Source organism: Gambusia affinis, linkage group LG11 (genome assembly GCF_019740435.1).
Source record: "Gambusia affinis linkage group LG11, SWU_Gaff_1.0, whole genome shotgun sequence".
Taxonomy (NCBI): Eukaryota; Metazoa; Chordata; class Actinopteri; order Cyprinodontiformes; family Poeciliidae; genus Gambusia; species Gambusia affinis.
In genome coordinates, this window is record NC_057878.1 from 20,687,239 (window position 1) to 20,915,789 (window position 228,551).

Sequence of the window (228,551 nt, forward strand, 5' to 3'; positions counted from 1 at the left end):
TGCAATCCTAGTCTTCACTTCACTTCAGTTTTTTATACCAGGTCACAGAACTTTATTGCACAGTGCCTTGCAAAAGCATACAAAAGCAGATAGGGCTTTGTATGGCTTTCTTCTTCCAAGGTTTTCATCAAGGACAGATTTGGAGATTGCAGGGCAAATACTGGTCATGTCATCAGGTTCTCCCACCTGATCTATGGAATCTTTCCAACTCTTTCAGAATTACAATGGGCTTCTTGACAGCTTCTGTGATTGATAACTTCCTTGTCCGGCCAACATTTGACAGCCATTCCTTTTTTAGGTTTGCTGTTGTACTCCATTTGTAGAAATAAAACATATCATAAAGGAATGTTGGAATGAACAGTAGCCTACTCAATGAGCTGTTCAAAGGTGGGGATATTATTTTTCTTATAACCTAGCCCTGTCTTTATTTTCTCCCCAACATTATGCTAAAAGTGCTCCTTGATCTTAATTATGCTGTTTGGTAACTATCGCGCTCTAATAAATCTATACAGCCTTCAACTAACACTTGAGAAAAACGTAAAGTGAAATAACTGGTGTAAACCATGCACATTAATTATGCGAGTCCTAAAGTAATTTGATGCACTGGATTTTATTTCGGGTGTCCCAGTTAAGGGGTGTTAAAGTATGCATGCCCCCTTTTCAGATTTATTTGTACACAACGTATTAACATTTTTTCACTTCTTAATCATGGGTTATTTTTTTTGCTGGCCTATCATATTCAATTAAACTGAAATACAGACATGTTTGTGGTTGCAACTTAACTAAATGTGAAATACCTCAAAGAGATTTAATTATTTTACAAGACAGTATGCATCACACACCTAAGCAACACAGAATAATAGAATGGTAATTAGATTCAGAAATAAACATAATACGGATCAAAAGTGATGAATCACAATGTAGAATCAAAAGAAAATGCATCACATGTATTGCAACAGCACTTGGAAAAATATTTTTATTTTGATTACAAAAAATACATTCATAATTATAGTTAGATGGTCAAAGAGCAGGAAAGACTATTTAGTATTCAGTACAGCCAGTCCAGTAATAAGCTACATCCTTAGAGGTTGTGTTAAGGAGAAGAGCAAAACTGCACATTGAGTTTGGAGTAGAGATATTTTCTTTTCAGTTCAATCTAGTGCATAAAATAATATGTACTTACATTTGAAAATTTGATGATGAGTAAGATTCATTTGACATAATCAAAGCATACCAGTATCATGGTCAGTTGAAGATAATAATTGAGGAATATTGAAAATTTGTTCTAGAAGCCCAGCCACAAAGAAAATAATTAAATTTCGTAAATATTAAGATCTAGTAAATTAGGAAAGAAAACAGTAAGTAAACACAAGATCAATCTATAAACTTCAATTGTTCATCTGTGCATAAAATTACAAGTAATAATTTGATAAAGATAATTTAATTTACCCTGCATTTGATCATATTTTGCACATGCTACAGGTATTTTACATTGGGTAAATGAACCTTCATTCAAGCCAGTCAGCTTTATGTCTTAGCAGCCTTAATGGAATCCAGGTCTTCAAAGTCGTTTTCACTGTGAATTGGGATGGTTTCCATGCTGATATCTCCCATGGCAAAATTGATGAACACCTGCAAGAATTTAGTAACAATGTAAGATGGAAGGCAAAGTAAAAAGTAATAATTTCTTCTGAAGAAAACTGTAATATTTTGCTTATCGTCTGGTCAGCTTCACAGCCCAACCCCCCTTTTTTTCTTCCATCTATGATGTCTTCCAATCCCAGAGCCCCAAAGGGTTTAGAGCAGTTGAAGAATATCAGCTTTGGCTGCATATAAAGCTCATGGATTCTCTTCCAAACTCATATTCCATTTATTTTCCCTCAGGCATACCCTCTGTCAGTTTTCCTCTGACTCTTTTAAACTTTCTATGCTCTGTCTTTCACTCCCACTCAGCTTTCTTCTGCCCCTGCTTCCCCTATCACCCTCCCGCTCTTTCTCTCATCTCATGTCCCTTTTTTCTGTCCCCTGCTACCATCTCTCCCACACCTCAAAGTGACACAGTACTTCCTTCCCTCACTCGTTCTTTCTCTTTGTTTATGTTCTGTCTCTTTTTCCTCACCTCATCCAGTGTGGTCTGGCTCACAGAGAAGTGTTTGATCCGCAGAGCATGCTTGTTGGACTCGAGCTGGTCGAAGATGTCAGCAACTCCACCAGGAGCATTTGGTACGTGGTATTCCACCATGGCAGAGTGCTGGTCCTGTGTGTTGAGAAAGAAAGCAGAGTTTGTGTTTAAAGTTGGTGAAAACATAAAACTCCCAGTGAAACCAAAAGTAGTGTACCGAACATTAGACCTAAAGACATTTGCTTTGGGAGAAAATCGACATTCTCTGATAGCAAATCCACAGTAAGCTATATACAAACGTAATGTCAAGAACAAACCTGGAGAATTTCATATTCCTAGATTTTTAACAAAAAAAATCTCACACTTTTGGAAATCAGTAAACTTAACAGTCAAAAAAACAGCTCAAATTATTTTTAACCCTGCTATAAATAACCTTGTCATTGACATTTAGAATGAATCTACATTAGTTTGCCTCCAGAGCTAACTAGCAAGCATACTGGTTATTGGCTACTTAGATATATGCCAAGACCAAGGTGCTTGTACAACACCTAAAACATTTATATTGGCTTATGCAGGCATTTTTTTTCATTGTCAAGTTTGCATTGAATAGTTATTTACAAAGTAAGTCAATTATTGTTTTAAACATGAAATAGCAAGTGTTTGAAACAGAAAATTAAATACAGACAATACAGATGTTCAAAATAACTATATATTTACATTTCTGTCATGTAGCTGATTTGACCTGAAACCTTTTACAGGTTACCTTCTCAGTAAGTGTTTCACTCAAGAACATCATTGGTGGTGCATTGTCTCCAAGCTCCATTTCAAGTTTAATAGTCACTGGCTTTTCATTTAAGAACCACCAAATGCAAACTTAGTGATTTGAAGCTTCAAAAAATAGCATTTGCATAAACCACTAATTTTTCGGATTGGATCTTGGCCCCTCTCAAATGTGGCATTAGCTTCAGCATCAGGGTCCAGTTAATCTGGGTTTAAACTGAATGAAGATGGGAAAATAATCAATTTAAGACCTTATAGGTTTTACTTTTACTGATAAATATAATAATGCTAAGAATGTTTTAGGCTTGCATGTAATTAAAGATGCAGCAACCTTCTGAACCTATTATTCTGTTTGGAATATCTTTAGAATGTGAAAACACAAATTTTCAACTATTGGTAAGTATTTAGAAGCTAAGGAGTTACAAATGTCCTTCAGGAGTTTTTGAAAGTTTTTAACACAAACAGAAAGAATTACGTCTAAACCCACATCTGTGTTTATGCAGCAGCTTGTTGACACTTAGTTTTCACACTAAACAAAGTAGAATGTCAGAATGAAGTTGTCAGACTAGTAGAGAGAGAAAAAGAGATTTTCTGCTGCTGGCTATAAGCAGCGACTGTGCCATGTAATTACAGTGACACTGTCAGACATTACTTGGCAATATTTCAACTCTTCTTCTGTCTGTGTTTATAATGCTGGGTTATGGTAAGTTTACGATTGATAGATTTCAATTAATTTGCAGAGACAAATGAAGTTTCAGCAAGTACAGAAGTTATGTGCAGAATTATTTAGCATTAACACAACTAACCTCTGACTGAGGAAAGACCAAAGAACAATTTTTGTTTCTTTTTATTTTATAATACTGTTGTAGCATAGGACTGTAATGGGCTTATAAGGGTAACAGAACTTTTTTTTTTTCCTGGCAACATAATTTCAACTTAATGCTTTAATATAATTTTGTGTGAAACGGAGATAAACGTTTGCTTTTATAGAAATTTTCTTTTGTAATAAAATGTGTTTTAGAACATTAGGTGCAATTTGTACAAAAATGTCACAAAATAGTATTATGAAGTTGTTCAAAAATATACATATCACTGATTCAGTCCTGTAAGATTAAACTATATTTTAATAAAACTATCTACATAATTAAACAGTAAAAAACTGCACAATTTCACCAGACCTTTAAGCTGCTAAAATTTTAAGTTCCAAATATGTCTCTTCAATGTGTTTCAATAAGGGAGAGAAACACATTGACTTAAAAGACTCAGACTCTACTTTATTTCATAATCATGTTACATCTGCTATTTTGCTTTACAACAAACAGAAATAAATGTCTCGCTACATTTATTAGAGCATGCTATAGTCTTTCACCTTAAGTCTGTTAAGTACTTTTGATTACTCTGATGAGTTGACGAAGCTCACCTTGAGAAACGTGGTGGGGAATTTGCGCTGCATGAAAGCAGTGATTGCCTCTGTGTCGCACAAAGGCTTGGCCAAGTACATCTTCACAGTGAACCCGCTGCCAAACCTGCAGAAAAGATTTTTTTATTTTTTTTTACAAACAATGAACTGTTATTACATGTCCGAGGGGTGGCAAGCGTGTGGGTGAGGAAGAGAGCGGAGGTGTGTTGAAGGATGAGTAGAGGTCACTAACCTGTTCTTGATGTGCTGCAGGGAGCCCAGGCATCGAAACTGACCTTTCACCATGATGGCAAGACGGCTGCAGAGCGCCTCACACTCCTCCATGCTGAGATCCGGAGACAAGGGGAGAAAGATAAAAGGTCATGCAAGGACCATTCAAACTTAGAATAATTAACCTTGAATATTATTATTTCAGCATATTTCATTTGCAGAACAGTAGGAAAGAGTGGAAAAACACAAAGCATATGGCGCTACACTGCTATCCAACTTGTTCAGTTTTGATTTTTTTTTAATCCTTGCTCCTATTAATAAAAAGGCAAAGTATATATTTTAGTCAGCTGAAATTAGAAGACTACTCAAAATTTACTGCTTACCTGTGAGAGGTTAGAACCACTGCACATTTGCCCCTCACTTCCTCTGAGATGATCTTCCATAGATGACGCTTAGTGCGTGGATCCATGCCAGAGCTTGGCTCATCCTGGGAAGATGAAATGAGTCAGTGAAGAAGATGAGTGCATTGATATTACTATTAGAGATGTAATGACAAAGTGGTATGTGATTGGAATCAGCCCATTTTCCTCATCATCATCTCAAAGATTTCACCTTCATGCTATCGATGAACCCACTGCTTCAGTCACTACCAGGTTGTGTTAATAGCACTGTATTCTTTAAATGAATACAGTGTGAATAAAATATAACTAAAGTCTCCCTGAGAATGCAGTTATTGCAGTATCAACATGGCATTGAAAAGGTAAAGATGTAAAACACTATTTAAAACAAAGCTGTATTCTCTAAGACATCAAGACATGTTATTCCTTCAAGGTTGGAGACAACAAGACTTTCAGCAGAAAAGAATAAGCTCGAGCAAAGCACATCAAAGTTGCTCAGTTTGATTATTTTGAGCATCTGTTTATTATGAAACATGATGGAGCATTGGGAGCCTTTTACAAATTTCAGAGGTAAGTTATAAGGAAATTGCTGTTTTCACCATACTGATCGTGTACATATAAAAGTAAAGACAGCTTAAATGCTAATTCTACAATAATTTAGTTTTAAAATAATAAACAGTTCATGTTTTACAGTAGGTTGTATCTTGCCTTACATCTTCTGGTATCATAGTGTGTAAATCAGAATAAGGCTAATGTCAGTACTGAAGTGTATTTACAAAACTTGACGAAAATTGCAGAAAAATTATTTGCTTTTGACAGAGGATGGCTTGTGCCATACTTTGGAAGAGTACCAGGAGGAGTTTACAAAATTTTGATTTACCTATGGTAAAGCAAAGAAAGATATGGAGAGACTGAGAGAATTATTTATTAGAAACATAACATAAAAATAAAGTCTAAAGCTACAAGAAATACGGTGCCGTATACCTTTGAGATGTGGAGAAATTAATAAGATCCACTCAATCTAAGGGATCATGACAAATCAATATGCAAGTATCTAATTTACTTTAAGGACCATTAAAAAAAACTACAATCAACTAACTTGATATTATCATTCTGGTGACCATTGAAGGAAATAATTAGTCAGGTGGGGTTGTATAGACAGGTGCATCCTCCTTACCAGTAGCAGGATTTGTGGATGTCCAATGAGCGCAAGAGCAGTGGAGAGCTTTCTGCGGGTTCCACAGCTGTATCCATCTGTGATGATGTTTTTGTAGTAATTCAGCTCTAGCCTCTTCAGAAGGTAGTTCACCACCTATAAGGGAAGGAAGCATGCAGGGATTAAATGAGGGATGAGCAGAATAACTAGTACCATAGGTTTGTCCTCTGCATGTATATATATATTTTTTTATAAAATGCAAGAACATCATAATTCTCTGTCCCTGTAACATTCCAAATTCAAAAATGACTGATTATTTATAGAACTGAAAGTTGAATTTATGAGTAAAGGTCTTGTCAGAAATCTACACACATTGGCAACTTCAAAGATTCTTAAAAAACTGAGTACTCGTGTTTGAATTTAATACAGATCTTCTCTAATTCCTTTCTTGCCACTAGCAAATCACTTAGCATGATAACTTTTACCCCACCACGCTTGAAAGTTGGTTTTGGAATCCTTGTCTCTCTCTCTCTCTCTCTCTCTCTCTCTCTCTCTCTCTCTCTCTCTCTAGATATATATATATATATATATATATATATAAATTTCTTGAAAATGCATTCAAATCAGCTCCATGCCAGGAGACTAATCAATTTAAACAAGCTCTAGTATGTATAATAATAAATAATGGACAAAAAGTGACCATTTAATGCACTTTTTTTTATAGCTGTCTTGTTGATGGCTATAAAAAGTGTGTGGTTTCTTTCTTGAGCCTTTATGAATCAATTTGACACTGTCTGGATGAAAACATGTGTACAAAAAAAAGATCACATTGTTTTAAAAAATAAATAAATCACAGAATTAATCATTGGCAAAATCATTCCTCCCTGGAAAATGTAAGTGTTGGGTGTATGTAAACTTCTGATCATAGATGTATGGTATTTCCAACATGGAAAACTAAAAGCCATTCAATTGTTAACTAAAACAGATCTAAACCAACAGCCTGAAAGTTGATTTCCTACCCATTTAATCCACCAAATGGATGCTCTCAGCAGAGGTCCAAAAAGCCACTACTTCTTTGAGCGTATACTCAGCAGGGAAATGTGGATTTACAAGGACAAAGAGCAAACAGCGGCTTGCTCCTCACTGGGAACTTGATATTAATGGTCTTACAGTAATTGCTTTTTCCTATTCAGTCCACTACAGCAACACAGTAAATTACACAAGGTGTCTATCAGCTTTGCTCGCATGCATATTTAATATTGTTTGCACTACAATGATGACATTACATGGTGACTTTACTCTATCAAAAACTGGCAGCAATCCTAAGGCAGCAGGAACCGATGCAGGAAAATCCATTTGGTGCATGTCAGCAAATTCTTTTTTGCAAAGGAATAAATCAACAAAGCAGAATGATACCTAGCGATTAGAGGCGCTTAAAAAATATCTCCACTGTTTTCTTTTTATCAGTCGCATGGTACTGTGAGCTCTACTACTAGTGTGCTTTAAAAAAGCTTGAGGTCATTTCCAATTAAACTATGGTCATTTCCTCACCAGCTGGAGAGTTGGGAAAGCAGATCAATAGAGCAAGCTAATGCAATAGATACCTCAGTTGGCTTAGATTTTCTACTTTTCCTTTGTAAGAGGATTTCAGCTGTAACTCTTTGTTTTTTCTGTTTGGTTCACTGATCCAGGTAGTTGAACAATGTCTACAAAATTAAATAGTTACAAAAACTACTCAGTATTCATCTACTGAATCTGAATGACTAGTAGCTACAGCTTATTACATTCCTGCCAGGTTCAGATCAAAATTTGTTGTGTTTTCATGTTCTCTCATAAAAGCCACTCTCCAGCACCTTTGATGTAACAACTCATTAAGCCGACAAAACCATGTCAACGCGAAATGACCCCATTAAGGTTTGTCTCATTATCCACAGCAAGGGGACTGTCAGTGGGAGACATCATCAAGAGAAATTCTATATATAACTTCATCTTGGTGAATTAGGCTGACACTGCCGTTGTGGCTATTACAACCATTGCTGTCATTAGCCTGATCAGATGAAGGCGAAGGGCTTGCAACAACAACGGCGACAGTGATTAGTGTCAGACATCTATTTCTGTGCTTCATTGTCTCTCCGTATCTTTGTGTCTGACTATACTTGCTGATGTTGTCTCTGGCTCTGTTGATAACATGACTGAGAGTGTCAGAAACAATCAATGTTTTTTAGTTTCTGTGGAAAATGGAGCGCAGGAAGAGAAAGGGAGGCAGATTTTTTTTCTGCGTATAATCCAGATTTGTCATGACAACTGGCGCGCCAGCTGTCAGTACTTATGAGAAAGGATAGTACGTTTTAGCAGACTACTAAAAGTCAAAAAAGCAATAAACATATCTTACATTGTATGTGAAGACAACTTTTTGGCCTCTTTTACTTTTGATCTATGACATCATCCCAGAACGTCACCTCAGTCGACTTTAGCTAGATCAATGTTAGCTTTTAGAAATTTATTGCTTTGTTCTCTGAACTAATGAAATGATGGTAAAGTCACACAAAGATGCGCTTATTCTGTGTGGTCAGTGAGTTATAGATTAACTCATTAATCTATAAAAAGATTAAAGTATGAGTCATGAAACATGACAGATTGAATCTCTCTTTTAACCTGACTGGATGACCATGCTTATTTACACTGAACTCACAAACCCCTTCAGTTAAGTGGCACAGATTTTCAGCTGTATTTTGGTATTTCCATGGAGATAAACTGAATAATTGCAAAGTGTATCTACTGTAAATACAATGGAAATAAATACACTTATTCAATTTCTGTATTAATCAGATGATGCAAATATTATATTATCTAAACACCTGAGTAATTTCATCTGAGCGAATATTGGTTTAGATAACAGAAAAAAATAATCATAATCTGAATATAAATTTGTTAAATAAATATTCTTTAACTTACACAAAGTGTGTTGATATAGAACATACTACTGCACTGAGCTAAAAGGTTTATTGCAAGTCTATCAAGTGTGATAATCATGGGAAAACACATAGAGCCTACAGAGAAGAAAAGAAAAATCAGAATTTTAAAAGAAAAATACTCCAAAAGGAAGTTATGTTGAATTGGCTTTGGAGTGCAACAATCAGAATAGGAAAGGACCAGAAACATAAAATAATTAATCAATGATTATTGATCCATGACTGCTTAATTTTATGCATGAAAGTGCACTGCCTTGGGATCTAGCAATGCACATGCCATGTCGGAAGCTGATCAGGGAAAAATACAAGATTAGCACAAAAGCAAAGAACATACAGGTTGTCAGAAAGACAAAGATTGCTTGCTCTATATGCTTTCAAAGCTCCCTCTAAATTCCATTTTCTTTTTGTTCCTCTGCTAATTTCTCTTATGTTGGCAGCAACGACAGACAGGCACGCTGAGTAATTACCACAGAAGGAAGATTGATTAGTTCTCTCAAAGATAAATGAGAAGAATAGGGATAAAGTGACACATCTAATAAGATTCAACCACCATCAATGTATCATTTAAACACAAATTTGCAGAGATGCATTGGTCTGCATTGATAAAAACTTCAGTCCTCAATTCTGAAGTTTGGACGCAGAGACAAGATGACAATAGCTTTCCCATTTCGCTCCAGACTGTAAGGCTTTCAGCACACATCATACGCTCTGATTAGGTATGCATGGAAGCAAAAGCTTCCAGTGCTGCACTGAGAGCGCACCTTGGAATATGTATCAGATTCTGTGTCGTTTTGCATGTGATGTTGACACTACCCAAAGCTCTGAAAGACTGCTCTTGCTTACCCCAGCTATCTCTCTCTTTGAGATGCCACGAATGCGAGCATAGAAGTACAGATGTTCTTCTCCAGTGAGCAGATCGTCGAGTGCATCCACCTGGGGACAGTAGCCGATGTTAATTCCCTGGCCACGGCAGTCCATGATGTCCACCAAGCGCCTGGGGCCAAGAAAAATATTTTTAAATGGAATCGAATATGATTTCCTCTCTGAGACATACTTAATAGCTTTAGAATGACATGTAAACATCCAAAATATATTTGTATCATCAAAAAAAATAATAATAATAACGTAAAAGCTACGCTACAAGCATTTACCTATTTCCATCAACACTGCACAAAAGAAAATTTGAAAAGTTTGAATGTTTTGTGTATAAGCTAGTCGTCATACAGCTTACCCATTCCTGTCCCTGATCTGTGCGGAGCCATCAGTGGGGCTCACATCTCCAGTCAGCATTTTGAAGGTGGTTGTTTTTCCTGCCCCGTTCACTCCCAGGAGGCCAAAGCACTGAAAGGCAAAGACTTAACTTAGTAACTCAAATATTTATTTACAAAGCAGTAAGATTAAATTGATGTCCATGCAAGTTTTCAGAGCCTGAGTCTACAAAAATGTAGCAAAAACAAAGTTAGTGGTTTAATACAAATGGATAAACAAAAAGATATTGAGAAATAATTAAACCTTTAAAAGATCTGATAATACATGTCAGTTTGGGCAATAACTTTGTAAAAGCAGTCCACAGCATCACAAAATCTGGATACTTGGAATTAATATATTATTAGTACTTGATTATATAATAATAGCAATAATTACAAAAACTGAATTTGGTTTAAATCTCTCATGGTGAGCTGTACAAGAACTAAACTCTTCAGAAAACAGCATAATTTAGACATTATTTGGACTCTGCTTTGTTTGGATAATTATAGAGATTTGTTTCTGGCACAGGTTGGTAATTAGGGAAAGAATGACCACTTCACTGTCACACAGTCTTTAATCAGACTCCATTGTATTACTAATTTGTGTTTTTGTTTGCGAGTTCTTACCTCTCCAGCAGGGATGCCCACAGACAGCTTCTTGACAACAGGGACCTTCTTACTGAAATGTTGGTAGATCTTAGTGAGCTGGTTGATCTGCAGAATGTCTGAGCTGGCTGCTCCACTGGCCACACGGAGATTCTCAGTTGCCACATCCTCATCCTCCTCTTCAAGGTCAGACTGAGGCAGTGTCTTTCTCCCCAAAATTAGATGCCTACAAAAAGAGAGGAACTGAACCCACCATCTTCTGACACACAATTCTACCCACTGAGCCACACTTTGCTGCACTTGTTGCATATCCAACCTCATAAGAAGACTGAAAAACAGACCTTGAAACATCATTCTGTACATGTTCTATTGGTTTTAAGGGTTAAAATGAGTGCACCCTGACTTAATGTTGTTCATAAGGACAAACTAAAAAAAAAAAACTCCCTTTAGCATCTGGCACTTTACCTGACTTTCCGTATGAGGGACCTGTTTAGCAAGAGGCGCAGAGTGAAGAAGAAAAGTCCTTGGATGAGGGAAGAGATGAACATCCAGCCCAAGCTCTCTGTGGAGAATGGACTCTTGTAGGCGTCAATTCCGTAGCCGCTGAGAATCTGGACCTCAATGTTCGACCTGGCCAGCAGCATCAGTCCATTTCCAAAACTGAACTGGGGGAAGATGAGGAATGCGTTGCTCAGCTTTTGCAGGATCTCCTTGATGATCTGTTAGGATGAAAGAAAACAAAAACTAAGCTTAAAAATTGTGTTTTTGAACTAAATGTTGTGCTCTGTGTGGATATGTGAAGCATGCTGGTTACCTCAGCTTTGTGCATTGATATTTGTCCCAAAAAGTATAGAATGGAGGTGGTGATGATGGTGTTGGTGCTGATGAAGAGGTTGATGCACACATAGGTGATGAAGGCCTTTTCTACATCTTTGAAGACACCCGCTAGCAGATACATCCATGGGAATGTGGCAAACCTGAGAGTTTGGCAAAGAAAGAATATTTTAAAATAATTTATCACAAATAACCTCCAGAAAAAACTTTAAATAAGGGTCTCTAAAAAGACCAAACAGTCTATTTGAGCTTATTGAAAGCAGGCACAGAAGAATATCAAAAATAGTAAAGTGGAAAATACCACACCAAAGGAGAGTAAACATTCAGTTTTGAGGCCAAAACAGACAAGGATAAATTACTTCTCTCTTTATTCTCCAGGTGGGAGAACATCTCCTTTCCTTTTTCTCTCACGTAATCTGCTAGTTCGTTTGATTGGGGGGAGGGGTTAGTGAGGAACAGAAGAAAAAAGTGAGACAAAGAGAGAAATGAAAAATAAAAAAAAGGAGGAAAGGAATTGAAAGAGACACACAGCGAGACAGAGACAAAGCATCTGTGTGCCATGTCCAAAAAAAGGTGCTTGGTAGGCAGACTGTGGGTGCCAAGCCATGACAAGGAACAGAAGCAAGAAGGCTGCACACCAGACCAGGTGGGTGCAGCCTGACAGATGGAGCAGTGCGATTGCTCATTGCTTGGGAGGGAGACATCTGTCTGATAAATGAGAAGCAGAGTGCTGACTCTGCCTACGATGATATAGGACTCAGTATGAGGGCTGGGAACAACAACGGCCAACACAGGGGTCTAAATTTCCACCACAGTTGGTGAATGATACAATTTAATCTTCCGGTACAGATAAAGAAAACATAACACACTATTGGTTTGAAAAATCTGAATATCTATCAGAAGGATTTTTAAACTTGAGATTCAGCTGTCACTGTATTAGGGTATATTTATTTCTTAGGCCACTTTCTGTCTCTCTATGGAATAACCATGTTGGGAGGGATTATATAACAGTCTTTCTATGCTAATACCATCTGTTGTCAAAAAAAAATTAGAAAGTTAAAAAAACAAAAAAAAAACATAGCTGTCTTTAGGTTTGACAGTAGCAGCCTCCGTCTGGTCTGTGCTGTGAATTTAACCTCGCAGCAAACAAAGTAACACCCATTAGAGATTAGAAATCCCAGTGCATATGTGAGGAAAGGCTGTTGTAAATGTAGGAGCAGTTGAATGATCACAAGGCTTAGGAAAATCCTCTGTAAGAAACATTGGATTTTTGATTGATCCAAAGTTTCACTGTTTGCCAACAAGATTTCAGTGTTCATATTGATAATATTTTACAGTCAGCCAGAAGCTTCGTGCTGACATCTTGTTACGCACTGATGCTTAGTAAGAAGCCCCTGGGCCTTACACCATAAAGTAATATGTACACTTTCAGTCAAAAAATACATCTGTGGATTTATTTTGCCGAGGTTTTCATAGATTTTAAATTCTACCTTTCGAGTTTGGGGCTTGGGAGAATAAAGTCACAAAAATCCAACAGGACTTATTGTGTAAAAAACCCAATAACAAAATAGGAAATTATCTTATTGTGACTATATTAGCCTGGCAACTTACAGTTTCCTTCAGTTCAAGATAAAATGCCTATTTGGTTAAACCGCCTCTTATAATGCCCTGGAAAAGTATGGACTTCCCCAGCATTTAGCTTGTTGAAATCACAAACCTGAAAGTATATACTTTTTGAAAAATCACTCTGGACCAGCAATCCCCTCAAAGTTGTAGTATCATGTTGTGGGAATGCTTTTCTTTAGTCAGGACAGGTACATTGATGGGAAGCTAAATAAAGCTAAATCCAGAGCAACATTGGAAGAAAAGCTGCTAGGAGCTGTAAAAGCCCTGAGGCGAGGTAAAACTTCCAGCAGAACGACGACCTTAAGCATAAAATCAAAGCTATAGTGTTTAGATCGCAGCATATTCATGAGTTAGAAAAGCCTACTGAAAGCCCAGATCTAAGAATAATTTTCAAAGGTGACAAGAGACAAAAAATAACTGTACACACTGGGATTTTATCTAATCAGAGTATTAGCCATATAGATGCAGAAAACCAGTATAGAGATACTATAAAAACTAATATAACTGAATTGAAGACAACTTGTAATCTCAAAAAGAGATGGCTCTACAAATCATTGTCTTTAGGAGCATAACACATGGAAACTACTTTAAAATTTTCTTTTGTAAGCAGAAAAAAAAGATTTATTTTTTGCTTTACAATTTTGCACCTAGTTTTGCGCTGGGAGTTGTGACGTTTAGGGCGGGGTTATTGTTATTGCGCAATAACAATACTTTTTCAATGTAATGTGATGATCTGCACCACAAAGGATTAACTGATACAGCAGAGACTAGTTATTGAGCAACACAGTACAGTTATTTGTTATATAATCAGACCACCTTCTATGAATTAAGTTTTTAGCTTTTCATTTTTAAGGTTGCTGCTAAAAGCTTCAGTCAGTCCTGATTGAGCAAAAAATTGCATCCAGCAGGATGGAGTTGCTCAAACCTTTTATTTTTAAATTAGCTACAATTTGGTAGCTTCAAGAAGATGATGTTAATAAAATCCGAAATTAGAAGTAGAACACTCAGAAGAAGATTAGAAAGATAGGAAGAATTAATTTACTGCTTTGATGTGATAAAAAAGTTTCATATAACTTTGAGATTTAAGAAAAACATAGTGAAGTCTTCATAGTTTTCCAATCTATAGCTGATTATTGTCTCACTACAAATTTCTTAGGCCATTTGATACTTTTGAGCAATTGTAATGTTTTCAAAGGTTAATAAAAACAACTGTATCATATCCAAAACCTAAGTGTTTGATCAAGTACAAATATCTGTTTGTTTTTTTTTACAATATAGAATTTACCTCCAGTGTAGCATGTGTTCTGGCTTTAACTGAATGATTTCTATAAACGTTGGAACAATATAATGGCCTAATTTCTTATCACATAATATACAGTTGAGGTGAAAAGTGTAACCACAAGTGAAAAGAAAAAAAAAAAAACATCCAAAAAATAATTAGCAATTTCTAAACTTTTTCCAAAAATACTAACCCAAAGAGGACAAAAAGCAGGCTGACGGCACCCAAATTTTGTCGATCCGTAAAGGCAGGAATTTGGAAGGCAGCAAACACACAGATGGTCAATGTCACTGGGATCAAATAAATGACCTGTGGGGCCGCAAAAACATATTACCAATTATTTACATGATTAAGTCAGGTACTGCAATGTTCCTTTTGGTATGCCGCCTCAATACAAGAAGACATACCATGTCATAAAAGAAGTTCACAGCCCAGTAGAAGGACTCGCTGATGCCGGCAATGTGCTGGAGCCTCTTGGAGCCACTGTGGTGCTCACTGACTTCATAGATGGCAAAGCTGGCTGTTGCAATTGAAAATCCTGTGAGTACACACATGGCCACCATGATATGAAGCATTCCCTCGACACTGTGGGGCAAAGAAAAAATTATTCAGACAATTGGATTAAGTTATGCTCATACTTCTTGAAGTATCATTAATCGGAAATATTCTTCAGGAAGATATTGCAGCTTGCTTTGCTTTGTCTGGACTGCAGTGAAGACAAATGAACCAGTCTACTGGGATGTGCCAGAATTCTTTAAAAGTTGCTTGAAAAGGTTGGCCCATTTTTAAGTTTTGAATCTAATGATCATTAGCGTCCCCTGTTGAGATCTGACTAATTTGAACAACTGAAGTGGTTAGCAATAAATGGAATCTCATTAATAAGTAATTCTTTGCACAAAAGGATTAATGTTCCTCACTTAGAACAGCCTCCACAATAGTAATCTCTACATGAAGCTGTCTAATTATTATTTTTTATTTTTTTTTGGTGCTATCTTGTTATGATTCAACATAGTTTGAAAACCTTGTCGAAGCTATGTTCAATTTTTGATGGTCAAACTATTTGAAGCCCACAGTCAGCAGCTGTTCATTTCTCCAAAGCTTTTTGTACTTCCACTGAAAACTGCTCAACTACATTTAGTACTCTGCTCTAGTATGGCTAAAACACCACAGATTAGACTGAATATCTTGCACAAGGCTGTGAGGAGGATGTGGATAAATCTGCCAGAGTGACCAAGAGGGAGGGCGAGGGAACAGCAGAGAGGGACATGTGGTGGGTGTGTTTTCAGGGCAGCGCTTACTACAGAAGAAAGCCAGGAACGGCAGCTACTGAGCAGGCTTGTTATCAGTGCAGCCAAGATAGCCTTACAATTTCTCCCATGGGCACAGCTACAGCAAGGCAAAAATCAAGACATTTCAAGGAATACATCTGCCATATCTTTAACACAGCACAGGCCAAATCAATATATCAAGAGAGGAAGCCAAGTATAACCCTAGAGTGAATGAATGAGCAAATGTGGCTGCTGCAATATGTCAGCAGGCTACAGCTCAGACAACAGGAGAAACTAGTGATAAGTCACAATGAATCGACTGGTGAGAGGGTTAGCTCGACTAGAGTAACAAAAAGAAGTAGGCTTTATGAAGCAGCAAGGTTGCTAAAATTCCTTCTCAGAGTTTAATTTCCAAAGTGAAATACAGAGTATTTTTAATAAACTAATACTCTGAAGCCAGGGAGAATCAATCCACCTTAAGGATAAACACTCATTACATTGGGACTCTAATCAATAGCGCAAGCTAAGAAAAATCCATTTAGAAAATCAAATATGGGTAAATACTACTGTCATCTACCTCCCTGTCTTTAATCCACTCTGACTTCATAGTTCAATTTTGAAAAATAGAATGTTTTTTTTTTTTTATTACTATTTTCTTAGGTCATGCAAACAGCAACTCTTATTCCCTTCTAACTGGGGTAATTTTAGAATATTTACACAAACTGAACTGTTGATACCAGTGATGGACAGAGAAATATGCAGGATTTGCTGAAAGATAATCAATATTCCAGTCGTTTTTAGACTGAATAGCATATTCAGAAAATCTCAGTCATGGTAATAATTAAAATTTTTGAGGGAATACACACAGAAAATGTGATTTAATAATTCTAGCAATGCTCAAAATGTGGACTCTGCCATCCATTTGTTGATCTAAAATGACAGTAAAACCATGTTTCACACTGCTCTCTAATGCATCACCTCTGTTCTTCAGAGAGAGATTATAACCATTAATAATGGGAAGGCCATAAAAAAGCAATATGAATGCTTGTCTTACACATTCTTATATTCCTTAAAGAGAAATATTCCAATGTCAGTCTGAGCAACTGTCATTTTTACAAAAGCTGGAACTCTTAAATCTCGTAATTTTCAATTGCTGCATCAGTGACTGATAAAGGTGTTTTCCATGACTACAGCTGTTTGTGCTTTTGCATGCTAGTAATCAGTTCAGCAGAACACTGAGCTTAGTTCTTACATTATGTCTTCATCATCCATCCGGCCAAAGTAGGGGTGGCTGGAGACAGAAATGGCTGTAACAGAAAGAAACAGGGTATTTTACTATCAGTGGTAAAAAACAAATAATAATACTGCATGCAAGCTGTTTTTTTCAGCACAGAATCAAATGAGCAATGATATTCTCTTAGCAATGGACACAGTCAACTGCAAAATACACAACAAGATGATTTGATTTGCTGGCGCACACAGAGGGGGAATTGAATTTACTTTGTCATTTTCCTGTGGAATTCTAGATGCTCACTGACACAAACAACTCTTCCTCATGTTTTTGCGTACATTTCACTTCCTGAGACGTGAAGAGCATGTGTCCACCTTGAAGCACATTGACCTCAGAACAGAATGGAGGACCAGTGCACTCCTTAAAAGCACCAAGAGTGCAAAGATGGGACATTTATGACTGATGCATATCATGTTTGTATTTATTTTTAGCTGCTGTAACCATTTTTTTTATCTTGTAGTATATGCTCCCCTATTTATGTTTATGTACTTAGCTCTAACCATGAAGAAAGGAGGTTTATTTTGATAATATCCAGCCTTATCACACTTCTAAGCTTGGTATGGTGTGTGTATATTGGGATGAAATCTAGAACATTTCCAGGGCATCTTCGTCTCGTTTTATTTAGGTTGCCACTTTAAGCATTTGGCAAGCATTAAGTTATGTAATTTTTTTTATCATATTACTAGCACTAGAGCATGTGTCTGATGATTATGTGATGAAAATATGAACAAAGGAAGTATTTTTGATCAAACATCAAGTATTGTCACATCCACCAAGTATGTGCACAATCTACATTGTGGTATTGCAAAAGGATAGAATAATCTACATTTGTCCTCATATTATTGGCTATTTTCATTTGTCATCTCAGGACCATCTCATATTCTGGCCTTTAAGTTGAATTTTTTTATAAAGTCTAAAAGTGCTAGCAAGTGACCACAGGATTATAAAGCTGAATAAAGCAAAAGATAAATAGTAGCTCCTTGCTGATGGAGACTCTTCCATCCATTTGGCATCCAACATCCTTCCAACCTTCCAACATCATCAGGAGGATGATGTTGGAGCTTGCTTTTGGTTAAGTTAACTGTGAAATATCATCACTTTAAATTTTTTTGTCTTCTAAATAGACCATGTTTTCTACAATTCAAGTTTGCAATAAGTGTTTTATTATTCTTAGTTATACATTTCAAGCTCGTAACTTTGAGTTATTAAACAGCTGATAAAATGTATATTTTCTCAAGAGGTAGCTACACAAAGTCTCCCAATATAAAATGCAACACCAGTGAGTCTGATTAAAATCTACAGTCTTGACAGTAGAGACTGATGATCTAAAGTGTTACAGCACATCTGCAATAGTGGGTGGATATGGTCAGAAATCCTACGAGAAGGGGATGAAGAAACTGTTTGATGCAGACATCTAAAGGCTCCCAGCCCACTGCTTACACAGTGGTGCACAATGTGAAAGCGAGCGCATCAGTTTTGACAGATAAACTGGTCACCTTGAAAAGTAATCTCACTGGATCCACACTCTTGCCAGCCTCCCCCATTAACGATAACATTTAAATGGTTACACGTTTTCCTGGAGCAGTTCTATCATCTGGTGGGGAATTAAAATGCATGCGTCTGTTCTTCTGTTCATGCACCGTATACGTTTATCTGTCCAGTTTTTATTATTCATATGTGCATGTATGTGTGTTTGTGTCCTGCTTGAAGGCAGATGGTTAGGGTGCTTCTCAAGGCTGAAACGAAACAAAAAACGTGGGCCAGCCTTGTCTCTCTTTAGCATAGTTCCCCAGTGAGTGACACTAATTAGTATGCACCACGCATCATGCTGTTAGTGTAAGGATACACAGCACCCCCTGGCTTTAATCTAGCAAAAATGAACCATGAGTAAACAAGCAGTTTGCAGCTGCCTTTATTTAGAACACAAAATGTGCAGGCTGCACCTGGTAATGCTGATATGCTAATATTGCTGATATGTATTTTTATTTTTTTTTTTTTGCTATTCTGTGTTTTTGTTTTCTAATCAAATCTTTATATTAACAAGGACAAATTGTTTGCCTGAAGGAATATCAGAGATTAACAGTGAAAAACTGAGGATATAACTTCTCAAAAATATCTCAAAATGACATTAAGCTTCAACAAATAGTAATCCGATTAAATAGTTATTTCTGGTTTTACCTGAAGACCCTGAAACAATTTCTTAAATCCAGCTTACCGTATTTCTGTGGATCTTTGTCTGCTGGAATATTGGAACGCAGGATCAAATTGTTGAGGCTGTTTAAGTACGCTGGCATTGTGTGGTGACCCTCTGGGTTGTACCAGACCTATGGTCAGGTAGGCAAGCATTAAAAACAATCACCCACTTCACAGTGGTAAAAATCTGAAAATGTAAATTAGCTCAGTGAAAGAACACCTTAAAGATTCACAGAGCTTCAGATATTATTGTGGGAAAGCCTTTAAGCAGTTATGACAGTTATGACAACAGTGACGATTTAACAGTCCGGCTCCATCTTAGAGCATTAATCTTGGAGAGTGTAATTAAGATGTTATATATTAACTTTTAAAAACTCTTCAGCACAGCAATTAAAATTATAAGATGACAATTTGTGAGCAAGAGGGAAAACAAAGTTACCTTTGACAGTGTGCGGTTTTTGGGAACGGCCTTAAGGTCCATTTGCAAGTCAGGTGGGAGCGGCATGCCAAAAGCAAAGCCACCATACCTGAAAAATCAGAGTGGACACATCGATCAAAACAAGCAGCTCTGGTTCCTCATGAGAAATAAAATGTGACATGCACTCTGTTTTTCAGTGGATTCTTCTCTTGTTCTCACAGCAAATATCCAACACTGAGGTAAAATGCATTTGAGGTAAAACCTCAAAGAATGAACATGAAGAGTCATCTTAGGCATACAGGAGGCTAGTTTATCTCAAGCTGAGCAACAATGAAAAGAAAGCTTTCAGGAATTATCAAACAAGTTTTTACATTTCTGCTCTCTCCTCTCTATAGTAACGCAATGTTTGAGAGACACATTTAACTAGAAATACTCAAAGTACTGTCACACTGTTTCTCATCTATCACGATGTATCATGGTGCATTTTACATGGGGCTAAATTAGATGAAAGGAAATGTGTTTAGGGAGTATTAAGTCTTGTCACATCTGTGCAGTGGCAATTTCTCATATCCTCAACCGCCCAGGGCGGCATCTTTCAGGAGCGGCATGAGCAAATCAATATCAAGTAATCAATAAGCTACATATATTTGCTTTTAATGGATTTAGAGAACTACCTATAGGATGTAATATTCCTTAATCCTTATTAGAAAATAATGGTAAAAATGCTCTCATCCATCCATCCACTAAGACAATACCATATTAGTGGATATTACAATTTATTAATATTCATTTTCGGGTTTAAGGTGAGGTTAAAATGCTACACAGCTAGGACATGGGGTTATGTCCTGATTAGCTTACTTTTCTACAAACTGCAAAATATGACATGCGTTTAGCAAAGGTAAAAAAAAATACTATCAATAAGAACTTCACTGTATGTAATTTCAGCAGCAGAGTTTCTATGTATTTCAATGAAATCAAAGGTAGTTGGAAAATAGTATGATGGGTTGATTAACAGGAAGGAGAGGTTCAGAATAAAATTCAAAATGGCATCTTCTGTCAAATCAAAACAGAATAAATTTTTTGTTGCACCACTATCAAACAAAGCTAAATTATCCTCCATTCACCTGTTTCTGATGAAGTCATTGGCTGTAGCCACCAGGTAGTTCTCCACGTTGACGCCAGTCAGATTATAGACAATCTGAGATGAGGGGATCTCTTTGAAGGGGGGCTGAGGGTTGTCCTTGTCGCAAATCTGTCATTTACAGAAGACACAAATGGTTCACAATTGCCTGTTTCTACAATGATGGAGAATGTGGCCATCAGAGGAGACAAGTGAGAACACAAAAACTCACTCACTCGCACGCATACTGTTCTCCCTGACCCAGACTCACCTGTTCCTGTTTGGTGCATTGACACACACTAAATGGTTTGGAGACATTCCCACTGGAGCGCCAGCTGTTTGTGCTCCTTGTGCAGATCCTTTAAGAGGAAAAATAAAAAAAACATTTGCAGTGAGACGAGGCAGCTCGACATGTGTTTGTGATCATACCTTTTTCAAGATTCAGAATCTTGGTAAGAAAATAAATCAGGTCAGAAAGAGTTGATTCTGTATGTTTGTCTGTACTATACAAACAATGTGAATAGTTAAACTGAGAGAATAGTAAAAGCCAGTGATTCATGAAGTAGTTAAGAGTTTGGGTGGTTTCAGTGAAACTAGAAGTTAAATATATTCTCTCATCACAGTTTTCCAAGCTGTTTAATGTGTTGTGATATTGCATGAAATGTGTTTGTGTGGGTTATTACTCGACACCCACACAGTTTACTTTCCACCAAGTGGTTTAAGGGACACTATGTGCAAATAAAACAACAGACTGCTGAAATACATGCACAGTAATTGCCAATAATGATAGTTAAAGGGTTTTATTTAGATTTTCTTCTGCAAACACAATGTTTAGCAATAATCAATGTCATTTTTCTATAGCAGAAGTTGTGACCAAACATGCAAACTGTTTTATGCTTTTGCTATCCTTTTTTATGTTTTCTTTTAATGATTTTTTTGGGGTGAAAGGGGGGGGAAGGCGGGTGGTTTAAAATTCCCCATGGTTCTGCTTCATGAGTGCTAACATTGATTTGAGGGCCTGCAAGGGGAAAATCTCCCCTATAAACACGAGGTGTTTATGGAATACAGATGATGCTGTCACATCGCAGAGACCTGCTGCAGGCTTTCAGCCTCATTCCTCGAGCTGAGCAGCAAGGAAATGAAGAGGAGAGACATGAGAGAGAGACCAGAGAGAATGAAAAATAAAAGACTGGAGAGAGGCTGTCCAGTAAAATAAAATAAAGAGAGAACCAGGAGGCATGGGAAGAATAGCAATCTCTGGAAAGTGAAGAGGCAGTTATCAAAATGAGTGTATTTTTTAGCAAATGGGAACAGCTGGAAGCGTAATTACGTACTGGTTATCAGAGTTGTCGAGGCAGGCGTTATCGATCCCAGGGAATGACATCATGGTGTCCACCAGATGGCTGGATTGAGGATTCTGGTTGCTGTGGAGTCAGAAAACACTCAGCTTAGACTTAAAGGTACCCTGAAAATTTCAACCAAAATGATGTAACCTAAAACAACAAAAGTCAGCCTGAGGGGCTTTACTGAGATTTTATTTTAGCAAGGTTGCATAAACCCAATATATTAACCCTAGAACTGACATGTAGACACAATTAGTGGTATTTACTGAAAAACACAAGCACATGAAGGCAGAGATGAAAGGAAAGCATGAAACAACTGACCTGCCACTTTAGATTTAGCTGGTTTTGTTTTAGTCACCCTTTTTCTTGATTTAAACTCAGGAATACACACTCATAAATAAACAATGAGATAATTACCATTGTTGATACAAAAAAAGGAACTAGATGCCTGAAAATAATGATAAAATCTACAAACAGGAAAGCCTTATGTGCATCTAATTTGCCTTTGTGCCTCCACCCATAACATTCCTGCTAAATATAATAAAGTGTCATATTTTTGGTCTAATTTGCATGTCAAGTTAAAGAGGTGGAGTGTCCACTCCATCTTTGATATGGATTCAACATTCAGCGATTTCTCCCCTCCTTCATGTCCCCTTGATCAAACAACAGAACATGTTGAGAATGAAGCCATCTCACCATCTACTGACACTCTTCATCTCTTTCCCTTTGATCAAGCATCAGAGCTCTCTGCATCTCCATGACCTCAAATCTTTGCATTCTTTGCCAGCACCTTGTACTTAAAGTCCATCTGCCCTTCAACAAACTACCACTTTAAATTGATTGTACAAGCGTTGCATGCAAATTATGTGGGAAGAAGTGATTAAATCACGCATTTGTGGAATATCCTGCTATTTCTATTTCAAATGTTCCGAGATTGTTTCCCATGAAATCAGAGTGGCTTTGCTTCTTTTGGGTTATTTTCTATATGCAACAACAAAAAAGTCCTGACTGAAACTGTGCTGATAAGGACTTTAAATTCCCCTGACCAAAAAAAGCATGTGATCAAATCACATGCTTTTAGTTTCCAGCTGAGAGGAGTGATTGCACAAGCGCTACCATTTGTCTGGAGCCCTGATTAGCCTGATTTGCTTCTTTGATTTCCATTTCTGGTGTGGTCTGTAATTTCGCTGCCAAAGGGATCTGACCTGAAGAAAGAGTAGCTCGCCCCAAGGTTGTAGAGAGCAGGGCTCAGCTCCAGCTCAGGATAGTGCTGCACGTCGCTCTTGATGGAGCCCAGGCCCATAGCTACTATCACAAAGACAACAGGAAGCAGGAACTGTGCGAGCAGGCTCTTCCAGTCTCTCCGTGTGTGATGGAACCTCTTGATCAGCATGGCTGTCAGCTGCTGCCAGGCCAGGGCCAGGCCAGATACAGTGGATGACCTGGTAAGGTCTGGAAAAGATCAACAAGATGTTTTTTTTTTTTTTTTATGTACAATGATCATAGAGGATAAAACAGTTCAAGAATATATTCCACCTTTGGAGAAATGCTGTGGTCTGTACAGTTATTGCCATTTCAAGTCAAGGACCAACAAAGATTTGTGCATAATTATTAAAGTTATGCAGCATAAATATGTGATACCAGGAGGGAAATCCTGCCAGAGTAGCCCTGGCAGGATTTCCCTCCTGGGAAGAAAGGGCTACAGAGTAGCCCTTTTTACTCTGATACCCCCAAATAACTGCAACTAATTGCCTTCAGAAGTCACCTCATCAATGAATCTCCTTGTGTGCAACTTAATCTCAGTATAAATATAACTTTCCATGTAGGATATCTATCAAATGTGTTCTCAAAAGAATGTTAAAAACAAAGGCATTGTTAGGAATGCAAAAAAAAGTAGAAACAGAAACGATAAGGAGCAAAGTCTTCTGGTCTGTTGAGACTAAAAATTTTGACTTACCAAGTATGGTGGAAGACTACAAAATGCACATCACCCTTAAAACCAACACTCCCGGAAGAGCACCAGTTAGAGGGGAATGCTTTAGATGAAGCCAAATTAACGTGTAACAATGGCCCAGGCAAATTCCAGATATCAAATCTACAAAAAATGTTTTCCATCTGATCTGAAAGAGCTTGACCCATTGTCCAAAGAAGAAAGCACAAAGTAAGCTGGTAGAAACCCTTAAAACTGTAACTGAACTGCAGCAAAATGTGTTTCTACAAGGTTTTTACTCAACAGGTTTATTATAAATACACTTTTTGGGTAGTTTTTCATGCACTTAAATTTTTTTTAAATGTATGCACTACTTCATGTTGGAAACTGCACTAAAATTCTGTGAAATCTGTGGTTGTAGAATGGCAAAATGTAAGCAGCTTACGGGAAGAGAAATACTTTAGAAATATTGTAGGGGATTAATGGAAAACCAAAACACAATAGGTGAAGAACAGAAAGAGAAAAGAAGCAACAGTTGAAGTGAACAATGAAAACATCATTTCAACTCACTGATCTTGTCACCATCGCCAAAGCTGCTTGCACAGGAGTCTGATGGGAAGCTGTCGATAGATGCAGTGTCAGAAATCGTCTCGGAGATAGACAGAGGTCCATCCTTGCTGTCTGGGCTTCCGCTGGTCAACTGGAGAAACATCTGCATACACCCAAGTAAAAAGGCTGCATTCAGTCATGGTTCAGCCTCTGTTTTCATTTTTCATATGTGATTGTGTAAAAGCTCACCTCCTCCAGTGTGGTGTCAGACACGCCATAGCCCCCAAGCTGAAGATCGTCCAAGTTGGCATCCAGCGCAGTCAGGAGGGAGCGATATGATGAGGCGTTGGATGAAGTGAAGGGAGGTAGAGAGTAGACCACATCACCCCTCTGGGCTTCTTTAAGCCGTGCTTCAGGAAGATGAGCTTGGATGAAGGCCTTGAGGTCAGCACTGTCAATTCGCTCAGCTGCTGGGCTTTGGATCTGTAAGAAAAACAGCGGAAATTTTAAAGTCTATTTTTTCCTATTTGATCCTCTTTCCCTCCTGTATACTGAGAAGATGGTTTGGAGTTTTAATGTTTGGAGAAGAGTTTATAAATTTATTCTCCAAAAAACAAAGGTCTGCAAAACAAACTGAGCACTAAGAGGGAAAAAACATCTAAAAAAACAGAAAATTCTAAGTGCTAGTTGTGCAAAATACATAGGTAGTTTTGTAATTGTAAAGTTCACCAATAACAAGAATTAGTTTTGAGTTGGATTCACACAGGTTGAAACTAATTTCACAGTTCACCTCCCAATCTAAAATCCCACAACATTAATCTGAGATGTTTCAAGACATTTTTGGTATTCTGGCTATTTCTAAGGAAAGAGTTAGAATTGACACAATACATTAAAAAGGAGGCCCATTTCTCTACCCTTTACTATAGTACTAAAAAACACTAGTTTTGTGTGGTGTGGCCAGGTTGCACTGACCCTGACTTTTATGAGTTTTTTTATGTGTTGTTTTGGAAACTGATGTTCTGACAGACCTCTCAGCTGTTTCACCATGACATTTGCCGTGCTCCTCATAAGTGTCATACTAAGAATGTGGGAGCGTTTAAGAGGAAGTCATCAGGTTCTTGTCTTTGGTCTGAACTTTGGGCAGTCTTTGAAGTAGGTAAGGTTTGGCATACTGTTCAGTTTACAGCTGTTCAAGTGGCAATTTAAAAAGCATTACCTTTAAGTTCAATGTTCTTCATAAATAGCTTATGCTACATTTAAACTCGTTTGTGCACAACACAAGTTAAAAAAGTAACTCATCCCAGTGCCATCAGTCACAAAAAACAGCAAAAGGTGTATGCATGTGTACGCACAGTATGCTGAAAAACTCAAAGCTAATTTTAAGAAGGAGTTTATAGTTTCAGTTAGATTTGTAATGTAAGTGGTGCCTATCTCTCAATGAGAATGTCAAAACCTAGAATTAATGTCCACATCAGCGGTCAGGTTTCTCCATAATAGTGGATTGTGTAATGTTTCAATTTATACCAGCCAAGAGCAATCCTTGACTGCTATGACAAATGAGAGATATTCAGGTGCTCCCAGCCCTTTGGGGATAAAGGTTGTGCCCTCCCATCTCTCAACTCTGTGTTATGCAAATATTATGACATTGACAACAAGCAGCTCTGGCGTAACATGAAATATTTGACTTACTAAATGGAATAAATTCTGAGCACAAATTTATGTTGAAGAAGAAACAGCAGTAAGAGAATTTTCTCTGGTTTAATATCAGTTTCCATTGCTTTGCACCGACATGCCTGCATGCCTGTGAGGATGATTACCTTTTTGGTGAGGGTGAGTTTGTAGCCTTGACCCAGCTTGTCTTTCAAATAGAAGGGTGAGCCGCAGCATTTCAATCCGCCTCTCTCCAAGAAGGCAATCCGGTCGCTCAACACTTCAGCCTCGTCCAAGTGGTGGGTGGACATAATAATGGTCCGGTCTGAAAGGACACGTATATGAGAAAAAGCTGCATCGTTGACTCAGGGATTATTGAACCAATAAATATAGATCAAACAGAGTTATTACAAAGGAAAAGAAACACGAAATATCATCATACAAACTGTCATAAAAAGCTGTTTTATGAGTGTTTGTTTCTGAAATTGACTAGGAACTCTCACTGCAATAACATCTGAAACAGACCTTAAAGCTAATTTTTTTTATCTTTTTATCTTTCGATTTCAGTCAAGGCTTTACATACAGTCTTTATGAGCATGAATGTAATATTAAGTCAGAGATTTTAGCAATGCAGTAGAATGTTCGTTTTATGTTGGTATAATTTTATAACGTCTATGCACTTCAAAAACAAATTTAGAACAGAAGTTTGAATTTATTGTTGGATTTCTACAAAAGGTCAAATTGGTAAATATAACTCCATAAATATTGGGTGTGCAGTTCTGACAGGAGATTGTAGAACACTTTCTGGAAGAAATATAATATAATTTAAAAAATTGTACAAATTCACTTAAATGTTTAATTTAAATTTTATGCAACAGACCAGGTTTTTAAGAGTCCTCTACAAACTTTCAATAGATTTGAGGTCAGAGTTGTTAAAAGGCTACTAAGCAAGTTTGATGCATGTCGTCCAAAAGACTCAAAATTAATCTGCTGTTGATGCTGATGATCTGTGTACATAAACTTCTGACAGAAGTATATTTAGCACATTAGTATTCCCTTGTTATTGCAGCAGTTACCTTAGCACTAAAAGAATGCAAAACATTTATAGATTAATTAAGTGGCATTGAATTTTTTAATAGAACTGATGGAATCCCTAGTTGCTGCTTTCAATCTGACAAAAGCAGCTTTCCCGTGAACAATAAACCAAGATGTTTTATTTTATAAACCTTTGAACTAACTCACATCTGGAGGAAATTTAGGCTTCAATAGCAGACATGGAAAACAATGCCATGAAATTATAAAAAAGCTGAGTCAAATATAGATAAAAAAAAAACAAAAAACAAATTATAAGAAACATAAAAAATTAAACAATGAATTCTAATCCTGCCAACCGATGTCAGGGAATTACCCCCCTTAAAAAGCAATCATCTGATAAATAGTCTGAACAGCAAAACAAATAAGCAGGCAATGTAACTCATTGAGAAGTAGTTTGCTTGACCGCTGCAAAAGGCAGCAGTGACAATCAAGTCTCTCTGGAAACAAAAACCAAAGACTAAATTGTTTTATTACATCCCAAGCAGTGATATTTCCACCATAGTTGTCTATTTTGTTGACATATTTTTGGGGGAGTGATTCTTCTGAGACCATGGTGGTTGAAATGTTATGACTTGGAGCACATCCGCTGCCTCTGGCTCAGTGTAAGTTGCTGTTAGTTGACCTGTGATGTTTTTTGTCAAATCAAAGCAACTTCTGAAAGTGATTGGGTCACCTTTGCCTGAGAGCTTAAGCTGCACTATAAATGACCAGCAAAGTATGGATCACAACAAAATCGGACTTCAGCTATTTTCTGGAAGTTTTGTTGTTCGATCAGTTTTAAAGTTATGAAATCAATTTAGAACTTAGATGACATGGCAGAAAACAAATGATTTGAACAAGCTATTTTAAGACAGCTTCATCAGCAGTGTTCTTTCACAGCTTTGCCAGGAATGCTGAGTAACTGTGGATAAATTCATTCTGACAGGCTTTACCGCTTCCTTGCATCATGGAGTTTGTAGTTTTATCACAGCATAATAACTACCTAATACGGAAAATGCAGTACAACAATAATCATATATCTGTAGCTAGAGCTACAAATCACAGAATAAATGGATGACACCAGAGCAGAGTTCTTATATTTTTAAAAAATGAAGAAGCACTGGAAATAAAAAGTTTCAAATTTAAGTCATTGCCAAATCTATTTTAAGACCCAATCTTAAGCCTTGTGAAGGCCTAAGGTTAATAAAGTTAAGAACCAGATTGACATTCTTGTAATATGTTGTGGGTGTTTCATGCAAAAGTACTTCATTGCAGCTGTAACATTGATAAATGGTAATAATAGCCACAGTATTGACTGATATAAGGTACGTTTTGTTTACTGTCAGTATTTAAGTGAGACTCACTCTTCTTATGCTGGATAACAATGTCCCAGATGCTGCGCCTGGAGCAGGGATCCACTCCTGTAGTGGGCTCATCCAGAACCACCAAGCGAGAGCCCCCAATGAAGGCGATGGAGATTGAGAGCTTACGCTTCATACCACCTGACAAGGTATCAACCCGCTTGTGTCTATGAGAGTACAAGTCTGTCTCCTCCAGGACCCTAGAAGACGAGTCAATGGAAAACGTTTAATCTCGAGCTCGTGTGAACATTTTTTCCCTACGTTCAGGCTGAGTGTTGGCTCGTTAAGTTCCATTAATTAGCCATCAGAGGTTTGCATTGCAAGAGATGTAGAGCGTTTTTGCCTTAAGGTACAAGCTTAATACCACTCCTCTTGTAAAAGTGAAACCCTCCAGAAAGAGTCTCATGATGCAATATAGCTTGAGATGAAGCAGAATACAAAATGAATTCAGCCCTAAACTGATTTAAGATGCAAAAAGGACTAAAATAGATAGAAATATTACATGTTCATATAAAAATATATTCCTGCAACTCCTTCCCAGTGCTTGCCCCTACGTCTGTGGAAGAAAGAGACATTCTGCAAATAATGAAAATCTGAAGTAAGAGCTTATTTCAATGATTCTAGTCAAAACTACTGTTTTGCAGAAGCCTTGACATTCTTATAAATCACAGTAGTTATTGCTCTAAAATATGTTCAAGTAAAGAAAATCACTACAACATTAATTTAATACTTTCATATTTTATCCCACCAGTTTATTGAGCTAATATTTCTCCTAAGATTCTCACAATGCCCACACTTTCTGATTTTGAACTGGAAGATTAAGAAAGACAAGATACTCTTCAACATCCTCTGGGAAAAAAAAAATAAAGACCAAATTTAACTGGTACATAATCTTTGAGTCTTTTGGATGCATTGTGGAGAGCAGTCTCCCTCTCTGATTGATGTGTCACTCACGTGCGGATTTGCTCTCGCAGTTCTCTTTGTGACCAGTGTGGGGCCTTGATCTGGCCGTACAGTAGCAGGTGCTCCTTAACAGTCATGTGGTCAAAGAGGACGTCATATTGCATGCACACTCCAAGCTCTTGTCGGACTTTTTCTATATTTGTCTGCATGTCCCTGCCATACACCTGGATGGAGCCAGATGTTGGGGGGTACAGACCAGTCAGGAGGGACCTGCACACAACACAAGTTAGGGCAGAGCTTGAAAATGAAGTCAAAAAGATACAAACGGCAAAGAAAACCATTTTTGTTCCACTTTTTGATCCAGATATTTTTCTTAAGCAATTACTTATTACTAGTTTTTATGGAGGAAGAACAATATTGTATTTTCTCGTTGTTACTTAATCTGGTAATGCTGCAGAACTCATTACATGTCCCCCTGGATGAGAGCATCAGCAAAATGAGTCACATTTAAAATGTAAATGTAAGTGCTCAAGTTGATGAAGATCTGTTGGGCTAATTTCTACTGCTGTGCATTTGCTGTGCCAAATTTGGACGGAACAATCTGTCTGTCAGCACCGAGCCACTGAAATGATTAAAAGGATGCACACTTCTAATCTTAAAAGCAGCTGCATCGATTATAATGAGTTGGGACTCACAGATAAAGCAATAAAACAATGAGAATGGATGGACACATACATGGTAGTTGTCTTGCCAGCTCCGTTGTGACCGAGCAGTGAGGTGACATGACCCTCATGAAAGTTGACATTAAGGTTTTGAATAGCTGTTTTGTCGCCATACATCTTGGTCAGACCGTGGAGTGCAACTCCCACTGGGAGCTCAGAGAAATCTTCACCAGCTTCATAGGACAGGCTGCTTTTGCCTGAGAGAAACATAAACATTGAGGCAAATTGTAAATCAAACAGAATTGGAGCAGGTTCTAAATTAAAAATGACAAAAATTATAAATAAAACAGATGTAAGAGGAAGAGAGAGTATTCTTGTCATGTGTACCTTTGCCTTTGTTGTCTGCAAAGACAGGCTGTTTTTTCTGCATGATGTTGGAAAAGAGGAGTCCTTTGCCTGTATTTTTATTTGTCTGAAAACTGCTGCACATGTCAGTCCAGAAGGAGAGTTTGAATGGGAAATACCATGGAGCTGGGATTCCATATTTTCCTGATGGTCACAAAGAAAAAAGTAGATCTATTTAAATAAATGAAAACAGGCAGGTTCTTAAAAAGACATGTCTGCAGCAGCACATGAAAAAGAAGCTAGATTTATTATTTAACTCAGATGTTGCACTTATGATTTTAAGACAGAAGGACATACAGAAGGACAGTTATACATATAGTAATTTGGTTAAGTTTAATTGTTGATAGAAGTCCTATTATACATTATGGAGTTCTTAATGTCTTAGCATTTCAGTGAAAAATTAAAGTAAAACTAAAAACCAAGAGTCCTTTTAATTGATTTTAGAGGCTGGACACCAGCTCCAGGAAATCAAACCCATGACATTGTCGCATTGAATAAAACTAGGACTGAATCAGTCTACCAGTATATTTGTTCCAGCATTTGGTTAGAGAAATTATTGAAATTGGATGGATTGTATTCCAGCATCTACTCTACTTTTAAAGTAGAGTAGATGTAGAAATATTATCAAGAACATATCCCAGAAAGTAGCAACACAAACTAATAGCAACTAATAATTAGAGGTTTCACCTGGGAAAACTGTCCTGATGTAGACCCCGATGAGGAAGTACAGAAGGGAGTCAATGAGCAAGAGCCAGCATAGCCATCCAAATGTTCCTGTGTCTCCAGCTATGGGCGAGGTGTAAGAGTTGCTCCACTGAATTCCTAGAGGAGAATAGAAAAGTGAATGCTTGATTCAGCTGGCTTAAATATCAGAAACATTCTGATGGTATTCACGTATTCACATGCTCATACCTTCTCCTTGGGCCTCATAGCGGGAAATGTATTGACTGGCATAGCAGAAGCAAGTCGGTGAAAACAAACTCTGTCAGAAAAGTGAAGAAATTTTTGACAGGAGATCAGAAGCAAAGAAACATATCCCTTTTTTTTTTTTTTTTTACAAATCTATTTAATGTGAAAATCTGGCTTTTTCAAAATACAGTACAAAGATGTTTTCCAAGGTAAATTGGTTTTAGATTTTTGGAGTCAGGAAGTCTGACCTCTGATTAATACTCATCAGACAGCAGGGAGTAAACTTAAAAAAAATAAGGTTGTGTCATGCAAATGACTGCACAGATTTTTAGAAAATTACTTCACCACATGCTACTTTTCAATATGCTGGGAAACAAAACGATGAGAGCTACATTTGCTGCATTATTTGTTGATTAAATTTTTTTAGTCATTATATTTATAGAGCAAAACATTTTGGAGCAGATAAACTGAATTATAGCTTGCATTTACTGTCTTTGTCTCGAAAGAGCAATTTAAAAAAAAAATGAAATAAACTTATTTGGCCTAATTATACACAATAACCATGCTAGTTTTACGCACATTATAAATAATAAAGCCACTTCAGAGTATGCTCACCAGAGCGCTCTTCTGGGAAAGGGTTAGATTAGTTTCGATGGACGTGAGTATGATGAACGGGAAGAAGCTGAGGATGTAGATAAGGCTTCCACTTAGGCCAGCAATGTGGGTCTTGTCGAAGAAGGAGCTCATCAGGTAGCAGAAGGAAATGATGTTCAACCCAACGTCACAGAGGTAGAGGAAGATGATGAAGCTGTTGCTTATGGGTAGGATGTTTCCAAACTTCAGCACCAGCGTGAGAACAATGATGGTCAGCATCAGGAAGCCGGCGCACTCCAGGAACCAGGCAAAGAAATGACTGAGCTGATTCACACCCATCATTTTCATGTACTGTAATTGGAAGGGAAATATTGTGAAGTATGTTGGTATGGAAAATGTGGCAAAAAAGATGTTAAAACTTTAGAAAAAGTTATAAACCACAGTGTTTATAACACATTATAGTGCAAACTTAGTTTTGCATTTTAGTAGTGTGTATTTGTATTTTAACTCCCAGAGAAAATAATTTGTATTACATTCTATTGCTGCAATTAAAGATGCAAATCATTTGTGGTATGCTTCTTTCAGCTTTACACATTTTATACAGTGTTGCCCATTCTTTATGAAAATAACTCAAGCTCAGCCATATTTGATGGGATCTCGTACTTCAATTACCAAGTTTTGCCACTTGCTAATTGATTGTACCCATTGTACTGCAAGCGACTGTACTGGTGGAAGCTATAGTTCAACCACAGTCTCACTTTTTGCAAACTAAAAGTAGACTGGATAAATAAATGCCACACTTTATAGATTTTTTTTAATCATAAATTATTCAAAGTAAACAGGTTACAATATGATGCCATCAGTTTTCAGGTAGAGAAAAACACATTACCTCATGCAGCCTCAGCTCTCTCTCGTGTACAAGTTTTTTCACGAAGTCAGCAATGAACAACACCCATGGTATCATCAGCAAGAGAGGGAAGACAAAAGAGATGGCCTCCAGATACCTGAGAAATACAGAGATGCCAGCTGTCAGTCAGACTCTCTGCCAACCAAACATCCAGGCAGATTGAGGGGCCTATCAGTCAGTCACCGGCTTGACAGAGTGAGGAGAACATGGGTATGCTGACAACCGCATTGTCATTCTCGTCCTGCTATTGTTTACAAAAATAGATTAATCCGTATTGTGTTTTTCTATTGTTTGTCCACTCAAACTAACAGCCTGAAAATTTTGATTTCAGGGAATGCAGTGTGACATTTACTAAATTTTTTTTACAGATAATTTCTCAGAATTTGTACTGTTTAGGTGACAAATAAAAATAAAAATGCAAGAAAAAGTGAGCGCAGAGTCTCTCATAGCTGGTCAAAAGGCAGCCAGCTGGAGAGAGAAGCTCCACTGGCTCTCCTCAGATGAGATATGAGCGCTGCTAAAAGCTGCACTCCAGGGCAAGTGCACACATAGACATTCAATTCAGCAATAATTTATTGAAAACCATGTTGCGTGGCAATGGACAAGTTAATGTCAAAACCATGTTGGGTATGTTTTACAAAGAGAAAAAAGTGCTGTGTTCTTTAAGTAGTTTTTTCTCTTTTTTTTTAGTTTTTTTAAGTGCATGGGGTATTCAGTATATGGAAGGTTTTCAAAAATGAATGCACAATTACAGTGAATGTCAATGTACATGGTTCAGAGCTAATTACACTGCGACAGGTTCCTGTGAATGACTACTTACTGTCATTCTCAAGTGGCAAATGAATAATGAAATAGCATACATTATTCCACATCAATGCTTGTTCCCCCTCAGTGAGAGCGTGTATCCTTTCATGCTGCCTTGCACGCATTTATGCGTTAACTCCGTACACATCCATTCGTACGCATCCACTAACGCAGAAAACTCACTCATCTCGCAGAAAGCAGGGATAGGGGAAGGGCTGGATCTGCACAGCCGGCTCGGTGACTTTCTGCCCGGTCTGGGTTTCGATGATGGCCCGGTCGATATTCTCCTGCAGGTAGACGAACCCACGGTTGTAGCGCATTGTGTGGCTGGCCGAGATGTAGTTTTCCTTCACAAAGTACGGGTTTCGTGCCCGATCCGTACGCATAACATTGTCCATGTGCATTCGAATGGTGTAGCTGACTTTGGGAGGCAGTTCAGTCGAGGAGGAGGAAGAGGATCTGGCCTCACGTTTCCTTGAGGAGTCTTCAGTCTTAAAGATGACACCTAAAGAACATACAGCACATGCAGTATGTATTCACAAATCAACGGTTTGTTGCCTTTCATAAGCTACAGCTTCTTTTTGCTAAGCCTCCTAATCTCAGCTCATTATTAACAGCCTTTAGAGAACCGACACAGATGCACATAGAGAAAGCTGTGAATCATCCCATACTGTGACAAAATAGCATCTTGTGCAGTTGAAAGCCAAGCTGTAGCTCTCTGTTGTGTAGGATCTAATAAGCCATCTTGTGAAATTTTCCTATTTTTTCAGTTTGACTTAATAAACTGAATAATCCGTTTTTTTCTTATGCTATTACAGCGTTCTCCATTTTTATGTTGTCAGCACTTTGATTTGTCTTGCTGCTGAAATGTGCTATACAAATAAACATGCCTTTGATTCATCTATTTTTCCAGTGATCTTGATTAAATGAGATAGCTCACACTTAACCCAGTTGTCGGAAAACACAACTTTCACACGGTACAAACAGAACCAGACTTGCATGGCAGATGGATGACCTGATATTTACTCACTTGCATAGAGCTCACGGTTTTTGGCGAGCTCCTGGGCCACGGCGTTGAGCTCCTCAGCGGAGTCATAACCACGGTAACGGTCAAACTTGATGCAGGAGGAGAGCTTCACCATGAGATTTGACAAACTGCTGATCTGATCAAGTATTTTCTTGTTCTTATGCAGCATCTCTGTGATGTTAGCTGTGAAAGAAAACACCTTTCAACAAGGAGCTGACACAGTCAAGCCTAAGGGCTACCTTGTGTTAAGAACAACACTCTTTGTTGTGGAAGTTGTTACTGTGAGAAGGAGACTGAAAGATGGCTATTTTTATTTGTGATGCGAAGATATTCTCTGAATATTCTGGGCTATATGTAACCATAAAATGTTGCATTTAGTCCATTTCAAAAGGTTTGAAGCAAATCTTTAATGTATCATCAAACCAAAACTCCTTCATTTCAAATTCCTTTTGTCAAGGGTTAAATGTGTTCACATCCAAAAGGTGATATATTTCATTCAGTTAGAGTTCTATCAGCTGTTTTGGTCCTTGTTACCAAAGTTAAATATATGACAAAGTAATTATGCATACCATAAGTTTAGGTGGATTAGATATCCAATGATGACTGAATCTAATAAGACTTTGCAAATGATTTTCATCTGGCTTGAGATGGAAAATGTGCCCAATATAAAGAGTTCTGAATATATAAATTTAAGGAAAGAGTGAATTTCCATCTTTTCCTGTTGCCTGAAATTCTAATGATAATAATATGAAACAACACTATGCTCTGCTCTGTTAAATTGTAATTATGACAGGTGCTGCATTCCTTTATTATGACCCCGATTAGTTCAAAAACCTGAATATCAAAGGTAGACCTAGAAAAACCTTCTCAGAAACCATAAATCCCCCGTTTTGCACCTAAATCCCAAGAGAAATCATGTTTTCTGGCATCATGGATGTTTTATACAAGTAATAAGTAACAGAAAAATCTAAGTTTTGAGCTGGTATCTGCAGCTTACAAAAGTAAGACCCACAAATGCACACTCACAGAAGCTGCTGAGCGTCTCGTTTATGCTTTCGACATTTATGTCTGTCTGCATCTCAATGAAATTCTTCACAAAGGGGTTGTTGAGGGAATTCTGCCAGAAAGGTAGAGAGGGAGCGGAAGAGAGAGGTGGAAATTATGAATATCATCAAGATTCAGCTGCAGAAACTCATCGAAGACCACAACAAGCTTTATCTTTAGATGTTCAAACGACAGAGAGGCAGCTGGCATAATCAGATATAAAAAAGCAGCTCTGAGACTTTATACCTTCAGCATTGGCAAAGTGGAGCTGAGTAATTCTGCTGACTTTATGATGTAATTTGAGGATTCGATCCAGTCCTCCGAGGATTTCTTCAGATTTGCAAACTCGTGCAAGGTGGCATTGGCCTGAGCAAAGTTAAGAGAAGGACATGAAAGAGTAAAACAATTGTGTATCAGCAGAAAGTCCAAACTTTGTGTGTTTATGCGGAATTGTGAGTGTGAGTGTTGCATTCAACTGAAAACAAAATCAGACCTGCTAAAATTTTTACCTCATACCAATATGAGCATGTGCAAAGAAAAGACGGCATTATGACCTAGAGAATCTAGAAATATCTAAATGTTTGGAAGTCACCCCATGTTGATAGCTTAACCACGATTTTAAAAAAGTAGAAATTGTTACAAACACAACTCAGATTGCTCTGCCTTTACAGTCTAATGATAATTTATTATTTGTCTATATAAATAAGTAGGCCCACAGTGTACTTGTAAACCAAAAAGTTTGTATTTACCTTCTCCATTACAGCCCTTGTGGCAGGTGTATCAGGTGTGAAGAGGATCTGGCCCATCAGCATGGGTTTGAGGAAGGCCCAGGCGATGGCTCCCCCTGTGGTATTGACCATGTCCAGATACATGTTCATGCAGAAGGGTGCTGCCCAAAGAGACGAAAGAGAAACATTAGGTACAGAGCTGAATGGCAAACGGAAAATGTTCTAAAATGTGTTACTGTAAATAGTTAAACTGGTGAAAAATACATATATATTTGAAATATATCAACCTGAAAGATCTTCAAAAGGATATTTGATTGTAGAAATCTTGTTTCCCCCTTCTTTTATTATGCCAACGTTTGAGTATTCACAATTCAGAGGACTTGTCCAATTTTACCTTGATCCCTAACCTCAATCATTGTATGCATTCATACTAAATAAATTTGAAAATATGTTCTAATGAGGATTGGTTGTCAGATTACCTATTGAAAATAACTACCTCTAAGTAGGTATTATTAAAATGTTTTTTATTGGACCATTGTAAAAGTCTAATCTTAGATGTCCTGTTTTGATTAGCTATAAGTGGAAATATCCTTATAATTAACATAGAGACATAAAAACATCATTGTCTAATTAAACTTTATAAATGAACTTGTCAGTAATATTCTAATTTATTGCATTAACATGTATTAATGTAAATGCAATAACATTAATACATGTTAAGAAAACCCTCAAGGTTAGATACTGTGGTATCTAAAACTAGAATTTCCACCAACACATTTTTTTTAAATAAAAAAGGGAAATGATTATATTAATAGACTGAGTATTAAGCCCCAAATCTTGCAACTTACAGGAATCTGGGGGGATCTTGAACCTCTCAATCATCTCCTCTCTCTTTTGGTTGTTGGGAAAAGCGGGTCCAGATTCAGACAGTTCAGGCAATTTGGAGATTCCAAACAGAGCGATGATGCCGTTGCTGCACAGAGCCCGGGACAGGGTCACGAATGTGGCTTTGGTGGAGATGGTGTTTTTAATTCCTCTTGTCATCTGGTTGGGAAAAAAACCAACAACTTTAAAATCACAGTTTATGGAAAATATTACTAAAAAACAAACAAACTAGAAAGCAATTTTTCAATCAAATCTATGCTTGCTAGAGATATACATAAAGTACTTTTGTATTCCTGAAATGCCTTCTATCGCTATTGCATTGCTATTCTTCCTTTTGGCTACTTTGACCACCTATGTTTTAAAGAAAAGTGCATCCTGCAGGTTTAATGAAAACACACTTCGGAGAATTCAGCGCTGGAGTCCAGGTTAAGATCTTTGATGGATAGCAGGTAGCCTTCCAATTGCCTGACTGCAGGAAGAATCTTGTTCATCATATTCGTTGCAACCCTTGCTACTTGGGCCATGACTTCTACCAGACTCTGGAGATCTTCAGACAACACCATCTACAAGAAAGAGAGCAACATTCAGGTTTTGATAAAATCAGCAAGACATATTTTTGTCTCTAAATTGAAAGAAAATTCCCAAGATATAGCCCAAAAGTTAATAGTGGAGTGGTAGATATTTTATCATTATTTAAGTATAAAGTTTGTGCTAAGAAAAATAATGTTGCAAAAATAAATGCAACAATGTGTCTAAAAAGCATATATTTGAAGGCATAATTAACTAAGTTGAATTTTAATTGAAAAATAAACTTTAAGAACATTGTGATTTAAATTCAAGAACTACACAAATTGCAGACAATCCTTACATAACTTGATTACATCTTTAACCAATGTTATTCTAACTTAAATAAAATGTAATGTTTAGCTAAATATATCTTGTGAACTTATAGTTTTTGTCTTAGCATAATAACACACACGGAACCAAAAATGTTTAAAGAAAATCACAAATAAAATCATTGATAAAAGAGATAATGAATAAATTCATGTGCAAATGTAAAATCTGTAAATGTCACTGAAGAGCCAACATGGGAGGTTTGGGTGTGAAATGGAAATTTTTGTATTTTCTCTTATTTCTTAACTAAAACAGATTAAAAAAAGGAAACAATGAAAAATATGCATTTGGGCACTAGCTGCACTGTTTTGAAGAGATGGGAGGGAAGACACATGCCAACTTTGAGTCTTACTCTGTAAACGACCTTCTCCGTGTTTATATGTTCAGCTGTCAGCAGTGAGAACTTGTACCAGTCTTCAGCAGACATGGCGCAGAAAGTTGCCAGAATGTCCGCCTCTGTCGTGTTCACTGGTTCAGTGAGGTGACAATAATGCAGGTTTGCTAGCCAAGTCAGGATCTGTTCCAAAAGGAATCATGAAAAATATGTTAATAGGGCTTAATGCCAGAGACATAACTAAGATTGCACGCTGTGTATATAAAATGGGTGTAAACATAAGAAAAGTGATTAGCTAACAATTTCAGTATTGTACAAACTAAGTTACTAAGCCTTTAAGTTTGATTTGATTTGATCAGACAAATCCATTTGACCAGCAATGACAGAATTGCAGGTATGTTCATTGTTTTGTAAAAAAATAAATCCCTGAATTATGAGGGCAAAAATGTCAAATAAAAGGCACCAAAGAGCAGCAACAAAAAGTGCACTTATAGTGAAACTCATAACATGCAGGTCTTGGCTCACCTCTGTATTGTTAGGTAGAGGGGCATCCATCAGAACAAGAAGAGCTGCAGGATCTACATTCATGTGTTCCTGGACGGCAAGAATGAAAGCTTCCTTATTCCTCAGCATTTCGCCAGCTGTTACCACTCCTGCCAGAACAAACAAGATATATGTCAGCTTAACAATATTTAGTACTAGTCTGCCCTTTATAAGTGTACTTTAAAAGGTAGATTTTACCTACACCTAATAAAGGGGCTGGTAGTTGTATATCCTTATCAAAAAGATGGGGAGATGCTTTAACCTTTACAGTGCAATGTGTACAATGTAATATTTGATTATGGGAAGCTCCAATTTAATAGAGTTTAAAAAAATGGATGAAGGTTAAGAAATATTACCGGTAGATAAAATAAAGTCAAAGAAAATTAAATCCTAATGATAAATTCAAAATTAAGACCAAAACCTAAAGACAAAAATGAAATTTATTATCTACAGCAATGACAGTTTTAAGAATGGACTTATAGACTGAGACACTCACCTGGAGCAGTAATATTGACCGAGCTCAGACTGCTGATGTTCAAGCCCAGCGTTTCGCTCAACAAAGCAGTCCTGTAACCATGCACATTCATACTATAAATGAAGTTTGTAAATAAAAAGTATAGCAAATTATGCTGTTTAAGTTATTCCAAAGGGATAAAACACCATCATCCTTTGATTAAATAAGTTAAGTTAATAGACTCTTCTTAAAAACAAAAAACCACTAATGATATAGCCCCATAAACATTTTGTATATTATATTTGCATGCTTCTTTGGACTATTTGTAATTTTTAAAAATCTCAGACAGATGAAGGAAATGTTTGTACCAGTCTGACTTGAGGTTGTATCCTCTGGGATCTCCGACGACAGCCTGGAAGACAATTTCTGACAGGGAGGTTTTGTTGCTCTGTACAACATCAGCCAAGACCTGCAGGCTTGGCAAAACAGTGTGACAGAGATCCCCAGGTTTCATGGAAAGTGACTGCAAGAGGAGGGCCACCAAATCTGTGCTCTCCAAAACACACACCTACAGGACACAAAGTGGCTATGAATATAATGAACTCGGATGGTATAAAATGATCAAATACATTTTTAGACACTTTTTAATGAGATAAGGTGCGATACATTAAACATTAGTAATAACATACACTCAAAAAAACACTTAAACTACAAGAATATCTTGAAGGATTATTTGTAGTTTTAAGGAACTATAAAATAATGTCACTCAATTACAGCAAAAAAAATCTTAAAACCTTAATAATTAGAGTGAAATTAAGAACTAGCTTCTGAGAGTAGACTTTATTGGTGATTTTTTGTTTTAAAATTTTAAGCAGTTCAAAGTGATTAGGTGATAACTTTCAGAATGGCTAGTAGAACACAAGTTTAGCTGAATTTCAAAATTGGTTGCATCTGGGAATACAATCCACAGCAACCTTCACCCTGTCGGAGTCACTATCATACAATAAAAATAAATGACAGGCAAGTTAATGCACAAACCTCAGATCGCAGTTGGTTTAGTTGATCTGTGTACCGTGGGTCAGTTGGGCTGATCTGAAGGAGTTCACTGGCTGTCTGGATGGCTTTCTGCATGACTCTCAGGTTCTCTGTGACAGGTGGAAAAGACAAAGAGATGCCGGGGTTAAAAAATGGAGGCTGAGAGAGACGCCATTAGTGTCTGGAATATTAAAGAGTTCGGCCTGCGAGGTGACAGAATAACATGACATCCCACTGGGCTTCATTATGACACGCGCCATTACGGTGGTACCGTCATTGAGCAATGAGCAGCAAATGATGTGCTTAAAGTAAAGCTCTGTGCGGGACTGATGGGGCCAGAAGGGCCAGCAGTCCTAGATGCTGTCATGCATAAAAACGCATCTGACAAGCCCTAAGAAAAGCACCACCTCAGGCTGCAAGATGGGATGACAGAATATTTAATTAGTCCAAAATTAGACAAATGTAATGTTTAATCTCAGGCTGCTCAATACCTTGAGGTCTTTGAAACCACAACAGTTTGCTGAGTTTATTAGTGGGGTTTGAGAGCTGAAAACTGAACCTGCTTACAAAAGGATTCTATGCACACAGAAAAACATTATCGCACAAGCACAGAAGCATATTAGAAAGAGGTCATGGATGCATACTTGTGCAAGTGCAAGGGGAGACATTTAGCGAGGGCGGACAGGATAAGTGATTGAATTCTACTTTGCTAATGAGATTTAAAAAGGTGCTGAGTGGCTTTCTGTTGGAGATGGGCCACATGGCCTTGGGCTCTTTGGGAGTTGAAGCTAAGTCGGTGTGAAGTCTTATTCCTCATATCTGCAGAGTGAATATTCGAAGCGGTGTAATCATATGTGCAGTTACAACAGCACTAACAAAATGTTTTATGGTCTTCCCTTGGTCTTGCAACCGTTATAAATTACAGGGTGACGAAGCTCCAAGCTGCATGACTGTTTAATGGCAGGCTGTATTTATATATTCAGGCTGTGCTATGCAAACACAAGCTGCAGCAACAGAAAGTGAAGGAATAAGTAGCTAAAGCTGAATTTACATGCATGCTCAGATGGAGGCATTTTTATTTATTTATTCATTTATTATATTTAAGTCAATAACTCCATGTAGCTGGCTGGGCTTTCTTAGATAGATAATCTTTGACCATTTGACATCACATGATCATCTGAATTTGACTGTATTGTCTAACAATCATAGTCAAATTGGATTATGGGATTGGATTGGATTTGTAAAAACTGGATTGTTTGCTTATATATTCCTATATAATCTAATTTATCTAACAGAGACTTTTTTTCTAAGCAGTGTGGCTCACAATTACATTAATAAGGCATGACATAGTAAAAATATTCTGAAATGACCCAAGATGATGCTTTGGCAATTCTTAGTTTACCAGATGAGTGTAGAGGATCAAAAGTGTCCCAATCCCAAATAATAATAATAATAATAATAATAATAATAATAATAATAATAATAATAATAATAATAATAATAATAATAATAATAATAATAATAATTTTAAAATATTCATATGTATAATTATTTCAATAAGATTGTAAATTATAATCATTTAATAATAATTTCTAGTTACTCAAAATGGAGAAATTGAAATAAGAAGCTCTTATTTTTCTAGTTGCACCAGAGTAAAAAGCAATCATCAAACATGTGTTGATGTTAATGCAGTGGGGGAAAAAAACAACAAAAAACCGAAGACAATACAGAAGCACAAATGTTCAATCCACTCTTAGTGTTTTTATGGATTTTGCATGAAAGCCTATAAAATTCACTGAATAAAAGAAAAGCCATTTTTTTATTACCTGGAGATTCACTTGCCAGTGCCCTGCTAATGGTTTTGATCTCAGAGGCAAATGGCAAACCATCAGGAAGCATCTCAGCAGCATTTGTCAGAATATCCATTGATGGCCTGAGGAAAATTGTACCAAACATGTTTATGTAACCAAAAATATCATATAAGGCAAACAAAGAAGAATAAGTTAGACTTATCATTGTTTGGACTAGAGAAAATTGTAGAGTACACAACAATTTTCTCTCTTTGGCTAATCTTTAAAGGAACACTTACGAGTCAAAAACTTGAGGATGAGTAAAGAAGGCGAACATCCCAAGGGTGGCGTCAATAGTGTCTTCTCGTGAAGCATTCAAGCTCCATGGCATGTCTCTTGTTGCTCCCTTCATCACAATATTCAGATCAGGATTTGAAAACAACACATGGGCTGTCTCTGTCATGTCTGCTGTGGAGATTCAATATTCAGATCAGGATTTGAAAACAACACATGGGCTGTCTCTGTCATGTCTGCTGTGGTCGGAGGGACAGAGACGGCTCTGAACATGGCTGGGTAGTCGATTTGAAACATATCGATGATGTCATTCATGGGGTCTCTTGTCATCATCAGTGACAGGTCGCGTTTCCGCCTGTTCCTCACTTCATGGTTGCCGCTGGACATTGGGGGTAGAACACCACTAGTGCTAACAAACTGGTGAAAAGCTGCAAACATGTTTCCAACCAGCTCTTCGTACACTGCAGTATCCACGTCTACACTCACTCTGGTCAGAATAGATAGTGGAAGTCTGACGATTTCATACATCTTGGAAAGAGCCTGACTCAGCATTTCCAGTCCAAATGTTTCAGTTGAGGCCAGCCACAAGGACATCTCATACACGCGCTCCACCATCAAGTAAGTGCTGTTTGTTGCCAGGCAGTGCTCCATGGCCTGGTACACCACAGGCGAATGTCCAAAAGCCCTTGTATCGACAATCAGTTTAATTATACTTGCTATTGTGTCAGCAAAAAAGGCCAAATTAACTCCAGAAGCATTTCCTGACACCATGGGGAGGATGTCATTCAAAGTGATGTTTGCAGAGGTTAGGAAGATCACTGCTGCCTCTTCAATGAGCTCTGGGGATGAGCTGCTGCTTTCAGTGAGATGATAGTTGGCCAGAACGTGGCTCAGTGCTTTGAACGCAGCTTCAATGTAGGGCTGAAGGAAAGGAGCCACATCAAGCAATTCATCGGAGAGCTGTCTGATGGAAACCAAACTGTGGAAAGAAGACATTTAATGAATGTCAAAATGTAAATATGTTTGCATAACATATTCACCTTTGTTTTATTCCAATTCTTTATTGCAATGATTCCCAAAACTTTTCTTTTTTCCTTTTCAAATTTGGAAGAAAAAGACATTTCCAATCTCTTCCTTCATCCTCAGGAACAGATTAAAGAGCTGTAACTCATGTAGTTAGACTTGTTTGATTCCCTGGGACACTCAGATTATGATCCTTATCTCCATGCCCGGCTCATTAATGGTGCCGACATGAAATGAGAAATCAATTTTAAGAAGAGAAGAAGGCTGAATCATGGCTAAGCTATTATCTATTCAAACCTGCCTGTTTTCAGGCAGACCAGCGTTAAATTAATCAATTTGAATGCAAATGTGACCACTTCAGCTCCTTGTGTAATTATGTAAGAATCAAATAGGTTTCAGTGGTGCTTTGTGGATAATGTGGTCACAGCAAATTAAGTATTAGGTTCATGAGGAGTTCATGTAAGCTGCAGGTGAAATTGTCTCTAAAGGTCTGTGCTCTAAACAGAATTCCATGGAAATGTTTTCTTTTGTCGCTGCTGTACAGCACATCTCTTACTGATTGCGCTGTAATCAGGAATGACCTGCTCCGATCCCAGGTTTCAGCTCAGAGTCCTGATCACAGCACTTTTAATTAATCAGTATTAGGAGTGTTTGACAAAACTCTGGTTCCCAATATTTGTCATTGATCTATGTCTCTGATTATGTCAGCCATTTCCCCAGCAATAATAGTTTTACACAGCCAATTTTTCACAATTACAGCCTGCTTTTATTAGCACAGTCTGAGAAACTGTATGAAAGTTTGTGTACATTATTTTGGTGATAAAATCATACATTTTCAGCTTAGAAATTAAGCTTGTTTCATTCTTTACAATAGCTTTCAGAGTGGGAGAGAAGCTGCAGCAGATCACATGGGCTAACCAACTTCTATGCACAGGATGAATTTGGATTGGGCCTTTAGGTAAAAAATATTACAGTTTCAGCGTATGTTTCATGGCTAAATAAAGATGATTACTAAATAACATTTAATATCCTACAAAGAATACCTCCATGACCCTTCATTATTTTGATTGTTTTCAAAAGGAGAGTATCTTTGTTAGAGCATGATTAACTGGAATCGCATCTAAATATGTAGCAAAGTGAATAAAGTCATATCAAAAAAGAGAAGAAACATGTTAGCCGAACACTAAAGCAAATATGATCAGGATATGAGTTCATTATTCACTGTGGGTATGCTGAGTCAGAAACATTTTATAGAAACAAATTTATATTATAGGAAACATGTTAAGTTACGTTACAGCAGCTATTTTAATTTAACTAACCCATGTTGGAGCAGCATATTGAATCTGACCTACAGAAACCCGGTTGGAACAAAATATCTGACACTGTAAGCAGAAAAAGGATCATACGAAAGACCCGGAGAGACTGCTGCATCCGGAAGCTAGTTAGTGAGTGAATTGTAATACTGATGAAACCTGGTGTAGAATTTTACAGCCTTTTAAAGCTGCTGCGTTGTAGTTAACGAATATGGCTTTATTAGCTTTAATGAAGTGCTGCACTGCGATTCTGTACTGGCTGATGATTAAAATTACTCAGATTGGTGTTTGATGCAGTATTTCCCAATCAAACTGTCCTCAGACTGGTTTGTTAAATACCATAAAGGTTGTTTCTGTTTAAAACATTAGCAATGTTATGCTCCTTTTTTCATTCTATATTTTTCTCAAGCAATTTTCCCATTCATCATGGGAAGATCGCTTGGGTTTCCTGGAGACCTAAATAGACCACTAAGTTAATCTGATATGATTTACTGTCAAAACAGCTCTTAGTGAGTTGAATTATTATCGCCAGATTCAACACTAACACATTGTTTAGTAATTTCCTTCCTTGAGAGCACCCAAATTATAACAAGAGTAAAGAGCACATCGTGTTAGGAACAACATAATCCAATTGTAGCTGACCTGCTTTGCAACTGCATGTCCTGGAGCAGGCTGTACCAGTATATATGTCCCTCGTAGCTCAAATGCATGCCTGTCAGCTGCAGAAACTGGCTGGAGAGAGTCTTGATGAACTGTTGTATCACAACTGTGCGGTTAATGCTGACGTGATAGAGAGACTGTAATGTTTTGACAATACTGCCAGCTGCCAAGCTCACACTTATTGGTTCCATGTCCACGTGCTGTGTAGAAGCATGCAGAAGAAAAAGAGTGTAAGAAGCCAGGCTGTTCATTTACTGAGTGACAACACTGCCACCAAGTGTTGAAACTGTTTTTTTGTTTTGTTTTGTTTTTTTTTCATTTTTTCATTTCAAGGAATGAAAGTTTGCATTTTAATTTGCCATGCTCCTACTCACACTCATGTTCAGGTGGGAGAAGTCGGAGATTGCTGCTGTGTAGGCATCCAAAACAGGCTGCAGGCTGGTGTTGCACCACACAGCAAATCCGAAAAGGTTTGCCCCTGCTGCCTCTGCAACAGGCTCCCAGGCTTTAAGGGCGTCACTGCAGTTCAGTGTGCCACTTGCCTAAAAGACAAAAAAGGAGAAACAAATCTTATATCATGTTCCATACAATGTTCTAATAACCTGCTGAAAAAAGAACATTGTGTCCAAAACACTAAAGACTGTAGGGTGGGGGTGGCAAGGGGAATATCCAAATATCTCTTCTTTTGAGGTTTAGAAAGAAGCTGTGGGAGAAAGATAATTCTCCCACAGGTATCCATTTTTCATTGTGTTTATGTTATACGCCCATCTAAGCACTGTACAAACCCCAAACACTGAAGTATCATGTCGTCTCTTCCATCTGTAGACTCTGAGGGTATTCATGTCTTTTGCAAGATAAGACACATACTTTTGTCCACTCCATGGTGGTTTTATCATGATAGGGAAATTAATTAGGAAGGCTCTTTTTTAATTTGATGAGGAAATGTGCATGTTCAGACAAAAACACAAAGGAACATAGTAACAATAACTTTCTGTTGCTGTTAAAAAATTTAAATTTTACACACAGCAACTGAGGGAAATTCTAATCATGGTAAAGCAGAATTAGTATTCTGGCAAAGACATTCAGACGTTGAAAGTTAAAAAGCACCCTTGGATCTGAGCTGATTGGTAATGCTTAAAGTTTATATGATATAATTTGTTTATCCTCAATAAAAGACTCAGATGGGTGTTGGTTATTTCACTCCTCCACCATTTTGTATATTTGCAAATGTACCTAGCTTTTGCAGGTATGAAATTGGGAAAATGATAACCTGCAAAGTTCATACCATCCATGAATCAATTTGTACCAGCCACAGGAACTATTTTTACTCACTCTGACAACCACATAGCAATTTAGAGTTATTTTTCATAACCCCGTCAATGTGGAAAATGTGGTTGTAGGACTCCAACAAACATCACCTTGAAGCTAAGAGTTACTTTAGTTTGACACAAATACTGGCTAATTTGCTATCTTTTAATGAGAGTAATACAAAGTTGTAGGCAATAATCCAAAATGTGATTTGATTATATTACACATGGGATTTGAGCATTCTTATGACAATTTATCTCTAGAATTTCTAAAAAGATGAACCAGAGCACTGGCTTCATGTTCAGCTTCGCTAAATTATCATCTTCCTTCATTACTCCATCTGGGATTTCTCCCATTGAGTTAAATTTTTCTGGTTGAACTTCAACTGGGTCAATCAGTGAACAGAAGTCGTTGTTGTGAAGCGGAGGAAGTGAACAAAGCCATTCAGTTAATGTTGGTAATGATTTCAAATATTGAGCAATTTAAGTCAGAAAAGAGCAGAATGGCAATGTGTTCATATTAATCTTGGCTACAATATTACAAAGGGCAAAATGACCCAAGGTCAACTCAGTCAGGTAAGCTATAATTTTTTGTGAAGCTATACATGTAAAGATAAAAGGTTTTTCTTTCACAGCCACGTGTGAAAGAAAAACTATTATACTATTATTTTGAAGGTTCTTGTTTCTTAAAAAAAAAAAAGACAACAAAACCAGTGCACACAACAGAAACACTTTTGAAATCTTACTCTTTACCTAGAGAGTAGATTTTTCACAAATAAATGTAGAATGATTAATTTACAAATAAATTCCTGCTTGCACGCAACTATTCTGTATCCTGAAAATTTGTAATTTGGACTGTTTACCACTAAAGTCATACCCACATTATATTCCAGTATGACAATACTGTCTCAAACCTTGTTGAGGTAAATAAATGTGCAGATGCCTATTCAAGCTGTTAGAACAGACAGATTAAGTTACAAAAAAAAAAAGATAGTTTTGATACATTAATCAGATGTCTGGAAGCTATTGGAAAAAAACTAGATGTTAGACAAAGATGAGAAACGGCTCTTGTCAAATGCAACAATGCATGACAGCTGGTGTGATGGCTTTGTTGTCCACCACAAACGCAGACATGTAGACAACTATGACAAAAGGAAACTCTGCAAATGATTGTGAAGGTTCAGAATAATTAGTGGAAAAAACTTGACTGACCTGCAGGGCTGCCTGAAGAGTTCTTTGTATGGCAAACTGCATTCCTTCTGTGAGCTCAGACATGTTGAGATGACTAGTGTTCACAGCCAGTCCAATGTCTCTCATCAGGGCCACCAGGGGCATCTGAAGGCTTTGTAGCATTACTGAGAAGAAGAAAAAGTGAAACTGACAAATGCAAATTACCTTTATAAGCTAAATGAAAAATGTACAGGCACTGTTCTTTCATACATTTTAGTTTGAGATTAATAAAGATCAGATAATGTGTAGGAACACTGATGCATAATTGAGATACTGCTGCCAATTTCTTCATTTTCTCTTAGATTAAATATGACTACCTCTATGAAAGTGCCTACATCACATAATATCTGTCTTTTTTTAATTTTACTTGGGATAAACATAACTGGTGGCAGCCAAAATCAGATCAGGTCAGGACTCACAGAAAACGGGACATTTTTACAGAACAAAACAGCCTTATCTGAGCATTTCTGATACTAACTTTTGCTGACATGCAGATCAAATAATAAAACAGTTTGAAAAGTTTCAAATCCCTCGGTGCAATTTCTTATATGAATATATTCTGGTATGAGGCAGTTTTGAAAGTCAAAACACCACTGGTGACCCCAAGGGAGAGCTCTACAAAGGAGATGGAAATGCACCTTCAGGTGCTTTGAGTAGAAAAGCTATCTCACATGTCTTTACTTTTAATTGCTTCTTAAAAGTTTACCAAAACCCTTAATTTATGTACGCTTTCACAAAAAAATCTATGAAAATCCACAGATATGATCAGAGTTGTGTTCTTGCAGTAGGAGTGGGCGTCTGGACGTTAACTTGTAACTAAATAATACAATGCAAAAAAAGATATAGAAATATATGGAGCAATGCTGAATCAAAGTTCTTCTTTCTTTCTTTCTTTTTCTTTTTTTTTACCAGTGTTGAAATTGTTTTTTTGAACAAGGGAGAACAGAACAGTTGAAAAACAACCTCTGGAGTGGACTTAAATTTGGACCAGAAACATCTTTAGTGCGACTTGAGCTAAATTTCAACACATAATTTGCACTAAAAGTTGTACATTTGCAAAAAAAAAAGACTATAACATCCAAATTAGTTAAATAAAACTGGTACATCAAGTGAGCATTCAATAAAGATTACAGTCAAAATTGTCCATCAAAGCTCACACAATCACTGGAATCATTTTGTCTTGGCAGACATGTTTTGACCATGTGCTTGTTTGCCTGCCTAGCAGCAATAACCTTAATTTAACAAACTATAATTTAGGAAAATTGGCTGGAGCAGACAGAGTTGCTGAAAGGGAAGTGTCTGTTTAGTTTTGTGAATAATGTAGATGTTTAAAATGGCAAAATAAGGCTTTGAGGCAAGATTGCATACTCTTGGTACTATTGAAATTTTAGATGACTTGCACAATGTGTGCCTTATTCCTTTTAGCTATTTAAACATGCTTTCTCTGGATGAGTCACCAGTTTGCCTGCAAGACTTATTTTTGTGTCTGTTGTGTCTCTTGGTTTTCTCACCATTCTCTGCTTGCATGTTCTTTACCAGAGCTTCAGTCAGTTTTTCAAAAACAGGCATGACAGATGTGATGTTGCTCCATAGTTCTTCTCCTTCGAAAGTTGACAGCAGGCTTTCCAGCATCTGTTCAAGGCTGGTGGAGAAGAAAATAAAATTTGGATTAAGGCAACTACATCTGTCTGTGAAGTGAGGGAGAACAAAATGCACAATTTATCACAATCAGCTTAAGGTATGGTTTCAAATAACTTGAAAACACCAGGTAATTATTTCATATCTCTGTTTATATTGCTCTGAATAATTGCACTTACTAGTCCCATGTGCCTTGATCTGCATTCCCAGTCATCACCTGCTCCAAAGCAGGAACAATGAGGCTGAAATTGTCCAAAGATGTTGAAGGTGGGCTTTCTATTACAAGTTGCAAGGACATTCCCACAAGTTTGGCCAGCTGTAATTGAAACAAACACACACAGTTAGCCATAACTTTATTATTACCTTTGTTGCAAAGGTTCTCACACTACATGTATCAAAACATAAACTGCACCTTGTCAATAAGATCTGGTAAAGTTTCCATTGACGCTCCCTCAAAACTCTCCCAGAGACTCATGTTGCCTGAAATTACATGGAACATTTTGACAAAGTCAACTTAAATTTGTAATGCTCAATATGCAAACAAATATCAGAAATCATCAGGATTTAACAAGCTGTCTCCCCAATAATTAGACTAAGAAGCTGACTTACCTTGGCCAGGGTTCAAGATGAAGTCTGTTATCTTAATGAGGACAGAGATGTAGTATTGTGCTGAGGAGTTTGGAGGCAGGAAGCTCTCGATGGCCTTCATCTCATTCAAAATTCTTGAACACAAAGCAAAAAACAACAGTACTTTCCATTTTAGTATTCCTCTTGAAAAGGTTATAATGTTCTTTTCAATTACTTTATCTGGTTTGTTTAACCACCAGAAAAAAGTCTGACATAATGCTTCCTTTCTACAAATACATTTTATTTTTTTGCTTATCATTAGTGCAATAAATACCAGAGCATTTCAACTTAAGCCTTTAAGTACATATCTGCCATTGGAAATTTTGTGCAAACCGTTTGTCAATGATCTGTCAGAGTGCTATGTACCTGCTGTGATAACCAACAATTATTTTCTTTATGCTATACATAATCAATTTAAAGGAAATGTATTTATGTCTGCATAGAGTTACCAATATTTTGGTCGGATCAATGATCAGTATTTGTCAGATTCTATGAAAGGGCCAAAATGGATAAAACAGGGATCACAACCAAAATAAAGTTTTCAGATATCATGCAAGTGAAATTATATCTAACCATTTTCATTTCACTTTTCTTTTTTTTTTTGAATTTATGAAAAATACTAATCTACAAAAACAAAAACTGCTCATGGTTTAAAATAAATAGTGCAAATGGAATAAGGATGGAATAGGTTTGGGATGAAATATCAATGCAAAAGGACAGAATAAGAGTCTGTATAGACAAAGTGGTAAACTGACCCTGCAGGGAATGTTTGCTCCTTACATGAAACAAAATAAGATATTGCTTCTGTTCACAGCTGACTTTACTGAATTAATTTCATGACAGGCCATATTTGATTGCAAGAAACACCTGTTTTAAAAGACAAAGATCTCAATATAACAAAACTGATTTTAAAGTCAAGATTTTCTTGCTCAACTATTATTTTCTAATCAAAATTTTCTCACATTTTTTCAACTGTGAAAACAAGAACTGTGATAATTTTACTCCATGAGAATTAGCAAAAGCAACCCCATTACTCACATTTGATTCCACTGATCTGGCCCGCTGGATGTAGATGCACTCTCAAAGTATGTAGTGAGCAGTTTGACCATTGGCAGCAGATATTCTGCAAAGTCTTTTAGTATTGGTTGTTGGATAACTTTCTCAGCTCTCTCCAGGATGAGTAGGGAGATGTTCCGTGACGAGGCAAAACTCATGTCCGGGTTAACAACAAGAGTTAGAGAACCTTCCACAATTCCCAGGATGTCCTGCTGCACAGCAGGTGAAGGGGGCCCCATTACTGGACCAGGGATCTGCAGGGCTCTGTGGATGCCAGTTAGGATCGCAGCTATAAAGTCATCACTCTGTAATTCACCTGGTTGCTCTGCTATTCTTATGGCATTGTTGAAAGGCTCTGTGATGTTGGTTATTGTCAAGAGGGATGCTGCCACATCTTTGTCTATCAAAGGAGCTACTGTCTGTAGCAGAAGATTTAGGTCTCTAACAGAGGTGGAAAACGTTGTTGAAGAGTTTCCCCACTGGAGCATGCTAGAAAGGAGGAATGGGGCATTTGGCTGTTTTATCCATCTCTCAATGAGGTCAAGGTAGAATCTGACTTGAAGCTGAATAGAGTGCAGCTGTTTCACCCCTGGAATGTTATCCTGAAGCTCCATTATGGTGTTTGTGTAGTTCAACAAGTGGCGAATGATCTCAATCGTTGTTTGTCCAATGACACTCAAGTCTGCACCATCCAATGAGTACTGCAGGTTGTCCATCAGGAACTTAATCTTCTCACTGACATACAGGGTGAACTCAATCTGAGACAACTGGGCTTCCACTTGAATCCTCATGATGTGGAAAAAGTCAAGTAGGAACCTTGAGACTGAGCTGTTTCTGGTGATCGTTTCCAGCTTCGTCAAATACCAATCCACAAGCTCCAGGAAGACTTTCTGTGTTTGAAGTGGGTCCTCCATTAAGGTAGTATTTAAGCGGTTAAAAGGTTCCATGTCAGTGACCAGCTCTATCAGTTGCTCCACCATTGTGATTTCCATAATGATATCTGAACTGTTCTGTTGGTTCAGTTCAAGTATCTTTTTGATATCGGTCAAGATGGTTTCCAAGGTTTGCACAACAGCAGTGTCAGGATCGGAGCTGAAGTCCACTTGGTTGAAATCTCTAAGAGTTTCTGTGACAACATCTGAGATGAAAAACAGGAGGGTTGTTTCATTTCGGAGTGCTGGTGTGTTTGCCAGAAAGCTGCTAATGTCATTTATCAATCCAAGAAGACAGTCCGATGTCATTGTCAGGTTCCTCTCTTGTCCAGAACACGTTTTGTTAATGTCAGTGAAAATGTTCACCATCTTTACCACCAGATCATTCAGGTTGGAAGCTCCAGCAAGTGTTGCAATTTCATTAAGATCGAACCCAGTTAGGTTTGACTGTTCCAGAATGTTCTCGAGACTAGATGTTGTGATGTTTTGCATCTCTGTGACTAATTTCATGAAATAAAGGATCTGTTTGAATGTCTCTACATGGGCTGTATCATTTGGTGACAGCATAAGCGAGAAGACTATTGTGCTAAATTCTTCCAGCTCCTGGCTCCAGGGGACATTGCTGGTCAGTGATATTGTGACAGTTGTATCTCCACCCACTGCAACCATGAATTCTATTACGTTATCAAGTAAAGTAAAGATTTCTGAAATTCCTTCCAGACAGTTTTTGCCTTCTGCACATTTGGGGACCAAATTCTGCAGAGCTTTAAACCTCTGCAGAAAGTAAGTAGCATTTTCCTGAACATTGGGTGGCAGGAAAGCCACCAACCTCTGAATGATAATGTCCTGGGCAACATCTGGTCCAACCTGAGAGAGAGCCTGGGGGTTGTCAGGGTTGAGTAAGTTAAGAAGGTCCATGAATGCTGCCTGAAGGTCAGTGACTTGAGCAGCAGTTAGTTGGCCATTGGTTGACAGAAGATGCTCTATGTTTTGTTGTCTGAAGAGAGAAGTTACAATCTCTTGAAGCTGACGTAGGTATCCAAGAATTATGTTAGTTGGATCACCATCTGGAGAATCAGCTAGAGTTTGCAGAAGCTTCACGGCATCAAGGATGACTTCATCAAAGGACTGGTTGGTGAAACCATAGAGTGCCTCTTTGAGGATGGCAGCATCTTCAGGTTTAATGGAAACTGAATATGTTAGCAAACTATGTCTCAAGATGTCAGAGAATGAAAGTGTCAGGTTACTATCCAAAGACAGGAACTCCATGATTAACTGTTCCAGTCCTTTCATTGCTAATTCGGTTTCTCTAGGGGTAAATATCTGGGGGTTAAGCCTGATTATCTCTAAGACTGCATCAAGCACTGTGGAGGCATTAACTGGAGCCCTTTTGAAGAGCAGAGGCTGGAGTGGTTTTAGACCTGCAGATTCTAACAAATCACTGATGAGCGGACCTATGACGGCAGGGTCTGAGATATTTTGGTTAGGCAGAGTAATGATTGCTTGGACAAAGTCATCCAGGTCCAGAACCAACTTAATGAGATAAGCAGAGAGTGCATCTCCCTCTTCAGTCTTATTTTTTAAAGACATGGCTGTCAGATTTTTGTACACTTCCCCATATACATGCTGCAGCAGACTCACTGTTCCTCTTAAAGCACTGTAAGAGTAGGATAGAAAATAAGAACAAAAATTATGATTAGGTATGTTCATGTAACAACAATGATAAAGCAAGAAAACAGTATAAAAATTAATGTGGAAAGCGAAAACATCTGAGAAGAACAAGTTCAAACAGGTTTGTCAGCTGCCACAACAACAGCCTTCATCTGCTCACCACACTGTTGATGTGGGATGATTTTTAATTATATGTTCTAATGTATTTTTACACCAGAAATATGTACTGGTGTAAAACCAGCTATGGGAATTTCTAATTTCCCTAAAATCAAAACTACAATCTTTTCCTATTTAAATTTGTGAACTCAGTGGTTCATACTTTATGTGTTAATTAACTATCTCACTAAATTCCACAAAACTTAAGAACATTTTGGAGCTCAGTAAAAGAAAAATTCAAAAATGAGCAAAATAACAAAATAAATCTTTAATATCTTGGTTCTTAACCCTGACAGAGGTCTGTACCCTTAGAACTGTGCCTGTATCTGTCTGTGTTTTGCTTTTGTTTTTTGCCCAACTGAAATAAGGAGTTTGTCCATGTATCTCGTCCGGATACTGTCTAATAGCTGTTATTTTATGTGACATCATATTTTCCAACCAATAAGACTGACAACAAACATAGATGTAGCATTTGAGAAAATACCATTCCTCTAAATAGCAGTGTTTGATAAGACCACAGACAATCAATGCTTAAAAGCTTTTGAAGGTAAATCCAGTTTCACAGGGAGTTCTCACATAATTACCTCATATAATGAAGAAAAACTGTTTTTGACACTTACTTCAGAAGGACATCTTCATTTGGTGACATCACAGCATCCGCTGCTGCTTTGACAAACTTCGACCACTCCAGACCAGTGCCACAATGAAGGGCCATTGATTGGGCATTAACGCAGCCTAAAAATAAAGTATAAAAAGAGAAAGAAAAAATAAACACCTTTGTAGCAATATCTGGAAATACATATTTTATTATTGTCACTGGTAAACATCTATTGATTACTGTATTTAGAAAAATTATCCTGGTTCACAGCAAACATAGGTTAGTTCAAAAGTATGCATATAGTAGTTGTACATTAGGAGTTGTTTTCAATCAACCAATAACCTCTTTTCTGACAGCAAATAACAACACGCATCTTCGCGAAAGATAAGACCATGCAATTCTTTAGTATCAATTCTAAATCATTTTATATTTTTAAGGTTTTTTATGTTTTAAGTTGATAGAAAGGCCTTTATTGGCATTGTAATTCTTATAAATTCCTATATGATTTTTGCAGCTCTTTTTTGGCATTTTTGACAGTTTATTTCTTATGTGATGATCTTAAAGTCTTTAAGGTTGGAAGGCCTGATATTGTAGTCACCCTAATCTTTAGATACATTCACAGATACCCGATTGCCAAGGTTTTTTAAAATGTGGTATAAGTGCCACTGGTGGTGCTTGGACTGCCTATTGAAACTCAAAAAAATGTATTGCAATGATATTATTTTTCTTTAAACATATGGTGTCTGTTTATTTTTTCAAGTCCTTTATCTAGCTTCTTGATGACAGAAGAGAAGAAAAGTTACAAAAGAAAAACAGCTGCACTCACAATTTGGTGGGTCTCTTTCAACCTCAGGTCTGTAGTTCAGAATCCAGTAAGTGATGTGGAAGTAATCCTTCATGCTAGGCCACAAATCACTCTCCTCGAGCTCTTCTCCCAAGTTTTCCAATGACTTGAGGAGACTGCATGAAAAACAAAACCAAAGGCTCCTTCAGATTAACAGTGGAAGTGGATTTTATATTTGTAACATCTTCATAGAAAGTTGTGCCACTCCTTTCCACTAGTCTTGTTTTTGGAGCTATGTCCATATGACTTCTAAATTCATGAGTTGAAAACAATTCCAGCTCATGGTCATTGTAATTTTAAAGCCGAAATAATATTCGGAACTGCTTTATTTTTAGAGCAACTACAAAAAGAAAGTGCACTGAAAAGACATTGTAAAACCTCTGTTGAAGTGTTTCCTTGAAGTCATATGTGAGGTGGCCAGGGATCCAGTTCAACCAGTAGTCTTGATCCAGATAGGTTATGAATCTCTGGAAAAATTCTCCAAACTCCATGCTGGCATTGACCAAGTTGTTCCACTCAGAGAGCATCATGGGAAGTGTCAGGTTAAAGTCTGCTTGGCCTGTAAGGATGTAGTACACTTCTCCTGCCTGAAGGTAAAATATGACATTTTCAAACAAGATTCAAAATAAGAGTAGGAATTACACAATAAGAAGCATATTTAACACACTTTCCTCAAATCTAGAAAATTTAATTTAAAACAATTATACAAATCCTTTTAGAAGTTTCTAAAAATATCGAATGACTTATACCTTTTGCACTACAGGAATCCAGTCCATCAGCAAAGCATGGTTCAGTGCAGAGATGTTTTGAAAGAACATAGATTTCCACACTTCTAACTTTACAGTCTTGGAGGACAGCAGCCACTCGAAGGGCTCAAAAAGTTCCTCATAATCCTCCCTTTTCACTGCCTTAAAAAACACAAGACAAGTCTGTTGCAAAGTATATATTCTCCCTCTTGTGTGACTTGTAGCTATCATATCTACAAGAACAGAATATAAGCTGAAAGTGTTGTTAGACCAACTACAGACTTCATAAACCTGAGGAGTAAAAGTAAGACATAAGTATAGATGCAATGTATATTTATTAATTTACATTTATTTAGCATAAGAGCAAACGATGTTGAATTACAATAGAATAACCCTACCTCCTCAATGACTTCCACCACACTGTCTAGTACTCGGCTAAACCAAGCTGCTGCCTCAGACTGGTTCTTCTGCAGCATGTTATAGGTCATTTGCAGATTTTGTGCGTCTTCCAGGACATTGCTCATCACTTCTGTAAGTATAAGCAACAAATATATAACGATGAAACACCGGATTGGCTGATAATGTATTCGTCTTTAATTTTAAGTCAGAATTATCTTTCTTTTATCAGCCCCCAAAGAAAGAGTGTATCCTTGTATTATTCAGCTCTCAGTTTCTCAACACAAAATGTATGCATACTATTCAGAGAAGTATAAATCAATCAGAAAGGTTATCATTATTACATTAGGTGTGTTAATCTTTTACTCATTGGACCTAGTCAGTTTTCACTTCATCTGTGCTTAACGAAAGTCTAAAATGCTTTGTGTGTCATATTTAGATCAAGAATTTGGCATAATCTTGACTTGTTTCACATTCCTTTGGATTTCAAAGTTCTACTTCTATAACAGAAACTGCTGTGCATTTTTCTTTCTTATGTCTTATGGTTTTTAGAAGAAAAAGCAATTGGGCTAAAAGAAAACCCCTCCAATAGTATTGGCCTGGTAAAATGGGATGTATCATCATACAACAGTAAATGCTGAAGTATATGGTATTTAAAAAAAACAACATGACAGTACTATTACTCCCATAGCACATGGCTTGCTATAAACATATTTTATTTGTAGTCTTACTTTCTACAGTGACCAAAGTCACCCTTGCTGCCTTCATGGACTGGAAGCTGGTTTTGAGAGCTCTCTGAACAACCTTGTCCAACTCAGGATCAATTTTTGCGATCTCCAGCAGCACTTGAGTGACTCCCATAAACCTGCCAAAGCAAAAAGTCGGACTCATTGCTGAGGGGAAATTAACTGTTTATTTTGTACAGATATCAAACAGCAGTCTGATTTAATAAAGAAATAATTCAAAAGTTTCAAGGTTGAGAGGAGAGAGAATATTGAATCTACAGTGCATTTGTAGTTGATAGTAGATACAAAGAATGTCAAACACCTTTATGAGATAAAAAAAGTCCATGTGAATAAAAAAAATCACTGAATAATTTATTGCTATTTCAGTGTATTGCAACAGGACTAAATACTACCATTCAACTTAATATAATTCTATCAACTCTGTACATATGAACCTTTCATTTTTGAGATGTTAACTAAATGACCAAAATTTGAAAATAGTTTATGAATCTTGAAATCAATGGCTGCATGTAAATAGGACATGTCCTTGTACTTACAGCTCTGCCTCGTTGCTTTGTGGTTCTGTGTCTATGCTGCGCTTTGACCTGGAGACTTCCTGTTTCCTTGACAATGAACCTCCCTTAAGACTTTGCACCAGTTGTCTCACAAAGGACACATCATCTGCTGCCACATGCTTAGTCCATGCCAGGAAAACCTAGGATTTAAAATGTCACAATTTTATTGACTGGTTAAACAACTCAGATGTGAACTAGCTTCCTCTACAATCTGGTAGAGTGCGCCAAAAGGTGACATTTATGTTTGAGTTGGAAGTTGGCCCTTTTTAAATAAAGTTTATTATCAGAAGAGGAAATCCTACATGTACTTTTTAAAATAAAACAAGTCCACATTAAACTTCTGCTGCTTTAATCTTCAGTTTCTGCAAAAGACAAATTAGTCAAGCAAAACGTGTGATACGTACAGAATGGGAAGAATAATACATAAATAAATAAATAAATAAATAAATAAACTAAAATCTGTGAGCACCTATTCCATTTTCTAGCACACTTAGAGCATGTGTTACATCAGAGAAGAACATCAAATGAGTTCATTTTCACAGTTTTAACATTAAATGGGCATAAAGTAAAACAATATAAAGGTTAAGTGATTAGGAAACTTAAAAGATAGACACATGAGAAGTGTAAAGGTAAAGTGAATAGAAAGGTGAACAGAAAGGTAAAACACTGGACACACCCATGAATACATATTGTCAAATTTTCCAAGGTCATAGGCGTAACTTATGGGTTTTTTCCACCTACTCAAGGTAGGATACACAACTGACAGCATTCCTGTTTTCAGGTCAGACCAATCAGGTTAAAAGGGCTTCCAAAGATGAAAACTTCACCTGGAAGTTCAGTCTTTGCAGCTGTTGGCAACATAGTCTATATTTAAAACTAATTGTCACAAATTTTATCCATGTGAGAGATGCCACAAAGCATTGTGTCAACTGTTCTTCATGACAGCAAAATAAGAGCAGGCCGGCTGATGTTATTACTAAATTGTGGGCTTTGCATTAGACAAAGAGAGATTAAAAAAAAAAAAAAACCTGACGCCCGGTCTAACAATAACAAACCTGAAAATAAAAAGCTGAGAAAAGTGGTGAAACAACCTAGAACCAGTGTGACTTAGTGGAAGTGATATATGCATGCATATAATAGCTTAAAGTTACTAAAATACAAAACATGTTTGCTAAGATCTTGCAAACATGCATATTCCCAGAACTGCTAATTAACTTCTAATTAAATGCACTCAAGTTTTCTGGTCTGTTAGTGGCAGAACCGGAGTTGTCAGCAGGGGTGTTTTTCTTTGCATACCACTGGGTCTATTTAGCAACATGACACAGCAACAAAAAAAGGGGATGCAGAAAAATTTTCATCAACTGGCTCAATACTAATTTCCCAAACTACCTTTGGTTCTGATTATAACACTTGAAATAACACCATACCTCTTTTGCCACTTTGTCAGGACAAATCCAACTCAGGAGCATATCCACGGTGCCTGTGCTGCATGCTGCTGTTAACCACATTGTGTTGCTGCTGTTGAAACACAATTGAGAGCGCACCATGTCTTTGTCCCACATCAGTCCTACAGCCTAGAATAGGGAGGACAGTTTATTATTATTTGTTTATTCGGTGATGAGTGACATAATAAATACCCCCCCCCAAGACATTGAAGATTTGGCAAAACCTGCACTACAAATTTAAAGTCTTGCTTTTGTAAATAGTTGTTTATTTGACACTTGGGGGCAAAAGGTGGAGGTTTTTACCCCAGCTTAGGCCATATTGGTAACCGTGTGCCAGTAGTTACTTGTGCTTTGTTTACCTGGTGCAGTGGTATGTGAACGTCCTGTAGAATCAGTTTCACAATGTCATTGACTGAGTCACTCCTTAATGTGACAATGTCTCCAAGGGTTATTGAAACATCTAAGGAGATTTAAATCTTACATTAGCATGACAGTTCAAAACATTTCCACAGCTTCTTTTTAAAGAATTATTAAAACAGCAAGAGATGGTATTCTCTTTATATATATTCAAATAGAATATATGTTTTAAAGTTACCTTTTCCGGGCCAGTTCTGGACATACTGGATGACGTCAAAGCTTCCATCAAGCACTGGATCTACCTTGAAGATGAAGTCAGCAGAGTCAGGGAAGTTCTTCTGGGTGAAATTCAAAAAGCTAAAGAAAGAACAAGAAAATACAAAACTGTGAGTACAACAGGCAACCAATGAACCAATGCACATTGAGACAAATTAATTATCAAGGTCATTAAAAAAATTATAGGTTTAAAAGAAAGCTAAACATAGTATTTGAAAGCATATACCAGAGCAGAGGTAGTTTGAATAAGAATTCAGACAACTACCATCTAAGACACCTGTCTTTTTTTACATAAACCTTTATATATTGTGTCTGTAAAATCAAGTTTCTGTGCTTTTACATCAGTAAAATTATATTACCTCTTCATGTTCATGAGTAGGGTTTGCGTGTTGTTCAGCATGTCTTCAAGTGAATTGGCAGAGAACAGCTTGGGAAAGGCTAGAAGGGTTTCCCACATTGATGTCTCATTTTGCAGCTGATCAAATAACATCACTGTCCCTCCTGCCAGCAATAATATCTCATCCGGATTGGTCGTCATTAGCTCTGTTAGTACCTGAGAGCAAAGAAAAACATCTGAGCTGCTATGCAAGACTGGTTAAAAGAGCCATTTCTCTATTAATTTCAAAGTGGACTGAAAAAACAGATAATCATTTTTAGTTTTTGCACCATCATGAAATTAAAAGGTACCATGTGTACACTTAAGGCCAGATGGTTTAAATGACAAACTGGAACATACCTTGTTCAGTGTTTGAAGTGAGGCTTCTAACACAGTGTTGTTGGAGTTGCAGAAAGTTACAATAGCATGGGTGACTGCGTTGGGTGAGGTTTGGTTCATCCAAGGAAGTGTAACAGTACAGATAGCTTTCTTAAAAATGTTCACTGACTCCACAATTGCCTTCATGGTTTCCTGCAAGACCCAGGTTGGAATTTACAACATTAAGTCCAACATACATAAGAAAATATGTATTTGATTTGCTTACACCAATGTTACACTTTGGATTAATATATTAAAATTAAGTGAAACAAATTAAACTCTTAGAAACAGACCATTAGTTTTACATGTTTTCATACATTTCTACAGAGTTACAAAAAAATGCTATTTATTGTCTCAAGGACTTGTATGCACTGGTTTGACTGAAGACCCAGCTTTAGTCATTCTACACTCTTTCAAGCCAATGACAGAAGTTTTAGAGTCTCTATTGTCATTAGCTTATCTATCCTCTAAAGAGAATGTACGTTGTATTTCTGCAGACATACAAACGGTTCACAAGTCTGATATTTTCTTGTCTTTACACTTGCAGACACTCACCTGATCGGGCAGAGAGGTGTTGAGGGGACCCATGAGAGGAACATTTGTATAGTTGGCTCTGTTAGATGAACCTTTAAAATATAAATCCACAGTTCAAGGAGAATGTCGAAGTCAATACAATAATCTGAATACCAAATAATAAAGTCAAATTCCAAAGACTTCTGCTTTCCTGTATAAGCAAATCTCAACCAACGGAGTAATTACCCTCATTATAACAAGAAATAAAAACAGTACAAACATAAGTGTATGTAAAGTAATAACATACCAATAATGCTTTCCATGAACTTAACCAACTTAGCAGGGTCATGTTGAGTGTCACTGGGAAAAGCCTGGCTGAAAAACTCCTTTCCTTGCATCAAACTTGCCAATGGAGATGTATTTGGTAAAGGAGCAGACCTGTGAAACAAATAATGAAATGAAATGACACCAGAGTTGTATATTGATTTTCAGAACAATAAAATGAATCATTCCTATTCACAGGCACACGTGCGAAATGATATTTCTTCAACATTAGTGGAATATGGACAAAGTCTTGCGCATATTTGTAATGGGAACAGTGCTACTGTCACCATCTCTACATTGGCTAGTTAACACAGCCAATAAACAACCCCAAATCACTGAAAGTCCACCACAAATATTTTGAAGAAGCAGAAAGACAATTTTCTCATAAGTATTGTGCATTGACTATAAATTAAATGAAATGTGTCCCAAGCTGGGTAATCAATGAGCCATAAAACAAGAGCTGGTATACTAGTCTGTGTTGTGCATAATATTTGTTATTCAAATTGTAAACTGTACTTTTTTTTCTAGTTTTCCCGTTGAATTATATACCTAAATCTCAAAAAAATATGACAATGATCAATAATTATTTCATATTTATTGTCTTGTTTGCTGTTGTTCTGTTTATTTTTGATTATTATGGATCATGTTTGTGTCTGAATAAAAAGGATTGATTGATAAAGATAAACAGCATTTTTTGTTTGCTTATAGAACAGTCTTTAAGGGAAAACTAAGGTCAGGCGTTTTATATAGCTAGACACAAATGTAATGCAGACAATCTGAACGACAACACAAACTAGTTTTTCTACCAGCTATTCTCATTCCAACAAATGGCATGCAACTTGATTTTTCTGCTTCATCAATTAAATAAAAATGAATCTTTATGTAAAAAAAAAAACAACTAAAAGAAATAAAACAGAAAAAAGAACAGAAGCAATAAGTAAAGAACTGTAGCCAGTGAAAAAGGATCAGAGCTAGTTTCTTCTATGAAAGTTGAGTTTGCGATAAGCACACAAAGCGCATTTGTAAAGATAAAATAATGTAACAGACAGATTACCTTCGATTTCTTGATGACTTTGACGAAGTTGAGTGCTCCAGGCGGGATGTGTTGTGACATCTGCTGTCTGTGTTGCAAAGAAGGGTCTGCAGGAAAGGGAAAAAGCCTGTGCTTGGTAGGTTCCTTGGTCCAACATAACCTAGAAGAGAGTTAGAAAAATGCTATAGTTGGATGTAGATGTTTATAAGCAAAACTTTTAATGAGTATATTAGTAACAAACTCTAGAAGTTATTTATTTCTCATGTTTCATTTTGAAAGAACATTTCATGAGAAACAATGTTATGGATAAAAAGTTTTAGTCTATTGAGTCAGTGCTATATCACTTTTATCCCCCTGACTGCAAAACCAACACCACCTTTTGTCAAGAAAACAATCTCAGCTTTGGTACAATGGAAAACAAAATGACGTGTGAAGACTGTGAAGATCAAGTTACTGTCAACCAGCCATCACCACCAAATTCATGGAACAATGCTTTCCTGGTATTCATTCTAGGTAGCTCATAGTGTTTTCTCAGTGACAGTCACAGTGATTGTGTGAGACATTGTCAAACCCAGAGAAAAGTGACTTCTGAAAAACTTGAATTCCATGAAATGTCACAGCTTGTATCTGCTTTTATCTGCCCAGTTTTACTGAGTAAATAAAGTGTTGACACAAGGAGGAGTTAATTGAAGAAAATGAAAAACTCATGGAAGCCACATAAGAACAAACACTATGCATTCATAAATAGATTTGAAAGCAATCTTTGTATTTGTTATTTTACAATGTAGATAGAACTAAACAAATCACAAATCACATAACCTTTAAACAAAAGAAAAAAACGGAAAGCATCAAAAAGCCGTTAGGTTCCTGGATTTTTCTTCATCTCACTCCTCCACGCCTCCTTTTCAACACATCCCACATGTAACTTTCATTTTAGCTTTTCCTGTGACGTTCCTGACCATGGATGTAAACACACTCATATATATATATACATATATATATATGTATATATATATATATATATATATATACATATATATATATATATATGTATATATATATATATATATATACATATATATATATATATATGTATATATATATATATATGTCCAAAAGTTGATGTCTTTTTTTTTTTTCCCCTCCAGGGGGTCTTTTGTGGGCTCTAGTGTCCCTTATATGACAGTAGGCTGACAGAAAAGGGGGAAGTAGAGGGGGGAAGACATGCGGCAAATGTTGCCGGGTCCGGGAATCGAATCCATGACGGCCGCGTCGAGGACTCAAGGCCTCCAAATGTAGGTCGCACTATCCCCTACGCCACCACAGCACGCCCCTTTTTTTCTGTTTTTGTATACAAACCCACAGAGATGATCAAGTTCCAAGTGTGTGTTGTTATTAAATATAATCTTTTTACACCAGGTTGAACAAGCAAAAGGAAGTTGGTCAGCTGTTTATGTGAAAGCATGTACTCTATCCCTGGTGTTATTTTGCAATACATTTACAATCCAGATCATGAACACTGGCAGTATGCAGTTTGCTTCATTACCCCCATCTATCTATAATGTGTGGGGTTTTTAAGATGGAACCATTCCAGTACCTGGTAACCAAAATACTCGATAATTTTTCTCCCTCAACATAAAAAATATTTGACTATGAACACTCAGAGGAATGTGTGTGCCACTCCTTTCTTTAGTATAGATACCCAAAGGATTTAAATAAATAAAAACATACAAATGGCAAGTCAACAGTTGTGTAGCAAGCTTTATTCTTAAGAGGAGTTGGTGACTGACATTTGTTTGCTCTGATTAAGAAACTTGAAAGTCTTGAAACATCAAGCTATTGACCTTTAAGATGTCAATCCAGAGTCCCACACTGAATAGCAGCTCAGGAAGTCATATGCATTTTAAATCTGGTTTCTCAGCTTTAAGTAAGTCCTTCATAAAGACTTTCCAGGATTTAAGATAAATTTCCACTAATCCTGTGTTTTATTTTAAATATTTTTGATTAGACATGTTCAGCAACACTTGAAAAGCTATTAGAGATATAAGATACGTAAGATACATTTATTTATACTTTTTTGGGGGTGAAGGATGGAAATGTGTTATCTACCTTAAAGAATGGCTAGAAACAGAATAAAACATTGATTCACTCCTCTGCCTTTAGAATTTGCACATGATCTCAATTTAATGACATTTGCTTTTCCAATACCTTCATTTGATTTGCTTGGGCCTCTGAAATGCTTTATTTTTTCCAGTTTTATACTCACATGTGTTTTTTACAATCGGAGGGAAATGGTCCCGAGTCACAGCGATGAGGATGAAGATGATCAAAGGCCAGGCAATCAGAGTCATGGACCACAACTAGGATGACATCGCAGGCATCAGTAATGGCAATCAATTATATCTACGTTCATTTCCAGAACACAAAGTTACATGAGACCTACTCTATTTTTTTTTTTATTAATGTGAATATCTAAGTGAAAGCCTCCACTACATTGGAAAGTCACCCACCGGCTGTCTGATGATGCCCAGTCCATTCTTCCAGAGAAGAAGTTTCAGCTGTCTGAAGAACGCCATGGGACCAGAGAGGCTAAAAAAATCAATAAAAGATAAATATACATTGATTCAGTGACATTTTCATTGTTACTTTTAGGCTAAAATAAATGGAAGTTTATAGAAAGCAGTAGCAATACTGTTTCTTGGTACAGTATGTTCTGTTTTCAGCTACAACATATTTATACTGAAGAACCACGATGGACACATTTTTTCAGGACTGAAATTCAAAGCATATATTCACAATTAGCTATTTAAATGGTTTTCAAACTCTGGTACCAGTACCTTGGTACTTAACTGTGTACCGCTTAACTGCTAGTTAAAGGTAAATACAAATAAGTTATTATGGTAATGTATTTCCATTTGTTTACTGAAGAGTAATATTACTTGATTAACAAACTGAAGGAGGCCATATTGAAGGAACAAGTGCTGGAGGAGAATAATACTGTTTTTATTTACATCTGAAGTTGGAACTTGGATCTGAGGAAAAACATTAAATCCAAGTTATTGTGTTTCAAGCTCAAGCTCAGAAACAATTTGCCAATGCTCATTGACCACAATTTAATAACTATGTAATTGTCCATAAAATTAGATTAGGTTTTATAGTATTGTGTGAAACAAAGATTTGATTAGATATAAAACATCAGAAATGCAAATAAACAGCAGCAGGTTTTATGGATTTTAAGAACTCCTATTTCAGTTTCTGAGTAAAAGTTTAATTTCATAATTAAACAAACCATCTCATAAGTAAATGTTCAGAAAATGTCATGTGAATTTGTTCTAAGAGTCAAACCTTGCCAAACAGCTTTCCCTGTCATGATGTAATGTCTCTCCGACATTTATTTTAGGAGAAAAAAAATTAAAATTCTCTGGACCTCTCCATAACCTGTTTTTCTCCATTCGGTAATAATCCATGGAACGTTTGCTAAAGTTTTTTTTTTTTTTTTTTTTGTTTTTTTTTCTTTAACAATTCCATTTAGACTTCCAGTTAATCTGAACCTAAACCTTTAGGGATTGCTCTAAAGGTACGTTGATTCATTTTCAACACAAGTACCAAAGTAATTTTAAAGTAGTAAAACATAATTAAGAAACAAATAAATGAAAGTTAATTATTCTTGTTTTCTTCTTTTTTAAATCAGCATTTAGAATTGATCCATGTGCTAAACATTCATAAGCTATTGCTTAATAATCCAACTTATTATAAAAAATAGTTTTGACCTACCTGAGCACTGTTGTCCTTGTAAATTAGTTAAATTGTTTGCTATCTGTGTGAAGTCCACGGGATCATTAATAAAGACATCTTGCCGCAGGAGATAACCCCCTAGCAAGATGTCCTTTCCATCAGTCGTTAACTAAAGTAAACTGAGAAAATTCCCCTCAAAACAGGTACAATCTAAAGCTCAGAACCCAAAACGTTCCCTCTGTGCTTGAAGCCGTGACAATCCTCACTTCATTAAACGCTCTTAGTTGTCCTGAGAATGACAAGCACCTCCTTTGTGCCAGTAGATCTGTAGAAGGGTGTGTACTCTTGCTGTGTTCTAAACAATGAAAAGAAAAAAACCTGCATTACTTCCTCAAACAAATAGACATACTTAGAAAGACAGAACAAGTACAGGAGCTTTTAAGAACTTACTTAAATTAGAATCAAGGGATTTTATATTGCAGATTTATAGAACCCTTTATAACATGTATATAAGCAATAATAAGTAAAATAATATAATCTAAAATCAAGTGCCTATGGGTAAAACAGACTCATGGGAAAGGAGATGTGTAACGTGTAATTTAGATTACAGAAGAGGAGTTATAAGGCAAGCATGCTATTACTCTACATTGTAAAAAGTGGCACAAAAGCATCAAGTTACGTCCCATTATTTTGTAGGCTGTTGTTGAGACACTAAATTCTCCAGAGGAATTAGTCAGACATTATCACAGGAAGAATCCACTGGGACAAATCAATTCTCCTTAATAGCTAAGAAACAAGATACACAAACACTAAATCACTGTAAGGTAACTGACAAAAAGAAGAAAGTATTTAGAAATGGAGTAGCCAACTATATAAAGAAAAAAGGCAGAATTTCAGAAAAAGGAAAAACAAAATGGAAAGCACGTAATTTAAGTTGAACCACGTTTCCTTAAACAGAAGTTGTATAACAATGTGACGCTGCTCTGAAGTTTTATCTAATGCTGGTAAAAGAGCAGCTGTCAAACAAGCTGAGCAAAAAAGACATTCTTTTCATTTCAGCTCTTCTGCAACAACAAGAGCAACTGGAAGCTTCAGGGTAGGGCCTTGTGGAGTTACAGAGGTCATATGACACCTTTGCTTTGCAAAACATCAAAAAGTCATCCGTCACTAAGGTAGATAGACCGGTTTTTTTATGCTGATATCATTATGTGAGGGTTAAAAGGTGCCACAAATACAGTGAAGCAAGATGTAATTCTACTCAACATTATTATTTTGAACAAGAATTAACTTAACAGCGAACAGATTTTGAAGAATTAAGATGGTATGTCAAAGTAAATAAATAAATACACTCATATTAAATAAATTAGAATATTATTAAGAGGCACATTTTTCTAAACTTAATTCACTAAGCCTTTATTTCTGTTCACTATGTCGAGCATCCAGTTACACCTAATGAAAATGGGATATTTTAGATTAGAATATTACATCATACACATAACAAAATCTGTTTTAATACAGAAATGTGGGCTTTATGAAATGTATGTTTCATATCTGCATGTAGGTTGTCATTTTCAAATAGTATCTTTAACCAGTTAACCAAGCCTCACCAGAATGAATATTCAATAGTTTGTAGATGCTTATTTAATTTGCCATCACAACTTGGAACCTGTTCATAATGCCAATAATATCACTTCTTGCTTAAATAATCTGGGAATTGATACCTCAGAGAATCTGTGGGATTTCATCAAGAGAAAGATATCTTTAACTATAACAACGTTAGCCTGGCCACTGCCTTCCTATGCAATTCCACTCAAAAAGAATTCTCACTTGCAGCACATTCTGAGCTTTCTCCCCTTGACTTGGATTGTCTCCGGTAGATTTTCTTTACGAGGCTAATTAGCAAACAGAAGGAGAAGTTGTGAACAATTTCATTAATTTTCAGTGCTGCTTTTATGATTGTAGTCTGCCAGTAGTTTTAGAAATGGCAGCAGAGGACGTGAATGAAGTGGTTCAGTCTGTGTTGACCACGCTTCTCTCTTCGCGGTGGAGGACAGCTGTTTACACTGCAGACAATTTCCATTAAATTTCTTACGATCAAACTGGCACGTTACATTTGTCACGGGAGAAACGTTAGTAATTGGGTAAAATTTAAAACCTCAACACAGTCCATGCCTCCAGGAAGCAATCGTTTCTCAACAGCCAAGAGCCCAGACACTCTGTATGAAGCAAATACTGTAGGACCATGGGCTGGATTTAACCAGGCTGCCACAACGTAGTCTTGGAGCTATAGTGTGGGGTGGCAGCATCAAATACACATTATCATTTTGCAAGCTGTTGTTGAGAAGGTATATTTCTCCACTGGGATTAGTTACACTGGAAACTAGGAGAATCCACTGGGATAAGTAACTGAGACTTTTTTTCCTTCCCAACAATTCCCTTGTCTAGTAAATGATGACAGCTGTTTTAGAATAAGAGTCCACAATAATACAAAGACTAGGATAAGAGTTCAGAATAAAAAGCCAAATGGAAAATTTTTTTCAAGTTTCACATTTCCTTATACAAAGACACGTAACTATGAGTGTGTTTGCACTAAGCTTTTACTTTATGTCAAAGAGAGTTCCAGAAAGAGGAGCAGCCCGGTAGGCCGAAAGACAAAGACATTCTTTCCTTTTATCATTAGAGGTTACAGCAGCTTAGCTACATAAGCAAAAGAAAACTTCACTGTTGGGCCTTACAGGGTTATAGGTGACATGTGGCCATTGTTTTGTAAAAGGTTGAGACCTCGTCACCAAGGTAACTATAGTGTTTTCTTTCAGTCCTGCTAATACCATGTGGTGAAACATAAAGGTGAAGGTTTAGTTAAAACACCTTATGCAAGAGGGTCATTTTCCAAGACTCCTGATGAGGATTCAGCCTGACCTTTAAAATAGGGATATTACAAAAAAATCAATGTCTTTGAGGTTTATATTTTATTCCCTCATCAAAAATATACATGCTTTTATTTGGTTCGATTCTTTCATGCATGTCTAAGAAATCCTTGAATCTTTCATGGTAGCCATTCAGCTGTGGCTGGGCACTTGCTCTCACAAAGAACCGTCTATTTCTACAAAGCTCCTCTGGGAGCAGCAGTCTCAAGCCAAGCTTCTGCCTCACAGAGCACTCCTCCCCGGTCACAGTTGCTTCTGACTAGCAGTAGCAGCAATTAGCAATCACCTGGCAGAAGTGCACATCTGTCAAGCTCATCTTATGAACTACGTCTCAGTACTTTTGTGATAACGTCACATCATGTATATATCATGATAATGTCATGATTTATACAAGATTTTTTTCATTTAAAAAAAATTACAACTGAAGGTAACATGTCTAATTGATAGTGCTATAAAGTTTAACTATCTGCCTAGAAAAAAAGCATACCTAATCTTTAATCCTTTGATTTACATTGCTTTTTTAAGAATAAAAAAAAAATAAAAAAAATATTTCAGTTATGCATATACACTTTCTGTAAACAAATCTTTATTGAATGGTGGATCTTCACACTTAGCAAGCTTAGGTTCCTTCCTCTTGATGTGCTTTTGATTTTTTTGTACATAATTCTTAAAATTCTTCAGAATTTTTAAACAGTAAGAAACATTTTTGATAATATCAAATCTAACTCAAATACAGTCATACACTAGTGTCAGTCTCCACTTAACATTATTCACTCCACTTGTGAGTTAGAAATATAATGCATTAAATACAATACCCTTTCATGAATGATTCACAGACCATCGATGTAAATAAAAATATATACAAATTAAATTTCTGAAGTCTACACTGTTGAGCAGCAGAGCCTGAGCCTTTTAAGCATAAAGTTCAAACACAGTGGCCATCTAACACTGAAACCATGGAAAATTCCCAAACAGATCTTTTTTCAGAAATCTGTCAGTTGTAATACTGCTTTTGGCACTTGTGCTTCAGAAGAGGTGGAGGTAAAGTTAATACACAATTTTCCAGTGTGTGGGCTGTTCACATTGTTTCTCAGAGTCTCCACAGAATCGGTTGTACGTGGTTTTGGGATTGAACCCCAGGATTTCTCTTTCTTCATGAATCCGAAAAGAGAAGGTGGAAACTGATGTCCCAATGAAGAACCTGGAAACAAACAATTAAAGATATAAATTTAGCAAAACTGTGAAACAGCAAACAGAGGAACAAAAGACTATAAAGGTGTTTGAGAATGTCACTTGTCAGAAACAGCATGAGTCACCCTACCCTGACCAGCTTATCATGTTGGGTGATTTTTACTGATGTTCTGAAAATGTGACTGAAAGATCTCAGTACAGACTATGAGCTAACTATTTATATCCTGATACACTGGTCTAGTGTAACACAATGATTTAGAAACTTATCAAATGTCCTAAAACAATGCTCTCAAGTAACAAGGTAATTCAGTATCTTACCAGTCGCAACTCACCAACTGTACGTTTTAGTTTTACATGCAGTATTTATAAAATGTGTTTTAGCTTAAAGCCTGCCATTTGCAATGTGACCATAATGCTGATAATCAACAATTTAAATGTGCAATATACCTACAATTGTTAGTATACTACCAACACTACTTTAGCTATTAAATAAAAGAAAAAAACAAGTGAAAAGTAATGTGATCTCATTGACATAAAAAACATTCCAAACTATGACTGCATTTCACTTAGTTCTGTAATGGAGAGGAATTCAACTCTTATTAAACACCTGATCTGGCAATAATGTTTTCCAAGTTTTAGAATTGGTCAAACCTCAGTATTATTGCTAATACAAGTTAAAAAAAAATGCATAGTAATAATGTGAGGTCTAACACCTTGCCAATCACATTAAAAAAGGCTTCAAATGAACATGTAATTTGCTTATATCTTCTGGTAAAATGAAAGGTTGGCGGGTCTGTATATGTGTCTGAATATTTAAAAAGTGTTACACTGCCTCATTTCAAAGTTGTTTGAATTATCTAGGTTACTAGGAAGGAATTTGAAAGTGTCTACAGTTTTTTAAGCTCTAAAACAAACAAAATAAAAGTAAAGTACAACCTATCAAAGGAAATTACCTTGCATGAGCACATATCCACTGGTCAATAATAGCCACTCCTCCATCTCTGAGCAGCTCCAGATCCTCTTTGGATGGCTCAAACCGCACCATGTCTGGCAACAATCTCTTCAGCTCTCTCAGTTCTACATGAATAATAAGATCATTACCACTTTGCTTGTTCTGTTGTCTTTAGAATTTTTATGGGATGTATTTGCTTGTTGAATCAAACATGATCTAAAAGGCTAGTGGATAAAATTTTGCATGTAATCAGAAAAAACAAAACACAGTTAGTAGAAATACTATTTAGGAACACAGGTCCGAAAGCAATTGGTAATGCACAAATGAATGACACAAATACACGTTATTTTGATAGATTTATTTCTTTCAATATAAGCTGGTCTGCCATTACCTTCTCCATCTGCATCAGTTGCAACAAACACTGTCTGAAGCTTATATTTCTTCATCATACTGCGTATCTTTTTGGCTGCCCCTTTCAGGCTGGGCACATCATCTCTGTGACCCCAGATGAAGTCCTTTCTGCGAAGATGAACCCCAATATATGGACCTCCTATAGCAGAGCCAGGCTTGGACTGATAGGAATTTAAAGGAACAAGTTTAAATTGTTGAATTATGGCTAGTTCTGCTCTACATAAGTGTGTTTATGTAGAGCACAGTTAAGACAGTGTTAACTGTGTTAGCACAGTTAACACTGTTTAACAGTTATGTTAAACACAGTTACATGTTTAACATAACTGTGTTTGTCAATCTGTGTTTAACAGTTATGTAGAGTAACAATATAGACTTATGTTACATTAAGCTAGGTCTGCTAATAAAAAGGCACACCTTCGACATGATGCTGCCAATATTTTTCAAGAGTTTTGCACTATTTCTCTGGGTATTTCTTTTTCCTTCTACTTCACAATTCTACATTATTTTGTGTGGCTTTATCATAACAAAATACATACTGACATTTGTTGTGTATATGAAACAATATGAAAAACCATAATTCCTTTTAAAAGGCATTATATAATCAGGATATTTTTTAGCACAAGGATTGTGTTGAAATCTCAGTGCTGCGATTTGACACCCCCTCTAATGGCAGAATTTGTTGGTTCAATAAGCAATGAGATAACTAAACTAGGATGGGAAATATCTTATTGTTCATCATCAACTAGGAAAAGAAGTATTGATGATCTAAAATGATCTCCAACTGAGATCTCCAAATGTTCTTAAATGCTAAAAATTGTTAGCATGAATGGGACTTTACTGCTTCAACCATCATGAGAGCATCAGATGGAGTTTTATTGAGATTTTAAAATTTGATCAAATGGGATTATTGTAGATTGAAAGCTGTGAAAAAAATATACTCTAACAAAGATTTGTTTCTTTTAGTATTTTTTTAACTGGTTGAGATAAAATATATTTAGCTGGTTTCTGTTTGTATTGCTAATTGTCCATCCCATACAGTCATTACTTCTGTTTTCTTGTCAAACAGGGTAGTGGTTATTAAATAGTTCAGTACATTATATAATCCATCTACTTGAAAGAGACAAATATATTCCCCACAAGGTTGTGAATATGGTTATATGGCAAACATTTTATAACATAAAGTTTTCTAAGAAGCAGTTATGCTATAATGGGGTTCACAATGACTCACTTTCATGCGGGTCCAGTTTTCATTATATAGTGTACGGTCTGTGTCATCTGTGGAGTTCAGATATTTTGCTCTGAAATCATCCCCTATGAGTCGCAGGTGCTTGGCAAAAACCATGCTGCGCCGGGTCTAAATGAAGTGAAGGAAATATAAATATCTCTGCATCATCTAACAGAAAACATCCTTTAGCATGCAAATAAAGGTTACATGTTCTTTCTCAGAGAGAGAACAACAATACCTCAGGATAGGTCAACATTAACCTAAATTGTTATTAAGGAAAAAAAGAAACAAAAAATCTACCTTTTGAAGACCAAAATGTCTAATACAGAGGTAGTGCTACTTGCATTCCAATAGTCTTTTCCAGCATAGTGATCATGTAGGAGAGTCTCTGCTCTGTCAAGCATGACTGAGCTAAAAAAAACAAAAAAACGTCACAACAATCTGAGTTGCAGTAAAGTCAAAGAGAACAAAGAGAGACACACCACACTAAAACAACAAAGAATTCAGATCATTCTTCCCTGGACACAAACAAAGGATAGGGATAGGTTACTTTTCAAGGAATTTTGCATCTAATCGTTCTCAGTATTTGATAGAGTACATGTGATAAATAAAAAAAGAAAAAAAACAACAACAAAAAAACTGTATTTAGCTGCTGATTACTGATATGTCAGTCAAGGAAAACTGGAGGATTCTGATTTCTGGAAAACTGACTGGAGTGAAAACATGACATAGTTTCAACAATTTAACTGTAAATGTAACGCAGAAGTATTTCAAGTTAAACAAAACTGATTCACCCATGCTTTATAAGTAATAATTAGCAATGTATTTGGGCATTATGATTTCTATCATTATATCCAATATACTTCAATATTTACTTTTCTTTGGGTTTTATCATTTTTTTGGATTAAGATTGTATAATGGTATATGATATTTCAGAAAGTATTTATGTTTGCGGAATGTGAAATATATTTGCGGACTTACATTGCTGTGAAGTTTTTCTGAAGAACTGGGGCCATGATGGATGCATGGCCTTGAGCTGATAAACATGTCACATTTCGAGCCCTTGTTTCTTCGTAGCCCCAAAACCAGCCCCTGCAGAAACACAGAATAGTGCAGAAAAAGAGCTTGTTTCTACATGTCTGATTAAACATTTCATCAAAATAAATTAATTTACTTGACATTTATTCTTTATTACTTCTACTGTGGTCTCAAGCTGGTGTATATCACACAAATAACGTCTTGGTCATGGACTATAAAAATTTTACCTGTATTGTATTAATTTTTTACCTGTAGTAGCCCTGTTTATCCTTGGTGTACAGTAGCTTCTCAATGCATGCACGCTCATCCACTTTTTCCTCCCATTTTCCATCAGTCCATCCCTCAGCATAGTTTTGTAGCACAAGCACCTGGTCTATGAAAGGGCCTCCATTTTCTAAATTGAAAAAGGGAAAAAGTTCTGTTTGGCACACAGGAGTTGACATTTACATTAACAGTAGATTAAAATGTTTAAATGTGCAGAATGGTGTTCTCACCAGCAATAAATTCCTCATACTCAATAACAGGTATGTTGGCTTGCAGGCTGGTCAGGCTGAAGAACTCTCCCCATGGGATACGAATCTGGTGGATATCAGGACTTTGCCAGTGATAGAGTCGACCCCAAGGGGGGAGGACCAATACCCAGTCATCCCCTTCTTCCCTCAAAGTCTTGACCAGTGAGGCCATGCGGATGTATACATCTCTTCGCAAATTAAACCCTTCAGGTGGGTTTACATCATATAAAAGGTACCTGATATGTAAAGAATATATAGACAGATACATTTTAGTACTAACTTTACAATTATACCTATTGTAGATTAAGTCTAAATTTTGCTTATAGTGTTCTTACAAATCATAAGATTAGGTTTGATCGAATACTACACCCTTTGAATAATACAGGATGGACAAAAAAAACAAACAAAAAAAAGATGTCAACTGTTGCAGGCAATTTTACTAGTTTAGGGACGAATTAAGACTAGGTTTAGATTAAGGTCTATAAAGCCATACAGCACAATGATGTATGGTTAACCTATGTAGGCATACACGTTAAAAGGGTTTGTAAGTCTTATAGGTAGAAAGAGATAAAATTAACAACTTTTTAATGGAATCGTGTATCGCTCGATACACGAAGAAGAGGGCTCGAATACGCTCATGGATGCTTGATAGACACGAGATAAACACGCACTTAAAAGTCGAAGACTGTTGCCAAATAATGACGTACAAATCAAAGTAAACACCAACTAGTAAAGAAAAAGCGACAATCTTCAATTTAGCATTTCTGACAAGCTAGGACAATAAACTCACCGAAGATCCTTTGCTGCAGAGATTGACACTGAAGTCGTGCGGCTCGCACTGAACACATCTTCAGAATTTATTGTTTGTAATGCAAAAGCGAAGGAAATAGACAAAAAGAAAGGGCTAAACAAACGCGTTGATGCCACACATATAAGAGGAATATGCAGTGGGCTATACGCCATTTTTCCTCCCAGCCACGCATTTCCGGAAGCGGGGAAAGCGTCTGTAGTTGCCGAGCAACTACCAACAACTTCTTCTTCTTCTCTTCTATTATGGCAGATCGCAAGCAACTTTCAGATGAGTACCCCACCTACTGTACATTAGTGTGTAGTAACATTACTTACATACATTAAATTCTATTTTCTCTTTAATCTAAAATGAGCAATAATTTAAATTAAAGTTACCAATAGTTACCAATATTCAGTTGGTAACTGAATACCAACTGAATATTGGTATTCAGTTACCAATACTCATTTAAGCCCTCATTCATGTCATGTCCTTGTTATGTTTCTTAATCTCTCCTTTTCAGGCTGATATATGCAATTCATTAATGCTTGTTCAACATTTTCTTTCTCTCCACAATCTTCACATTTATAATTTTTCCTCCCAGTTACCGTAGACATAAATTGCAATTTAAATAGATATATTATAGCTTATTTTTAACTTGAGAATAATTAATAAATTAAGTTTAATAATGCTAGACGAAATGCCTAGCTAATGCTTAATGTAAGATATTAAGTAAATTTGTTCACAGATGCAAATACTTATTTAAATATGTCAAATTGTTATGCCACAAAACCTAAACTCAACTTGAATGTCTATGGCTAAAGACTTAAAGAGGGAAAGCCTTTGATTGTGATTGGGCTTTAAAGGCAAGCCATTAAAGACTATGAGTATGTAGTACAAACACAAACACATTATTTTCTTTGCCATTAGTATTTATTGAGCAACCACAAAGTCAAAAATAAAATTCATATGTTTTAATGTTCTGATATAAATAAAAATCCAGCCAAACCTTAAAAAACAGAACTTCACTGGGACAATAAAAAGAGGTCAAGATGCAGTTTAAAATAGTGATTAATACAAACCAAATATTTCAAACTATGCAAGAAGTGGGTTCCATTCTTTAATAAATAACATTATTTTGCTTTTTATTTAATATTCATCGTCTTCCTCCTCTTCTTCAAATGAGTCAATACCCACTTCTTCGTAATCCTTCTCCAAAGCAGCCATATCTTCTCTAGCCTCTGAGAACTCTCCCTCCTCCATTCCCTCTCCAACATACCAGTGGACAAAGGCTCTCTTGGCATACATGAGATCAAACTTGTGGTCGAGCCTGGCCCAGGCCTCAGCAATGGCGGTGGTATTGCTCAGCATGCACACAGCTCTTTGCACCTTAGCAAGGTCTCCTCCAGGAACCACAGTTGGAGGCTGGTAGTTGATCCCCACCTTGAAACCTGTGGGGCACCAGTCCACAAACTGGATGTTGCGTTTGGTCTTAATATTAGAAATGGCTACATTTACATCTTTGGGTACAACATCACCACGATAGAGCAGACAGCAGGCCATATATTTACCATGACGTGGGTCACACTTCACCATCTGATTTTCTGGCTCAAAACAAGTATTTGTGATCTCAGCCACAGATAGCTGCTCATGGCAGGCTTTCTCAGAAGATATAACTGGAGCATAGGTGGCCAGAGGGAAGTGGATACGAGGATAAGGCACCAAGTTGGTCTGGAACTCTGTCAGGTCAACATTCAGGGCTCCATCAAAGCGGAGAGATGCTGTGATTGAGGACACAATCTGGCTGATAAGGCGGTTCAGATTGGTATAGGTGGGATATTCAATATTAAGCTTCCTGCGGCAGATATCATAGATGGCCTCATTGTCCACCATGAAAGCACAGTCGGAGTGCTCCAGTGTGGTGTGGGTAGTCAAGATGGAGTTGTAAGGCTCCACTACTGCTGTAGAAACCTGGGGTGCCGGGTAGATTGCAAACTCAAGTTTGGACTTCTTGCCAAAGTCAACAGAGAGTCTTTCCATGAGCAGAGAGGTAAAACCAGAACCTGTTCCACCACCAAAAGAGTGGAATACCAAGAATCCCTGGAGACCACTGCACTGATCAGCCTGTAGATGCAGAAACATAAATACTAATCAAACCATTCTAAGAGCTTATTTTATTTGTTGCTGAGTCTGATTGGATACGATCATTGACAGACTAATTCTGTAATTTTCTCAGAGGTTAGGTCTAAATAAAAATATGATTCAAGTGCCTTACCAGTTTGTGGATGCTGTCCAGGACAGGATCAATAATCTCTTTGCCAATAATGTAGTGACCTCGAGCATAGTTGTTTGCAGCGTCCTCCTTTCCAGAGATCAGCTTTTCAGGATGGAAGAGTTGACGGTATTTTCCTGTTCTCACTTCATCTGATAATTTAGAAAAATAAACGTATGAGTGTTAGATCAATCTCATCAGTGAAAAATAGCTAAATTTTCATACATTTCATACATTCAATTTGACATTTATGTATCTCAAGAAAAGAAGTAAACAATTGCCAAAAATGTACTTTCTATATGGAAAAAAAAAAATACTGACCAATGACAGTGGGCTCCAGATCAACAAAAATTGCCCTTGGGACATATTTCCCAGCACATGTCTCACTAAAGAAAGTGGTGAAGGAGTCATCAGGACCTGTGGGGGAACTGCTTGCCATCTGGCCATCTGGCTGGATACCATGCTCCAGACAGTAGAGCTCCCAGCAGGTGTTCCCCATCTGCACACCCGCCTGGCCCACATGGACAGAGATGCATTCACGCTGCAACAGAATAAAGACATTATGAGCAACTTCAAAAGGCTTGAAATAGTGTTATTATGTATTTCAGCCACTAGGTGGGAGCAAAACCAAGATGATCATCATGGTTGAAGATGTCCCTAGATTTCATGTACAGTAGATGCTACAAGTGGGTGTGAACTCGTGCCTGTTTCTTGGCAGATACAGCGGCTGAGCTCACACCACATATTAGCAGTTGCTAATGGACACTTGTCATGTGGCAGGCCTGGAAACATTCAAATTATTTAAACCAATTTGCCACTCGTTACCTATTTAATGTCCATAATGAAAAAAGGAACATATTTATGATGAGCCTTGTATGGGTACAGGAAGTCTGACCATATTCTCTGTTCTTGACAATTGTAGGTGGTGTTACTAACCAAAGAAGCACCTTTTAGCATTCTTATTTGGCTCTAGATTTCAATATTGTGCCATAAATTACAAACAATTCAAAGTAAACTACCCAGAACTCTGGACTCTGTCACATTCAACTGACAGCTGTTCTACCTTTTTTCAGGACTATGCTGCTATTTTTTACATGTTGCCCAACCTTTCCTTCCTACTGACCAGATAGTGGATGACAGTTGACAGTCAGTGTGGGTAGTGGTCATCCTGCAAGCTTAGTGTAGTCACGCTTCATGTCTCTTCAATATAATTTAGCAATTTTACAATGTAGACTCATATTTTCTTAATTTCAACCATTTTTGGAAGTAAGTTGATTCTTTCTTGCTATACATGAAAAGAAAATTACAATACCTGAGGTATCTATAACTCAAAATATTTTTGCATGAGTGTGAAATTGCAAGTAAACAGATGCATTGTTTTCAAATAGATATAGTTTCACATAAAACAATATTCTAAGCTTTGGAGCATCATGTAATACATCATCATTGAATAAAAAGAACATTTGACCCTGCAAGAGCAAAATCAGTCCCTAGATGTACAAATGACTTTGAGGGGTAATTGTATGTTTATCATTTTCATTTTGAAAACCACACATATTTTACCTTCTACTTCACAGTTCTGAAGTACTGGTGGTGAGACATATAAAATCTGAAGGAATCATGTTGCAGTTTGTTTGTGGTTGTTATGTTAAACTAAACTAAAAGTTCAAGATGAACAGATACTTTATCCTTTTCTCCTGCATGACTTGGCAGAGGTTTCAGCTTAGCAGAGTTATTTTTGTTAACTCCTACTAACCTGACACATAGCTGTAAACACAGACTGCCAGCCTTCGAAACATTGGTCATTGCCAAATAGAATTTTAAATCCTATTCACAAAAAGGGTTTCTCAAAACTATGAGGGTTTAAAATAAGAAAAACACCTCACCCCACAAGTATGAGTAAGTAATGCAGAGATAGATTAAAAAACAAAACTGTCTACTACTGTTAACCTTTTAAAGACAAGTAGACCTTTTGGAGGTGTGGCTGCAAAAGACACAATCCGGTTCTTTGAAGTCATGAGTAAGGTGCAGCAAAACCGACTTTGGAATCCGGTTCTTGAAAACAACAAGTTAGTTTTCAAAACCGTGCAACGCAACAGTCAATGTCTGGCAGAATCATATCCTTCATGTCACTGACCATGTCAGAACTGATATGTTCTTTCTGAACTGATAAGACTCTGGAGAGTATCTCTCTGTCTCTCCTCCCTTGTGTCTCTGACTTCATATTTGTCAGAGATACATTCTGAGAAAATAAGTATTGAGGCTGGAGGCATATTACTCTATACTTGCCCAACATAAAGCTTAGTTCAGGATTATGTTTCAGACTAAAATGCATATGTGGCACCAGAAAATAACCAAAACACCTTAAATCCTAAATTATTATGGTGAGAATTAAAGCACTGTTATGTCATTTTAATCATGTTGACCTGATTCTTGCTACATTTGAGACAAAATGTCTCAGTCAAAATATATTACAAATTTGAATAAAACTCAGTATAGCAACGACGAGTTAAACCAGACAGTTTAATTCCAATTGGTCCTCCACCTAACCTATGCTGCTGCAACTGGCTGCATCATCTGATTTCATCAGATGATGAAATGATGGAACAGTAGGATATGTCAACTGATATGGTTGGTAACCATGCTAGCTGCTATTTACAACAGAACCTGTACCTGTTGCCTCTATCAATAGGTTTTAAACTGATGGTAGTCATACTGGAGTTTAAGGTTGTGGTTGACAGTTTTCTCATTTGGAGTGCTGATTTCAGAGGACCTTGTTACTCCTGATGGTAACAGCTGCTAATTACACACAATTTCCAAAGTAAAGTTCCCTGTTTTGAATTTATTATGAAATCAGGCTGAATGGGTAATTTTTTTTAACATCATAATCAACAGTAATCAAATGGGAATTGGGTGAGAAACAGCTGGTTTTAACTGGTCAAAATGAGGATTGAATTTTTTCCATCCAACTCTACAGTTTTAACATTTATATTATCAAAAATTACTACACCAACAACAATGGAACTAAATGTTATGCATCTATTTTTTTTGTCAGGGCAAACATACAACTCCAGTGTACTCAGTAAACACTTATGTCATTTGTCTTTTACACCAATTCAGTCTCTAACAAGCTGTGTTTACATTACACAGTTCAAACAGAACACAGAGGGCAAAAATATGGAGAAAAAATCATTTAAAACAATAAAATAACTAAAGTTTATCTGCTAGATAGGCTAACTTAAACAGACATAAATACATTCTTCTACAATTGCAAAATGGTATTTATTTTAATTATTAAAGCTGCTAGAGAAACATATTCCAGTTAACCCAGAAGAAGCATTTCCTGTTCTACAAGGTTATTTGCATTGTCTTAGTTGCAATTGGTTTGTCACCTAACAAGTTCTCATCACCTATCTAACTACACTGCTTCTACAATGATACCTTGTTTTTAAAAATGTTGCTTCATAGAAACAAGCATATTTTATTTTGGTTCACTTAAAATAAATGCTTCTAAGTAGAGTTGGGAATGCAAATAGATATTTTTGTATATATTGGATGTTTTTCAATTACCTGGTAATGACAATATAGACAAGACATCAGCACCTGCTCTCACAGCCAGCTCAGCTTTTACTGACAGTCTCTATTTCTGACAGAGGAGTCCTGCTTCAGCAGGCCACACTAGGATGCACTTCAGGACTGTTGTATCAATTTAGCACGATTTATCCAAATTCTTAAAAGATATCATACAAACAAAACTCTGGAGTGAAAATTTCTCTGAACCATGCATACAGGATTATACTTACCATGGTTTTAAAAGAGTAACCAAAAAAAGGAGGACTTTTTCAGTCTGAGCTTTGCTTTCGTAGCGTCTCACAGCGGCCTTCGTGGTCCTGGGGAGTAAGTTTTTCAAGGTAGGTGAAGTCAAGAGCTGCCACAAACTGCTTAGATGCATGCCACACCTATCTGTCAAGTTGACGTGGAAGTGCATTTCCAGCACGCAGAGGTTGTTTTGAGGTCGGTTTTCTAAATATTTTAGTCCTCACCCAAACTCTTTCACTCATTCCTCGGGAAAAAATAAATAAATGAAAACCAAAATCAGATCTAACCTTGTATTTAAAAAAAAAAAAAAGCAACAACTGATATTTAATCGTATTTGCAGTGTGGCTTGTTAAACACTAGGGGTCGCAGTTGGAATAACCAGCAGCGCAAGGAGCCAGATATGCATGCACGGAGCATATTGAATAGGGCGCAGGGCAGGACTTACTCAAACTTTTTCAAACTGGCATTGAAAACAATTTTTTTTGTTTGAAATTGTGAACACTAGAGGTCGTAGTTTGTGTAAACAGAAGTTTGATGTGCAATCCACAGTCATAGTCAAACGTTTTGAGACGGAGAAAATAAACTGAACTTTCACAGATTTCACAGTCTTGTTGGAAGAAACATTTTAGCATCAAAATGTTCTCAATACAGATCAAAATCTAGGGAGTCTTGTGTTTCACAGATATGATGACTGTGACATGCTCTGTCATGCTGGAGAAAATATTGTTTATTATCAAAATGTTCTTGGATCACTGGGCATTTTAATCTCATTCTTTCTTTGGTCAATAATGCAGCATTTTCAGGCAGAGCTGTGAGTGAGCTGACTCCCTTTGAAAAGGAGCAACCTCACACAAATAGTCTCAATATTTTTCAATGCTGGCATAACACAGCCCTTATGTGAAGAATTCACTATTTCTTTTCTACACAGATTCCCAGACATCCCAAATATTTGAAAATGTGGTTTGAAGGAAGAAAATTACTTTATCACAAGTCTCTCCTGTCTAATCCAGTTACTTCCTGTTGAGCGCCAGACTGTCCTTTGATGCTACAAGAGGCCAGTGTCCAAAAGTTACTGACTTGTTGCTAAAGCAATTTATCCTTTGTCTTTTAAGTTCCTGATGATTTGATTAATAATTTATGTGGTTGTAATTTTACTAACAGGAGCATCGTTAATAACTTAACTATTAGAAAACAGTAGGGATATAAAATGTAAAATAAGCAGAAATGTTTTGCATAATCTCCCCCCCACCGGGGGTCTTTTTGTGGGCTCTAGTGTCCCTTAGTAGGCTGACAGGAAAGGCGAAAGGAGAGGGGGGAAGACATGCGGCAAATGTCTGCCGGGTCCGGGAATCAAACCCGCGACGGCCTCGTCGAGGACTCAAGGCCTCCAAACATGGGTCGCGCTATCCCTACGCCACCACAGCACGTCCCTTATGCATAATCTTAACAGCGATTCAGCATTTTATCAGCTTGATCCCTTTGTGTTGGTTATGCTTATGTTGCAGTGCATAGCATTAAATTTATGTTAAATTTACAATTATGTTATGTAAGTCTGGTCATTGCCACTTGTATTTTTTAGGGTGTTTTGACAACTGTCTACACATTTAGCAACCAAAATATCTTTCCCCAACAGGCTTAAAGAAACTTTTATAAAGAAACATTAAACAGCAAGAGTGAAAGAGTCAATCAAATCTTCTTCCTACATGACAAGTTAGGTAAAGAGGAATATCTAAACACCTGCAGAAATTTCTGGAACTTTCCTTTATTCTTGTGTTCACTGTAAGGAACAGAAATGAGGAACATTATCTAAGAGAACTTTGGCCAGTGTAAGAAGGAATTGGCTGGCAGTAGCTTCTGTTTACCTATGCAGAATGTCTTGTACATAACATTGTTAAGCAAACAGTGCATTCACTACTGCAACGAAAGCTTTACAGTCCATGAACTAAAAGGAGGCATGATTAGACAACTTCAAAGCTTCTATTTCCGATGGACTTTACACAGTGGAAGTCAATCAGAGATTTATGACTGAACCAACACCTCTAGGAGGCTAGTGTGGGGGATAAATATGGTCAACGGAAAAAGTAGGTTCTGTGTTTCTGTTTTTGTTTGTTTGTTTTTTTTACCATTTTGTGGGGTCTTTATTAGGGTGTTCTGTTAAAATGTATATCTTAATGACATTCAAATTACATTAAGGTGACATTGCCCCCTTATCTTTTTCACCAGAAGACTTCGAAACATTCAGCTATTTTTTCAGTGCTCATTCACAACGGCTTGAGCTTTTTATTAACCGGAGACACTTTCAGTGATTTGTCAGACACAAAGGCTCTTGCTGAGTCAACAGCCCCATGTAGTCTAAAGTAGCAGTAATGTGGATGCATCCTGATCTTGAAAGTAATTTGACTTGTTTTAAAAACCTGCCTTCAAGACCATGGTAGTTTACTAAGTTTAGCTTTTGGCCAAATAATAAACACAGGACATAAGGAATTTAAATTTATTATTATTTATTTGTATAGCACATTTCAGCAGCAAGGCATTATTTTTTAAATTAATCAAAGTAAAACTTTAGGTGTTCTTGGACCTCTTTATTTTATTTTGTTGAATTTGGTTTTGACAGAACATAAAAAGGTCATTATTGTCTTTTGTACGTTATACAACCTAGGGTCCCATGAGGCATTTCACATGTATTTTATTCCACTTTAGGAACCTTAAAAGTCAGAAAATGTTTGGAGAGGTTTCACACTTGAAGTACCACTTCAAACTATAATAAAGATTTAGGATACTTAAATATTAGTCATCTTGTTGATCAAATGCTTAGGTTCAGATTATTCAAGTTGCTCTTATTGGAAACTTAAAACATTAAAACGATAATGTTGAGGACCTATATTTCTGCTCTTTGACAAAGACCTTTTCTCCGTTCTGTTTGATTCCATATAATTCAATACAAAAACATAACTTCAAAGCCAACAGACTTTTTGTTTTCAGGATCCAACTTCCCAACCTCTGAATCTGTGGTTTTGCTTCCGCCTTCTGAAATTTGAGGTGCACACACACAGGAACAAAACACCACACATAATGAGCAGGGTGGTGACCTCCTTTAGCATTGTGTGTGTGTTTGTGAAATGGGCGATCTTATCCTGGTTTCACAAGTAAAGCTCTCTGATTTCATCTCAGGTTAAAACACTGTATATTATAGCTGTACGTGCTGTATATAAAAGCAGCGTACAACAGGCATTTCCAACACTATCCTTTTTCTGATACCTGAACGTCAGACGAGAGACAAAAAATATGGTAAGATGTGAGTTTGTTAGTTTGACATACAAAGTTTCTCTTTTATATTTAGGGTGATTTTTTGTAATTATGTCTAACTCTATAGAAACCAGTATGCTTCAGTAAAGTTACATTTATTGCTGTATTTGCAGCGTGAGTGCATCTCCATTCATGTGGGCCAAGCTGGGGCTCAGATTGGTAATGCATGCTGGGAGCTGTACTGTCTGGAACATGGAATCCAGCCAGATGGACAAATACCAAATGACAGGACCACTGGAGGGGATGATTCCTTCAATACCTTCTTTAGTGAGACAGGGGCAGGAAAACACGTTCCCAGGGCCATCTTTGTCGACCTTGAGCCCACTGTCATTGGTAAGTGAGAGATATTTTTTACATATTTGAAAGATATATATGGGTATTTGAGAATTTGAGAGTGTTTTGCATTTTTCTTATTTATTAGCACAGTTTAAATATGCACAAATAATTAATCACCCGGCTTAGATGTTGTAAGTTTCCTTGTGCCATCATTTAGTGTGATGCTAGAGTATTTTAATGTTAAGTTTTAATGTTAATTATACTTGTCAATATATATATATATATATATATATATATATATATATATATATATATATATATATATATATATATATATATATATATATATATATATATATATATATATATATATATATATATATATATATCTGTGTGTGTGTGTGTTTTTTGTCTATTTGTTTTGTTAATTTATTGCTAATTTACAGATGAGGTGCGCACAGGAACCTACCGTCAACTATTCCACCCTGAGCAGATGATTACAGGAAAAGAAGACGCTGCCAACAACTACGCCCGTGGTCACTACACCATTGGCAAAGAGATCATAGATCTTGTTTTGGACAGAACACGTAAACTGGTGAGTCTACGAGAGCTAAGGTCACAAGTTGGTAATGTGCTTGCATATTAGTATTTGGTTATTTTAACATATATGAATATGTGATTTTCAGGCTGATCAGTGCACTGGTCTGCAAGGTTTCCTCATCTTCCACTCATTTGGTGGTGGTACCGGCTCTGGTTTTACCTCTCTTCTAATGGAGAGGCTGTCTGTTGATTATGGGAAAAAGTCAAAGCTTGAGTTTGCCATCTATCCGGCACCCCAGGTTTCTACAGCAGTAGTAGAGCCTTACAACTCCATCTTGACTACCCACACCACACTGGAGCACTCCGACTGTGCTTTCATGGTGGACAATGAGGCCATCTATGATATCTGCCGCAGAAATCTTGACATTGAGAGACCAACCTACAGCAACCTGAACAGGCTTATTAGTCAGATTGTGTCTTCAATCACAGCATCCCTGCGTTTTGATGGAGCCCTGAATGTTGACCTGACAGAGTTCCAGACCAACTTGGTGCCTTATCCTCGTATCCACTTCCCTCTGGCCACCTACGCCCCAGTGATCTCTTCTGAGAAAGCCTACCATGAGCAGCTATCTGTGGCTGACATCACTAACACCTGCTTTGAGCCAGCTAGTCAGATGGTGAAATGTGACCCACGTCGTGGTAAATACATGGCTTGCTGTCTTCTGTATCGTGGTGATGTTGTACCCAAAGATGTCAACTCAGCCATTGCTGCCATCAAGACCAAACGTACCATCCAGTTTGTGGACTGGTGTCCCACAGGTTTCAAGGTGGGAATCAACTACCAGCCTCCAACTGTGGTTCCTGGAGGAGACCTTGCTAAGGTGCAAAGAGCTGTGTGCATGTTGAGCAACACCACCGCCATTGCTGAGGCCTGGGCCAGGCTTGACCACAAGTTTGATCTCATGTATGCCAAGAGAGCCTTTGTCCACTGGTATGTTGGAGAGGGAATGGAGGAGGGAGAGTTCTCAGAGGCCAGAGAAGATTTGGCCGCTTTGGAGAAGGATTACGAAGAAGTGGGTGCTGACAACGTAGATGACGATAATGATGAAGAGGAATACTAAGCAGACTTTGTGTAAAGCCTGCTTTTAGACAAAGTTATTAGGTGTCTTTCTGATTTTAAGAGCATTTACACAGCAAAATTGTTTGCAGCAAGTTGAAATTTAAAAAACAGAGACCCTATCCAACATTTGGAAATGTGGTTACATATTAGACCCAAGTTAATTCCATTATGCAGGTTCAAAATAGAACAACTGTGGATAATAAGTCAAACTACTTTTTTTTCATATTTTTTTTTCTTTTTGAGATCCAAATAAGATATATATGGGGCACCCAACTTTTTTGATGATACAACTTTTGTTCATCTACCTACAAAGTAGGCAATTTTTGGCTGAGGCCCTGCTTAACACACAAACAGCTTCGGCAAAATCCACACAAAAGCTCACAAAACTATGAAATAGATTTGTTCAAATCAAATCCCAATAATCGTACATTTGAAAGGCATGAACTGCACATTGAGGCACTTGGTAATAAAATAAATTTAATTTCACTTGTCCAAGCATTGTCTATTTTAGAAATGTACTGTTCATATTGTAATCGTTTGGTGTGGTGCTATCAAAAAGTTTCAGCCCTAAACAGAACACAGTTGTTTTTTTGTTTGAGCGTTTCTTTCAGCTTTTTTGTAAGGCTAGAAAACTTAGACCCAACCCTCCATTTTGTTCCCCTCCCCCCAAGTGTCCTCTCCCATAAGGAATGCAAGTTATGAAAGGACTCCTATGTCAGTTTCTACGTACCATTCAGCTGTGACTCAGAGTGAGAACCATGGAGAATAACTGATGTCCTCACTGACTGGGGTTGTTTGTACAGCTCATTCTCAGACAGCAGGCTGTAGCAACAATGGGATCCCAGTTCAGTTTTGCATGCATGTATGTATAACAGCTTTGTAATTCTATTAGGGCAGTTTTATTTTGTTTAGTCTTGAGTTATGCTGTACTTTACAGTTGCTTCGGTGTTTTAACTCTGTGTTGAATTGATCACAAATTATATACATGAAAACCAGTGTACCATTTCTTTTAATACAACATTTTAGCATTGCCATTATGTGTTCTCCACTTGTTCTATAATTAAAGCATATGTCTGCCATGTTCAGTACCAAGAATAAAAAAAATATTTTTATTCCATCCAATTCAACTTTGTGTGATTATTCAATAAATTATTCACTTCATGAATTTGGCCATGAAGGCAAGTGTGTAGAAACAACTGTAAAAGTTTATAATAGTCAAATTTATGCTTGTAAATGATTTAAGGTAACAAACAAAAGTAATTCTAGCATTTTAGGTATTGTCCACAAATATGCATGAACATATAGAAACCATTTAAAAATGTATAAATGGTCAAACAGGGGAATTAAACTGTTATCTTCAGAACTTATGTTTTTGCAATGCCCTAAACACTGTATAAATGTGTTTTAAGGTGGCTAAAATGAAAAGCAACAGGAAGAACTTCCCTCTTTTTTTCTCTTAACTGCTGTTCCCTCCTGCCAATAAACTATGCAGCTGCTTTCTGTGGTTTACTGCCAGCCCCCTTCACATGCTTGTGTATATAAGCCCTGCCTCTCCCTTTTTTCTGCACTTCTGCCTTGTGTCTGAATCCTCATCGTCAGTCGAAGGACAAGCAGACAAAATGGTGAGTAGCTGCTTAGCTGATGACATGGCTTGGAAATTTCCACTGTCTATTTTTATTGTTTAGCTTCAACATGTGAGCCTCTTAAAGCTAAGTTGTCTCTGCTGCAATTAATGTTTTGATACAAAGGAAACTCTTTCCCTGTAAGCAGTAGCTAATGGGAATGCATTTTACATAATAAAGCCTTTCAGAGAGTCTTTATTGGCTATTTGGAGGAGGGAAGTGAGAGTATTCGGAATTCAGGGAAAAATAACAATTCGTGTAGACTTGACAAAACCTGATCAGATAACGGAGATTTCGTATGTTACGAAACTTTTTTTCTTACCAGATGTGTTTCATGCCAGTATATCTTGTTAAGAAGCAGAAAACATATCCAAATAAGGACAAATAAGTCTAGATTTACTGTTCTCTTTTCTAAGTGGGACTGGTCATGGTAATCGTGGCAGTGGGAGGGATGAAATAAACAGGAAAGAAAAAAGAGGAGTGGTTTGCCTGCAGTGCAAGCTAGATGGCAGACATTTTGTATGGAATCTTTGCTTTAGGAAATGTGGATAAAGAGGGAGAGAGAGAGAGAGAGAGAGAGAGAAAGAGAGGAGACATCCCTAAGTGTTACACAGCATTACAGGCTGCAGCTGTGGATAGGATGGGAGGAGGGATCCAAATGGGGGAGGGGATGAGGAAAGGGAGGGATACAAGAATGGGAGGTGTGGGTAAAAATTTTCCATCTTCTTGACGCATAGCCTTCCTGTCTGACAAATATTCTATTTTTTGAAAACCAAGACACAATGGAGACTTCCTTATATGTTTCAGTGACACCCAGAAATGCTTCTAAGTTACTCTAGTGCCTGCAGTGTTTGGTGATATAAGTCAAGCTCTGTGTGCAAACATTCTCACAAAGTATATGAACATGTGCTGATAATAAAGTTATCAACCTTTTCTCCTATTTCTTTAGCGTGAGTGTATTTCTATGCATGTTGGCCAAGCTGGAGCCCAAATGGGCAATGCATGCTGGGAGCTGTACTGTCTGGAACATGGAATCCAGCCAGATGGTCAGATGCCTTCTGACAAGACTATTGGAGGAGGGGATGACTCATTCAACACCTTCTTCAGTGAGACAGGGGCAGGAAAGCATGTACCCAGGGCCATCTTTGTCGATCTGGAACCTACTGTCATTGGTCAGCAGTCTACAGATGAACAATCACTTAGAAATATTTGACATTGTGAACTGGTTTTCATTTAAAATTTTTTATTGCTCATTTACAGATGAGGTGCGTACAGGAACCTACCGACAGCTGTTCCACCCTGAGCAGCTTATTACAGGAAAGGAAGATGCTGCCAACAACTACGCACGTGGTCACTACACCATCGGCAAGGAGATCATAGACCTTGTTCTAGATAGGACACGTAAACTGGTAAGGGTTTGCAGGATATTTGCAATAGCTTTACAGGATTTTGATTTCTTGAGAGGTTGTAGTTGCTGGAGTCAACTTCTAATTCCTCATAAACCATGTTTTTTCAGGCTGATCAGTGCACTGGTCTGCAAGGTTTCCTCATCTTCCACTCCTTTGGAGGAGGAACTGGTTCTGGTTTTACCTCCCTGCTGATGGAAAGACTCTCTGTCGACTATGGGAAAAAGTCCAAACTTGAATTTGCTGTCTATCCAGCACCCCAGGTTTCCACAGCAGTAGTGGAGCCTTACAACTCCATTCTAACCACCCACACCACACTGGAGCACTCCGATTGTGCTTTCATGGTGGACAATGAGGCCATCTATGATATCTGCCGCAGAAATCTTGACATTGAGAGACCAACCTACACCAACTTGAACAGGCTTATTGGTCAGATTGTGTCTTCAATCACAGCATCCCTGCGTTTTGATGGAGCCCTGAATGTTGACCTGACAGAGTTCCAGACCAACTTGGTGCCTTATCCTCGTATCCACTTCCCTCTGGCCACTTACGCTCCAGTGATCTCTGCTGAAAAAGCCTACCATGAGCAACTATCTGTGGCTGACATCACCAATGCATGCTTTGAACCAGCTAATCAGATGGTGAAATGTGACCCACGTCATGGCAAATACATGGCTTGCTGTCTGCTATACCGTGGCGATGTTGTACCCAAAGATGTAAACTCAGCCATTGCTGCCATCAAAACCAAACGTACCATCCAGTTTGTGGACTGGTGTCCCACAGGTTTCAAGGTGGGAATCAACTACCAGCCTCCTACTGTAGTTCCTGGAGGAGACCTTGCTAAGGTGCAAAGAGCTGTGTGCATGTTGAGCAACACCACCGCCATCGCTGAGGCCTGGGCCAGGCTCGACCACAAGTTTGATCTCATGTATGCCAAGAGAGCCTTTGTCCACTGGTATGTTGGAGAGGGAATGGAGGAGGGAGAGTTCTCAGAGGCCAGAGAAGATATGGCTGCTTTAGAGAAGGATTATGAAGAGGTGGGCACTGACAGCATGGGAGATGAAGATGAAGAGGGAGAGGAGTATTAAGGGGGCCAAAACCAGCACACATTCCAAATGTTGCTCTGAATAGAGCACATTCCCAGAAGCATCCATAAATGCTGAGAAAGTTATCTGTCAATATTATCAATAAAAGCTCACATGAATGAATTAGGTGATTTGTGGTCTTTTTGAAAGTTAAAGGCTTAGCAAATAAGGTTAATGGGGTTCAATTGTCCAAAGCAAATAACCAAGCAAAAGCAATCTGTGACACACCTCACATGACTTCCTGAGAGGAAGTGCACAACTATATTAATACATGTGACTCATAATCAGAGTTGGCTAGAGTATTTAAATACTATATTATACTTAGTATATTATATTATGTTCAAGTAAGAGTAGCACTTCATCAACATATTTTTACTGAATTAAAAGTAAGAAAGTATTGTCCAAGAAATTACTAAACAAGCAATTTGGACTTGTTTAGTCCAAATTACCCAAATAATTGTGTCCAGAGTAAGAGCAAAAAATATTATGTAAAAGAGCTACTTGAGTAATGAATACTAATCATAAAATGTTATCCATAATTTAGAAAGTGTCAGACATACGAAAATATGAACTTATTTGCAAATTCTTATGTTTTACAGATTAAAATGGAAATTTATTCAAATAAATAACATAAGATTATACTATATCACAAAGTAACAAATCCAGGAAGAAGAAACAAGAGAAATTTTAAAGATCAAATTAGTTCGATATACACTAACACACACAATAGGTAATGTAAATGCAACAGGTTAAGGTGCTTTTGGTGACAATACATCTTTATTTTCTAATTTTCTCCAAATGTCACAGAAGTTTCACATGATAGAAAATAACATTGAAACAATAAAGCCTGTGGACAAACAACAGGTCTCTCTAAGCTATAGATGTGTGTTTGTGTCTCAGAATTTTGGTTAAAACAAGTTTGTTCTTGAAGGTGATAGAGTATTCAGAAATTTTATTCAAGTAATAGCATACCCTATGATGAAGTAAAACTACTCCTAAAAGTTTTTATTTTCAAAGTTACTCAAGTACGTAACTCAATAAATGTAACTAGTTACTACACCTCAGCTCATAATCAACATTACCCTCATTATTCAATGAGTACATCAGCAACAGTTATGAAAAGCCTTATTTTAATATATTAGTCGGCAATAAGTACAATATTTGCAAGTGCGAGGATTAAATACTTTAATTGTGTATTATGTGAATTATTGTTTACATAAATGTTGAGCTCATTTCTACGGAAGAGGATTAGGGCCACCGAAAAAAAATAAAATAAAAATTCTGACTTTATTCTCAGAATTCTGACTTTAATCTCAGAATTCTGACTTTAAAGTGAGAATTCTTTTTTTCTTTTTTTCGGTGGCCCTAATCCTCTTCCCTACTCTTCCGTAGTGTTTGTGTTACCTGTTTAGTTGTGATTTTGTGTTAGTTTGTAACGTTTTAAGTTTGTTTTTTGTTGTTGGTTTTGTTTTTTGGTTCGGGTGTGGCCATCAGACGTGCCTGGCTGGATGGCGTCTGAGGACGCTATGGAGGTTGGTGCTGGAGTTTTCTCCACGCTAGCATGAACGGCCTCAAGGTGGATGCTGGTTCTACGTGGAGCGTGGAGGAAGTTTGTTTGGCTGTATGCGAGGTGATCGGACATGGGTCCATCATGTCAGCAGCTCAAATGAGTGGAGCTGTTGGGCAGTTTGTTGAGACGGTTGAGCCAAACTCAACAGTAGGTAGAAGCGGACATTTTTTACAGGTGTCACCGCTCAGGCAACAGGCCTTACATCAAAATCTGTGACCCGTTATTTTCTGTAACCGCAGAGGGCGATAGAGCGCAGGTACTTCTTGAAAATCAGCGAGAAGAAGAGATTTTACGTAAACTGCGTAAATACTGTTACAGCTGGGATTGTAAACTTCATGGCTCCTTCCACGGAGAAATATAATGTATTACTTAGTATTTGACTTTCAACTGTTTGACTGACCATCGCACTTCATTCCTATGAGCTGTCATTAAAATATGTTAACCATCTGTGGCCGTTTAATAAATCGTTAAACGATTAAGAAATTATTCTAAGTGCTCTGGTAGTTTTTCACACGATTTTAAATGTTTCTGCCACCTCTTCATTACAGTCGTATCACAGTTATAACAATATTTAACCCTCAAATAGCCAAATTGACACTGGTCGCACATTTTCATGGCCATAATAGTCCGTAACCTTACTGTACAGACCTGTAAATTATGTCAGGGTGACTATTTTTCAAACTTCTGCTACCTTTTTACCACCATCTGAGTATATTTCTAACAATATTTAACCCTCAAATAGCCAAATTGACTCTGGTCGCAGATTTTGATGGCCATAATTGGCAGTTATCAATAATAAAGTCAATAACTCAACACAAGCGATTTGCTGTTGCCCCCTGCTGGTCAGTTGGAGTGAATGCTGTAAATAATAATCCCATACAATCTGTTGGATTTCCTTTGACAAAAAAACATTTCTCCACAACTGACAGTAAAGACAGATTAAAAATTATAGTACTGCTCTTTTAACTATTGAATGGATACATAACTAGCTATAAGGGGGCAGACTTGTATCATGAGCACCTTAATTCGTGTATATAAATTGTTCGAATGATGTGCCAAGCATAACTCCAAAGCTTCGATCTCGTCACTCAAAGAATTTTATCCAATGATAATATTTAACATTAACTCGCTATAGTTTTCGATTTGTAAACATGCCAGAAGTTTTAGACAGGTAGCACAGATAGTCAGAACACCGGTTTTTTAATTAACGTAGTTGAATCAACAAACATTGGAATCAACAAGCGCAACATGAGAGTGGGCGGGGCTTGTTACGTATAGTAAACGCTGGTATTTTCTAGACACAGTCTGTCAGCTCGCAGTGACGTAGCGGGCACGGCTCAGACCAGCACTCAACGTAAACTGGGTTAACGGTCTTCCTGTCCTTCCTACTGAAAACACGGGAGCACAGCACGAGGGCTTAACCATATCTTTAGTGACAGTCTATCGCTGGTAAACATATTCGTGACGAGACATCTTGGAAGTAAAACAGGAGAGGGAGGTGGCTGCTTGGTTGTCACAAGAGAAAATCATTCCACAAGACATATTAACTGTCATCTGTAAGGAGGACAAACGGCTCAACTGCCCGGATCGTAACACTTGAAAGGTAGGTAATTTTTGTCTGTAGCATCTAAGGTGTCGCTACCACCAGCTAACATTACACTCAGTTGTTTGTTTATAATAAACCCAAATTCACCATAAAAGGAATATGTGGCTCTCATATTATGAAACAATGGTTAACTCCCCCAACTCTACGCACTCAAACAGCACAGCACCTGTGCGTGTAAGTATACATTTGCCGTGTTTAGGCTTCTTCTGGCCTACTGTCAGGACAGCAGCAGTTGTCAGATGCCACAGTCCTGCATATAACACAGAAATAACACTTGTGTGAGCGCATGGAGTTCCCCGAGGGTAGATAAAAAGTTAAGTTTAGTTTTGTTTCTCCTGAGCCCTGAAGCCCCCCTCTGCTTGGAAACTGCTGCAGCAGGAGACTAATGAGATTGGCATGATGGTTAACTTGTAGGTATGATAAATTTGCTGACTACACTGAAGTCAAGGACACTAGAATTCTTACTTTCAAAAGCGTTTTTAATGCTTTAAACAAACTAATATTTTTAACTGACGTTAGCTGATAGTTGGGATTTAAAGAGATTTTTTATTATTTTTAAAAAGTACTTAAAAGTAACTGTAACTACTATACTTTAACAATGAGAACATCATCAATTGCAAATTGATTTTAAGAATCAATTTGCAATGCATGTGTCACATTATTATTATTATTATTATTATTATTATTATTATTATTATTATTATTATTATTATTGTTTAAACAACATAGCCATCTTTAATGGAAATTAACCCATTGTGGATTTTTTATTATATTTAAAACAAATACTAATACATATGCCGTTTTTTTAAAACATGACGCTTTAAAAAGATTCATGGTTTTTAAATCTGATGCATGATTAACTTCTCAGATAACTTTACTTTCCAAACCATAAAACTGGTTTGGAAAACAGCTATATGGTTCCTTCTGTAAAGAAATAGTTAGAAATTTTGTTAATTAAATTTAAAGCTGGAGAAAGTAAACAATCCAAAGGTAATATCTATGATGTAATACCAATATTGTGCATTTTTCATGCACAGTATTGTTTTTATTATATGGCATCTTGGCTAAAATACGTATCAAGAATATTTCATTTAATATTATTTTGATAAGTGATTCTGCCACAACTGTTTAACATGCATTTTGGTAGTTGCCTTAATGGACAATAATAATATTCATAAAGGCAATTAAATATGAGTAAATGATTGAATTTCAGAGTGGTGTTCTAAAGAGTGACGGGAGGCGATATGGTGAACTATTATAGTGTGCTGGGAGTGTCCAGGAATGCCTCGCAGGATGACATCAAGAAGGCGTAAGTACAATAAGAGTATTTGATGGTTGTCTGTGGTATGGCCAAGTATGAAAAAAAGAACTTTATTTCAAATGTAATTCATTGCTGGCCTGGCCATTTAGGCTTGGCTAAATGAGAGGACATTTATAATTTTTCGTTTCAGTTCCATTAGTACAACTATTTTGATAATAATGTTATGCTATAAAAGATGTTTATTCAGTTTGTATGGTTGTATATTTGGTATTGGCATTTGTTTTTGAATGTCTGGTGCAGGTACAGGAAATTGGCCCTGAAATGGCATCCGGATAAAAATCCAGACAACAAGGAAGAGGCAGAGAGAAAATTCAAAGAACTTGCTGAGGCCTATGAAGTCCTGTCTGACAGTAAGTCATAATTTAAAGATTTGTGTTGGTGTGTTTTAAACTCAGGTAAAGCAAAATTAAAATAAAATTAAAAAAACTCTTTTTACCAGTCGATGAGATCCTCTTTCAAACAATCCAAAAAATTGAGGCCTCTTATTCACAATGTACTAACGGTGCAGTATTTAGTATTCAGTTTTAACATACTGGCATTCATTTTTCAACCTAACACTTGTGTGTTTAATGTGTTGAAAGTGTTGTAAAAAACAGTCATTTATGGGTGCTCTTTTTTTTTTTCTCAACAGAAAGCAGACGAGATGCATATGACAGATATGGAAATGACAATGTGCGACACTCAGGTAAGTACACGTACGCTGATGTATGGAAGATCAATAGTTATTAGGCAACTTACTTTAATTACTCACATTTGATGTTAGCGATCTTCAACTTGTTGTTATTGATATGATGATACTTTATTTTTCCTCATCCACTAACTCTGACATCATAATTTCCCAGGTTCTACCACTACAGACTACTCAGACCTCCCAGAATTCACCTTCACATTTCGCAACCCGGATGAGGTGTTCAGAGAGTTTTTTGGTGGACAGGATCCTTTTGCTAGCTTTTTTGGTATGTCAAACTGTTCGGACAAGATTCAGTTATTTTCTCTCCATGACTTTAAAACATTTTTGAATTTTCTTCTCAGTTAGGAAATAGATGCACATTAATGAACAAGTCATTAAAGTAACTGATCTCACCTGTACTGGACAAAAATTACATTAGTGGAAATCATCCCTTTCCTTGATGCCATTCCTTCTGTATTTATGGGCTGATATATGCTAACATGACTGCATTTCTCATCCAGATGACTTTGCATCGTTTGGAGTCCCACATTCTCGCCTTGGCCCCAGTCGATTTTTCTCTTTTCCCTCATCTGGAGGTAAACACCTAAGGGCTCAATGCAGCAATAAGGAATTTCATATTATGTTTTCAGTTAAAATAGCTTGTTAACTCTTATTTTTTAATAATTGCTGGGTATCTGCAAAAATGTCTTTCTTTTTTTTTTCTGAAGTTGAATTTAGCTCCTTTTCCTCCTCTTTTGGTGGTGTTGGTGGGATGGAGAGCATGGGAGGATCTAACTTCAGATCGGTTTCTACCTCCACTCGCATTGTAAATGGAAAAAGCACCACCACCAAGAAGTATGTGAAACCTCCCCTTGTTAAACCATTCAGCCAATTAAATACTTCCATTAAAGTACATTTTTCTTTCAGATGAAATGCATTTTTTTCTTTTTCACTAATCCTAGTTTATTTTATTTGCAGGATAAAGGAAAATGGGACGGAGAGGATAGAGATTGAAGAGGATGGGGTATTAAAGAGAGTTCTTATCAATGGTAAGAAACTGAACACTATAATTGGTGAGCAATTTTGAAACATTTTATTTTAGTCATTAGTATATTTTTCCATTCTCACTTTATTTGGTAACTCTGTTAACCTTTCTCCAGTTCCATGTGTATAAAATGGAATAATTCCCATTCAATCTGTCATGAAGAATATAGCCGGCATATTTAACTTCCCTAAATAAGAGCTAAGAGTTTTATTTACTTTTATTGTGTTTATGCTATTACTAAACTCTCAAAAGGACACAAATCCCTGTTTAAATTATTGACATTTGAGACCTAAAAATGGCAGGTTTGTGTGTGTGTGTGTGTGAGTAAATATTTTAGAGGGGTAGCCTACATCTAAGCTGGCAACACATGAAGCAAAAAAGTAAGGAAAAAATAGAACAGTTAAAAAAAAAAAGTGAAATTACTAGACACACATTTTTACTAAATAATATCTGGGGGAGTTGTAGCCAAAATGCGGAAATGCTCAGCATAAGAAATGACTTATTTTGTTTCATCAAACTTAAAAGTTGGCTAATAATATTAGGTTGTAGTGTTATGAGGGATTGGTGCACAAAACTGGAGTTTTCTGCACAAACTGTGTAAAAGAGAGATAACTGCTTTTATAGCATTTGTTTTATAATAATGCTATTCTAAGTTGATATGGTATTTGCTGTGCAAACTAGTATGTTATTTTGATATAAAGTTGTGGTTTGCAGCAAATGTTACGGGCTCCAGTAATTTTTATCACAAAGTCTTACTGAAACATTGCTTTGGTGAAATATTTAATTTACCAGAGAAAAACATTAGTCAAATTCTCTTTATTTTTCATAGTTTATGAAGGTACTTGGATGAAGAGCTCTTTATTTTGCATGGATACAAGGTTTCACTGTTACCATAATTATGTATTTGTATAAACAGTATATTACAGAAAACAGTGAGAAGAACTCTCTAGAAGAGTTTTCTTGACATCCATTTTTCCACTTCAGTATGGGAATTGTGACACTTTGAGCTCTAACACTACTACATATAACATAAAGACCAATCTTGAGTATCTTTATAAGTAGTTAATTTGTTTTACCATATGATATATAAACATAACGTCTTGGTGTCTGTTTCTCGTAGGTGTAGAAGATGAAATGGCTCTCGCAGTGGAGCTCAGCAGAAGAGAAGGAGAGAAGTCCTCCATCATGAGCGGATCAGCCCGCCACTACGACTGCTCTGCGACTCCACATCGCTCATTTAGTGCAGCTCCCAGCTACAACCATGTGGCTACAGGGGACAGTGAAGATGAAGAAGAAGATGATGAAGATCTTCAGATGGCTTTGGCATGCAGCCTGTCAGAAATGGAGGCCCAGCAGAAAGCCAATTCTACCAACTTCATATCAGGTGCTGGGGGTAGGGGAAGAACCAAATGTGGTAAAATTGGGGGCTGCATGGGAAAAGGGCTTGTAAATAGACAAAAAGTTAATGTGTCCAGTGGTTACAAAGTAGCAGCAGGAGAGCAAGATGACGGAGGTCACTTTAAATCTGACACAAGATCTGGAAATATTATTGAAAAGAAGCAAAAAGGAACCACAGAGCCAGCCACAGCTGCTGTTTCTGCACTTCCGAGTGAAGAAAAGGTCAAACCTGCAGCAAAAACATCTGATGGCTGTGTGAAAAAGAAAGTATGTAGGTGTGTTATGTGCTAGTGTGGTTTAAATGCATATTTGGGAAGGCTTCCCGTGCTTTTACTTACCATGGTGTCAGCTTGCCACACTACATTGTGAGTGCAAAAATCCTTCTTCGAGGCTAAAGATTTTGATGTCAAAAATAGCAGTTGAAAGAAACAAACTTTAAAGACTTGGAGGTGTTTGTTTTCAGCGTGTAATCTTGACTTCTGCACATGAGGTCAAGTGAACCTCAAAATTAAACTTGTTTTGATCTGTAGCTGCAAAGGACATCAAGTAATTGTTTCTGAATGACTATGCATGTGCCAGTTTTAATATTTCCACAGACGGGAAAGGGAATGTCTGAGTAGGATGAGAACTGACTGGTGGAATGGGTAGGAAGTCAGATGAGAAACACTTTGAATTTTGTATTCTTAAAAGAAATTGTTAGAAATTGGGGATACTGTGTTTTTGGATTTGAGCTACAAGAAATTTGGTTTCAGTGAGAAGGTTTGAACTGGGATTGTTCTTTAACAAGTTGGTGCTAAGGAATTAGATGAAAAATATTAGGTTCTTTTTAAGGAACATGCAAAAGCCTTATAACAATGAAATGTGTAAGACTGACTATCTTTCTGTTTGTCTGAGTGTGTGGGTTAATTGCAATTTTGCCACAGAATGTTCTCATTCAGACTCTATGGCAAAGACTGAGTAATAGAAATGTGCCAAACCAATGTCAGTCTGAAACAACAAACTGAAATCAAAAAGCATAACACAGGACGTTCTGTGGCAGTTTTTGTCTGTTTGATTAAATAAGCCTTCTGTAATTTACTGAGAGTCATTGATTAAAAATGAAATTATTTGAAGCACAAAGTTTGAACTTAGACATGTTCAAAATGCACACAATTTCCTTAACAAACTACCTTAAAGAACAGTATAATTAATTGTACAGTGCCTTGGGAAAGTACCTCTGGGATAATTCCAGCTTAAACGTTTCTACAGCTAATGTAGGCAAAAGGAGTGCCAAATGATACTTTTTGATCTAGATGATAAGCACCTCAAATAATGCTTAACCTAACACAGGACATCACCTTCAAGACACCATCCCCATTGTAAGACATGGTGGTGGCAACATCATTCTGTGAGCATGTTCTTCTCTAGGAAGAGTGAATATGGTCAGAGTTGACTGGAAGGTGAATAAAAGAATTGAGAAACTGTTGTGAAGAGTCTGCAGAAGAGTCTGAAGAAGAGTCGAAGATGTGGTGGAGGTTCACCTTCCAGTGGCACTGATCAGACAGTCATAGCTACATTAGAATGGTTTACATCAAAGTATCTTTATCTGTTAGAAAGGCCTAGTCAAATACTTTAAAATGGATGCTAACTGATCAAATCTATCCAATCTAACTAAGCTTGATATGTTTTATTTTTTTGTTAAAATTGCCTTAGATGTGCAAAAACATACTTTAATGGCTCAGGAGAGCTGATATTATTAAGGTAGAGCTTCAGAATACATCAGAGCTACACTTACCTTGAATTGGATTGTTGTGACTTCGGGGAGGCAGTTGGTCCTTCAACTGGAGGTCACTGGTTCAATTCCCAACTTTCACAGTTTTCATTCACTGACCTTGAACAAGAGTCACTTTGCTTCACAATGTGTTGGCTACAGGTAAGCTGCTTTAGATAAGAGCATCCTCTTACCTGATAAAGTGTAACTTTGTCATTGCCATTATTTCTTTTTAAGATATAACCAACAGATGAAGACAACAGCAAATAAATTACGTTGCTAATTCACAAGAATGTGAGGTTCTGCTCACTCACTGCCCTTTATATTTGTATGCACTTTTTACTCTCACCATTGCACTGTAATGGCACATTACTTAAACTACAGTAATAATTTTTATGTGCACATCAAAGTGTAGAATTTAATAGGGACAGAGAGCTCGTGTGCATGTGTGTGTTAGTGTGGGCTATTGCTGTGATTGGTGCTGTCTGCTTTGAAAAAAACCTTGTTTTAGACCTGGAACGAGGTAAAAGTGTTGTTTAATGGTACAGTAATAACTGTGAAAAGGATTGTTGTTTTTGTGAAGATTGCCTCTGAAGTTAAGAACAGTCTTGTTGGTGCCAAATGCCAAAACATTAAAAGTAAGTTACCAGTAGTGTCTAGTGTTAAAGGCATATTTCAGGCAGCATCTGTCTGACTTGTTTTTCTGGCTCTTCATACACATTAATGTTCTAGCACGCAAATTTCATCAGTGCTTTAATTGTTTTATGTTGTAACTGTTTTGGATAAAATTATTACTATCACCGGCAAAGGGAAAAGAAATAAAGGAATTATTTTGAAAGAATAAAATATAATTCCTCCTCTTAATTGTTAGTGTGAAGAACAACACACTTAACAATAAAGAGGAGGAATGGTAGTGTTGTATTAATTGCCTTGCAATATTGTTCTACTTTGCACTACAATGTTATTTTTTTAAACATTGCTTAATGGATAATGACAAATAAAAATTGAGCCTAAAGATGAGTTTGGATTATTCTTTTCAGGTTTTTATATTGCCTCTTTTAATCTTACTGTGTCTGAAATGATAGTTATATTTTTATTTCCGACTGGCATGTATAATGGATATAAATCCTGTCTCATGATTTACATAATCAAATATTTCGTTTTAATCTCGGTGCCTGAGTGAAAGCCCTGTCTTATACTTCCTGCTTCCTGTTTCAGACTCAGACTTCAAGGCCTTCACAAGCTAACCTGATTGGCTCTTGCTGCTCTGTGCCCTTAAGCCCAACTCGGAGGTAAAGGACCAGTGTGACTCTGAGACACCCTGAACATAAAACATTTTTCTCTCCTTTTGATCCCAATGTAGCTTCCTACTGATCATCTTTAAGATAAACTGTAACACCTATTTTTAACATCTGTTTTTGCAGGTCAAAGGTCAAACTCGCTACAATGCACTTTCTCTGCCCAAGATGTCTCCCATCTCGGAATTAAACTTTAAAAAACGTTGTATTTATTACTTTGTGTGTCTGTATTTGTAGCTGTTGGTAAAGAAAAAGAATGGGTTGAAAACCAAGAAAAGAGTTATTTGTACTATAAAGTTTTTGATTGATTCTTACTAAAGTTCTGCTTTAGAAAACTGGAAAAAATATGTAAATCTTGTTCAAAGATTATAGGATATGACATATTTGCTTAATGAAGTGATTGGACGACTTAGGGACAATATCTTCCAGACATAAAGCAGAAGAAATAAAGATTTTCCCACTTTTTACTTGGATTAATTTTGTATTAATTTCCCTGTTGTTGGAAGAAGGATTAATTGTAATCATGAATGCACAGTGAAATCTTCTTTTGACCAGAATCAGCTGAATTGAACTTGATTAGGCCTGACAGGCTGGTCTAAAACTCAATTGGTCAATTTTTTCTAATCAGTGAACGCAGCATACACAAGATCTGTGGAAAGTATGAGTTGTGGGAGGCCGGCCTTAAAGCTGTTCAAAACTAAAGTCAGAGAAAGAAAATAAGAAACTTTTTATAATTATTCATGTGTGTTGGTTATCCAAGTTGTAAGTAAGTGAGATTTAGAAAGAGTTTCAGCAGGTAACAGGAAGGCTACTTTCTGCACAATCAAGTTACTCGGTTTTTATTCTTTTTGAGTTTTCAATCTCTGTCATGGAACGTTCTGGATCTGGAAGTGTTGGCAGCATTTTGGAAACGTTAGGATCTACGTTCTCTGGGGAATGCACAGAGCAAAGCCAAGTAGACCAATCACTAAAATAAAATTCAGAAGACGCTTTTAAAATAAATTTCCCTAATAATTTTTATTTATTTTATTAATGTTGGTAATACCTTGTTTAAAGCAACTCTTCTCACACACTGGATTGATGGCTAGAATTTTATTTGTTTTACATATTTTTAGCTAGAAATTGTAATCAACTGATGTTGCTATTAGAGGGTCAAAGCTTCATAGGAACTGGACATCAGTTGCAATGGCAATTGGCACATCTTTAATGGCAACTATTTAAGATAGAAATCAGTGAAAACAATTAAAACCTATGTTTTCTCTAGCCTCCATATCATTTGATAAACAAAGGACACTGTAAAGCAAAATGACTCAGAAATATATTTTTTTTCTGCTGCATCACATCACAAATTTATTTAGGTCAAGTCAAAAATACATTTTTATAGATATTTTCCGTTTGTCTGCTACATGAAATAAACACAATCATCAGTATGAATTATTTACATTAATCACAAGGGCACACATTGACTAAGATGGTAAAAGAGTACGTACAAAGCATCGTCGTGTGTAGAAATAGAAAGATTTGGTGATAGCAATGGACAGCATACAATGCTTAAAGAAGCACAGCCGGAAGAGAACATTTACATCAGCAAGGCAAAGACAAAGCCTCGAAAGAAAAGGAAAAAAAAAAAATTATGTCCAGAAATTGACACCACTGACACTTCTTGAGACACAAAACACCACATCCAAAGATTTAAACTCAACAGTAAGCTAACCTTGCTTTTCCTTAGTAAGATTGATGGAATAGATGTTGTTTTAATTTTGGTCTACTTATCAATGCAGCAAAAAAGTCCGTTTGTCAGCGGGTAGTGAGATAAATTTTTTGACATCATAGTCAACTGTTTGGTCACATATACTTTCTTCACTCATGGGAGAAGTTGTGTAAAACTTAGATCTGTATTCAAACAGACACAGTTGTGTTTACTTTACGCCAGATGGCTGAATCCTTTCGTAGTAAGGTGGACTTATCAGAGACCAATGATAAATATTACATTTGTATTGTAATTGTGAATAAATATGGTCCTATTTGTATCCTGCCAGAAACCAGTTACCACAATTTTTCATGTCAGTAAGCTCCAAAAAGCTTAAAAAAACAACATAGAAAACAGGGAAACAAGGCTGTAATGACAATATTTAAGTAAGACTTAGCAGACACTTCTCAGCATAATGAACCTAGATGAATGGTGAATATCTCCTTTGGAGCATGTATTTTGGTGTGCCTGCATGTGTTGCGGTCATATTCCTCAGCTGCTGCATATCACTGCGGCAGGGCTTTCAAAATGGCGTTCACCTCCTCAGCAACTGCTGTCAATGCAAACTCAAACTGGTCCTGATCAGGAGGCGCAAAGGAGAGGAAAACATTTGGGTTATGATGAACTTCATCCAAAAAAAAAGTCAGAAAAGTTAAGCTGAAATACTTCACACACAACCAGATAAAGGGAGCTGGTACCTTGGTGCGAACCAGTCCAGGCCTCTGGTCTCTGATGTGCTCCAGTGTGGCTGCGATGTCAATCTCTTTCACTCCTAATGAAGACAAACAGGAAAAAATATATATTATGACGGTATTGAGACTATAACTCCCTCTGGTGTCAACTTATGTTAATTAAACTTTGACATCTACTAACAGTGTGTCACATGTAAAAGACTGGACTGGAGAGAGACTGGATCTTTGAAAATGTTAAAATTTTCCAAATTGCGTGTGACTCACCCTTAGCCATGCGATTCAGTACCATGTCGATGAGGATGTATGTGCCAGCCCTGCTAGTCCCATCGCTGCAGAAAACCCCAGAATATATATATATATATATATATATATATATATATATATATATATATATATATATATATATATATATATATATATATATATATATTATTAAAGTTTACCTAAACTGAGAACATATATATATATATATATATATGTATCTTTTTTTACCTGCAGTGAACAATTATGGGGCAGGATCGACCTCGGTAGCATTTATTCACCTTTCTGAAAAGAACAACCAATGGACAGTGAAGAAAGAAAGAAAAAAGAACAAAAAATCTTGATTACAAATCACATAATATGATTCTTTTTAAAATTGAGAAATGCATATATATTGCACAATTTTCAATATGCTAGAAATATTAAAGCCATATAATGTGTGCCTTGCAAAAGTATTCTTACCCACATTTTGTCACATTTCAAACATCAGTTTTTCTCTAACTTTTTTGATACAACAACACAAAGTAGTGGACAATTGTAAAGAGGAAAAAGGTAATAGATGGATTTGAATTATTTTTTAAAACAAAACTGTGCAAATTGTGGCAGGCATAATTCCTTGTCAACACTTTGTAAAACAATTCACTGTGATGACAGCTAAAAAATTTTTTTCAGATTTCTTTCACCGTTGCAACTTTGGAGACTCAAGGTTCAGTCAGACTGGACAGAGAACATCCGTAAAGATTCAGTTTTCAATTCTTGGCACAGTTTATCAATTTGATTTACCTCTGGAGTTTTACTGTGCCATCCTAACAAATAAAAGTAGTTTGACCTAAACCATTTCTGTATCTCTGGTTTCATGTTTCAGAGTTTTGTCCTGTTGGATGATGAACTTTCTCCCCAGTCTCAAATCTGTTGCAGTCAGAAACAGACTTTCTTCTGGTCCTGCATTTAACGCCACAAAGAATTCCAAAAATAATACATCTTAGTTTCATTTGATATGCTTACTTTATCCAATACATGGCTTGTTCCAAATGTTAAACTGTATTTCTAATGGTTTTTTGGACACTCTTCTATAAAAGCTAGCCATATGGAGTGCAAGATAAATAGTTGTCATGCCGACCTATGCTACAGATCTCAGCAGCTCCTCCAGAGTAACATTATACCTTTTGGCTACTCCCAATTTTGGTGGACTCACACAAGATCGAAATTAAACACAATGTGTTTTGTTGTTGAAATGTGTCACAATGCCAAAAAACTAATAGGTAGAAGAACTTTTGCAAGGTATTGTAAACATTGAGGCTTAAACAGTTACAGGTGGTTACTGCTAAAATGAATGACAATAAACTTTGTGAAAGCAGAAGAAATATGGAAATATTTGTTATAGGACCAGATTTGCGGTGAGAGACACACTGACAGGGCATATAAAGGTTGCAAGTTTGATGTTAGGATGTGGGGATAGGACAGGAGGAGAAGGAGAAGGAGAAGCCTGCAGCAGCCAGTCACACCTGCCAATGCTCATTTTTGTGACTATGCAACTGGAGCCAGAGTACTAGCTGCAAACCACAAAAATGACACTGGGAGATGTTAAAATACAAACCTATCAACCTGCACACTGGGAAAGAAGGACAGGGAACCGGGGTGATTGATGGATGGATGTATGAATGGATGGATGGGTGAATGGAAGGATGGATGTGGTATGAAATAAAAAGCAAGAATGCCTTATTATATTGCATCAATCAATGGTTGGAAAGGTACAAGAAGAAAGAAAATCATGGACTTGATGAAAGTATTTAAAAGTACTTAAACACGTCATTCAAACTGCATCCTTTTTTATTTATAGAAAAGACTTAATTATATGTAATGTTCATATAACATACTAGCTGTTCCTGCAGACTGTGCAGTTTCTGTACCTGCGAAAGTCGAGCAGCGGTCTTGTAGAGGTGGGAATGCCGTCACCTGGCCAGCTCAGCAAGTGAAACTGGGTCAATGTCCTTGTCTCCTGCGTCTGAACATTCTTCAAGTAGAAGCTACGCACCAGGAAGTCCTTACACCAGATATGCTCTGAAACCAAATTCACCTGGGTGAGAAAAAGAAAAAAGCAGGATAAAAATACAGGGGAAAGGTTTAAAATGTCCTGCTTACAAAAACTTGCAATTTTGCAAAAACCACCTTAGATATTCATGTTACAAGAATAGGGTAATTATTTTTCTTACATTTATTTGTGATTCCTCATCCTGTACTTAAAGGTTGCAGCTGAAAACAAACCTCATAGATGTGGTAGAGAGAAGAACCTTCATCAGGCCAATATCGTTCGCACTGCTTCTCCCCATCTTCCACCAGAGCAGTCATCATCACAATCACTGTGCAGCCGTTCTCCCAAACCATCTGCATTTCAAAGGGACCACTTGGATTATCACAGAGAAGTAAGAAATGAGAAATGTTTTCTGTTGTTCTGTTTTCTGTTGAACTACATATTTATAATGTTAAGATCATATCTTGAGAACTGTTTTTCTAGTCAGATTTGTCCAGTTAATGACAAATCTGCTCTGCATCCCCAGAACCAGAACCAAACGAGGAGAAGCGGCATTTAGCATCTATGCACCAAAAATCTGGAACAAACTTCCAGAAAACTGTAAAACAGCTGAAACACTGACTTCCTTTAAATCTCAACTAAAAACCCACTTGTTTAGAGTTGTATTCAAAACGTAATCAATTGCAAATTTATTGACGGAATCTGACTATGTTGTGTTTTTATTGTTGATTCTATGTTGCATTGTATTTTTGTGTTTGATTTGATGTAAAGCACTTTGAAATGCCTTGCTGCTGAAATGTGCTATACAAATAAAGTTTGATTGATTGATTGATTGAAAATGATAATGCACTCTGGCACCTGAGCCATTTGTCTCTACAATTTCTCTAGAGTTACCATGAAACCTGATTGTTTCTCTCACTATTATTCTTCTTCAAGAACTATAAATACTTTTGAAGTGCACCAACGTTTTATTATATTTTCTAATATAATATACTATCGTATGTAACTTGTCCCATACCCTATTCCACAGTTTCTTTGAAGAACAAATGCATCACAATGCAAGGATGGGAGCACAAATACCAATAAAAAGCCTAACCGACCTGCCAGAAATCAGCAACAGTGTGGGGCAAAGGTCCCTGTGTGGCAATATAGGCTGGTTGGCGAGGGTCATGATCAAACTGAAAGTCACAAAGAGAAACAAGAGTCATGCAGATCTTCTGTTGGCAGGAAAGAAGATTAGGTGAGCTGGTGAAAACTATGAAACACAAACAGGTATTACATTTCAATTTGTATATGTTAAGTGTTTGTCTTTTCTTTATTATTTATTCTCCTAATTTAAATAATAGATCTTATAAAAATTTCATATTTAATAAGTGGAAAATAAGATAAAATTAGACTTTTTGGTGAGCTCATGTTGGTCATTGTATCACTGATTTCTTACAATAAAACTGGCGTTGATATAATCCTGTTTATTGGTGTTAACTTCTTGCTTCAACTTCACACGAGAGTGATCATCTGAAAAAGAAACATTGCTTGTAAAGAGTCTCCAGCCAACCAGTGTTTAAAATATTAGTAGAAAAAAGAAAAAAAAGAAAATAATATTTATTATTTGTGCTTCTTTTCACTTTTTATGTAAGCACTCACTCCACAGAGCAAACACAGTGACAGAAATTATCAGAAAGAAGGGTTGATTGGTGACTAACAGGGGAGGGCTTCAGCATGACGATTTCGGTCCATGTTGGAAGTCTCCTGGGCCACAGACACAGAGGAGGGCTCAGCCTGATAGGAGCACAGAGCCTCCCACTCCTTCTGCAGCCTGTCCTTGTTACGCAGGTGATCCTCCATGTATGCCTGGCCGACACAAGAGAAATCAATATTCACACCGCATGCACCTGGACGTATTTTTCCTTTACACTTTCTGTGCTCTGTTGTCCCCTCACCAGTATCATGTGACCCGTGGAGATGTCCATATTAGACTGAGCTGGCTCTTCGCTCCAGGACGGGGTAGAGCTGTGAGTGGAGGACGGGCTGTGCTGCGGCCCATCGCTGAACTGGGACGACACGCTGCTCACACGGGACGTGTCTGTGCCCCTCCGTCCGCCAGCCCCGGATCCTGATGCAGGCCCTGCCATGCCACTGGTCCCCCCTCCAACACAATCTTGACGGCAGAGGGAAGATTTGGAGGCCATGTGCTGTCGACAGAGCTCCTAAATAAAGTGATTAAATGCATGTGTTTAATACATTGAGCTAATGATGGTGTATAAGATTTATACAATTAAACGCATGTTAGAATTATGCGTCAAACTCCAGCATTATCCCCAATTTCTCCATTTTGCTCCCAAAGGTGACAGGAAGGAGAAGACTTTCTTTCCATTTTAAAAATGTCCTCATCAGTTTTTCTGAAGGTAACATGGTAATTTCTACTCCTTCTGAGTCTGGTGAATTTGATAGTATGCTGCATAATTTGAGCTTTAGAAAACATAGCAATGAACAAAAGAAAAGGTGCTAGTCCTCAAAATGATCTACACCAGAGAGGTGTAGATCATTCTAAAAGTCAAGTCTTAAGCAATTTAAAATAAAATTCAGAAAAAAAATCTGACACAGTTAAAGAAAATAAAATCTAAATTTAGTATGTTCCTTTATCCATCCATCCATCTATTTTCTGTACACTCTTGTCCCTAGTGGGGTCGGGAGGGTTGCTGGTGCCTATCTCCGGCAAACGTTTCAGGCGAGAGGCGGGGTACACCCTGGACAGGTCACCTGTCCAGGCAGGACAACAAAGAGACAGAGAGTGCAAACAACCATGCACGCACACACTTAGGGACAATTTAGAGCACAGGTGTCAAAGTCCAGTCCTCAAGGGCCGGTGTCCTGCAGCTTTTAGATGTGCCTCTGCTGCACCACACCTGAATAGAATAATTAGGTCATTAAGGCTCTGGAGAACTGATCTACACAAGGAGGAGGTCATTAAGTCATTTCATTCCAGTGTTTTGTACCTGTGGCACATCTAAAAACTGCAGGACAGCGGCCCATAAGGACTGGAGTTTGACACCCTTGATTTAGAGAAACCAATTAACCTGACAGTCATGTTTTTGGACTGTGGGAGGAAGCCGCAGTACCCGGAGAGAACCCACACATGCACAGGGAGAACATAGAAACTCCATGCACAAAGACCCCGGGCCGGTAATCGAACCCAGGGCCTTCTTGATGCAAGGCAACAGTGCTACCAACATGTTCCATTTTGAATTTGTAAAATACCCCTGCTAGGTTTACACTTTCTATAAAGTCTCACCTGGTAGTCAAAGTGTGTTTCTGCTCCTCCTTCTGGACCCAAGCCAAGTTTACCATTGGCTACATGATGACCATAGTGCCTGAAACAAGCTATGCCCATTGCCAGTACGAGCACACCTCCGACCACTGCCATGGAAACGAGGGTGATGACTGTACCACTGGATCCTGGAGGGATCCTAATTACCTCAGGGAGAACTCGTGCATTTGTCCTCTGGAAAAAAAAAAAAAAGTAGCAAACATTGGAGTATACAACTTTTAAGAAAACTTGCTATTATCAAATATGTATCACTGCATTGCTTGTCTTGAACCTCAGTTGTCAAGCTACTTCAGAATGTGTGCTATGTCATGACTCTGACTTAAAGGTCGCCTAATGTTATTTTCACAATTGATTTGATTCTCTGTATCAGCACAGGACAGCTGTGTGTGCTCATCGAGCAACAAGGTTGAGTTTCACAGACAGATGTCTGAAAGGTCAGAGTGCTGTGCTCTATAAATCTAGTAAAAAGACAGCTGAGGTCTCCATAAAGACCAACCAACCATCCCACGGGTCGCTCCGCACATCAATGCTATCCAAGCAATGTCATCCCACCTGTTTGTAAAACAGTTTGTAATATGCAACCCACATAGACAAAATGAACAGTTACAGTTTTAAGATCTTGTGTTTTTACATTTATATACAAATTATTAATCTCAATAAAAAAAACTATAATTTACAAAGTAATGCAAAAGGCTTAAAATTAATTTGACGTGCATCGTGCATTAAGAAAATCTGCAGATGAGCTTAATTTCGATAGATTAGTTACATATAAAACATGAATAAAAACTCCTTTCTTAAGTATTATTATCAGTGCTCTTCTTATTTATAACTTTACTTTGATCAAAATTTGACATGCAGTGCTCTTTGCTATGATCAGATAGGTCGGTTTTTAAATAGCTACAATATTGCATTAGGCCTTAAGTATATTACTTAAAGTGAGATTATAGCAAACCACTGATTTTAAAGCAAATCTTTATAAAAGAATTTTTTTAAATTACTAAATATGTCAAATGAACAACCTTATAACTGTGACGCAGGTACAATGAGTATCACTATAAATTATGGAATGATTTAAAAGATAAAATACATAATATTGCAGGAAAAGTAGCTTATCTTTTTTTTTTTTTTTGCAAATCATCTATGCTTAATTTGTCATTAATCTTTTTTGCACCAAGTAGGAGATGTGGGGGATGCTTATTGTGTGAATGGCAGATACTGAGGTTACCAATGCTTGTATGACAGTTGCCATAGCACCTGGGATCTGGGAGTAAAGGATGGGAGGTGGAGGAGTTTAAATGCCATGGCAACAAGTGAAGTACTGGCTTTCTGAAAGTGTCGCTTGACTTACTAGCTCTGGCTACAGATTTATGCACACACACAGACAGGAGAAAAAAAATGACTCACAGCATTACAGCTTTAATGGTAGTGGGGGATGGAAAACAGTCCTTGAAGGTAAGATGCATGCCCTGCTGGTGTTTATTGTGTAGCAAGGTTTAACAGTTGAGAACTAAATAATACAGCTTTAAGCACTCAAAATTAATACTAGATTCCTGAATCAAAAACATATTTTATTATAATCTTAGTGCTAAGATTCAACAAAACGAGTTAAAACAGAAGGTTGAACCTCATGCAAGGCACACCGTCTCACTTTCAAACTAAGAGTAGTGTATGGATTAGAAGTATTTTTGTTTTGATTTGTTGCAAACATTTGTTTCACTCTTTCTTTTCTCCCTCGTAGGTGTTAACTATTGCTTGATACTTATCACATTTTATTCTTGATTGGATTGGCGTCAAAGTTTGTGTCGATTTTTAATAAATTTTGAATCCAGGGAATAAATAATCTTGGACTTTTATATTTCAATATACAAAACCTTCTAGAAAGGAGGATAAAGCCATGCTTTCAGATTGGTTTAGATCATTTTTGAGATTGAATGTTTTATATATCTTAATATAACCTAATGTATATTAAGGTATGCAATGCACATGGAATACTTTTCAAGGTAGGAGCTGATGCTTTCCAAAATCGTTCCCCACAATCAAAGTTATTTTTGTTAATAAGAGGGAGATGTTGCTTTCGCCTTTCACAGACTTTTACTTCCGACAAACAATTGCAGTGTATGAGTCATTGCGGCACGGTTGTTATGGCTATTAATTTGTAAGGTTAAAGTCACTTCCTCGGCAGCAACGACACTAAAAAGTTCTTAAACTGCTCATTAAAAGAAACACTTTTTTTACTCCTGTAGATGGCAACTGTGATGCAGTCCTACAATTTTGTACAACAATAGGCAAACCAGGTAGACAATTGGTTTAAATTGTATTATTACATTTTGCCTTCCGCTCTAATGAAACTTGGGTCTCCACTTACAAAAATGAGTCTTAAGATGCAGCTTGTGTACAAAGTCTAAGTGGATACACAAGGGGGTATCCAGACCTTACTTTTTTTGTTTTTTGCCTTTATAGCTAGAAGTAATTAAAATGATTACAAAAACAAAAGCAAATGAAAAGATAAATCAAAAATAACAGTCAAAAGTAGTTTTGACTAACAGTCTGTCTCTTTAACCATCTGTTTAAATTACCTCTCCTACACCAGTCTGAATGATTTTCAGGCCAGTCTCAGACTCCAGAAAGTTCTTCTCAGATTCTGTTGAGGTGGAAAAAGCATCTCAAAAAACAAGACTGGAGAAAAGCACAAAACTGCAAGTGTGACTGAATAAAGTGCCCACGCACAATGCCCATGTGTATGTGTTGCTATGCATCATAAGTGTTAGAGAGAATGTGTGCATCTCACCGGCTTTCGCAGCCACCTCTGCAGCCGTCATGTTGTGTTCATTCTGGCGGATGCGGAAAGTCAACGCCTGACCCACCACACTGGTGACGCACAACAAAAACAGCATGCATGTTGAAGTCTCATAAAAAAGTAAAATAGTTGCCCTCTGGCATAGTGACACTATTTTGCCCTTACCTAATGTTGATGAAGCTGCTGGTTGTCAGGTGTATTTTTTCAGCCAGAAGTTGCAAAAGCTTCACTCCATCATACAGACTCAGGGGACTGCAGAAAAAATAGTTCCCAGTTATATTAATAGAATAGAATAGTACAGAATAGAATTCAACTTTATTGTCATTGCACTATGTAGTTTGCATCTATCCAGAAGTGCTATACAGGATATGAATATTTATTTACAGGTGTACAAGACTAAATATAAATATAAATATAACTATACGGTAAATATAAATATGGGAGCTATGTGCACAGATTATACAGATTATACATACAATATACAAGAATGTTAGGAAATTGATTATATATGTATTAGTGGGTTTATAGTACAAGATAAATAATGGCAGATAAGATTTACAGATTGTATATGTGTGTGAGGAAAACAGTCCGTGGTGTGTGTGTGAGGATAGTCCATGTGTTATTGTTGTATGAGAGGATAAGGGAGTACAGTCCTTATAGTTTATGTTTTATGTCAGGAGGCGTTCAAAATCTTGTTTAACGCATCAGCTGTTCTCCATTTTTTTCTACAAATGTTCATAAATAATAACTGTACATTGATATAAACACAAATGCTGACCTTTGGCTGGTGACGATGTACCCATACTCCTCTTTACCTTCCATACCCTCAACTAAAGGCTCTTTAAAGCTTTTCTCAACTTCAATGGGAGCAGCCTGTGGAGGCTTGGAGGCAGATGTAGGGGTGCTGGCACTCTTAGGTAGAGCTTTATCACGGACTGTAGCAGAGGGAGCAGCAGGAGCATCAAGTGGACCAGGAACAGGAGCAGCCTTATCTGGTTTGGACATACTTTCTTTTTGTAACAACTGCATCTAAAAAGGTGATAGACCAGTCTATCAGTCCAGATGGTCTATCTAGCTGAACAGTGCAAAAGGCTTATGGTTACATGTTTTGATTACTGCTAAATAGCTAAATATGAAGGTTGACATACCTCTTTAAGAGCGATGAGATCTTTCTCATTTGGGTCTATTTTCAGAGACAAAGTTCAGTTTCAGACTTGCTCATTAAAACATGATACACCTTGCCTCCTAAATATGAACCTTTTACTTTATTTTTTAAAAAGTAGCAGAACTCGAGAGAAGTAAATATTTCATGCTGTACCTGTCTTGTCCTGCCCTTGCAGCAGCTGCAGTATAAGAGCCAGCTTGTAGAGTTGCTCCTGACTGAGTTCCCTGGGATCAATGTTGTACTTCTGCAAGACACCTGACATCCTCTGGAGCAAGCCATCTAACATGGAAGAGCAGTGTATTTACACAGCTAGCAAGCAGGTTGTGCTAGATTTTACTTAGAGGTTTTACACTACTAAAGAAAAACTGTAATCTTAAGCCCTTTTGTTCACCATTATTTGCAACCAGGGGAGCAGACTCCTGTGGAGCTTTCTTATTCTGAATGTTTGGTTGTCTTCCTGCAGTACCAAGCCTCTCCTCTAGAGTGTAGTCTTCCACATAGTCCACTGGTATCTCTAAATCTTCATAATAAGGCAAACCTGCACATAAAAACAGAAACTTATCATGAATGAATTGTGTGTGTTTGGAATTTATCAGACATTTTAGCATGGATAGGCAATCTTAAAATACTGACACCAACAACAGTATTATCTACAGTAATAATCTGTTAGATTTTAATTGCTTATTAAAATCTTTAAGACTCTGGTTTTTCCCCTCATTAGATCAGTTTTTTTTTAACCTGTTCATTTTAATATGAACATATTTCTGCTGTTCTGTCTAGAAAGCAAATAACTGTTATTCTTTAAATATAACTTTAAAAATGTGTCAGAAAAATCCCGTTGAAAGTTTTTAGTTTGACACTGTCACTTGGAATGTTCTGCCAGTAACTAAATTCTACTATGTTTTTTGTATTCACAGAAATGCCAATCAAAACACAGTTTGACTGACATTAAATTGCATATTTGGTCTTACAAAAACTGGAAGAAGGTTATTAACCAGGGACCAATAGCGCAAAAGAAAAAAGTGTCATATCTAATTATATAGCTGAGTAAGAGTAGTTTCTTACAGTCAAACATCTAATAAACAGGAAAAAATAAGAATTGGAAAAGATCTGCATATACTAAATTCATTTAATCAATCTATAGTACTGTTAATTATTGGTGCTAATTTACTCCTCTCTTATCTGACTTTAAAATTGTCTAGATTCTAATAAAGGAAAGAGAAAATATTGTTTCTGATTGGCTTTGTAAACAAAAAGACAGAATCTAAAACTTGCTTTTTTTTCATCCTGTGCCTTCACAGCAGATTCATCATTTTGAGTTAAAAGATTCCTTTGGGTCTAAATAATTCATGCCAGATGAAAGTGGCCTAAGAAGTAATAATAAAAAAAACAGTAGTGCTCTTCTAAAATTTTGAAAGAGCTGGACTAACACTAGTACATTTCAGTAAACAAGTAACTATTACTGAAGATTTAAAAGATCACATAATAAATCTTGAAATAAAATGTACTGCAATTTTCAATAAATTAGTGAGAATAAGCATTCTGATGAGGCTCCTTGCTTTGTAAAATTAACAATCTTCAAACGTATTTTTCATCATACCTACATTTCTTAATCAAAAATATACACATATATACACAGTACCTTCTCAAATAAAACAAATATTAAATAAAGAATGGACAACAATCATATGGATAGAATATGGATACTTTGACATTTTTAGTTTGTAAAATATCTAATAAGACTAGAGCTATGTGAATATGCTTTTTTTTTTTGTTTTTTTTGTTTTGCCAAAATCAATGATTTATAATACAATGAACATAATTTCCAAGTCAAGAATGCAAGATCTCTTGGAGCTAACCAAGAGATAATAATGTAAAACAATAAATAAGATGAATATGGATTTACCTGCAGGAGCTATGGGAACAGACCCTCTATGCCGATAAGACGGCTGCGCAGATGCCAGATATAAAGACAGAACTTCCTGCAGTAGCTGCCGGTCCCACTCTTGTTCCCTCTGGCTACCCTGTGACCTTGAAGAGGGGCGAACATATCCGCCTCTTGCATTCAGAAGAGATCTCTCCACTTCGTCTTGGTATCTATGCTGTGATTGACCAAGATTAAAAGCTATTACTCATAATTAGAATCAGCTACATTGAGGATTGATCTTGGCTTGAGTTTAGTTTTAAACATTTGACTGCTGTGAAACTATGACTTTAAATTAAACCAGTCAACTTCGGCAGGTTTATATCAAGCATGCTTATTTACCTGGTGATACGCGTATGGGTCCAAGGGTGCTGTTTGCATACGCAGTGGGGACTGAGGAGGCTCAACATACATGTAGTCCACATATTTACCACCAGAAGATGTGGACCCTGATTTAGAGTTGGGGTGCTGGGAGACGTGCTGTTTGGAGCTATTAAACAGTCCAGAGACACGCAAGAGTTACATGGGTATTGCTCTGCATGATTGTAGCTTGTTCATCAAGCATCTGAGTACAAGTGCTCACTGAGATGAATGAGAAGAGGGTGATGAGGAGATTGGCTTTGAGAGAGCAGTGGTATGGGGAACTCTCTTCAGTTCTTTTGATAAAATGTACTGGGTGATGTCATCTTGCCATGACAGACCTGCACACAAAACACACCAAAATTAAGCAAGACCATAAAAGATCAGCTTTAGGAGGGCGTGTGAAAAATGCATACATTTCAGCAGAAAATTTCTACATTTTTTTTACAGAATTTTTTATATCATGAAAGGTTTTATGTCTAACATCCTTCAAAAACATTGGGGAATAACTTCATGAAGCACTTCTCTCCTAACTCAACATAAAATTTACTTTTACCTGTTGTACTTTTCTAAATATTTCCCAACTATTGATACTTTTTATGATCTGTCTTACCTTGCAGCATGAGCTGTTTAAGGACTTCCTGCATCCTCTTCAGAACAGGAACTGTCACCTGGTACTGGATCTGGTCCTGATTGGAGCTCCGACACTGACCAAACAACCCATCTGGAATATGCATACATATTATGCATTAAAAAAAAAGGCACAGTTGCCTTGCTCTTCTTGTGCTCTCTCAGGGTACTTCAGCTAATTCCCATAGCCCAAAAACACTTTTTTTTATTTAAATATTTTAGTTTGCTCTTAGTGCATGATTGTGTGTCTTTATGTTATCCTGCCTCTTGCCCAATACCTACTGGAGATAGGCACCAACCCCCCACCCTGTAACCCTGCAAAGATGCACGTTCAGAATAATGAATGGATGGACATCTATTACTCAAGTCAGTTAGTGTTTGAAAAATTTGAAATCTGTATTGATTCTCACTGTTGGTTTGACAAGTTTTTTTCTCCCAGTGTCTGTTTTTAAACCCAGTTTAGCGAGCCTGAAACAGCTGTTTTAAGCTGTAGGGACAGTCTGGTTTGATTTTTTAATTTTTTGACAAAACTTAGTTTTCTCAGATTTTTCTGTGAGAAAAGATTGCTATATAGATCATAAATGCAGTGAGAAGAAAGATAATGCAGGGAGAAGATTTTTTTTTCCCATTTGGTGCACTGATGAGTCACTGCAGACACAACACCGGCTAAACTGCACACAACCAAATCTGCTACAGTGAGATATGAGGGCTGGGGGGGATTTATACTGAGCTGATAAGACAGTTTTATAACCAGAAACAGAATGGCAAAAAGTCAGGAGCTGCACATGGGGGAAGGTGTGAGTCATGTTAGGTCAGACTGATTTCCAAGTAAAACAAAAACCTGAATGTGAATATAAGTGTAGGGATTGATACACACCCACGCGGTTTGGTTTAGCTTTTGTTTGTACTTTTGTAACAGACTTCGTCTATAATCATGATGAAATTTACAATGATTTTTGCCTATCATGGTAAGATAAAATATGGAGAAGGGAGTTAATGATGATGGAAGCAACAGTGAAAGTTGAATGAAAACATGACAGGTCATAGCAATAATTAGATATTAGCCAATCTATAAATATGATTGTACATGTCAGTATGCTACTATGAAGGAAAGTCTAAAAATCTAATTATAGTCTTTCAGTAAAAATTCAATACAACAACACATGTTAGGTAGGTACTTAATATTTTAGCCCTGAAAATTTGTTTGACCTTCACAGTTATGAGCTTATTTTTGTTTGTGGTAAAATGACAGTGTTTATGATATTTTTATATGCGTTTTATGAAGTACATTATTTTTCTATTTCAGATATTAAAATTCCAGAAATTTACCATTAGTTGTATATTGTGTTATATTTCTCAGGTCCAATTGGTTTATATCAGTTGATAGTGAATAAGTAGCACAGTTCAAATTCATTTAAAAATGTAAATATGGGCAGAAATTATAACAAGAGGCATAATAATAATTTTAATGATGGCTTAATTGTTTATATTGTGATAAAAGAGGCAAAAAACCAAATACAAACCACACTTTTCAAATTTGTTTGTGAAAGACTTCATGACCAAGTGTGACCAAGTCTTCATGATTACGTGTTTATGTATCATAAGGGTGGCCAACTCTAGGTCACAAGTTATGCATGTTTAAGATGTGGCCCTGCTTCAATGTATTATTAATCAAATTACCACCTTTCTATGTGCTAACACCCAATAGACTAATTTTTATAGCAGAACAAAGAGCTTTTTCATTTATAGAGTAGGTTCTCAATGGACTTTCGTAATGTCCAAAACTTTAAAAGGACATTAAAATGTTCAAGCTAAGTACCTTAAACATCACAAAAAAGTAAAAATGCTTTATCTTTCCAGTAGCAGAGATGAAACAAGGATATGTAGCAGAATGTGATTTTATTCCTTCCAGCGTGTTGATTCTAAAAGCAGAAGTTGCTGGTTTAAGATGGTTATCTTTTACTTTGTTGAGATTTACTGCCAGTACATGGAGAGCTGTGTTTCAGCAAATGCTTTTAAACATTTTATAGCAATTATGGATGAAAGACTACTTTTTGATGAACCACAGAATTGATAAAGCCTAAGAACACTCTACTTAGGAGACTCTAATAGCTCTCATCAGTGAAAAGGAAATTATTGTTGTGCAAGTTCAAATTGCTTTGTTCAGTTTAGTTTAAAGGGTCACTGTAAGTCCTTAATGTCTGCTGCTTAAATGATGAGCTACAGTGAAGTAAAGCCCATTCTCTCCCTTTATGTGTTACAGAGATCCCAAACAATAAGTGGACTGACCTTCTATAACCAGTTTTTTAGGCATACACCAAGTGATTTTGTTTGAATCACAGGAGTACACCCTAGAATGCTGTTCAGTAGGCAGCTTGAGGTTGAGGTTAAGTACCTTGCCTTGAATATCAACCTGTGGCAGGATAGAAAGCTGGAATTGGACTCTAAACGTTCCAGCCAGATAATGACTACTTATAGAGCCACAGCTGCCTCTCCCTTTTTGGTCCCACATTGCAAGTAGATTGTTGTGTTTATATGTTGTGATTGTCTTTCTGTTGTTTGTGTTTCATCTTTTTCAATTCGTCTTTCTTGCTGCACTGGTCGAAGCCTTTTTGTTTTTCATTCCTTTCAAAATGCACATAATGTTAATTTGTCTCTCTAAGTCATGAGTATGCTTACAAATGACCATTTGTTGTGAATGTCTCTGCGGCAGACTGGTGACCTATCCATGGTAGAATGCTTTTTGCTCATTGTCCCTTATAGATAGGCACCAGTTGTTATGTGACCTTGCTAGCGTTATACTGGTATAAGAATGGAAATGTGAACAATTTGTTTTAATCCAAAAATTGTTTTAGGGATTCAAATCATAGATTATTTTTTTCTGCCCCCTTCTTGGTAACTTTTACCCACCTTTTTGCATAGACATTAGTAACTTTGGCCCATTTTTTTGATGGAATAGCTAATCCTGTTAATAGATTAACCCCATAACCAGGGTTGCCAACCTTACACTAAAATGCAATATTGTTCTGTTTATGACACTTAAAATGCCCTAACTCAATCAGGTTGTATATTTTTTAATATTTTATGGAACCACTGCAAACCTATTTATAAATGAAGATTATACATTAAATGTGCAGATCAAAGCTCTCTCCTCAACCCAAAGAGAAAATGAATCAATTATTGGTCATTGTTCAGTCACAAAGTTATGTCTCTCAGTATTGGGAGGATATGCCTCATAACTTCAGTATGTTTTGCTAAAACGACAAGCATGGCACAGTAGAATTTTACCAAGTAGGTAAAATTTGTATTGTCTGGTAAAATTATGGGCATCAGTGGTAAAAAGTGGTCACCTATAGCAGCAACAATTTTGAAATCAGAGTATGACTTTAGCCAATTAACAAAATTCTGCTGCTGTTTCTGTACTAGTGTCTCAAAAACATTTCTCTCAACATTTTTTTCAAAATGTTGTAGTATTAGTCATTGCAGGATTTTTTTTTATAGAATGCAATGGCTGCCATTTTATTTCCTTCATGGTGTTAAGGGTCTCTCACACTGTTAAAAAGTGTGAGACTGTTAAAAAAATCTTAATCAGCTTTTGTTGGGGCCAAATAAGGTTGCTTATGGCTTATTTTGCATACTAGGCTGTTGAAAAAGCAAAGTGGTTTAAAAATAACAGTGTTTTGGGTGGATCTCTGAATGTTTTTCTCCTATTCTTCCTTTCTTTGGGAGTGTAAGTAAGCTCACTTATCCATTTGGTATTCTGCTCAACCATCAAGTGTGTGCGTAAGTGCCGTTTCCACAGAGAGGGACGTAAGTGCGTTAGTGACTCATCGCTGTATCAACACAACAACTGTGGGGGAGTTGGCCTCACCATGATGTCAGTGTTGCTATGGAAACTGGGGGTCAGTGGGGAGGGGTTTAGATAGAGATGACGAAAAATAGAGGGACAGGTGACGGAGAGATGAAGACGAATGAAGTAAAAGGGGAGGAATCCTTGATTTTTTTTTTGTCTATTTTTGTACACAAACATTTAACCCTGTGCTTATTTTGACACTAAATACATGTTTTAATATCTATCTATGTTTGTGTGTGCACTTAAAGCTACTACATACGTATTCACATTTTTGGGTCAAAAAATACAACATGAAGTTTTAACAAAAATGACATAGTCAATTTTTTCTGCATGACTGCAGGTTGTACTCACCATCAGAGCAGAATTGATCCCTTGTGCACAGTTTTCTCTCAAACAGGCAACCTGAGAGAACGACACAGAGAAAGCTGACAGATTACCATCTATTGCAGATATTTCCATGCCAACAGTTGAATTAAAGCACACTTAGGGGCGAAAAGAGTCCAGTCCAGATTCACTTACTTAAATTGGTCTCACATACAGTGAATAAAAGGTTTCTTTGAACCAAGTAGGAGAAATAGTTTTGCAAAAACTGTCATTCTGATTTCAGAATAATTCAAATCAGAATTTTAGCTTGAGCATAACTAATAAAATTAGCTGTAGGAGTAGTTTTTTAAACTGGTTCAAAGAAACACTTTTTCATTATACGCTGCAATGTAAAAATCACTATTTTTATCTATCAAACTACTTTATTTTCTATCATTCAATTAGTGATGCAACAACCTAGAGACATCTGCAGTACTTGCATAGTTTAGTTTAAAGCTTTGGATCTGAAAATAACATTGGTACAAAAATGTCCTTTTCTAAACATGCTTCTAAACAGCTTCTGGTGACACCTCTGTCTTTATTTTTTAACTGTTAAAATTTTCTATTTTAGCTTGGTGAGTAAGACCTTGATGTATTAGTAGTGTGGGAACGAACAGGTGGTCAGAGAAAGATATGAATGCATGGATAAGACCGTCTGGCTTTCTGGCTTTTCTCTGTCTCACAGCACAACTTGGATCTCTTTAAATTTGGAAATCCATGCTTGAAGAGCATGGATTAACTAAATTAAACATAATCAGTAATCTGAACTTGCAAACAAAATTAAATATAGCACATAAACTTTAGTGTTGAGAATGATTTTATCTCATTAAATGAAATTAAACATGCAATAGTTACACGTATCCATAGAACGAAACACACATAAAATGTTTTGCGCTTTCATAATTTCTCCTGAAACTTGACTAAAAAACATTTATTTTAGTTTCAGGAAAGAAACATTTCCCAAGTGTCAATATTACATGCAAAGGTGCTGTCCTTTACAAATAACAGAGTCTTGCGCCATTGTGCACTATCCTGTCAGCAATGATTAACCTTTATTAGAGTGGTTGGTAAAAGAAGAAAGAGTCCAACGTTGTTATTTTCTTTGAAAAATTGGGTTACATTTCTGTGCCAGTCAAACTCTGACTGATGTGAGGGACAGAGCACCTGTTGAACCAAAAAGGCAAGACAAAAAAAAAAACAACAGAATCAGATTTCAAGTAAAAAAATTCCCAGTATTAAACATTTTCAGAAGCAAAAGACCCATATGGCAACCTGTTTGAGTAAATATTCGATATTCTTGATGTAAGCCATCACTTTCCTGCTCCTTTCTGGGTTGCCCCTTTACTCCACAATTTAGACATTTGCTCATGCTTATTCCATATTTCGCTGTACTTCTTCAAAATAACAGTCTTCTTGCTTCATTAGACCAGAAAGAGCAACAGTCCTACTAGTTTGCCATAGTGCCGCAATGGTCACCCTAGAGTGCACCCTATAGACTTTTGTCTTACTGTAGTGACATTTTGGCTTAGTAGTAGAACTTTTGTACCAGTTGGCCTCAGTATGTTTTACTGGAGAAGGAAAACACTGAACTAGACCGACAAACGTCCAACTAGATTTGTATTGTTTCAAATTGGTAATCGGAATTGCAATCAAAAAGCCATTAAGAACATTGAAAATGTTTATAATGACCACCTTACCCTACATACCGAAAGGTAAAGTAGTCTTTAATGTCATTGTGCATTTCTGTACAATGTATACAAGCACAATGACATTGGGGCACATTTTTTCCTTCATTACAGTTATATCAAATGATCAATCAATAAATCAAATCAGTAATAAATAATTTTGGCTATTCAACGTCACGGTTTTTATTGCAGAATTTTGGAGCAATAAAAATATGAGTGTCAAAAACACATTAATTTAATATGACTATCAGTGACTAACACAGCAAAATCGTACTAGTTAGGACTTCTGTGTCACTATTGTCACAGTTTTGGTTTAATAGTAGGACATTTGATCCTACTTGATAGACAGTGTCACTAATCAAGCAATTTTTTTTTACATAAACAGTTTAGGATAACAACAAATAATCAATCATTCAATCAATCAAGTTTATTTGCATAGCGCATTTCAGCAGCAAGGGAGTTCAAAGTGCTATACATCATAAAAAGACAAAAATAAAGTCAAAGAAACACTGCACAGTCATCAATTGAGAAACCACATTTTCTAAATTACCATAATCAAAATTATTAATACACAATAAAATATGTTGGTCAATGTTCCAATTAGGTTCAAAAGCAACTCCAAATAGGTGGGTTTTCAATCTAACTTAAATAAATACTTATCAAAGACACATAGCTATAAACAACCATGCAGCTGGCAAAAATTCCATCTTTTGACCAAAATATCTACAAATTAATATCCATCCATTCATCCATCCATACATACATACATACATACATACATCCATACATACATACATACATACATACATACATACATACATACATACATACATACATACATACATACATACATACATACATACATACATACATACATACATACATACATACATACATACATACATACATACATACATACATACATACATACATACATACATACATACATACATACATACATACATACATACATACATACATACATACATACATACATACATACATACATAGGAATTATTTGTCATTGTGTACACCCTGGACAGGTCGCCAGTCCATTGCAGGAAAACACAGAGACACACAGAACAAACAACTCTGCACACTTACACTTCACAACAATTTGAGAGACCACTTAATTTAGCAGTCCTGTTTTTGGACTGTGGGAGGAATCTGGAGTACCTGGAGAGAAACCAAACATGCACAAGGAGAAAATGCAAACTCCATACAGAAAGTCCCAGGCATTAAACTCAGGACATAGCAAATGTGTCACTGTGCATCTCCAATTATTATTCTTTCTTACAAAACAGATATTGTGTAGCAAATCCTTGCAAAATAGCCCAAAAATTGCAATCATCCAAAAAGCAGTGTTTCTCATAGCAACAGGACATCTGAGCCTAACGGGAGAAAAACTGACTGCTAAGATGTAAACGGAGACATGAGCATCATACCACCGCACGTATGAACAGACGGCTTTTCAGACAAACAGCTGGATAAATCTGAAGAGTGAAAAAAACAACAGTAGAGGCAAAGAGATGTCAGTGATTGAAAGAACCAGTACTGATTTTCCTTCATGGTACTGACACAACCTCCTTGTTGATCACAGCTGCTTATCAGGCTGTCTCTTAAATACAGAAAAGAGGAGGGTAAGCCAATGGTGATGCTCTTTTTATCTTCAGGGGCTGAGCGTATGAGCAAAAGGAAAATACTTTAATTGAAGTCAACAGTGGCTAAATTTCTTCAGTGGAATGCTAAATTCAAATCTTGTAAAGACAACAAGATTTGCTTCCGCACCGATGTGGAAACAAAAAATAAAATAAAAAGACTAATGGGTATGAAACTCACTTGTTGCACAATTGTCTCATTAAAAAGGTCAAATCAATGCAGCTACCAACAAAAACAAGTAATAATCTATACAAGTCAAAATCAGTTCTAAATAATCTCAGCAAGACTGTTATTGTAAATGACATTAAACTGCCAGAAAACACTGCAGATGTCACTGTATTTCCATGGGCATGAATGGAAAACAGCAAATGTATTAGAAATTATAATTGTACCTCTACTCCTCTAACTGTCCTTTACTGAGCATGTTTAATGTGATTTCCATTTTATTCCCTAAACACAGAAGACATAGATGAAGTTTTGGATTTGAAACACAACAAATAAGTGCGTTTTCAATTTTATGTATGCAATGTAATGTTGGTGTTTTCATTCTAATGTTCCATTTAGAGCGTGTGGCTCTGTGTCACTCTGTCTTTATGGCAAAAAGATAACTGTAAGCACAATAAAAAGAAAGTGGGGAGATGTCATGAGCGATATGGTCTAACCTGTTCTTTTATGATGCTAGAGGATAAAACAGCCTATGAAACAGACTAAGTGTTTCTCTTCCCCATCCTCTCTTATCTTCCATCTCTTCTCCTCCCCTGTTTAATATGATTACAACCTCCTGTATTTACCTACAGATGCAATCACTGAGTGAATTTGGTAAAGACATGTACAGTTCCCTCTTGAAATGCACAAACGCACTTGATGCACCATACAAAGTAAGGATGTTTTACAGTAGAATATGTAGCTGTACACTGTTCACTCTCTTAACTAAACTGTAATATGCAGGATCATCATCTTACCGTATTTCTCAGAGACAGCTGGTTGGTAGAGCACCGCCAGAAGGAGCAGAGCTCGCCATGGTTTCAGATGTTGCATGATCCCCTGAAGCTTTAGTGCGACGGATGGATGGAGAGAGAAAGACTCTGAGAGTTTCCCAATTGTTTTAAATCCCCATTATGTTTAACTGAGCCGTCAAGATCGTGTACAGGGACGAACAAAAAAAAAAATTGAGAAGGGAATAAAAATGATGGATGGATAGGGAAGAAGAAACCCTCCCGATAAAAAGGCGGGGCGAGGGGATAGAGGAGGAGGGCACAGACCGTGGACACGCAGCGTAATACCGACTCACGACAGCACCGCTGCGGAAACAGCGAAACGGAGAGCTCTCAGCAACAGAAGAAACCAACCTGCAGCTGCGTCATCAAGGTGGAAAAAACACAGAGAGAATGGGGGGAGTCAACGAAGCCGTTCACTTCCATATTCCATATTCCTCCCATTCAGAAATGACATAAGTGCAGTTGTACCCTGTGTGTACAATGGGTGCACGCACAGAAAAACGTGGAGTGTTTATTTATGTATATTTATTTATTTATCTTTTGGTTTTTGGTTTTTGCATAATTCAAGCTCTTCATTATTTTAACATATTTAACATAAGTAGTGAATCTTACTCTTGTAATAGAAACATTTAAATGTATATTAGATGAAACCTCTTAGAACTTATAACAATATACATTTGTAATACAAGCTGAGGGGAGCTGCACATTAATTAACATCACCCATCCCATATAGCAGCCATATTTTGCATTAAAAATCAATTAAACTGCAATTTTGGGCCTAAAACAATCCACGAATAATGTGAAAAAGATGACCCAAAGTCGGTCCTGGAGGGCCGGCATCCTGCATGTCTTAGTTCTCTCCCTGGTTTAACGCACCTGGATCAAATGATGGCTTGTTAGAAGACCTAAGAAAAACATTGACATGCTGATAAGGTTGTTGGTGCTACCAGGGAGAGAACTAAAACGTGCAGGATGCCGGCCCTCGAGGACCGACTTTGGACACCCCTTCCTATTCGGTAATAACATGCCTAAATTTAAAGCTTTAAAGTTAGAAGAACCGGTGCTTCTAAGTTCATATTGCTGTGCTCTCACGCCCTCTAGTGTTTGCTTAAACGTAGTATTTGCTTTCCCAAATTTTGTTTGTTATTAAATCTTTATTCCATCCATCCATTATCTGAACGTCCTTCTTCCCTAATGGGGTCGGGAGGGTTGCTGGTGCCTATCTCCAGCTGCGTCCCGGGCGAGAGGTGGGGTTCACCCTGGACAGGTCGCCAGTCTGTCGCAGGGCAACACAAAGACATACAAGACAAACAACACACTCACACCTAGGGAGAATTTAGAGAAATCAATTAACCTGACAGTCATGTTTTTGGACTGTGGGAGGAAGCCGGAGAACCCGGAGAGAACCCACGCATGCACAGGGAGAAAATGCAAACTCCATGCAGAAAGATCCCCGGCCGGGAATCGAACCCAGGACCTTCTTGCTGCAAGGCAACAGCTCTACCAACTGTGCCACTGTGCAGCCCTTAAATCTTTATTTAATCATATAAATAACCTTTGTGATTAAGTCCTTTTCACACGGATGACCAGGCCAACAAAGCACACGTCATAGCTGGCAAGACAGACAACAATAACAAAATAAATATTAGAGATATTTAATTTGACAATAAAGTGTATTAGGTATTATTATAGTAATAACAGTGACGATTTAATATTTTAGACACAAGCACTGTGGAAAGTATTTCTACTATTGGGATCTTAAAATGTAATTTTTTTTTAACCACTGTGGGTCATCAAACATCAATTATTTAAACATATATTTTTTCATAAAATTCTTCGATATGAATTATCATCATTCACTTGTTTAATTGCCTCCATAATACGTTTTTATATCTCTGAGTAAAAGTCAAACCATTTAGCACTGAACATTAGAAAGAAGTAGATAAAGAATTTATCACACATCTTACAAATATGAAATACCATATACATTTCTAGGAATATTTTCTGCTCTGTGTCAAAGCAGTTTCATCAACTAGCAACAAATTGTAGAAATCCACAACACATGCATGTGTATTACAGAATTTTGCTGACTTTGTTCAAGGTTTAAAACAATAATTTCTATCATAAATGCTTATGGTATTAGATTTTATAAATCATATTATTTTTTGTCCTGTAGAAATTGAAAAAAAGAAAATTATAATAAAATATTTTAAGCTTTCCTACTCTTAATGTAACATATTTCATATCGATCTGCTCGAATAAATTTTGCTCTGAAAAAAATCTTTAGATTAATTTATTGTTTTTATTTGAGTGTATAGCTGGACCCATGTTGGTGGTAAATCTAAAGTCCTTCTTGATTTTCAACTTATTAGCAAACACATAAAGATTTAGGATCAGGAAAGAGGTAGGCCAATACTAAAACCTCGAGTATTGGCCTTTGTCCGTTTCATTCATCTTGATAAAAAGTGTATGGTAGTTACATCTGAACTAATATAACCCTAGATCTACCTCCTCTCAGTGTGGAGAGGAGGTATCAGTGTGTGCTGGTCTTTTGGTGAAGTGCAGTGTTTTTAGATTTCTTTTTTGTGCCAAACTTACCTTCTGGAGTTCTCATTAAATGATTAATTTAGTTTCACTTGAGCATTTTTCAGTGTTACTTTCAGACTGTTGATAACCTTGCTCACCAGTTTCTTACTCATCTTATTAACTTGTATGAAGAAACGTCCAGTTTTCATAATGTCACTATTGGTCCATATTTTCTACAATTATTTATGACCCCTTTCTCTGTACTATTGAGGTGCACGGTCAGCCAGCTCTCTAAAAAAAAAAAAAAGAAAGAAAAAAACTCCTTCACTTTTCCCTTGGTTACAATTCAAATGCTTGGAAGTGTTTCCAGTTACTAAATACACAAGTGGTTATTTGTGTAGCTTTCCTACTATGTAAGACATGTCTGTTAAACACCTGACTGCAGACTCCTCTCCCAGGAAGAAAGCTCTTCAAATTAAAAAGCTTACATCCATTTGACATTTTTATGTATATGAGAGCAGAATAAAATTGGCTATTATATTGTCCAATATTTAGTAAAATTAAATATTGGAAATTTAGTGATTTCTCTTCTGTTTTTAGGTTTATGTCTACATATCAAAATATCAATTATAGCAATCATTCTAACACTGAGAAAGCAGAACTAGATCATTATGCACATTTTGTGTAAAACCTCAGAAACTGTGATATTTTCAGCTATTAATTCAGTGGTCTCTCTTATTTGCTGCCAGTAAGTTGCATTACCAGTTAACACAGCAACGTGCAGTTTGAGTGCAGGGATTTCAGGATTTTTACCCGGAAGCAATAAATTAGGCTAAGGAAATTTGAATATTTCTCTAACTGTGATTTGTTTAGGTTTCTTTTAGCATTCAGTAACTATAACAGAAGAACCGACAGATTTACCGATATGTTTGTACTTTTAATGTCAGACCTTCCTTGCATTATTTTATTTTTTCCAATTTTTAGTCAGATATATTTGCTCAATAAATTGTTAAAATGGGACTAGCTGCCACTGAAATTGAACCTCTGCAACATAACGAAATCTAAGGATTTAACTTCAGGAACTCTGTAATGTTGCACCACTTTGATATCAAATCTCTCCCAAAATAGACCTGCATAAAACATGGAACAACTGGTTTCTTCTTAAAAATATTACAGTTTTTGAAGGTTTTTAGAGTCTCTTATGTTTCACACTTGCATGCAATCAAAAGCATGCAAAACCTATGACAGAGTCAGACAAATACAGCACTTCTCTGTCTTCATTTTTCTCCTTGTTTCATCATAAAGTCAATTTTGGGCCACAGCTCAACTGTTTGGCATGTTGTGTATGCCTGTTGGGTTTGTTGCTGGGCAACAGGTATTCTGCCTGTGTAAATGTATAAACCACCTGCCCTTTCCTCACCATTGAGTATTATTTTGTGCACAGTTTTTTTCAACATTCTTTGCCTTTTCAAGTTAGACACTCATAACTTGAGACATCCATTTGTTATTACATCGACTATCATCTATTTATATTGTAATTGGGAGGATTTAAAATAGGTGTCCCCACAATGCTTTTTGTTCAAAAACATTTTGATACTCCATGCAATTTGTCAAGCTCAGTGTCAAGGAAAATTAGTGGTAGATCCAATTACCATCATCTCCCTCACATCCTTTGGTTTCCAACACTGTTACCTTTCTGCCAATTTAACAATCGGATAAAATACTTCTAAAAGATGGCACATTAACTTTGCTCTCCCAATGTGTCCCAAATTGGCATGTAATATAATTTACTTAGTTGAGAATTGCTGTTGTTATTTTGATGCTGCTTCTTTTATTCAGATTCAGGCCATGACATGGATTTTAAAATTAGTACTTGACTGTTGTGCTGCTAGTTTTCCGAGACTTGTTTCCTGTCTGGATAACTGTTTCCATAGTCGTTTTTTTCATTAGGGTGCTAATTTAAGAGTGTCTTTTCTGGGATGCAGTTCAGGGTTGTTTGGCTCTGAGTCTGTGGCTGTTAGGCAACCATTTTTTGGCTCACTGTCTGTCCTAACCTCACGATGTAGCATTCAAACCACTTGGATGTCTCTTCATCTTGTGTCAGCAGTTTATTTCACATCCAGCCCATAAAAGATTTGCACTCATCTCTATGGGTAAAAATCCCCACCTCTTAAGTCCTGCTCACTGTTCTAACCACATTTACTTCAACTTTCTCACTAATATTTATTGGACGCCACACCAGAAAACACTTTTGTCCAGAACAATTGTCAAGAACAAAAAACTACAAGAGTTTATGAACCAGAACTTCAAGAACAAAATGATAGAACTGCTCTTGAAGATCTAAGAGATGCATACTTTGTTTTTGCGTAATAGGCACTGGTCATACTATGGACATTATGTGCAAATATCACATACTGTCACAGCACAGTATTTGGAAACAATAAATTGTTTCAAGGGGTGACCAAACAGCAAGACTTGAAGTTTCTTTTCAACTTTTTTTACCTGCTCAAAATGAGGGATGACATAGACTTAGATCTCTAGCCAACTTTCTTTGTCACAGGCCCAGATGTTTTAAAGATTTAAATTATTGTTATATTATTACTCCAATTGAAATGTTTTAGTGGGAGCCAAATAACCATTTTCTTTCATCAATTTCTGACAGATACCCATGTGGAATGGTATGTTATCTTATCTTCCCCATTGTACAGATTGGCTCAGAGAAAACTGTATCTACAGCAATAATCTGTTGGCTTTTTACTTTTATCAGTTTCCAACTCATTAAATTAGTTGCACACTATGGGCTGCATCTGTTTCTGAATGCATTGCTACTGTTTAATATGCTGAAGATTTTTTTTTAAAATACATTGTAATTAATTTGAATTGCTAATAGGGTTGGCCTCTTCATGGAGCATAATAATTAAAAAATCTTCTAGTTTTTCAGCCCACAGTAGGAATAAGTTGGGAAGGAGACCATTACCACATCTAGTAATGAGCAGTCAATAACCTAAAACAGATGAATATAGAAAAAACAATTTGTCCTTAAGTTTTACATGTTAATTGAAATAATTTAGCTGTATATTAAAAAAAATGAAAATGTATAGAGTTGTGTCCCCCATTTGCACTAGAGGAAATGAATCAGTTTTATTGGTAATCATATAACATTTTATGCCCATTCCATAAAAACACCACTTTCAAACAGGAAGGAATCTGAGCATGTTCAGGCTATACCAATAGAGCATTAGGGATATGTGAAATATTTTCTTTCTCTTGACGTTTAAGACAATAATTAATGTCATTTGACCTATGATATTCATTTTTTTGTCATGTTTTTAATTAAAATTAAATTTGAGTCACAACAATAATGTTTTAATGTAATAATCCTTCGTAAAATATGAAAACAAATATGCCATTTTTCATTATTAATTGGAGTAAGATTAATAAGGAAGTTCTTTCAATCTGTCTTGAAAGAACTGTACTTTCTATGTGTTACTTTTTATGGCTAAAATGAGAATTTATGACAAAACTGAAAGCTCATTTTCTAAAGGTCCATACTTGAAATAAAGAAGATATATTTAGTGTTTTGATATTAATTAGCACAGTTTGGATGAAGTTGATGGTGCAGCTTCTCTCATTGTGACTATTTTAATAGCTCAGTTTTATAGCTCCATTGTTAAAAGCTGGGTAGCCTTTGATGGTAAAGGACCGGGTTTGAGAAGAACAATCTAGAAATCCAATTTCCTCTCTGAGACACATTAAGTATTTATGTAAATTTACTGTTTTAAACTATCAAATGGTTTTGAACAACTGAGTCACTTTGATTTTACTCTCCATAAATAACTTGTTATAGATTTGTGAAGTAAACACAAATCTTGTCAAACATTATCATTACCTTCTCATCAGTTATATTTACAACAGAAAAATATAACTGTAGATATATTTTGTCTCATTCAAGTATGGGCCATTATCTGTACTCCTCTGGGGTCTTTTGGGACAAACGCCAAACAGGCTGAGCTCTGAATAGGAAATCTAAAAATAGGGCTGCTACCACCCACTGCAGCTGACAGGCATGCTGCTTTGTGAAACACAAATATGTGCATGACCACACACAATGACCCCTCCAGCATATACCTATAAATACAAACGCACACACAGAGTGTCTTTTTAAACCCAGAATGAAATCTTATAGGTTTGGAGATTAAACACAGCAGTTGTGTCACTTTATTCCGTGTCAATTAAAGGAGAGAGTTTTGTAAGTACCTGGTAGTCAGCTCTCAAAAGTTACTGTCGGTGTACTTTTTAGAGTTGTCATTACTTACAATACATAAACCCACAAACGTAGTTATGACAGAAAACTAAGAGCAGGACTTAGAAGTCTCTTAAATCTACTGTCAGCTCGGACCCCTTGTGTAAGGTGCTTTCTTTTTTTATACATGATGCTCTTGACTTACATATGTGTATTATTAAGATCCTTACACCTTAAAGCGTTGACTACCTGAAGTCCTAATCTGTACTGCTGACTCATCCCACTCAACAGTGGGAGGGATTTCCTCCCACTGTTCCTCATTCAGAGAGTATTACCAACTTCTGATAGCTTCAGTTGGAGAAATGTTTCCTGATTTCAAAACTTTGGCTGAAGTGGCCCTTGAAGTTCTTTTCTACAACATAGGAGCAGAGTGGGGATTCAGTCTCCAAATCAGCCCTCAAAATGCTGAGACATTTGATTACACACAGGCGAGTGCACAATTCAGGTGTGTTAAAGTTAGTGGATGCTGCTAAAATTCACGTGTGCTCAATTGTCTGTAGATTACAGTAGATTCATTTTTAACACCGTTTTAAGACCTTACAAAGACCTTAGTAAAGACCTTAGTAAAGACCTTAGTAAAGGCAAAGCTTGTAATGCCCTGGGCCAGTTTTTATTGTAAGATGACATTTTGAAGAATTGAAATGTTGTCTTCATGTCAGTCATCAATTTGATAACAAATTGTGAACACACCCTGAGTCACTCAGACGCTTAACTTACATCTACTGTTGCAAAAATTCAACCAATGTATCTGACCACTCACACATGTGTGTGTGAGTAGTCTAAGTGTAGTGTGTGACAAATTCAAAGTGTGGTGTGTGACCTTCCTGGCAATCCTATCAGTCAAACTCTGATGCTACTTAAATAGCCAAGGACAAATATACACCTCTAAAACAACAGAGTTTGCCGTAACTGGATTTAATTTAAGGATATCAGATCAAAAGGAAGTGAATACAAAAGAAGTTGGCTTTTTATTTTTATTGTCACACATTGTAGAAACCATATATCACTTTCTTTCTGTTGTCCACTTCTTTGTGTCAGCTTACTTGATAAAATCCAAATAACATGCATTAGAGTTTGACATTATAATAAAATATGGGTTAGTCTAGGGCCGATGAATACTTTTGTAACTACAATTCATGCTAGGCATACATTCTGAAACCAGTTAAAATATTTGTAACTCTTGCTTGAACAAGAGCTTATGAATTAATCTGAGCAGACATTTTCACAAATATGACATAATTACACTGACGTATTGAGCTCCAATAGCTTTTATTTTATCCATGTTGCTTCATTGTCCACAAAATTGTGAAGGGTTAAACATTCAACCAAACACTTTAGGTGAAGTTCTACAGATCATTACAATAGCATGGAAAATGTTTTAAATGAGAAAATACCACTGATCTAATATTTTACCTCATATTTCTACTAACATGGTTGGTTCAGCAAAGACCAGCATTTTTTTTATTTTTTGAGATTTGATTCAGAAAGTTTTTCCACAATTTCTTTTTTAATGACGTTTACAACTTGTTATGAGCACAATCACTGAATGAGTCTGACTCTTAATTGCTCATGCAGTCATGTTTCAGAAGAGACAGCTATGAATGCACAGCTGATCAACTTTACCAGCAGCTGAAATTGGATCCCTTGACAGCTGAATGTAGGGCTGGCAACAGACAAGGCAAGGTGGGGGATTGATATGTGAGGAGAGGAGATACTCTGAAGCCATGTTTGTTGGCAAAGAGGTTAAAATATGTAACTCTACATATATTAGAAGACTGTAATAAACTGGTGAGGAAATAAATCTATGATCATGATCATTGAAAATGGCATCCAGAAGATTGTCTATATTTTGAGTTTATGATCAACAAAAGGACGCGTTTACAGTTTTATTGTGATCTGATGCAACTGGCCATTGAAAAAAAATCTCAGTAAACATGAAAGACCTGAATTAATGTTCTCTAAACATCCTGTCTAATATATCAAAGGGATAGGATTGCTTTGCTTTGAGGGTGGTTGAGTGGTGGGCGTAGGACAGCAGGATATATGGAGAAAAGGGGAGGCAATAGAGGAGGGGTTAGGGGCTAGAGTGGGTGTGGATGGTCTACAAATAGTTGCGCTGAGCGCCTGCCATTTCTTCACCACGTTTTTCTTCCACTTGCCTGACTGTTGGGTCTGAACCCCCGAAGCAGCTTCTTTGAACCCACAAACCAACCAAGCAGTTAAGGAACCATGAGCAAATCCTACTCCTCATCAACCCAGAGTGCCTCCTCCTACCGCCGGACATTTGGTTCTGGTGTTGGTTCATCACCAATGTCCTCCCTCTTCTCCTCCTTAGGAGGAGGTCGAGGCGCTTCTTCCAGCCATATGTCTTCCAGAATGTACGAGGTCAAGAGTAGTGCTGTTCCCTCCTTTTCCAGCTTCAGAGTTTCTTCTGGAGCTGGGGGAGCAGGATATGGCTCCTCAACAGCTGTGCGTACCTATGGAGGCGAGAAACTTGACTTTAACCTTGCAGACGCCATGAACCAAGACTTTCTCAACACAAGGACCAATGAGAAGGCCGAGCTTCAGCACCTCAACGACCGCTTCGCCAGCTACATTGAGAAGGTACGCTTCCTGGAGCAGCAGAATGCTGCCCTGACCGTGGAGATCGAGAAGCTGAGGGTTCGCGAGGGTCCTGGCCGTGTGGCCGAGCTGTATGAGGAGGAAATGAGGGAGCTGAGGAGGCAGATTGAGGCACTCACCAACCAACGTGCCAGGGTGGAAGTGGAGAGGGATAACCTGGCTGATGATCTGCAGAAACTAAAGCTAAGGTAGGTTCTGATGGTGTGTCAATATAGAATGAATACATGAGGAGTACGCTCCTCATGTATTCCAGGAGTACGCCTTGTAAAAGAGGCCAGAGGGTTTGCTAATTAACAGCTTGAGGTGGCGCAGAATAATTAAAAGCCATAACAGAATATCCTAAGCTTTATATCAATGTGGTAGAACTAGAAATTTGGGTAACCTTAAAAAAAGAAGAAGAAAAACCACTGATCCCATGTTCTGTCAAACAATACCAAACAAGATATTGTTAAGCAATGTGAAAAAAAGATTTGAAGACAAAAAACAGAGGAGTAGAAATACTTTGTTAATTTCTCTCTGTTGGATAAAATAGAAGCCATAGGTAAACCTTGAAGAATTTCAAAGTAGGCCTGCTTGATTGAATGCTACCGTTTTCAAGCTTTCTATAATTGTGGAAATGTATTCCAAAGTGACATCACTGAGGAAAATAGAGATAGACAGATTTACAGACTCATAGGAATGAACCTTTGACATACACATAAAGTTTCAGTCAGACCTAGAACATTCAGACAGGAAGAGAGGTGGACAGGTAGAAAAAAAAATCTATTATTTTTAGACACTAAAAGGAAATAACATTCTAAATTTCACTTCAAGTCCCTCATAAACTTTGTTTGTTGCCCTATATTTGTATGTTTATAACTTGTAAGTCAGTTTGTGTTTCTGGGATAACTCCATCATGACACTGGATGTATCATTGCTCACATTAAAGTGTGTAATAAAAACCCACCCCAAAACGCACAGCATGCAGTCAGCTTCCAATTCTTACACACATGCACACACAGAGTCTACAGCACGTACACAGTCTCCTGGACTTCACATTCTGTTTATCAGCTCTCTTCGAGCAGCTGCCTGAAGCTGTGAGTAAGTCCAGCAAAAGCACTTGCTTCACCCACTGAGCTACAGCACGTGAAAATAACAAGCAGGTATTCATATTTTCATGTCATCCTCCAAAGATCGGTCACTTTCCCAACCTTTGATGCCTGTAATTATGCATAGATTAAAAAAAAAAATCATTGTTTTAAAAAAAATGTTTGGTGAAACGCTAAATGTGGAAAGAGCAGGGATGGTTCTTGTTTTCACCCCACGGCCGCTGACAGTGGGGGAGCAGCTGCATTAAAGCTTTAAGGCTAAAAGAGCAAGCAGGCGAAGAGGTGTGGGTGTGTGGATACAAGCAGAATCTAAATAGAATACAGTTTGTGTCTCTCGGGTTTTATTTTTAAGTACAAGTGCAGCAGCACCCAAGATAAGAAGAATTTGTCTTTTAACTTTCCTCTGCTATTGTTTTTTTTCCCCCTGTGGGATAACTCTTCCACCTTTTAGACTGCAAGAAGAAATCCACCAGAAGGAAGAAGCTGAGAACAACCTGTCTGGCTTCAGAGCTGTATGTCTTAATTTTTGTTTGTTTGAACTTGAGTTTAACTTTTTAAATAAAACTCTGTTTCCGCCTCATCTTTTTGTAAAACAGATTTGCCTTCGCCTGATTACATTCTCTTGCTGTGTGCTTGTTTGTAGGATGTTGACAGTGCCACTCTGGCCAGGCTGGACCTGGAGCGTCGCATTGAGAGCCTGCAAGAAGAGATTGCCTTCCTCAAGAAAATCCATGAAGAGGTTTGATACTCTTCTAAATGTTTCCTGTACAGAGGCATTGTTTTGTCTCTATGATGGTTTGTAACATCTGATCAGAGTCTCTCACCCACTGACGTTAAATCATATATATATATATATGCACCACCAAAAAAACACTTTTGCACATTGCCGTGCCGAGATCAAAGGACTGGATGAGCCACAAGCTCAGCTCAGTTTCAGTGCACAGCTGAGGATCTATCTTGTCATTTTGTCTTTTTTGTCTCAACTTTGACCTCCCAGAAATGCTAAAGTGCTGACTGGTTTAAAGGAGCATGTCAGCTGTTGCGGAAATAGCTGGAGTGCGTATGCTTGTATACGTGGCAACAAATGGATGGCTATTTTAAACTATTTGATTAAACCAAACGACAGCTGAATGCAACTTAAGCTTGTAAAATTATATATTTTTATCAAGAATAAAAGAATTGCATTTGCTGCTATTAGAATTTATGCTTTTAGTACTTCCTCCCAGTGCACATAAAAAGAAGGATTTATTAGTGTCTATATAGTTTATTTTTAATGTCAGTTCAGACAGGGAGTTCATTATTACACATAGAAATTTAAGAAAGTGCAATTACACTGGACTTATAATTTTTTTATAGAACTGTTTCTGAGGCCTTTTATTCTTTAAGGAGGTCCAAATATTTGTAAGTAATAATTACAGTTAAAAATTTGACTTGTTTATTGGATTCTTTTTAAATTTTAAAACAATCTGTTTTCTTTCTAATTGTTAAATATATATATATATATATATATATATATATATATATATATATATATATATATATATATATATATATATTTTTTTTTTTTTTTTTTTTATTTTGCTCCTTGTAGAGACATTTTATGAAGATTTTTCTTTTTTAATGATTATACAGAAAAAAAAACAAAGACAAAAGAAGACTGTAGTGAAAGTGTGTTTATCAGTTGAACTTTTATTATATGGGTTATTGTGTGTGTTGCTTTCTACCATGTTTTTTTGTGACATATAGCCTATGCCCTTTTAGTTTGGAAAATAAAAATAGATGACTATAATCTCCTAATGTATCAAATACAATGCAGAGCTAGAGAAAAATAGAGATGTGAACTTTCAAACTATACAAACTATATGACTATTATTTCTTTTGTAAGGCGTTGAATGGTGAAGCTGCAGTCTATTTCTCTCTTAAACATCCATAAATCTCTTTCTTTTTGTTATATCATTTCAGTAAATTTATTTTTGCTAAAAATGAATCTCTTCTTTCCATGAACACCTTGCAGGAGATCCGAGAGCTGCAGAGCCAGATGCAGGACACTCAGGTCCAGATCCAGATGGACATGTCTAAGCCTGATCTGACTGCTGCTCTCAGGGACATCCGCATGCAATATGAAGCCATCGCTGCAAAGAACATTGCAGAGGCTGAAGACTGGTACAAATCCAAGGTAGATCACAAGCACTTCATGAGTAAAGTTTATTTTCTTTTGTTGCTAAAATGCTTAAACACTCACCTGGTGTCTCCTTAAGGTGTCCGATCTGAACCAAGCTGTGAACAAGAACAACGACGTTCTGCGCCAGGCCAAACAGGACGCCATGGAGTACAGGCACCAGATCCAGTCCTACACCTGTGAAATCGACTCTCTCAAGGGCACTGTCAGTATTTATTCAACTCACTGTATTCCTGTTATTTGTAAACTATACAGCTTGAATTTTTTATTTTGCTGTCAATCCAGTTTAAACATAACTTCACCTCCTTTTTATCCTTTCAGAATGAGTCTCTGCTGCGCCAGATGAGAGAAATGGAGGACAGGATGGGCCAGGAAGCCTCTGGCTACCAGGACACCATTACACGACTGCAGGAAGACATTGCCAAGATGAAGGTAATAAACTTTAGCATTTCACATGAGGCATGCATTGTGACAGCAGATAATAAAAGCAACAGCTGTCAGATATAAGAGGTGGGGTTTTAGAAATACCCAAACCATCTTTACCAGTTAATTTCAGTATTTCTAGTAACTGTGATTTTTGTTAGTGGGGAAACTTTAATTTTAGGAGTCAATATGACTTTTAATAATTTTTTAATGTCTTGATCTAAAGGATGATATGGCTCGCCACCTCAGGGAGTACCAGGACCTCCTCAATGTGAAGATGGCTCTTGATATTGAAATTGCCACCTATCGCAAGCTACTGGAGGGAGAGGAGACCAGGTCTGTTTGCTATACACACAGATTAGAAGGATGATAAAAAGCTCAAATGACCTAATATTACTATTATTTTCTCTCTTTCTTTCCATTGCAGGATCACCACCACTATGCCTGTCCAGTCTGCCTATTCTTCCATTGGATTCAGAGGTAACAGGAATAGTAACATGTCCTTTTTTCAACACATACATACTTGTTAAATCCATTTTACATTCCAAATGAGTCAATAAGCAGGATGATAAAGTTTAATTATAGCCTTTGACTGAATATGGTAGATGCTATTTTCAGTTTATTACATATCATGTACCTGCAGTAACACTTTCTCACCGTTGGGTGGAGACGTTAGAGAAGACACAATACCTCACAAGCCATTGGTTTCACAGATAAGCAAGCCAGACTTAGATGATTATGTAACTCTGTCTCCTCCTTTAGTTTTCAAATGTGTTTAATTTTACATGTTGAATTATTATTTTGAATATAAATATGTAATTTGCACATTTAAAATAGAAATGTAACACTGGAAAACAATAAGCAGGTTCAAAATCTCTTTTCTGATTCTCTCACTAATGTAAAAAGCTTAGAAGAGTAGCTTTCTCAATCAATAGTAAACAACACCAGTGCCTTTAAACTAATTGATATTGTGTTACCGTAAATAATGTTAATTTTCAAGCTAATTAGGTGAATGCATTCTTACAGAGACCAGTCCTGAATCCCAGCGCGGATCAGAGGTTCACTCCAAGAAAACTGTTCTTATCAAGACTATTGAGACCCGCGATGGAGAGGTTTGAGCTCACATACATCCACGTGTCGTCAACACAGACAAACAAATTATAGACAAACACAAGCTGAATTACTCACCTGGGTGAAAATACCCATTGTAATTATTGTTTTTAAGGATTTTAAATGTGGAAATATGACATCTTTACTATTTTTATGCTTTGTAGCAAGATTTGAAAGTAATACAAGATGCAATATCCTAGAACATCTCAATCTGGGCATTCCAGTGGGAATTATGCCATTTAAAATAGATAAACTGAGAAAATGGTTCAATTTGTGAGTGCATTTGACAGTTCGGATATTTTTAAGGGCTACAACATAATTCAATTTTGCAAATTCCTACTGAACAAACACAATGGGATGTGCTAACCCTTAGAAACACATGGTAAAATTTTAAGAATGAAGAGGCAATAGGTGTAAAAGGATTCAGCAGCAAATACCATAACACAAACCATGTTAGAAAATACTATAAATTAGCACCATTATGTGGTAACAGATCATGTTTATGTGGTAACAGATCATGTTTAATATATGGCATTATGACATTCCTAGATGAAATATTCCATGAGTCAGGGTGCTAGTGCCCAGTGTGTAAGTTTAGTTTCATTGTTCCACCTAAACTTCTAGCATCTGCTCACTTGCTTCTATAGCTTTGCTATAAGCATGACAGCGACACTGAAATGACGTGGAAAGTCTTTGTTCCTCCTCTATAAGATACTGTAGATTGTAGGCACTTTTCTGAAATTGTGACACTTTGTAACACTTTCTTCTTTGAACTGTTAGCTTCACTGGCCTGCACAGCACTTCACTCCAACCAATATTTGCATAATTTATATTAACCTACTTAGCGATTTGTCTAGACTCTACATTAATTCTTTTACTTCAATTATCCTCGACATTAATTGCTTTTATTTCTTTTGTCCCTGAAGGTTGTCAGCGAGTCAACACAGCATCAACAGGACATCATGTAAAGAGTCAACAAGAAATGAAAAGTAATAAAATATGAACAAATATTTAAATTGTTTCCTACCATTACTATAAGAAAAGATAAGCTGAGCTGATGTTTATAGGCAGAAGTAATAATGTAAGCTTCAAGTTATGAACATAATTTTAATCGATTGTGTTCATCATAAAATAGATGCAGGTAGGTTGCCTTTAGCCTGGTTCTAAATGGATAGCATTCCTGGATTTTAAACTTTTTTGGCATTACTTTATATTTCAGAAAAGCATTCGACTTTGCTATTTCCCATCTCTGCATTTCCATTTTAACAAGCTGGTATGGTTCAGCAAAATAAAGGAGGTTTTTGAGTTTCAAGTCGGATCAGCGAACCCGAAACACTGTGGTCAAACATAATACTGAAAGGAGATATTTTCACTGTGCATATTCCATTATTTATATGATTATAAGTATAGTTAAGGGCAATTGTTGTTGCAGATTTAATGAATGTGTCAGGTTGGATTTAAAGAACGTATATATTTTAAAAATGTATTGAACTAAGAGGGAACTCAGTCATGTAAAGGTCGAGCTTAGTTACATGCTTGTGAATGAGAAGGTAAAAATGATTTGATGTTTCACTCCAAATAAACCTCAGTGGAGATGTCCAAAATTGTGTGGTTTTAAATTTTTCTAATTTTAAAAGCAAAAAAAAAATTGGCTTTGGTCCTTTTTTCTTTTTATTGTCTGATACTACATACACACACTTGCAAAAGTAGCCCTTGAACATTCTCACAACAGGACAGTGGGGTCATCGTGCTGTGGGAATAATTTTTGCCTCTAAGGAAAGAAAACCTAGTCAGAGTTGGTGGGAAAGTTGATTTAGTTAAATATGTGAGAACAAAACTGCTTAAAGCTGAAAAAACTTGAGACTAGCTTTGGTCTTAAAATAAATAAAACATGTCAAAATGTGTTGTAGCAATGTGAGATTTGAAAAAGTTCAGAAGGATACCTTTTCAAGGTACCATATCGCTGATCATTAGCACTTCTTAAATAACATGCACATCTTTGTATTGATTCCTTTATGAACTGTAATTATGCAAGCTTTGTCAGTCAAGCATAGCACTGCTATTTCAACATTTAATTCACGAGGAAGAGAGGAAGAGAGATTGAAACAATCAGTGTAGGAGATGTAGGAGTGAGGGAAATGTGAACAATGGCTGGGTAATGAGTTGTCCCTGGTCACACTTTGTTTCCAGCTGAAAGCAGATTAGAAAGCAACCAGACTTGCAGTCTGTGTCGTTTGTCTCTGAAACCACTGGAGTGAAAATGTCAACAGAGATGAAAAAAGGGCCATGGCTGTGAGTGTTGAAGACCGAAAAGAAACAGATGAAAAATGAGCATTCAATGAAGAACAGGAGAGAGAGAGATGGTGATGAAGGCTGAAAAGAAGATAAATAAAGACGGCGAACTGTATGAAAAGGTTATCTGGACAGAAAAAGGCGCAAGAAGAAAAATTAGACAGAGGAAACTGCACAGAATGTTGTAAAGGAGTTTAAAAAAAAGAATATGATGGATATTCCAGTAATAAGTGTGAGTTGCGTTAGCAAGAATATTCTGTAGTCATTTTTTGCAGCTTATGTCTAAAACTCCCCACTCATTATGTAGCAGGTCAACAGCAAAGGGCAACATATTTCTACTGTATTTCTACTGACTTTATGATTTCATCCTCCATTCTGCTTCCCGTTTTCTAATTCCAAAGGAGAACACTGGTTTCTAACATCTACGCTAATTCATGATTTGCATACTGTAGATGTCTTAACGTTTTTCTTCTGAACATAAGCCATCTTTAATTTTATACCCAGAAATATGTTTTTGGAAAGACTCCAAACACAGATCACAGTAATTGCTGATCTGTTCTTTAAATAAGCATGCAGCTGGAATAGGTTTGAAGAAAGAAGATTCAAAGCCAAATTTAAATTCCAAGTTTAAAATTTGTCGGCTGAATTCCATCATCACATGTTCAACCAGCAGAATGAGAAACATATTTACACAAGGTCAAATAAAAAAAAAAAAAAACATTCAGCAGGATCACAGCATAACAGGTCTACTCCATTAAAAGTATTCAGCTGCAGAAATAAAACACAACATAATGTTAAAAACATTAAAACCGAGTCAAATATTTGCACATTAAGATTATTTACAAGTCAGTATCTACAGTCAAAATATTCTCACAATATATAGTATAATATTCAGTGTAGCTGAATATTGTACTATATGAAAATAATAAAAGACAAGGCAAAGCAATATACATAAAAGAATTATTAGCCCACCCCACCAATTACAAGCAAGAGAGGAGCCAGTGATTAGCATTTACATATGACAACATACATCACCACTACAGTAAAAACACAACCAGGACATAAAAAAAGAGGACTGAGGTACAAGAAAAAATAAAGTTACACTATTACAGACATTACGGTGAAAGACCATCAGAATAATACCATAAAGTAGAACAGGAGGTGGTTTAAATTAAAAAGAAATAGTTCAGAATTTTTTTAAGCAGTCCTTGTTAGGAAGTTGCAGTTGTCTACTGTGGGTAACAAATTACCCACAACCATCTTTGCATCGTCATTTAGTATAAATGAAAATCAGTTGGTTGATGAGGCTGAAGCTAAAGTGTAATCTGAGAGGAGCCCAGACCAAAGTGGATTCATACCATATTAAAATTATTCCAGTTCCGAAACCTTCAAATTGGTTTATGCAAGCAGCTTTTGATCATGTTTTGAACTGTCACTCTGTTTTAGCCGGGCTGCTTATTTCCACAGCAAATGGAAATAGGTGTCACAGTGATGTTCCTGTACAGAACATGCACCTCGAACTGCACATACACAGCGTCTTAACCACCTACTAGAAAAGTGAGTCAGTGTAAAAATCAATAAAAAACATTTTCTAAACTACCAAAAATGTTTTTGCTTTTTGACCAGAAATGCTTTACATATTTAATCTTCAGCGTGTTTAATGCAGGAACATTACTGATGGTGATTCACATCTTATCTCCTGTTCCGGTGAAAATAACCACTGACGTCATTTATAAGTAATCACAAAATACAAACCTGATGACAGTGATAGGGTTAAAAAAAGAGCATCCACATAAACTACCATGATTGTAGCGGCAAATGGCTCCTACCATGATGTTTTAGAGATTGGAGGTCTCCTTTGGTCATGGCCTCTCTCAGACTGGCCATTAACTTCAGCCTCTGGGACCAACTGATCAGGATTTATGCTACTGGAGGTAAGATGTCAACTGCTTGTAACAGAACCTTACTTTAAATATTCTGAAGCATCCATCTGGTAACAATACATGTCCTTTCAAAGGTTTTTACTAGGACAGCGTAAATATACAGAGATAAAGAGGTGTTTATGCACCCTTGGTCCAAAAAATCTGAAAATCTGGGGTTTCCACATGGCAACAATGACACAACACAATGAATACAGGTATTACACGAGTTTTGTCATGCAGTTATGGAGTATAACATAATTAACTGTCCCCCTGTAAAAAAGAACTGCAAAATCTGCAAAAGTTAAACACTGTTAAATCAGTGCGTGAATGTTTAACTGTTGTGTTCACATTTCAAATAATGGGATCCTACATTTTTAGTGATCAAGTTTAATCCATTTCTTACTTTTGCATTATTGGCAGTATCATTTGTCATAACTCATTGTAATATTTCCTTAAGTAGGAATTGTGCGTGTGTAAAACATCTAAGTTTCTGTAAATTAAATAATGTTAAACATTACATCTATACGTAAAACATTGAAATCCACCTCTCCTCTCTGGATGGTGGCTCAACAACTTAATTGCAAGAAATACATAAATTAAAAATAGAGTAACATGTAAATTTATGTTGACACAAACACACATAGAGAAAGTCTAAAAGACAGGTCCAGCAGTAAACAATAGAGGGTGCCATTTGCAAATGCTTTCATCTTCTTAGTTCTTTCAATGAGCTAATCTTTCTTTAAGGCCTCCTCTTCATTACATAACATGTCATGAAAAACCTTCAGAAGTTAATCGTTTCAAGCGAAGCAGTATGTGGTAAAACAAGAGGGGGAAGAGTATTGTACAGCATGCACATTTGACATTTAAATGAATCCCCCTCGTGTTTGCTAATAATTGGGCCAGCCCATCAGCTGTAGGGCTCACGTGTCCACTCAAACATAGAAGCAGACCATTTGGGACCAAACATGTAGGAAGGTCAGCGATGAGATGTAAACACATCTGCCTTGGAGAATGGCACAATATGCAGAAAGCAATACTAATTTAGAAGAGGAATTAACAAACAAACAAACAAAAAAAAAACCCTCTTTGGTTTGAACCGCTCAGTTCGATTCACACCTACAATTCACTCCCTTTTAAGAAACCCACAGGATTTGCCAAGCCACTTGCTACTTTCTGTATTAACAAGCTCTGATGAAAAAAATAACCCCAGTGAAATAAATATCTTACTTTACACAGACACCTCCAAGTGGAAAAAAAAAGAACAGTAAGAGCTTTCAGTTCAGTGTTTGCATTGTACCTTCAGTTTGTTTTAACATTTAACACTGAGCACTCCCCTCAGAACCCTTGAAGTGAACTGTCATCTTTAACTTCCTTGAAGGTAGAGATACTGAATACAGATGAAGAAAAAAAAAGTTGCAGTTCCATTTCAGCTGCGATGTTACAGAGTATGACAAATATGCCCTCTTCCCTTCCCAGAAAAGTCACATTGAAAAATTACTGAAACAGTTTGCTTGATAACATATAAAACAGCTCCATTTTCTTCAGTGCCTCGATGGAAAGCAAAAGCTTCACTGGCGCTAAAAAAAGAATCTGATGGCCATCAATTTGTGCTCCCTCCAAAACCAAAATCTTTGTTCATTATCATTCTAAAAAACAAAATGGTTGGCAAAAACACCAGACAAGACAAAACCATTTTGGCTTACAAATAATCAGAATATGGTAATCTTCAGTTGGGTAAACCTACAGTTGATTGGGCTGTTTCAAGTCTTTTACTTCTGTTGGTGTCCAAGAGTTTTGAAGGAGGCAGTGATTGCGTGACTGTGTTTAGATCCGAACTGCTGGTCCACTGGGGACTGTGAGAGGCACTTGAGAGCCGCAGTCATAGTCCAGTTGAGCCATCCGAGAGCGACTCATTCGAGTGTGGGAGTAAGCCCGTCTTTCTGTCTGCCTGTCTCTGAAACTCCTGATGTAGCTCTGTGGAAGGACAGAAGATTAGAAAAAGTGAACAAACACCCTTCTCCTCAACTGTATCTATGATATGTCACAGATAATCTCTGATTAATGAGCCATATTTTATTCATTAAATGACACTAAGCGTACTAATCTGTTGACTTCAAATTGTTTGGACTGATATCAGATTACAGGGGTCATAACACAAACATGTGCCATACTTTGCAGGTTGTATTTGTAAATGTTTAAAACCATGAATCATCTACATTACAATTATATTAGTCTTTTATGCTAGACTATAACATGAAAGCCCAATACAATACAGTTAACTGTGATTTTAACAAAAATTGGAAGAGTTGAAATGGCATGTATAAGACACAGTAAATCTATTTAAGTTATAGCAGGACTGTAATGTAGGATCGCAATCTCAACTTTTTGTGGGATCATTAATTCCAAAGAACAAAAAGACAAATGTCAATAAAACTATTTTTTTCTTTCAGTTTAAGAATGAGAATACAAATAATACCGGAGACAGCACATCTCCATCGAAGCGTCTTTTGGGGTTGGGTTTGCGGTGGTAGCCAGGTTCCGTCTGGGAAGGAGGAGGAGGGACCTTAGGTTGCTGAGAGCTCTGGGTTTGGTGATGAGAGTGAGAGACCACTGGGTGGTGGTACTGCTGGTGATGGTGGCTGTGATGGGTATGAGCTTTCTGCTTGAGGGCGGTCTTCTGGTTTTGACGTTTTTTCTTTTTCTTGTTCTCCTTCTCCTTTTTCAGCTTTTCCTCTCTTTGTCGGATTCGCATGAGCTGAACCCGCCGCTGCTGTCGACTCAGTACCACTGGAGGTCAAAAAGAACAACAGGTTGATTATGTGGGGAAGGAAAGAAGAAAGAGAACAATAGGTAATCAAGAGAGAGGGCATGTATTGTATTAGGGAAAACCAGTGAGGAACAATGCACTTGATAAGAGAGGGCAGATTGAGATTTAAGTTTGCTTGTGTCACTTCATGGTCCTAAATGTGTTTTTTGTATAATGCAGAGCAACTTGAAAAAATTAAAATGTAAGAAAAATGCAGACAACCTTTGCTCTCTTTTTTGGATATGTGTGAGGCAACTAATTTGCCATGCTGAGTCTACTTGCACCAAGCTGCTCAGTTTCCTGACATATTGTGAGTGGGTGAGTGTGAGCTTGCTGTTTTAGTACCCCTTTTATCAGAAGATCTCCAAAATCCATGCCGTCTTATGGTCCATTATTTAAACTAATGAATATACTTAGCTTTGATTCATTCATTTTATATCAACATAAGTGAGGCTTCAGTTGAAGATATTTATGTATTTATATTCTGTCTTTTATGAGCGTCTTCACATTGCACACAAACAAAGGCACCGTGTGTTCATGTGTGTGGAAATGTTTGTGTGTGGACGTTATGTGGCCTATTATTTTTTCTTTGTGCGTGTGAACATGAGCCACCATCTGCCAGGGAAACTGAGTAATGATACCCCCTCCTTTTCTATTTCTTAGTTCACTCTATGCCAAGCCTCTCTCTGCACATGCTTCTCTGTATGTCATAAGGCCAGCAGACTCATAAAGCTATCTTGTAAGGTCCAACATAAGATTTTTTTATTGTAACAGACAAATGAAAATGAGACACAAATAAAAATTTGACAAAATTCATTCATTCATGTTGTGTTGCCGTTGCTGTTCTGACAGAAAACACGATTTCCTTCACTGTTTCACTTGGGTGCCCCTGCTTACCCATTGTGCCCCGTTTTGCAACCCTCACCCACGCCCTTCCCCCCATACACCTGCTCCCTCATTACTCTGTCCCTTCTCAGTCATTCCATTTCTCTTTTGCGCTATAGTTCTTCTCACCATTAAATGGCACCTTTAGCAGCCTAATGCATTCTTATAGCTAATTATATTTTGGAAAAAACAAGCATGGATACTTTTACTTAGAAGCTGACAGTTGTAAAGTAGTATATATATTTTTAATCACCATTAAGCTTTTTATCTATGATTGATTACCGTAGTTTATAATATTTGACTTAAATGAATGCACACCTATGAATTTACCTTTAGAGAAATGCTCAAACATGCTGCTTCCTCTTGCTACATTGAGGGAAAATCAAAATATATCAACTGTGATATGAAGAACAATTACTAGAGACTTTCATGTCTGGTTAATCCTTGGGTACAATTTCCAGTTGCCAGAAGATACCACAAGCATTGTATTTTAGCATAAGCAGAAGAGTACTGTTTAGTCATCATATTAAATTATAAAGAAGATGTGATCATTTTCTCATAGACAAATGTATTTTCAGTGCAAAATGTGCACGGATACTGGTTGAAGCTAGTAATAATTGCCATTAAATTAGTCATGCACGGAGATGCTTTGGCAGGCTAATACGAGAGGAGGAAGTTCATAAAAGCATCATAAAAAATTACATTCTCCAAATGCACACAAGAATAAAGAATCTAATTTCCGGAAACATATTCTCTGCTCTGATGAAACAAACACTAAAATATTTGGCCACAACGACCATTTGAAGAAAAATGGGGGAACTTGCAAACCTGCGGACCCTAAACCAAGAATTCTGCAAAAATGAAATACTTTTTGAAATATTAAATAGCCTAAAACAGTAAATGTTTAGTCTGACTTAATTTAAGATAGGGAAAGAAAAGAAAACTTATGTGTCTTTCTAGTATAGAGTGTACAAAAAGAGCTAATAAAACAGCAAATACACAATGTTACCTTTGTGTTTAAGGCTGTTTTGAATTTAAAAGAAACCATTGCTGATTTTTTTTTCTCTGGGCTTCTATCCACTGTATAGAATTGGATTTTTTTTCTTTTTCAAAATAACACTAAGAGCTTCCTCCAACTCTATGCCCACGTCCTCTGTGTGGTAGCCATGGCAGCCTGCAGTTTAATCCTATTATTTGAGCCAATGTGTAACTTATTCTATGAAACTTTGCAGCTGTGAATGCCAGCAGAGATCAAATGAAGTGTGTGTTTCCATCATAGACATGTGTGAACAAAATGCTTCGCATCAATGCATTTGTGTGTCCCTCCAGCCCCTGCATTTGATTTTATACAGGATTTATAAAACGTTTGTAAGCTGCATCTAGAGATTCGCTTTGTGCGTGAGTTGACCATCTGTGTTGTGGTTGCTTTCAGAATAGATTAAGGTTGTTTCTGTCAATAACAGATTCTGGTAAAATCATTGTTGCTGGTATATTCAGACTCTCCATTGCAAGACAACAAACACACACCTACACACACAGAACCCTGTCCGCATGGTGGCTCTAATTTCTGAAGCAGTGACAATACTTCTTTAAAGTTACAATTTATCATAGAAGCTTGTAGTGGCCATGGTCAGATCAATACTGAAGCAGGTGGGGATGGGTGTTGAACGCACCCATCACCACAACTCACATTAGTACAGAAGCTATATCTAACTTTTGGTTTATTTCTGAAGCTAATTCATGTTCATCAGCATATTTATCAGAACATGTGACCATCTATGTTATATATCATAAAAATATTCCCATGGGACAAACATCACAGATGATGTTTTCTGGGACATGTTTTGCTGCACTTTTCAAATGGCAAAATCTTAAATTTCACACATAATATCCTAAAAATTAGGCCTTATGCACGCTTGGAAAATATTCTCCAAATTTCTTGCCAATATCTCGTAGTCATCAAGCTATAATTCTTTACACAAACATAAATGCAGAGAAAAATGAATGCAGCAGAAAAAACCCCCAAAAAGCTTCACACTTAACATAAACAATAGTTTATGCAAGTTTATGAGTCTCCTGTAATTGCTTTGAAGTCAAATCTGCATATAACCGGATGAAAAGATGTATTCACATGTCTCTGTCCTCTCTCTGTCCCTGAAACTGTGAATCAGCTTATTATGATTCACTTATGCTGCCACCTGTGGTGAGGTGACACTGTTTAAATAACACCCATGTTGTTTTTCCTTAAAGAAATTTGGGGTTATAATTGACCTCACTGAGTTAATCTTCTTTTTTTATTTTAAGAAAACCATTCGGTTTTTTTGTTTGTCCTCTTTTGCAATGTACTATGTAAGATCAATGTCATCATGCAAGATGAACTTCAAAGAATCTATCAAATGAAGAGAAACTGTGAGGCACAAAAGGCTGAATGCTTTATTTTGAATGTTTTCATCTGGAGAAGGTTAAACAGTTAGAGTCTGATAATTTTCAGAGGGTGCCGAAAGCTTTTTCTAAAAGTGTTCATGTGCTCTTAGATTGATTTAGAAAAAAAAAAATTTGATTAAATGAACACATTTGTTTTTTGTTCTGCTCCCATCTCATAGCAAGACTAAGAATTTTCCTCACAGGATGTAGGAGGATTCAAATCAAAAATATTCTGTGTTGTAATTCAGAAGGATATGGTTAGATATGTAAAACTCTGATTGGTATTTCTCTGCTTCATGGGGATTTGATTAAAAAAGAGATGAAGCATAATTTGATTTTGTGCAACACACTGATTGGCATGTTAATACTTGAATAATTTAGTCTATCGCTGAGTGCATCAATTATTGTAGGTTACAAGAGAAACAATAATAAGATAAAAATTGTGAAATATTGCTTTGATTCTTTAAGAGAACAAAAGCTTTCCAAGACGGGTCAACAGAATTGTTCTCTGAAGCAAACCTATTGTAGTTTACAATGGGAAATTTCTTCTAAACTATTTTGGTGTGCATTCCTATCTAAGGCAGTGCCAAATTAATTCCTAGCTCATTCAGGTTTAGATGCTTACCCTCTGTGTGAGAAAATCCCTCTGCAGTAACTTTCCATTGGATCAGAACTCCAAGGAGGGTCAGGACAGGCCACACCCCTAAGATGACCCAGGTGAACCAGCAGACAGGCTTCTTTGGTGCCACCTGTAATTATCAGTACAGTTAAAAAAAAACAAAACAAAAAAAAAAAAAAACCATTTGCTTTATTAGATGCAGTGAATTTCCAGAGCTTAACTTTCTATGATATTAGCAGCTTTCTGTTGGGAAATAATAACTAAAAGTTGTGTTTTAGCTGTTTGTCACCATTTCACTGTAGTAAAGCACAAATTGTTGGTCCACTGATGTAGACACCTTTATTTCAGTGCATTTATAACCAATTGAACTCAGCTAATTTATATAGTGCCTTTACATAATTAAGGTAATCTCAAGGCACTTAACAAATTACTTTGGCAGATTGAGAGGTCTATAAATCCAAATCTCTGCCTTGAATTAGGTAGAAACAAATCTCAGACCTAGCTTGACACCCTTAACTGTTATATAATGAAGACCATAGAAGACCATAAAAGACCACATTGATCAAAGGTTATTTTTGAGCGAAAATAACTCTTGATAAATTCAGAAAAGTTTGACTTAGAAATCAAATGGTATTGGCAAAGATGTAAATATGGCAGATTTTATCTGTAAATTTGCAAACCTGTCAATTTGACTTTCACTCAAACATTAACATGTCATGAATTTTCATCAGAAACTCTGCCTCAAGGTGAATTCAACTCTCGCACTCACAAACACACGCCTGCATGCAGCTGTTCTAACCTTGAGTCTCTCATAGATGTAGTGCACCAAGGCAAACAGCTCTATAAAGTAATCCACTGTGACAGTGATGATGGCAGAGCCAAATGTTGCCGTGGAGAAGGTGACGAAGCACCGTTGCCACTGAAGAGTGAGGACGGCAAACAATGTCCCAGAGCCCAGAAGGATTCCCAGAGGAACCCATACTGTTTTAGGGTGATAGAATTCCTCCATAACCTGGAAAAGAAAATGTTGTTTAGTAGTTGCTCTTTTCTACGTTAACTTGTAGAAGCATGTTAAACCGTATCCAAAGAAAATCAGCACTAATAAAACATAAAAAAGTTTTTCTTTGTCTAAGATTCAAACAAGAGCCTAGAGGCAGCTTTGAGCAGGTGGAAGGGTTGCTAATATAGACAATTATCATAAAGGATAAAGAAACATTTCCAGATCTGTTCACTATAGTTTTCTTTATGGTTAAAGTTGATACTTCCTGGAAGCTTGACAAATGTTACTTGGGATTTTAAATCTGGTTGTACATGTCTATTTGGTGTATCTCTAATAATAACTATGAAATTTTTTCATTGTATTTTATATATCCACAAAAAATAAAAACAATGAACAAAAGGAAGGGATTTACCACAAGTGATGCAACTCCAACCAGCAGGCCCAGCAGCAGGCCTACCATAAATAGGCCCACACTGCGGACCAACATGGTCACCAAGCCGCAGAGTGTCCCAATGCCCAGGCCAATACCGACGGACGCCTCTACGCTCAGCTGAGTGTCCATCACCCTCTCCTTGTAGCACAGCATGAAGATGACCACAGAGCCAAACATCAGGCCTGTCAGAAACAACACTGCCTTGAAGCATCGATAGCCTGAAGGGGGAAAACAGAGCACAGTGAGGCAGACACATGCATTAGACATTTGGCAGCTGGATCGGCGCAAACACTAATTAATATTGTTTAATAGTGGTCAGTGATTTATTGTTTAAAATAAGTAATGCTTAATTCATCAAAACCATTATGTTTGATAATACTCGCACAGCGTTAAGACTAATATGCAATAAGAAAAGTAATGGTCTCACTATTAATATCTTCCAAGCAATGCATCTTTCTTCAAAAACATGTAGGTGAGAAACTGTGATTTTCACTTTCGTTTTCTTTGTTTGAGATAAAATATATTTTTTGAAGGTCACAGCATTTATCATCAGAACATCTGGAAAAAGTACATTTACTCATAAAAAAAACCTGATGATGATAATAACCATAACAGAGGCAAGCAAGACGGAGGATGCATGACTGTATCCACCCAGAAAGACAAGGACTATTTATTTCAAAGAGTTCTTCATATAAGAACCTCATTAATAAGACACACATGGAGGGTTTCTCTGATTTGCCAATTTATTCTCATTATCTGACTGCACATTTTCCTCCATTCGATATGTTGATTTTCTGCAGAAAACTGCATAGATGCAAGCATTTCTGAAAATAAAGAGCAAGTTATGAGATTTTACCAGAAAAGATCAAACATAATGTGGAGGCTGCACAATGAGCAGTAGCAAAAAATATATCCAAAAATGCTTTTTTTTCCTTAAAGACAAGTGTGCTATCCTTACTGGAGTACTGAAGCAAAAAAAAAAGTCTAAAGCGAGCCGAGGTCACATAGCAGCTGGACCCACCGGTGGGTCCGTCGGGTTCTAGAGGTTAAAGCATGATAACCTTTTTATTTCGAAAGGTCATCTACCTTCATCCATTAAAACGTTTGCTGAAAACAACAGCTGCTATCCTAATTTTCTGTTTACCATCATTTGCTTATGCCTTTTCTATCTGTTTTTCATGTATTTTATTCAAATGAAAGCTTACAAAATTCTCCAAAGCATTAAAAGCTGAGCTTATCGACCATTCAAATCTGCTTTGCCTTTGCTTTTGTGTTTATTAATATTTGCCTTTTTGTTATTTTTTTCTGAATCATTTTCTTTTTCTGACCGGCCTTGGTCTCGAGGGTACCCAACCTCAGATTATTATCTTTGTTTAATCAGGCATTGCACTGCTGAGCAGCACAATACTCTTTCTTATCTAAGCCAATGTCCAAGCGTCTCCCCTGTGACCATAGCTCATTTAATTGACATGCTTCTTGTAGCTTTTTTCTCCTTTGTATACAGTTCTCTGAGGGATTTTAGATATCTTTTATCTGGGATGTTTGTTGAAGCCACTGTAGCTTTTTACAGCTGTTTGCACATGCGCTACATTGTGCCTGAAGATATGCAAATTATAACTGAAGCATCTACTGCCATTTTAAGCATTTGTTTGATCACTAGCTGCTAACGAATTCCCAACATGCCATGATTTCTATTAATCAACAAATGAATTTTAGTGTCACTTCCAATTTCCTGCTAATGATTTCAGTGACTCATCCTTTCCTCTCCCTTTCACAGCCGTTTATCCCTCCAACTGTTCCACTGCTCTTCTCCTCTGCTCATCCCTCTCTCTCTATCTTTGTTCCTTGCTTCTTTCCTTTCTCTTCCTCCAGCCATCAGCCAATCCCATCTGTTCATCCCAGCTTAATCAGCTCATGTCCTTCCTCACATTATCTCCCGTTGGCTTTGCTTTATCAGTCCTGTTTCAGCAAAACCACTCCTGATTTATACTGCAACTGTGTCTGGATGAACTAAATAAATGCAAACATTGTTATCTTCCCTCCAGTCTAAGATCAGCACCTACTTTGTCAGAGACACAAGCAATCTGAAATAATCCCTCCTCTGACTGATCACCCTTACTAATGTGCCGTTGTTCAACCCTAACTGGGGAACTTCTGAGGCGTAAACAATTTGCTGTCTTCTAAGTCTAAACCGCAGCTTCTTTTTTATTTAATATTGTGTACAGCTAAGGCATAAAGAAACTTGAAAACAGGTTATTGAAGTTGAATGTGTGAATTATCTTTTCATTTTATCCTGCTACTATTTACAATACCATACCTTGCCCAGTTAAAGTGCTGTTGTTTTAAATAAAGACACTCTTTGAGCTAATGTAAAATACTTTATTTAAAGTTATTCTTTGTATAGATACAGTCCATCTCAACATTAAAGGATCTAAAACGTCTGCCTTGATAAAACTGGATTGTACTAATTGATTTAGTACAAAATCAATTTATCTGATCTGGAATAAAGAATCTATCGTCTATAATTCACTTACGGGGAATAATTTACTCAAATAAATAAACTTTTAAATAATATTCTAATTTATTCGGATGTAACCGTATCCTCTGCCTCAGATTATGAAGTACTTCAACATCTCTTATTTGATCCTTATAATACAATTTTATACTCTAATATTTCTGTTTCATCACTTGATCAAATTCAATAGCTGTGTAGATTGGTTATACTTTTTTCCAATTTAATCCTAAAAAAACTAATTTTTGGTCTCAGAGCCGCACTCACCCTACCCCATCCCTAAAAGAGACTAAAACCATAGACCGTGGAAAAATCCCAGATGTTACCACTCAGACAATAATTCTAACATTGAGTTTATTACTATTTTTGAAATTATTCCCTAGAATAAAGAGTTTCTTGTTGTTCTGTGAGGCACCAAATGGTGTGGGGACCTAATATATTTCTGAGGTGCTTTTCATGTATGAGCTTAAGAACCTTTTGTCATCAGAGATGTTTACTCTGTTGTCCTAGGACCAAAACAAATCAAGGAAGGGTGATATTAAGTTTATATAATTTTCTGTTCTGGAACCAACTCATCTTCCTTGTTGTTTCTGATGCATTTTTCTTTACCTTTGCTCCTTTATTTTTCTCTCAAGCACTTTGAATTAACTTGTATAGATTGTGCTACATAAATACAATTCCCTTGCTTTTTATGATAGACCTGAGGATTATTATCTTCAGGTAATAATCCTTGGGCTAAAACTCAATAAGACATTTTCTGTTTCATTGTTTCTAGAAATGTATATCTATGCAGTGCTGCTTAAAATGTTTGCTAAGTATTTGAGCAGCCTACCTATAATGTAACATCTGACAATAGGTTTCACCTGGGTTTTATTGAATCTTCGTGCTGTCTACATGCTTCAGTGCATCTCTATTTGAATGCAACAACCTCCTGAAAAGCCCTATTAGCCCTTATTCAAAACTGAAAGCTGTGCTTTGAGATGCTTTATATGCTTTTAGAGAAATACTTATTACCACCATTTTGGCAATACCAGATGTATTGCCAAAAAATGATCAGGATGATTGTCAGCTCAAACCTAATTAACTGACTCTAACTATGATAAGATTAACAGAATAATAATAATAATAATAATAATAATAATAATAATAATAATAATAATAATAATAATAATAATAATAATAATAATAATAATAATAATAATAATAATAATAATAATAATAATAATAATAATAATGAATGATTCCTACTCTATTTTCCTGACCTGTGATTATTTTGACACCTCTCACAAATTCTAATTTATCAATTGACCAATCACAGCAGACTCTGTCTCACATGAGTGAAGCTATTTCAAACAAAATATAGGAGCTGATGGCTTGGGAGACAAAATAAGCAGCACATCTGCTCTTGTGTATTATAATTGGGAATATTATGGGTTGTTCATGAACTGCTCTTGCTTGACAGTGGAAACTGCAGGGTGGTGGCTCAGGTCAAGCATATTAAATGTGTGGTTCAGATGGTGTGTGGTCACACTTTGTGTCTAACTATAACCACTGATAAAGAAGCATCAATCCCTTGAAAGACAGAAAGCAAAGATAAACAGTGACTTATAAAAGTATTCACGCCTTCTGAACTTTTACACATTTTGTTAAGTCAGAACCACAAACTTGAAAGCATGAATCATTTTCAAATTTGTTAAACATAAAATATATTTTTAAGGGTAGTTGAGTAAATGGGAATGAGAAAATAAATCAATACCTCACTTGTTAGATTACGATTAATGAACACCTTTTGAAAAATGTGTCTTTTCCCACCTCTTTAAAATAATGTTGTCTTTGTCTACCACATACATACATTCACACTGGTGGGTGTAACATGACAAAAATTGAAAAGTTCAGAATTATGCAGTGCATTTGTAAGGCACTGCATGATATTATTGTTCCTTAGGAAATATTTTCTGTAATTGTTTATTCATTACTCCATTGTGTGTTGACCCCAAAATTTCCTACTGAGGATCTAATAAATTCTATTTTCAGCCTGATCACAAACTAACCCTCAAGAAAAAGCTTTGCGTCTTAGTGCCCGAAGTAAACCAATCTTATACAACAAATGTATCTACATTTATAGCATTTTTTAATACAAACTAATTGGTTCCAGGTTATTGATATCAATTTAACACACAGTAGTGCTAAATTTCATTTTGAATTTCACATTAAGTTAATGCTGGCATTCTGTTTTCAAGGCTTCACTCACCAAAGAAGCAGTAGATGATTCCAAAGAGGCAGCACATGGAGCAGACCACTGAGGGCACAATCTCATACCTCCTCTCAATCTCCTGGTCACACTTTAGGCCCATCTCGGCTAAACCCAGAAGCTGGCTGGTGGAAGTCATTGTGGCTCCTCTTGAGGGGGGGAAGGGTTTAAGGGTAGCAAGGAAGGCCGGGAGGGGTAAGAGACACAGGGATTCCTGGCTCAGTGGACCTCACCCATGGAGACGTGTTTGCCTACAAACAGGAGGCGTGTAGAAAGGGGTGATGGAGAGGGGCACTGGAAATGAATGAGGGCATGAAAGAAAGAGAGGAGGAGCATTATTGATTGCTCTTCTAAGTACTCAGCTGTGAGGGCTAACATTGCAGTAATGATGTGCCATAATTTTGAAAAACGAAACATCTGAGTAGAGAAGCTTGCATAAGTACCACTTAAGATGAAACGCAACGCAGCCACCATTGCTCACCAGTATGTACATAAACATGCTGTAACAAATAGTCAGGGAGGATGGTGCAGCACAAATAATAGTTGCTATAGAAAGCTTAACCGAATGCATTTGCATAAATTAGCATTTCGTTGGAAATTGTGGCACAAGTACAAAATACCTCGTGGGTTTTACATATGTCTAATAAAGCAATTGTTCTCAAAGACTTAAAAGACGTCATTTACTCTGACAACTCACTTGAAACAACTCAGTAGAAAACAAATAAGATGCATTTATAGGAGTTGATCAGAGCTGCTTTGTTTAAATGTTCAAGGCATCGTTATAACTGTGTGAGGCTTTAACTTTTCTGTGGTTCAGCATAATTATGTTGGAAAATGTATTTTTCTTCATGACAGCAATACACTTTCATAACAATATGCTTCCATACACTAACATTAATATTAATTCTTAAAAAAGTATTTTTTTAAATACTTTCACTTCCTAGCTTGCTGACAATAGTTCTGCAAGTACAAGCACTGTTTGATGTAATTGTAATTTTATTCAGATCAATAATCTCAGATGGGAATCCCTGTTCTGTCTTGTTATGTCTTTCAGCCAAATATTTGCACATTTCTGACTTCCTGAGATCAAGAAACACATGTTGTTTTGTTCAATAGATCCAGTATCTTTCTTTCTCTTATCTGGGTATCTATAATAAAAAGTCTAATTGACATATCTCTGCTCTGATGGTGGTCATTAAAAATTCACAACAGCTAATCATCAGCATAAAAAAAACATAAATCCTGCACAAACAGAACAAATGCATTTCAGTCGTTCACGTAGAATAAAAATGTAAAAAAAAAAAATAATTTAAAACATTATTCTTTTGCAATTGTACATTGATAAATGTGTTGGACTCTGAATAGACTTTAAAAATATGTTTGCTAAATGTTTTAAAGATTTAGAAATGCCCCACATGCTCAACAGGAAAAAGCTTTAAAAACATCTTAAAACACATTTTTAATGGAGATGCAGTGCAGTGTGTGATTCATGTACCACAGACTGTTGCTGCCAGCCAAACACCCACACACAGCTCCGCAGTCATTCATGTACCAAATCCCAGTGGTTAAATTTCTAGCTGAGACACAAATTAAGATCTTCTTAGTCAATAGGTTCACTCAGCGGTGGATACATGTGAATAAAAGCACCAGTGTTGTATTGTATACACATACTCATTTAGGAGGTAATACCTCCTGCCATATTTTACCTGTAGCCTACCTGGTTTAGAGATGTACTTTCATTGACAAACAAGCTTGTCAGGCTTTATAAGCCCTTTCCTGAGCTATTGTTTATATCAAAACATATCCTTCCACTGCTCTTAGTAGTTATGTTCATTTTATGACCGCTTAAAAAAACTGCATATTGAATGACGATAATCTGGCTTATTTAGATGTATAATTACATAACAGTTAGATCTTGGTAGAGGTTAAGAAGTTCAGACAGAAAACACTGGTATTTTGAAGCACGTTGGGTTTAGAGGCTTGTGAGTTAAATGTCAAGAGTTGTTTCTCTGTATCCATTATCTTCAAAAGGTTGTCTTATTCAGGTCAGTGAACTCTTCATGTCTGACAACAGAGAACAGACCCACATATTTTATTCCTCCTATTTCACACCTGTCTGGATCATTCAAAAATAGAAAATGCACATGGTGAACACACACTTTGACTGTGCTTTCAAAAAAATGTGTACACCTACAACTCTTTCACGTTTTTGTCATATCTGAAGGACATGTGGCATGCATATGTATTTATAAAACCTTTTTGTATATAATTTTTGCTCCATTTAGAACAAGTTTTTTGAGGTATGTCCTTGCAAACTTTTTATAACGATGAAATTAAACATTTGCCCATCCTTCTAAACAAAACAGTTCAAGCTTATTCAGATTGGATGAAGGTCGACTGTGAACTCCAATGTTTAAATTTTAACAGCAGTTATTTGGATTTTGGTCTGGACTCCAACAGGGTCATTTTAACATGTGAATACTTGCCAAGAAATACCACCCTGAAAACTTTGGGTGAATTTCTCTGCTACCACACTTGGATCCAATGAATGGCTAATTACCGGGCCTCTACAGAGCTAAATGACATGCTAAGGGAATTTGGCCATTTTATTCAAGTCTGGAAAAGAGCAAAAATAATTTATAATTAATGATTGTAAAAAGGATGTGTGCAAAGTGAAAGATGTATTATTCCACCTACTTTGGAAAAGGGGTTTCAATGAATCCTGCATTTAGGACAAAGGAAAATAGCAAAAACCTCAAAAAATAAATTGTAGTAAGAAAATACTTTAAAAAATGGTCAGCTTATGAAGCCAAAACATTTTTAGAGCAAAAAAGTAGAAAGCTTAACACATTAAAAACAAACAGAGCTTCTGGTGAGGCTGCAAAACTAAACAGCTAAAAATTAAAAATCTCTACCAAAGCTTTAATTCAGCTGCTTGTTAACACAAGCCACACCAGGGGAAACTTGGATGTTTTTCAGAACCAAGATTTGCAGTTCATAATTGAAAGAAAATCTTTTTAGTCTGAATTTTAAACAGGCTATATCCAAATAAAAATGTGCACCACAAGGATGGGGAATGCTTATTACCTCCACACCAGAGGTAGAAGAGATTGTACTCTTACAAATGAATGATGAATAGATGTAATTGTAAAGCTTTCATCAGTTCATATTGCTGTCTTTTTAATAATAAACATATCTACACCTAGGTCAAGAGGTTTCCTGCAATTAGAAGCACAATCCGCATATATATATATATATATATATATATATATATATATATATATATATATCTATCTATCTATCTATCTATCTATATATATATATATATATATATATATATATATATATATATATATATATTCACAGCAACTTTTAGCTTGGGGGTCAATGTGTTTTAAATGTGATCATAAACTTTTGTTTTTGTTTATCAAAAAGGCTCAATCTAAGATGAAACTGTTTCCAAGATCTCTGGCATTTCATTTTGCAGTACAGATTTAATTTAATCAGCACAGCAGATTAAAGACTCCCTATTGCAATTTATGAGCGAAACAATTTACATACATAAAAATTGTTAAGCACCTGAGATTGTTCTTTTACAAACTAGAAGACGAAAAAGGATATTTATCTTAAAGTTAGATGTTTGTAGATCGGAGTACAGCTGCCAAAATAGCGGAATATTTGTACCATTTTAGGTCAGTCCTTGTATTGACCTCTTAAAGTTTGCAGTATTGAACTAGAGTTTACATTATGCTAGACTTGCATATTTCTTTCTTTTTGTTGTTTCTTGATGTACGTTTGTTGCATTCAAATTTGGTAGCAGACCTAAAGTTCTTCCCAGTGTAAAGTGATAAATTCTTGGAAAATGTGTGCTGTTGCTTGGATACCATGCCGTTGCTAAGAAGCTTGCTAACGTTAGAACTGTTCACACTCTCAGTCAAAGAGAAATGTAAAGAGTTATCATCTTATAAACATACTTGTAACTTTAATGACTGGAAGTTAAAATTTAACTAAATCTTTAATTAAAAAACACAAGACATGTTTGATGGGGCAGATGAATAATGTAATTGTCACTTTGTTTAAACTAATACATTTTGTTAATATTAATTTCCACAAAATCCTTTGTCCATATGGAAAACTGTCATAAATTCAAGAGTAAACTTCCAGAGTCTACATTTGACCTATCAAGCTGAATGTTGTGTCACATTTTGCAGTGAGCCCAGCAGCACCCCAAGCTACAGCCACATAGTTGTGGTACAGTTAGATAAAAGCCAACCAGTCAGGTTATAGAAGAACAAGGAATAGCATATTATGCAACAACGTCACGTAGTGACTGTTGCTATAACAACTAGCAGAAAGAGTAAGACCTTGCAAATGGGTCATAGGACTCGTCTCCATGGGAATGTACAGAGCCAATTCATGATGGCCTCCTTTGAGACTCCTAGCTGTAGATAGGCCTGACCTCTGACCCTATTCAGCTACTGCCTTTTTAGAATTCACTCACATGTTAGAATTTCTCCACTGAAAGCGCTTGATTTACTACTCATGAGTAGTATAGCCTAAGACTATTCTTTCTTGCTGAAGTAACCAACCACAAAATATATGCTCAGCTCACATAGACTAAATCAAATACATTTATTTTAATAATTTGCCATTTACAAATTCTAAGCTAAGTTCACTGTCCTCACTAGGTTCAAAATGTAATTCCGCTGTAATTCCTGCTGAAACAAAGACTAGACCAAAAATTAACAGATAACATCATGTGTAAATTAGCATATCAGCAGCGTCATTACACAGCAATCTGAAATCTGCAGTCTGGTTTTTTTCATCTATTTGCTTCTAATGGCCAAATTAACAATAAGGCTGGTCTAAATTACATACACTGAGGCTATTGAAAATGATAAGTGGTTTTACACTTGAAATGTGAGAAGTGTGACATGCATTCATTTTAATCACCCACCTAAGATTTAAGTAAATAAAATCCAGTTTAGCCGATCGCCTTCCGCCATTATCTACTTAGAAGGAGGAGCTAAAGAGAGCAAGATGAAAGTTATTTTAAAAGCTGTAAGAATTTTCTTTTGTAGTTTGTCATCAATCACATAACAGACAGCAAAACGGTGAAGATGATGGACTGGACCAAACTAACATGTGAAATGGAAACCTGCTGCAGAAAACACTGCACATCACTCTGAAAACATCTGCAGAACGTTGTGGAGGCAGCGTTATGTTATGAAGAGCTTCACCTTATAACAGAACAATGACCCACAGAGCCAGAAACACAATGGAATATTTTGATCAACCATATTTATTTGTGTCAGTATGGCCCTGTCAAAGTCCAGAACTAAATTAAATTGTGGCAAGGCTTAGAAATTGATGTTCACAGATCCCTCCTATGCAGTCTGTCTGAGCTTAAGTTATTTTGTAAGGTCATGGGGACTTACAAGCATACTTGAATTTGATAAACCAGTTAAGAAAAGACGTCACATGAAGTATTAATTGTGATTGGTCTTTGCAGTGCAAAGCTATTTATATAACAATAGAAATATTATACTAAACACTTTGTTCCCACAGAAAATGGGTCACTTTTTTGTTGTGCATCCATAAATTTTGATAGATTATGGCAACTGCATTTGTATACACATACTGATGTTATGTATTGCTAGTAAATCTATAATCCTTAACTGATTACACATGAGTTTAAGTTCTTAATAAATACTTATAGGAGACAAAATGATGGGTAAAAGCAATAAAATGCAGCATTCTGGTGCATGACTCAAAACATTGTTTTCAGAATACAGAAAAAAAATGATTTGTTTCATCTGCTCCCTCATGAGCTGTAGTGTGTGAATGCTGCACTAAAACCAACATCTAAATGATGCCTTGCAGGCTTCCTCTGCCTCCCACTGACAAACAGCCCCGAATCAGACCTAAGCACCCCTGACACAAATCACAGCACACAGTCCTTACTTCCATCATCTGTAACAACATGGGCAATAATTTAAGGTCACTTAACAAAACCACTGGCGATGTAATAACTTTTTTGTGTGTTGATGCACTTTCTATTCAGTATGCTGCTTCTTCATCCACTCTTCTAAAAGAAAAAAAATAACTTGATACTGCAAGGGTACAGATCACATACGAACATTGCTGGCACTGCAAAAAGGTTCTTGAGATTTCTTCTGCTATATAACAGCTTTTACTTCGAGCAAAAATTGCATTTATCATTCACTGTGAAGCATGACTTTGCTTCTGCCATTGTGCTGACCTTCCTATTCTTTAACTAGAGAAAAAAAAAGATCACGTCATGCATGCATCTTGCCATTATTACTGGCAGAGCAACTGTTTGATTTTGTATTTTTATGGCATTAACAAAACCCAAGAACCGGGTATATGAAATTTTGACAGAATCTTCTAAAACAAGATCAAATCTTCTCATAAATATGCAGTGTGAAATGAATATGTATTTGCAAGTTTTTTATTATTTTTTTACTCCACAGACCCCACTGTGAGATGAATTATATTTTCTAATCTTCTGCTGATACAGAGCAAACTGTCAGGAAGAAAAACATGAAGCGTTTGAAAGTGTCAGGCCAGTGTGAGTTTCTATGCGTTGTGTATGTGTGTCAAGATGAATATTTCAAAGGCCGCACACTGAGTGGTGGCGACAGAGCGTCACCAGAATGGGGACACACTGCTCTTACTATTGGAGGTCGGTGGAGTTGGTCATATGAGAGACGAACAGCAGCCACAATTTTTAGCTGTAGAAAAGTTCAGTCAGAAATGTGAATTGCGAATATCACTTAAACTTACAATTTTACAAAACTAACAGACAAAAAAAACAAGCTTTCGTCAGTCTTCTTTTATAAGAGTTAAAAATTCAACTTACTGGTACAAAGAAAAACAAAACAAATCAAAACTTACTCTGCTATCCAGGAGTGTGGTTGATTCTGAGTAAATTTGTAGAAGATTTTTGTCTGTTAGATCACTGCTTCAAAACACATGGCTGTCATTTATTTGGATGAGAAAGCAGTACGTACTGTGAATATCAATTTCCGGTGTACTGTGCAGAGAAGTCCAAAAAATATTTTGACAATATATTTTCTGGAGAGGGTGATAGTTACCAGGCTCTGTTTCTCAGAGGTGATTGTGTATGCATTAAAGTGGATATAAAATGTAAAATCCACTTTTTTAGCCCTCAAATACCTATGTTGTGTGTATAAAATTTTTATGTACTCTCTCCCAAGGCAGCATGGATATCTTTATATTCATTTTGGGTCATATTTTTCAGTCTGTTCATTTTTCTCTCTATTCTCTACTAGTTTTTGTTATGCATTACTTCACTGTATTTTCCATGGAACTGCTAAACAAGGTCATTTACTTCTGGGTAATCAGTTTTGTGAATCAGCCACTTTTTTTCTCACAGTGATTTTGTAGTTAAAGTTCAGTTATGCTGAACAGCAGGACAATGCAAATGGAGCATATGACTTGCCAAAGTCCACTATATTCGGTATTTTCATCATTTGTGAATATTGGCTCTAACTACCTTTTGACTTTGTCCAGGTGTGAGAGTAATCATGCCTGACTATTGCTGGTGAAAATACCTGTTTTGAGTTGATGTGGACAGCTTTCACTACCTTAATAAAAAATCAGCAGTTGAGTGTTTTTGGTGCTTATTAAGATCTTGTTTGAAGATAGTTAGTAAATACATTTTCAAAGCATTGTGCAGTAATTTTATCTCAAGTGGAGCCATACTGCAACAAATTTCTAGGGCATAACCATCACAACTCAAAAATGCCCTGCATACAGAAATATTCTGACACTGCAAGAAATGTAACAAAAAGCTATTGAAATATTTCTGTTTACTTTGTACCCTACCTCACTATGCACACTCTGTCTGTACAGTACAAACTGAGTCACCATGGCATGCTGAAAGCTTGGATTGATTAGATTTGTGAGATGGCAGATTAGCTAGACCTTCTTTCTGTTTTTGATGTTAATGAGGTGCACTCAAACAATTTTCTTCATCATTTTATTGGCGCTTCCAAAAGCAATTTTTTTTTTTTTCTAGGTGCTCCTGGATTGGTTGCCCTCCCAGTAGTGGATAAAGAAACAAGTAGATATTAACCTCTGCTGTGGTGCTAAGACGGTTTCCACTGTGGATATTAATGCATACTAATTTATTACTTTATATTTGTGTGTGAACTACTGAAATAGGGAGTTATAACAAAAAGCCTCAAATATTCACAGATTTTAGCCATATAAGGGCAGCTTTGGTCACTAACCCAATCGAATACCGAAGGTATCAGTACACTTGGCAAAACAAGAAACAGTGTGGCAGCAGCTTAAGTCCGATCATTCTTAAGTGAAATGTTACTGAGTTAAACCTTGTTAATACCACTGAAGCTAATACCCACATGTCAAGCTTGTTTGCTTAATGAGGCTAATGAGTATTATAGATACGACAAGGACAAGAAACGAAAAAATAAAAAACATGATCGACTTAGCAGCTTACTTTACAAAATTAATTTGCAGCATCTGGATAAGCCAAAAATTGCTGCAGTAAAAATGTAACGGGCATTATTTTAATTTACTCCAAGTCTTATAACCCCATTCAAAAGTGCAATGTCTAGATGTACATAACAAAATAAAATAAATTCACTGAAGGAGTAAAATTAGACATTGTTCATGAATTAGGCAGCAAAAAAAACATCAACTCCAACATCAACAATTTGTGTTCAGAATATCTGATGCTCGTATTTATCAGGTTCGAAATATTTCCACTGGTTTGCTTCACAGGTTTGCTTCCTATCCATACAGCTGCTTACCATGTCTAACTCCTCATCGACTAGCATAGTGAAAACAATATATTTAAAAGTGTTGTCATTTATATGGGGCATTGAAGGAAAAGAGAAAGTGAGAGCATGCATGAGCATATGAGTGCTGATCTAATGATTACTAACAGTGTGACTGAGCTTCAATCCAGGCCATCTGCCACAGGGAAGACTACTACTGTGTGCTTGTCTGCGTTGGCAGCTGGGGGGGGGATGAGCAGAAAAATAGTCTGCTTGGGACTCAATACAAATCACAGATGAAACTGTCATCCCAATCCTGCTCAATGTTGACTAAGAAATATGTACCGTATGTGTATAGGTATTGCATTCACTTACTGAATGGTTACACTGTTTCTGGTCAGACATCATTTTGAAGATGTTAGTTTTATTTTAATGATGATGAGAGCAGCTTGCTAAAATCTGTACATGTAACTAGTGACCTCTGTAATCCAAAATAGCGTCCTCTTGAGAGATAATGGATTTGACAGTGATGTGCCCTTTACAGATATTTACTACAGTGACTTGCAGCATGTTTTCTTACATAGTTACAGTTTAGAAAACTCTAAAAATGACTCATTAAAAAATAAAACACGCTACTTCTACTATCAATAGTAGAAGTCCAAACATTCACTATATTCCTGCAGTATTAAGCATATTTCTCTTAGTTATGCATTTTGGATGTTTGGATGTTTGGATGTTTTGCCTTAAGTGCAATGAGTGGGCTTTGGGGATTTGTCTGCTATCTAATGTATCTTACAGACAGAATATTCCATTAATTTGTCAACAAATTCACTCCAGATGAAAATGATGTAGGAATCGTAACAAAGTAGATTGTACAGTAATAGTCAACTACACCTCCCATCATCACAGTTGGCATAGTAACCAGAAAGGAGCAGACAGCCTTGCTTCATTGAAAATAACTTCACTGTTGCATCCTTGATTGACTGGCTTGCCAAGATGGAAATTTTACCCTCTGTACAGATTCTGCATATATTGGATATCCAAGTCCTGCAGCTAAGCAATATAACTGAACAGGTTAGATGAATTATACCTTGACACTTCGTAGAAAATCTAATATCGCTCATGTAGGATTCTGTAATTTTGTATCTGTTGCTCAGGAAAATGGCTTTGAGGTTCCTTTTTGAACAAATGTGAGCTCTGTTTCACATTTACTACAAATTTAAGAACTCCCTCACAAATAAAATAAAGGAGTAAACACATGCACTACACCCTAACAAAATATATATTTTTAAATGGAAAAGAGATATTGACAAAATAGGTTTTGTGACACATTCAAGATAATCTCACAAGCGACTCCAGAGACTGTTTTCCTGCTAAAACAACGACTGGAATGTTAACCCCAGCTTGAAGAGAAACATTATTTGGTTCATAAGAGACACAATAATTTGGTAATACTAAATTATTGTGAAGAACACAAAATTTCTGATTTAACAAAACAAAGTAATATTTCACAAATCATCATGTCTTTTAAAGAACCAATAGTCAAAGCAAAATGTCCCAGTCAGTGTTTGACCGATTCACATTTAAGCTTCCAGTATTTGGAGCTTGCCATGAATGCCAAAAAGGTATTGAAAATGTTTACATGTCATCCTGAATTTTTATAACAACCCATAAAAAAGCTCTTGTCTTCTCTTTGCATCTGATTTGCACTGTCTACAAAAAAATATAAACTTAGTTGAGGATAAAAAAATATCTTCAAGCTGCAACAGAGGCCCATCAAACTGCTCTGACAGATATCAGAGGAACAATAAATGAACAAGATTGAGTCTTGAAGCACCTATTACTAAAGTCAGATGCTGAAAACAGTAAGTGGTTATAAGGAAAAAGCAGTGGAAGCTCTCATGGTTGGAGTAAACTGAACAGCAGTCAGAAGATGGTTGCAGCTGCTGTCACACAGCACTGATTTCCCCCAAAAATTTGTGACACTGATCGACATTTGTCACCGCTCATTTGCTGTTGGGTGAGAGCTAAATCTGGCAGTTGGTTTTTCTGTCACACTGAACAACTCCACACCATCAATTTTAGCATACCGATGGAAATTTTCTTAAAATTCTTTCATGATGAAAGACTGAGTAAATGATTCCAGTGTAAACATAGCTTCATAGAAGCTCTGTTCAAAGTAATCATCTAATTCAAGTTTGTTCAGTTTATGTTCTTTGAAATTTGAATTAGATTAATAAAATCCGGTCCAGAGTCACCAATAATCTTCTGAATAACCCTTACTTTGCCTTAGCTTTGTGATAAATAATTCTCTTCTTTCAGCTAAGGTAAGTAAACTTACCTAACTTACCTTTCAGCTAAGGTAAGTAAACTTACCTTAGCTGAAAGAGGATGCTTTAAAAATTGTTCAAATGTACAAAGTAGAACAAACTATTATGGTGACTAACTAAGCAAAGGTTCTGTTACAGAAACTTTAATACGAGAAGCAATTATGTCCTCTGAAGTAACGTGTATGTAACTGTGTGTGTGTGTTAAAGTTGGTGGCCTCAGCATTGATCCATATGTAAGCCTTGGCCATTGCTCATGGCCTGAAGGAGAGGTGACAGGGGAGTAAAGAGGCTTTCATCAGATTACAGCTCATTCTCCGTCTTTCGTTGTCCCTCTTTTCAGCACTGAGTATCTCTCAGCTGCTTTCAGTCACTTGGCTCCATCCCTCCTCTTTTCATTGCTTTGCTGAAAACTGGACCTCCTTTAAGCGACCGCATTAAATTCGTTGTCATTCCCACAAGGATTCATTGCCTTTTCCAACCTGAAAGAGCAGGACTGTGATAATTTGAAGTACATTGTATTTTTAAAGAGGTTTTGTTTTTATCATATTCAGATATTTGAGATCAGAGGTTTTTGTTTTAGTTGCAAAAACGCTTTTGTTTTTACCAGTAATTCCTCCAGTATTGGGGCTGATAAAACAGCAGGGATGCAAAATATCAAGTGATATGGATGTTTGGCCACTGGCCAATATTGTGTGGCTTCTGGCCTGGGCTAGAGTGGAGTAGAGGGAGATGTTTTAATATGATTAGCTCCGGTGAAGCAAATTGTTTCACATAAGTCTTGTCTAATCTACCACAGCTTTGAGAACACCACACCAGTATTGGCCCACATCCTTTGCCCTGCAGCTGTATCACAAACTGATTTGTTGCTACTTCAAAACAGTGAAAGTTGAGCATCCTGCCGCTGACCGCATCAATGTCATTATGTGAACCCTGTACAGTGGAGATTACAACAAAGGCCTTATTGTTTAAATAGAGACAACTAATCTAAATCATGACCAAATGAGGATATGATGGTAAAAGCTTTCATTAATAGAGTTACTAATAAAACTTAAGCAATCTTTCCTTCTGAGTATAGTCTTTAACTGTAATTAAATACTTTTCTTTGTAATAGTTACCAGCTAGTTTTTGTTACATGTATAAAGTTAAATATACAAATATACAAGTTTGAAAATTGTTACTTCAACATTTGCATACTAGTGGAAGGAAATACACTTCTAAATAAGAAGTGCAAACTATTAGTAAAAGAGTTTGAATTTAATTGTGTAAGCTAGAACCTCAATTTTTCATGTAAAAGACCGAACTGTTCAAATGGTGATCAAAATTACAATTAATGGAAAATCTCTGTAATAAAAAAAAGTCTTAAAAGATACAATTAACTTCCTACAGCTACATGTTTGCTTTGAATAATTCTAGGATTGTTTATTTGCATAGCTTAGATGGATAGGTTTCTTTGTGCACATGAAATAAAAGTAAGTTGGAATGAAATTGCTTTGTGTGGGTATAAAATTAGAATATAAACTGTCAAAGGGGTGAATAAACTATTCTGTTCTATTAATGGCTGCCTCACACGAGCTGAGACCTGGAGTGAATGAATTCAATTTACTTCCGCGAGCAAAACACAAGCTGTTGGTTTTAGCTACGTAGGGGCGAGCAACAAGAAGGAACACACTCACATCACCTGCTGTTTCTATTAACCGTGCCTCTCACATGCCTGTCCTTCTGTAGGCCTGTCCTGAATAACTGAATTTCAATGCAAACTCTGCTTCAACCACTTTAATTTGTTAGCCAGTTTCACTGTGATCACACCAACACACACATACACATCACTCAACAAAAATATCCAGTCACAGTTAGATTTAAATTGAAAAGGTGAACAAATCTGCTACAAAAAGCACAAAAAGAATACCATGCAAAATGATCATATCCCTTGGATGTATCTACATCTTGTAAAATACAATACCAGCTTTAATGCATTTCTGTTAGCTGATTCTCCCACCTGAGCTGTAGATCTCTGCAGCTCCTCCAGAGTTACAATGAAGCTGTTTTAATGCTCTCTTTGCCAGGGCTGTTGATGCCCTAATATATTTGCTGTTTTGCCATATTCCATTTTCAGAAGATTAACATACACAGTCAACTAATTAGGTGACTTTTGAAGACTAATGTCACCACTAGACTGTATCTATGAGTATTATTTATAGGTAGTGTAAATGACACTAAATACAGAAACACAGTACACTTTTAAAAATTTTTATTTGGAAAAAATGAAATGTTTCATGCTGTGTATCTTTGTTCTATCTTTGTTTGTGTTGGTGCCTGATAACATTTTACAGGGACAGTATTATGTGTTTTCCAAGCACATAGTGTCATTTTATAGCACAAGCTATAAAATGACAACTATGTTACCTTCAGCTGTTAAAACATTGTATATACAGTACAGACCAAAGGTTTGGACACACCTTCTCATTGAATTCAATGAGAAGGTGTGTCCAAACCTTTGGTCTGTACTATATATCAAACATGACTTAAAAGAAATTTGATTTCATAATTTGACATGAGTTTAGACTCTGTCTCTTGAAGAAGCCCCTGCTCTTTCTGACACTCCACCTTCACCATGTCATCACAACATTGTCTTTTCACTATGCTGTTTGCATTCTTTGGAGCTTTGGACTGAAAAGTAGTTTCTATGATAAGCACGGCAGGTGCGCAATCCGACTAGGTGTGTGCAAATTGCTGCTGCCACTAGTCTGAAGGTGCTGTGTGGGAGGAGTGCTCTGTGAGGCTGCAGCTCAGCCAGAGACCCTAGCTTCATGGAGAGGCTTTGTGGAAATAGGCAGCATTTTGCAGGAGCAAACGATTAGACTGCCCTGAATGGTTGTCATGGGAAATCCAAGGATTTTTCAAACATGCATGACAGAATCAAGGTATGTTTTGTATGAGGGAATACCATTATAACATGTTATAAAGCTAAAAGAATTGTTGATATTACATGATACTCTTCTTTAAGAGTATACATTACTTTTTCTTCTTGTTTCATAAAAATGATCTGAAAAAGCACAAGCAGTCTGAATACTTTTATAAGGCACCATATTTGAAACTACTGGAACCTGCTATGTGGCAGGAGGTAAGGGCACTAATGTGTCTGTTGTGATGGTATGCAAAGACCCTTCCAGCAACAATATAACAGCCAAACACAAACATGCAACATGGTGCGTTGCATTGCCAGAGGGTTGCTCCACGCTGGGATTTCAATGAGCTGTTTGAAACCAGAGGCTCCCAACATGACACTATCTGCATCATGCTGATGGTGCACAGATCTGCATGGAAAATATTGCCCGAGGTGCTCTTATAATGTGAAGGAGCACACTTGTGAGCTGAAAACTAACACAAAAACACCTTTTTTCCAGTTTGAATGTCGTTTATAAAATGAGCTCAAGTGTGTGTTAATGATATTAGAATTGACTTTTTACGCTTTCTGTGCTTTTATCAGTCATACTTTAATTTCCTTTCTCTGTTAAATTTGCTTCCCTGACTTTGAGCTCACATCCTTTCTACAAACACTTACCAGAAACACTCAATTTTTTTTACTTATTTCCTCTAAACTTCATATATCAGTTGCTTACGATCCTAAAACTCCAAACATACACACACAATTCAAAGCTCTCCATGCACCTTATTTAAGCTCCTCCCTAAAGCAAAATACAGCAAAACACTAAGGTTGTTTTCTCCACACTAGACACAAGTCTCTGCAAGTTCTGATCAGTTTTCTTAGCTTGTGTTTGCCACACTAATATAACTTTTTGTCAGAGTGGACAGTATCTCAGTGATGTCCTCCACATAAGTGATAAGATGCCTTGTATTGATTTTCAGATTTGGTTTCGATTCTAACTTTTAATTATTTTGGCAGTGAGATCTGTCCTTTATCATTAAAGTGTTGAAATGGAAATATTTCTTCTGTATATTTATGATGTTAAAAATTTCTTCTTTTCTGTCTTCAGGCATTAGACTGTTTTTTGGAGAGGGTATAATTTAACACTTTTGATAAAAGAGAGATACCATAAGGACAAGGAGTTTTTCAGATCTGGCCAGACTCCTCATCAACTGAGCCTGTCGCTTTGGCTAAAGTCCCAAGTCTGAGGACTGGTTGGCTCACAGTAATGGTTACATAAGTGTCAGGGAAGTGCCATATGGGAAACTCACTGGGGGATGAATATGTAGGTTTAAATTTCAATACATGTCACACATCTCTATAGTGACTTGGTGCTCCCCAGTATCTCTGCCTTATTATTTGTTTTTGCTGAACAATGCAGTATTAGAATATAAAAGTCACTAGGATGCAAATGAGTCATTAGTCAAGCAAAATTAATGTCTGTACTATGACATAATAACAAAATATCACAGAGGATCTTTTTACGAATCGTCATGAATTACAGTTAATGTTAATGAATTTCCTACCTTTAAATCTATTATTGTAGATCAGAAGCTGAGCTCTGGTGAAACAGCAATGATTCTTGATTGCTGTTTTTTTTGTGTTGAAAACCAAAAAAATAATGTGACGGTAAAAAACAGAGACATGAAGTCAATTGTGTGTTGCAAGAATTGATTTCTTAATCTATTTATTCCCCTCAAGGTTATCTGTTTGAACAGAAATATCAGCTCAGAAAATGAATCATAAACTGGAGGAGAATTTTCTTAAGGGAAAACAACTTTCAAGTCAAGGATGCCTGTAGGCAGGCATCGGGACGCTTTCCGAGGCTTCTTCAGACCAAAACAAAAGTATGAAGTTGACAGAATGCCATTCAATAAAAACTTAAGAGTCCCTTTATTCCTTTTCATATTTAGCTTTATTGATTACTGTGCTCTATGTTCTTTCTGTATCTCTTTTTAAATCAATACAAGAACTTTCTGCACCTAACTTTCACAGTGCTATGAAAATATGTTCACACCAATTAAAAATTTTGACATTTACCGCATTACAATCAAAAGCTTCAACGTTATGTCAGAAAGCAATGCACAGCAGTTTAGGTTCTCAAGAGACAAGACAAAATCCAGTGCATCTATGGTATACAAACTAATATGTACATACTGAAGTATTCAACTATAAAGGAAGGCGAAACCTACAATAAATGGCTGACTACTCAACATCTTGCTTGAGGTTACAAGCGAGGAGTTGAGAGTGTTGAAGTAGCATGGGACTTAAGGTGTGATCCATGGGAGAGCTGCAGGACTTGCAGAAAGTCACAGCTCTGGCAGGGGGAATCTTATCACAAGATAACTACAATGTTTTTTGTGAACTCAACAAATCTGGCACTTGTGGAAGAGTGGTAAAAATAAAGCATCTTTTGAAAGAAAGCCTTTTAAAAATATAGGATAATATAAGATATGTTCACCATAAGCTACATGTTTGAAAGGAAACAAACTCAGCACATCACCATGAACACACCAGTCTGCACTGTGAAGATGGTAGTGATGCCATCATGCTTTGAGAATGCTTTTCTTCAGAAGGAACAGAGAACCTGGTTTAAGTTGACAAGAAGATGAATGTTCCTAAATTTCAGAGACTCCTAGGAAACAAGTTAGAGGCTGTTAGACAGAGAGAGAAGGTGCACTTTCCATCAAGACAATAACCTAAATCCAGAGCTGCAGTGAAATGGTCCACATCAATGCTTATAATAGGTTGTAAAAGTACACTAAAATCCCTGCTGAGTATGTACTTCACTTCTGAAGTCACTGTTCCATTTATTTTCTCTATTAATTTTTAAGAGGCATCAGTTAAGAGAAGCCATTTTCTTTATGTTCTTTTATTACATTGTTCATAATTTTAAAAAGCAAATCATTTGTCAAATTTGTGGAAAGTGTTTGATTTTATCATGTTTTAGAACTTCAAAGTGTGCCCTATGTAGAACTAACTGTTTAATAAATTTCAACATTTTCAATTAATGAAGGATTATCATGTGTCATCAATACCTGGATAAATTACACAACCATAACACCCTGGAAATGGTCCTTCAGGAAGTTTTGATTGAATATTTTGAATGACAACTGTCCTAGTGATGTTTACATTTGGCTTGAATTTGTTTCAGGTGAGAAATTAAATTAAGTGTCATAAAATGTTGACAGCCTTTGGTCCAGTCTGTCCTTTCTTTCTTCATTCTCAGTCTAGGTGACTGTAGCTGATTAAGAAATTCTACCTTCCTTAAATACTTTAAATAACTGGAACTTTAGCAATAGCTGGGAATCCATATTGTTTTGTTTTTGTTGGGTCATATAAAGGCTTTTGCAGTAAGTATTCCTGTACCAATACTTATCCATGTTTAGAATGTCCTAGTCAAACTCCAGAGCTAAACCCAATTGAGGAACTGTGACAATATTTATGTCAGCAGATGCTCTCCATCCACCCTGACTGAGTTTGAGCTACTTTGGAAAGAAGAATGGGCAAATGGCTAAGTCTCTGAAGCTGTTAGACACATCTCAACTACAGAGAATGTTCAAACAAAACAAATTTAATTTATGTTTGTAATAGGAGAAAATGTGAATAAGTTCAAGCGGTATGAATACTTTTGGTTCCGTACTTACATTTTAAGGTAAAACGATAGATAGATAGATAGATAGATAGATAGATAGATAGATAGATAGATAGATAGATAGATAGATAGATAGATAGATAGATAGATAGATAGATAGATAGATAGATAGATAGATAGATAGATAGATAGATAGATAGATAGATAGATAGATAGATAGATAGATAGATGCAGGTGCGAATCAATTTGACTTTCTATGTTTACCCCGTGTCCAACCCCGTTATGGCCAGAGGAGTCAAATTCATCCTTTATTCTCCTCTTCATTATGTTTTCCTCACACACGGAAAGTATCCGTGTGGCTGTCACTGATATGTGACCTGTGAGTGGTCTCGGAGCGCCCACGTCTCTCGTTGTGAAGCACCAAATGTTCTCTCAGGCATCGGTTTGAAAACAATAGAGGAAAAACAATAGCAGCACTGAGGCGCCATGTGTCTACGGTTCAAACTGACAGGCATGTACGGACAACAGAAAAACCTGCCTAAGAAGCTGCACTGTGATGAAGGTGGACTGTTCATTCACTAAGAAAGAACAAAAAAGACTAAATAAAAAGTCGTTTTTATTTAAAGCTCAGTGATCTATAGTTGAAATGACTGTAATTTGCGGTGAACAAAGACATTTCACTCACCTCAGAAATGCAACATATTGGCGTTCTCGTCTATCGTCATTTTCTCAGCTCCAAAGCGCAAAAAAAAAAAGAAAAAAGAAAAGAAAAAATCCCCGTCCCTCGTCGAACTTGGCTAGCTTTTCCAGTACAACATCACGTCTCCAAAGCACGCGGGAAACTCCAGAAACCTCACCAAAGCGAGGATGAAACAAAGCTCAACTCCTCTTCCCTCTCCTTTACTCTTGGCTTCAGTTCCCCACTCTCTGACTGCCTTTCTTTCTCTGCACAGACAGACAGACGCGCAGCCAGTATAGCTACTACCTCATATATTATTAAACACCTTTAATGGACAACTGCGGCGGATGGACGGAGGGGGGCAAAAAATATGGAACGACGCCTTTCGATATTTATTCCGTGTTTACATCATGTACCCAATTATCTTCATTCAGAACGATCAGAATGTGCACTTCCTTTGTGCGCCCAGGCTCCCTCTCTCTCTCCCTCTCAGCGGGTTGAACCATTCCCTCAGCGCAGTAGGGGGGATGATAGGATCTATTCATGAGAGTGTATGGGAACGAATGGGTTTGGTGACTCGTGGCCAAATGTTATTGTCGTGGGATAAAGAGATGGGGGAGCTTTGAGGGTGATAGGAGGGGGAAAGGAAGAAAGTGAGAGAGTGGTGGGGTGGAGGTGAGAATACATGCTAGTAACTGAATTAAAGTAGGAGATTTTTAAGGCAGTTATCTATAGAAAAGCAGAACAAACAGCCCATCTGTAAAAATGTTCTGCTTTGGTACGAAATAGGTTCCGTCTTTCTTTGTTGTTGTTTTCTTACACTGCGCCATACTGAAGACTGTGTGATACCCCGCTCCCCTGAAAGGACGCCCTCACACACCATTTTTTTCCCCCTCTCATGTATAAACAGAGGTTCTCTCAAGCATCTTGTCAAGCTCCACTGTGCAACAAATTTATAATTACACCCCGCATTCCCATGGTGGAGACGTAAAAAAACCCCTAAATAACAACAACAACAGCAACAAAAGAAAAAGAAAAAGAAAAACAGCCTGCTGCCTGTCTGTTCCTGTGAGTTCAGGACCTCGGAGAGCTCCAATTTAACACAACTCCACCTGTTTACCAGTAGGGCTACCAAGGAAATAATGGAAACACCCGCAAATGTGGTGCCCTTCTTTCAGGCAGCATATTTAAAATTAAAATGTATTTAGTTTTAGTTATTAATGCTTTTTTTGTCTATTTGCACCTAAAAATGTAGATTTCATACACAGAACTACATAGAATTTCATCACTTGACTATCAAATAGATTATGGACTTTTCTTTATTGTATTTGTTGACTCTTTATATTTTGTCTGATCACACTACTTGTTCTGTTTTGGTTTTGTTTTTTGTTTTTTTTGCCCCACAATAAATTAAAGGTTGGGGGAAATAAGTGATGTGCTGGTAGCGCCCCCTCCTGGAGAAAAGTTCGCTACTTCTTTGGAAGCCAGGCACATTGTGAACAAGATCAAACCTGTTGTTTTGCAGAACTTGCTTCAATACTGACCCTATCAGAAAAGACAGCAGGGGTTCAAAGTGCTGCTTGATAAGAAAGCGGAGCTGTCAGCTCGTGTGGTGCTGAAGCAGCTTTTTATTCTTGAGCTGCTGGGACATCAGTCTTAATTAACATCAACCTGATGCAAGAACGTTGTGAAAACGAAAAAAATATAAATAAATAAAACGAATGGACGTTAGCAGAATATAAAACACATATAAATTATAGAATATTTTACAGGTGTATTGTGTATATTTTCAGTTACACTTTAAATCTATTCTGATGGAATGCAAATTCTTTATAATCTGTGCTTTTTTAAAACACATTTTATACAGCTAAACTTGACTAGCTTTTAAAAAAAAATGTTTTAGGGAATTCAAATAACTGATTAATTTAACAGATGAGTTGCTCTTTAGATATAAACTACTTTAGAAAAAAAGCCTGTCATGATCCTTCATGTTATATAATATTAATAGCTGACTCAAACGGTAATGCCTCACTACTACCGTAAAAAAAAGATAAAAACAGTTCATGTTCACTTTAGATTTTGAAAGGAAATTAATTCCTCCCGCCCCCGCTTCAATTTTTGTAAGAGTAAAAACATAATTCATGCATTTTCCTTGTTTGTTTGTATTTTGCGTACGTTTACATAGGTGTTCAGTTTTTCCGTGAAGACAAGAGGAAAAGCGAGAGTATCTGTACCTTTAAGATCATCGCTCAGCATCCTCCTCCTCTGTCAGGGACGCGCGCACACGTACAACAGCCCAACATTACAGAGAACAGGCTACAATCACGCGTTGCCCACAGACATTATTATTATATAGAAGAAAAAAAAAAACCCACACATTTCCAATTTGCATTTGTCATCGTTTTTTTCCTATTTGGACATTGATGCATTTGCCTCAGCGGTCGCCGTAGCGGTCCAAGCGATCAATTTCCTTCCCTCCTGCATCCAAAGACTGATCTGCGCTGCAAGATGGCTGAGCTGAATTTGGGGAAGGGGCTGACAGCTGGGAAAGTGGCCAGCAACGTTCAGAAAAAGCTCACCAGAGCCCAGGAAAAGGTAATATGTGCCCCGCCATCTGCCTGTAAAAAAAAAAATAAAAATAAAATAATACATGGGGAATTATGGTGGTTAGGCCTTTTACGCGCCTCGGAGCAGCGCTGCCGCATCCTCCGCTGAGGCGCAGTGTCGCATCACGACATCATAATAAGAGCAAGGATGATGTATTTGTGGTTGTTCTTCTTAAATATACACTGTCCTTAAGTACTCTATCGATGGACACGTGCAAATTGATTATAAAGTGCACCTCATTGTAGGCTCACGCATATTTTAGCTTTATATGCCTAGTATTTAAAAAAAAAAAAAAAAAAAACGATTGTATACAAACAGCTAAACGAGTGGATTTTTCTCATTTAAGCTCCACTCGAGCACAATATGTATCATTTCAGCATTACACACTTACGCTGTCTGCAGGAAGTGACATATAATAGGCCTGTGCTTTCAAGCACTTGCACGTTGCGCAGAATGAATGCGAGGTGGCGCTGTTTGTCATCCAAAACACATGTCTTAATAGCATCAGGGCAGACGTTTTGCTACATTATTTTTGCAGGATAACTGCATATTTTCCCGTTTAATGTATTTGAATGTTTATTTATGTGTCTTCATGTCCTTCACTGTCATGCCTTGCAAAAATAGTAAAACCTTATTAGCATAATCGCATGTTGCCACAAAACAACAAATGCTATGTATTCTGGTATTACTGCTCAACTGTGAATTACAAAAAGTTGTTTTAATGAAAAAAAAACCCTCTGAAAACTGTGACATGCATTTATATTCGGCACCCACAGTCACTCAATTAGCAAACGAAGTCCATTTGTGGCATCAGAGATTTTTTTAGAGAACATTATTGAGCAAATGAATCATTGAACACAGTTACATTTATTAAACAAAAATGGTATGACATAAATGCAAATATACTAAGAATGGTGATCCACAAGGCCGAAATCTCTGGCAAGGAGAACGTTGATCAGAAACTGCCAACTTCTCCATGAAATTTCTGGAGGAGCAGCAGTGATCTATAATTCAGGTAGGAGATTCTGTTGGAAAAAAGTAAACATTATAATGCTCTACATGAATCTACCTTTAATGAAAATCTAGAAAGAAGAAATTCAAATTTTCAAAAGAAGCCAGTAGAATACCCATTTGCAATTTTCCACAAAGTCATGAGCTGACATACTAAGCAGGTAAATACATTTCTTGGATCAAAAAACATTTCGGCCAACAAAACAAAGTGTTATACATGGCAGAAAACTAACTGCACACCACCCACCATCTCCTCCGTGGCATAGTGTGGTTGTATTATGCTGTGGAGATGTCAAATCCCAAACAATTCAAATTTGAAAACATGCACAAAATTTAAAATCATCTCTATTTACAGACACTCTTCATCCAATCTGACTGAGGTTGACCTATTCATCAAAAAGCAATGGGGAAAATGTCCCCTCTCTGGATTTGCAAAGCTTGTATAGACATACTGCAGAGAATTTGCAACTGTAATTACAGAAAACAATGACTATACAATCCATCATAGTCAATTCTTGTGAGCTCACAAGTGCAGCTCTTTTTACGTTTTGAAAATATCTTTCAATCTTTCCACTCTGCAGTTATATGCTGCTTTGTGTTTTCAATCACATAAAATCCAACTAAAATACATCGAGGTTTGTGGTTGTTACATGCCCTCTCAATGTTATGTGTACTGATCCATCTAATATTAGTATTTCCCTGGTTTTGACCACTCATTTCTTCGTTTGACAGGTTCTACAGAAGCTTGGCAAAGCAGATGAGACCAAAGACGCTGCTTTTGAGGAGTGGGTCATCAATTTCAACAAACAATATGTGAGCCTACATGCCATACACTTCAGTAAATGTTCAAGTCACTGAATAAATCAGCGTAATATCAGTTGTAACACACAGTTTAGCTGCATAACTATGGACTTATGTTAAACCTCACCCTCAGACTGAAGGCAGCAAACTCCAGAGGGACCTAAGAGCATACCTTGAGGCAGTTAGAGGTACGGTCACATCCATCAAAGTCAAGCAAGTCTGACCATCATTGGGAGAAAAGAAAAAAATCACTTCAGCTTATTTGCTTTTTGTTCATGTGTTTCAGCTATGCACGAGTCCTCCAAGAATCTACAGGCATGTCTAGGTGACATGTATGAGCCGGACTGGTATGGCAAGAATGAAGTGGATTCTATTCTGGAGGTCAGAAATGATGTTTTATTGTGCTGAAATAAACCACAATGGTCTTTGTGTCTGCATGAGGGGACGTATTTCTTTTCACTTAGAGGTCAGAACTAATATTAGCTGACGAGGTGTGAAAAATCTATCATGCTGGCTACTACAAAGATTCTGTCTAGCAACAGCTGCAAAAACCAGTGTAAAGCAGAGAAATACATTGGACATTCATTTTAGTTGTATTTATTTAGCAGCATAATATTCTATGAATCATTTTTACAACATTTACAATATTGTAATACTAAACATAGTAGTGATAAATACTAACAAAATGTATGCTACAGGTCACTGCAGATATAATTCTATTGACCATTAAGAATTTGTTCTTACTGTGAGAGAAAAAAAAGATCAAACAATGAAACATGTAAAATGTAGCAGCTACACTACAATATATTTTAGAATAATCTGGACTGGCACTGAATTTAAACAGCGGTATAAGAAATACAAAAATGTTTTGGAGGAGTTTTGGGTTTGTGACGCTATTGCATAGTTAAACACTCTACGAGTCAAATTGACCCACAAACATTATTGCTGTACCTCAGAAATGAACATAACAGGAGATTTAAGAGCAGCTCTAAGAGTGTTTAGACACCTTAAGTATGCCTGCACTTCAAGAGGAAAGTATTATTTACATTAGCACAATTCTCTGAATTTGTCATAATCTAATGTTGCAATACATGTTTGGTTTAAAATGATAGAGGAAATAAATAATTTTGTTTTACATAAAAATATTGAAAGGAAATGCAAGAGGGATCAACAACGCCTCTTTGAATACTGACCTATATAAAGAGCGGAGAGGCAGAAGAATTTGTGAAAAAAGAAGTTATTTTTACAATGTAGTTCTTTTTCTTAGCACTTTAAAACCACAAAAAAAAAATCATTGTCAAAAAAAACAAAAAAACAAACACTGACCATGCTGCTCCTCATAACTTGAAAATGTGTAGCACTGATATTAGATTCTAACGGCATGCCTTCTGTTATTGTTAATGACTGTGCATATTAATCCACCATGCAGGACTGTGATGTGCTTTGGACTGATTACCATCAGAAGTTGGTTGATCACGCTCTGATCTCCATGGATACCTACCTGGGTCAGTTCCCTGATATTAAGGTAAGCTGTGAATTCATGACCTCAACCCAGGATTAGTTGCATTAGTTGCCTATCCACTGGCACCCTGGATTGATTTGAATGTAATTCATAAACCCGGAGTACTATAGATAAAGCAGGCTATGCATATTTTACTAAACAGAGATCTAAGTAAAGAGTAAAACTTGTACTGATGAAGGTTCTGTCTCCAGCTCAACACTTACTGTGGTTTCTTGGTTTCTTTCTTTCTTGCAGGGTCGCATTGCAAAGAGAGACAGGAAGCTGGTGGATTACGACAGTGCCAGACATAACTATGCTGCTACACATAAGACTAAGAAAAAAGATGGAGGCATTAAAATTACAAAGGTAAATGTAATTTATTTATGTATTTCAACATAGGCTGTAAATAAAATGAACATAGGCTAATATATGAATATGTTTCCACTTTTTTAGCCTTCTACCTTGTTGGAAAGAGCCACTCCAGGCTGGGCTCAGGGTATCTTGTCTGCACACAACCTTGCTCAGACCAGTCTCTCCAAGAGTCAGGTACTCTGTAGAGTTTATGGACAATGAGATTACTTTATAAATAAATCAGTGTAATAATAACTCAATATTATTGTTTTTTTATTTTTTATTTTTGCTAAACTAAATAAAGCCAAAGTATGCTAAATCACAATGAAAGAGTCCTTATACAAATACTGATATCAGACAGTTGGAATGGTTGGAATTAACTTGATATACTATTAAACATTTAAAAATGCTAGATAAATTCTCCATTGAATAATGAGTACATATTGTTTTTTTTGGATATTTTATTTTAAAAATAACATGAACTATTAGATAGTATGACTGTGTGCATGAGTGGTGGATGGAAAGTTGCAGCCACCAGTTTAACATCCGGTTGGTGCAGCACTTCTTGTTATTGACATTTCCAGGATTATGTAATATGCTGTTAAAACGTATTGTAAACATTTCACCTCATTGTCTGTTGTCTCTGCATGCACTCCTATGTCAACAGATACATAATGAGGAATCAGAGTTGTACTGCAGCTGTATTATTGAGATTTGAAAAACCCTCTTATGAACGTCATGGAAGAAATGTGGTGCAATAGTTTTCATAATCCCTGACATTTTTTTTACACTGTCATGTTACAACCACTACCTAGTTTGAGATGACAGCAGAAAATATATTTAACACATGAAAATAAATTTGAAAAGCTTAGACTGTCCACTTAGCTGCCAGGGATGCAGCATGAGTGAAAAAATGTAATTAAGTTAACACATCTTAGCCAACAATGTGGGTGTTTGCTTGTTTGTTTGTGTATTTCAGGCGGAAGAAGAGTTTGAGAGAGCCCAGAAGGTGTTTGAGGAGATTAATCTTGATTTGCAAGAAGAGTTACCTTCACTCTGGAACAGGTGTGTAATTTTTCTGCATATGAGTGCCTGTTTAGATTGGTTTATTTGCTCACTAAGATACCAACCTAATATTAAAGCTACAGTTACCCACATTGGATTCAACAGTGACATTAATACTTTTTCCTCTCTCTGCTTTCTCCAGTCGTGTTGGTTTTTATGTCAGCACCTTCCAGAGTTTGGCGGGCTTTGAGGAGAAGTTTCACAAGGAAATCAGTCGGGTAAGACCCTTCCATAGACCTCCAGTACAGACAGGGCTGAGGGTGGATACGGGAGTGGATTAGATTACTGACACAGTATATCAGGTGGTAGGTAATGGAAAATGTTGACTACATGAGACAGGAACAGTCTCACGTCAGTTGATCTAGACATGTTAAAGTGTCTGCAGGTTTTATTCTTTTACCTTAGCACGAGATGTGTAAATAGTGTCTAATGAACAATAAAAAAATATGCAAGGAAATTAGTTATACTTGGCGGTACATTGTCAGAAATACAAAAGAGAAGAGAAGAAGCACAACATAGTAATACTGGTGTCACATGAGGCAAAAATGCTTTTTGTCTTGGATGTTGCATTTCACACTTCACTCTCTCATATATTTGCAGTTGGATCAGGATTTGCATGATGTGTTGGAGAAATTGGAGAATAGCGACACAACCAGGTTGGTTTCTCGTACTTTAATAAAACTCCTAAATGCCTTCTGGGAGGGGGGTTGATGAGCAACAATCATGAAAGAGTCTACAAGGATCCAAAGAAAATACACCCTCTATTAACTCTGTGCTTGACCTCAGTGTCAGGAAATATTGGTTCAAGTTGGCCCTACTTCTAGCAAATAAACTGGTGACCTCTAGATGCAACACATTCAAGTATGTAAGACAGATTCTTCTGTGGCCTCATTTATTAACAAAGATAAAACAAAATAAGAAGATTTGTGGAAAGCTAAAAACTCTAGTACACTGCCAGCTTGCATTTTTTAAAAGATTTCAATAAACAAAACCAAACAAGTGTCATTGTAGTGCAAGCAGTTTAGATTATGCCTGAGAGATTTGAAGGAGTTTTTTGTTTTGTTTTGTTTTTTTTGCTTAATTCAGATTTGCAACTCAACTCATTTTGCAAAACATATCAGAGTAATCATTTTCACGATAGTGTAACGGATTTTGTATTCCTGACCCTTGATAGATGAAAAACTCTGGCTTTTTAGTTTTTTTAGACCTTGTTGCTTGTTTGATAAATGTGTGTGAATAACGAGGTTGTTACATGATTAATGTGAAAATCAGTTCCTGAGAATCTCCTGTCATGCGATATGTGTCAACTGACACCTGAATTTTATTTTGGTTTAACATGAAAAAAAAAAAGATAACATTAATAAATACATCTAGCTCTGCGAAGAAAGGAAAATCAAGCAATAACCCCAAGAAAAACCCCTTACCTTAACTTCCCCTTTCAGAAGGACTAGTGACCTTGGCACAGCATCGTCAGGACCAAGCAGGAGGTAACTGGCAACAGTTGTGGTAACAGCGGTGACACAATGTTTGTCTGTCCTTCTATCCTCACCTGTCTGTACAGCTGGTGTATGTCAGTCAGTCTGCAGATGTGGGTAATATCAGGGAAACCAATGCTTGATTGTGGTAATAATTTCACACAATGAGAAAGTTGAGTGCTTGGAGCTGGAGCTCGAAAGGAGCAGAGCAAAACCTGCACATGTTTATTTGATGGCACGACATGCAAGAACAGTCCACAATAATAAATCCACAAGATGTTGCCTCTTTCCCCAAACGGGACTTGAAGGTTATTGAATAATAAAATTAAAAAGAATTGATTCCATGGTGTTGGCAGATCTTCACCTAAAGGTGTGTGTGAGGAACACTCCTCAACAACTGGGACAAACTATTACATGGGAAACGCCTTGCTGAAATATTTTATAACATTATCAGATCTGGTAATTTATCTCAAACGACAAAATATAAGCATCTATCTCTCTATCTGACTTATTACACTACTACAATAAGAGATTTGTTTACTTTCTAGGTTTATTTTTTACCTGGGTTGTTAAAAATTTTGACTGACACCAAGTGGATGGGAGCAGCTGTCAACTTATATAAAGCAAATAATCTCCTCAGCAGTTGCTGTTCAAGTGTTATATTAACAGGATTTTCAAAAATGTATCTTGGCTGGCCTTTTGAAATGACGAATGGACAATGTTGCCTGTTGCAGCAGTGATGTGCAAGTGTATGCTCGGCTCTTTAATTAGCTTGGAGTTTGTGTTCATCAGCGGCAGAATATTTTCCCTACAACAGCAAATGCGTCTCACACTGCTCACATAAAAGGATTTACTGGAGGACCAGGTCTGCTTGCATGGTAGGAGATGGGCAGCAGGAACGGATGCTCACTTTTCTTGCATGACAGCTTTTACAGTGACATGTTCTGCTTGGACTCTTGTAGAGCATGCCTTGTTATCTTCCTCAAGTCGGTTTAACTTTTCAAAGCTGTTCAATAGTTTCTTTCTTGTTGCTGAGCAGCTGTTTGCCACTACAACATACAATACTTTCTTATTGTCTTTTTCTTGTCCTTTATTCTTAGTGATAGAGAGGACTCTAACCACACTCTCAGACCAGGAGGGCCACCTCCAATCCCCAAATCCCCATCCAAGGTGAATTTCTGCAGATGTTTCTTTCTCAGAGTTGAAAGAGTTGGGCCTTAAAGTATTTCTTTCCATGGAATATTGCTGTTTTTAAAGGGCAAATGATGTAAATTTTTTTTCTTTTACAAAGTTTCATTTTCAATTGTGTTCATGCTTTTAGATCATGATAAAAAAAAACTCTTTCTGTGTCAGTGATCAATAAATAAAAAAAGGACACCTCTTGCTGCCTCTTTTTTAAAAGGAAAAAGAGGCAGCAAAAGGTTGCCTAACCCATACAAAGTTGAATGAAAGTAGAAATAGCAAAGTCTCCTGTTGTAATGTGGTTCATGAACTTATGTAATGATTTATTAATTGAAGAGGAAAGAGCGAGGATAAATGTTATTTGAGTTCAGGAGCTTATAGACCTAACAAACCAACACCCTACAGGGGAATTTAAAAGTTCTCTTTTTTCTACTAAATTCTAGTTAAGACCAGCAGTGCCTCCGCCACCTAAGGTAACCCCATCTAAGGAACTAAAAACTGAGAACATCATCAACCTGTTTGATGCTGCAGCAACTCCTGATATCAATGTCACCTCTCCTACAGAGGTAAGTGAGTAGCAGCTCCCAATAAACTGTAAACCAACCTTTTAACTTTCCACTTTTCCAGGACAGAAGCGCTAACCATTAATTCCCAGCCTCCCAAAAACATAATCTATTCTATTCTATTCTATTCTATTCTATTCTATTCTATTCTATTCTATTCTATTCTATTCTATTCTATTCTATTCTATTTCCCTAAATCGTTGAACTTTAAATCCAGTTAGCCAATGAGTGCTCCTGTTCCTGTCATTGTCAGTTTGACAGTCCTGCAGTCAACAACCTGTTGGATATGGACCTGGAATCTTTCAGTGAAGCAGCCAAAGTCTCCACAGTCTCTCAGGTGGACCATTCATGGCATGAACATAGCGATCGTAGAGAAAATCCACCATAAGATGTGCCAGTTTTTACAAGAGATTTCATGTTCTGCTCAGATTCCCCTGCAGTTTATTTTACAGTATTTATGAATGGGCTTATCCACTGTCAAATTGCTGTTCCGATTAAAGATGACAGCCATATAAATATGAAACTTTTGGTGACATATTAAATGCTCTACTTATTAAGCGTTGCTAAATTCAGTGAAATATACTGAATTAACTTGACAGGACTGATAGAATATGAAATTGCTTGTTAAGCTTGGCACAGTTTGAGGTTTTGCCTGCTCTGTTTCTTTCAAAAACAACTAAATCCGAGGTGGATGATGGCATGACGATCTTTATAGACTGGCTTCTAGTGACCACTTCTTTCTGCTTTGGCACTATATCCACGGATCACATTCGGCATGAGCTCCAGACTGTAGCCCTGCTCTGATGTAATTTATTTCTCTTTAGTACTGGACAAATCTAATATGACAGTATCGTAACCAATAGGTACTGGTTATTTATATTTATAGATGATTACTCTAGGGATAAATGTAAGGAATTTTGATTGAGATTTCTATCAGAAAAAATGCAGATCATCTTAATCTTTTGAGGTGTGGAAATTATATGCAGATTAAATAAATATAAAGGAAATGTTTCAGTTGGGATTATTTGTATCAAGCCTCTGTTCAGAAACTTTAGATTTTCCATGACAGATAGTGTAGACTGGTGCCATTTTGGGTGAAACAAAGTTGTTCCACTGCAATGATTTGCAGAGAATAGAACCCAGTAATTGCTTCAGCTTAACAAGAAACTCAATTTGCAAATTAAAGCTTCAGAAAAATAATTATCATCATCATAATAACAACAAAGGAAAACAGAACCAGTCAAAAGGTATACTCTGAATCTCAGGATTATTGCGTGACGTTCCAGAAGGCTTTGTCGCTGATACATTTTGTACAAACCCTTTGTTATGTGTGTAATGATTAATCCTACATGATTTAGAACTCCTTAAATTATTTTCTTCTCTTATTATTAAATCTAGTCCTATGAGCTTGTAGTTTCAGAGCATGGGTCCTGCTGTGGAAGTTTTATATTAAATTCAACAGAAGTTATGAAAAATTATACTTTCATGTTCACGCTTTCTCTCTTTATTTTCCACAGCCGGCTAACTGGGACTCATGGGTAAGTATAGCATAAAATTTTCCAAAACTAAAGAAAATATAGAATGTGCTCAAAATTGTTACTTTAATAAATATAAAGATCTGAAGATGTATGTATGAAGTAGCAATGAGTTAATTAACATTGTGAACCCATTCACAAGTCACACCCATATATTTTCCATTGTGTTTCTTTTGCATAGTTCCTTTTAATATATATATATATATATATATATATATATATATATATATATATATATATATATATATATATATATATATATATATATAAAACCATTTTCTATGTTTTGTTCTCACTTGTTTTTCCCAAATCTGTCTGAGTGTTGTCTTTGTCTGCAGTGGTCAATGTTGTAACAAAACACTGAAGAAATTGTTTCGCAACACAAATTGAACTTGGGAATGTGTTCGAGTCAATTCAGTTTCAAACTGACAGAATACTGACTAGCAGTCAAACGGGTGACTCACTGTGCAGTCTCACATTCCATGTTCAGATTTTACAGCATGAAGATAAAATACGGAACGTAAGAGACTAAAACTCAGACATCTCATGTTTATTTCAATATGAAAAGATGTAGTTATTTATCTGTGTGGTCTGGAAGAATTTGTAACTGAATTCCCTCCTTTCTTTGGTTTTCCTTCATTTCCCTGTGTGTTCACATGTTTTTACAACTAAACATGTAATACTTACATGTGACCTTCATGCTCACATGTGACACACATGGATTGTGTTTTTTGTTTTTTTCTTTTTTATAAAAGCTTAGTGAAGTTGCTCTCTGTTTTCCAAATCTCTTGTCAAGAATTCATAAGCAGCTTCCCCAAGCCTTGAGTGTTGGTAGACCATGTGACCATTAACTAACCCCTGTTTTAAAATTCTGCCACTGTAAAAAGAGATGTGTCTTAAAAATCATTGTGCACTTGTATATCAGAACTAAAGATAGAGCAAGCTTTTTTCAGAAATGTTCTGATTATACAAAGGCATTAAGACCACACCTGCAAACCAAATATTCAACATTTGTCTTGGAGGTGAAACAATACTTTTGTTTTGCATTTCTGCTTGTTATTGCTGCCCTACTTGTTTTTTCTTAACCTTTAGTTAAAACTGAACAATATCTGTAAAGGTTAATACTTTATGTTAAGTTATTGTAACCTAATATGGGTATCTTTATATCTGCTGCAATTAAAAATTGCAAAACGTATTTGTTCCACATTAAAACAATGCAGATACATTTTTAAGTTCTTTGTGCAATTTCTTCTATTATAAATTATTAATAATAATGCTTTTTAAGATTTTAAATATGTAAAGTATTAACCTCATTACTTCCTGTTTAATTTTTTTCAGACTAATCTTGTCTTTTGACAATGAATATTTACAATCATGTTTCCAAAACGTTTTAAATCTGTGTGAAATTAGCAAAGGTCCAAAATCTTCGTCTTTTTATTCTTTTAATTTACAAGAGGAAATTATGAGGAAATGTGGGAACGATTCGGGATGGAGACCAACGTTTCTGTTCCTGATAGAACTAAAATTTCCTTCCCTTAAAAATGTGACACAAAAGAAACTTTGACCTTCAGTTTGGCCTAATTCAAGATTGAACGTCGGAGAATCAGAGCCACGCTAGGGAATAAAAAAAATATAAAATCATGAGATTAGTTTAGTTCAGGGTAGAGTTTTGTTTCTTGGTTTGCTTCCTATTTTGAATGAATTGAGTAGACAAAAAGTTTTTTGTCAGATTTTACATTTAACCAATACATATGCATCACCTTTTCCCTTCTATTATTCAAATAATATGTTTTAACTGTGGGCAAATATTTAACTTTGAGGACAAATTACCCATCTACCACAGTGTGCAACTTTTTGGAAACAGCAATAACCCAACCCTTTTGAGCCCTTTTTATATCAAATCTCGCTCCTACATTCTTCTTTGTACAGTTGCATCTAAAATTATTCAACCTCATTTGATTTATTGGTAAAATATATAAACTTCAAGCTGTTTGCAATAAACAAATTAAGAAAATGTTATCTATATATAGAAATCTTTTAATGGGGTTGAATAATACTGATACTGCAGTCGTCATTGAACAGAGGGTTTAACCCTGGCTTTTGCATAAAATCTACGGAAGCCCTAAGCGGACATGGGTAAAACATATGTTGGTTTCTTGTATTTGATATTAAATTTCACTAACTTACCTCGTCTTCTTTGAGTTTTTAGATGACATTATGTGGCCATTTTATATTTATAATATCTGGTGTGCATGAAGATTAACAGTTTATTTTATTTATTTTTTTTTTTAACCATTATTACTTTTACCCACGTCCCCTGAGGGGATCTGTAAATATCCTTGCAATTTTATTTGACTAATTAAGCTGTTCTTTTTCCTGCAAACCCGTGGACAATGTCAATAATTATCCTGACCTTACTTTAATATTTAATGTTTATCTGATATTTAACAGCCTTCATTGTGTATAGAAAAAAAAAAGTTATTTTCTTCTGACCACTTGAAACCTGACCCTTACCCTTCAGTCGGAGGGTGCTGACGCACAGGAAGAAGAAACTCAGAAGCACTATGACCCTGTTGCTGCTGCTACAGAGGCCTGGGGTGATGATGGTACACAACCCATCCGCTATGATCCCATAGCAGCAGCCTCAGAGGGCTGGGGGGATGACGGGACCCAACCTGTTCGCTATGACCCTGTGGCTGCATCGCAGGAGGGATGGGAAGACGATGGGAGCCAGGCTGCTCACTACGATACAGTACAAGAAGCCCAGGAGGGATTGGGTGTCGATGTAGAGCAGCCTGTCAAAGAGGAGCCAGCTGCAGCTGAAACACCTGCTGATGAGGCTCCGTCTGATGTGGTAGAGGAGGACAACACTCCAGCTGCTCCCGAGCTGGATGAAAAAGAGGGTCAGGTAACTGAGGACATAAAAATGGAGAGATGCATCTGGACGAAAACAGTGGATGCATCAACCATTAACAAGAAGAATTGAGCATGCAGAAACTAAGTAAATGTATTATGTAAATACATGTTGACATGGAATAATTTAGGATGCATTTGGACCAGGGGTGTAGATGCATCAACCGAGGTTTAAGAGGTCAGGCTGAAATAGAAAAAAAGAGACATAATTTTTCAAGTGAACAGTTGATTTATTTTTTTGATAAACAGTGTTGGTATGCAGTAGCATTTTAAAATGAATCATGCAATTATTTTATCTGGTGGATTTCAATTTATAGACTTTTTTGCTTGTGTTTTTGTCTGTTCTTGTTTCGTTTACGTCTTCACCCGTTCATTATCTCCTCGTCTTTCATGGCCTACTCTTTCTCTCCATTTGAAACCCACTAATGCTTCTTGCTTTTCTGGTTTCAGGGAGATTCTTCAGCATCAGCTGCTGAACCTGAACCAGAAGAAGCAGCAACAGAGGAGGTGTGTGAAGAGGGATGAATCTGAGTATAGAGTAGAAATGTTGCTGTTAGATTTCTAGAAAATGTAATGTCTAATTTTTTAGCTACATTTGACAGGGACAGACCCACATTAACATAGACAAACTGAATAAAACAGCAGTCCAATGATTGCATCATGGTGCTTAAAGTGTGAGCTCATTTTCAGAACTTGTCTCCAGGTGGGTTTTTTTATAAACAGTATATGTAGAAACTATTAGGAAGTAAAATTGTAGTGATAACTTAAAATAAGAAAAACAAAATATATTGACAACATATGGAAATGCATACAACAAGTAAAGAAAGTAACATGACAGTAAAAAAATGAACTTTTACTCTAGATTCACTTCTGTTTTTGACATAGCCACAGTTTTTATTTTTATTTTTACATTTTGAAGTTAGTTGGAGACTTTAAGCTTACTGGGAGTGAGTTCCAAATTGAGTCTGATCTCTTGTGTGATGTATACCTGAAGCAACTTTACACATCTCGAGAGAGAAGTCTTTGCCATTTCTTTAACAGTTTTGGACAAGTTGAACTAGAAATCAGACTGGGTTGACAACAAATCCACTTTTCAGATTTTCTAAGCTGTTTGTCATTCTCTTTTATTGATCATATCATGTCATGGTATGCATTACTTTGCATTGGTCATTTTGATAAAAAATCCCAACAAAATAAATTAGGTTTGTGGTTTTAACTTGAAAAACTGTAAAACAAATGAGTAAATAATAAAAAGTGTTTGAGGGATGCAGATATCTTTCCACTGTGCACACAATTTCTCCGTCCTATGTAAAAATAAGATCAAAAGACATATTCTGAAAAAAGTGGCTAATTTTATTTGCCTTGTCAGTAATTCTTGCCTCTCTTTGTGTCACAGCTGCAGACTCCGACCACAGCAGCAGAATCAACACAAGATTCATCAGAGACTACAGACATGCCTCCTGGCTTCTTGTTCAAGGTAACACACAACAAGTAAAATACAATGACTGTATAGCTATAAGGATATAATAAACAGATGCATTTAAAAAGCTCATAAATATCAACCTTTGTGATAAAAAAAGGTCCAGGTGATGCATGATTATGCTGCCAATGACACAGATGAACTGGAGATGAAGGCTGGTGATGTGGTGTTAGTAGTCACCTTCGACAATTCAGATGAACAGGTACGTGGCCTCATTATCTCTAAATTAGCAAAGGAATCCCAGCACTTAATGCTGCCACTAAATCATTAAAACCTTATACTAACACCACTAAAAATAACTGTTGTCAGAATACTTATAGGAAAAATACAAATTCATTGTCACTGTTTTTGTTTAAGGTTGAAGATAGATGATTTTTCCAAACTGGAAAAATAGCTCAAATAAAGAGCTATTGGCACCGCATATGTATTAACATTCCACAAGCACAAAAGCAGCTGTGTCATTTATTTGTCCTGTTTCTTCCTGTAGGATGACGGCTGGCTGATGGGACTGAAGCAGGACGATTGGCAGCAGAACAAAGAAAATGCCACTAAAGGAGTATTTCCTGAAAACTTCACACAAAGGCTGTGAAAGAAGGGGCACATTCCTTTGTTGATACTCTGTTCCTCTTGCCTATTTATGTCCTTCTCCTCTTTTCCCCCTCAATACTGTATCCTAACAAGGACTTTGGCCATATAAACAGAGCTGTGATAGCCCTGGATGAAGTCATGCATTTCTAAGATCTGCTACACTGTGGATCTTTTTATTTGTTTCATTTTTGTTTTTTCATGATGTAGCCATTTCATGGGGCTGTTTGCCATCACACTATTCAGTATTTGAGGAGTCCTGCTCATTCAGGATCAGGTGTACTGATAGTAACCTATTCAGTGGCTACAACTGAAATCAATTTCCGATGACTCAGTCTTTGTCATGTCGCATCAACTGAAATTTAAGATTTGTTATTTTTGTGGCAGATTGAGAACCTTGTTAAATATGTAAGATGTTGCCAGATGTACTAGAAAACCTGAAAAAAAAAACATATTGTTGTAAAAAGTAAGTACATCCTCTTTCAACTATAAGGTTTACTTGAGAAGGACAGTGCAACATGTCCCGTTTTAGTTTAATAGGCATGAACCAGTTATCAGTGACAAGGTGTATAGAGGTTTTAAAAAAGTGGAATTTAACAAACACAAAAATGTTTAGTTAAATTTATTTTGCTAAGATGCAGGGGAAAGTATGAAATGCTGTGCTGACTGTCCCCCATGTGGTACAACACACTGCCAGACAGCTGGCTGAAAGAAGGCTGTTTATAGGTATTTTCAGGTATGAAAAATACAAACAGCGTAGCGTACTCTTAACAAAAAACTTTTCCGCAACTAAGCTTGCAAGGTTAGATCGACATAATTTTCCTATGCAGTAAGATTACAAAGCCTCTCCTGAATTTTGAGGCTGTTTCTTGTATCTAAAATTTCATTATCAATATGTAAATGTACAGTACCATTATTATAACTATAATAAATCAATGTATTTTATTGATTTAACAGGAATACAAATGTGTTTCTGTTCTAGTCTGAACAAAGCCAATTAGTTCATGTTAAATATTTTTATTTGAATTATTTTTAGGCAAGTATGGTGAAACCGTGGTAGTTCCAATTCATACTTGTTCAATTCCCTAAGACCTGGAAATAACCTCATTATTTTTTTATTTTTTGGGGGGGTAAGTTCTGGTATATAAATGTGTTGAAGTGAAAGAGGGTGTACTTTCATTTTACATGTGAATATAATATATAACAAGACCTAAATTTTGTTTTACACCAATAAAAAGGGGCAAAAGTGCTAATCTCTAGCTGACCAAATGGGGAAAAATCTTCACTTATTAGTCTAGTCACAAAATAATAAAATAAGTACCATTCCAGAAAATGTTATTTTATTTCATCAAAACCAAAATAAATAAATAAATACAAAAATAGAAAGAAAAACTTTTAATAATACTCCCGTCTGATCAGTCAAGATGCTTATCTCATTGCTGGTGGAGTTAATTTGAGCAATGATTAAACTCCTCACACATTGCCTTCAGGACATGTCCAGCAATTCCTATATTCTTACTTTCATTGTTTACTTGTGGAAAAGGGGCCCTTGGTTGTTGTTGTGTTAGTATCGAGTCTCTGGTGGCATAAGTACGATCCTGTTGTGAAAAAAAAATTCAGATAATGACAAATGTAGAAAGCAGCAAATTCAGACAGACAATGGGACTCCAACATCAACAAACCCCAGAAGCTTAAAAATAGAAATCTCTATAATATATTTTGAAATAGTTTGAAGTTGTGTGATATGATCTTGTTTTCACATGATTCCAGATATGCATTGCTCAGGCTAGCCATAAAGCTAGCCAGCATCACAGAGAAGCTGCTGCTGGTAGTATAATAGATGACACACTAATTATAGTCCAATATATAACAACTGAGCCAGCCGAACTCATACAAAAAATGTGCCGAAAACAGTTTCCTCTGTTTGCATAGAGACTTCTAAACTCCAATGCAGATGTTTAAGATTATGCACCAGAGCAACTTCTTTTATTTTTATACGCTGCCGAGCAATGATTACATAGTCTAGTGTAACTATGTTGACGTAATTGCCAACTGAGGATGATCTGGAGTATTTTGTACTTAACTGGGGTTCACTGCTCTCTGTGTAAGATTCATAGATATGTAGTACTAAGCCAGTCGTTCATTCAGTCTCTAACTTAAAAAGTCTCAAATCTCATTAGGTTATTAGTGTGTAATAGGCACGAGAGAGAATGTGAGTGAGTATGTGCGGTGTTTGAGGAATGCAAATGTTTATCTGTAGGAAAATATTATTAACAATACCACCACCACCAGTTACAGAGGAATACAGTCAACCGCATCAATAGGAAGGTTTTAAGATGTTACAGAGGGAAACATATGGGTCTTTTTCCACTGGCTGATATTATGGTTCCAGGTATTATAGTGCATTTGTTGTGTATCAGTGTAATTTTTTCCAAGCTGTGATGACAGATACATATTCTAAGAAAACATTCATATCTGTATGTGAGTAACTGTGAGCATGCTGACTTTCCACGTGTTGTTGTGTGAACACCCTTAATTTAAGGCGGTGATACTTGGGTCACTTTTGAGGCAGTTGCAACAAGCTATTTTTTTCTTTCTATATTTTTTATTACTTTTTATGGCTACTCTTGGTAAGAGAGATGGTGCGGGCATTACATGGTTTTCTTTTTCAACATTTCCCATAAATTTATCCTGTTTTGTTTTTTTTTGTTTTTTTTTCTTTCCATCTGCCGTGCCTCAAAATGTTTCTAGGTATCGTGGTCCAAAGCAGAGTTAATTATGAGGGAGGTAGGACTCATAGAGATAAAGTTAATACAACCAGACTCAGGTGCACAGATTTTTTTTAAATGCTTTTCAGTATTTAGCCACTGTGGATGTGATTTCTTTTTTTTCAATGTGTATTTGAAAAAAAAAATCTCTAATATGAGAATAACCACCTTCATATTTGGGTAAATCACACAGTAAATCACATGCTTTGTTCTCAAATTTTGTGTATGAATTGGAGTGTTTTACCTGGGTCTGGTTCTGTCTCCAGCTTTATGGATCAGTCTCTAATGGTGGTATCTGGGATATGACAAAAATATTTTTTTTTTCCCTGTACCTAAATGACCAGTAATAATAAAGATTACTTAGAATCTGCTTTACTGTTTTTATCTTCCTTTGTAGTAAGTGTAATCATGTTTAGGAGGAAAACAAACATATGATTTATCTCATAGTTATATTTATTATTGGTCATCTTTTAAGCAAACTAGCTCTCTGGTCTATTGTGTCTTGCAAAAGTATACCCTTCTGTAAACTTCTCAGCAACTTTATTTGTGACCTGTCAGCCTTCATGAAGCTAAGGTGAACTATGAAAACAAATTAATGCATAAAACTTTACTTAGAGGTATTAGGGTAAAAAATGCATGCAACAGTTTTAAGATTTTCAATTAGCAGCAAAAAAGAAGAATAGTGATCCTTTATTTAATCTCGTGATTTGGGAGTACCTCAAAATGAAAACTGTCCAAGTGCTTTAGATTATTTTCCAACTGCATTTGCTGCAAATATGTGGAGTTCCAGCAGAGTGTGCTGTTTTCAAAGAGTAACTCTTCACCCTAGAAGAAAAACAAAACAAGACAAGCCCCTATCATCCACAGCAGCAAAGTAGAACTTCACATGGTGCTGCTGTCCTTGGTACTGAAACCAACAAGCAGACCACCCTTTAACCACAGTCATTCATGCATTAGATCCATTGTGCTGGTAACATTGATAAGTCCTTTTACCAACAGTCGTTGGATGTTGTTTGAGCTAGTATAATGTGTATGCTTTTCTCACTTGGACAGTTAAATTTAAGAGGCAAAAAACAAGCTTTTCCCATAATCAGACATAATTGTGAATTTATTACACTCCAAAAAAAAAAAAGAAAATAAATAAACAAGACAGGACACAATTAGTTCTTTTAAACTTTTATGTGTCAAATACAAAATTTATAAACAAAGTTGCCAAAAATAATAATACAAACAACATTTTTCTAAAAATAGATCTTTAAATAGTTTATCCAATAGCTTTAATATACATATTTGACAATATTTCTGAGAAAAATGCCTTGGAGTTACAAGATAATTGCATTGTGTATTTTCATTAAGCATTTTAAAGTCAACACCAGAAACAGTTCAGGCAATCTGAAATATATATTAGATATTTCTACATTTCTATACAGCCTTCCATAAAATTAATATTGTCACTGATAAAAATTTACTGCTCCAACGTGGGTGTTTCAAAAGAGATGAAGCACAAACATAATCTGATATTGCCATTGTTAAATTAGAAACTCTTTTCTATGTACTAATTGTGATAATTACTGATATTTAACGAAATGCATAGAAGATAATACAGTAGTTGAAAAAAGCCTGAGTCATATTACTGACCTGAAAAGTGACACCCTAAGACAATGATCAAACAATTATCTCTTCAATAATACATCTGATAAAAACATAAACGTAGATAAACATGTGAATAAGAGAAAGATCAAGTAGTTTTAAAACTGATGGAAGACTTGAAAACAACTGAGAAGGTGAGCGAGTTCACCATACAACTATCTGTAGAGAAAAAGTTTTGGTTTTATACACTTTTATTCCCTGCCATTTAGTGGCTTTATTTAAGCCTTCTACAGATGTTTAGCAATTTAGCAAAACATCCTGAAAAAACAAGGCTTAGATTTTAAAAAGAGTGATGGAGATAATTGTGGAAGTAAACCTTTACATTATTCCTACATAGTTGTAAGTGTATAAATACGTATTTACATACAAAATCTTGACAGCTTTATAAACTTTTCTCTTTTCTCACTCTCCCCCTCAATATTCTTCAAATGTCTTTGCGTCAACCTTGTCCTTTCAGTGTCCCAAAATGGGGATCATGTCTATACCTCTGACAGCACAAACAAAGAGGGGTTTTCAGAAGGAATTAAACAATTTAACACAATACCTGTTTTAGCTGAATAAAAGCTACAGTTGTCAGTCTTAATGTTAATGCAATTGAAATTATTCCCTCCTCAATGTCTTACACAAGGACATACATAAGAGATTTATTGAAGTACAGCAAATACAGGCACTTGGAGTACGTACAAAATATATTTACACTTTTGATCAGTCTTCTTCTAAAAACAGTTGTGCTTTTCCTTTTTGTGCCCCTGCATGCAAGTGAATAATATATGCCATCAGTTTGATATTTATTTATTTGTCCTGCTTAAGTTTATGTCACTGGTCAAAGCCCCAAGGGTGGAAATATTCATTTCCCAGCAGCACTTTCGCCAGCCTTTGCAGAATCCATGGGTACCAGTGCAGCCCATCATTCTGAACTTGAAAGTGTCCTGTTATTCTGTAAATAAGTCTCAAAGGAGCCAAGACCCAGTGGGACAAATAGTGACTGTCCACAGCAGCGTAGCAAGATGCTAACACGCTGTTCACCACTATAGACCCATGCTGGGTGAGTGGGGCATATAACCCAGTGCTTGTCTGCTCCTCAACAAACGTCACAACTGACAGTGTTGGATGTGACTTTGATCTGCCAGAAAATGTAAAGACACACTGTCCAGGCTGGACTTTGCTGGCAAAAACTGTCCTCATACCTGCCTCATGTCCCCTCCTCTGCCAAATGGAACCAAAAAGCTTTGTGTCCCGAGATGTTTCTTCCTGCCCTGACCCAGTCAGTCTGCTGGAACATTCTGTGACAAAGATCAGGTGAGCGGCTGTGAGGGTGATGTTTTGTCCCCCATCCGTCCCGATAACATAGAAGGTCCTCGTGGCATTGGGCTGGCGATCCAGAAAAGACACAACAGGGCTGTAGAGGAGTGCAGCGTGGACATCTGTTGAGGAGGACGCAAGGACACGGTCGCCGGGGAGAAGGTCACGCATCTGTTTGGTGCGCCCACCTTCAATGGTGACCTGAGCATCGCCAGGGAAACATCCACCGGTTTTGGCTGCCACTGAGTGCTCTGAGGGAGTAAAAGAAGAAGAAAAAACATCCATCCATTTATTTTATTTAATTCTATGAAGTTCTACTTTTTCTTGAATGGTTTAGTTAGATGTACAAAACATAAAAAAAGAAACAATGAAGAAGGGGGAAAAGTGGTTTTCTACGTTCTCTACACCTGCTCTTTATTCCAGGTCACTTAGTGATCCATAAAGCAGGTGAGACTTTGACACGAACTCAAGAACAACATTATCTCAGTTCAATCTCTCAGGGGTTGTTAACATTTGTATAGCAGTATGACTCAGGTTCAAACTATTTGCTCTCTGCCTTTTGGCTCTCCCATTATAACTGGAAGTCAAGTGCATGACCAGAACAAATTTCATAAACACATTTTCCACTAGTTGCTTATGAGTTTAAATGTTTTATGAGTGTTGTTCTCACCCTTACTTATCTTGGATATGCAAAAAAAGAAAATCTGTAGACTGTAACTGGAGATAATTCAAGTCTCTTTAAATGTTTTAAGAATGTGATGATATTCACAAGATGGCTGTAAAGAGAGTAATCACTGGAATTTCTAAAGCACTGACCTACATTTGCAGTTTATCATGTTTAATGGGTGCTGTTCTAAGAAAAAGAAAACAGCAAAAAGTAATTCCAATATGTTTCTGGGAAGAAACTCCTCCTCACAAATAATTATTAACCATTACTATTACAATTTTCAAAAATTCTAGAAACACTTTAATAACATACTGGACGTTCTTACGGATCTTAAGATCTATTTTGTCAATATGGATTTAGACAATATAGATCATCTGCACTAACAGATAATACATCTTCACTGGCCTAAAAACCATTTAAAATTGAACTATTCAATTACATAAAAATGGCTTTTGACATTTTACTTATGATACCTGAGTAGTACATAATCAGATGAGCAGTATTATAATGGGTAAGGAGATATTTGATGATATTTTGTTAAGAATAATGAATTTTGTCTCATATGTTTGAACATTCCTAGGGGGGTCCCCCAGGGGTCAGTGTTGGGCTCAAAATTGTTTGTTTTTCATGATCTTTGCAAAGTATATGTTCTTAAACCAGTTTTATCTGCAGATGGCACTAGAATGTTTTATTACACTGTGCTACAAATAATGAGACAACTAAAATATATTTGCTAAACTCAATGGCTATTCATAGACAAATTAGTTGGAAATCACATATAAAGTGCATAACAAAGTAAAGAGAAGTATATCTGTATTATATGAAGTCAAAAAGTTCTTTATAAGAAAGTACTTTTAAGCTAATTTGAATAACGGAGTAAACTTAATGTACTGTTTAATAGGATCAATTGGAATGTATGTATGATTGAATATTAATGACTTATTTTGTAAAACGCCTTGAGATGACATGTTGTGGTTTGGTGTTGTATAAATAAACTGAATTGAATTAAATACATTGTTTTTAGGTTAATTATGTTTGATTTGGAGACAGGGTAGAATGAATTAAGTTTGTACTCCTTTCCATGCCGTCTTTGATATGAGATTGTATTCATTTTATTCTTTGCTTCTTACACTTTTGTCTTCTTTACTGTTTATTATTTGCATTATTATGATTATTTAGGGTGTTAATCCGCTTATTTCCTATTGAAAGCAGGAGTTACTGCACAATACTAGCTAGCTCTCAGTCAAAAGTAGTTGTCCTGTTTATTTAGTTGCTTTTGTTTATTAGTTAATAAGGCTTTTTTTGTTGTTGGCTTTTAAGGCATACATTGATAAATTAAAATTAAATGCTATTGTTTTTTTCAAATAGATTTTGCATGTTTATTCTTTCAATAGATTTTTAAAATAAAACTTAACATAAATCTTTATTTCAGTGCAATAATTAAAAATTCACAGTGAAGGTTACAAATTCTTTTTAACCATCTTGTTGAGTATGACAGACCACAGAAAAGTAAGTGACTCAGTTCAACTCTCTGCTTACTGTCACTTGCTTATTTAAGGGGACTTGTCCTACAAGGAAGTGATTTGATGCCATCGGCTAAGTTTTCTTAGACAGAAGTTGTTATTTTTTTTACCATTTAAATGTTTAGCTCAACTAGGCTGGATTGCTTGATAAACATGGTCAAACTTCATTTTGAATTTGTCTGTATGAATTGACTGAATTAATTTTTTTGTAAAATTCCTTGAGATTAAATTTGTTATGAATTGGTGATATATAAATAAACTGAAACCAAATTGAATGTTTGAGATAAAATTAACGTTGTTAATCATCTATGACTGATCAACAAAACAAATAATATTTTGCTATATCCAGTGAGACTGGTTGGGTTAAGAAAATTAAAGTTTAACATTTCACCTTGCTTCAGCTTTAGATAAAACACAGAGTACAAGCTTTTAAATCAAAGTTGAAGATCTATACACTGTATAAAAATATAGATTTTTTTACCCCACTGTCTGATACTAAATCAGAATAAACCATTCCTGTTTTAAGTCAGCCGGAGTTACCGCTTTTATTTTAATTAGCCAAATGCCAGAATAATAAGGGAGACACGTTTTTGAGCTTTGTCGCCATTCTCACTGACTGACATTTTAATGTATGAGATCAGATTTCTCTGTTGATAGTGATATTGTCTTTCCAGCATCAACACAAGTTGTTTTTTTTTTCTGAGATTGTTTCGCACATTTTGGATTAAATTATGTTCATATGTGAGACACAGAACCTGCCTTCTTAATGGATGGAACAATGGCTGAAAATGTCCAGTGTTCATACTGCCATATTTGAGTGGAAAAGTGTGGCACATTCAGGGATCTGAGAAATATACCCAAAGATTAAGAAATTAATTAAAAAAAATAATAATTTAAAAGTAATTTCTTCATCTTTCTTGTATTTGGAAATTAGAAACAACTTTGGTACTCCTAACTCAAATAACCAGAAACAAACAAGCAAAAAGTCAGCTACAAAAATCAGGTCAAACAATAAAAAAATGTTTTGTCTTTCATTACAGATTATATGCATATTTAATTCAGCTGTTTTAAATGGTAGATAAAATTACTTAGTTATTGTTTGGCCTTTGAGGTGCATTTCTTTACCCAGAATTGTGTGCACACACAATCATGCTTAACTCTGCCTGGATTAATGTTCCCTTTAAGATGCAGTGAGTTGAGGTGGCAAGAAAGTGTAGTCGGCAAGAGCTAATGGATAACCAGCTGATTGTATCACCGCAGTCAGAGCACGGACCGAGGTCACGGAGGCAGGAAAGTACACAGACTCAGACGTGGTTCTAGATATTGTTTGGACTGCAGAGATCTAAACCAAGTGACATCCTTATTTGTGGTTCCTTTGAGGTTAAGAAAATCCAACTAAATCGGACAGCAATAAGAAATCAATCAGTATAAACGTGCATATAGTTACCTATGTATATGTGCGTGTGTCTGTGTGTGTGTGTCTGTGAGGGAGGCTTGTCTTAAGGCAGTCCCAAGTCAGCCAAATATTTGTTCAAGGTGTGTAGGTGTGTGTGGGTCTGAAAGCCCGAAGGCTCCACAAAAAGGAGGCCTGTGATAAGATTCAGATAAGAGATCTGAAAGAAACTCACTGGAGGCAAAGCAAAGGCAAAAACAAAGAGAGAGTTAATCATCTCACAGCCTACTAACCTAGGCAGACTGCTAGAGTGTGGTTTGGCATCAAATAACTGGTGGTACCAGACATGGGTATATGGGTTTCTAAAATGTTTCAAAAGTTAAATGGAATGTTGTCACGTATTGTTTTTAGGAAAATATAATCTGGAAAAGAATCTGTGGTGAAAGATGTAACTTAGCTTTAACACATGGCAAAAGCAGTCTGTCAGAAATGGAATCAAGCCATTCAAATTTAGACAAGATGGATGTACAGTAGTTTTCAAAAGTATTCATATCCCTCAAACCTTTTCAACTTTTTTGTCTTGTGACAGCCACAACATTTTTATGGACTGTATGTTATAGATCAACAAAAAATAGTGGTTAACTATGAAGGAGAAGAAAATCAATGCAGATTTTACATAATACATTTACAAATAAAAATCTGAAAAGTGTACAAATTTGTATTCAGCCCCCCTGATTCAAACCTTTCACAGCATTTAAATCAGTACAAATGTGCATATAGTTATACTGATTTAGAGCTACAGATCTTTTGAGTAATGTCAGTTTCGCACATCTACAGACTTGAATTCAGTTGTCCATTAAAAAAAAAAGCAGCTTAAGCTCAGTCGGAGAGCATTTATGAACTTAAATTCATTTTAGCTCTGGTGCTTTACAGTGTCATTGTAATGGTTTGATCTAAACCAGGGGCTTCCCCAAGTCCAGTCCTCAAGATCATCCATGCATCCACTCTCCAACACACATAAATCAAATGGCTGAATTCCCTCATTTGTATGTTACTCGGCTCTGTGGAGGACTGGCAACGAGCCAATCATTTGACTTGAGCATGCATCTAAAAATTGCAGGATAGTAGCTCTCGGTGGACACCGCCCTGATCTAAACCATTCCATCAGCTTTAGGTGATCAGTGTGAGGCGAACCTCCGCTCCAGTCATTCAAGTTAACTTCAGCGACGTAACCATTAACTCCAATCAGCCGCCAAGTCCCTTCTAAAAGGCATAGTAATTTCATTTCTGCACTACATTCTGGAAAAATAGGTATGTAGGACAGATATTCTATATGCCAATTCTGATAAACTGATATATTTATCATAAGAACTGACGATAAGAAGAGACTGCATAAAGCAGAGATCACAGGTGCACACCCTGTTTTGATTGGTTCCCAGTAGGCTTTGCACACAAACACCTTCACAAAGTGATAACATAGGTGCTCAAAGGGAGGCTGTACAAGCAGGGTGTCACCCCACAAGGTGTCTCGTGTCAGCCTCATTAGTGCTAACAATAGCTGACCACAAACACAAAAAGACACTTTCAAATTTGTTAAAGGTATTTCTTACCTGACTTCACGCTACAGTGAACGTGGGCTTTAGACTCATAGTAGACCCAGTCAAATCCAGCCTCTACTGCCAGGCGGGCCAACATGGCATACTTATTTTTGTCCCTGTCAGAGAAAAAGGTCTGAATCACAATAGCAAAAAAAAGACATCTGCAAAAGTCAAGAAATATTCAGTTTCAGTTTCACACTTACATTTTAGAAACAAAATACATATAGTTTGCTTTTTGAAAGTGTCACGTGTTAGCTTATTGATAGATTTAACAAATTATTAATTATTTCAAAGAGTTTCAATGTTGGCTAGTCTAGAACTGTGTATCAAGTTTGTTACTCTTACTTGTCTGAGGTGGTGATGTCAACAGCACGCCCCTCATAGTGCAGCGAGTCGACTGAGTGATGACCATCCTCATCCCAGCCCTCTGTTACTCTCAGCTTCACACCTGGCCACATGTTCATCACAGAGATGGCCAAAGAGTTCAGCTTGTCTTTACAACGCTGGGCGAGACAAAGAAAAAGCAAAAGTAGCTAGAGAAAAACAATCAAGGATGATTCAGCTTCTCTTCGCTTTATTTATGCAGCCCCAATTCACAACAAATACTCTCTTGAAGCACTTCACAAAACTAGCCAAAAAAATTTATCTTCTAAGAATATGTTAACAAACCCATCCAAAAATATTCTGTGCATAAAGAATTTTAAAATCAATTACATACATTTGTATTTGATCATAGTCGTACGATCGTACAATCAAACACAATCAATCAAAGCTTTTTATGTACATTTAAAATCAATTACCTATTGACCGAAGCGCTTGAAAAAGAGTAAAGTGTACAGCTTCAGCAATGAAGAACCACCCCCCCAAAAAAACTTTAAGATATAATTAGCTATAATAGAGGTTACAGTCGAGAAGCTTTTTGTACCTCCAGTTTTGGTTCTAAATTTGTGTTTGCGAATGTTTAACAATAGATGTTATTTACATATCAGAACTTGTGCACTCATTTTGCATGAATTCAATTGAATCAAAAAACATGTTATTGATCCCAAAGCGGAAATTTTAAAATTCACTTAAATCAATCACTTATCAAACATGAGGTGAAGGTAGGAAAGACTGACTCCCATTTAACAGAAATAACCTTGGTTCAGTTGGAGTGATATTGCTAAATTATTTTAAAACAACAACCCATCCGATCACACCAAGTCACTGAGTACACAACAATCCTTCATTATGAGTAAGCATGTGGAGACAGTGGACAGAAGTGACTGTGTAGAAATCTCTTTTAGGACCTGGCCCAGAAGAGGCCTAATGCCAGAGCTGGATGGGAATTAAGAAAACAGTGCAGACAGACAACGATGACAGAAACAATGGAGTTAGTGGTAAATACGACTCCAAAACTGTCTTTGGAAGAGAAGCACAATAAAACAAAAAGCACTTTGCCAATAATACAAGAGTGAGAATTACAGTGCATCTACCTAGTTGAAGTATTATGGTTTTGTTCAGGAAATAAAAAAGATGATCTGAAAAACTGACTGTGAGCCCAAATTTTGATCAATGAGTTTGGCTTTTTGGCTATTCAGCAATGCCAAAACTTGACCAACAGAATGCAGAAGTATCATTTAATTTAAACAACTCAGGTCAGTTCAATAAATATTTTTTTATAAATACCTTTTTTAAAGCATAAAGAGCACAAAAAAAGAAAAAAAAGTTATGCACCGAAACCAAAACGTTGAGTCTATGAGAATGACAATATGTGCACTTTAAATAATTGCTCCAAGTTCCAACTGTGTCAGGTGAATGGTCAAAGTACACACAACTGTGATTGTGGTGTTTGCTTGAGATCCATTCAATCCGAATACTCAAACCAGGCTTAAAGTCAAGGAGTGGACATGCATTTTAATGATTTGCAAATATGAGAGGTTATTGCGTAAAATAACCACAGCTCCAACTGGCAGGATGGAACCGGGATAAAAATAGATGTCTCTCATGCAAAAGCATACAATGAATCGAGGGATAGGACTACTTCCCAATGATTCACTTATGTTCGGTCAAATGGAAAATTATAGCCAGATTGGGGTCAGGGAAGGCAACACTTAAAGACAGCCTCGGCAGCTAAGTATGTCAGGTAGCAGAATCCAGAGGTGAAACCAAGAATTAATGGAATCAATCACTTTGGTTTAAACATTTAACTGACAACAAACATTCAGCAGACGACTGGAAGCAGCAGCGTGGCTAATCTGGTTCATTCAACTCAGTGTAATTTGATATCCCTGATAAACAAAATGATCTCGAAAATGCCACTTTAACCGAGATAAGACCTTTTTACGTATCCCACCTCCCCCACCCAGCTTTACCTGAGTCATAAGCCTGTCTGCGCCCGTGTCCTCCTCATCTTTAAAGATTATGTCTGTATTATAGTTCGGCGTGAGCTCCTTGAAGCGCTCGGAGTTGCGCGTAATTTTCCCCTCGGGTCGCCCGCTCGCTCCCAGGGTCTTTTCGGCCACGTTTGGGCTGAACTGCTTGTAGGCGAGCGGGATGAGCTTCTTGGGGAGCCGCCTCTTGCCGTATCCCCTCCCCGGCCCGCAGCCCTCCGAAGCAGGTGCGAGGAGGAGGACAGAGGCGCACAGAGAGGCTGCGAGAAGGAGGAAAGAGATCCGCATCGCCCCGGGGGAAGGAGGGAGGACTCTCCCGGGGGGGAGAGAGAGAGAGATGTCTTCAGTGCCACTCCGGTTTAGTTTCCATTTTTCCGGGATAAATAAAGCACAGCGTCTGGAAATATTGGATGAAATAAGGTCATCCCCTGGTCTCCATGAGGCACCATTGGAATACCAAAAAGTTTTTTGTACGTCTACAGACTAGAGGAACTCCGCTCTGAACCGCCTGACGGAATCAGCAGTAAGTGTGGAGGCTGTAAAGTCCGTGTATTTAAACAAACAAGTTCAAAGTCGATTTGGTGGGTGTGAGAGTTAAAGAGAGAGAGTGCGGCTGCTGACATCCAAGTTGCAGTGTTGTGGTTTCTCTGCCCTCCTCTTTCTTGTGCACCAGGGTATCTGGAAGAACATCAGCCCCTTGTGCGCTCTTTTTGCTCGATGCCCTGCTCTGGACTTCTCCATATGCGACAAGCTGCAGCTTTCCAGTTGAATTGAAGGGAATTGGGTGATCCACAGTGATCTGTTGCCACTTCAGACCGCACCCTGCCAGTCCTGCCCTCCCCTCCTCCTTCTCCTCCTCTCTCCCTCTGCGCTCTCTGTCCCTGCGCTCTGCCACCCAAACCCGCCCCTCCTGGGCACAGGGCGCACTGGAGAGTCCGGTCCTCATCTGCTGGAAGGCAGGAGAGCCTAAGGGTTTTCCCACTGATCTTCCTCTGTCTTTGTCCTTGACCATTTTCCATGTTGATAAACGTTTTTTTGACATTAAACAACAAAATCAATTAATTTAATCAATTTCGCAGAGGCTGCCAGTAGTTTCTCTCAACTGGATTCCAACCCCAGGTGATCAAGGGGGATTGGTTGTTTAACTATTTACCAGTAGAGAAGTAGAATACTTTACCTAAATGACACTGATTTATTGGGTGACTGAATGTCTGATTGATTTAATTACAGCAGCATCAGCTTATGAGGGATAACCATTTCCCTCATAACCATTTCCAATCATGCATCGATATAATAATCTACCATCGATTTGGTAGATTATGCTACCAAATCTCCACATAAGAAAACTGTCTTGCAAAAGTTTTCCTAATTTTTTAACTGCTCTACATTTTGTCACTTTACAAATACACTTCAATATATTTATTTTGACTGCACAAAGTAGTGCATAATTAAAAGTAAACAGAAAATGATACATGATTTTCAAATGTTGTTTACACACTTATGCCTTTAAACAAAATACAGCATCAGTGATATCCCCACAGAAGGCATCATTCTTTATAAATATTACACTAACAGATCATCTAATATTAGCATAAGAGGCTGCAAAAGATGCAATTGTTTGCACCTCAGAAATTTGTTACAGATCAATGGTGAAAAAGCAGCACAATGAAGACAAAGGAATACTGGTCTTTATTTTGCTGTCATCTGATCAGATGCGCCCTGGCCTGCAAACAAAACCAAGTATGGTGAAAAAACAATACACCACATTTTCCTAAGCATATCGTACACATTTAGTTCCATTCAGTTTATTTATGTAGCATCAATTCATCTCAAAGGTACTCTACAAGTTTACAAAAAAGTAATTTAAAATTAAACACAGACTTTCCAATTGGAAACATGGTAGTGTCAGCATTATGCTGTGGGTATGATTTTCTTCAAGAATGATGTGGAAGCTGTTCAGAGTTGAAGCAAAGGTGGATTGAGCTAAAGTCAGGGAAATCATATCTGTCAGAGGCTGTAAAAGATGCTAATCGTTCAGTATCGCAATTATACTAAACTTATAGTCAAAGCTACAGTGGAATAGTGCAGCATATTTATGAACATAGAATGATCAAGTCAAAGTACAGACCTAAATTGAATTGAGAATTCAATCAATAAATATGTGAAACTCTTAGATACATATCCCCAAAGACTTCCAGCTACAATTACCACTAAAAATAGTTACATAAAGTACTGGCTCAGGAGTGAACCAAAACCATGAATCATTTTTCTATTTCTCTACAAACAGATTATTTTATTTTGCTAACACATACAATCCCAGTAAAATACAATTAAGTTTGTGGTTGTAGCATGTCAAACGTGAAAACAATATTTTTAAAGATACTATTTGTATTTGATGCAATACATTTTAGTTCCTAGTTTTCTGGCTGCATGTGCATGACACACATGAAAACCAGCACACACATGCACATCAGCAAACTCAGTCCCTCCAAATTAGCTCTTCAAATATTTGCCAGGAGAAAATCAGTGGTCTGACCACTGTTTCTCAGGGCTGACTCCTTTGAATGAATTGAACTGTGCAGAGCTGAGGGTTTTCCACAATTTGTGTTTTATTATTTGTGGGTGTAAACACCATAAAGAATTTCTTACTGCACCGCTGCTTTTTTCGTGTATCTAGGCGGAACAGAGAAGGGCAAAGAGAAGGATTCCCAAACAGTAAACAGCCAGCTATAGCTGTGTTTACCCTCCAGCTAAAATAGAACCTCTTTGGACACTTGTGTAAATTGAAACTTTCCTGGGAGGGAACAAACAAACACGTTTGACAGAATCAAAATTTGCCATTGAGATGGTAAAGTTTCCACCTCCATAAAGTAAGAAGGCTGTGATAAAGTTGAACTTTTCTGTGGGTACAGAATGTCTCTTTGCATTTAAAGAAAAAAAAAAAGGAACATTTATTAGAGGTTTGTTTTATTTTCCGTCCAATCTTCTAACGATTCCATTTGAAACAAATTCAACAAATTTCTAATACGAATTTTCTGATGAGAAATAGGTCGGAGCATTACAGTGAAAGCCATAATGCGCCACTTATGAAAGTAAATTTGTTGGGTTTCACTGGCATTCAGAGCTACAATTGTGGAAGTTTCACTGCCAGACAGGACACACAAAAAAATGTATGATATGATAAAGAAGCATCACCAGAGTCTCAAGTGTGAACTGTAGATAGCACGGTCACTTTTTAGTTGACTTCTTTCAGTTATATTTTAGTTGCTTTGTCCAAATGTGAGTATATGAGTGGAAAGTTTACTACTCAAAAAAGAGAAGAAAAAAAAGAACAGCCAAAGAAAATGTAACCGAGCTTCTAGACAAGACACAGTGTGTATTAGACCTCGGTCCAAAGGTTGCCCAATCCACCACTATCATCTCTGAAGCTCAGCAATTAACACAGGTTATCTTGGTTGTTACCTATAACACTTTGCACTTTTCATAAACAATATGTTTTTGTCAGGTCTAAGGTACCTTCAAAAAGAATATTGAAACATAAGTTGACAATAAATCTGAGCTCAATTTCATGCAAACTCCATGAGATAGAGGTGATTTGATTTAGCTCAGTGTCGTAGCTAGCAGGTAACAAGTGCCTATTAGAAAATAAAGTCAGATAATGAAGGAAGGCTACATCAAAGACATCAGGCTCCTTGCAAACGATGTGAAAAATACAGATGGAAACATTGAAGGATCAGGGCAACCATTCTGTAATAAAACTTTTTTTTTTCCATTAGCAATTGAGAAGATTATAAATTATTTTCAACAAGCCATTTTTAAAACTTAAATGTTCAATAAAAATAAACACTATACTCAAAATTTTCAGTCTTTCATATTGATTTCTAATCCTTGGCAAAATGCTTCTCTTATTTCACATCAGAAACAAATTTCTTGATTGATTGGAGAGATTTTTAAATGTTAATCTGCAAAAGGTATAAATAATTTCAGATTTAACTGTACTAAACATATAATGATGGGTTTTGATCTTTCTTTATACCTAACCAGCCACTGTCAGATGTGGACTTAGACAAGCCTCTATATTTCATGGTGGTGCTTAATTGTTCTTTAATGTTTGTGACGGAGATTTAAAAAACATGACAATGAATTAATATTTACACTCTAAGGCAAAGATTCACTTCTAAATACATAGATATGACCATCCTTGATGTCTCTAAGATTAATTAATTCAGATTAAATGTAGTGTGTCTCTTTCCCTTTTTGTTTTCTGTAGCTTTAATGGGGTTCAGTTGGTAGGAATTTGTTCTGTAACCAGCCGGTTCAAACTTTCAATCTGTCTGTCTCAGTTGTTGTGTCCTAAGGCAAGACACTTCACCCTCCGTACTTGTCGGTGGTTAGTGGCACTGATTGATTAGGAAACTCGCTTTTATCTCCCCAGGGCAGTTCTGGCTACAAAATAGCTCACCACCATCAGTGTCTTGATTAATCAAACTTGATAAAGAACAGGCCATTGACTATTTAGATTTTAGAGTTTAATTTTCCAAACATGGTAGTGCTTCTTACTCTATGGCCCTCTTTGACTTTGACTTTTGTGAACTTAAAGACTTGCTTGAATTTTAACAGATACTACAGTTCTAACTTTTTAATATTTATTTATTGAGAATGAGAATACTACCAAATTTGATTCAACTATTTCAGCACAGATACATTCAAATATTTTGAATACTTTTAAATCAAAAATAAACTTGACCCACTCTTCAAGTTGATTAAGACATGTGATTAACAGGAAGAAGGTCTCAAATTCAATTTATGCTTAAGGCCCTGTACAACCTCGGGGAATCCAACCTGCAGGGTTCAGTTCTGAAAAAGTTCATTTTTTTTCTGAGATTGCCAAACATTTTCCTCAGGTACCAAAGTGCAACTCATGGTGGACCCTATGATGGTGACTCTTCTGTAGTGACACATCCCTTCCACTTCTAGCTCTGAGCTTCCCAGTTGATATGAGGTTATTTATCTGAAATGCTATATTAGGTTTTATACTAAAAATATTCTCTGTTCTAACAGCCAAGTAACTTGTCCAATGATCTTTGTTTCAAACTTCCTAATTTTTTCTCTGTCCACTCTGGTACATGTTACTCTGGCAGTTTTGATTTTCCGAGGGTGCCATTTTTTCTTTCTTGAACACCTCCCATTGAAGGAAGATTTTTACAGTCACTATATGATTTTACCGGCATGCAGCTTCTTATCAACAGTCTCAAGTACCCGCTGTAGGTCTTGTGATGACATGAGTGTTTTCAACCTCTTAAGGTCCTTTTTTTCAGGTAAGCTGGCCTGTATGTCCAGAATAAGGACATGATTTTGTTTGTCACCAACTTGTACAGTTCAGTAAAATGGAATCAAATTAATTTTAGGCCAAATGTGTCGTAATAAAGTGTGGGAAAATTCCTGTTGATTATTTGCCATTGAAAATTTATATGTAAATTCAATGTGAACCTGCATTTGCAGAAGCTTGGCTTTCCTTTAAGTATAATCATTTTGTGGGTGCCAGTTGGTGCGTGTGAGTGTGTGTCTCATCCTTCCTTTGAAGATCATAAATACAGGAGTGGTTCAACAGAAAACCGTCTTTTTTCAGTGTGGCTGTCAACAATGCTTCAGAAGTGGTCACATTTTCCATTCCAGTCATCTCTCCCTCAATCTATTCATCTTTCAGTTAACTTAGACTCCCCTAAAAAGACACCATAGCCTTTCAAGGAGACAGCTTTCTGATCAGGTCAAACTAAATGGAAGCCTGATCTCCAGCCAAAATCTTGTTTTTCCCCCAAAACCATTTATCAAACTGTCAGTTTCTTTGACCTGTGCTATTCCTGTCACCTTTTTTCAGACATTTAAATGGTTTGCATGCTGCAAGGTATCAGCTAAAACATATATACACTCACATTAGGCTCCAAAAGCATGGAAAAACAGACACACATATGCAGGCATGTGCACACAGTCACCCGGCCAGCTGACAAGCCAACCAAGCATCAGGCCCTCGCTCATTGATGTTTGTCAAAGTTATTAATTTTCTCTGTGAAATAAGAGGCCATGGTGGCAGGACAGAAGGAGATGGGTGCCAGCCCCAGAATCTCCCTCTGCTTTCATCTACTGACACTGAGGCTCTAAAAGTCCACAGCCTTTACATGGGCATCGGGGTTACCCACGCATACCCAGGGCCCTAACCAACAAAGGTTCTGTATCGTCCAAAAGGAGGAAGATACAGATGAAAGAAATTTTTTTCAGAAGATGAAAAGAAAAAGATGGAAATGGTATAAACTGGATACACAAAATGGTTAAGTAATGAGAAAACTGTGAGATTAACAGTTTTCTATTAGATGAAGTAAACGTGAATTAATTCACTATTAAACAATTGATGGAAATTGTTTATTCATTTAGTGGGAAAATGATACAACATTAGACACAAAGTAAAAAAAAAAGTGTTCTACTTGTTTTACCTCAGTTTCTCTTTCAGTTAATATAAATATCAAAACATGCATATAATTTTTTACTTTACTGTCCCAGCCGTAAATTTTTCAAGTTAGCAGTTTTTTTCTCTTCTTGGAGTCTGAAGACATTTAAGAATATACATTTGACCTTGCCTTAATGACAAATGTCGAATAAAGCTGACTGAGAAAACTGTGATTTGACTGATAAGGAGTCTTACAAAAATCTGGCTCACATTTTATTCACTATTTTATCAAACAGATTTGCTTTTCAAGCTCTTACTTTTGTTAATTGTAAACGAGCAAAATATGTCACCTGTCAGCTGAGTTTGATGTTAAAATATTAGAAGGGAAGACAGCAACATTCTGCACAGCTGTCAATATGGGATGACAGTGTCAATGTCAGCACCATATAAAAACTGAAAGTGAAAAATTATACTTTTAACAGAAATAAAGGCTTTTCAGTAATATGTATATTATTTCACCCTTTTACTCTTAGTTAATTAAGAAACTTCTACATTCTGCAGCTAATTTGTTCTTATACAACTCAGCTAATATGAGGCTGACTACTACTTTTTCACAAAACATAAGGAGTCTTAATGTCACTTTGAGTCTGATGTGAATGCTCAACCTTTACCCAGGCATTAGTTCAAAAGGTCAGTGCAAAAGCATTTTTTTGGACAATGTGTACTTGATTAGCTCACTGTGGAGCAACAATTGAAGGTAACCTCATCTTTGAAAAGCAGAAGTAGAGCCTCCTGCACAACTAGCAAGAACTGAGTAAGTGATCTCAGAATAGTAAGTCAACAACAACAAAGCACTTGTCTATTCTGGCAGCCATTTTACTGTACATACAATGATAAAACCAGCTGACTAAATATCCTGGAGCTTAGCTTGGGTTGCCAGGTGACGGGCTGGGCTTTGCTGGAGTTGTTAGGGGAGAGGCGGTGCCTGCTGATTTGAGACATTACATTCCAGAAGTTTTTGGAATGGGTAATTTTCCAGACACCAAAAAACATTAACTCATTTCCAAAAACTGGCAGCAGTAAGAACCCAGATGGAAGTACAAAAATATGCAAAATTTGAACATTACACAGTACATTCCCTTTAACATTCAGCGACTACAGAAGCACAGAAATAAATGATCTTCATAATAAATCATATACTGTCCCAAACCATGATATTGGTCAAAGGTGAACATAACCTGAACAAAACAGTATCTTAATTTTTACCATATTCTTTAAGAATAGTTTTTTCAGTTTTCCACTTTGAAAGAATGTCCAAATATGTGGGATAGGCACTAGAAATAGAGCAGTTTCTTTTTAAGAACCCCGTGCCTACTCAAGTGAGAAAGCAGGAAGTGAGTAATGACGTTTTAGAAAACCAAGAAGCGGTGTGAAAGAATTATGGGGCAGTGAATTCCATAAGGGACATTATTTTGTAAACAAGTGAATTTGAGTTGTTTTTCACAGTAAGCTTGCATATTTGTGGCTTGTGGTGGGTTTCTGTAATTGGGGTTAAAGGTAACTCAAGGTAACAACAGCTGGTGGTTAAAACCACTATTCCTCTTCCTCCTCCTTTTTTTCCCCTTTCTGTCCCTCAACACACACTAGAGCATCCAACCCCAGACCACAATAAACACCTACCGCTATCTTTATGTGTGAGGGTCATGGGAATCAAAGAGGTTTCATAAATCTCATTATCTTTTATCGTCTCTGACAAGTTGATAGCACATCCTGCTGTGCTAAACTAATATAAATCATTCACACATTTTGCCATATATTTTTGGGAATAAGTGCCACTTGGTCAGCACCAGTACTTTAGAAGTTAAAGTGTAGCTAACATGGCAGCCAGTGAAAACCACAATGACCAAAAGTGTCTGTCAATGGTTCAGAGTGGCACCAGTACCAGTCTTTCTAAAGGCCAGTTCAGTGTAGAGTGCTTGGTCAGAGCAGACAGAAGGAAAATAGGAGCAGGAGGGTATAAAAAAGGAGCACAGGCTAAATGTGTCTTGGAGTTAGCGGGTAAGGCTAGCCACCACACGGCTAAAGCAAACAAAAAGCTTCCCAGGGGACTGAAGCAGGGTAAGCTGTGCTCTGACATTAAGTACAAATGCATGAAAGAGTTGGAGACACACATGAATCCATTTAGAAGTAAGATACAAGTAACCCAATTGATTATTGGGTATTTATCACAAGCTCATAGCAGCATAACATGCATTAGTAAAAGAACTTGCAACCTTCATGTACTAAATCAGTAATGCTCAAAATATTTCCAAACATTTGTATTTCATACTCTGAAGAGTATTTATTTTTATTTATTTTATTCAACCAGGAAGGGCAGATTAAGGACAATTTCTTGTAACCCCAATCTGGCAAAAAGCAAAAAGCATAAGAGGCAGTAAAAGAAGACAACATTTCAATAAAAAATAAACTGTTACCAAGTACAGTTTTAAAGATGTTCCTAACTCAACATACAGATAACTACAACTATCAAGATGTCAGCAGCCCAAGAAAGACATTTGTTCTTAAAACTGTTACATAACACTTTCAGTTCCTTGCTAAATCATTCAAAGCTTTTGAATTCATTCATATTTTTTCACAAATTGTAGTGTTCAATGCTGCACAAAAAGCATTTGCCCTGTTATAGAATTTGTAACAAATTGTTTGAAACCAAATCAAACTAAATGTTTTAAATCAGCTGTCAAGCATTTTTGATTATTTGTGGATTAATTTGAAATGTGTGCAGGAAATTTGGTCCCCTTCTTCTTTTCAGAATTAGTCTAATTCAACCAAATTGGGGGTTTCATGAATTGATGGCCTGTTCAACATTATGGACCAGCATATCATCAGATTTAAACAAAGGACTTAAGCATGTCACTATAAAGTTTTTCATGGATTATTGTCTTGCTGCATAACTTCCTAACCTAGGACTGATTCAAGATTTGTTTTTGAGACAGCAAGATTGATGATTCAACAAACTATTACAATATCCTAAAGCAGTAAAGGAGCCCCAAACCATCTCACTCTAGATTTGTCTGTTAGTAGGAATTTCATATTTTTTTTTTCATTATTATTTCATGTAGATGAAATGGGATACACACTCTCCAAAACATGTCCCTTTGGTTTCATTAGTCACCAGAATATTTTCTCAAAAGTTATCAAGATCACCAAGAGGTGGCGGTTTGTCATTTTTGGTCAGCAGCGGTTTTCCATTGTAATTCTCTAATGGAGACATGTATCTATTATAACTGCCACTTACTTATTGTTGAATAATAAACTTTGACCCAAGAAAAGTGAGGCACGTAGAGCTTCATATGTTGTTTTATGATCGTTATGCATTATTGGTTGGCCAGCTACTCCTGAGAAAGTTCAACACCTTTTAATGTTTTCTCAATTTAAGAATTATGGCTCTCATTGTGGTTTGCTTGCTTTCCAAAGCCTTAGAAATGGCTTTGTAATACTCTCCAAACTGAAATATCACATCTAAATCTTGAATTCGTTCTTGAATTGATTTAGATTAAGGCATGATGTGTTGCTTTTTGAAATCTTTACTCTACTTTGTGTTTTCAGACAGGTTCTATGTAAGTAATTTCTTAAATGTATTTGTCTGGTAGGATTGCGGCACGGGTGTAACTAAAAACCTCGGCCTTTGGGCCACACCCAGCTATGATCTGCAGTTAATTAATCAGAGATACGTTGTGATTTTAAAAGAGGCAGTTACTGTTTTCGATTGTCTTGTGGCAAAGTGCAAACAGCTCTGTTTCTGGCTTTATTTCAACAGGTTTCTCTTATTGTCTTCATTCTTAAGTTGAGCATGGGTGTAACTAAAAACCTCGGCCTTTGGGCCACACCCAGCTATGATCTGCAGTTAATTAATCAGAGATAAGTTGTGATTTTAAAAGAGGCAGTTACTGTTTTCGATTGTCGATTGTCGACAGACTGCTCTTTCATACCCACAGCCATCTCCAGCTACAATAACTATTTTAAGAATCTTGAAGAATCATGATAATTAATATGTTGCAGAAATATTTAATTTTCCTGACCTGTCTGCTTTGTATATGGTCTTCATGATGCTGTTTTGTTGATTAATAGCTTCTCATGAACCTTTGAGGCTTTCACACAGCAACTTTACTTATAGCTACAGCTACTGTAGCTATAAGTAAATAGCTACTTATGCACTTAAAGCTACATAAATAGCTAGAAGTGCTACTTATAGTGTAGTACTATACCACTTATAGTGGTACTTCTAGTACTTCTAGTACCACTATAAGTAGTACTATAAGTAGTGCTACTACTACTATAAGTATATATTCCCACTATATACTTATATTGTGAATATTAAACACACAGGTGTACTATTTACCAATCAGACAAGTTCTGAATGCAACTGGTTGCACTTGGTTTATCACGGGTTTTCACTTTTATAATATTTATCTGTGAAAATATGCAAAAAGTCATATGTCATTTTATTCCTCTTCACAATTAATGTACTTATTTGTGGTGGTCTATAATATAAAATTGCAATAAAAAATGAGTTTATGGTTGCATCATTACTAAAAGTTCAAGTATATGGGGTAATTACATTGGTTGTTTGTGACTAAAACATTTAGTTGTCAAAAGACATATCTTTACCTGTGTAAACAAACACATGAAAAGATAAAGATTATCATTCAATATATTTGCAGTTAGTGAAAATCTTCTAATCTTCATAATGTCTTTTGGATGTTGTAACTGAGAACCGGTACATATCCAGCAAGATTTTTATTTTTTTAACATCAGACCTTTATTTTGGAATTGAGTCAGATTTGTGCGGTTTTGTTTAATAACGAGTCTCATAGCCTCTTACTGTGAACAAAAAATGCCGTCCAGTGCTCCTCCCGTTACACATGTCATAGGGTTTCTTCACTCCTCCCACTCCGCATCCCTCTCCCTCTCTTTCCCTCCTGACTATGTGCCACATCTGTGGGCTCTGTGGTGATGTTTCTCTGCTCAGAATGGATTCACCAGCTCAAAAACGTCCTTATTATATTTATATTTTACTACACCACTAGAAACCCATGCCAGCTGGGCTGCAGAAGTTTGGGCAGAAAAAAGAAAAAAACAGGGGAGGAGGGCAAGTGAGAAAGAGAGGGAGCAATGGAAAATGGTAGAAAATTGGTAGACGCAAACAACATGTAAGAAGAAGAGGGCATAGATCAAAAGTTTAAATAGGAAAAAAGCAAGAAAGAGGTTTGAAAAATATTTAAAAAGTTGAAGAAAATGGAGTGTTCATCTATAAGTTGTAGCAATGGCAATCATCATCATATTAATACATGCTTATAAGACAAAATAGAGTTTTGATGAGATTTATGGAAAGTTATGGACAAACATATTTTCTGACATTCACTAGGCCATTTTAACACTTCATTATGCTTAACCATTGCATTGTAGCTCTAACTGTAGGTCTAGGACCCTTATATTCTTAAGGGGGAAGGTCCATCGCTTACTCAAGCTTTCCTCAGCCTCCAGAGGTTTTCCTTTCATGTCATTTTTGATAATTAAAGTATGCATTCTGACTGTTCTCATTCCTTAGATTAAAAGTATCTCATCTCCGACACTTGAGAATTTTTTTTGGAGATCCTTTGACTATCTGGGTTACCAATATGAGAGTGAGAAAATATTTTAATCCAACAGATTATCTGCCAAAATATTTATGATGTGTCATTAAGTGGAACACATATTCTGCACAAAATGTCCCACTGAAAACAGCATGTGTGAACAACCACTGAAGAATGTCTGCCTAATTTCAAACACATTTTTCACATTCTCTCCATTATTCACATGTAAAAAGGCCATGGACTGGGCACAATATCCAGCATTATCCTCTGAAATAAGGCTTTCTTCTCTGAGAAAACATTGCATTACATTTTATAAGCTTAAGCACAATGGAAGGTGACCCTCACAAAACAAATGATGACATAAAAATGTTTTTATTTTAAATTGAAAGTAACCTGTGCTGCACAATACACATACAATTTTGATTTTCAGCAGTAACATAAATAAACTTACTGAAACTTACTTATCTATCACGTCTACTGCAGGTAATAACATTTAGAGACATAAGAACTAGAAACTTTGACCCTGTTTGTGGCTGCAAAGGGAGGTTTTGAATTATTTGATCCCCTTTCTTGGAAACAGTCCAATTTTCTTAAATAATAAAGAATGCATTCATAAAGATTTTTAGAAAAGCATGTATCTTTACATAATGTATCTTGATTCAAATATCACAGCAAAGGAGCATCTAATGGATCACAGTTGCATAAAAGCCCTGGCACCAAACATTGGAGCAAGTGTTGTGATCTGCATCAACATGTTATTCTGAACAGAAAGCACATTTGCGTGGTTTTGCTTTGAAGTTAATAGAAAGTTTTTAAGTCTTGATCTGGAATTTGTTTTCAGTGTTCACTGCCCTGTTGTCAAACACTATGTTGGTCACTTGGAAAATCCAGTGCAAAGCTTCATTAAAGATAATGAAACACAAACACAGATCGACTCTAAAATAAACTCTACTGATCTAGATTCAGCCTGAAATTTAAAAATTTCTGTTTTATATAAAATATACATGTTTTAAAAGTTGTTTCTTTATGCTAAACATAGTTATTTTAGTTTTATCAAAAGATAGCAGGAGGCTAGGTTAAGTGAATTAAAGTTGGAATTTGCATAAGTTCCACTTTGTACCACTTTCTATCCATATGTGCAAAGACCTAAACAAAACCAGAGCATGCAGGCCACTAATGATAAACATATGGTTTGCATTAAACACTGCTGGAGATCATTCAACTGGTCAAATTAAATACTGGCACGTAGAGTGTGAATTTATGGTGTTTGAAATGTTATATCCAACAAATATTACATCCAAGTAGCCTTTTGCAACAAACACTGATGTTACAGTGACAAATTCAGTCCATAATATTGAGCAGCTCTAAACATTTTAAGAGTGTATTTTTCAAAATCTACCACTGCCATATCTGACACCTTGAAAATGACCTCCGTCTTTTTAAGAACTTCCTACTCTTCTCCATGCTGTCCATTGATGCCATCTATAAACTTTCCTAGGAGCATTGTAGTTTGTATGATAGTCTCTGGAGATGCTCAGTTCCACCAGATGTTTGCTAATTGCTGCTGCTAGTTTGTTGGAGCTGAGTAGGTAAGGTGCATGAAGGGGTTCTCTGTGTACTCTGAGCTCAGCTGGGGACTGCAGCTCTAAGGTGTAGCTTTGGGTCAATGGGCAGGAGGGAGTGAAGTAATGCCATATTGACTTTTTAAAATCATATAACATGTTATAATGTGATCATGTTATTATGCTTTGACTCATTCATGCATGTTTGAGAAATCCTTCAGTCTCCTGTGGCAGCCATTTAGTGGGTGCCTTGATGCCATGGGTTATTATGAAGGTTGGAATGGCTCATGCAAGCCGTGACCTCAACACAGTTGAACATTTGTGCACTAAAAGCAACAAACATTCTTGACATTTCGAGTCATGTCAAGAAGCAGTCAGAAAATTGCTACAAGCTTGCTAAACAAAAAGCTGGTGGTCGAGGTGTGTCTTGATAAGAGACAAAACCACATTTAAGTAGTTTGGGAGTAGTAGTATTTTTTTTTCTTTTTCTCCGAAGAGTTTTTACGGCGCTAGTGGCTCGTATTTTTATGACGGTAGGCAGACAGGAAGGAGGGCGAGGAGAGGGGAGAAGACATGCGGCAAAGGTCGCCTGGACCAGGAGCTGAACCCACGACGTCTGCGTCGAGGACTAAGGCCTTCAAACGTGGGGTGTGCTAACCCCCTGCACCACCACAGCATGCCCCAGACTAGTAGTATTTTAGTTTATATATGTAAAATTTTGACTATGAGATCCAGGTGGGAATGAAATGTAAACCACTTACCATTGTCAAGTATAACTGAAGAATTTGTTGTCTTTTTGCCCATAGCAAACCTTTTTTTTTACAACAATGCTGGTTCACTGAAGGCACACATTATCCCCCACAATGACATCATTTGGTAAATCTGGTCGGATTTAACCTTCTCATGTTGTGGTGTTAGGTCTCTGTAAATTGTATGTAAGAAGGCCAGGATAAACTGAGTATCATAGTTCTAAGTCTGTGCATGTGCTCACACCATTCTAAGAAAAAGCACGTCAGTTTTTTGCCTGTTTCACCATTATAGCCAAATCTTTTGCATTCAGTGAGAATACATTTTTATTGTGTAACATAAACAATAATTTATGTACATTTATTTTTACAAGTATCGCCTATTGGAAAATTAACAAGCTGCATTGCTAGAAGCATTTAATAACTCTATATGGACAAATTTCCTCAAGCAACAAAAGAAATAGGTGAGGCTAGTTTGCCTACAATTAATAGATTAGTCTTGAACACAATGGCATATTGTGGTGCAACCTGCACATTTTTATGCAGCAAGAAAATTCTACATGTGCACTTCAAACATGTTGTACAGAATTGCTCAAATGTTACTCTTCTAATAAAAATGTAAAGAAGGAAAGAAATCAAAGCAATAAGAAAATGTGTTGTTAACAAAATTTGTAATATAACAGATTATTGTAGGAGAAAGAATAGTATTAGGGCTACCAATATTGTCATTAGGAAAACTAAGAAATTACTTGCTGCATTTATGAAATTATAGATGGCAAGTATTAGCCATAGCCACATGCTGCAGAATAAGGCATTTGATGAAGAAGTCATGAACCAGTATTACCATGTAACATGGTATTTTACCTGTTATAGTGTGTGCCATGCATATATGAAAGGACTGCATAGGTATGGCTTTTTCTGAAGGTTACCATGAAAATGCATCTTCTGCTAAAAGTAAATTACATACTGCAACTGTAACTCCAATCATACTCATCGGTTTACAGTCGGTATACTCAACTTGGGATTTTTGATGGTTAAAACGAGATTTAAACCCTTACTTGCTTTCTGAATAATTCAGTTGATATTCTTATGCTCACCTGGGGCCACCTTTAGGTCACTGAAATACCAGTTCAGATAGTGAGTTGTTAATCTCATCTGAAAAAGTAAATAACTAAAATCAAACAATAATGTCATGAATAAGTAAGACCTTTAGACTTCCAGGACTTCGTTTGAACAAGGATAATTAAAGCAGTAATGGTTGGCTTTAGCACACCAGCAAAAAAAAAAAAAAAAAGAAGACTTATAAAGACTTATGCCTCTTGACGAAATCACAGTACGATGATTTGACAATGATTCTAGATTGTTTTGCAGCAACAGTACTTGGATATCATACAGTTACTGAGTTGTTTCTCTGTATACATTGTGGGTGACTGTGGCCCAGTGGGAAGAGTAGTGGTCTTGCAATCTGATATCTGTGGGTTTGATTCCAGCTTTCTTATGACAGATGTTGATGTGCCCCTAAGTAAGAAACTTAAACCCATAAGTTGCCTCCCTACCGTCATATTAGTGCATGAATGTGTGCATGTTTGTGAGAGCAACTGGGTGATTGTGGCTCTGGTGTAAATTGTAAGTTATTTCAGTCCATTTACCATTTACACATAGAAAATATTAGAGAGGAAGGTCATTTCCTGCACCTGAAGCTTGGCCCAAACTGTGTCATCAGTTGGACAATAATCCTAAAGACAGCAGAAAATTAGCAACAGAACAACAGAAAAAGAAAAGAATAGAGGTGTTGTAATTGCCCAGGCAAATTCCAAACCTTAACCCTATTGAAACATGAATGAACATGAATGAATGTTCAAAAGGCTCCATGAACTAAGGGCATACTGTACAACAGAAATAGGTATGTTTCCCTGAAAATATGCAGCTTGCAAAAGAGTTAGAAAGTCTCAAGCAGATATATCAAGAGAAATCAAGTAAAATATATATAAAACAATGGAAAATGTGGAAGAAAAAGATAAACACTGTTAATTAATGAAAAATACAAGAAGATTACATACTGCTACAAAAAGCAAGTAAAAAACAAGTAGAAAAGTGAAAAAGAAAGATGCATGACTACAAGGACTGGTACTGATCAGTAGCTCTTTTTGTGATGCGGCTTCCATATTCCAGCCCACTGATTGGTCAGCTGCCTAACTTGGAACATGCGTTCCCACAATCCCTCAGCACCACTTCAATTCCACCACATCGGTTTACCACTCTGTGGTTCAAAACAGTGCCTGCTGGCATGAGTAACATATCAATAAATTCATTATACATTTATACTGAAATATTTATACTGCAGCAGTGTGTTTTGCACAGCAAAGGTATTTATAGAATGTGGGTGCATGTGTTTGTGTGTTTCTGTGTGTAGTCACTGTGTTACACTGAAGCTGTGTGAAGCTGCGGTGAGACAGACGTCTGGGGTGTGGGCTTCAGAGTTCGGGGGGCTGTAATGCAGAGGAACAGAAAACAAGTGTGAAGGAAGACTGGAGGAAAGTTTTTTTTTTCTTTTCAACTGAGATGTGGAAGATGAGAAGGAGGAAATCCAGTTAACTCACTGACAAATATGGGAAAAAGCTACATGAACAGAAAGAAGCAGCATTTAGAAAGTAAGAATTACCCAAAGAGTCCCCCAAAATGAAACAAAAGCAGTAATCACTATTGATGCATCTACAAAAAAGGACAAAATAACCCCAACCAACAGAAAATAAATGAAATATCCCTCCACCCAGTAACACCCACCCTTGGCCTCACTTCTGCAAAAACGTAGAAATATTTATTCAGAGAACAAAAAGAAAGCAGGGAAATTACACGGTATCCTATTGTTCAGCTGTTTATTGAATGAAGACATTCCCATTCAAAGGGCCATTTGGATACTTCACTATTGTTCCTATGATTACAATAGTTTTTAGAAAGTCCATTCAAAACAGTAGCTCATGACTACGTGCCATCTAGACCATGGCAAAGAGGGTGAAAAGGCCACAGAAACATCAGAAAATTTAAAGCTGAAGAACTCTCCACAGCAAACCAAAGAGAGTTTAACATCACAATCGAATGTCGGAGGTTAGCTCTTAGTGTGATTAAAGTGACTGAGTGATTATCTTACCTTAAGCTCTTAATAACACATAAAATTCTGATATCATCCTAATTTGTTTGTTTTAACTTAAACTTTACAAAATAAATAGATGAGAAGACGACAAAAAACTATACAATATCTATATAGACATGTTTAATATTATTCAACCATCATGTGGACGAAGGATAGTAAAAATAGCTGTTTTGATGAAAAAGAAGTAAAATATTACTCTCTACACTTCAAATGCATGTTGTTTAGACCATCATTCTATAAAATGTGGCCTTGAATAATTTAGACTTTTATAGTTCTACAATTGTCAAAAGAAAATATTCTGAATTAATATGCATTTTTGATTGTGATTAAATAATTTAAATGGTAAAACAAAGGTTAATTTAATTACAATGTACCATATGATTGTTGACTACAGGTTCCACTTTATACAATTTCCTGAACATGAAAAACAGACTCAAACCATCATGATGTGAATGCTGCTAGACTCTTTTTCAGGGAATAAGAATATATTAGTTAACCTGTGGTCTGCACAGTGGCGCAGTTGGTATTGCTGTTGCCTTGCAGCAAGAAGGTCCTGGGTTCGATTCCCGGCCCGGAGTCTTTCTGCATGGAGTTTGCATGTTCTCCCTGTACATGCATGAGTTCTCTCTGAGTTCTCCAGTTTCCTCCCACAGTCCAAAAATATGACTGTCAGGTTAATTGGTCTCTCTAAATTCTCCCTAGGTGTGAGTGTGTGTGTGAATGGTTGTGTGTCCTGTATGTCTCTGTGTTGCCCTGCGACAGATTGGCAACCTGTCCAGGGTGACCCCGCCTCTCGCCCGGAACGTAGCTGGAGATAGACACCATCAACCCTCCCAACTCCACTAAGGACAAGGGTGAACAGAAAATGGATAGTTAACCTGTCTGTTCGTTACAGTTGGGTCCTTTTCTACATAAAACACTATACAGAAAATTGGGATGCTCTATTTTTATCACCCACTTAAGGTAAATTAGCATAACAGAAACTGATCATTTTAATTTGTCATGTATTGTTTTCCATGTAGCTATGTTTTTTTATTGCTGGAGCTGCTAATGCTCCAGAGGTTTGCATTAACCTTGTGATTAGGAGCGTTAGATTAGCAGTTAAATGATTAATTGCTAATCATTTCACTGTTAACTTTTAAAGTTCTTTTAGCCTGATGATCTTAATGCAACTAATGGCCAAATTAAATTGTAGTAGAGATTGAAATTTTGCCCTTGTAGCAACCAAACTGTTTTTTAATGTGTTACAAGCATCAAATTTCAAATGTGTGAATATTTGGAAATATAACAGTTTATCTGGTTTACCATTAAATATCTTGCCTTTGTAGTGTATTCTGTTGAATGCAAGTTGAAAGGGATTTGCAAAGCATTATATGCTTTCTTTATTTATGTTTTATACAATATCTCAATTTCATTAGAATTGAAATGATAAATGTGATTCAGCAAAAGGACTGTATAACATTTTTAGGTCTTGGGTAGGACTAAAGAAAGATTTTTTTTCTCTTTAGAAATAAATATGCTAAACAAATTTATGCTTTTGCACCAGTTTTGTTATTATACTGGATGTCATTAAATGTAATAATGCATTTCTCAAACCAAATTTTTGACCAAGATGAAAGGGCAGCAGTTTCTAGATCTGTGTGAGAAAAAAAACAAGCAATGATGTGAAAACCTGAGAAGTTGACAGAGACTCATAGAAACTGGGAGAAAGCAACCAACAGACTGAGAAATTAGGGGCTCTACTGACCAGAAACGACTCTGACTCAGGCAAAGTCAACATCTTCGCTGACATCACTGACCTTCGACTCCATCATTTCAACTTTAAAAGCTTTGATGGCCCAAACAGCCTCCATTTGTTTAAACCCACAAGAGTTTTTACCACCACCACTGAGACATGGGTAACTCTGTAGCCCCATGAAAAAAACCCAGTAAGTTTTAAAATATGAAATTACTGCTGAGTTTTACATTTACCATTAACCTCTAGTACTAACAAATCTTCACTTCAATAAAAAACAAACTAAACTCAAAACAAAGTTTGGTGGATGGGACCCCAAGCATATTTTTATTGGATGCCTTTTTTTGAGAGGGATGGTCTAAATAAGAAGACTGTACAGTGAGATGAGAGAGGTTAACAGTTGACCACAGGCGTCCTGCTGGCACCAGTCAAATATACACAGACTTAATTACCACTTCCACAAAACCCTTAACAAGACCAAAAAGGTGATACCGGGTAGATTTTCATAAAGTTAAGCATGCATCAAAGAGTCTATGAATAAGTTATTCATTTTATTATGTATCTCATTAACTGACATTGAATAACTTTTACAGATTACAAAGAAAACAGAGAACTGCTTTGCAGGAAAGAAGTATTGTCAACTTTTATGTTTTTTGTCACACTGAAGTGTTTCAGAAAAACTAAACATATATATGGTATGGAAAAAATACAAAAGACTAAAAATAAAAATCAGTTTTGAAATTATTAATGAATTCACTAAAGGTATAAACTAACCAAACATCCTGACCACATGTTAAAACAGGGGTGGACAATCCTGGTCCTCGAGGGCCGGTATTCTGCAACTCTTAGATGTCTCCCTGATCCAACACAGTTGAATCCAACAGCTGAATCACCTCCTAAGTGCAGTCAGGTTCTCCAGAGTCCTGCTAATGACCTCATTATTTGACTCAGGTGTGTTAAAGTAGAGATACATCTAAAAGTTGCAGGAGACTGGCCCTCGAGGCCTGGAGTTGCCCACCCCTGTGTTGAAAGGTACTTTCCTTCTAAACCTAATAACTAATAACTAATGCCATCCTTGGCTGAAATAACTTTTAACAAGCATTTTAAATATATTGCACTTTTACATCACTGCAGAGCAGTTTGGTTCCTCATTTTTTAGTACATTTATTTTAATCCAGCCACATTAGGGCCATTAGGAGAGAGAGTTGTTTTCCATGATGAATGCCCTGTTTATTGCACTGCATCTCAATAAGATATAAGACTGTACTTTAAATAGACTTCCACAGTCTTTCTTCATATTTATTTATTTATTTACTTACTTATTTTATGTTTTAATGTGTGCTTTGTGTTTTAAATTGAAGACTCATTAACTTTTAGGATTTTCTTCTTTTCGCTTCTTCGGGTCCTGAAGATGTTGATACTCCATCACCATACCGCCATCATGTCTGATGTGGTTGGGTTGGTACCGTGGTCTTTTTCTAAAATGCTGTCATAGTTTTACTCCAGATGTAACAGGATGCACAACTTCCTAACTGTTCTCCTTTTGTCTTTTCGGTTCCCAGAATATTTTTTCAAAGTCTCAAGTCATTCATAAAAATGTTATTGAGGAAATGTGACATGGTCGTTGTGTTCCTTTTAGAGAGCTATATATTTTGTCACAGACACTGAGCTTAACTGAGCTTCGTGAGGTTTGCAGAGCTTTGAATGTTCAGAGTTCATTTGTGACCTCCTGGATGAGTCGTCACTTTGCTCTTGAAGTCATTTCCACTTCTTAAACATCCTGCAGGTTTTTTGGGGTTTTTTTTAATTTGTGGATAATGTGTCTGTATGTGGTCCTCAGGATCCTCCAACCCAAAAGGGGAACACATACTGAGAGTGCTACACCTCATGATTTACCACACTGTAATTTGCGTCTTTCATACACATTAGATATGTTGTACTGAGGAGTGCCAAGACAGAGAAAATAACTGGACTCAGGCTTGGGCAGTTTTATCAGAATATTGATGCTTTTGAGTAAAACAATTTGAAAAAGATTACTGGGCACTGCATCAGTCTCCAACCAAATACTCCCATCTGTTGTTTGTAAAAAAATAAAAAAGACATAAAAACTGTTGTCTTTTTGTAATCCATCACCACTATGTAAGCTTACCTAATTTCCGATTAATTCTTGATTTTTTTTGTCCATTTATGCTGTTGTTGATGATTTCTTGTAATAAGTACGTATTGTTTTTTGCGGTCATCAGGCCTGGGAATTGCTTGTAAATTTGAGTCAGTTTTATTTTATTATTATATATATATATATATATATATATATATATATATATATATATATATATATATATATATATATATATATCTATATATATATAGTTTGGGCACACCTTCTAATTGAATTACAAGGTATGTCCAAACTTTTGGTCTGTATTGTAAATAAATAGATAAAAATCTGTATCACTGATGTCTTTTGTTTCAGCAATGAGTTCTTCTGTGTATCTTCACATAAAGCCAGGGTTCTTTTAACAAATAAAATCACCTTTTGAAAATTGTATTTTGAATTTAAATTGCTTTTTGATGATATGTGACATTACACTGTGGGGGGAAAAAAAGCAAAAACACAGAAAATTGTTTAAAGAGGGAGATACTTTTCAACAGGATTGCTTTTGCATTTAAGAATGCAAGTCAGAATGTTGAGATTTTTTTTCCATAATAAGTGAAAGAATCTGAAATGCAATAAATACATTTGTCAATTGTCAAAGCTGACTAACATTACATTAAATAAATACAAGATCTATCCAAATGGTTTTCAGGTACAAGGTTGTGGTTGTCCCGATGGAGAATAGGTTTGGTATGATTGGAGAAAAGGGTTGGGGACACATGAGGGGAAAAAAGGGGTGTCAGTGTTTGGAACCAGCAGCCTCTAATCCTGACACGCTCCCTCTGCCAATTATAAGGCCTTCAAACACAACCGGTGGGAGGAAAAAACATGACCAAGGAGACCAGACTAGAGTCGAGGCATATTTAGCAACATACAGGCAGACTGTAATTACATATATGGCCAACAGAGAGATTTAATGACTTTCCTGCCTCAACTGATTGACAAGGCAAGAGAAGGATGTAAGAGAAGCTCAAGTCAACAAGTGATAAAAAGTTTAATAACTGCTGCAGCTGACTACTACAAGACCCAAGCTGTAACATTAATGTGTCAGAAGATATGAGAAATGCTTATGCCATTTCTTGCAAGAGATTCCTGACAATCTTGTGTATATTAAATTGTATTAAAACATCTTTTTTTTTTTTTTATTTCATTCGACAGCAGTGGAAAGAGTGAAAATAATAAACTGGGAGTAACAAGTTATTTATTTCTAATTTTATGTACATTAAAAATAAACAAATTATATTCCTCTTGTCTGGCAAATATCAGTAAAGTACAATATTTCAATAGATATTTGAGAATTAACAACCTTTTGGAGGGAGCTCCTACTATTATGTCTCAGAAAAAGCAACTGAAGCTGGAAGAAAATCTTAACACTGGTGATGAAGAGGTGTCATGAAGAGGTGTCCAGGTTTTGTATCTGTGTCTGCTCTTTAA

At 36.7% G+C, this 228,551-nt stretch overlaps 11 protein-coding genes across 19 annotated transcripts; 5 read left to right on the top strand and 6 right to left on the bottom strand.

Annotated features, from left to right (window-relative positions):
• Positions 1-948: 948 nt before the first annotated feature.
• On the bottom strand, positions 949-67,665 carry abca12 (ATP-binding cassette, sub-family A (ABC1), member 12). Its single transcript, XM_044131716.1, has 71 exons — positions 65,769-67,665; positions 65,525-65,618; positions 63,280-63,418; positions 62,209-62,339; positions 61,944-62,014; positions 61,371-61,541; positions 60,994-61,187; positions 60,597-60,715; positions 60,361-60,461; positions 59,984-60,130; positions 58,539-58,696; positions 57,988-58,121; positions 57,259-57,389; positions 56,864-57,022; positions 56,493-56,701; positions 56,097-56,230; positions 55,293-55,407; positions 51,896-54,502; positions 50,840-50,952; positions 50,643-50,710; positions 50,410-50,546; positions 50,104-50,234; positions 48,575-48,717; positions 46,430-46,597; positions 46,038-46,255; positions 43,294-44,038; positions 43,065-43,228; positions 42,802-42,908; positions 40,979-41,085; positions 40,309-40,508; positions 39,983-40,053; positions 39,469-39,596; positions 38,962-39,126; positions 38,114-38,278; positions 37,679-37,874; positions 36,852-36,991; positions 36,349-36,468; positions 36,085-36,175; positions 35,062-35,241; positions 34,215-34,536; positions 33,210-33,324; positions 32,342-32,671; positions 31,730-31,799; positions 31,505-31,639; positions 30,800-30,961; positions 30,486-30,669; positions 29,802-30,020; positions 28,851-29,047; positions 26,580-26,737; positions 25,012-25,245; positions 24,784-24,925; positions 23,489-23,735; positions 22,275-22,364; positions 21,212-21,299; positions 20,945-21,072; positions 19,842-19,929; positions 19,425-19,533; positions 17,171-17,225; positions 15,058-15,235; positions 14,844-14,959; positions 11,726-11,888; positions 11,377-11,630; positions 10,933-11,137; positions 10,290-10,399; positions 9,902-10,052; positions 6,108-6,242; positions 4,916-5,019; positions 4,555-4,647; positions 4,323-4,428; positions 2,120-2,257; positions 949-1,632 (listed from the first exon to the last, which is right to left on the bottom strand). The coding sequence occupies exons 1-71, from the start codon at positions 65,832-65,834 to the stop codon at positions 1,528-1,530; spliced, it is 13,368 nt and encodes a 4,455-aa protein (XP_043987651.1). The 5' UTR covers positions 65,835-67,665; the 3' UTR covers positions 949-1,527.
• Positions 67,666-70,313: 2,648 nt separating this feature from the next.
• Positions 70,314-76,296, bottom strand: pofut2 (protein O-fucosyltransferase 2). Its single transcript, XM_044132314.1, has 9 exons — positions 76,040-76,296; positions 75,232-75,485; positions 74,987-75,131; positions 74,681-74,791; positions 74,044-74,110; positions 73,703-73,828; positions 72,455-72,635; positions 72,065-72,188; positions 70,314-71,121 (listed from the first exon to the last, which is right to left on the bottom strand). Exons 1-9 carry the CDS (start codon positions 76,210-76,212, stop codon positions 70,968-70,970), a joined length of 1,335 nt encoding a protein of 444 aa, XP_043988249.1. The 5' UTR covers positions 76,213-76,296; the 3' UTR covers positions 70,314-70,967.
• A 654-nt stretch (positions 76,297-76,950) lies between these two features.
• On the bottom strand, positions 76,951-82,216 carry LOC122840171 (tubulin alpha chain-like). The gene is made up of 4 exons (XM_044132396.1): positions 82,112-82,216; positions 78,630-78,849; positions 78,312-78,460; positions 76,951-78,160 (listed from the first exon to the last, which is right to left on the bottom strand). The coding sequence occupies exons 1-4, from the start codon at positions 82,112-82,114 to the stop codon at positions 77,186-77,188; spliced, it is 1,347 nt and encodes a 448-aa protein (XP_043988331.1). The 5' UTR covers positions 82,115-82,216; the 3' UTR covers positions 76,951-77,185.
• A 1,975-nt stretch (positions 82,217-84,191) lies between these two features.
• Positions 84,192-88,486, top strand: LOC122840341 (tubulin alpha chain-like). Of its 2 annotated transcripts, none has more exons than XM_044132654.1 (4): positions 84,192-84,208; positions 85,547-85,766; positions 86,156-86,304; positions 86,396-88,475. In XM_044132654.1, the coding sequence occupies exons 3-4, from the start codon at positions 86,203-86,205 to the stop codon at positions 87,368-87,370; spliced, it is 1,077 nt and encodes a 358-aa protein (XP_043988589.1). In that variant the 5' UTR covers positions 84,192-84,208; positions 85,547-85,766; positions 86,156-86,202; the 3' UTR covers positions 87,371-88,475. The 2 variants fall into 2 exon arrangements, with proteins under 2 accessions (XP_043988589.1, XP_043988587.1); XM_044132652.1 differs by lacking the exon at positions 84,192-84,208 and adding an exon at positions 85,272-85,415 and having other exon boundaries at positions 86,396-88,486.
• Positions 88,487-88,867: 381 nt separating this feature from the next.
• Positions 88,868-91,605, top strand: LOC122840340 (tubulin alpha chain). The gene is made up of 4 exons (XM_044132651.1): positions 88,868-88,991; positions 89,941-90,163; positions 90,252-90,400; positions 90,508-91,605. The coding sequence occupies exons 1-4, from the start codon at positions 88,896-88,898 to the stop codon at positions 91,483-91,485; spliced, it is 1,446 nt and encodes a 481-aa protein (XP_043988586.1). The 5' UTR covers positions 88,868-88,895; the 3' UTR covers positions 91,486-91,605.
• Positions 91,606-94,345: 2,740 nt separating this feature from the next.
• On the top strand, positions 94,346-102,352 carry dnajb2 (DnaJ heat shock protein family (Hsp40) member B2). Of its 2 annotated transcripts, XM_044132657.1 has the most exons (11): positions 94,350-94,655; positions 95,872-95,967; positions 96,220-96,329; positions 96,611-96,664; positions 96,822-96,935; positions 97,171-97,245; positions 97,378-97,504; positions 97,628-97,698; positions 98,815-99,078; positions 102,061-102,134; positions 102,267-102,352. In XM_044132657.1, exons 2-10 carry the CDS (start codon positions 95,903-95,905, stop codon positions 102,087-102,089), a joined length of 909 nt encoding a protein of 302 aa, XP_043988592.1. In that variant the 5' UTR covers positions 94,350-94,655; positions 95,872-95,902; the 3' UTR covers positions 102,090-102,134; positions 102,267-102,352. The 2 variants fall into 2 exon arrangements, with proteins under 2 accessions (XP_043988591.1, XP_043988592.1); XM_044132656.1 differs by lacking the exons at positions 102,061-102,134; positions 102,267-102,352 and having other exon boundaries at positions 94,346-94,655; positions 98,815-100,169.
• A 1,109-nt stretch (positions 102,353-103,461) lies between these two features.
• ptprna (protein tyrosine phosphatase receptor type Na) lies at positions 103,462-125,934 on the bottom strand. Its single transcript, XM_044132655.1, has 24 exons — positions 125,602-125,934; positions 121,284-121,334; positions 117,063-117,173; positions 116,673-116,790; positions 116,432-116,579; positions 116,072-116,267; positions 114,557-114,703; positions 114,319-114,444; positions 114,149-114,183; positions 113,779-114,029; positions 113,166-113,252; positions 112,992-113,071; positions 112,780-112,844; positions 110,168-110,377; positions 108,816-109,082; positions 108,579-108,726; positions 108,317-108,390; positions 107,976-108,053; positions 107,109-107,228; positions 106,754-106,920; positions 105,075-105,128; positions 104,847-104,911; positions 104,589-104,662; positions 103,462-104,468 (listed from the first exon to the last, which is right to left on the bottom strand). The coding sequence occupies exons 1-24, from the start codon at positions 125,675-125,677 to the stop codon at positions 104,397-104,399; spliced, it is 2,820 nt and encodes a 939-aa protein (XP_043988590.1). The 5' UTR covers positions 125,678-125,934; the 3' UTR covers positions 103,462-104,396.
• An 8,645-nt stretch (positions 125,935-134,579) lies between these two features.
• Positions 134,580-141,492, top strand: desma (desmin a). Of its 2 annotated transcripts, XM_044131564.1 has the most exons (11): positions 134,590-135,276; positions 136,628-136,688; positions 136,820-136,915; positions 138,191-138,352; positions 138,435-138,560; positions 138,677-138,787; positions 139,005-139,114; positions 139,206-139,258; positions 139,805-139,890; positions 140,438-140,476; positions 140,815-141,492. In XM_044131564.1, exons 1-11 carry the CDS (start codon positions 134,696-134,698, stop codon positions 140,854-140,856), a joined length of 1,467 nt encoding a protein of 488 aa, XP_043987499.1. In that variant the 5' UTR covers positions 134,590-134,695; the 3' UTR covers positions 140,857-141,492. The 2 variants fall into 2 exon arrangements, with proteins under 2 accessions (XP_043987500.1, XP_043987499.1); XM_044131565.1 differs by lacking the exon at positions 140,438-140,476 and having other exon boundaries at positions 134,580-135,276.
• Positions 141,493-143,820: 2,328 nt separating this feature from the next.
• On the bottom strand, positions 143,821-175,780 carry tmem198a (transmembrane protein 198a). The gene is made up of 7 exons (XM_044131566.1): positions 175,358-175,780; positions 157,033-157,326; positions 152,249-152,487; positions 151,636-151,848; positions 150,843-150,966; positions 146,579-146,889; positions 143,821-146,076 (listed from the first exon to the last, which is right to left on the bottom strand). Exons 2-7 carry the CDS (start codon positions 157,169-157,171, stop codon positions 145,927-145,929), a joined length of 1,176 nt encoding a protein of 391 aa, XP_043987501.1. The 5' UTR covers positions 157,172-157,326; positions 175,358-175,780; the 3' UTR covers positions 143,821-145,926.
• Positions 175,781-177,633: 1,853 nt separating this feature from the next.
• Positions 177,634-193,792, top strand: LOC122839689 (myc box-dependent-interacting protein 1). 6 transcript variants are annotated; one of them, XM_044131518.1, is made up of 20 exons: positions 177,634-177,946; positions 179,702-179,782; positions 179,904-179,958; positions 180,057-180,151; positions 181,200-181,295; positions 181,527-181,637; positions 181,725-181,817; positions 182,602-182,687; positions 182,830-182,905; positions 183,288-183,343; positions 184,130-184,174; positions 185,263-185,332; positions 185,788-185,910; positions 186,161-186,244; positions 187,425-187,445; positions 189,964-190,350; positions 190,806-190,862; positions 191,752-191,832; positions 191,936-192,037; positions 192,323-193,792. In XM_044131518.1, the coding sequence occupies exons 1-20, from the start codon at positions 177,860-177,862 to the stop codon at positions 192,422-192,424; spliced, it is 1,908 nt and encodes a 635-aa protein (XP_043987453.1). In that variant the 5' UTR covers positions 177,634-177,859; the 3' UTR covers positions 192,425-193,792. The 6 variants fall into 6 exon arrangements, with proteins under 6 accessions (XP_043987453.1, XP_043987456.1, XP_043987455.1 ...); XM_044131521.1 differs by lacking the exon at positions 189,964-190,350; XM_044131520.1 differs by lacking the exon at positions 186,161-186,244.
• A 2,559-nt stretch (positions 193,793-196,351) lies between these two features.
• On the bottom strand, positions 196,352-206,452 carry LOC122839690 (indian hedgehog B protein-like). The gene is made up of 4 exons (XM_044131525.1): positions 205,676-206,452; positions 203,667-203,824; positions 203,334-203,437; positions 196,352-198,391 (listed from the first exon to the last, which is right to left on the bottom strand). The coding sequence occupies exons 1-4, from the start codon at positions 205,979-205,981 to the stop codon at positions 197,655-197,657; spliced, it is 1,305 nt and encodes a 434-aa protein (XP_043987460.1). The 5' UTR covers positions 205,982-206,452; the 3' UTR covers positions 196,352-197,654.
• Positions 206,453-228,551: the final 22,099 nt, after the last annotated feature.

What these genes read in the sequence shown, in the direction of transcription:
- abca12 (XM_044131716.1), bottom strand. Translation starts at nt 65,834, where the DNA reads ATGGCGTTCTTCAGACAGCTGAAACTTCTTCTCTGGAAGAATGGACTG. An exon ending in CGGAGAAGGTCGTTTACAGA is followed by an intron (nt 38,279 to 38,961) that starts GTAAGACTCAAA and finishes TCTTTCTTGTAG; the next exon opens with ATGGTGTTGTCTGAAGATCT. An exon ending in TGCAGACAACAAAGGCAAAG is followed by an intron (nt 30,670 to 30,799) that starts GTACACATGACA and finishes TGTTTCTCTCAG; the next exon opens with GCAAAAGCAGCCTGTCCTAT.
- pofut2 (XM_044132314.1), bottom strand. Translation starts at nt 76,212, where the DNA reads ATGGCGTATAGCCCACTGCATATTCCTCTTATATGTGTGGCATCAACG. An exon ending in GTATGAGGAATTTATTGCTG is followed by an intron (nt 75,132 to 75,231) that starts GTGAGAACACCA and finishes TTTTCAATTTAG; the next exon opens with AAAATGGAGGCCCTTTCATA. An exon ending in AAAACTGGACCCGCATGAAA is followed by an intron (nt 72,636 to 73,702) that starts GTGAGTCATTGT and finishes AATTCCTATCAG; the next exon opens with TCCAAGCCTGGCTCTGCTAT.
- LOC122840171 (XM_044132396.1), bottom strand. An exon ending in TCTGGAGCCCACTGTCATTG is followed by an intron (nt 78,461 to 78,629) that starts GTCAGTATTTTT and finishes CTAAATTATCAG; the next exon opens with ATGAAGTGAGAACAGGAAAA. An exon ending in TGGACAGCATCCACAAACTG is followed by an intron (nt 78,161 to 78,311) that starts GTAAGGCACTTG and finishes CTGCATCTACAG; the next exon opens with GCTGATCAGTGCAGTGGTCT.
- LOC122840341 (XM_044132652.1), top strand. An exon ending in CCTTGAGCCCACTGTCATTG is followed by an intron (nt 85,767 to 86,155) that starts GTAAGTGAGAGA and finishes GCTAATTTACAG; the next exon opens with ATGAGGTGCGCACAGGAACC. An exon ending in TGGACAGAACACGTAAACTG is followed by an intron (nt 86,305 to 86,395) that starts GTGAGTCTACGA and finishes TGTGATTTTCAG; the next exon opens with GCTGATCAGTGCACTGGTCT.
- LOC122840340 (XM_044132651.1), top strand. Translation starts at nt 88,896, where the DNA reads ATGCTTGTGTATATAAGCCCTGCCTCTCCCTTTTTTCTGCACTTCTGC. An exon ending in AAGGACAAGCAGACAAAATG is followed by an intron (nt 88,992 to 89,940) that starts GTGAGTAGCTGC and finishes CTATTTCTTTAG; the next exon opens with CGTGAGTGTATTTCTATGCA. An exon ending in TCTGGAACCTACTGTCATTG is followed by an intron (nt 90,164 to 90,251) that starts GTCAGCAGTCTA and finishes GCTCATTTACAG; the next exon opens with ATGAGGTGCGTACAGGAACC.
- dnajb2 (XM_044132656.1), top strand. Translation starts at nt 95,903, where the DNA reads ATGGTGAACTATTATAGTGTGCTGGGAGTGTCCAGGAATGCCTCGCAG. An exon ending in CTATGAAGTCCTGTCTGACA is followed by an intron (nt 96,330 to 96,610) that starts GTAAGTCATAAT and finishes TTTTCTCAACAG; the next exon opens with AAAGCAGACGAGATGCATAT. An exon ending in TGACAATGTGCGACACTCAG is followed by an intron (nt 96,665 to 96,821) that starts GTAAGTACACGT and finishes ATAATTTCCCAG; the next exon opens with GTTCTACCACTACAGACTAC.
- ptprna (XM_044132655.1), bottom strand. Translation starts at nt 125,677, where the DNA reads ATGCAACATCTGAAACCATGGCGAGCTCTGCTCCTTCTGGCGGTGCTC. An exon ending in TCATGCTGAAGCCCTCCCCT is followed by an intron (nt 108,391 to 108,578) that starts GTTAGTCACCAA and finishes TTTCTTTTTCAG; the next exon opens with ATGATCACTCTCGTGTGAAG. An exon ending in ATATCAACGCCAGTTTTATT is followed by an intron (nt 108,054 to 108,316) that starts GTAAGAAATCAG and finishes TGTGACTTTCAG; the next exon opens with TTTGATCATGACCCTCGCCA.
- desma (XM_044131564.1), top strand. Translation starts at nt 134,696, where the DNA reads ATGAGCAAATCCTACTCCTCATCAACCCAGAGTGCCTCCTCCTACCGC. An exon ending in TCAAGAAAATCCATGAAGAG is followed by an intron (nt 136,916 to 138,190) that starts GTTTGATACTCT and finishes AACACCTTGCAG; the next exon opens with GAGATCCGAGAGCTGCAGAG. An exon ending in TTGAGACCCGCGATGGAGAG is followed by an intron (nt 139,891 to 140,437) that starts GTTTGAGCTCAC and finishes TGACATTCCTAG; the next exon opens with ATGAAATATTCCATGAGTCA.
- tmem198a (XM_044131566.1), bottom strand. Translation starts at nt 157,171, where the DNA reads ATGACTTCCACCAGCCAGCTTCTGGGTTTAGCCGAGATGGGCCTAAAG. An exon ending in AATCATCTACTGCTTCTTTG is followed by an intron (nt 152,488 to 157,032) that starts GTGAGTGAAGCC and finishes TTCCCCCTTCAG; the next exon opens with GCTATCGATGCTTCAAGGCA. An exon ending in ATGGAGATGTGCTGTCTCCG is followed by an intron (nt 146,077 to 146,578) that starts GTATTATTTGTA and finishes GTCCTTCCACAG; the next exon opens with AGCTACATCAGGAGTTTCAG.
- LOC122839689 (XM_044131518.1), top strand. Translation starts at nt 177,860, where the DNA reads ATGGCTGAGCTGAATTTGGGGAAGGGGCTGACAGCTGGGAAAGTGGCC. An exon ending in AAGTGGATTCTATTCTGGAG is followed by an intron (nt 180,152 to 181,199) that starts GTCAGAAATGAT and finishes TCCACCATGCAG; the next exon opens with GACTGTGATGTGCTTTGGAC. An exon ending in AAGAAGCAGCAACAGAGGAG is followed by an intron (nt 190,863 to 191,751) that starts GTGTGTGAAGAG and finishes TTTGTGTCACAG; the next exon opens with CTGCAGACTCCGACCACAGC.
- LOC122839690 (XM_044131525.1), bottom strand. Translation starts at nt 205,981, where the DNA reads ATGCGGATCTCTTTCCTCCTTCTCGCAGCCTCTCTGTGCGCCTCTGTC. An exon ending in CAGACAGGCTTATGACTCAG is followed by an intron (nt 203,825 to 205,675) that starts GTAAAGCTGGGT and finishes TGTCTCGCCCAG; the next exon opens with CGTTGTAAAGACAAGCTGAA. An exon ending in TCACTGTAGCGTGAAGTCAG is followed by an intron (nt 198,392 to 203,333) that starts GTAAGAAATACC and finishes TTACTCCCTCAG; the next exon opens with AGCACTCAGTGGCAGCCAAA.